This window comes from Schistocerca cancellata, chromosome 3 (assembly GCF_023864275.1).
Source record: "Schistocerca cancellata isolate TAMUIC-IGC-003103 chromosome 3, iqSchCanc2.1, whole genome shotgun sequence".
In the NCBI taxonomy this organism is placed as follows: domain Eukaryota; kingdom Metazoa; phylum Arthropoda; class Insecta; order Orthoptera; family Acrididae; genus Schistocerca; species Schistocerca cancellata.
This window is the reverse complement of record NC_064628.1, coordinates 639,325,016-639,613,373: the sequence shown is the minus strand read 5'-3', so window position 1 is coordinate 639,613,373 and position 288,358 is coordinate 639,325,016.

Below are 288,358 nucleotides of genomic sequence, written 5' to 3'. Positions count from 1 at the left end.
TATCAGGCTGGCAACGACTCCACCTTGGCTACTCTATGTAAAAATATTTTTTTCGTAATATGACACTGCTATACCACGATTCGATAGTTGTTTGAGAGTGCCTTTTTCTGTGATTAGATGACGTAAACATCTATTTGATGCATTGTACCCCTATGACTCGTACAGTAACCGATTTGATTCGTCTTCAATGACACTGTCGTAGACGACCAGCGCCAAAGCCCCTGCTGGTCTAACGAAGCTTGGGACACAGGAAAGGAGGATTCGGATTAATTCTCGACGTCCACTCTGTAAGACATCCATATAGTGGCAACGCAGCTCACACAAAATGTAGTGCAACTGAAAAGGAACTTACAATTGAATGTGCGTCTGATTTAGACATACAGTGCTGTCTGGCATCTGCAGGGTGATCGTGTAGGGACAGATGTAACAAGATTTGTCTAAGTGGTTTACTGTATTGGAATGCCACATGTGAATAACACGCTAGAGACTTCATCTGCGTTGCATAGAGTAACATCACATTTGAAACTTCCTGGCAGATTAAAACTGTGTGCCCGACCGAGACTCGAACTCGGGACCTTTGCCTTTCGCGGGCAAGTGCTCTACCAACTCAGCTACCGAAGCACAACTCATGCCCAGTACTCACAGCTTCACTTCTGCCAGTTTCATATCAGCGCACACTCAGCTGCAGAGTGAAAATCTCATTCTGGAAACATCACATTTATTGGCGTACTGTACAATGCTAGAGGCGCAACAAAGCGTCCCTTGTTATAGGAAGATCATATGAAAAAACGAATCCGTGATGAATATAAATTCTTCTACATGAAGAACTGTACAATGGGTGGTCAAGCTAATTTCTTTGCGACGATGTGTGGACTCAAAATATCACGCGATTTTGTACCTTGGGCAATAATTCGAATCAGTAGAGCGCTTTTACCCTCCCAAAAGATAGTGTGCGTATGCTTCTTGGAGATAAATGTCTGTCGAAGTTTCAGTCCATAGACTCAAGATTTTCTCTTGAGTTTCACACACAGAATTCACGTGTGTCACAATGCTGGTGGTGCAGTGGCTAGCACACTCGACTCACCTTCGGGGGGACGACACTTCGAATCTGCGTCAATAAAATTGTTCTTTAGAGAGACGAATACATTCATACGTCTTAAGGTCTATGTTAAACTACGAAAGGTGGTATAGACGGTGTGTAAACTATTGAACTGAAGTGCAATGTTTTTTAAAATAGGTTTGCGTGCTTACTGAACAATTTACTCAGCAGATAAAACTGCATGACGCAAACTATTCTACTGCCTACTCCTACAGTCGATGCACGATGTGAGCTTTTGTCGTCAAGAAAGTAAAAGTACAGTACTTGAGACAGCAATTCTTCAGACCACGTTATGACTATAGATAGTTTTCTTCGAGATTCCGTATTCTTACTGTGTATTTTATTCAGTGGTACCTTTACCTGTTCTGAACAGCTCTACAGTCTTTAGTTATCTTTCGTTGAGCGAGTGGTTGTGTACAGTTATTAAACATGAACGTATATGACTAATGTGCCTTGAAAGAAACCTATGTGGTATGCGACCTGGACAGGAAAACTAGCCTCAGTTGCTGTCAGCTTGCTCTCTACATGGATATACGGTTAAAAGACTAACTTCTAACCAGTTGTCGGGCACTGCGAGAAATTTATCCTAGCGAAGCTTGTGGGTTACGATGTTGCGAATGGGAGCTGTTCTATACGCTCCAAGTGCAGGTATGTTTCAAAAGACTTCCCCACTGGTTTACACATCTGGGGACATGTAGCAGTATTTTATATGCCCTATCGTCTCCATATCTGTGATTTGCTTACAGAAAAAAATGTCAGATACCCTGCTGCTTGATATGAAAACCGTTAATTATAGTAATAGTGGCAATAATTTTAAGCAGTCACACACAATTCATCTAGAGCAGTTGGCTGACTGTCATTTAAATTAAACCTTCAGGGGGCCTGGTATCAAACAACTTAGACTAGGAGCGCAGTGGGGCTCGTTTACACATGGCAGTAGACGGACTGTTTGTCCTAACAAGCTGGAGCTTGAATAGAAATCCGTGTGTCGAGACAGCAAAAAAAACATAGCTGCCTAATCAACATGTGTATCGAATGAATACTCTAAAATACGCGATCGAAAACTCGTGTTCACGGCACCCAAATATTTAATGTAAACGGGGCACATGGCCACATTATTTGTGGAGTGCTTGCAGAAAATCACCGCTACTTTAAAGCTAGAGACAAACGGTGTTAACTATGCTAATACTGGCTACCATTGTTAGACACAGCTACACACAAAAGTTGCCTAGAGGAATAACATTTCTTGTAGAATTCACGAACAACATAGTGTTAAAGTATTTAATAATATTTACCACCATTTTCTGGAATATGTTCTTATGTCACACATACTACAGCATCAAAATATCTCACCTCACCATTTTTTTTAACTCTCAACGAATCGATTCTTTGGTGGGTAGTAAAAATTCGTTTCCCTAGTGAAGGCAGCGCCTCTAATCACATTACCTTAGCGTCAGCCAGCTAATTCTACCAAATACTTAACTATAGCACCAAATGTTTTGCATTTTCTGCTTACAATACCACGTCAAAGTCATGGTCTAGTCATAGACCCACGTTCACATTCTTAGATCCACTTGTAGTCACATTATAATTGTTAGAGAAAAGCGTTAGTCTTGTGGAGCTTCGCTGCAGCTGGAGTCTTGGCTACAGCTGTGCTATGAAACGGCACCAGGTCCGCAGACATCCTGTAGATAACGACTTCTGCTGCCGTGCTTCTGGCAGGAGCGTCTGTGTATCCTCGTCTGTAACAATAAAAACAAAAACCTAAGTACAAATGTTATTAATTTATCACAAAGTGTCTATAAAAATACACATGCATGGAAAGAGAATAATAGTAGCACTATGATGGAGCGCTGTGACATGCACATACAAAATAACCATATTGTTGTAGCAAAAATAAGACGAATACTTACTGATAGGCTTCTTGTTCCCAGCTGACATCTAGTGCTGCTGGCGCTTCATACAGGATAAAGTGGAAATGGAAATGCCGTGTGGCTAGGGCCTCCCGTCGGGTTGACCGTTCGCCTGGTGCAGGTCTTTCGAGTTGACGCCACTTCGGCGATTTGCGTGTCGATGGGGATGAAATGATGATGATAAGGACATCACAACACCCAGTCCCTGACCGGAGAAAATCTCTGACCCAGCCGGGAATTGAACCCGGGCCGTTAGGTATGACATTCCGTCGCGCTGACCACTTTTTTTTTTTTTTTTCGCGGGCAAGTGCTCTACCAACCTTTTTTTTTTGCCGTTCCCATTACATCAACTGTAACATAAATAATGAAGAAAATGACTGTGTCAGAAATTTAAAAAAAATTGAAAAAATTGACAAGCGGGACTCGATCCAGCAACCCAGCGATTACGGTTGTGTTTTTTTTTTTTTGCGTGCAAGTGCTCTACCATTTCTTTTTTAATAACAAACATAAACTGCTTCTAGCATTTTTTTAATAATATATAAGACGATGACTTTATAAAGTAAAATTTTTTTCTGGGAAACGTAAATAAGTGGACTTTTTTTTTACATAATAGTGAAAAAAAATAAAATAAAATATCCTGCTTCCGTCAGTACAAAACAATAACGGTCTACGTTCCTCTTTTAGGCGCGTACCTCGCTAATCCCGTCATACCTCGCGTTGGTGTCGGGTACGTCTTCACGTGTGTTTGTGGATCCTCTCCACTGTCCTGGTCCTTTCTTGTTCTGATACTTATAGACAATAATTACATTCTCCTACCCGGGACACCCCAACTGGGTGGGGGATCAAGCAAGGCACTCCCTAAAAAATTTGCGTAATATGTTCGATATCTCGGATGTCTCATAAGCTGTGAGTGATGTTCCTGTAGTAAGGCCCAAAAGTCAAGCCCATTCTTACTGCCGTCGCGGAAAAGATAACGCACAGTCAAACCTCGAATCCAAGTCACTGCGTTTGTCTTCGTTCGGGGATAATATGTCCTATCTGGGAGAAGTAGTGTGCGTGGTTCTATTGTTTGCGGCCCCACCCGAAGGAGGAAGGCGATCATTTTTTTGACCAAACACCATACGTCCGCCGAAGGACCGCATATCAGGCGATGCTCCTCTGTATCTATAACATTGCACTGCGGACACAGTGGCTCGTCCGCCATATGAATTGTATGCAACCTGGAACGAGTCACGTATTTCCCATTGACCACCTGATACCACAGTGCGCGCGTTCCCGTATCAAGGTGTGGGTGGTGCACTGTACGCCATACCACTGACCACGTAACAGTTGGTTGGCGGCGCTCTACGGCATTATTCGGCCGTCGTCGTGTCAAGATGTGATATATATCACGTGCCGTTGCCGTCCTGGTAGTCGGTAGTTCCATATGTACATAACTGTGTTCCACAAAGAAGGTTCGCATATGGGCAAGCGATGGTGAAATGTGAGCCACCGCTACCGGAGCCGAACGAGAAGGTGGAGCGAGTTCGTCTATCAAGCTGCCCGTCAGACTTGTCTGGTGTCGTGTCCACATCTTTATCGTTGTGGTTACATAAATAGCCACTGTTCGGTCGCGTACGTGGACGAGTCCAAGACCTCCACGACTACGAGGAAGGGTGAGGGTTTCGTATCCTACCTTAAAAAGCAGACCTGTGCTCACAAAATATCCTAGTGCCGCCAGGATTCGGCGGGCCAACACCACCGGCATAGGAAGAACTTGTGCCAGGTGGGGGATGCGAGAGGCTAGATAAGTGTTGGCAAAGGTGACCCGTTGTATCATATCCAGTGCCCTTAACCTGTGACTTCGGACACTCGCACGAATTGTTTGCAGAAGATGTCTGTAACTCAGTGCCACCGTGCGTCGAACGTCTGTAGTGAAGATAATTCCTAGGCATTTCATCTTGTTGATCGGCTGTAATGGTGCTACACTTCCTGTCGGGAGTCCTCTTCCGATGTTCATCGCTCCCGACTTTGCCATGTTCAGGCGACTTCCCGTAGCCATACAATACAAATTAATCCAATGCAAGGCCGCTCTTGCCTCGTCGCCTGACCGTGCTAAAAACACTAGGTCATCTGCGTATGTTCGGCATATAAACTTGTTGTGCCTGATCGTCATTCCTTGGAGTCGATTCCGGAGCCCGCAAAGCAGCGGCTCGACAGCGATGGCATACAATATCGTTGACAGCGGGCACCCTTGTCTGACCGATCGTGAGATGGTGATGGGCCCCACCAAGCGTCCATTGATGAGCACTTTGGATGCGGCTCCGTGGAGTAGTCTCATGACGACGGTGACAAAACTTTCCGGAAACTTCATTTTCGTCATCACGTCCGTGAGATAAGCATGACTCAGCCTGTCAAATGCGCGATCGAAGTCTATCGATACCAATACACCCCGGAGACGACATGTTGAAGCCAGTGCGATAACATCGCGGTAGTCGCTGAGTGCCGTTTGTATATTGCTAGCTCCTCCTAGCTGGGTTTGGTCGAGTGAAATCACTTGGCGTATTACGCGTTTAAAGCGTGCTGCAAGTATCCTGGCGTAGATCTTGTAGTCGCAATTAAGAAGGGTCAGTGGCCGGTAGGCCTGTATCCCTGTGCCGCCAGATGGTTTGTGGATGGGGATGATCATTCCTTCCACGAAGGAGGGTAGAAGAGGCACGTTGGGAGACATCAATTCGCAGTACATGGCAGTCCATCGTGGAATCATGAGATCTTTAAATGTACGATAGAATTCTAACGGAAACCCGTCGGGCCCCGGCGATTTGTGCGACGCTCCCTTATCAATCGCTTCCATTACGTCGTCAACTGTGATTTCACCTGTTAACTCCAGGTTGGCCGACTCGTCGAGACACGCAGAGAGCGTTCGTCGGACCTCATGAAAGGCTGCCGGATCGTGTTCCGCTTCTTCATAGAGATGACCGTAGTGTTCCACGAAAGCGTTGGCAATGTCTTTTTGCGTTGTCATGCGGCGACCATCTGGCAGTACGACCGTCTGTATTAAGGTTCTGCGGCTACGTTGTTTTTCTCTGATAACGTGATACATCGACGGGGATTCTCCACGGACTCGTTCAAAGGCCCTTGCACGGATTGCGACACCCTCCAGTCGGCGGCGTGTTATGGAAATTATTTGGGCCTGTGCTCGTTTTATACCGGCACGACGCTCCTGTGAAGGTGCTTGTACAGAAAGTTCGCGGAGCATCGTGAAATAAAATTCCGTCGTGTATCGCCTCCACATCATCTGCTCTCTTCCGTATGCAATTAACGCTCGGCGCAATGCAGGCTTAACGCATTCCAGCCACCACTGCAACGTCGTCGGATATGTTGGGAGGCGTCGTTCACACACATGCCAAGTGTCTTCGACTAAGCGTCTGCACTCAGGTTCCCTAAGGTGTGCTGTATTCAGTTTCCAAACACTGCGACTCCTCCACACTTGTTGCCGACTCAGGGAGACCGTGCATATATATGCTATGTGATCTGAAAAGGCGACAGGCCACAATTCCGCATCGAGGATCGCTGGTTCGGGACGACGTGTTACGTAAATGCGATCGAGACGACTTGCAGAGTGACTCGTGACGTAGGTGTATCTACGTCTGTCGCCATGTATCTCCTCCCATGTATCAATGAGATTCATGTCCTGTATGAGTTGCCGCAGCTCCGGGCATGAAGTATAACGTGGGTGTTGATCTTTTGGTGCGAGGACGCAGTTGAAGTCGCCTCCAAATAAGACATGGTCATACCGACCTAAGAATAGTGTTGTAATCTCCTCTGCGTAAAATCGGGATCGGTCGCGCCGTCTGTCTGACCCCGACGGTGCGTAAATGTTAACGACGCGTACTCCCAGCACTGTGAGCGCTAGTCCTCGCGCTGACGGCAGGTACACCACGTCCTCGGCTACTATGCCGCTACGTAGAAGTATCGCTGTTCCGCTGCCGCCGTCGGTAGTAGGTGTAATGTACATATCGTACTCATAGAGGTCGGGGAAGCTGTCAACACATACTTCCTGCAGCAGAACGATGTCGACGTCAGACGCATGCAACATGTCTCGTAATAATTGCAATTTGACAGGCGTTCTGATCTTATTAATATTAATAGAGGCTGTTCGATATGCCTGCCGCTGTTCCTTAGTGCGTAAAGCGCACATGAACGCTTATGTTAATTTGTGTGTTGCTGCCCGGTGACATGCTGTCTGTGCGTGTCTGCATCTTCTGCGCGTTTAACTTCCGGTGGACGCAGCACTCGCCATTGCGGGTGCGTCGTCGGTGTGGGGGTCAGTATCTGACTCGTCGGCCCAGTTTCTGTGCTGGAGGTCCAGCTCCCGTCGTATCTCTCCGGCCGGGCTGACCGAAGGCGGTGGCGTTGCTGCGGTGGGTGGAGGGACTCCGTCCGTCGGCTTTCCGTCCGGTGTGTCTGTATTCAACTCCTGTGTAGCATGATTCGCGTCGTACTGCTGTGTGGGAGGTAGAACCTCCCGTTGCGCATCCGGATGCACTGTATCGACGTTACACCCATCTGACGTGGACTGCAGTAAGCAGGTATCCGACGGCGCTAGCCGTCGTTTCTTGTGGCGCTTCGGCGATCGTTGTTTGCGCGTGTGCGCCTCCGTATCCGAGTGCGGAAGTGGCTCCCGGTGCTCAGGGACGAAAGCAGCTGTCGGCACAACAGCAGGATCAATTTCCATGTCTCCTACCGATCCTTTCCGCTCGGTTAAGTGCGTCGTCGGCGCCGGAGCGGCAGAGGTGTGCGTCGTTTCGTCACTGGAGGCGGTCTCTGCCGCAGTCGGTTGCCGTAAACTGTCAGGATTCTGTAGCTGGTCAGTCTTCGGGATGGGATCCGTTCTAAATGCGTCCGCATACGTTAGTGGCAGCGGCGTCAACGTGGACGGAGGTACGGGTTCGCCGTTTGGAACTTGCACTATCCTCCGCTGCATACATTCGGAACGGACGTGGCCCTCTTTCCCGCAGCCTGAGCAAGTTTTGGGTTGTCCATCGTAGATGACTATAGCTCTGCATCCGCCGATGAACAAGTACGAGGGTACATGTTGTGTCAGTTCTATTCTGATTTGACGCACCCCGTTGAGAACGGGGTAAGTCGTGAAGTTGGACCATTTTTCCTCAACGTGGCTAAGCACTCTTCCATATGGGCGTAAGTCGTCAACGACCAAGTCAGACGGAACCTCGAAGGGAAGTTCGAAAATACGTATGTTTCGTAAGCCCAGTCCTGCATGATCAATAGTTACTTCTCCAACATGTCCATCAGAGTGACGAAATTTGAGTCCATGTTTAGTATCTCGGATGATTCTGTCACATACTGCATCGTTAATCAGCTTGACGTAAACAACACTGCTCACTATGGAGAGGTGGATTCCGATAAGTTCGTTGTAGTCAAGTCGAACTTCGTCTCGTAGGAACCTTTCTATGTCGTAGGCTTTCGGTCTCGCATATTCATTCGAAAAACTAATCTTGACAGTCGACTTTCGGTATGCATGTGCCATTCTATATCGAGTCCTCTAAACGCACGAGTACGCCGAAGAGGTAAACAACTGCGCGAGCGCGAACTTCTCCGGCAGGGACGTAAACAGACGTCCGTGCCGTAGCACCGCCGAAGGCAGACTGTTCACTCAGCTACCAGGGGCGGACTTCATACAGGATGGTAAATGACAGCGCTCACGCAAATGAATTATAAAAGTTAAAATTGCTCGTAGGATTCAGGGCTTACATTTCAATCCGTTAGCAACTTTGCATCTGGACAAAACATGTAACGGCATTGGCCACATGGTTCATGGGGGCGGGGGAGGAGGTGGGGAGCGAATTTTGAGAGTAATATCTTTGCTCCAGCACCCCACGACGACGCCAGCAGTTTGGGGATGCTGATGTCATCAATTCCAGAAATGTTAATGCTGAATTAGCGATTTTCTGACCAGAATGCCCACTGCTCTCCTGTTGATGACTCACTGTCTCACTATTAGATGGCACTGCTGACAAAACTGACACTCCCCTATTTCTCAGTGGGCGCTTTTCCAATGGGGGCGTGATTACATGGTCCGCACACATCTCCCTCACTGCTCACCAAGCTGTAACTGCTGCGCTCGTGATCAATACGCTGAGCAGATGTGGGTACTCGCACTCGAAATCACTGAATTGTTAGGTGCTGATCTAAATAATGCAGCAACATGGTGACACTGTTTGATGCAGACTTAGTTGAAAAATATTTCGATAATATAAAATATTTGCAGGGGTTTTGGTATAAATTAAAATTTTTCTGAAAAAGGATTTAAACTGTTAGTAAATATTACTTGTATTATAGCGAAACTTGTATACAAAATATTGATCTACATGTGGAAAAAATATGTCAAAACTAAAATTAAAATTAATATGTGTAAATTGGTTACATAAAACTGCAACCAGTCATTTTTTGAATAATTATGTTTTATTCCCAGAGCCGGTTTTCGAAACTTTTTTTCTGGACGTTTCGAAAACCGATTCATGGAGCAAAACATAATTATTCAAAAAAGTGACTGGTTGCCGTTTTCTGTAACTTATTTACATTAAATTATTAGTCATGGGTTCTAAAATATCCGCGTGGATAAGCTTAATATGAAATGTGCAAAATTTTGTAGTGGCTGTAGCTAAGCTTTTAAACCTTCTTTCCCATGAAGAAAATATGTATCTGGTACAAATTTCCGTTTTAATTGATGTAGGTGCCTTGTTTCTAAATCAGTGTTGTGCACTATCACAGACAAAAATTAAAATTGTGTGTATGCAAGTGTGGATGTGTAAGGTTCTTTTTTGCACATCTTTCATTCTGTACACATGACAGTTGAGTGAGCTCTTCTTTTCATACAAACATTCCATTTGTCTAAGAAGGGGGCAGAGAAGTCAATTTGAGAGGGGATGTCCAGTTCTGCCAAGGGAAACCTCCCAAAAGCCTTTATATGAACGAAGAAGACAGGACCTATTTTTGTGTTACCTCTGGAACAACGTTGTCCCAGTAAGATCATCAGAAGCGTCCCAAGGAAGTCTTATGGGACCACTCGTATTCTCTGTCTTCATATACGACCTTATTGACAGGATGAAACAGCATTCTGATATCGTTTTGCTGATAATACTATAGTATTTGGGGAAGAGTCGTAGTTGAGTGACAGAAGGAGGATACAGAATGACTTGGACGGAGTTTGTGTTTGGCAACTTGTTCTAAATGTGTAAAACTGTAATTTAACGCAGAGGAGTAGGAAAAACAACTCCGTAATTTTCGAATAAAGTATTAATAGTGTACTGATTGACACAGTCACGTTGATGAAATACCTGGAAGTTATGTTGCAAAGTGACCTGGAGCGGAATGACCCCATAAGACAAACTGTATGGAAGGCAATGGTCGACTTCGATTTCTTCCGAAAATTCTAGGAAACTATAGCTCATTAACGATGAAGGCCACGTACAGAACACTTGAGGGACCCATTCTTAATTACTGCTTCGATGTTTGGTGTCCCCAAGAAGTTGGTTAAACAAAGACACCAAAGGAATTCAGAGGGGTGCTATTAGATCTATTACCGGTAGGTTCGTTCAGCACCTGAATATTACGCAAATGCTCCACTAATTCAAACGGTTTCGCCAAACATTATTGAAGACCTTTACAGGACGGGCGATTCGGACAAACTGCATAAACATAGTGCTGCACCAATGTACATTTCACATAAGGACCTCCAAGACAAGACAAATCAGGTCTCGTACGGGGGCATAAAGGCCGTCGTTTTACCCTCGCTCCATTTGAGAGTGGTGTAGGAAAGTAGCTGTGTTACAAGCTACCTTCCCCCTTCCATCGTATGGTGGCTTGTGGAATATGTATGTATCTACATTTAGAAGAACGACACATATTCTCGTTTTATGAGTTTTCCAGGTAATGTATGTGTTATTTCGTAGCACTACCGGTCTAAACACAATAACGAGATTCCGTATGCAGTGGGGTCAGGTTGTGGTTGTAGAGAGCACACTAAAGAAAACCAACCGGTGCCAACTCTTCCTTTCGGAGATGACGCGACCTGGGTGATTACGTCATTCGTTCACGTCTCCAGGCTCGAGATTTTCATAACGGGTGTACTGACGAGGATATTGATTCCACTTGCAAATCACAGTGCGGGCTATACGGTTTCAACTTAAGATGTAATTAGCATAATGAGCGGCGCTTAATGTGGCTACATGCCTCCCTAACAAGTCCGGCGGTGCGGCCATTAATCATACACGCTGCCGACAGCTTTCGGTCGGCCGGGCTGCGCACGCTAAGTTATAGAGTCCGTTCCAGTTCTAAATCTCGTTTCTCGACTCGGCCGCCATTTGCGTATTTGATTGCTTTTCGTCCGCGTCCCGGACATTATCGCCGTGAACGAGCCCACTCCCGCTCGCCGGCCCCCGGGGGCGTGGCCGTAATTTATTGGGTAAACCACATCGCGCGCGCTGCGTCGCGCCGCGCCGTGCGATGATATTACACACGCCGGTGGCAAATAGTGGCTGTTATTTAAATATTCAATTCTTCCGCAGCCTTGGTGGCGGTAAGGAGTAATTTAGATAGCACTCTGAAGTACGGCGGCGTTATTTAACGAGTCGGGCTATAATAGCGGTGGGTCTGACGTCAGCGGGGGGCTCACAAATAAGGAGGCAGCGGCTAGGCCGGTCCCGATGCGAGCGTACCACCAACCTCTACGGTGGCCGCTAACACTTCCTATTGGCCGTTGGCGTACGCTTCATTGCAGTGAGTTTGGCGTTTGTTGGCCCTATCTGACATAGTAGACCAGCAAGTAACCTCTGTCTACCTCTACATCTCGTCACCTAAATGTAAAAGGCCTTACGACAGGGATGTGTACATATACAGATGGCGGTAGTATCTCATACACTAGGTATAAAAGGGCGGTGCGTTCTCGGAGCTGTTGGGTTGAATCCCTCTACCCCTACATATCCTTAATCCATCCGAACTTCTGTTATGCCAGTCCCACCTGGATATCCCCCAAATTTTACACATCCCTCCAGATCCTCGAGCGCCATGCACTCCGCCTCCCGTAATGCCTCCCGTCCCTCACGTGGATCCTCTACGACCTGATTCCTTTTCCCCATCTGCTCCTTTTCCTCGAATATATCCGTGTCCTCTACACCTCCCGCTGACTCCCTCCCTCCCCCACCCCCGTCCCCATCCCCTGGTTGCTCCACTCCTCATCAAGCTCCACCTTCTGCCGTGCCTTCATTGTTGTGTCTCCCCTACCCTCCACTTCTACATCTTTCATCTCTTTTCTCAAGGTGGCTTCTGTCACTCCCCATCCTTAATGAAGCCCTCTCTCCCTCCATTTATCTCTCCTGTCAAGTCTGATCCTCACCTCTCTCTCCCTCCATTTATCCCTCCTATCAACTCTGATCTTCACCTCCGTATCCCTCCATCTGTCCTTTTCCAAGACTCCCTCCCCCCCCCCCACCCCCTGTGCATCCTGTATTTTACCTTCCTACCTTCTGACTCCTTTCTCTCCCCCAAGTCCTTTGCTTTCCCCTCCACTGCCTTCCCTCCTCTGCCTGTGTCCTCTCCCTCCATCGGCTGCCCCTCTTTTGCTTTCCCTCTTCTCCCACTTTTTTTCTCCTCATCCGTCCGGGTCCCCCCCCCCCCCCCCCATATGCATTTGTACTCTATACTGTAGTGTTCCTGTGGGTGTTCAGTGTTGTGCGTCCCCCTTTTTAACTGTTGCAGAGAGAAACCAGACTGTCGCCATGGTTTTTAGTTGTGCCTGTTTAATTACTATGTGTTTTAATCAGCATCGCCAACTCCTTGTTTTTATCTTTTCTTCGCAACTTTTCGCCATGTTCCAGTTTTAAGCAGTCATCGCTTTATCACCTGTTTCTATTGTTATGATATCTCCTAATTATGTTTTTTAACTTCTCTGTAGGCTGCAGAAGGGCGTCTTACGCTGCTGCCAGCCCGGCCTTCCCCCTCTAGGGGGCATGGAAATTCCAACAAAGAAAAAAAAAAATTCGGAGCTGTTATTTGTCCTCAGGTGATTTATGTGGAAAGGTTGTAAGCAGGCTGTTTAGGTTTTTATGTTGGTAACGCCACGTAGCGCTCTGTATGAAAATCACTGACTGTGCTGTGTGTAGTCTGTGGCTGGTTTGCATTGTTGGAATTTGCTATTGTAGTGTCGGGCAGTTGGCTGTTAACAGTGCGTAGCGTTGCGCGGTTGGAGGTGAGCCGCCAGCAGTGGTGGATGTGGGGAGTGAGATGGCGGAGTTTTGAGAGCGGATGATCTGGACGTGTGTCCATCAGAGACAGTAAATTTGTAAGACTGGATGTCGTGAACTGATATATATATATTATGACTTTTGAACACTATTAAGGTAAATAATCGTTTGTTCTCTATCAAAATCTTTCATTTGCTAACTATGCCTATCAGTAGTTAGTGCCTTCAGTAGTTAGAATCTCTTATTTAGCTGCAGTAGGGGCGCTCGCTGTATTGCAGTAATTCGAGTAACGAAGATTTTTGTGAGGTATAGGTTATTGTTAGTCAGAGCCATTCTTTTGTAGGGATTTTTAAAAGTCAGATTGCGTTGCGCTAAAAATATCGTTTGTCAGTTTAGTTTTGATCAGAATAAGTAAAGTGAGAAATGTCTGAGTACGTTCAGTTCTGCTCAGCTGTTTGAAAATCAAATAACGTAGGGGTTTATCAGCACAGTCAATCATAAATTTTTCTAAGGGGACGTTTCAAGGTGTCGGACGTGATTATGGCTGCACGACGTGAATTAACAGACAGAACACGGAATTGTAGTTGGTGATAGATGCAAGAGACATTCCATTTCGGAAATCGTTAGGGAATTCAATATTCTGAGAGCCACAACATTAAGAATATCCTGAGCATACTAAATTTCGGACGTTACATCTCACCAAGGACAACGCAGTGATAGATGGGCTTCACTTAACGACCGAGAGCAGCGGCGTTCACGTAGGATTGTTACTGCTAACACACAAGCGACACTGCGTGGAACAACCCCATAAATCAGTGAGGGACGTGCGACGAACGTATCCCTTACGACAGTGTGGAAAAAATTAGCATTAATGGGCTATAACAGAAGACGACTGAAGTGAATGCCTTTGCTAACAGCATGACATCGCCCGCAGCGCCTCTGCTGGGGTCGTGAATGTATCGATTGGGCCCTGGGCGACTGAAAAACCGCGACCTGGACAGATTAATCCAGATTTCAGTTGGCAAGAGCTGAGGGTAGGGTTCGAGCGTGGCGCAGAACCCACGAAGCCGTGGACCCAAGTTGTCAACAAGACAGTATGCAAGCTGGTGGTGGCTCCATAATCGTGTGGGCTGTTCTTATATGGAATCCCACTGAACTGGTCGTTGATTGTAAATGGTTACATTTGGCTACTTGGGGACCATTTTCAGGCATCCATGAAATTCCCAAACAACGATGGAATTTTTTTAGATGATAATGTTCCATGTCAGAGACCGATTGCTTTGAAAAACATTCAGGACAACTCGAGCGAGTGATTTGGCGACCCATTTGTGTGACATAATCGAGGAGTCAGTTCCTGCACAAAATCCTGCACCGGAATCACTTTCGTAATTATGGACGTCTACAGAGGCAGCACGACTAAGGATTCCTGCAGGGGACTTCCGAATTGTTGAGTCCATGCCACGTCAAGTTGTTGCACTGCACTGGGAAAAAGGATATCCGTCACGATTTTAGGAGAGATTCCGTGACTTTTATCACCTAAGTGTACTTTGCAAGCCATGTTGTGGTACGTGGCCAAGGTAACTATGTCTCCCGTTGTCATTTTTCTCCTTTCTTATTAGAGTTACGTAAAGTTCGCGGGAAGAACGATCGCTTGTAAGCCTTCACGTGAGGTCAAATCTGTGTAATTTTACCTTCTCGGTGTTTTCGCGAAAGACAATATTGGCTGACACTTGTGAGAAAATAAACTCTAGTAAAGCAACTTAAATTACTTGATAAAAGCAAATCTTCCGGTCCAGACTGTATACGAATTAGATTCCAGTCAGAGTATGGTGATGTAATAGCCCATACTTAACAATCATATACAGGCCCTCACACGACGAAAGATCCGCACTCGAAGACTGGAAAGTTGCACGGGTCACACCAATATTCTAGAAAGACAATAGGGGTTATCCACTAAATTTCAGGCCAAAATACTAACGTCGATATGCAACGGGATTTTGGAACGTGTATTGTATCTGAATATTATGAATTACCTAGGAGAGAATGATCTATTGACACACAGTCGCCGGCTGGGGTGGCCGAGCGGGTCTAGGCGCTACGGTCTGGAACCCGCGCGACCGCTACGGTCGCAGGTTCGAATCCTGCCTCGGGCATGGATGTACACAGTCAACACTGATTTAGAAAACATCGTTCTTGTGAAACACAACTGCCTCTTTACTCAAACGAAGTGCTGAGTGGTATCAACAAGGGATTTCAAAATGATTCAGTATTTATAGGTTACCATATGGCTTGTGACACAGTGCCTTACAAGCGGCTTGTAATCAAATTGTATGCTTCTGGAATATCGTCTCAATTATGCGATTTCCTTTCAGAGAGGTCACAGTTCCTAATAATTGACGGAAGTTATCGAGTAAAACGGAAGTGATTTATGGCGTTATAGGTTGTCTGTTGTTCTATCTGGTTTGGATCCCAGACTAACGAGAAATATTCCTGTTTTTGTCTAACGAGTTTTATGTAAGGTACTTCCTTCGCGAAAGGATTACATTTCCTGAAGATTCTTGCACTGAATATTAGTCTGTCAGCTGTCTTACCTGCGATTAGTTTTATGGGGTCGTTCGACTTTAAATTGTTCCGTATTTATACAGTGACGTAATCAAGTCTGATATACATTCTGAAACCTTGCATACCATTAGTAATTGGCAATTTCATTCATAAGTAGAAAAATTTGTATAAATTTAATGTATAAAATTAATTATTTCGTGCGTAATTATTTACATTACATGTAATTAGGTTGAATTTTGAAGTTTTAATATGAAAATTCATAAACTCATTTTTACTAAGTTTTGCTATATTATGTATCAATTGATCAAAGCAATGGCTTTGACAACAATGTAAATTATTTAAACGTCTTTGTCTAAAATGGAATCTTTGTCGTTCTTCTTGTGAATACTTCGCGGAAAGCTGTTTTGTAATGCATTTAAGTCATGTTTGTGACTCTGTTTAGTGGGAACTTCTAGCTCAAGGGAGCGAATGGATTTCAAATGTTGTCATTCTGATATCTGAAGAGCTGAAAAAGATTTGGAGTGTCTGCATCTTATTTCATTTCGTGGTTAATGCCTTATTCGAATATTCACAACCCGGGTTTCAGTATATATTCTTCGGACAATCAAGACCTCTGGCATAGTGATACTCCTGATAAGAAAACGAGACCACCTTAAGGACAATCAGTTAAGTAAAGAGTTATATTTTAGTTATGTGACCGTGCTCTTTAGTGACACTTTCTTTATAATAATGACAAAAGTCCATTCAGAGAACAATTCAACAGACGTTACTGAAACGATGCATTATCAGTACCGGCCGGGGTGGCCGAGCGGTTCTAGGCGCTACAGTCCGGAACCGCGCGACCGCTACGGTCGCAGGTTCGAATCCTACCTCGGGCATGGATGTGTGTGATGTCCTTAGGTTAGTTAGGTTTAAGTAGTTCTAAGTTCTAGGGGACTGATGACCTTAGAAGTGAAGTCCCATAGTGCTCCGAGCCATTTTTGAACCATTATCAGCGGTATCTAATGGACGTGACTGTGTGGAGCCCGTTTTTGTCTGAATGATATGAGCGATGCAGCTACGGAATCAGCCCAGGAGCCGGTGCTGATTAGTTAAGTTTCAGAATAAATTTTGAAGAACATGACAAGCTATGGGATGTTGAGCACTATGTTCTGAGTGGGTCTCTCTTGATGTTCTGCTAATTCTGCTTGCGAGTATGGGTTTCATTAACAACGAAAGGAAAATCAAGGAGCAGAACACATTCGTGATTTATTCCATAACTGGCATCTTACATTTTGAGGAAATTAAACATCCATTATGAGAGTTCTGAATTAAGTAGTACACAGCTCAAATTTCTGAGGTGAATAGGGCTAATAATTCGCCTGCGCGAAATTTCATTGTCATCCTATGGCAAAGTTAAACGACAATTATACATTGACTGCAAGCTGAGAGTGTAACAGCAAGTGAAGGCAAGCGTATTACCGGGGCAGAGCGACCGATTGAGGGTTTGCTAGTTCCGTAAAGTTAACGAGTCAACATGCCTACCCATCCGTATCATGCTATTGCTACAATATGTTTTACCATAATCAGAGATGACCGGCGTCAAATCACAATAGCCTCACTCGAGGGGGCCCTCTGTCTCTCCTCAGTCTGGGTCTCAAGTCTCTTTTCTCCCTGCCTATGGAGTCGAAGTCACCTCTCTCACACATCAGTCTATCTTTTTTCTTCTCCGCTGGCTGAGTGTCGAAACGCCCACTGCACTGAGCATGGTGGCAGTTTTTCAAGCACCTGATGTTTTTTCGACCAGGCATTAAACTTATCGCCAACACTGGCCAATAGTACGGTTTTGTAATGTTCTTCATCCTTCCTCCAGTGGTTCCGTAAGACTATGCTACCAGTCAACAGCTTTACTGCCCCTCTAATAAAAAAAAGTGAGGCTCAGGACCTATGTCACAGCCCGTCTACCAGTTCAGGATCGTGCTTTTCCTGTCGGCGCATTTTCAACATCGTGAAAAAAAAAAAAAATCATACTCTCTTGGCGTTGGCTTGGGCCACCAACCACGCGATAACAAGTCGAACTCGGTGGTGTTTTGGGTACTCTTTCTAAAAATGATGTCTGCAGCCAGAGCCTATGCTTTTAGAAGCCCAGAGATGTCAACAGTACTTTCTGATCACCCTCACGTGAAACCGATACAGGTACACACACATATGCAGAAAATGGCTCAGATGGCTCTGAGCACTATGGGACTTAACAGCTAAGGTCATCAGTCCCCTAGAACGTAGAACTACTTAAACCTGTTTAACCTAAGGACATCACACACATCCATGCCCGAGGCAGGTTTCGAACCTGTGACCGTAACGGTCGCGCGGTTTCAGACTGAAGGGCTTAGAAGCGCTCGGCCACACCGGCCGGCCAAGCAGAAAAATATAGCAGTTGCGATATATGATGACAACTGTACGACATTTAAAAGAAATTTTAGAATACGTGGCGAGAAGTGATGACAAGATCACATGAGCAGAAGTGACGTAAAATTCGTAAAATTACGAAAATTGACGGAAAATATGTATAAACTGTGGGAAAATACGCCAAAATGTGTGAAAATTCAGGGAGGATGAGGGATTATTCACATTTCTGCTTGGTGCAGAAAGCCGGCCGCTGTGGTTGAGCGGTTCTAGGCGCTTCAGTCTGGAACCGCGCGATCGCTCCGGTCGCAGGTTCGAATCCTGCCTCGGGCAAGGATGTGTGTGGTGTCCTTAGGTTAGTTACGTTTAAGTAGTTCTATGTCCTAGGGGACTGATGACCTCAGATGTTAAGACCAATAGTACTCAGAGCGATTTGAACTATTTGGTGCAGAAAATGTTTGTGCATGGGCGAGTGTGTGACAGCAAGAAGAATACTAGAAAAAGTTGACATGGAAGCATAGAAAAACAGGGAAACACTAATTAATCGTAGACAGTGAAAAGACAGCTGGAATAGATTATTTAACGTGGATGACCAACAAATGTAGAGTAATAAATTTATATATGTCGGATCACAAGCCCAGGTGTGATCTCAATGCTTTCGGTAAGTACGTTATAAATTTTTGTAAAGTATCCTTAGCTAAAGAAAATTTATTACCAGCTTGAGGACTGCAACATACAACTATAGAATTGATAGCGTGTTTGATCCTGTGCAAGACTGCTTGCATGTTTTAAACTGTAGCAAGCAGTATTTCCAATGTGTTTCTCTGCACTCTACCAATCACAACCACAAGATGTCAGCTAGCAAATAGCTTACAGAACAGTTGCTGCATTGCTTTTAGCAATATGATGCTGTATGTGTATCGAGGTAATAGGGATATACACAAGTTGACTTCTGATTTCCTGCAGAAGAGAACCATCTGCTTCTAAATTGACATGGATCTGCGTTAAAGGATGATAGAAAGTAATCGGTAGAGATCGGTTATAATGAGGTATGATTTAATTGTAGACTGATGATGCATTCTAGAGAGAGGGAGATGATGCGCCTGGTCATTTATCACGCATTTAACCATTTTTCCGTTATTCTGTCCGGTTGCATCAGTTGTGTGGTAAAACCTGCGTTCGACTTGTATACAATTGCATGTTCTATGTGCGGCTTAGAGTGCTATCTACCTGCAATCGTTAACAGCAAACCTCTCCATACTACACTCGACGGAGGACTTCCAACGCATGTGCGATGAATCATGTTCGTCGATGGAAAACCTTTCTGATCACCTTCCTCTAGAAGAACGAAGATGTATGCTAAACACTCCATTTCTCTGCCACATCTCGGACATAAATCGGGTCTTCAGTTTCATAACTACAGTGCTTGTAAGTGACTGAGAGGGATTTGCAGTGTACTACAAACCCTGTGTGTACACTTGCTTGTCAGATGTTGTGTGTGTGTGGAAGAGATTGTGATCTGTTCACAGAGTTAGTGAAGCATGTTGTGTAATTTCACATGTCAAAAACAGTTGCCGTGCGTTTGTGTTCATGTTTTATGACCATTTTGCTCTTCCCAGTACCTTCCTAGCATGGAATCCGAACACTACAATTCTACAGAATTGATAGCACAAATGATTTACGTAAAATGTTTTAAATTATTCCCGTCTGGAGCTCCATCATGCAAAGTTTTATTTACCTTTCTCCTTCTTAATCATCTGTTATATCAACCAGTACTCTCAAATGAACCAGACTTGTATCTACTACACTACAATATGGAGCGCTAAACTCCTCAGCATGCAAGCATCGAGAGATATCGTGTGTAACTGGACGACCGCCGTGGGTAACACTAGTACTGAATAGTATTCACAGAATGGCAGTGAGAATACCGGTCTATATCACTAGCGCCGGTCGGTACATGTTCGTAGTATGTGTTACATTCTTTGCGAAGCAAAATGTGAAAGCGTATTGAATACTTGGAACTCAGATCGTTCTGTTCCTTCACGAGACGTCGAATGTAGCGGATATACGAGGTGCATTCATTCCAGTTCTAAGGCCTCCGATTTTTTTTCTAATTAACTACTCACCCGAAATCGATGAAACTGGCGTTACTTCTCGATGTAATCGCCCTGCAGACGTACACATTTTTCACAACGCTGACGCCATGATTCCATGGCAGCGGCGAGGGGTTCTTTAGGAGTTTGTTTTGACCACTGGAAAATCGCTGAGGCAATAGCAGCACGGCTGGTGAATGTGCGGCCACGGAGAGTGTCTTTCATTGTTGGAAAAAGCCAAAAGTCACTAGGAGCCAGGTCAGGCGAAACTTCAAAGTTGTTATCACGAAGAAACTGTTGCGTAACGTTAGCTCGATGTGCGGGTGCATCGTCTTGGCGAAACAGCACACGCGCAGCCCTTCCCGGACGTTTTTGTTGCAGTGCAGGAAGCAATTTGTTCTTCAAAACATTTTCGTAGGATGCACCTGTTACCGTAGTGCCCTTTGGAACGCAATGGGTAAGGATTACGCCCTCGCTGTCCCAGAACATGGACACCATCATTTTTTCAGCACTGGCGGTTACCCGAAATTTTTTTGGTGGCGGTGAATCTGTGTGCTTCCATTGAGCTGACTGGCGCTTTGTTTCTGGATTGAAAAATGGCATCCACGTCTCATCCATTGTCACAACCGACAAAAAGAAAGTCCCATTCATGCTGTCGTTGCGCGTCAACATTGCTCGGCAACATGACACACGGGCAGCCATGTGGTCGTCTGTCAGCATCCGTGGCACCCACGTGGATGACACTTTTCGCATTTTCAGGTCGTCATGCAGGATTGTGTGCACAGAACCCACAGAAATGCCAACTCTGGAGGCGATCTGTTCAACAGTCATTCGGCGATCCCCCAAAACAATTCTCTCCACTTTCTCGACCATGTCGTCAGACCGGCTTGTGCGAGCCCGAGGTTGTTCCGGTTTGTTGTCACACGATGTTCTGCCTTCATTAAACTGTCGCACCCACGAACACACTTTCGACACATCCATAACTCCATCACCACATGTCTCCTTCAACTGCCGATGAATTTCAATTGGTTTCACACCACGCAAATTCAGAAAACGAATGATTGCACACTGTTCAAGTAAGGAAAACGTCGCCATTTTAAGTATTTAAAACAGTTCTCATTCTCGCCGCTGGCGGTAAAATTCCATCTGCCGTACGGTGCTGCCATCTCTGGGACGTATTGACAATGAACGCGGCCTCATTTTAAAACAATGCGCATCTTTCTATCTCTTTCCAGTCTGGAGAAAAAAATCGGAGGCCTTAGAACTTGAATGCACCTCGTAGTATCCTTATACTTTTGGTCAGTTTCAAATTAAATCAGAGACGGTGTTTCAGGGAGAGCTGGTTAAATACAGGGGCAGAGTTACGAGAAGCTTGGAGAGAAGCCATGTAGAGTCTGCTCAGGGTCTTTAGCCAATAGCTTCATCGAAGGGGTGGTTCGTTTCAAAATGGAGGACTGAGTGCTAGATCTTTGAATCTCCAACTTTATCCCATCCACATAGGAGGAGGTGGAAAACCGTAATAAAATCTTACCGAATTTACGAAGCGTTTTGGCTAAAGAATGTAGTTTCTGTACGTCCTCTCTGCTGATGGCTCACTAAGAAACAATCTTTGTGTCATATGATGTAGGCTATGTAACATGGTTCGCGATATATCCACATGCATTTGACCCACGCAGAGTAATGTAGCGGGTGGTTTAGCAATGATACAGAAATTGAGAACCATGCTGCAATGTCATTGGTTGAAAGCATCACGAGATCGACGCGATGAGACGTTTTGTTGACATGACAACTCGTCTATAGTGATGGCTTGGACCTCAAGTAATTGTTCAAATTACAGAAAACTTGGTAAAAATACAGAAAACTTGGTAAAATTAAGAAAATTGATGGAAAATACGTAAAACTGATGAAAATATGAAAAAAGTGTGGTGGATGAGGGTACTTATATGCTCGCCTGGCTGTATGAAAATCATTCCATTTTTCCACTCAAAAAAATGGTTCAAATGGCTCTGAGCACTATAGGACTTAACTTCTGAGGTCATTAGTCCCCTAGAACGTAGGACTACTTAAACCTCACTAACCTAAGGACATCACACACATCCATGCTCGAGGCAGGATTCGAACCTGCGACCGCAGCGGTCGCTCGGTTCCAGACTGTAGTGCCTAGAACAGCTCGGCCACTCCAGCCGGCCCATTTCTCCACTGGTGGGATTGACAATGGATGGTGTATACTCTCTGTGATCTATGGGTTTAAGTCCTGCAGAATACGCCCTTGCTCCACATGTGGTTGTGCATATAGATCATACAAATATAAGATGCAGTGTCCAAAGATTTGGGAGTTAGTATAACTAACACCTAGGACACCGAAACAGCAATCACATAGCCGGGTGCAATATGCACCACCAATGTGAGGAATCAATTCTCTGGATCTCTTCAAAAACAGAAAAATTAGGCATCTGCCACCCTTTCACTGTGGAGACTAGATTAAATGTAGAGTCAACATCTTCAGATAGCTGTTTGGAAGCGTTCCACAATGCCGCAAAATCTTGAGTTTCCATGTGCTGAAATGCCTTCCACATTTTTGTTAGTATGAAACACTGTCTTTTATTCCAACTGTCTTGTGTGTGTGAGAGAAGCTTAATTTATACCATACTATATCCAGCTTTCTGTAAGAGCCAATGAATCGAAACGTGTTAATGCCAGTTCAGCACTTGACATAGACATCAAAGTCACGGTAGAAAAACAAAATGTATGGTAGTGTGCAAAGTTGTATTCATACACTGCTTGGATATGTTACAGCAGAAAAACAACATATCAATCGACTTATGAAAGAACAACACAAGAACTCTTTACTGTGATTGATAGCCTGTGGGATATGGTATTCCTACAGGATGGGTAACAAAACTTTACGCAAATCTGTCAAGCAACTATGGACACTGGCTACCTGTTCGAGTGGACCAATACATGTATACAGTACAAGTTATAGGGGTTGATCGCTGAGAGACTGCAGAACAAAAATGTCTAATGAACTTATGTCCAGAAAAGTATGGTTTCCGTGCTAGACACAATTTTTCAGTCATACACCGTTACAGAGACTGGAGTCTTATACACACTGTGCCATGCAGCCACAGCTGCGGAGCGCATGGCTTCCTCCTACAGGATGTTACTGTTCCTCATATGTCATACCCTAGCACTCTTTCATGTCACAGTTATTGGTAATGTTGTGTCCAGTTCTCTTGCTGACTCACCTTGTAGTGGATGTGATATAGCATTGCGAACAATGGTTCTGTGTTCAACATGAGAGCTTGCTGACAAGGTATTTACTTAAAGAGAGGCAAATGGTAATAGGTGGTAGGCAGCAAGGTTGTATCAAGAAACCTATCCACGCCGACAACAACCACAGCAGTCAATGTTTGTAACAGTGTTTCGTCGTATGTCTGAGACAGGATCGTTTCGGGAAGCAGGAAATCATGAAGGAAAGACTCAAAATGCTCAGACACAGACCTGGACGAAAATGTGATTAGCATTGTGGAAGGCGACTGCCACGTAAGTACCAGGCACTTGGCCTGCCAGTACAGTGTAAGCCAGACGACCATGTGGATAATGCTCTATGACAGTTGTTACTACCGTTATCACTTATAGCAGTGCAGGACTTACTAGCGACAGACTTTCCACATCAGGAGCAGCTTTGTCACCGCTTTCTTCACCAGGAAACTATGATCCCAGGATTTGTGTCATCCATCCTTTTCACAGATGATGTCACCTTTATGAGGAGTGATGTATTCAACTTTCATGACAGTCATCTGTGGAATAGTAGCAGAACCCCACGGTATGGTGAGAGCAAAGCAACAGTATCATTCAGCTGGAATGTGTGGGCTGGGTTAATTCGCAACTGTATTTTGGGACCAGTCTTCCCTCCAAGTCACCTAACAGGCTGGAACTAGCAGCGTTTCTTGTGGCTGACTTTGTCTTCCCTCCTGGAAGAAGTGTCGTTGAGGATGCAAAGGGTTATGTGGCTGCTAGATGATGGTGCTCCAGCCCACTTCGCCATTACCATCCAGACACATCTCAATCATGTCTTCACTGGTCAATGGATCAGATGAGGAGGTCCAGTTGTGTGGCCTGCTCGTTCACCAGATCTCAATCCCAGCAATTTCTGGTTAAGGGGCCATCTCAAAATGCAGAGCCCACTCCAAATGTGGAGACACTAGAGCAGCATATTCATGTTTCCTTTGACACTGTTTGGTTACAGCCTAGCCTGTGTGAATGTGTGAGACAGAACACGCTATGGCTTGTACAGGCATGCGCTGAAGCACATGGAAACCATTTTCAACACTTACCGTAACTGTGGCTGCCCGGTACAGTGCATGCTAGACCGCAGTCTCTGTAACAATGTGTGATTGAATATATGGTCTCTAGCATGGAAATCATGCACTTCCGGGCACAAGCTCATTAGAACTTTTTTGTTCCATATCCTCTCGTTGATAAATCCCTATCGTTTGTACACAGTGGAAAAGATCACCCCGTATTTAGTATGCTCGATGTCAACAAGCACACAGTATTCGTTTTCGAAATACTGGAAGAGACAGACGTGGTAATACCTTATCGATTTCTACGCCAGGTGATGTTAGCGAGGTTTTTATAGTTCTTAGTATTACTCCATTGGATGTTACAAAAATAATGAGGAGAGAGAGAGAGAGAGAGGATTTTGGAACGTATATTGTGTTCGAACATTATCAATTACCTAGAAGAAAATGGTCCATTGACTCACAGTCAACATGGATTTAGAAAACATCATTCTTGTGAAACACAACTAGCTCTTTATTCGCATGAAGTGTTGAGTGCTATTGACAAGTGATTTCAGATGGATTACATATTTCTGGATTTCCAGAAGGCTTTTGACACTGTACCACACAAGCGGCTTGTAGTGAAATTGCGTGCTTATGGAATATCGTCTCAGTTATGTGACTGTATTTGTGATTTCCTGTCAGAGAGGTCACAGTTCTTAGTTATTGACGAAAAGTAATCGAATAAAACAGAAGTAATTTCTGGCGTTCCCCAAGGTAGTGTTAAAGGCCTTTGCTGTTTCTTATCTATATAAACGATTTGGGAGACTGTCTGAGCAGCCGTCGTAGGTTGTTTGCAGATGACGCTGTCAAATGGCTCTGACACTATGGGACTTAACATCTGAGGTCATCAGTCCGCTAGACTTAGAACTACTTAAACCTAACTAACATAAGGACATCACACACATCCATGCCCGAGGCAGGATTCGAACCTGCGACCGTAGCGGTCGCGCGGTTCCAGACTGTAGCGCCTAGAACCGCTCGGCCACTCTGGCCGGGTGCTGCGCGGAATGGGATCCTTACCGCATAGGATTGACGGAGTAGGCCCTACCTCGAAAAAGTTCAAAGAAGGGCAGCACGTTTTGTATTATCGTGAAATATGGGACAGAATGTCACTGAAATGATACAGGTTCAAATGGTTCAAATGGCTCTGAGCACTAATGGACTTAACATCTGAGGTCACCAGTCCCATAGACTTAGAACTACTTAGACCTAACTAACCTTTGGACATCACACACGTCCATGCCCGAGGCAGGATTCGAACCTGCGACCGTAGTAGTCACGCGGTTCCAGACTAAAGCGCCTAGAACCGCTCGACCACACGGGCCGGCGAAATGATACCGGATTTGGGCTGGACATCATTAAAAGAAAGGCGTTTTTCGTTGCGACGGAATCTTCTAACGAAATTACAGTCACCAGCTTTCTCCTCAGAATGCGAAAATATTTTGTTGACACCAACCTACATAGGGAGAAACGATCACCACGATAAAATAAGGGAAATCAGAGCTCGTACGAAAGATATATATATATATATATATATATATATATATATATATATATATATATATATATATTGTTTCCGCGTGCTATACGAGATTGGAATAATAAGAACTTTGAAGGTGATTCGATGAACCCTCTGTGAGGCAATTAAATGTGATCTGCAGAGTATCCAAGTAGATGTAGAGACAGAGAGAGAGAGACAGAGAGACAGAGAGAGAGAGAGAGAGAGAATGCTATCTGTGAGGTATCTGACACCATTACACTGTTGCATTTCTTATGTAGTAATCATAAGTATATGATAAAGTAGATCAGGACATGTAGAGGGTGATATTTATATACAGTCATTCGATATTGATGAATTATAAGAGTTATGTTTCTGTATTTCTTTGTACTCTGCATGATTGTGAATTTCCTCCCATACGTTAGTGCACTACTCTTCTCATTGTGATAGCCCTCTACTTAGTCAGTGACAAATGGAAGTCTAGACAGCCTTCTGACTGACGGAACAGTGCTGTCAGAACGTGACGGAATTTCGAGAGAATTAGTAGGGGCCTGTGGCTTGGCAGGGGACATCTCTTACTCTTGGAAATCATGTGGATTCAAATGCTATATATCGAGTACTGGAAGTCTGTGAAAATAAGGCAGGTAAGTGTTAATCTGACGAAAGGAAAGTTGAGAGGTGAGCTATATACCGCTCCTTCTAAGTGTTGTGGGCAAACAAATTACAGCCTCTCACATTCGTCTCGCGAAGTGACTGCAGTGAGAAAATTAGGAGCTAATATAAAGAATTTTACCCAGAGACAATCAACAGCAGATTTTGCATCTTTTGTTTTCTCGATAAATAAGAGACAACATTTCGCCTAAGGACCAAGAAACAAGATATTAGCGCTCATAAGGTGGCGTACAGGCAGTCTTTTACTCTATATGTAAGTGGCCCGTATGATGGCTTTTGAAGTAAGCAGATAGGTGTCAATGTAATTTTAGTCTTCCTATTAAAATGTCACTCCATCCGCATATCGACTAGTATGCAGTCTGGACCGAAATACTTGCTTTCGTTCAGTGATTTAAGTTGCTTCCTTACTCTGAGTATATCTACTTCTACGTTACTCTTGTTGGCTACTATTTTCCATTCGAATTTGGAATATTTACTTCGTCTTCTTTGGTGAAATAACTTCGGAAGGCTGTGTTTAGTAACTCAGCATTGGTAGCAATGTAGTGGATAGTATTTCCATTGCTATCTCGCAGAGAAGGCATTGACTGTGACTTGCCGCTAGCATACTTCGCATACGACGAGATCCTCTATGAATTTTATGCCAGATCTCAAGACAAAGTTTCTTTGTGGAAAGTATTATAAGCATCTCGCATTGAAGTCCGCACTAAACATCGAGCTTCTGTAAAAGATCCCAGTCTTGTAGAATACGGTGGTTCTCTCTTGTGGTGGTCAGCTGTGATCGATCGGAACCTTGACAACGAGTGTGCCTGCTGTCACGTTCACGTATACGACAACATCGGTTCACTGTTACATCTGAATTCCCCAGAAATCTGAATACTGCACGTGTAGACCAGTCGGTATAATAGAGACCCACAATGACGCCCTTCCAGTCTCTGTGAAGCGCTGATAATGCTGTCCGACAAGAGGCGGCGGCTCTTCTTGTCCTTCACAGCGATCACTCAACATCTGACGCTGTTCACGCCCATTATTTAACCTGCCACGCTGGCAGCAACACAATATACGAACAATACTAATGTACCCTGATGACCGTTCTACCTGTCACACAAAATTGCACCTCTCATCATTTACATACCTGCCGGTGACGTGATTGTTTGCGGAGTTACATTGGCATCCAGCCATATCCCCTGGGTGCACCACTTATTTCCCTAAGAAGTGTATTCACCCATCTTACCCAGCCCTCGGCCCAGGGTGCCTTTGGAGATTGCGCCTACTATAGAACAAATTTCAAGTATTATCCACGATGTGAGTCCGTCAGGTTACGTACGTATGTCCAAGACCTTTACATTGGCTTCATCTCCTGGCCGCAACACTGGGAGACGAACGTCCGCCAAGTGTTTCTTTCAGTAGGAAGTGTACCCTTTTTCTGCAGAGTTTAGCGAAATTATCTGTGAACGTGAGGAGTACATGGGTCTGAGCTGGAGTTGCAGTTAAGATTATACAGTCCCCAACAGTACTAACCTTACCAACGAGCAAAATTTTCATCGGATACGACATGCGTTCATCTGTTGTGTTTCCTTACCGAAGAAAGCGGATCTCGTAGCCTCGCTGCAAGTGATCGTAATATCCTCTTCAGAGGCTGTTGTGGTTAAAGTTTTAGGCACGGTTAATACATTACACGCTGCTCTTAGAAGGTGATGGTCCGTATCGTAACTGAATAAGTTCTGAAGAGGCGTTGCTTTTCAGCCTCAATATATCTGAGGAAATGCATTGTTTATGTTCGTGATTTGGGAACCTCGATTTGAGAACCACTAATCTGGCTCTATCGCCAGCTACAGCTGGATTGGCACATTTACTATTTCAGACCTCGAAAGGCCTATTGCCAGCATTGTCGAGGTGACCCCCTGCAACCTAGTTTTTGACTTCTCAAATTACCTCCTTGCAAGTGCTCTCTTAATTAAACCGATGAGTGCACAAATGTGTTCCCTTTCCGCCTCACTGTAAAGCTATCTTAATAGTCTTAACAGGAGTATTAAGAGATAAGTGTGGAAAAAGATGAAAATGTAAACAGGAAATACGAGTAGTTTTTCTACGTTCAAGTTAAAACTGCTTAAACAATACCACACAGACGCCAACGAGAGATGTTAGCATAAGGCATTTTTAGATGTCTATGTGTTCTGAGCATACACAACTTCTAACAGGTTTCACTGTCGGAAGGGTGCATTTCCTTCTAAGTAATCTCGTAAAGACGTCGTTTGCACCGTAAGTACGTGGGAGGATCCAAGGACACCTTGAAGCTGGCTAGATGCAGACCGAAGTCTCAGCAACGTTACATGTGCCACAAAGCATAATTTCAAGACTTTGGCTACAGTCCCGAGTAACAGGAAACGTTAGTGTGGACTGGTACAAGGTCGACCTACAGAAAGCAATCAAAAAAGCGATATGTGGTCTTAACTGCACGTTTAAATCAGACGATGCCTGCAGGCAACTGTCAACATAGTTTATAGCTGCAACGTGTACTGCTGTTTGCCGGCAAAATGAGTACAGGAGACTTAACGTCTGTATGCCGAAAGCTCGGCAGCGTGTTACCGCTAACTTATGTCTAGAGACGGACTCCATTATTTTGAGGGAGGACGACGGTTTAAACCCACGTCTGGCCATCCTGATCTAGCTTTTCCGTGATTTCCCTAAATCGCTTAAGGCAAATGCGGGGATGGTTCTTCCAAAAGGGCACGACCTCTTCCCTTCTCCATCCCTAATCCGAGCTTGTGCCCCGTCTGTAATGACCTCGATGTCGACGGGACGTTCAACAGTAACCTCCTCCTCCTCCATTATTTTGCAGTCAGCAATGTCCAGATTTTGACTATGAACGAGTAGAGCAGTATATTTTTCTTAAACTATACCGACTTCCTACCTGTAGAACTGTTCTCGTCACACAGGCGACGGATAGAAAGTGGTAAATGATACAGTCGGAAGAGAGACCGGCTCAGTAGTGGTGAGATGTTTCATACACAAACGGAACTTCATATTTTAATTTTTTGTCGGTGGAAGGTCGTTACTGTCCAGAGGTACATATACGAGCTACTACAGGTTTTTGGAAGTACTGTTAGCCTTGATTTGCCAGTCACGGACGACAAATGCTATATGCTCTGGCGGACGAACTTATCACGCCGGAAGATATCCGATGTGTGGTCTATTCAGCGACATTTCCAGATCTGAGTCCTGTGGAGTAAGCGTTGGGTTTCATCAGGGAAACAAAATACATCCTATAGTCACTACCACGGACCCTCGTAGATCCTGCGGCTTCTCATGAAAGCTAACGAACCATATCCTAAGGGACAATCCACGTCGCTGCCAAACCTACACGGATATATGGCAGCTGGGTAAAGCTACTGTTGTGAATTGGCAGGAGCCAATTCACGGGGTTTGGAGGAAGCCGAAGGGCACGCGTTTAAGCTCACGCAGGCTGGCGTGATGTCTGGAAAATGACAAGGAAATTAGAACTTAGAAAAACGTACGCAGATGGTGACATTGTTGTTGTTGTTGTGGTCTTCAGTCCTGAGACTGGTTTGATGCAGCTCTCCATGCTACTCTATCTTGTGCAAGCTTCTTCATCTCCCAGTATCTACTGCAACCTACATCCTTCTGAATCTGCTTAGTGTATTCATCTCTTGGTCTCCCTCTACGATTTTTACCCTCCACACTGCCCTCCAATGCTAAATTTGTGATCCCTTGATGCCTCAAAACATGTCCTACCAACTGATCCCTTCTTCTAGTCAAGTTGTGCCACAAACTTCTCTTCTCCCCAATCCTATTCAGTACTTCCTCATTAGTTACGTGATCTACCCACCTTATCTTCAGCAATCTTCTGTAGCACCACATTTCGAAAGCTTCTATTCTCTTCTTGTCCAAACTAGTTATCGTCCATGTTTCACTTCCATACATGGCTACACTCCATACAAATACTTTCAGAAACGACTTCCTGACACTTAAATCTATATTCGATGTTACCAAATTCCTCTTCTTGAGAAACGCTTTCCTTGCCATTGCCAGTCTACATTTTATATCCTCTCTACTTCGACCGTCATCGGTTATTTTACTCCCTAAATAGCAAAACTCCTCATTTCCTAATCTAATTCCCTCAGCATCACCCGACTTAATTTGACTACATTTCATTATCCTCGTTTTGCTTTTGTTGATGTTCATCTTATACCCTCCTTTCAAGACACTGTCCATTCCGTTCAACTGCTCTTCCAAGTCCTTTGCTGTCTCTGACAGAATTACAATGTCATCGGCGAACCTCAAAGTTTTTACTTCTTCTCCTTGAATTTTAATACCTACTCCGAATTTTTCTTTTGTTTTCTTTACTGCTTGCTCAATATACAGATTGAATAACATCGGGGAGAGGCTACAACCCTGTCTTACTCCTTTCCCAACCACTGCTTCCCTTTCATGTCCCTCGACTCTTATAACTGCCATCTGGTTTCTGTACAAACTGTAAATAGCCTTTCGCTCCCTGTATTTTACCCCTGCCACCTTCAGAATTTGAAAGAGAGTATTCCAGTTAACATTGTCAAAAGCTTTCTCTAAGTCTACAAATGCTAGAAACGTAGGTTTGCTTTTTCTTAATCTTTCTTCTAAGATAAGTCGTAAGGTCAGTATTGCCTCACGTGTTCCAACATTTCTACGGAATCCAAACTGATCTTCCCCGAGGTCGGCTTCTATCAGTTTTTCCATTCGTCTGTAAAGAATTCGCGTTAGTATTTTGCAGCTGTGACTTATTAAACTGATAGTTCAGTAATTTTCACATCTGTCAACACCTGCTTTCTTTGGGATTGGAATTATTATATTCTTCTTGAAGTTTGAGGGTATTTCGCCTGTCTCATACATCGTGCTCACCAGATGGTAGAGTTTTGTCATGACTGGCTCTCCCGAGGCCATCAGTAGTTCAAATGGAATGTTGTCTACTCCCGGGGCCTTGTTTCGACTCAGGTCTTTCAGTGCTCTGTCAAACTCTTCACGCAGTATCTTATCTCCCATTTCGTCTTCATCTACATCCTCTTCCATTTCCATAATATTATCCTCAAGTACATCGCCCTTGTATAAACCCTCTATATACTCCTTCCACCTTTCTGCCTTCCCTTCTTTGCTTAGAACTGGGTTGCCATCTGAGCTCTTGATATTCATACAAGTGGTTCTCTTCTCTCCAAAGGTCTCTTTAATTTTCCTGTAGGCAGTATCTATCTTACCCCTGGTGAGACAAGCCTCTACATCCTTACATTTGTCCTCTAGCCATCCCTGCTTAGCCATTTTGCACTTCCTGTCGATATCATTTTTGAGACGTTTGTATTCCTTTTTGCCTGCTTCATTTACTGAATTTTTATATTTTCTCCTTTCGTCAATTAAATTGAATATTTCTTGTGTTACCCAAGGATTTCTATTAGCCCTCGTCTTTTTACCTACTTGATCCTCTGCTGCCTTCACTACTTCATCCCTCAGAGCTACCCATTCTTCTTCTACTGTATTTCTTTCCCCCATTCCTGTCAATTGTTCCCTTATGCTCTCTCTGAAACTCTCTACAACCTCTAGTTCTTTCAGTTTATCCAGGTCCCATTCCCACCTTTTTGCAGTTTCTTCAGTTTCAATCTGCAGTTCATAACCAATAGATTGTGGTCAGAATCCACATCTGCCCCAGGAAATGTCTTACAATTTAAAACCTGGTTCCTAAATCTCTGTCTTACCATTATATAATCTATCTGATACCTTTTAGTATCTCCAGGATTCTTCCAGGTATACAACCTTCTTTTATGATTCTTGAACCAAGTGTTGGCTATGATTAAGTTATGCTCTGTGCAAAATTCTACAAGGCGGCTTCCTCTTTCATTCCTTCCCCCCAATCCATATTCACCTACTATGTTTCCTTCTCTCCCTTTTCCTACTGACGAATTCCAGTCACCCATGACTATTAAATTTTCGTCTCCCTTCACCACCTGAATAATTTCTTTTATCTCGTCATACATTTCATCTATTTCTTCATCATCTGCAGAGGTAGTTGGCATATAAACTTGTACTACTGTAGTAGGCATAGGCTTTGTGTCTATCTTGGCCACAATAATGCGTTCACTATGCTGTTTATAGTAGCTAACCCGCACTCCTATTTTTTTTATTCATTATTAAACCTACTCCTGCATTACCCCTATTTGATTTTGTATTTATAACCCTGTAATCACCTGACCAAAAGTCTTATTCCTCCTGCCACCGAACTTCACTAATTCCCACTATATCTAACTTTAACCTATCCATTTCCCTTTTTAAATTTTCTAACCTACCTGCCAGATTAAGGGATCTGACATTCCACGCTCCGATCCGTAGAACGCCAATTTTCTTTCTCCTGATAACGACGTCCTCCTGAGTAGTCCCCGCCCGGAGATCCGAATGGGGGACTATTTTACCTCCGGAATATTTTACCCAAGAGGACGCCATCATCATTTAATCATACAGTAGAGCTGCATGTCCTCGGGAAAAATTACGGCTGTAGTTTCCCCTTGCTTTCAGCCGTTCGCAGTACCAGCACAGCAAGGCCGTTTTGGTTAATGTTACAAGGCCAGATCAGTCAATCATCCAGACTGTTGCCCCTGCAACTACTGAAAAGGCTGCTGCCCCTCTTCAGGAACCACATGTTTGTCTGGCCTCTCAACAGATACCCCTCCGTTGTGGTTGCACCTACGGTACGGCCATCTGTATCGCTGAGGCACGCAAGCCTCCCCACCAACGGCAAGGTCCATGGTTCATTGGGGGGGACATACTTAACTTTAATCCATAATTGGAGAACATTGCTCTTGATGATACATAAGTACAATCTCAATATAACTGGTAATGGCGCCTTGCTAGGCCGTAGCAATTGACGTAGCTGAAGGCTATGCTAACTATCGTCTCGGCAAATGAGAGCGTATTTGTCAGCGTAGCATCGCTAGCAAAGTCGGCTGTACAACTGGGGCGAGTGCTAGGACGTGTCTCTAGCCCTGCCGTGTGGCGGCGCTCCGTCTGCAATCACTGACAGTGGCGACACGCGGGTCCGTCGCATACTAGCGGACCGCGGCCGATTTAAAGGCTACCACCTAGCAAGTGTGGTGTCTGGCGGTGACACCACAGGTACTACTTGTTGTCTTCTTGAACGCGCGGATAATTGTAAAACCTGTCTCACAAGTAACGCGTGTAAATGCTAACTGGAATAGAGTAGAGAGAGAAACTGAAGACGAACTGGGGCAGGTAGGTTTGGCTTCAGGAACGGAAAACAGTTATTAGAGAAGCTATTCTGGCGTTGTGTTAAGTAATGAAAAGTAGATGCAAGTAACATTAGGAAGTGTTGCTGGAATTCGTGGACCTAGGGAAAGCCTTCGACAGCATAAAGTGAAATAAGCTGTTTACGATATTAATAAAGTTGGCTCTTAAGTACAAAGGCAACGGCCTTTCCGCAGTGGATACACCGGTTCCCGTCAGATCACCGAAGTTAAGCGCTGTCGGTTGTGGCCGGCACTAGGATGGGTGAACATCCAGGCCGCCATGCGATGTTGCCATTTTTCTGGATGCACTCAGCCTCGTGATGCCAACTGAGGAGCTTCTCGACCGTATAGCAGCGGCTCCGGTCAAAGAAAACGATCATAACGACCAGGAAAGCGGTGTGTGACCACACGCCCCTCCGCATCCTCAGCTGAGGAGGACACGGCGGTCAGATGGTCCCGATGGGCCACTTGTGGCCTGAAGACGGAGTGTGCTTTAGTACAAAGACAAAAGAATAATTAGATCATCAACAAAACCCAAGTGGGAGTAATAAAAGCGAAGAGTTGCAGTTTATCACTACTGTTGTTCAACTAGTACGTCATGGGAGAAATATAAAAAGTAACTGAAAATTTCGAGTGAAGAATAAAATTTCAAAGAGGACAGACACAGGGGTTGGACAGAAATACAGAAACACTTCAAGAAACTCATGCCTGAATATAAATGTAGATGTTAGGCAATCCTGCATGTTACGTTATAGTATTTCACCACGAACGGCGCTTGTACAACCTCCTCTACCAGTTGGAAATGTCAGTAGTGGTCAGAACAATGTTCTGTGCCGTTGTGGGTGTAACATCCTTAAGCTCAGTGCATTGGAACGTGGAAAATTGTTGGTGTTCGGATGATGGATGCTTCCGTAACTACGGCAACCTAAGCGTTTCGTCATTCAAGAGGCACTGTAACTGAGTTTTATACCACACACAGGAAACGCAGAAAAACATCATACAGTAAATCACAGTGGGACGGAACTGTGTGTTAAGTGACTGGGACAGATTGTCATTGAAGAAGACTGTAACGAACCGGACGACAGTCGTAAAGGTCACTGCAGAACTGAATGTCGCACTCTCGAACCCTGTCTGCACGAAAACACGAGTAGGGGATTGCAGACCGAGCTGGAATTAGTGAATTCCGGAACCTCAAATTAGTGATGCAGATGCCCGTAACAGGAAACCGCGACGCAGAAGTCATAACTCCTGCTATAGGGGTCAATGAAGGAGAGTCATTTCGTCTGATTAGTACACGTAACACGTAACGTGTATCCACAGGACATGTGGCCTGTAATTGAAGAAGTGTCATGATGATCTCTCCATTGGCAAAAGATTACTGAATAGTCCCCCATTCGGATCTCCGGGAGGGGACTGCCAAGGGGGAGGTTACCATGAGAAAAAGATTGAATAATCTACGAAAGGATAACGTTCTACGAGTCGGGGCGTGGAATGTCAGAAGCTTGAACGGGGTAGGGAAACTAGAAAATCTGAAAAGGGAAATGCAAAGGCTCAGTCTAGATATAGTAGGGGTCAGTGAAGTGAAGTGGAAGGAAGACAAGGATTTCTGGTCAGATGAGTATCGGATAATATCAACAGCAGCAGAAAATGGTATAACAGGTGTAGGATTCGTTATGAATAGGAAGGTAGGGCAGAGGGTGTGTTACTGTGAACAGTTCAGTGACCGGGTTGTCCTGATCAGAATCGACAGCAGACCAACACCGACAACGATAGTTCAAGTATACATGCCGACGTCGCAAGCTGAAGATGAACAGATAGAGAAAGTGTATGAGGATATTGAAAGGGTAATGCAGTATGTAAAGGGGGACGAAAATCTAATAGTCATGGGCGACTGGAATGCAGTTGTAGGGGAAGGAGTAGAAGAAAAGGTTACAGAAGAATATGGGCTTGGGACAAGGAATGAAAGAGGAGAAAGACTAATTGAGTTCTGTAACAAGTTTCAGCTAGTAATAGCGAATACCCTGTTCAAGAATCACAAGAGGAGGAGGTATACTTGTAAAAGGCCGGGAGATACGGGAAGATTCCAATTAGATTACATCATGGTCAGACAGAGATTCCGAAATCAGATACTGGATTGTAAGGCGTACCCAGGAGCAGATATAGACTCAGATCACAATATAGTAGTGATGAAGAGTAGGCTGAAGTTCAAGACATTAGTCAGGAAGAATCAATACGCAAAGAAGTGGGATGCGGAAGTACTAAGGAATGACGAGATACGTTTGAAGTTCTCTAACGCTATAGATACAGCAATAAGGAATAGAGCAGTAGGCAGTACAGTTGAAGAGGAATGGACATCTCTAAAAAGGGCCATCACAGAAGATGCGAAGAAACCATGGGTAACAGAAGAAATACTTCAGTTGATTGATGAAAGGAGGAAGTACAAACATGTTCCGGGAAAATCAAGAATACAGAAATACTGGTCGCTGAGGAATGAAATAAATAGGAAGTGCAGGGAAGCTAAGACGAAATGGCTGCAGGAAAAATGTGAAGACATCGAAAAAGATATGATTGTCGGAAGGACGGACTCAGCATACAGGAAAGTCAAAACAACCTTTGGTGACATTAAAAGCAACGGTGGTAACATTAAGAGTGCAACGGGAATTCCACTGTTAAATTCAGAGGAGAGAGCAGATAGGCGGAAAGAATATATTGAAAGCCTCTATGAGGGTGAAGATTTGTCTGATGTGATAGAAGAAGAAACAGGAGTCGATTTAGAAGACATAGGGGATCCAGTATTAGAATCGGAATTTAAAAGAGTTTTGGAGGACTTACGGTCGAATAAGGCAGAAGTGATAGATAACATTCCATCAGAATTTCTAAAATCATTGGGGGAAGTGACAACAAAACGACTATTCACATTGGTGTGTAGAATATATGAGTCTGGCGATATACCATCTGAGTTTCGGAAAAGCATCATCCACACAATTCCGACGACGGCAAGAGCTGACAAGTGCGAGAATTATCGCACAATCAGCTTAACAGCTCATGCATCGAAGCTGCTTACAAGAATAATATACAGAAGAACGGAAAAGAAAATTGAGAATGCGCTAGGTGACGACCAGTTTGGCTTTAGGAAAAGTAAGGGACGAGAGAGGCAATTCTGACGTTACGGCTAATAATGGAAGCAAGTCTAAAGAAAAATCAAGACACTTTCATAGGATTTGTCGACCTGGAAAAAGCGTTCGACAATATAAAATGGTGCAAGCTGTTCGAGATTCTGAAAAAAGTAGGGGTAAGCTATAGGGAGAGACGGGTCATATACAATATGTACAACAACCAAGAGGGAATAATAAGAGTGGACGATCAAGAACGAAGTGCTCGTATTAAGAAGGGTGTAAGACAAGGCTGTAGCCTTTCGCCCCTACTCTTCAATCTGTACATCGAGGAAGCAATGATGGAAATAAAAGAAAGGTTCAGGAGTGGAATTAAAATACAAGGTGAAAGGATATCAATGATACGATTCGCTGATGACATTGCTATCCTGAGTGAAAGTGAAGAAGAATTAAATGATCTGCTGAACGAAATGAACAGTCTAATGAGTACACAGTATGGTTTGAGAGTAAATCGGAGAAAGACGAAGGTAATGAGAAGTAGTAGAAATGAGAACAGCGAGGTCCTCATCTCGTGGTCGTGCGGTAGCGTTCTCGCTTCCCACGCCCGGGTTCCCGGGTTCGATTCCCGGTGGGGTCAGAGATTTTCTCTGCCTCGTGATGACTGGGTGTTGTGTGCTGTCCTTAGGTTAGTTAGGTTTAAGTAGTTCTTAGTTCTAGGGGACTGATGACCATAGATGTTTAGTCACATAGTGCTCAGAGCCATTTTAGAACAGCAAGAAACTTAACATCAGGATTGATGGTCACGAAGTCAATGAAGTTAAGGAATTCTGCTACCTAGGCAGTAAAATAACCAATGACTGACGGAGCAAGGAGGACATCAAAAGCAGACTCGCTATGGCAAAAAAGGCATTTCTGGCCAAGAGAAGTCTACTAATATCAAATACCGGCCTTAATTTGAGGAAGAAATTTCTGAGGATGTACGTCTGGAGTACAGCATTGTATGGTAGTGAAACATGGACTGTGGGAAAACCGGAACAGAAGAGAATCGAAGCATTTGATATGTGGTGCGACAGACGAATGTTGAAAATTAATTGGACTGATAAGGTAAGGAATGAGGAGATTCTACGCAGAATCGGAGAGGAAAGGAATATGTGGAAAACACTGATAAGGAGACGGGACAGGATGATAGGACATTTGGTAAGACATGAGGGAATGACTTCCATGGTACTAGAGGGAGCGGTAGAGGGCAAAAACTGTAGAGGAAGACAGAGATTGGAATACGTCAAGCAAATAACTGAGGACGTAGGTTGCAAGTGCTACTCTGAGATGAAGAGGTTAGCACAGGAAAGGAATTCGTGGCGGACCGCATCAAACCAGTCAGTAGACTGGTGACCAAAAAAAAAAAAAGGGTCTTGTTTCAACGTGTGGCAGAGTTTACGTTCAAAGAGTTAAACACGGCGGGCTTTCGGTGTTGCATCGGGCAGCCATATCGTGATTGTTCTGCAAAGCTGCATTGCTGGCAAGGATTATGTGACCATTTTCGCTGGTTGTATCCATCACATGGTACAGGTCGTCATGAGAACTGGATTAATAGTTAGGGATGCGAATGTGCTCCGCAATAAACCTAAGAAGACTGTTTAGTTGCAATAGCATGAACATTCTTCCATTACAACCTACACACCATACGGCACACAGTCATACTCTTATAGACGTAATCGCAACGAAACAGACTGACAAAGTAAGAGATGTTGATCAAACATCGGCCCCTAGCCTCTCAGCACATGATGTAATACTCCTGGCCTACTCTGTGCAGCCCCCAAGGATCAAATCGCGTGACATAACTTGTGAAACGTATTGACCTTGACGCTCTAACAGCCGATTGCTCAGAAATCTCATGGCATCAAATAATCAGAGAACCTACAATCGACGGCAAAATTAATGAACTTGGTGATAAACTCACTGCCCTCTATGACAAACATGCACCTGTGCGCACAGTCCGTGTAAGAAAATCTCCTGCTCCATGGCTGACAGCTGAATTACGTCAAATGATGACTAATAGGGATGCTGCCCACAGGCGTTTCAAGGCAGATCTGAAACCCGAGCGTTTCGAAGAATATAGAAAGCTACGGAACACAGTGAAACAATGCATTCGCAATGCTAAAATCAGGCATGCTCGCTCCCTTGTATGCAGCGATCTGATGCCCACGACTCTATGGAAGAATCTCCGTAGCTTGGGGGTCGGAAAGGCAAAATCGGAAACTACTTTTCATGTGTCAGCTAACGAATTAAATGAATTCTTCTCTGTACCTCTGAATACCAGCACGGCTGATAATTACCGTCCACAAGAATCCCCAAACAGGATAACTAACAACGATACTTTCCATCTGAAACATGTAACAACAAATACGGCAAGAAAAGCAATAATGAGAATCTCTTCTGACGCAATAGGCAACGACAGTATCGGTATAACCATGATTAAGAATGTTGCCGATATCTTAGTACCTGTCTTAACTGACAAATCACTGAACACTTGCATGAATGCAGCCTATATGACAAATTTAAATCCGGTTTCCTTAAACATCACAGCACAAACACTGCTCTAATTAAAGTAACTGATGACCTGAAATATGCCATCGACAATCGAAAGGCAACAATATTGACGCTACTGGACTTCAGCAAAGCTTTTAACACTGTTAACTTTGACATATTGCTCAGAAAAATGCAACAGCTTAATTTCTCTGATAGTGCAATGAGATGGTTTGAAAGCTACTTAAAAGACAGACAGCAATGTGTTGTCTGTGTAAATGAAAAATCTTCCTGGAAACATGTTTCCTCGGGAGTGCCACAAGGATCAGTCTTAGGACCACTTTTGTGTTCTTTATACGTCAACGATATTTCATCGGTTCTGTCCTCCTGTAAATATCATTTCTATGCCGACGACCTCCAGCTCTACCTAAACGTCAGACCTGAAGATGTAAACACTGCAATCGCTCAGATGAATGATGATCTGTCTTCAGTAGTGACATGGGCGAAAAACCTGGGGCTTAAACTAAATGCAAAAAAGACGCAAGTAATCTTAATAGCCCATCAGAAATTAATAAGTTCAGATTTCCGCGAACGGCTACCTCCTATTCTGCTCGACGGTACTCCAATACCATATCAGAAAACAGTGAAGAACTTGGGTGTAACATTGGATGAGCATCTCAACTGGGCGGAGAATACAGTCGCAGTGTGCCGAAAGACGTCTGCTTGTCTCTATGCTCTCAAAAAGTTTCGGAACATATTTCCACAGGACTTGAAACGCCAGCTCGTGCAAGCACTCGTTCTACCGAACCTCCACTATTGTTATGTGATTCAACAAGGCATGAGTAGTGAAAACAAAAGACGGTTAGAGCTAACCATGTATGCCTGTGTGCGTTACACCTGCAACATTCGCCGATATGATCATGTTAGTGCTTCATACTCCGAGCTAGGGTGCCTGCGGCCGGACAAATTGCGTGACTACCACACTCTATGTCTACTTCACCGACTCCTCGTCGCGCAAGCACCCCAGTACCTTGCTTCAGAGATTAAAAACCTGTCATGCCATCATAATCGAAACACGAGGTCACTCTTATTTGGTATCCTAACTGTGCCCACTCACAAAACAAAAACTTTTGCAAACTCCTTCTCAGTTGCCGCTGTCCGCCTCTGGAACAAACTGCCCCTTACCTTGCGCAAAATTCAATCTCCTGCTGCTTTTAAGAAGAAGTTGAAACATTTCCTACTATCATCCTCAGAAAGTTCTCCACAAAATTAATGTACAATGCCAATCCTCTCATCTGTCAAATATCAAAGCTAGCGTCTGCTATCTTGCTCCTGAGATGCCTTCCTCTTCATCTATCTCTATTAGCTACGCAATCTTCTTTTCCTTTATATTTCTTTAATCATGTTTCATCATGTCTCTCTATTCTTCTCCTCCTTCACCATGAGTTTCCCTCATACTCCCTGCTGCCAGCACTCCTATCTAAAATCTGTCTCTTCATTAATGTCTAATTATAACAGTGCTTATGATCTACGAATATAAACTCTATATCTATGTATTTTTCCAGGTGTACCTTACTAACTGTTTATTTCACTTTTTGTACTAGATGTAGTTTAACATGCCTACTAAAACATATGAACGTAAAATAAGTAGAATGCCTGGTTAGATGTAAGAGAGGGCCTGATGGCCCTAATCTTGCCAGGTTAAATAAATCAATAAATAAAATAAAATAAATAAAATAAACTTTATTATAATGAAGGTTTCTTGTAAAATAAATATATGCACTTTTGTTAGATATAAACAGAAGCGGTAACACTTACTGTGGAGAGAGAAGGAAGAGCTTATAAAGATGGGAATAGCTTATTCAGTGTCCACTACCACACGAAAGGGCGTGGCGAAATGCGAAAGTAAGAAGTAATAAGTTCGAATAAAAGGTTATATTGTGTTGTGATTTTGTTTTGTATGATGTTCGCATGAATGAGGTAGTAGTACAGGAACGACGACGATGAGTTGGGGACAGTCCCGAGCGTGGTACCACGGATAAAGTGCGAATGGCGGAATGATTAAATGAATGAAAAGAGAAAAAGGTGGAAGTATGGAGAAAGCATGTAGAAGAGAAAGGCCAAGTTTGGCAATGAGGAGTGACTTCTGTCGTGTGATGTTGTCTTCTCTTCTCGGTTGAATAAGTAATAATAAAACAAAATGAAGGTATCTATATGAAACGTCCTATCGACAGCGATGTCATTAGAGGTGGAGCACAAGCTCGGATTAAGGAAGAATGGGGAAGGAAGTCGGCCGTGCCCTTTTCAAAGGAACCATACCAGCATTTTCCTGGAGTGAAATAGGAAAACCACAGGAAACCTAAATCTGAATGGGCGAACTGGGGTTTAAACCGCCATCCTTCCGATGCGAGTCCAACATGCTCTAAGCACTGCGTGTATCTGTAGGAACTAACGTGGGAAGCATGAAGGCGAAGTGGCATGTATACAGGGTGTTAATTTTAGCTGAAGACATTGAAATATCTCGAAAACTATGCATCGGACCAACAAAAAAAAGGAATTCCAACTTTTCGTCGAGGAGGGGAACACGCAACCATACCACACTCGACCTGCCACCTCATCCCATGCATGGGCGGTGGACGGCAACTTAGAAACCCTCGTTCTTTTATTGCAGATGATGATTCTACGGGAAAATCTACAGACGTTTTATCTGAAGCATTTCCTTCTTTTCGACACAGAGGGTGCTGTAATCAGAGGAATAAAAATGGCTACACAGTCGTAATTTACGACGTGCTTTTGAATGGCCCTTGAATATCCAATGGCGTGTGGGACGCCACCTTCATGCTGAGATGGTAGAACGGGCCAGTATTTCATAACTTTTAATTGAAAACTCCATTCGAAACTTTGTGTTGCTTCGACTTATCGAACAGACGACTGCTCGTTGCATCACCTTTGCCGTGTAGTGAACTACGATGTATCATAACAGGCACTACACTGTGGTCGGAGCTCACGTACCGTGTAAACTTAGAACAGACAGCGTCTCTAAACATTACAATACTTTGACAGTGTTTATTGCCTGCACATCTACCTATCATTTGGAGAACAGAAGTGCCAGTGGACGATGAATGTTGCAACCACAGAAGAAAAAAATTGAAATGATCCTGATTTACAGAGAATGTAGGAGAAATGTTGAGGCTGCTGTTGCCTTGTATGCCGAGCATTTTACAGAGAAATCTCGCACTCTCTCTCGCTCTTTTATAATGTTGTGAACGCCTACAGCTGATGGCAGCCTACAGACTCGCAAATCAAATGACGCAAACGTGTTAAAGGAGAAGCTAATGAAATAGGTGTACTAGCGGCAGAGAACCACAACCTGTGGATAAGCACCCAGAAATCACACTGTGATTACATCATGTCCGTAGGCAGTATTGTCACAATACTGCTTTGTCATAAGTATCATCCAAACCACGTGTCACTGCAACAAGAACTTCATGGCGTATATATCCATAACCAGGTAGTGTTTTATGAATGGGCACCTCAACAAATGCAAATGACCCCCACGTTCTTTGCGGCGGTACTAGGTATTTTCCGATGAATCTACATTCACAAACCAAGGTAGCATTAACTGGCATAACGTGCATTTCTGGACTGTAAACAGTCCCCACGGGTTACGGCAAGCTGACCATCAGCGGGCCTTGATCGATTAACATGTGGTGTGGCATCCTGGGAACAAATTCCCCGTGCGGTTAAAGGCGCTTCAGTCTGGAACCGCGTGACCGCTCCGGTCGCAGGTTCGAATCCTGCCTCGGGCATGGATGTGTGTGATGTCCTTAGGTTAGTTAGGTTTAATTAGTTCTAAGTTCTAGGCGACTGATGACCTCAGAAGTTAAGTCGCATAGTGCTCAGAGCCATTTGAACAAATTCCAATCTGATCACCCATCTTAGGTTGTTTTCAGATGACACTGTCGTTTATCGACTAGTAAAGTTATCAGAAGATAAAAAGAAAGTGCATAACAATTTAGGAAAGATATCTGTATGGTGCCAGAATTGGTAATTGCCCCTAAATAACGAAAAGTGTAAGGTCATTAACATGAGTGCTAAAAGTACTCAGTTAAACTTCTGTTACAAAAATAAATCATTCAAATCTAAAGGCCATAAATTCAAGTAAATAAGTAGGAATTACAATTACGAACAACTTAAATTGGAAGGAACACGTAGAAAATGTTGTGGGGAAGGCTAACCAAAGACTGCGTTTTATTGGAAGGACACTTAGAAGGCGCAACAGATCTATTAAAGAGACTGTCTACTCTACGATTGTCCGTCCTCTTTTAGAATACGTATTGCTCCGCCGTGTGGGATCCTTACCAGATAGGATTGACGGAGTACATCGAGAAAGTTCGAAGAAGAGCAGCACGTTTTGTATGATCGCGAAATATGGGAGAGAGTGTCACTGAAATGATGCAGGATTAATTTGTTTACGCCGACCTACATAGGCAGAAACGATCATCACAATAAAGTAAAGGAAAGCAGAGCTCGCACTGAAAGAGACAACTTTTCTTTTTGCCGCGCGCTGTACGAGATTGGAATAATAGACAATAACTGTGAAGGTGGTAGGCAAAATGTGATTTGCAGAGTATCCAAGTAGATGTAGATTCTGCGTCAAGCATGTCGTAAACCTTCATAACGGCGCCTGCCATCGGGGAACAAATAAAGCACTCTCTGCAACATTCTGCCATTCCGCAACATTGGCCAGAGACTAGCATCGGTCTGACTAGGGACTTACTGTCCTAAGCTTAGGCCGCATTAAATACTACAAAACAAACGGCAGCGAGTGGGGTGTTTCTGTGATTGGTAAACAAAGACTGCTGATGAATGGCGACGTATGACGGCCAGCGATGAAACGCCGTTACATCCTACCCCAGATGACAACAGTAGCTTGTATGGTGGCAGTCAGGTGGAAGGTCCCATCATTTCAATGTTTTGGACAAGCACTCTTATGACATTCCTGTCGCCATGGTCTGGACTTCAGTACCTAACTGGTAGTGACTGAGAGAACTCTCATGACACATTGTACGTACCGACATACTGCAGCCTCATGTATTACCTCTCAAGTGACAGTATTGGGATAACATTTTTCAACAACAATATTCGTCCACACATGGCACATGTCTGCATGTACTGTCTGCGTGATGCTGAGGAACCCCAATGGCCAGCACGATCACCAGATCCGTCCCAGATAAAATATATGTGGGACCAGATCGGACATCATCTCCGTCCCATTGGCAGTGAAAGTTGGCTGTATAAGCCAACTTCCATTTTTACTGCAATGTTACTGCTTAATTGTCTCGTTTAGGCTTCGCAAATGATTTTTCTGTGGGTTTGTATTCCTTTGGTTAGAGAACAGGCAGAGTTTATATTTATTTTCGTTGTTTTATTTTTATTTATGTTGTTTATTTTATATTTATGTTGCGTCTCAACCAGCATCCTCTCCATCTCCCTTACATTTCTGTAGATAGTCTGTGAGAAATATGAACCGTGGAAGCGTACAAATCCACCACTGAGGGAAACAGAGTCTTTGTTGTGCTGAACCAACCTTCCTAACCTCCTCAGAGTGGTCTAACGTGTTTTCTCTCCGCAACATTGACAATGAGAACGTTTTCCACCCCCATGGTAAAAAAGACCGATCGTCGCGGCAATCTGCGATGGCTGGTTCTTTTCGCGTGGTTGATAAGTTTCACTCTTTGCGAATCAGAGCGCTTGTCACCTTCTCTCGCCAAACTTTATTCGATGTCGCTCCCCCACTAGATTACAGAAAACGGGTCGCCGAATCATCCACCTTGGCTGGATTTCTTTGAAACGACACTATGGGTTCTACCACCGACCTGGTAAAACTTAATATTCCTTGGGTCAAATCTTAGCACTTGGTCAGGTTAATGAGGACAGTTTTCTTTGTCAGTTATTATGCAATCATTTCATTTATTTGAAATAATCTTTCAGAGTTCCTTTTACTTCATTGCGTTAAGTGTTTTAGTTAACTTTCATGAGTAATGAAACTAGGACTTTGGCTACCGGAAGGGACCATGTTCAATCAGTTTTGCTCTCGCTTTGCTTGCATATCTACCGTATTTTGCTTCGCGAGAATGGCGATACTAATATAAATCACTTTTGTACTTTAACCGTATAGAGATTTCCATGTGACTAACCACAAGTGGAGAGTAGTATTTACCCTGTACGTGTAAATTCGAGTTATTTCCTTTAGCAATCGCGCTTATATTTGTCGTCTAATGAAGCGAATCAAATCACGGATTTGGGATTTGGTTTTCCATTTCTGAGGTATGTTTCTTTGCGCTATTTAAATTCAGGGTTCCTTACAAATTATCCCAGTCAGCCGACCCTGCACTCCCGACAGGTGAGTGTAAGACGTAACTTATGTAAACTACTTTTTCTATCCCTTTTCCGCGGTAGGGAAATTAATAAAATCTATGCCATATGGCAGCTTGATTTTCTACTCCACAAAGAATCTTTTTACAAATTTCTAAGCACATTCTTTCGATAAAAAGAAAGAAACAGCAGGTAACTTGCACTTGACAATACGAATCATGATTCTGATTGGAGACTAAGAGCGTAGCAAGCTTGCACCAGTATCCAAGATATCAATGATCAGTAACAGCATCTGTGGGCTAGGACCCCAGCTGAATCAGTGCCACAGGCCAGGGCACAATGGGGCAGCGGAATACTGATAAGTAGGCTAACATTGTCAAGTCATTCATAAATTTGACGTGACTTTGTAATTACTGCAATAACAAGATGGTTCAAATGGCTCTGAGCACTATGGGACTTAACTTCTGAGGTCATCAGTCCCCTAGAACTTAGAACTACTTAAAACTAACTAACCTAAGGACATCACACACATCCATGCCCGAGGCAGGATTCGAACCTGCTACCGTAGCGGCCGCGCGGTGCAATAACAAGACATACCCTTTTCATCCGTGATGGTTCATTTCGTTTCCTCCTTATCTTCTGGATGTTTCACTCTCTAAAGCAGTATAGGCGTATGTAACAACAAACTTTCTACTCTTCATCCCACACAAAATAGCCAAGCTGCTTAAAAACACGTGTATCAGAATCCCTTTTGCCACCACCAAGAACTGAAGGAAGAAACTGGTGCGAGACATCTCACAACCGGCTGTAAAACTGAGAAAATAAGGAATTTATAAAATAATATGCAGTCATTGCAACAAAGTTAGTTTGGCTGAATGAACAGAAATTTTAAAACTCATTTTAACGAACACATTTACTGTTTAAGGCTTGTTAAAGCTAACACAACAGCTACAGTGAACCATATAAATGAAAAAGCACGCAGTGTGGCAACAGATAACGATCATAACAGAAGAACTGGAAAACTGACTTCTTGGAGAAAATGGAAATTTTCTTTCAAGGCGAAAAGAGGAAAAATGAGATCCGAAAGGAAACTATAGATTTCAGGAACTCGCATATCTTCGCCAACTTCAGTTCAAAACTGTGAAAATAGAAAATACGTAACGATTAAGAATATATATGATTCTGTGGTCCAACAATAATATCTTTGTGATTCTTTAAAATAAATTTTATGTTGTTGTTATTAACATCAAACTGTCACAGTCTCTCTTATGGTAATACATTTCGTCGACACAATGCAAGTGACACTTTACAGTAGGATAGACTCATCGATAGTTAAATCGAAACAAGCCCACTTTTTCCTACTGCACAGTAGCGCTGACTGTGATAACGTTTTCCTTCCTTTGCAAGTTTACAAGCAGTGGTTAACCATATCTAAGGAGCCATAGCAATGGATGTAATTGAACATGCCACAAGACAGCAGTTAACAAAGTGAGCGATTATATTTTTTAAAAAAAGAGAGATATTATGTGGACAGCAGAAAAACAAGCGAGGAATATGCTTAAGAATATTCCAATCTTCTATTAGTCCATCTCGTCCTTTCTTCCCTCTCTGTCCATCTCCTCCTTCATCCCCTTTCTGTGCACCTCCTATAACCCCTTGTCTGTCTCCTCCACACTTTTTCTCTGTCCACTTCCTCCCCCCCCCCCTCGTTCTCAATCCATCACGTCTGGCTCTCTCTCTGGCCCAATCCTTCTCCCACTCTCTCTCAATATGCTCCTCCTAGCTCTTTCCTTCTGCTTCTTCCCCCTTCTCCAACCCTTCTAATTCCATCTCCTCCTCTCATCTCTCTCTGTCTGTCTCCTCCTTCCCCTCTATCAGCAAGTCTCCTTCACCCCCTCTTCCTCCTCTTCCCTTTCTCTGTCCATCACCTCCTCACCCCTCTCTCTGTCCATTTCCTACTCGCCCTCTATCTGGTCATCTCCGTCTCCCCCTCTCTACATATCACTTCCTCCTCTCTTCTTCGTCTCTCTCCTCCTCTTTCCTTTCTGTGTCCATCTCCTCTCCATTTCCCCTCCCCACTCCCTGTCCATCTTTTCCTCCCTCCTATCTGTGTTCATCTCCTCGTTCCCTCGCTGTCTGCTCATCTCCTCCTCTCCCATTAATTCTCCACGTTCCACACTCACTACAACAGGAGGCTGATGGTTCTTACCCCAACAGTATTTCATTCCAGATTATGTGCTCCAAATTTTGCTTGAAATCGTTCGAGGGTTTTAGCATGAGCTTCTTACCTGTGCCTTTGCCTGCATACACACATGTCAAATATTTTCACATACACGTAACATTTTCACAAATAATGAACACATTTTCACCTGTATACATAACGAATTTCGCCCTGTAGTTTCATTTTACACAGCTCAATATTTATGACATCGTAGCTCCTGAACTACGTGCTGTACGCTCACATCTACATCTATATCTACAATCTGCAAACCCCCTTGAGGTGCATGGCGAGGCACGTTCCATTGTACCAGTTACTACAGTCTCTTCTATTTCGATTCAACTATGGAGAGCGGGAACAAAGACTGTTCGAAAGCGTTTATGCGTGCTGTAATTATTCTAATCTTTTCCTCACGATCCTTATGTGAGCGATAAGTAAGCAGTTGTAGAATATTGCTAGAGTAATCACTTAAAGCCTGTTCTAGAAACTTTGTCAGTGGACTTTCACAGGTAGTTTACATCTATCTACAAGAATCTGCAAGTTCAGTTTCCTTAGCATCTCGGTAACAGTCTCCCTTGAGTCAAACAAACCTGTGACCGTTTGTGTTGCCCTTCCCTGTTTACGTTCAGTATTCCCAGTTAGCTGTATTTGGTGTGGGTTTCACATACTTGAGCAGTATTCTAGAATGGGTCGCACAAGTGATTTGTAAGCAATCTCCTTCGTAGACTGATTGCACTATCCCAGTATTCTACCAATAAACTGAGGTCCACCATCTGCTTTACTCACGACTGAGCCTATGAGATCATTCCATTTCGTATCATTAAAAAGTATCACACCCAGCAACTTGTATGAGTTGGCTGATACTATCTGTGACTTATATTATAGTCATAGTATACTACCTTAATTCGTTTTGTGAAGTGCACAGTTTTACATTTCTGAGCATTTGAAGCAAGTCTCCAATCTTCCAGGACTTTGAAATCTTATCGAGATCTGGATGAATATTTATGAATCCTCTTTCGGACAGTACTTCACGATAGATAACTGCAATATCTGCAAAATGTCTGAAGTGACTTAATATTTTCCGAAAGGTCATTGATATACAACATGAACGGCAAGGATCCCAACACACTTCTCTGGAGCACACTCTAAGTTACTTCTACGTCTGTCTATGACTCTACATCAGAGATAACAAGTTGCATCGTCCTCACCAAATATTCCTCTGTCCAGTAACACATCTCACTTGATACCCAATTGATCGTACTTTTGACAATAAGCTAGATGTTGCATTAAGTCAAATGCTTTACTGAAATCAAGAGATACAGCATCTACTTCACTGCCATGATCCAAAGTTTTCAGTATGTTATTTGAGAAAAATGTGAATTTGGTTTCACATAATCGATGTTTTCGGAATCGATGCATGGAGGGTGTTATGCTGTTCGAGATACTTCATTGTGTTTGAGCTCAGGATATGTTCTGAGATTCTACAGCAAATCGTTGTCAAGGATATTGGACTGTAGTTTTGTAGATCACTTCCACTAGCCTTCTTGTGTGTGTGTGTGTGTAGAGGGGGAGTTGGCAGGTGATTTCTTCCAACTACTGGGCGCGGTTATTTGTTTGAGTGATCTACGACAGATTATAGTTAGAAGAGCGGCTAACTGAGCCCCAAATTCAGCATAGATTCCGACAGGGATTCCTTCGGGTCCTGGAGCTTTGTTCAGTTTTAACGAATTTAGCAGTTTCTGAACGCCACTGACACAAATACTCATTTCACTAACCTTTTCGGTGGTACGAGGATTAATTTGGGGCAGTTCTCCTGGGTTTTCCTTTGTAAAAAGCAGAGCATTGCAGCTTTATCTTGGCCACCCTCAATTTCAGTTCCTGTCTCATCCGCTAGGGACTCGACACTAAGTTTGTCACCACTAACACCCTTTACATATGACCATAATTCTGCAAGGAATAATAACAGCATATTCCATTTTCCATCCTTTCCTGAATTTCTGGTGCTGTCCTATTATCTTCCGTTATTATCGAGATCTAGGTATTTAAAATTTTCCACTCATTTGTTCTGTTTCCCCTTTTATTTTTATTGAAGTCTCTCCTCTATCCCCACTAGGATCTCTCATCATTATATACTTTCTTTTTACTATATTCTCTCCCAGTCCTAACTTCCGCGCCACTCCTTCTAATGCAGTATAATTATCCTTTAAGGCTCTGACATGACCTGTAATTACTGCTATATCATCAGCGTATGTCACTACCTGGACTTACGCGCAAAATATTGTTTCTTTTGGATTTGTTGGCGCTTGCCAAATAACCTTCTCTAGTGCTAGCTTAAAGTGCGGTGCAGAGATCACATCTCCCTTCCGCAGTCTCCTCCCACATGACAGTAACATACACTCTTGGTCTATTCTGACCCTGCAAGCTGTTGCTTTCGTTGTCATTTCCGTCAGTCTCGCTAATATTAGAAGGATTATAAAATCCTTCTTACTTTGGAGAATATTATTCCTGTCTAGGCTACCGTTATGCTTATTTACAATCAGCATATAACTGCTACTTGCCATATTCATAAACCTTCTCTAGCACTCTTCATATGATTTAGAAGACGCACATGATCGTAACATTGAAAAAGATTTGTCCTAATTCTCAAATAACAACTTGTCGCTAATTGCTTTGAAAGTAATTATATTTGTCTTCATTGAGCTATGGACAAAGCCAGTCTCTTGATGGCCTGTATCCCCTTCACTATACATCAGTAAATGTCGCCCTGATGCAACGATTTCCGGCTACGTGGGGTAGCCGTGCGGACTAAGGGCGCCTTGCCACGGTTCACGCGGCTCCCCCCTTCGGAGGTTCCAGTCCTCCCTTGGTCATGGATGTGTGTGTTTTTCTTTGCTTAAGTTAGTTTAAGCTAGGTTAAGTAATGTTTAAGCCTAGGGACTGATGACCTCAGCAGTTTAGTCCCACAAGAACTTAACTCAAATTTCCAAATTTCCAATCATGTCCTGTCTTTTCCACCGCATTTCTTGTAGTGCAGCCATTTTCACTGTATACTTATCAATTTCCTCTCTAATTTCCTGTAATTTTCCTGATCTCTTAAATGTCCAGGTGGCTATCGTGATAGCCATTTTCCTTCTCGTTAATATAGCATACGCAACAATTTAATTTTACGAGATGAAGTTGTTAGCGCCATGCCTAATCCTTGCTGTTTGATCCCTTAGGGAAGTTGGCTGACCATCAGCTACAGAGAGCCCCCACCAACTACCATTTCTGTAATACGATACATCTGGCTCCTATGTCGAGGCGTGTCCGCTACAGGTGGCTCTGCCAGCAGCTATGCTACCGCCGGCATAGTCCTTGACTTCGCTGGAGCACGCAAACTTTCCCGTCCGTCGCTGTAGGTGCCCTCGTATGACTGTGTCTCGTAGAATACATATCGTTTCCGCTGTGAGATAGCATATGTTAGCTTTATCAACGTAATACGACCAGTGAGTTGCACTGCAAGACAAACTTATAGAGGATTTTAGTGTATGATCTTGTTTAGTTCATTTTACTTCTAATTTTTCTTATCACCATTCAGTAAACTGTGTACTGCTTCGTTCCATGACAGAGCAGCTTATCTGATAGGCCTCGCGGTATCATATGATAAATAAATAAAATGATGAGCTCGAAACGTAGTTACGTGTTTTTTGTCTAATAACTAAGTGCACGTAGCATTAAGTAACAGTTTTCTACGACTGGTATCGATATTGTAATAGCTTAATTTTCGATGTCAGAATCTCAAAACATGAAAAACAACAAGGATAAAAAATCATTCCTGGTTTAAACGTAGACTATAGTATACTATGTTGGAACAGGTCATACGCGCGGGCTTCAGATGGAGACTTGAATGCTCGGTGAGACGACGAGCTCGCGGCGTGGGCTCCGGCCAATTAGCGGCACGCCTCCGCGGCGCGCGCCGCTCCCTGACACCTACTGTCGAGCGCGGACCCCAGCCTCGCCACGAGAGTCGCGCCGTCACAGTGACAGGGGACTCCGTCGCGATTTATGCAGGAGGCACAGAACTACGAGACGGAAATAGGTTCGGCTAGCGGTAAAACTTGAGGCACTTCAGATTCCGCCGATTACAATTGAACTGTCTTTAACGAACTCATCGTAGAAGGAACTTTAAACTGTAACTGTTATTCCTTTACAATGGGAGCCGAAATGAAGTATACGTTTTTCTTATTGTAATTTCTGTCAGCAGTCACTTACATTGTTGTAAAGACGTCTGGCAGAGCGCATGGAACGAGGCACAGATTTATCCACTGTGAACAAGCAGTTCCTTGAGAATGATTTTATTATGGGTTATCAGAACTGGAATTAGTTATGATGTCACTTTATTAGCCTCAGGTTAATCTACTCACCTTTTTTAGCCGAATCTCTACACTAAAATTTATTTGTTGTACTGGCTTTTGATTTAATGACAATACAGCCAATCATAAGTTACACATATTACTAAAAACTGTCAGTTTTGGCTGCCATTGGTGTATAACATTTAAATGCATTAACAGCGAAAGCGATAAAATTACGATTGTCTTCGTACAGAAGTGAAATAAAATTCATTGACTACGGACGGAGTATCGCTTTCAAATAAGAAGCTCTGTCTCCTAATATATTGCATAGTTGGGGTCCGTCCTGCAAGGAATGCGATTCTTCCTTTCAACTCTGCTCTCTCGCATATGGCCTCGCGTTGTCGTTCCGCAACTCCCTTCAAATACCGAAAACGTTTAAGACAGTAGAATGAACTGGCTCATAACATTTGGGGTCAACTTCCAGATACCGTCACGCCATTGAAATACGTTAAAGCAACTGCTCGAAAGTTACCTAAAACAAATGAACACATGAAATTAATTGGAGAAAATCCGAATACAATTGTCGAAAAATGCTATGTGTCTAGTGAGGAAAAAGTTTAACGGAGATGCTTGTAGAATCCTGTGAAGAAATGAACCATTGCTCTGGCGAAACGCTTTTGGAAAATTTTTGGGAACTGATATTTAAGGCGGATCGTAAGATGCACTGATGTGGTATACTGAAAGTGTGAAAGTAAGTGGCCGTGCGTTTTAAGAAAATCGGTATAAGGAGATCCCAAAATTTAAAATACCAGAGATCATCATAAACTGTGCTAATAGATTTTAGACACAACAAGTGCATAATATTGCTGATTTTTGGGAACTTTGTAACGTTAGGAGTGATCTGAATAAACGTTGAAATCCTGGTGAAGAAAATCTGCACCACCCCTCCCTTATGTCATGCATTTCTTATGTAAGCACTTTTTAGGAACACCAAGGCGTGACCATGAAATGGCGCGGGGACTAGGAAATAAAAATGAACCAGCATAAAAAATGTTTCTGTCATCTTTGTGTTCAAAATAAGACCACTCTCCTCTTGAGCCTTCAAAATTCCATTTGTAGCCGCTACTTGATGTGGACAAATTCCGTTATTTATTTACCGTGCAGCTATATAACACATGATAAATCTACCACCAGATTAACAAAACTCGCAATAAACGTTGCTCTACCTCCTAGCTGATGTATTTTGTCCTTAAGTTTTGGAAGTTACCAATAGGCGTTACATTAAGGCTGTATAGGTCGGATTATTCTACACGTTGTGCTCTATGGTTCATGCATTTTATTGATTCTACGCACACACGAGCACATGTCAAATTAAAATCTTCAAAAGTTGGCAGACACCGATGGATACACGCGAAACAGAAATATTATGGACCGCGTAGGTGAATACTTCGTGTATGAGGTAATAAAAATGTGCCTATACAGGGTGGTCCCGAATTCATGGTACAAACTTTAATGGTAGGTACAGGACATTGTAACAAGGATTTATTGTATAGGAATGTATAGCCGCAGGTGACGCGGTGAGGCGTAAACAGGGGAAAGAGAAATGGAGTGATCGGTTGGTGTCACTGCCGGTAGAGGGCAGTAGATGAACATGATGTATCGCAGTAGGGACAAGCGCCATTCACAATTGTGCTGCCGTAGACGATGGGTGACTTTACGTATGCAGAAAAAGCAGACATGCATTACATGTACGGCCGTGCAAATGGTAACGCCAGAGCTGCGTTACGAATGTATCGCGCGGAGTATCCTAATCGACGAATGCCGGATCATAGAATTTTTCAACGGTTACATCGTCAACTTTGTGAAACAGGTACGTTCGACGTCAACAGACATGACGCTGGTCGATTAAGAGCTGTACGCACTCCAAGACTGGAAGAACGCATCTTGAACATAGTGGCTGATAGACCCGAGTCAAGCACAAGAACTGTTGCGCGTGACGTACATGTGAGTCATCAGACTGTATGCAGAGTGTTAAATGAAAATCGCTTACACCCCTTCCATTTTCAAAAAGTACAAGCATTGAATCCGGCAGATTATCCTCTTCGCGTGAACTTCTGCCAGTGGTTGTTGCAGCAATGTGCGTTGCAGCCGGATTTCGTAGGTCATGTGCTATTTACAGATGAAGCGACATTTTCACGCGAGGGTGTCTTTAATGCGCACAATTCCCATGTGTGGGCAACAGATAATCCACATGCAACGCGTCCACATGCGTATCAACAACGTTTCGGTATTAATGTGTGGGCTGGTATTGTGAACGACTTTTTGATTGGGCCATACTTACTACCCACGCGACTCTGTGGCGAAAGCTATCTTATTTTTCTGCAAGAAGTGTTACCAGAACTGCTGCAAGATGTTCCGCTCGCCATTCGTAACCGCATGTGGTTTCAGCACGATGGAGCGCCAGCACACTTCAGCACTGCTGTACGGAATTACCTGAATGCCACGTTTGGTGCTAGATGGATTGGGCGTGGTGGACCAGTCCCTTGGCCACCCCGATCTCCTGATTTCTCTTGCCTCGATTACTTTTTATGGGGACATCTTAAGAGTCTTGTTTATGAGACTCCAGTTGACTCAGATGAGGATCTCGTTGCTCGCATATCTGTAGCTGCTGCAGGTGTGCGTGAAATACCAGGCATCTTTGAACGTGTACGCCAATCGCTGCACCGACGCTGTCAAGCATGTATCGCTCTTGGTGGACGCAATTTTGAACACTTACTGTAAACATGACACTTGTCAACAACGATTTCAATAAAATCTTTCGTTTTCCTTTCGGCCGTTATTTCCCCTGTTTACGCCTCACCGCGTCACCTGGGACTATACATTCCTATACAATATATCCTTGTTACAATGTCCTGCACCTACCATTGAAGTTTGTACCATGAATTCGGGACCACCCTGTATTCACTGATGTGCAAAACTTTAGGATGAAAGTAACTTTCGCGTTATGTCTCACTGCCACGTATCATAGCTCGATGAAACTTGTATCATACATAGAAATAACTGCTACTGTATACTACAGAAGGCAACTGAAACAAATACTCAAGCACAAGAACAGAAATAATTCTTTTTATTCAAAGACAATAATGATACTGAATTCACCGAGATTTATGGTGGTCCCCTTGACATTCCAAAAGGCGGAACATGGTTTTAAATACTGTGTGTAATCACCACATACGGTAACGCGTACTCTGCTAAGCTTTTCCATGCTGCCCACGAGGTTGGTAAGTAGATTTTGTGGAATTTGACTCCGAGGAACAAGCAGGCCTTTCCATTCACCGAAAATCCTCTTGTTCTAAGAGCTCGTGCACCTGCACTGTTCGGTGCGGTCCCGTGTTGTATTCCATAATGATGCAGTCACGGCCGATTGCACACCTGAACAGACGCACATGGAAATGGAGTACAGTGTCACAATAACATTGACCGGTTAGAGTACTGTGTTCAAAGATTTGGAGGTAAGTACACCTATGGAGCATTATGCCTCCCCACACCATAACACCTGCATTACCAAACCAATCATGTTCGGCAATGTTCCTGGGTGCATTACATGTTTCCAACTCTCGCCGTATGAGAGTACGTCGCACTGCATCTTTTTGGTGATCCGGGTGTTATGATATGGGAGGCATAATGTTGCATGGGTGCACTATGCTCCAACTCTTTTAATGCTGTACACTCGCTAGTCAGCGTCATAGTGACGCAGTACTCCTCCTCAATGTCCGTCTTTCCTGGGCTGCAGTAGGCCCCGAATTCATTTTTATGGTTGATAATGCACAGTTGCATCGAACCATCGAACGGCGCAGATGGTGAAGCTGTTGGAACAAGAGGATATACGGCGAATGGACTGGCCTGCCTACTCACCGCCGGCCGCTGTGGCCGAACGGTTCTAGGATCTTCAGTCCGGAACCGCGCTGCTGCTACGGTCGCAGGTTTGAATCCTGCCTCGGGCATGGATGTGTATGCTGTCCTTAGGTTAGTTAGGTTTAAGTAGTTGTAAGTTCTAGGGGACTGATGACCTCAGCTGTTAAGTCCCGTAGTGCTCAGAGCCATAGCGCTCAGAGCCTACTCACTCGACTTCACCAACAACCATCCAAAAGTTGCCAACCGTGCTGGTGGATGACTGCAACTCCCTACAACAACAGCTCCTTACCATCCTTGTGGTCAGTTTCGGAGCCCCTTGCAGAGGTGCATTGCCTCCCATGGTGTTCACACACCCTATTAAAAACCACAACTCGCCTTTTGTGATCCATAGGGGACCATCACAAACTGCCGTGAATTCAGTGCAATTAACGTCTGTCAATGAAAGTTGTACTTCTATTCTTCTCACTAGGCACTTCTTTCAGTTACCTGCTCTACTACACTGTAGCAGTTCTTTCTATGTATGGTCCAAGTTGTACCGAACAATTTTACTAGGCAATGACACATCATGTGAAAGTTAGTTCCATCCTCACATTCTGCACACCAGTTTATGTATTTCTGTGAGAAGACTTTAATTTATCTCAATGGAAAAATTCATTACGTTATTGTGTACGCAATATCCCTACATTCTTTCCAATCACACATCCAAAACTTATAAACGTCATCACACAGACCTTGCAACTGATCATCTCAAGTCGCGAATGACACTAGAAAGTCGACGGGCGCAACCCAGTGGAGTTTCTTTGGAAAGAAATGAATATCCGAATCCGGAGGACGATTTGTACTGTTGGGGTCGGCAGTTAAAGGAGGAGATCTTACACGTGTTACTGGTCTTTCCCGATTCGGTAGTGGAAAGAATAGCATCTACTTGTTTTTGAGTTGCAGCGGGGAATGTCATAAATTTTTCTCTTACGTTTCTGCTACATACTTCGAATAAATTGCGGTGACGAATCTGATACAGTCAAGCAGGACAACTTTTTACCAAACAATATGTTTGACCGACTTACGACTTTTGTTTCTAATGACTGCTGCTCCAGCTTACGAGGGTTGGAACTTAAATAGTGGCAACTATTTATTCACAAGCGATAGAAAAGAGTTACATGTTTTCACCTGTTACTGTCTTTCAAAGTAGTCACCAGTGTTGTGTAGAACCCGTTGCAAGCGATGTGGAAGGTGTAGTATATCGTTAGAAGAGCCTGTTGATTTTTAATAAAAAAATAAGACAAAATAAATTTTTAGACCCATTCTAATGGTAATACCTGAACATGATCTAGCGGAGTCTAGCCCTCGCTTATCGAGCACCATTGTAAGTTCGTATAATTACACGCTATGGCTGGCGACAATGAGGTTGGTGTCTCACTGCTATCCGGGGCGTCTCCAGACACGTCTTCGGTCTGGAATCTCACTGACTGGAGTAGAACTGTCTTCAGTGAACAGTCCCACGTGGATCTGAGCCCCGAGGACCAGTGGAGACATATCTGGAAACGCCCTAGGCAGTGGTGAGATACCAACCTGATTGTCTCCCATATATGGCCCGACAACCAGAAATAATGGTCTGGTGTAGCATTTCATTTCATAGCATGACCCCTCTGATTGTCACCCACCGTACCCTTAGATGGCAACGGTACGTCGACGACTTTTTATGTTCCGTTTTATGGCCTTCATGGCAACAATCCTGGACTTACATTTCTGCAGCGTAATGCCCGCCCGCACACAGCGACAGTTTCCTCAGCTTGTCTTCATGCTAGTCAAACCCTACTGTGGCCAGCAACGTCGCCAGATCTGCCCACAACTGATAACGTTTAGAGCATCATGGGCACGGCCCTCCAACCTGTTTGGGTTCCGACGATCTAACATGCCAATTGGACAAAACTTGGTATGATTCACCTCAGGAGGCCATCCAACAACTATCAATCAATGCCGAGACGAATAACAGCTTGTATAAGAGCAGAGGTGGACTAACGAGATATTGATTTGTACTGTTCGTGAAGCTCTTTTTCTTGAGTAGATTATCCAATCTTTCTGAAATTGTAATCATATGTTTGTCTGTACATGTACACCACATACACCGATTTTCGTCACATTCGGAATGTTTTTCTTCGTGGTGCGACGCTTCTTTCTTTCTTTCTTTGTGTGTGTGTGTGTGTGTGTGTGTGTGTGTGTGTGTATGTGTGTGTGTAATATTAACTCTCCAACTGTAAGAAACACAGGAGACTAGAAATTCCAAATACAAGCCCGAATCCATTAGCCATAATTGACAGCATTAAAGTAGCTCATTAACAAACCGGCAAAAACTCTTCCGATACCCTGACAAAAGTAACTCACTACGTTAAGTGTCTCACTAACGACGTACCTAACAAACACCTTCGAATCATGAACATCCAACACATACAACGCCACCCAATACTACAAAACGCCGTCTATATACGCGATCCTACTTAAGTACGCTGCGCCTTCGTGACGTCACACAAAAGAAAAACAGTCAAAAGGAAAAAAATGGTTCAAATGGCTCTGAGCACTATGGGGCTTAACTTCTGAGGTCATCAGTCCCCTAGAACTTAGAACTACTTAAACCTAACTAACCTAAGCACATTACACACATCCATGCCCGAGGCAGGATTCGAACCTGCGACCGTACCGGTCGCGCGGTTCCAGACTGTAGCGCTTAGAACCGCTCGGCCACTCCGGCCGGCAAACAGTCAAAGAAGGCGGACGGTACGGCAATTTGCGATTGGCACCAGACGGAAAATTTTGAGTTTTCTAATGTGTGGATTTTTGTTTAAATCTACCGAACAAACAGAGAGCAAGGTAGGAAGGACGACGAGGTCATTAATGGCTGACACAAGGTCGCATTGGTGAAGGATAGAGGTGGAAATCGGCCGCGTCGTTTCAAATAAACCGTCTGGGCATTTGCCTTAACCTATATAACGAAAATTCGGAAAATTTCGATCAGGATGTTCGGGACCTTTAAGTGAGCCGACTGCGTTACCACTGCGCTTCCTCTATCGGTCTCGGCCAGGGAGCCCGTGGCCTTGCAGACTGCCACGTTCAGATAAAACTCAATCTGTTTCCCGAGTCGGCGGCGACTTTGTCCTTCAATTTGTTTACGCAATTAGCCGCTGGGTTCCATCGGCAATCAAGCGCGGAGATTGGCAATGTCTTCCTGCGTGGCCAATCTGCGTGGACTATCACGTAATGGAGACTCCCACATTGGCGGATGAATATGCACCGCTCGGAGAACAAAGCGCTGAATACTAAGCGACACGCGCCTGACGTGTCCAAACAAAACAGTGGACCCACACCGCTTGTCATCTCGGCATCTAATTAGCGCTCGTATTTTGCTTTTGTTCGCTCGTCCCTGACGTGAGAACCGTGCCGCCGCCGTGGAAGGATTTTCGGTTGCCTGTAATGCTCTGCGTTCCTCGGAAACTTATCCTTCGACTCTCGAACTCCTTAATTATTAGTCGGCATAATGTGGTTCCGTAAGTGCTTGAAGAATGTTGAAGATTAGATGGATAGATCACGTAACTAACGAGGAGATACTGAATAGAATTGCGGCGAAGAGAAAATTGTGGTACAACCTGGCTAAAAGAAGGGATAGGTTAGTAGGGCACTTTTGAGGCATCAAGAGATCACCAATTTAGTACTGGAGGGAAGCGTGGGGGGTAAAATCGTAGAGGGAGAGCAAGCAGGTTCAGAAGGGTGTAGGTTGCAGCAGGTGCTCAGAGATGAAGAAGCTTGCACAGGATAGAGTAGCATGGAGAGCTGCATCGAATCAGTCTTTGGACTGAAGACTACAACAACAACAAGTGCTTGTGAGGATTCCGTACATTAATGACCTTACAAGCAATAAAGGAATAGATAATGTATGGCGATACTGGCTGCTACGAATCCCCTGTCGAATTTGTGACGGCTGGAATATTTCGGTTAAGTGGCCAACGTTGATAGAAAAAAACTTAGTCATTCTGGAAGAAGGTTATCTCCTGTCTAAAATATTACTTATCTGTAGCAGTACGCAATCCAGCCCTGCAAACAGGACGTTTTTAAATCACGCAATAATACACGCATCGAAAAAGGACAAACGAAAACAGTTACCATATGAAATAAAATATGTTGTTGTTGTGGTCTTCAGTCCTGAGACTGGTTTGATGCAGATCTCCATGCTAATCTATCCTGTGCAAGCTCCTTCATATCCCAGTACCTACTGCAACCTGCATCCTTCTGAATCTGCTTAGTGTATTCATCTCTTGGTCTCCCTCTGCGATTTTTACCCTCCACACTGCCCTCCAATGCTAAATTTGTGATCCCTTGATGCCTCAGGACATGTCCTACCAACCGATCCCTTCTTCTAGTCACGTTGTGCCACAAACTTCTCTTCTCCCCAATCCTATTCAATACCTCCTCATTAGTTACGTGATCTACCCACCTTATCTTCAGCATTCTTCTGTAGCACCACATTTCGAAAGCTTCTATTCTCTTCTTGTCTAAACTATGTATTGTCCATGTTTCATTTCCATACATGGCTACACTCCATACTAATACTTTCAGAAACGACTTCCTGACACTTAAATCTATACTCGATGTTAACAAATTTCTCTTCTTCAGAAACGCTTTCCTTGCCATTGCCTGTCTACATTTTATATCCTCTCTACTTCGACCATCATCAGTTATTTTGCTCCCCAAATAAAAAAACTCCTTTACTACTTTAAGTGTCTCATTTCCTAATCTAATTCTCTCAGCATCACTCAATTTAAATCGACTACATTCCATTATCCTCGTTTTGCTTTTGTTGATGTTCATCTCATACCCTCCTTTCAAGACTCTGTCCATTCCGTTCAACTGCTCTTCCAAGTCCTATGCTGTCTCTGACAGAATTACAATGTCATCGGCGAACCTCAAAGTTTTTATTTATTCTCCCTGGATTTTAATACCTACTCCAAATTTTTCTTTTGTTTCCTTTACTGCTTGCTTAATATAGAGATTGAATAACATTGGGGAGAGGCTACAACCCTCTCTCACTCCCTTCCCAACCACTGCTTCCCTTTCATGCCCCTCGACTCTTATAACTGCCATCTGGTTTCTGTATAAATTGTAAATAGCCTTTCGCTCCCTGTATTTTGCCCCTACCACCTACAGAATTTGAAAGAGAGTATTCCAGTCAACATTGTCAAAGGTTTTCTCTAAGTCTACAAATGCTAGAAACGTAGGTTTGCCTTTCCTTTATCTTCCTTCTAAGATAAGTCGTAAGGTCAGTATTGCCTCACGTGTTCCAACATTTCTACGGAATCCAAACTGATCTTCCCCGAGGTCGCCTTCTACCAATTTTTCCATTCGTCTGTAAATAATTCGCGTTAGTACACTCCTGGAAATTGAAATAAGAACACCGTGAATTCATTGTCCCAGGAAGGGGAAACTTTATTGACACATTCCTGGGGTCAGATACATCACATGATCACACTGACAGAACCACAGGCACATAGACACAGGCAACAGAGCATGCACAATGTCGGCACTAGTACAGTGTATATCCACCTTTCGCAGCAATGCAGGCTGCTATTCTCCCATGGAGACGATCATAGAGATGCTGGATGTAGTCCTGTGGAACGGCTTGCCATGCCATTTCCACCTGGCGCCTCAGTTGGACCAGCGTTCGTGCTGGACGTGCAGACCGCGTGAGACGACGCTTCATCCAGTCCCAAACATGCTCAATGGGGGACAGATCCGGAGATCTTGCTGGCCAGGGTAGTTGACTTACACCTTCTAGAGCACGTTGGGTAGACGGGATATATGCGGACGTGCATTGTCCTGTTGGAACAGCAAGTTCCCTTGCCGGTCTAGGAATGGTAGAACGATGGGTTCGATGACGGTTTGGATGTACCGTGCACTATTCAGTGTCCCCTCGACGATCACCAGTGGTGTACGGCCAGTGTAGGAGATCGCTCCCCACACCATGATGCCGGGTGTTGGCCCTGTGTGCCTCGGTCGTATGCAGTCCTGATTGTGGCGCTCACCTGCACGGCGCCAAACACGCATACGACCATCATTGGCACCAAGGCAGAAGCGACTCTCATCGCTGAAGACGACACGTCTCCATTCGTCCCTCCATTCACGCCTGTCGCGACACCACTGGAGGCGGGCTGCACGATGTTGGGGCGTGAGCGGAAGACGGCCTAACGGTGTGCGGGACCGTAGCCCAGCTTCATGGAGACGGTTGCGAATGGTCCTCGCCGATACCCCAGGAGCAACAGTGTCCCTAATTTGCTGGGAAGTGGCGGTGCGGTCCCCTACGGCACTGCGTAGGATCCTACGGTCTTGGCGTGCATCCGTGCGTCGCTGCGGTCCGGTCCCAGGTCGACGGGCACGTGCACCTTCCGCCGACCACTGGCGACAACATCGATGTACTGTGGAGACCTCACGCCCCACGTGTTGAGCAATTCGGCGGTACGTCCACCCGGCCTCCCGCATGCCCACTATACGCCCTCGCTCAAAGTCCGTCAACTGCACATACGGTTCACGTCCACGCTGTCGCGGCATGCTACCAGTGTAAAGACTGCGATGGAGCTCCGTATGCCACGGCAAACTGGCTGACACAGACGGCGGCGGTGCACAAATACTGCGCAGCTAGCGCCATTCGACGGCCAACACCGCGGTTCCTGGTGTGTCCGCTGTGCCGTGCGTGTGATCATTGCTTGTACAGCCCTCTCGCAGTGTCCGGAGCAAGTATGGTGGGTCTGACACACCGGTGTCAATGTGTTCTTTTTTCCATTTCCAGGAGTGTATTTTGCAGCTGTGACTTACTAAACTGATAGTTCGGTAATTTTCACATCTGTCAACACGTGTCATTAAAATAAGTAGGCTGTAATGTTAGTGGAATCACAAAAAAGTAAGTCATCTAATCATGTGGGACAAATGCTTAAAACGTTCAAAAGTATGCCTTTGTGTTGGAACCACAACCTTGGAGCAGTATAGAGTAGAAACTTATGCAGGAAACTTTGACTACTGAGGCACACTAGCCAACAGGTAACTACAGATATGCCTCAGAAATAAGGTAGAAGGGTTAAACAATTTTCACTGACTATAACGTACAATTCATAAATCAGAAGAAGTAACTCTGCATTCTATACCCTTACACCAAGCAACGTGCGCACTAATCAGATGCTCACCGTGATTTCTCATAAAATCCAGCACCCATTGACACACGTTTGCTTAGAGACCGCCGAGAGAAGGATGTAACGAAGATTGCTCGTAGTCGGAAACCCACGGGTATCATCCAGCAGACGCCAACGCGCCCAGTACTTGCAAAGGTCAGACCGGACTCCAACCCGGCACCTCAATGGGCACAAACTCCTTGCAACTGCAGTAGCAGAGGACACGTCGAATACTGTGTGTCCTGCCGAAGCAGCTTTTAACGAGAAATGTTCAGGGCTACGACCAACACCCGACCTCGCCAAACCCTCAGTGAGCCAAGGCACCACTCTTGCCAACGGGCCACGGCAGATACCTGGCCACCACAGCACGCCACCTCACTTCCGCTCTTCGCCGCCCTTGTCGCACTCTCCCTGTTCTCCAGGTCGCCACAGCACTCAACTACCTTGCTCTCCGACCTGTCATTTACCGGCGATAGTAATCCTCCATGCACTCTTGCGGCCAGAGGGATTCCAAATCCGCCGGAATTACGGGAAATAAAACGCGGGGCGCACGGCACAAAGGAGAGCAACGTGAAAGGTATTAATGACAGATTCAGAGGAAGAGACGCAGCTTTTCACGTGTAAACGGCGCTTAATCACAATATCTGGATTCAGAAGACTGTCGTATGTGACGGGCAGCATATACTTTACTTATTATTTCTTTATTGTAAAGTGCTTTTCTCAGAGATGTTCCTATAGCTATTTAAGGTTGCTGTATGAGAAGTGTTAGGTCATCGTATAGTGCCATTTATGCTTATTTCTTTATTATAAAGTTTTTCACTTCTGAATGGGCTTTCAAGATAACGTAGGTACATTTCATGTGTGGTGGAGGCACATGGTAGAAACTGGCCAAGCTTTACTCTTTTGAAAGACACACCGAGGGTGACCAACTTCAGCACTTCACTTATTATCTGTTTCACAATAGTGTAGACAATTATTTCCAGGAAGATACTAGATTTTATCACTAATTTTTATTTACAAGTTATTCTCCCACTTGTCCATTTATGCGACACTTCCACTGTCTTGTTTAATTCATCCTTTTTGAGCCATATTAGAATTTCAGAGTTAGTGATCAGAAGGGGGACAAAGGGGTTGTTGGTATCTAGTTTACGGATAGTATAGGATATGCAGAGATAATCAGTGTGTTTAAGGATGGAAGGTAATTTGATAATATGATAGAGGTTCCATGTGGGGGAAGGTAAATTGATGTGGAAAGCAAAACAGATTGAACAACATTTGGTTCGCAGGAGAGCTTCTGTAAAGTTTGGAAGGTAGGAGACGAGGTACTGGCAGAAGTAAAGCTGTGAGGACAGGGCGTGAGTCGTGCTTGAGTAGCTCAGATGGTAGAGCACTTGCCCGCGAAAGGCAAAGGCCCCCAGTTCGAGTCTCGGTCTGGCACACAGTTTTAATCTGCCAGGAAGTTTCAGATTGAACAGCGTTTGAGCATACGGAGGGACTGATAGAACTTAGACAGGGTGGATATCCACTCAGCATTTGCATAACAGAGGATAAATCAGACCAGGATTTTGTAGGTGTGGAGAATAGTTGAGGGGTGTAATACTCACGTTCGGCCTGTTAGTAGTTTTAGTTTATGGTGGGCTTTCTGTGCGATGTTTTGTAGGTGAGGCTTCCCTGTTAGTTGCCAGCTGAGGGTTAGTCCAAGACATTTTAGTGTGTTAGTTAACTGGATAGAACGATCATAAGTGGTAAGGTAGAAGTCATGGAGGTGGAAGTTGCGGCTGGTTCATTCTATGATTATCACCTGGCGCTGGGATTAAGGAGACGAGCTGTCGTGAAGTTGTGAGTAGTGAGAATGTCTCTGATGTGATGCAGTGCTGGCGATAAACAGATGGCGGCGGCGACAAGCAGGCGATGACCAGGCGGTGATTGACTGATGGAGACGAAGAATGACAGAGAAGATGTGGGCTGGCGATGACCAATGGCGAAGACATGGTTGGAATTTGGCGATGACGCCTGGCAGCAAAGGCGATGACAGGTAGCGAGCGTTAAAAGCGAAAGTAATTACTAGCAGCGTGGACTGGCAACAAAGGCGACGACGATGACGATAACGTAGACAGCTGAAACTTATCCCTATCGGAAATGCAACCCGGATAGCAGCCCAGTTCTTATTCTCGAGAGGAACAGATTTCAGAGAAAGTAAATTTTAAAGTATCAAACCTTATATGGATATAATTTCTGATATACTCTTAGATATTTATAGTTTTAATGTGAAAAATTGTCAGTTCTGAGTACCACAGTTTTACATGATTGTCTGGAAACTGTTTAATATGTATTCATAACGAAATTCTAGAAGGGTTTTTGAAATATTCAGAACGGCATTTCCTGCTGCAACATAGGTATTAAGCACTACATTAACACCATTCACTTCAGTGGCAACTAAATTTTCTTTAATAATTGCTTCCCTTTGAAAATTTTGTTTGGCAATTAATGCAGTTGTCCCGTATCTGCTTTCCCAAGATGTCACTAGTCTTATGTCCTGCATATGCCTCACTCTTTCCATAGTTATTTTAAACACAGTATTACTGATCAGTTGGAAAAATAAATTATCGAAATAAATGCTTGCACTGGTGCGTATTTGTACATTAATCTCAATATACAGGGTGTTGCAAAAAGGTACGGCCAAACTTTCAGAAAACATTCCTCACACACAAATAAAGAAAAGATGTTATGTGGACATGTGTCCGGAAACGCTTAATTTCCATATTAGAGCTCATTTTAGTTTCGTCAGTATGTACTGTACTTCCTCGATTCACCGCCAGTTGGCCCAATTGAAGGAAGGTAATGTTGACTTCGGTGCTTGTGTTGACATGCGACTCATTGCTCTACAGTACTAGCATCAAGTACATCAGTACGTAGCATCAACAGGTTAGTGTTCGTCACGAACGTGGTTTTGCAGTCAGTGCAATGTTTACAAATGCGGAGTTGGCAGATGCCCATTTGATGTATGGATTAGCACGGGGCAATAGCCGTGGCGCTGTACGTTTGTATCGAGACAGATTTCCAGAACGAAGGTGTCCCGACAGGAAGACGTTCGAAGCAATTGGTCGGCGTCTTAGGGAGCACGGAACATTCCAGCCTATGACTCGCGACTGAGGAAGACCTAGAATGACGAGGACACCTGCAATGGACGAGGCAATTCTTCGTACAGTTGACGATAACCCTAATGTCAGAAGTTGCTGCTGTACAAGGTAACATTGACCACGTCACTGTATGGAGAGTGCTACGGGAGAACCAGTTGTTTCCGTACCATGTACAGCGTGTGCAGGCACTATCAGCAGTTGCTTGGCCTCCACGGGTACATTTCTGCGAATGGTTCAAAAAATAGTTCAAATGGCTCTGAGCACTATGGGACTCAACTGCTGTGGTCATAAGTCCCCTAGAACTTAGAACTACTTAAACCTAACTAACCTAAGGACATCACACACATCCATGCCCGAGGCAGGATTCGAACCTGCGACCGTAGCGGTCTGCGAATGGTTCATCCAACAATGTGTCAATCCTCATTTCAGTGAAAATATTCTCTTTACGGATGAGGCTTCATTCCAATGTGATCAAATTGTAAATTTTTACAATCAACATGTGTGGGCTGACGAGAATCCGCACGCAATTGTGCAATCACGTCAACAGAGATTTTCTGTGAACGTTTGGGCAGGCATTGTTGGTGATGTCTTGATTGGGCCCTATGTTCTTCCACCTACGCTCAATGAAGCACGTTATCATGATTTCATACGGGATACTCTACCTGTGCTGCTAGAACATGTGCCTTTACAAGTACGACACAACATGTGGTTCATGTACGATGGAGCTCCTGCACATTTCAGTCGAAGTGTTAGTACGCTTCTCAACAACAGATTCGGTGACCGATGGATTGGTAGAAGCGGACCAATTCCATGGTCTCCACGCTCTCCTGACTTCAAACCCTCTTGACTTTCATTTATGGGGGCATTTGAAAGTTCTTGTCTACGCAACCCTTGTACCAAATGTAGAGACTCTTCGTGTTCGAATTGTGGACGGCTGTGATACAATACGCCATTCTCCAGGGCTGCATCAGCGCTTCAGGGATTCCATGCGACGGAGGGTGGATGCATGTATCCTCGCTAACGGAGGACATTTTGAACATTTCCTGTAACAAAGTGTTTGAAGTCACGCTGGTACGTTCTGTTGCTGTGTGTGCCATTCCATGATTAATGTGATTTGAAGAGAAGTAGTAAAATGAGCTGTAATATGGAAAGTAAGCGTTTCCGGACACATGTCCACATAACATATTTTCTTTCTTTGTGTGTGAGGAATGTTTCCTGAAAGTTTGGCCGTACCTTTTTGTAACACCCTGTATAGTATGGTTTGCCTAAATCACAAATTTCTATGAATCCTTTCTGAAAGCAGTTTATGTAGTAAACATTGTTTGAGATTTCCTAATGAATAACAATATCGAAAATAATATCTTTGTTCTTTTTCTGTTAAATGGTGGTGACTTTATTTCGAGACATAGGGGCAAGTCCGATTGAAAATTATGAGTACACTCAGTATATTGGAGATCCACTTATAAAATGTATCTGTTTCAGTATCATCTGGTACATTTTCCCTGAAGGTACTGCAACATCAAGGAATATGATGTAAGATTCGTCAATTTTTGTCATTATAACTAGGTATGTATCTGTTGTTGGCAACTACATGTCTGCAAGAACAATGGACAATTCCGCCTCGAACGCTTCTTTCAATAATCTGAAGGTCTTTGATCTCGGTTACAAACTGCAATTACGCAATTTTCAGCAAAGCGTCCCACGCAAAGCAGCTGAAGTTATATTAAGCGCAGAATCCAATTCATACACTATGTGATCTAACGTTCCCGGACACGTGGCTGAAAATGACTTACAAGTTAGCAGCGCCCTCCATCGGTAATGCTGGAATGCAATATGACGTTGGCCCACCCTTAGGCTTTATGACAGCTTTCACTCTCGCAGGCATTACTTCAGTCAGGTGCTGGAAGGTTTCTTATGGAATGACAGCCTGTGCTTCATGGAGTGCTGCACTCAGAAGAGGTATCGATGTCGGTCGGTGAGGCCTGACACGGCGTTCCAAAACATCCCAAAGAAGTTCTGCAGGATTCAGGTCAGGACTCCGTGCGGGCCAGTCCATTACAGGGATGTTATTATCGTGTAACGACTCCACCACAGGCCGTGCATTACGAACAAGTGCTCGATCGTGTTGAAGGATGCAATCGCCATCAGCCTCGAATTGCTTTTCAACAGTGGGAAGGAAGAAGGTGCTTAAAAAATCAATGTAGGCCTGTGCTGTGATAGTGTCACCCAAACAACAAGGGTCGCAAGCCCCCTCCATGAAAAACACGACCACAGCATGACACCATCGCCTCCGAATTTTGCTGTTTGCACTACACACATTGTTAGATGACGTTCACCGGGCATTCGCCATACTTATATCCTGCCATAAGATCGCCACATTGTGTACCGTGATTCGTAACTCCACACAGCGTTTTTTTACTGTTCAGTTGTCCAATGTTTACGCTCCTTAAATCAAACGAGGCGTCGTTTGGCATCTACCGGCGTGATGTGTGGCTTATGAGCAGCCGCTCGACCATGAAGTCCAAGTTTTTTCACCTTCCGCCTAACTGCCGTAGTACTTGCAGTGGATCCTGATCTAGTTTGGAATTCCTGTGTGGTCTCTGTCAGTCAACAGACGATGTCAGACTGTACGCTTTTGCGTTGTATGTGTCCCTTCACGTTTCCACTTCACTATCACATCGGAAACAATGGACCTAGGGATGTTTAGTAGTGTGGAAATCTCGCATACAGACGTATGACGCAAGTGACACGCCATCACCTGACCACGTTCGAAGTCCGTGAATTCACCGGAGCACTCCACTCTGCCCTCTCAAGGTGTCTAATGACTACACTCGGATCGCTGATATGGAGTACCTGGCAGCAGGTGGCAGCACAATGCACCTAATATGAAAAACGTGTTGTGTTTTTGGTGGTGTCCGGATAGTTTTGATCACATAGCGTATGTCGTAAGACACAGACGACAAATGTTTTTGAAAATATCAGCAAGGAGTAGCATGTGAATTTTTAAATATAAATCAGAATATCCCCAAATGTTCTGTATCTGAATACAAACCATACACTGAATGCTCTTTGGCACTCGCCTTCTGTTATTATTTCGCCAATTAATAAAATTTAGAATTTTTCTATTGAGTGTTACTGATCTTCCAATAAAATCGATTCATTGCTCACATACTCAAATGGAAAAGTTCCATTCTGATTAACTAGATTAAATTTTCAGTCATCAGCAAAAATATGTCGTTATCTTTAGTTCATCTTGTGGTACCGAAAATGCAGATAAAATACCTTCTGCAGCATCCTCAATTTTTCGCCGTTTAATACCTGGTGATAAATTATAAAGCTGCCAATTCTGAACTGTAATCTTTATTACAGAAAATGTATTTCATAGGTAACGGATTTAATACTGTGTTTATTTGTAAATGTACTTCGTTGATTGTAATTACAATGTAAATATTGTAAATTGCTGGGTAATAGCCGAGGGAACTTTATTTAAATGTATCGATAGCAGCGACGAAATGGCAATTGTGCTCTTGTTTATACATACATCAAAAAAAGTTTTTCCTCACCTCGGTTCCGAGAGTTCCGGAACCTGTACAGAACACTGGAATACAGATCAACAAAAACATCATTTCCGCGCTCTTTATTGCTCATGAAAACCACGCATTGCATGTTGTAACACCATAGCCGACCGGAGTGGCCGTGCGGTTCTTGGCGCTGCATTCTGGAACCGAGCGACCGCTACGGTCGCAGGTTCGAATCCTGCTTCGGGCGTGGCTGTGTGTGATGTCCTTATGTTAGTTAGGTTTAATTAGTTCTAAGTTCTAGGCGACTGATGACCTTAGAAGTCAAGTCGCATAGTGCTCAAAGCCATTTTTTGTACCACCAGTTCCCGGGTTCGATTCCCGGCGGGGTCAGGGATTTTCTCTGCCTCGTGATGGCTGGGTGTTGTGTGATGTCCTTAGGTTAGTTAGGTTTAAGTAGTTCTAAGTTCTAGGGGACTGATGACCATAGATGTTAAGTCCCATAGTGCTCAGAGCCATTTTAACCATTTGTACCACCATACAGCGAGACCTTCAGAGGTGGTGGTCCGGATTGCTGTACACACCGGTACCTCTAATACCCAGTAGCACGTCCTCTTGCATTGAAACAAGTCTGTATTCGTCGTGGCATACTACCCACAAGTTCATCAAGGTACTATTGGTCCAGATTGCCCCACACCTCAACGGCGATTCGGCGTAGATTCCTCAGAGTGGTCGGTGGGTCACGTCGTCCATAAACAGCTGTTTTCAATCTATCCAATCTATCCCTGGCATGTCCGATAGGGTTCTTGTCTGGAGAACATGCTGGGCACTCTAGTCGAGTGATGTCGTTATCCTGAAGGAAGAAAAAAATGGTTCAAATGACTCTAAGCACTATGGGACTTAACATCTGAGGTCATGAGTCCCTTAGACTTAGAACTACTTAAACCTAAGTAACCTAAGGACATCACACACATCCATGCCAGAATGAGGATTCGAAGCTGCGACCGTAGCAGCAGCGCGGTTCCGGACTGAAGCGGCCGGCCTTGAAGGAAGACATTGACAAGAAGTGCACGATGGGGGCTCGAATTGTCTTCCATGAAGACGAATGCCTCGCCAATATGCTACCGATGTGGTTGTACTATCGGTCGGAGGATGGCATCCACGTATCGTACAGCCGTTACGGAGCCTTCCATCATCACCAGCGGCGTACGTCTGGCCCACATAATGCCACCGCAAAACAGCAGGGAACCTCCAACTTGCTGCACTCGCTCGACAGTGTGTCTAAGGCGTTCAGCCTGACCGGGTTGCCTCCAAACACGTCTCCAACGATTGTCTGCTTGAAGGCATATGCGACACTCATCGGTGAAGAGAATGTGATGCCATTCCTGAGCGGGTCATTCGGCATGTTGTTGGGCCCATCTGTACCGCGCTGCATAGTGTCGTGGTTGCAAAGATGGACCTCGCCTTGGACGTCAGGAGTGAAGTTGCGCATTATGCAGCCTATTGCGCACAGTTTGAGTCGTAACACGACGTCCTGTGGCTGCACGAAAAACATTATTCAACCTGATGGCGTTGCTGTCAGGGTTCCTACGAGTCATAATCCGTAGTTAGCGGTCATCAACTGCAGTAGTAGCCCTCGGGTGGCCTGAGCGAGGCATGTCATCGGCAGTTCCTGTCTCTCCGTATCTCCTCCATGTTCGAACAACATCGCTTTGGTTCACCCAGAGACGCCTGGACAGTTCCCTTGTTGAGAGTCCTTCCTGGCAAAAAGTAAAAACGCGGACGCGATCGAACCGCGGTATTGACCGTCTAGGCATGTTTGAACTACTGACGACACGAGCCATGTACCTCCGTGTAATAGGAGCTGCAGCATGGTTGTTTACATCTGTGGGCGGGGTTAGTGACATCTCTGAATACTCAGAGGAAATGTGTCTGTCCGCAGCTCGTGGTCGTGCGGTAGCGTTCTCGCCTCCCAGGCCCGGGTTCCCGGGTTCGATTCCCGGCGGGGTCAGGGATTTTCTCTGCCTCATGATGACTGAGTGTTGTGTGATGTCCTTAGGTTAGTTAGGTTTAAGTAGTTCTAAGTTCTAGGGGACTGACGACCTCAGATGCTAAGTCCCATAGTGCTCAGAGCCATTTGAACCATTTTTGACTGTGTCTGTGATACAGTATAGTTGATGCAAAACTTGTTTTGATGTTTGTATTTGGTGTGGAGAGTCCCTGTCGCTTTGCGAGCAGAGAGGAAGCAGAGCAACTTGAGTCTTGAAAGAGTGCGGAAGTTTTTGTTGGACGGTCCCGTAAACACGGTGTGCAGCTATGATCGCGCCAGTGGAGGCGCGCCTACTTTGTTAACCTCCGAGTATTCAAAGCGCGGTCGGAGTGGTCGGGGAGAAAGTTGCAGTTCTAACTGTTGCCTGTCCCACAATAATGCGTTGCCCTGGAAAGGACTCGCGGCCCGCAGACAACAGCAACAGCAGTAGCCCAGCATTGTAGTCATCCACACAGCTGCAACATCGTAAGACTGTTAACTGCAAAGTATACCTAATATTATATAGGCGTTACCCAGTGGCATTTCTTTTACAAACTTTAATAACTAACTTGCTTGAATAATAACCTATAATGGTGAAATCTTGTAGGGCACCTGTGTTGTAATTGCCCTCAAACATTATTACCAAGTAGGGTCCCTTTCCCTTTCGATGCAATCACCGAATATCGTGTAATAGAGGCTTAACAAATTTACAATTTTGAACATTAACTTCACCCATTTAACGTAACGTAAAATTTGATTGGCAAAACTAATAACTAAAGATATAATACAAATTAAGAGTGCGCAATTTCATTTATTTTGTATTTAGCCTCTTCATTTAGCTTAGCGAGTGACTTCTCCTGGTTTGGCACATATCTTATTGCTCTTATGTTAAAAGTAAATCAGTTGCTCATTCGTTTAAATTAAACTAAATTCAGTCTTTCAATAATTAAAAGTAAATTGCTTGCCTTTTTCCAAATTTTGCATTACTTTATGCTGAGGTTACTGAAAGTTTCAGTTACAGTCAGTCAGTTATTTAACCAGCAACTCCATTTAACTTTACTTTCAAAATTCAGTATTTCAGAATAAGTAACTGCAATTTCAGTGCATTCTGATTCATTTATTTTCTTGTGAACTGTTATGGTGTGGAAAAGCGTGCAACCTTCTGTTGCCACGCCAGTGACTATTTGCTTAGTTTTCTTTGCCATTACTTTCCTGAAGATTCTGGATATTCATTGCCCTGGTAGGCTGCCGACAATTTAATTATCCCTTTTTTGCTAATCAGTGTTTTTTTTTTGCATTACAGAATTTTCTGAATTAAAAATATTACGTGGAACCTTTTTCTCCGCTGAATGTATCCTGAACAATTGCACTATATTCCACCCATTCAAAATTATCAGTATTTAGGTTGGGTTTAGAATAGATTGTTCATTCAGAAGGATCTGTTCTACACTTCCCTTCTACTAACCGACATTATTCCCCTTCGGTAACGATAGCCTTACTCACTGTAAAATGTCATTAGGCACACGCGATCACGATTATTTGTGTCGCAATCCAGTGAGAGGGTTAGGAACGGTGAGGTTACAATCTGACACACACTTTTAAACTGAGCACGTCAAGAAGTTTAGTCAATTGGTAAATCGAAATTTATATTGCATTGCCAATCTTGGTGAAATATTACAATACTTTTCGTAAAAAGATGCATATTTCTTCATATTCGGTGGCAGAAGAGAAAAAAATTTGAATTTAGTTTAACTTCTTCATCGCTATTTGATATCTTTTGTTCGCAAATGTTTGTGAGCAATAAATATGCATCATAGTTGCTCAGATTGTGGAATACGATGGGAACTGTATAGAGGTCTGTAACTCACATAGCATTCGGAATCTAGCACACATGGGTAGGTACTGGCGAAATGGCAACACTCTCTGTGTTTAATATATTCTCCCTCAAACAGTTGCTGGTAACTACGGCAGACCTCTACCGAGCTGCAGCTGCTTGCAGATTCTCTGCAGCTCGATCGAGAGCAGCTTGTAGATTCTGTTGTATTGAACGAAAGTCATGTCTGAGTTACAAGTGAATTTAGTTGCGTTCATAGATATGACAAGGAATATAACCTGTATGACAAACTGAAATATGTAGTTATAGCTCAATCGTAAGTTGCGTTGAGAAGTATATATACATTTTTTAAATTTCTTGATGATGGCTAGTTTTGGACATGGAACTGTGTTAAAACTGTTCTACACTTCCCTTCGGTGTTGAAACTGTCTTACAAAGGAAATTACAGTTGACATGACAATTTTATACAAACGAGGCATATATTTGCAATAAAATTATAATACAGTAATATAGGTATGTAGTGTACTACAACTGTACTGAAAACATGTACCTCGTTTGTATACAATTTTCAAAATGGCTCTGAGCACTATGCGACTTAACTTCTGAGGTCATCAGTCGCCTAGAACTTAGAACTAATTAAACCTAACTAATCTAAGGACATCACACGCATCCATGCCCGAGGCAGGATTCGAGCCTGCGACCGTAGAGGTCGCTCGGCTCCAGACTGCAGCGCCTAGAACCGCACGGCCACTCCGGCCAGCCTATAAAAATTTATTTTTTCATGTCAACTCAAATTTTCTCTGTGGGATGACCAGAAAGTGGACGTAGATTTCCGAGACTACTCACCATCAAAAAATGAAAAGAAAAGATACTTCACAATGCAACTTATGACGGAGCTACATCCATTTATTTCAGTTATACTACGAGTTGTGGACGTATTTTTCACCTGCACCGTGCTGCAAGCTCGTAAATATTTATAACACATGCCTGAATGACAGAATGCATAAGTAAAAGAAATAGTAGGTGCAGGGTCTCAGACTTACACTTTTTTATGAACAGCTGCCATGCGTTTCGAATTTCGTTGTGTTCTTCCGGGAAGTGACTGATAGTCACTGCTCTCTCCCAGACACTAACTGCAACAATGAATGAAAAAAAAATCGTGAGGTACAGCAAGTAACCAGTAAATTAAAGATGTAAGATTGTTTATAATAAAATACAGGATTTTTTCGTTGAGTACGTGTCCTTCAAACAAAAATCATTGAAAGATATTGACAGCTACAATGATATGACATTGGTACCTTTATCGAGTGGTAGCTTCGCCTGTATAAACCCAACTCCCCACATATGATGAGGAGGGGAGACCCTGGACTTTATGAATTCCTGATGAATCGGCAGGGAAAGAGAATACGCTTACACGTTCGAAATTTTTTATCTCGTGTGAAACGCCAAGTTGCCGGCACTCTTCTTGTAAATACATTTCTCGTCCTCATTTCCAAGAAACATGGTTTCACTTCCTCATTTTTGAGCTACATACATCGGTTGCCAATAATTATGACACCACAGTACAAATTAACCCGCTTATATATGTTCTCCATTGCACGGGCAGAGCTCTGATGAGACCGTCTTATCACGCACAGATATTGCTCGCGATGGTGCTGCCAGGTGTCAGCCACCGCCCTCTGTCAATTAGCAGCCTATCAGTGGGATCGTAGTTCCCTAGACACACTGCTGCTAGTCTTCAAATGGTACAGAACGTTGCAGGGAGTCTGTTACCTGTTCTATACTGTATCTTAGGAATAACGAGGTCTGGTGAACCAGATGACCAGTTTAAAATATCGACATTTATTTGCTACAGAAAATGTTGCATATACAAACTCCAGTGTCTCGTGAAATCTTTTACTTCAATATGAGTGAGACACCTAGACATGCATAAACACAGTCGTTTTCGTGCTGTGGTGTTAATAGCACTCTATCTTTGGGACAGTAATTCTCTAGGAACGCTGCTGCTAGGCCGCGCCGGACTATCCGAGCGGTCTCAGGCGCTGCAGTCATGGGCTGTGCGGCTGGTCTCGCCGGAGGTTCGAGTCCTGGCTCGGGCATAGGTGTGCGTGTTTGTCCTTAGGACAATTTAGGTTAAGTAGTGTGGTAGCTTAGGGACTGATGACCTTAGCAGTTAAGTCCCATAAGATTTCACACACATTTGAACATTTTGCTGCTGCTAGTTTTCAGATGACACGGAACGTTGCAAGGAGACTGTTACCTGTTCTTGGATGGCAGACGCAGAAGTGAAGGGGTTACGAAGTGCTACATGTATGATGTGACGTGCCTCCCTTGTGGTGGCCAGACATGGCCGACTAGAAACTTGATGACGAGTCACCCGGCCCTCACATTCCCAATGCAGTCCAACGTCGCCCCACTACCGTATCAGAATGCCCCACAGATCTGGATATTACACAATTCGACCAAATAACCAATTGGAAATCCACAATGAAGCCACTTTCCAACTCCCTCAAGTGCTGACAACGCTGACTCATAGGAGTACGTAGCTGAGCCGTTTGTGGCTAGTGCTGATGCCGTTCATAGCTTGGTATCTTGTAATAGCCATTGTGACGTCTCATTTTCTTAGTGTGTTCACTGGCGCCACTACGTTTGCTCGCCTTGTGTGTCAGTGACTGGCAGCAGCAGCGCTTACCGATAGAGCATACTGTGGTACTATCTTTCGAGCTGGGACGTCGTGTGTCGAGCTAGTTGAGTTGGGACGGAGCAACAGTGAGGTCCAGACAGCCAGTACTCACCTGACCGCTGGCGACACACATGCACTGTCCGACGGAAGGATGTGGTCGCGAGAGTGCACGACCACGTCAAGGACCGGGTTTAGCTAGTTTTAGTAGGACCGTGATATTCGACTAGTACAACTTCCTCTTGTGTGTGTGTGTGTGTGTGTGTGTGTGTGTGTCCACCCGTCGAAGTGACCTATGTCAATCAGTTTTTTTTTCTTTATTGTTATTTCCAAACCTGTTAACAGGCAGGCCAGCAGCAGCATGCTACGCCGCTCTTTGGCCTCAGAGAACACACAAGATACAAATGAAGGCATCGAGAGAAAAAAAAAAAACATGGCGGACATAGAAACGGAGACAAACACTTTTTAAAATACATGGAGCCGTTCACGGGCGTAGAGTCCAAGATAAAATTTGTTCAGACACTTGGACAGAGACGAATATTGTCACACGTGAACGTAGGTGCACAAAAACGAATAACACTGAACCACTGAAGCACACACACAGGACACGAGGCGTTGATCTCCGGCGCGCGAATGTTCACTAACCGTGTACGAGTCCGGGGACCTGCCAAGAAAGGAGGACGGGGGGGGGGGGGGGAGGGAGAGGGGAGAGCAGATGCCAAGGGCAGGGCAGATAGGGGGAAGGGAGGAAGGGGGAGGGGAAGCCCGGGGGAAAAGGGGAGGAGGGAGGGGACGAGGGAAAAGGAAAGAGTAGGGAAGGGAAGAGAAGGGAGGGAGGGTGCCTAAAGGAAAGGACACAGGAAGTGGGGGAGGGGAGGATCAAAGTTGATAGGAGGGGTAGATGGAGAGGAGGAGGACATCATCAGGGAGGGGGAGCTGGTGGAAGCCATCTTGGGAGAGGGTAAGGAGGGTGGAGAGATGGAGACCGGGTGGGACGTGGGAATACAGGCGCGGCAGTGGGCGGGGGTGGGAGAGGATTGGTGAGACAAGCGGATGAGGAGGATCGAGTTTGCGGGAGGTGTATATGATCCGTATCCTTTCAAGGAATAGGAGGAGGTGGGGAAAGGGGATGAGATCATACAGGATCCGCGTGGGGGAGGGGAGACGGATGCGATAGACGAGGCAGAGAGCATGGCGTTCAAGGATTTGGAGGGATTTATAAAAGGTAGAGGGGGGGGGCGGAGATCCAGGCCGGATGGGCGTAACAAACGATAGGGCGGATGAGGGATTTACGGCAATCAGTTGTCAGTCGACGATTTATACTGGGACCTTTCCCGTTCCTGACGTGAGTGGGGACGGCCGTTGGTTGGTCGTTCGGTCGGTCGTCGCAGCGGACGACGTGCATTTGGTCTTCCGAACGCTTCTGGCTTCTCTATGTTTGTGCCGACTTATAATTCGTCCGTGTTGTTTCACAGTGATTGGTTTCAGTATGGTGAGTTGTTGGTATAATTGTTTTCCCTTATCCGTATGTATATTCTGGTTTTGAATGAGCAGTTATTTGAATGCTGTCTGCGTACTGGATTTGGAGAGGGTTGCGAACGGACATCAGGTCGGCTGGGGGCGCAGCAGCGAGCAGGTCCCTGCAGCTCCAGGGCAAGCCGGGACCGCTGGCGGCGTGCTGCCACTCCGGTTCGAGGAGGGGTAGCTGCGAGAGCGACGACGTCGTTGCACACCGAGCCCTGGACGCATAAGTGAAGAGTTAACTGCTAATGCAACCTCGACTATTCTGAGATTTCGCCTTTGGTCGGCGGGTTGTTGCTCTCAGGTCCGCTGAGCCTGGCGGCAACGAGTGAAGTGTTTCGAGGTGGTGAAATATTGCAGCTGCCATTCTCTAGTTGTTATTCATCATTGAATTTAGAATTATTCTTATTAGTGAAGTGCAATCATCGGTATTTTCTGTCTTGTGGTCGCTAACGCCCCAGTTACTTTCCCTGGAGGTTAGCGTACTTTTCCGGCAGTGTACCTTTCCTCGTCGTGTTGATGGTGTCCGACACGGCGTGTAGTTCGACAGCCTCTTGTATTGTACTGTGCATATTTTTGGGGAGGTCTACCTTGGTTCTAGTGTTTCCTTCGCCTTGGGTGTTTTCTGAAGACGTAGTGCTGTCTGTCTCTTCGCCCTTGCCTAAAAATATTCCATCGTTGTAGTGATCGGACGTAAGGCGGATTGGTTAGTCGGTCGGAGCTTAATTGTCCCTGGTTTGAGTTGCCATTCTGTTACGTGAGTACAACTCTTGGCTGCCTGTCTCACCTTACCTTATGTTTGAGTTACCTTCCCAGGGCGACCCTTTGAGCACTTTCTGAGAACTGCTAGTCCCGATTCCTTAGATTGTGATGTTTGTTTTAACGATGTTTGTAATTTTTTAAATTGTTGTTGGTGTGGCCTTCAGCCGAGCAATAATTTCACTTATTTGGTGATAAGGCCTTCAGCCGTGTTACAGTAAGTTATTTTTTAAGCAAACTTGTTTTAAAAGCAAGGTATTTATTTTAAAAGTGCTATTTGGAATTGTTCTTCTGACTTCTAATTCAGGCCTTCAACCGTTTGTTGTTTGAGGATATTGTTGGTGGCCTTTGGCCGTAAAATTGTGGATTTTTTTTCTGTGATAAGGCTTTCAGCCGTCATATAGTCAATTGTGTTTTTTTAAGAGATTGTTTTAAAATTTTAACTTCTTTAATAAAGTTTACGTATTTATTGTGCAACCGAGAGTAACTGATTACGGCCCCATCCACTATCGTAACCTTATCCTGCCCCATCCTGAGAAACCATCTTTCGGTAGCATCTCCGTGTCATTGCACATTTAATGCTGTTTACGGCCCTTATCAACAGGAATTGCACAAACTCCAGGTGAAATGCTTGTTTGAATGTAAATCTAGATGCTATCCAAGCCCGCAGATTAAGCTGTTGTATTTGACCACGAACGGCACCTGCGCGATATCCTCAATGCGTGGCAAGTGTCAATCTTGGTCAGAGCAGTATTCTGTGTAGCTGCACCTACTGCACTCCCCTGACTTAACCACTCGCGAGTTCAACTCGATTTCTCTACTGAAGGAAACACTTCACGGCATTCGCATCAGAACTGCTACAAATTCATCGGACAATAGACCGCTCGAACTGTCAACACAACTGGCACTGCTACAAGTATCCTACGACTTCCACATAGCCGGCAACGGGTTATACACAATGCTGGTGCCTACTTTGAAGGTCAGTAAAACTTTGAAACACGTATCTATTTTGTACGAGTTATAAATAAATAGTTGCCACTATTAAAGTTCCAACCCTCGTATCTGGGTTGACCTAGTTAAGTTACTAAGACATAGAAATTTTCGACAGGGTCTAATGTGTTAAAGTTGGAAGATTATTTTGTTGTTGTTGTGCACAGTGAAATTTCATTTTCGCCTTGTACCTTGAATTCACTGTTTGTTTGTTCTCATTTATTGTGCCTTGCAGAGGGCAACTTGGGTTAATGTTTTTTATTACTGATGCCAGCATTCTTGTTAATTGTTTGCTTATTGTTAGAGTGTCGGATTTTGGTTGGCTATATTTAGGCTTTTCTGTTCTGGGTCAAGACCGATTACTATGTGCTTTCCGTTCTCCCTTTACTATTGTGTTATTATGTTTCATATAATATTTCATGCCCCCTTTAAAATAAAGTTGGTGAAAGTCAGAGGGGAAGGTTACTTTATGGTATGTTCTTTTGTGTTAGTTTTTAAGTTTCGCATAAGTGTAAATTGAGCTCTGAATATCTTAATTTGGTCATCATGTGTATGCATTTGGTGTTGTTGCAACTGCTTAATAATGTACGTAAAAATTGTTTAGTATGCACATCAATGAAAGCCACAGCCATTTTCCTTTCCCACCCTTTCCTGCACCACAATTCGTAGCAGAGCAAAGTTATTCGTTCTATTGGCGTGGTGTCAGCAGGTAATACGTTGTGCCCTTGGGCTCATTTGTTGTGTTGCACGAATGGTGCCTAGAAGCATCCTGGGTATGAGTTGGTTGAGAAACGACAAGCTGGCCTCTGAAATTGCTTTTTATGGGCAGGCCCCTATAAGTAGGGTGACAGAGTTGACCCAGCAGCTTTGCTAGATCCTGGGCAGCCGTTGCGGCTAACAGGAGAGCCGCAGGACGGAAGCAGTGGATTTGCTATGATCCAGTCAGTTTTGACTGAGATTGACTTGGCTGTCAAATTTTTGGAAGATGAGGTTTGCTGCTACTCACAGCTAATTGCAGATTAGGATCGCTCAATACTTGAATCAGTTGAATGATATGACGATTGTAACTAAGCGTGGTACAAACCATGACGTGTTAGGACTGCAAGAAAGGGCTGTGAAGATCGAATTGACTCAAAATGATATGCTGTCTGCTATGTAACAGGGTGTCATGGTGGCTGGAGAAATCAAGGACGCCGCTAAATGGCGAAATGCCGCAAGTAATGAGGATAATGGACAAGGGGTACAAAATTAGTAGCTTCTAGATAAGTTGAGAGTTTGGCTCTGACTGGAGACGTGCTAGGGCAGACCGAGCAGTTGCTATGACCACTGTGTCAGAGAGGCGCAGTGATCAGAGTATCCGCCTAGTAAGAAGGAAAACCGTGTTCGAATCCCGGTGTGGCTCAAATTTTCAACTTTCGTCATTGATGTAATCAATGGCGACTCGAAATCAATGTCTGTAGTTCCTTTGGGTACACTGATTAGCCAAAACATTATGACAATACAAACCGCGACGTTGGATGCCGCCAGGTGGCGTTGCGGGCTCATGAGGCAGTAACGAAAGTAGGTAAGCGGAGCAGACACGGACGCGGAATTACCCCAGGGAAGATATTAGTTTCAAATGGGGAAACCCGTTGAGATACTCGACTCTGACAAAGGGCAGATTATTATTACACAGAGCCTGTGAACGAGTATATCAAAAACGGCAAAGCTGGTCGAATGCTCACGTGCTACTGTCGTGAGTATCTACGGAACGAGGTGGAAGGACAGTGGAACTACCACTAGGCGCTAAATGGTTGGACGTCCACGACTCTTCACAGAACGGGGGTTTCGGAGGCTTGTCTGCTCTGTAAAGTAGGATTGATGGTGCTCTGTGGCATCTCTGTTGAAACAGCACAACACTGGTACACACAAAAGTGTCTCGGAGCGCATTGTTCATCGTACATTCTCGAAAATGGAGCTCCGCAGCAGTCCTCCCTTGCGTGTTCACATGTTGATCCAACGACGTGGTCAATTACGATTGCGGTGGGCAAGGGACCGTTGGGATTCGACCGTCGATCAATGGAAACCTGTCGGCTCTTCGGGGGAATCACATTTTTGCTGCACAAGGTCGCTGGTCGTCCTCACAAAGGTCGCCATCGAGGTGAACGGCGGCTCGAAACGTACAACGCGCAACGGACACAGGCTGGTGGGAGAAGTATTATGCTGTGGGAGACGTTCTCCTGCGCTTTCATGGGACCTGTGGTAGCAATCGAAGACACGATGAACCACCTACATCACCCCACACTTGATGTCTTCCCCGACGGCGATGTCATCTTGCAGCAGTATAATTGCCCGTGTCTCAGTGCCATAACCGTGTTACTGTGGCTACATTATAATGAAATTACAATGATGTTCTGGCCACGAAATTCACCTGTTATAAATCCAATAGGACCCATCTGGGTCACTATTGAGCGCCATCACATGAGTACATAAATCAACGGCCCGTTATTTACGCGAATTGCGTGACCTGTGAGTAGACATCTAATGCCACTTATCTCCAGCAACCTACCAACAAACAGTCGGATACATGATACACAGAGTCAGTGATGTCTTTCTTTCCAAAGACTGACAAAAAAGTTGTTAAGCAGGTGGTCATAATGTTTTGGCTCATTCTTCTTTTAGTGTTCAACCCTGAGGTTGGTTTGCAGCAGAGCGCCAGTCCTCTCTTCTGTCTGCCTTCCTCTTCATTTCCACGTATGTGTTACATCCAATGTCATTCATAATCTGTTGCATGTATGATATCCTTGGTCGTCCCCGCCGATTCCTTCCCTCAATAGCTCCTTCTGCTATTGTTCCAATGATGTTGTTGTGTCGTAGGATGTGCCCTACAAGTTTCTCTCTTCTTGTTTGGATTTGCCTCCACAGAGATCTGGTCTCCTGTACTCGTCTAAGCACCTCTTCATTTGTTACTTTGTCTCTCCAGCTGATCTTCATCATCCTTCTATAGCACTACATCTCCAGGGCCTTTAGCCGTCTTCTCTCTTCTCTTCCAATTGTCCAAGTTTCACATCCGTATAGGGCCATACTCCAAACGAAACCTTTCATGATACGTTACTTATTTTCAGACTGATGTTGCTGGTGAGTAAGTTCCTTCTCCGATTAAATTACATTTTGGACTTTTGTATTCTGGACGCAATTTCTTTCTGGCTTCTAGCATCTCCTGTGGTTTTGCTTCCCAGGTAAATAAATTCCTCTATCACTTCCAGCTTCCTGCATGTGATATTAGGCTTAGAGTTCGGTACTGATCGCATTTTGTAGCTGCTGCCTTCTTTGGTATAGGAACAATAACATATTTCTGGAAGTCTGTCGGTATCTCTCCTGTGTTGTAGATGGACCTAATAAGTTTAAGCAGCATCATTTTCATGCTGTCACCACCATTCTTTATTAGTTCTGCAGGGGTGTCATCAATACCCGTTGCTTTGTTGCCCCGTAGTTCCTTTAGAGCTCTGTCTAATTCTTCTTGCAGAATGTCATCTCCCTTGTCATCTTCGTCTACTTGCTCTTCTCTTCCTATTACTTCCTCCGAAAGAGGTGTTCCGGCACACAACTCCTCTATGTATTCTTTCCATCTCTTCACCATGTCTTCACCAAACAGCATTTTCCCCTCTTTATTTTCTATTGTGCCTGACAGTGTTGTTTTACGTTTGTTAAAAAATTGATTTGCTGTTCTGTGGGCTAATTCAGTTCTTCTGTTTTGCATATTTTCTTCCACTTCTCTGCATATTTCTTCAAGAAAATTTTCTTTTGCTTTCCTAGCTTCTCTATTACCTAAATTCCTTAGTCTTCTGTATTTAGCTTTTCCTTGTTCATCAATTGCATTTTTGTATAACCTACTGTTTTCTACAAACTCAATTATGTCTGCTGTAATCCATTTCCACTTGTTTTTTGGGTTCATTTCTTCCGACTATCCTTTCTGCTGCTTTGTACACTCCTGGAAATGGAAAAAAGAACACATTGACACCGGTGTGTCAGACCCACCATACTTGCTTCGGACACTACGAGAGGGCTGTACAAGCAATGATCACACGCACGGCACAGCGGACACACCAAGAACCGCGGTGTTGGCCGTCGAATGGCGCTAGCTGCGCAGCATTTGTGCACCGCCGCCGTCAGTGTCAGCCAGTTTGCCGTGGCATACGGAGCTCCATCGCAGTCTTTAACACTGGTAGCATGCCGCGACAGCGTGGACGTGAACCGTATGTGCAGTTGACGGACTTTGAGCGAGGGCGTATAGTGGGCATGCGGGAGGCCGGGTGGACGTACCGCCGAATTGCTCAACACGTGGGGCGTGAGGTCTCCACAGTACATCGATGTTGTCGCCAGTGGTCGGCGGAAGGTGCACGTGCCCGTCGACCTGGGACCGGACCGCAGCGACGCACGGATGCACGCCAAGACCGTAGGATCCTACGCAGTGCCGTAGGGGACTGCACCGCCACTTCCCAGCAAATTAGGGACACTGTTGCTCCTGGGGTATCGGCGAGGACCATTCGCAACCGTCTCCATGAAGCTGGGCTACGGTCGCGCACACCGTTAGGCCGTCTTCCGCTCACGCCCCAACATCGTGCAGCCCGCCTCCAGTGGTGTCGCGACAGGCGTGAATGGAGGGACGAATGGAGACGTGTCGTCTTCAGCGATGAGAGTCGCTTCTGCCTTGGTGCCAATGATGGTCGTATGCGTGTTTGGCGCCGTGCAGGTGAGCGCCGCAATCAGGACTGCATACGACCGAGGCACACAGGGCCAACACCCGGCATCATGGTGTGGGGAGCGATCTCCTACACTGGCCGTACACCACTGGTGATCGTCGAGGGGACACTGAATAGTGCACGGTACATCCAAACCGTCATCGAACCCATCGTTCTACCATTCCTAGACCGGCAAGGGAACTTGCTGTTCCAACAGGACAATGCACGTCCGCATGTATCCCGTGCCACCCAACGTGCTCTAGAAGGTGTAAGTCAACTACCCTGGCCAGCAAGATCTCCGGATCTGTCCCCCATTGAGCATGTTTGGGACTGGATGAAGCGTCGTCTCACGCGGTCTGCACGTCCAGCACAAACGCTGGTCCAACTGAGGCGCCAGGTGGAAATGGCATGGCAAGCCGTTCCACAGGACTACATCCAGCATCTCTACGATCGTCTCCATGGGAGAATAGCAGCCTGCATTGCTGCGAAAGGTGGATATACACTGTACTAGTGCCGACATTGTGCATGCTCTGTTGCCTGTGTCTATGTGCCTGTGGTTCTGTCAGTGTGATCATGTGATGTATCTGACCCCAGGAATGTGTCAATAAAGTTTCCCCTTCCTGGGACAATGAATTCAATTTCCAGGAGTGTATATACCAGATTTAATTTGATCCCAGTCTTCATTTACTCCACCATGTTGAAAGTTCTTAGCTAGGTTGTCTGTTTCATGAGCATAGTGCTTTGCCCGTCCCTCAATTTTCAGTTTTTCTAGTTCCCATTTAAGCTTCACTGGCTTCTTCTTCATACGTTTGAATCTCAGTGAACTTTTCATCAGGACCAGGTTATGATCACTGCCTATATCTGCAGATGGATAGCTCCTGCAATGTTTTATCTGGTCCCTGAAACGTGATTTCACTAGAATGTAATCTGTTGTCTCCTCAGGTCTCCAGGGACCTTCCAAATGTATATTCCTCGTTTATGATGTTGGAAATGTGAGTTTGCAACAAGTAATTGGTTCCTCGAGCAGAACTCGATTAGTCGATCTCCTCTTTCATTTCTTCTTCCAAGTCCATATTTGCCAACAATTCCTTCCTCCGGTTCTTCACCCACAATCGCGTTCCAGTCCCCCATGGCAGACAGGTTTTCATCTCCCTTACCATTCCTCATCGCATTACTTATTTCTTCCCTTATTTCGTCAATGACAGAATCTTATTCTTTGGATGTTGGCATGTATATCTGTGTTATCACAGTGTCCTTTGGTTTAGTTTCAAGTTTGACTAGTATTATTCGAGACCTATATCGCACATATCCCTTGATACGTGAGCCATAGCTTTTCCTCAAAATTATTCCAACTCTTCCCATTCCTGGTCTATCTTGGTCAGTTCCGGTGGGAATGACTCTGTATTCTCCAGACCAGAAATCACCTGGTTGTGGCCATCTCATCTCCGATATGCCTAGGATATCGAGTACATTATTCTGTTACTTTCTGCCAGTGGCATTTAGCATTGCATGCAAGCTGGTACATAACTATATTTACTTCTGGTTCGACACAAAATCGTCTTACATTCCATAGTCCGTTTCGTAGAACATAGGAAGGTATTGTTATGTTCCCGATCTTTCTGGATGATTAATCTTATTCTGAAAGCCAAGCGTGATGTTAGCATATCGTTTGAGTGCAACAGTTCATTCTGAAATCGCTTTAGAAACTTTGAATAAACTTTTCGCATCAGTGTCGCTGTGATTTCCGTTGCCGTCTGTAGTCCCCTATTATTCGTCGTCTGTATGTGAAATGTTTCTCCCTCTGAACGTGCTGAAGTGTTTAAGATCTGATTTCAAATCTCAGACCTATTTCGAAGATGTCTTTGGCAGTATAGGAATGACCCCCGATTCCGAGTTATACACTGCCTTGTCAAATGTTTTTTTTTTTTCATTGCCGTTAAACTCTTTGCCATTTCCTGGAATATTAGTGATTGGTTAGTTGTGACCTCCTTTCTTTCGATGCCTCATAAATGGGTCATCAGTGACCCATTTGATGCCACCAGCTGTGATGATACAGCAATGGGAAGTCTGTATAATATTTTATTACACAGTGATTTGTCAATAGTAACATTCTTTCTTATTAGTTGTTTCAGTCATATAGTTTCGATGTGCAGATAGGGAATATCTGTAACGAGGGCTTGAGAGGGTCTTCGGTAGTGGAAGGTTGGAGTCTGGTGTTCAAATGGTTCTAAACACTATGGGACTTAACATCTGAGGTAATCAGTCCTCTAGACTTAGAACTACTTAAACCGAACTAGCCTAAGAACATCACACACATCCATGCCCGAGGCAGGATTAGAACCTGCGACCGTAGCAGCCGCGTGGGAGTCTGATGTGGCACAACGTGTGTGGCTGCTGGAGGCACCATCCGGCTATAAAGTGGAAACTTCCGTGTGAACTGGACTTAGTCGGATAGCAAGAGGACAGGAATTAACGATAAATATCCGGTTAACTACGATGTTCAACAGAATATTCAAAAACGGTTTCGCGTGTGTAGACAAAATGCACTCACTTGTAGGTGAAGGAAAACGCGAGCGACGAGAATATCTACAACAGAGTCACACTCCCACACCAAAACCAAATTCAAATCAAATCAAAACGAAAAAGAAGAAAAGACATTAAAATGGCTCTGAACACTATGGGACTTAACATCTATGGTCATCAGTCCCCTTGAACTTAGAACTACTTAAACCTAACTAACCTAAGGACATCACACAACACCCAGTCATCACGACCCAGAGAAAATCCCTGACCCCGCCGGGAATCGAACCCGGGAACCCGGGCGTGGGAAGCGAGAACGCTACCGCACGACCGCGAGCTGCGGACGAAAATACCTTAGTTTTGATATTCTCATTTCACCCCATCGACAGAAAAAACCATCCTATGGCTGAAGAGAGCACAAACTCTCCCATCAGACCACTCTATCCCTTTAAGAATGAGAGTGGAAGGTAAAATGAACGCCCATTCCTTCGCACGAAATTTTATGTTTTCTCTGTGGTTATTCATGATGTCGATTTTAAGAAAGCCTGTGACACATTCGACTGATAAGTGTCGTTTGACATCTTGATAAAATTTTTAGTGGACTCTAAAACAGTTAAAATTATTAAGCAAACTAACCTTAACACACAATACATTGAAAAGTAAATTTATGTCAGAAATCTCCAAGGAGTTTTTAAGTAATACTGGAGTCCGATAGGATGATGGATTCTCCGTAGTTCTCTTCAATTACATGTTAGAGGAGTTCATCCGAGAACGGTGAAAAGAATTAGCTGGGAAAGGGTACTGAACAAAGTTCACATTGGAGGATCAAAGAAAGGTATTAGAGTCAATTGCTTTGCCTTCGCCGCTGACCTGGCGATCCGGTGCAGAAACGCGGGTAGAGCTATGGAATAAATAAACACGCTGAAGGAAAAGGCAGAAAAAGCTGGCATTCAAATTTGTTTCAAAAAATGAAATACATAAGCAAAATCCGAGCAGGATCTATTAACAGAGTACGACAAAATAGAAAAAGTTGGCTGTTTCATATACCTTGGTGAGAAAAATGAAAACTAGCGAAAAAAAGCCAACACGAAAGGAGAGAAAACATGGCCACCATTTTACGTTGCACATATGTCCTTTACAAGGAAAACGCAATCTCAAGAAAAACTAAGCTGAGGCACTGCAATATAGTGGTCGAAAGTGAATGTCCGTACGGAAATGAAAGCCTGAGAGTTTTTTTTTTTTTTTTTTTTTTGTTTGGGGTTTAAGGGCGCTCAACTACTGAGGTCATTAGCGCCCAGTCACAATTGTTAGAGCACATAGAAACTAGTAAAACTCAAGGGGGGGGGGGGGGGCACCAGAAAGTTCTTACAAAGATGCAGATAAAATAAGTGAAAGAGTTAGATGTCTTTGGACAAGCCACTCAAACTAATGAAACGAAGTACACGAGCAGCTGCTCGAGCGTCATCAGCTAAAATATCCTGTAAAGTAGATGGCAGAGACAGGACAACACGAGATTGACTAAAACGGGGACACGACAATAAAACATGGCGCACTGTTAATGCATGACCACAAGGGCACTGCGGGGCTGGGTCACCGGAGAGCAGGTAGCGGTGGCTAAACCGGCAATGCCCAATCCGCAACCTGGTCAGAAGGACCTCTTCTCGCCGAGATGGTCGGGAGGAGGTTGTCCAAGCTGTTGGGAACGGTTTTACTGCCCGGAGCTTGTTTCCTTGAAGTGACGACCAAGTATCCCACCACAAGGACACAAGCCTCTTACAAACAACCCCACTAACGTCAGATGATGGGACACAATGGGAGGCTGCCCGAGGCAGGAGGACTGCAGCCTTGGCTGCAGCATCAGCAGCCTCATTCCCAGGCACTCCTAGATGACGGGGAACCCACAGAAAGCTGACAGGAGAGCCATCGTCAGCACCCGAATGGAGGGACTGCTGGATCCGTTGCACCAAGGGATGGACCGGATATGGAGCTCCAAGGCTCTGAAGAGCACTGAGTGAATCAGAGCAGAGTACATACGATGAATGGCGGTGGCGGCGGGCATACTGAACGGCCTGATGGAGAGCAAAAAGCTCGGCCGTAAAGCTGGAACACTGGTCGAGGAGCCGGTATTTAAAGGTGACGGCCCCGACGACAAAGGCACAGCCGACACCATCGTCAGTTTTGGAGCCATCAGTGTAAAGAAAGGTGTGACTGGCAAGTCGCGCACGAAGTTCGACAAACCGTGAGCAATACACTGCAGCCGGAGTACCCTCCTTCGGGAGCGAGCTGAGGTCGAGATAAATATGAACCGGAGCCTGGAGCCAAGGTGGTATCGGGCTCTCACCCTCTCTGAAGGTGGTAGGGAGGGAAAAATCCAATTGTCGAAGCAGGCGACGAAAGCGGACTCCATGGGGCAGCAGGGCAGGCACATACAACCGATACTAATGGTCGAGAGAATCAGCGAAGAAGGACTGATAAGAGGGGTGGTCAGGCATTGATAACAGCCGGCAGGCATACCAACAAAGCAGTACGTCGCGCCGGTAGGTCAATGGTAATTCGGCAGCTGCAGCATAAAGACTCTCGACAGGACTAGTGAAGAATGCTCCGGTCGCAAGACATAAACCCCAATGGTGGATGGAATTGAGACGGCGTAAGAGGGATGGCCGAGCAGACGAGTAGACGAGGCTCCCATAATCCAGCTTTGATTGGACTATGGACCGATACAAGCGATCCGCTCCCCAAGATGAACCACTAAGAACTCTGAGGACATTAAGGGAACGTGTACAATGGCGTCCCGGCGAAACTGAGGACGGCCCGAAGCAGCGACAGACGGATGGAGTGTCAGACGAAACGCGCCGGGGTGGGGAGGGGGATAAAGACATCTTCTTGGAGGCCTTCTTGGAAGTTCAATGAGGCATGGGGATGGTGGGCTGGACCCGAAGAAGGTCCTCATGCGCGGGGTCCGTTTTGGAATGCCGGACCTCGGAAGCCGGGGTCCAGAACGTTTCCCTGACGGATGCCTGAGAAGAGGATCGCTTCTCAGGCGGCGGAGGGGGAGGAGGAGGAAGGGTGGCCCCTGGGGCAGAGGGGGCAGGGGCCACGAGGGAGGAGGATTTGGAAGGGAGGGATTTGGGAGGCGGAGGCATAGACCCCGGATGGGGTGAGGAGGTGGAGGGGGGACAGGATAGGGGTGAGGATACTGTGGAAGGAGTGGAACGACTGAGGCAAACGAAGTTGTCAACGTCACGGGATGGAGGCGGTCATACTTCTTCCTGGCCTCAGAGTAAGAGAGACGATCCAAAGTTTTGAATTCTTGAATCTTCTTCTCCTTCTGATAGGCGGGGCAGTCTAAAGATCTAGGCGAGTGGATGCCAGGATAATTGATGCACCGAGGTGGTGGGGTGCATGTATGTTCCTCACGAATAGGACGTCCACAATCGCCAAAAAGGGGCTCAGCCTCACACCGTGACAACATGTGTCCAAAGCGCAAACACCGAAAGCAGCGCATAGGAGGCGGGACGTAAGGACGCACGTCGCACCGGTAGCACATCACCTTTACCTTCTCCGGGAGAACGCCCCCTCGAAGGCGAGGATAAAGGCTCCGGTGTCGATGCGATGGTCTTTGAGGCCGCTCTGAACTCGCCGGACGAAATGCATGCCTCGGCGCTCCAGGATAGCCCTGAGATCCTCATCAGATTGCAGCAGGAGGTCCCAATGAAAATTAACCCTCTGCGTCCTATTCAGTGCCAGATGCGGGATAATGGACACTGGGATGTCCCCTAGTCGGTCGCACGCCTGGAGCGCCGCCGACTGTGTGGCGGAGGCGGTCTTTATAAGAACGGACCCCGAACGCATTTTACTGAGAGCCTCGATTTCCCCGAAGATGTCCTCGATGTGCTGGACAAAGAACATGGGCTTGGAGGTGGCGAACGTCCCCCCATCGGTCCGAGAACAGACTAAATAGCGGGGGAAGTACTTCGCCCCAAGCCGGCGGACCTGTCCTTCCTCCCAGGGAGTGGCCAGGGGGGAAAGGGCATGAGAACCAGAACCAGAGACAGTACCTTTCTTTTTAAAAGCCTCGGCCGCAGAGCGACCTGATACATGTTGACGTTTCATCTGCGAAACGTCCGCCCCGATACCACCCACTCCGACCAGGGGCTCTCCCCACGGGCGCCACCCAGCCTCAGCAAGGGCCACCTGGCAGGATGACCGTTGCCGGGAGTCCCGATGCCCCAAGGAGACGGGCATCTACTCCTTGGCCGACGTGGGGAGGGGGCAGCTCAGGTATCAGCAGTACGATCCCTGTGTTGTCAGGGGGCTACAACCTAGAGTGTACATGACGACTCCACCACAACGGGCTGGCTACCGTGCTGGATTTCGGGTGCCATGGAAAGTCCATCATGATCGTAGGTGCAGATGGAGACGCACTATTGGCGTAACTTGTGCAACCCATCAGGCGTTTAGGCCCAATTTGAGGAATAGTGGGTGTGGTTACAACGCCGTTACAATGCTGAGTGCCAAGGTCTTAGTGCACTGAGGACCAGTGATACACCACGTAAGGTGTCCTTCCCCAAAAGGCTCGTACTTCTGTAGAATATTGAAAAAAGGAGGTCAAACCCCAAGGGGGACCATCACATGGAATGCCGAAACGGTTGAAACTCCTTTTAGTCGCCTCTTACGACAGGCAGGAATATCTTGGGCCTATTCTTACCCCGGACCCGCAGGGGGGAAGCCTGAGAGTGTCCGGAAAGGCTAGACTAAGAGAAACCGTTAAATTTGCTCGCAAGATCCTTCGCAAAATAACGGTCCCTAGGAGAATAGACGGACAATATAAACTTGGAGGAAGAGAGAAGTTATACAAGGACAATGAATGGCTGACGGACTCAGCAAGGAAACGACGAATGAAGTCGTGTGGACATAGGTTCACGATGGATGCAACACGAATAATGAAGCAAATTTTTAATGTATTGGAAACAGATTTCAAGTTTCTTATGAATGGTTTAAAGAAGTAAGGAAAGAACTCAAGAGCATTGAAGTGATTGGGGAGGACGTCTCTGATGATCAAAGTACAGATCACTGATCAAAAACTTTAAGGGCAAAGCAGAACAGCGGTTAGGAAGAAAAGAAAAGACAGCCGACCAGAGAAGTGTGTGCAGTTCGTGACTTAGTTTAGTCTCGTTTCTTGGCAACTAATCCACGTCACATGGGGATGGTCCACATCTATTTTTCATTTGAATTACTGTTGCACTGTTTTTCTAATTAAAGACCAGTTCTGATTCCTAATTCCGTTCTTTCGTTGTAGACATGACTTTCATCATTATTGATGAAAATGGACGGGAAGTTCTGGTCGAGAATTACGAATTATTTAGGAACAATGGAGATGACTCACCGAAAGGCAGAATCGCTGCGTCGTCATAGGTACACAAACAAAGGCTACAGAGTTTTCCTAGGTTTCGGAATAAGCTTTCTTTTTTAAGCTTCTAGGAAAAAGATGCACCCAAACACACACACGCACTCACTCACATGCACACGCGTCTTCCTCCATTGTGCTCAGTCGACTGGTTGACGGTGTTCTTTTTTGTCATTTGACGATGGTTTTTTATCAGTTGAGGAGTGCTGAAATCATTACCTAGCCACGTCAATTATTACACTATGGCATTCTGTAGTCTATTACATAGTATTTGTAAGTACATTTTTTTTGGTATGAACTTACAAGCTGCATTTATTAAAAATATATAAGCCCGTTCTTGTGGGCGTGTGTGATCCACGCCAGTTTGCTAGCTTGATACGCAATATTTTCTTCTATGTTTGTCTAGTCATTCAGTATTGTAGGAGCTACAGCGGACAATTGGACATTTCAATCAGTTTTATTTTAATAGATTTAACACCTCTGTTAAACAAGAAAAGACTGTTCACTGACTGAAATGGCATGCAAGAACAAGAGAAAGCAAGAAAGATTTTGGGGCTGCAAGAAAGGTTTCCAGGAGTGTTTTATAGGTACTTGACGTGGGTTCTAAATGCCTTAAACGAGAGGAAAGAATGATAATATTGTCCTAGAAATAAATTAAAACAGTCCGAATCCCATGTTTCAGACCAAAGTTTACGGAAGTTTTACTTGGTTATCAGACGAATCGAATGATATCAGTGGTATAGGTATGTACTATTTGATGCGGCTATAATCCTTTCAGTCACACACTCTGGTCATTCTGACGCAATTTGACACTGAAGGCGGTCACTGACCATGAAATGTCATTAAGTGATACCGAAGGTCGTACATCATGTCATCGAATGATATCAGTGGTATAGGTATGTACTATTTGATGCGGCTATAATCCTTGCAGTCACACACGCTGGTCATTCTGACGCAATTTGACACTGAAGGCGGTCACTGACCATGAAATGTCATTAAGTGATACCGAAGGTCGTACATCATGTCATCGATTACCTTGATATTATTGCCCATATCAGAGGGTTCCCTTTCACCCTCTCTCTCGTTGTCATCAACTAATCATAGTGTAGTATTAAAAATGGAAGAGCCAACGAAAAATCCAAGATGTCGGAAACAGTCCAGTGTGGTACTGGAAAATGAATCCCACCTCCCAGTATCTCCAACCAGTCACTGTGCAGAACTCATTATCTCCACTCAATCATAATACAGTATTAAAACAGAATAATTTAAAGTAGTGGAACTATCCCAACTTCGTTAACCGGAAATTAATAATTCTCTTTCCGTTCATCTATTTCCAGTCCGTTAATGACTCAATAACAAGAAACAAAGATTGGGAAATAGCCCACCTGTGGTAGAGGAAAATTTAAAACCCCAACCAATAATAGTACTGAAATAACAGGTAAAATGGTGTTAAATTACATTATTTCTGACCTATACATCAAGTCATGTTCCTTCTCCCGTCTTCCCCTCTTTACTTCCAGCTACTCATAGCACAGTACTTAAAAAGGCTAGATTATGGAAACAGAGTAGTTGTGTGCTTTATACCCCCGGCCATCCTGTTTCCAACAAATTGGAGCCTAGTAATAGAAGATGACGTAAGATCTGCAGCAATAAATTTCTTAACCTCAACTTGATAGTCAAAGATATGTATTATATCCCTAGAATAGTGCACACACACACACACACACACACACACACACACACACTGCATAGTGGCCACCGCATTCTCCTCTTTTCCAGTCAGATATCAGTATAAAAGCACAAGAGCCTATTACAAAGGAGCACCATCTGGGGCTGTGCTCAAAAGTATCTGGACGACCTGAATTATTTATCAAAAAGATACGTTATACAAGTTGCTCTCTTCTCCTCCAATCAGTGTCTGGTACTGAAATTAAAGAGCCAAATTCAGTGCTGCCTCATCTGGGCTGTGCTCAAAGGTATCCTAAATATTTATCAAAAGTACGTCAAAGTATCTGAATTGTATAAAAAATAACGAACTAAGTTTTCCTTACTGACATCCAAAAAATCATTTATGAACTGGCTCTACAGTCACAGTGATAAATTTTATTCAAAGCTACAAATAATTAAAAACCAACATTTGCTTGTAAAATGTAAATAACGAATTAGAAATGCTTCGTTGCCGAACATGGCTTTACCTTAAATACTATTTCGTATACCCTGATAATGTGAAATAAGATCAACTGCTGGTTTATATTCAGTTGCTTACAGTCCCCAACAGATGACTCTAGTGTCAAAAAGCGTCACATATTTGATCTCTGTACCACAAGTTTCTCTCATTGTCACCGATAGGTGTCTCCACTGGTAAAAACGTTCAAAATTAGACCTATGGACCACACTTGACAAAACAAAGTGCAGACGTGTATAAGGCCTTGCATTGTCATGGAGAAGGAGAAGTTCTTTTCATTTTTGAGGCGAGGAACACGCAGAAGTCGTTTCAATTTCCTGACGGCAGCACAATACACTTCAGATTTGATTGTTGCATTATGACGAGGACATCAAACAGGACGAACCCTTCATAGTCGCAGAAAACCGTCGCCATGACTTTGGCCACTGAGGGTGCGGCTTTGGCCTTTTTCTTCAGAGAGGAGGTCGTGAGGCAACACTCTATGGGTTGTCTTTTTGTTTCCGGTTCGAACTGACGTACCACTGTTACATCGCCTGTTACTATGTTCGACAAAAAATTGCAATGATCAGCCACGTAAGACGCAAGCGATTCCCGACGTATGGTCCTTCACTGCTCTTTATGGTCTTCCGTTAGGCGGCGATGAACCCAGTGGGTACACATCTTTAGTATCCGAACTGGTAGATGAATACGTTAGCAGTACCAACAGAAATACCCAGTTGAGTGGCGAGGTATCCGTTGATTCCTCGACTTGCGCCATAGGGTGGTGGGGTTTCGGGTTCCGCTGGATAGGTCAGGAGTCCACTACACGCAACAAGCGGCTACACGGGTAGCAGGGGTTGTGTGGCGTGGGCTGGGCGGTTTTTTAGGTTAGATGGCCTCGGGCAAGTGCAGAAAGGGCAACAGCCTTAACGGGTGCGGGGCAAAGTCAGGACATGCGGGGACCAAGCAGCAATCGGTATTGTAATTGTAAACTGTCGAAGCTGCGTTGGTAAAGTACCGGAACTTCAAGCGCTGATAGAAAGCACCGAAGCTGAAATCGTTATAGGTACAGAAAGCTGGCTGAAGCCAGAGATAAATTCTGCCGAAATTTTTACAAAGGTACAGACGGTGTTTAGAAAGGATACATTGCATGCAACCGGTGGTGGAGTGTTCGTCGCTGTTAGTAGTAGTTTATCCTGTAGTGAAGTAGAAGTGGATAGTTCCTGTGAATTATTATGGGTGGAGGTTACACTCGACAACCGAGCTAGGTTAATAATTGGCTCCTTTTACCGACCCCCCGACTCAGCAGCATTAGTGGCAGAACAACTGAGAGAACATTTGGAATACATTTCACATAAATTTTCTCAGCATGTTATGGTCTTAGGTGGAGATTTCAATTTACCAGATATAGACTGGGACACTCAGATGTTTAGGACGGGTGGTAGGGACAGAGCATCGAGTGACATTATACTGAGTGCACTATCCGAAAATTACCTCGAGCAATTAAACAGAGAACCGACTCGTGGAGATAACATCTTGGACCTACTGATAACAAACAGACCCGAACTTTTCGACTCTGTAAGTGCAGAACAGGGAATCAGTGATCATAAGGCCGTTGCAGCATCCCTGAATATGGAAGTTAATAGGCGTATAAAAAAAGGGAGGAAGGTTTATCTTTTTAGCAAGAGTAATAGAAGGCAGATTTCAGACTACCTGACAGATCAAAACGAAAATTTCTGTTCCGACACTGACAATGTTGAGTGTTTATGGAAAAAGTTCAAGGCAATCGTAAAATGCGTTTTAGACAGGTACGTGCCGAGTAAAACTGTGAGGGACGGGAAAAACCCACCGTGGTACAACAACAAAGTTAGGAAACTACTGCGAAAGCAAAGAGAGCTTCACTCCAAGTTTAAACGCAGCCAAAACCTCTCAGACAAACAGAAGCTAAACGATGTCAAAGTTAGCGTAAGGAGGGCTATGCGTGAATTCGAATGTAAAATACTAGGTACCGACTTGACAGAAAATCCTAGGAAGTTCTGGTCTTACGTTAAATCAGTAAGTGGCTCGAAACATCATGTCCAGACACTCCGGGATGATGATGGCATTGAAACAGAGGATGACAAGCGTAAAGCTGAAATACTAAACACCTTTTTCCAAAGCTGTTTCACAGAGGAAGACCGCACTGCAGTTCCTTCTCTAAATCCTCGCACCAACGAAAAAATGGCTGACATCGAAATAAGTGTCCAAGGAATAGAAAAGCAACTGGAATCACTCAACAGAGGAAAGTCCACTGGACCTGACGGGATACCAATTCGATTCTACACAGAGTACGCGAAAGAACTTGCCCCCCTTCTAACAGCCGTGTACCGCAAGTCTCTAGAGGAACAGAAGGTTCCAAATGATTGGAAAAGAGCACAGGTAGTCCCAGTCTTCAAGAAGGGTCGTCGAGCAGATGCGCAAAACTATAGACCTATATCTCTGACGTCGATCTGTTGTAGAATTTTAGAACATGTGTTTTGCTCGAGTATCATGTCGTTTTTGGAAACTCAGAATCTACTATGTAGGAATCAACATGGATTCCGGAAACAGCGATCGTGTGAAACCCAACTCGCTTTATTTGTTCATGAGACCCAGAAAATATTAGATACAGGCTCCCAGGTAGATGCAATTTTTCTTTACTTCCGGAAGGCGTTCGATACAGTTCCGCACTGTCGCCTGATAAACAAAGTAAGAGCCTACGGAATATCAGACCAGCTGTGTGGCTGGATTGAAGAGTTTTTAGCAAACAGAACACAGCATGTTGTTATCAACGGAGAGACGTCTACAGGCATTAAAGTAACCTCTGGCGTGCCACAGGGGAGTGTTATGGGACCATTGCTTTTCACAATATATATAAATGACCTAGTAGATAGTGTCGGAAGTTCCATGCGGCTTTTCGCGGATGATGCTGTAGTATACAGAGAAGTTGCAGCATTAGAAAATTGTAGCGAAATGCAGGAAGATCTGCAGCGGATAGGTACTTGGTGCAGGGAGTGGCAACTGACCCTTAACATAGACAAATGTAATGTATTGCGAATACATAGAAAGAAAGATCCTTTATTGTATGATTATATGATAGCGGAACAAACACTGGTAGCAGTTACTTCTGTAAAATATCTGGGAGTATGCGTGCGGAACGATTTGAAGTGGAATGATCATATAAAATTAATTGTTGGTAAGGCGGGTACCAGGTTGAGATTCATTGGGAGAGTCCTTAGAAAATGTAGTCCATCAACAAAGGAGGTGGCTTACAAAACACTCGTTCGACCTATACTTGAGTATTGCTCATCAGTGTGGGATCCGTACCAGATCGGGTTGACGGAGGAGATAGAGAAGATCCAAAGAAGAGCGGCGCGTTTCGTCACAGGGTTATTTGGTAACCGTGATAGCGTTACCGAGATGTTTAACAAACTCAAGTGGCAGACTCTGCAGGAGAGGCGCTCTGCATCGCGGTGTAGCTTGCTCGCCAGGTTTCGAGAGGGTGCGTTTCTGGATGATGTATCGAATAATTTGCTTCCCCCTACTTATACCTCCCGAGGAGATCACGAATGTAAAATTAGAGAGATTAGAGCGCGCACAGAGGCTTTCAGACAGTCGTTCTTCCCGCGAACCATACGCGACTGGAACAGGAAAGGGAGATAATGACAGTGGCACGTAAAGTGCCCTCCGCCACACACCGTTGGGTGGCTTGCGGAGTATAAATGTAGATGTAGATGTAGAATGTCCGGCCCCGGTAGCTGAGTGGTCAGAGTGACAGAATGTCAATCCTAAGGTCCCGGCTTCGATTCCCGGCTGGGTCGGAGATTTTCTCCGCTCAGGGACTGAGTGTTGTGTTATCCTAATCATCATCATTTCATCCCCGTCGACGCCCAGGTCGCCGAAGTGGCGTCAACTCGAAAGACCTGCACCAGGTGAACGGTCTACCCGACGGGAAGCCCTAGCCACACGACATTTCATTTTCATCACCTCGAATGAAAATGTCCGACCGTTCCAATGCTGAAGGAGTCACAGCCGCGAGCGGCCACCCAGCACGTGGAAGATGGGACCGGTATGTGCAGACTTGTTGTGATGGTGACAGCCACCTAGCCCAACAACTCATCGAGCTTTTGTTCTCTGGCAGGTCTCCGTAGACAATCTGCAGGCGCCTATGAACGTCTGCGTTGCAGTGGTCTTCCGCCTGAAGAAACTCAATGACAGCTCTTTGCTTGGAGTGCACCTCCCTTACAAACGCCATTTTGAAGACTACGTAGAGCGCCGCCCTCTATCGGAACTTCATGATTCTATAGGGGATGAAGCGGGAATATTCCACGTTGTCCCACAACAAATTCCGCATTTTTTTCCAGCCGAAATTGGCCGAGAGAAAGCATGTGTTACATTACTTCTTCAACGCATCTCGTATTTATGTTTCTGCGACTTGCTTATGTTTACGCATTGAGTTCTTTCTCGTAGAATAAAGAAACTTTGGGTGTGTGAATTCATTTTATCTCTCAGTGAACGTACAAAATGTCAATGGGCAACCAAAATTAATGCCAGTGAAGAATACTTTAGCAAATGCTTCAAAAAGGCAACGGCCTCGCCGCAGTGGATACACCGGTTCCCGAAAGATCACCGAAGTTAAGCGCTGTCAGGCGTGGTCGGCACTTGGATGGGTGACCATCCAGGCCGCCATGCGCTGTTGCCATTTTTCGGGGTGCACTCAGCCTCGTGATGCCAATTAAGGAGCTACTCGACCGATTAATAGCGGCTTCGGTCAAGAATACCAACGACGGGAAGAGCGGTGTGCTGACCCCACGCCCCTCCTATCCGCATCCTCCAGTGAGGATGACGCGGCGGTCGGATGGTCCCGGTAGGCCACTCGTCGCCTGAAGTCGGAGTGCTTTCTTTTTTAAAATGATTAAAAAAGTGTTTCGGATACGAATGTCGTTTTATTGGTTATGTCACACGTGGATTTATATGATTCTTTGATTAACAGGTGCGAACGAGTTTAGTCTCCTACTTGCATTCACAAAATTAGGTTGACTAACCTGTTTGTTGCTCAACTTATTTGTGAATGACCACTTGGCTTAACTGCGTACAGTCACGTTTCGCGTGGCGTTGCCATCTTTGCGGTCGTGTGGTCGTGCTGCAGCTGCGGCTGCAGGCCGATTACGGTCCGCCAGACTGCATGACGAGCGGTCGGTTTCCCGGAAACGGCGAGTCGCGTTGTAGGCGGCGCTGGTGTGCCGGGCGCTGCGCGGCGCGGCGCTGGCGTGCCATTACTCATCCCGCACATCTGCATAGGCCGGGACGCGCATCTACATTAGTCCTGGCAAATTGCGCGCCATAAATATGCAGGAGGGCCACCGCCGCGTACCAGCTGGGCGCCCGCGTCCCGGCCTAAATCCTCGCGACGACTGCGGTAATTGCTCCAGCCGTTCGCATTAAACTGCAATGAGAAACGTTTAGCACCGAATTGCTTAACGTGAAAAATCAGTTAACACCAAGTTCCGACAAAATGTCTTCTAATCTCGTGCGTCTTTTTGTTTTCTTTTAACACGAAACGAAAATCATCTGAGAAAAGGCTTCGTTGCTCGGACGATGAATATACCTGTTCTCTGCTACCGTGACGTCATTCATGGTTATTTCCTTGTAGATATCGTTACAACACTTTTCAGAAGTGAGGTAGTGGTGGTTATACTTTATCAGTTATAAATGACACCATTCAACCACATAAATCGTGACTGATACAATTCAACAAAAACTGATACCAAACAAAGTGCTGGCACCAGACAATGCAAGGGTTTTGTGTACAAGTATAACAAACTAAGAAAGTTAAAAATGGTTCAAATGTCTCTGAACACTATGGGACTTCTGAGGTCATCAGTCCCCTAGAACTCAGAACTACTTAAACTTAAGGACATCACACACATCCATGCCCGAGGCAGGATTCGAAACTGCGACCGTAGCGGTCATGCGGTTCCAGTTTGAGATGCCTAGAACCGCTCGGCCACACTGGCCGGCAAGAAAGTTAAAAATAACCAGAAACATAAACTAAAGTCTGAAGAAAAGCATTTTGAGCCACCTGCTGTGCATATATAACTTTCTTCTCAACCGTTTCCATTTTTAGCAACTATCATCATGGAAGACTATAAAATAAAGAAGCAGAAAAACATATGTAGTATACACAAACAAGCCTTTAAATGAAGGAAACATGTGTGCGAACAATCATCTGGAAAGTGCTCACAAAGCTGTGCATCGATGGATCAAAAATACATTTAATTAAAAGAGGATACAGCTGCATGTCCAATAAAAACTTGCTCCATAAAACCTTCAAAACACTATGTACCATAAGAATAGAATGGTGTACACTAGATGACTCTTAGCCGTTAGCAACTAGTAATTTCAGTCTTACAGAGCCACTTATTACATACTAGCTGACAAAGACACTACTGTCAAAGTTTACAATAACATATGAAGATCTGCCGTCACCCCCCCCCCCCCCCACACACACACACCTGCGACACGATGAACCATGGACCTTACCGTTGGTGGGAAGGCTTGCGTGCTTCAGCGATACAGATAGCCGTACCGTAGGTGCAACCAGAACGGAGGGGTATCAGCTGAAAGACCAGACACACGTGTGGTTCCTGAAGAGGGGCAGCAACCTTTTCAGTAGTTGCGGGGGCAACAGTCTGGATGATTGACTGATCTGGCCTTGTAACACTAACCAAAATGGCCTTGCTTTGCTGGTACTGCGAACGACTGAAGGCAAGGGGAAACTTCAACAGTAGTTCTTCCCGAGGGCATGCAGCTTTGCTGTATGATTAAATGATGGCGTCCTCTTGGGTAAAATATTCCGGGCGTAAAATAGTCCCCCATCGGATCTCTGGGCGGGGACTACTCAGGAGGACGTCGTTATCGGAAGAAAGAAAACTGGCGTTCATCGTGTCGGAGCATGGAAAGTCAGATCCCTTAATCGGGCAGGAAGGTCAGAAAATTTAAAAATGGAAATGGATAGGTTAAAGTTAGATATAGAGGGAATTAGTGAACTTCGTTGGCAGGAGGAAAAAGACTTCTGGTTAGGTGAATATAGGGTTATAAATACAAAATCAAAGAGGGATAATGCAGGAGTAGGTTCAATAATGAATAAAAAAATAGGAGTTCGGGTAAGCTACTAAGAACAGCTTAGCGAACGCATTATTGTCGCCAAGATATACACGAAGCCCACGCCTACCACAGTAGTACAAGTTTATATGGCAACTAGCTTCTCAGATGAAGAGACTGATGAAATGTATGATGAGATAAAAAATTATTCGGATAGTGAAGGGAGACGAAAATTTAATAGTCATGGGGGACTGGAATCCGATAGCAGGAACAGGAAGAGAAGGAAGAGTAGTAGGCGAATATGGAAGGAATGTTAGAGGACGCCGCCTGGTAGAATTTTTCACGGAACATAACTTAATCATAGCTAACACTTGGTTCAAGAATCATGAAAGAAGGCTGTATACGTGGAAGAGGCCTGGAGACACTGGAAGCCTTCCGATACATTATATAACGGTAAGACAGAGATTTAGGAACCAGGTTTTAAAATTTAAGATATTTCCAGGGGCAGATGTAAACTCTGACCACAATCTATTGGTTATGAACTGTAGATTAAAACTGAAGAAACTGCAAAAAGGTAATAATGTAAGGAGATGGGACCTGCATAAACTGAAAGAATCGGAGGCTGTACAGAGTTTCAGAGAGGACATTTGGGAACGTCTGACAAGACCAGGCGAAAGAAATACAGTAGAAGAAGAATGGGTAGCTTTGAGAAATAAACTAGTGAAGGTAGCATAGGATAAGTAGGTAAAAGACGAGTGCTAGTAGAAATTCTTGGGTAGCCTTAGAAATGCTGAATTTAATTGATGAAAGAAAATTTAAAAATGCAGTTAATAAAGTAGGCAAAAAGGAATACAAACGTCTCAAAAATGAGATCAACAGGAAGAGCAAAATGGTTAAGAAGGGATGGCTAGAGGACAAATGTAAGGATGTAGAGGCATATATCACTAGGGTTAAGATAGATAAATCCTACAGGAAAATTAAGGAGACCTTTTGAGAAAAGAGAACCACTTGTATGAATATCAAGAGCTCAGATGTAAAACCAATTCTAAGCAAAGAAGAGAAAACAGAAGGTGGAAGAAGTATGTAGTGGGTCTATACAAGGGCGATGTACTTGAGGACAGTGTTATCGAAACGGGAGAGGACGTAGATGAAGATGAAATGGGAGATACATTATGTGATCAAAAGTACCTGCTTCAGTATACACAAGTAGCCCTTAGCGGCAATCTTTAATTTATAACTAGAAATGACAGTAAAACTTTTACGTAGAATGTTTTATTATGTGACGTGGCCTTTTTGGTGTTAAAATTGTATGAAGAGAGCTGTTATGCTCAGCTTCTTACGTATGTAATATAAATTCTGATGAAAACTCCCTTAGTTTAGGAGTCAAAACCATGGTCAATTCGACTATAAAATCCATTGCAACCAGTGGGCTGTCTTTGCTATATAAAAAAAGACGGTGTTGTCAGGTGTGAAAATTACGAACTATCGGATTAATAAGTCACGGCTGTAAAATATTAACACGACTCTATACAGACGAATGGGAGAAATGGTAGAAGCCGACCTCGGAGAAGATCAGTTCTGATTCCGTAGAAATGTTGGAACACTTGAGGCAATACCAACCCTACGTCTTATCTTAGAAGATAGATTAAGGAAAAGCAAACCTACCTAGAGAAAGCTTTAGACAGCGTTGACTGGAATATTCTCTTTCAAATTCTAAAGGTGGCAGGGGTCAAATACTGGGAGCGAAAGGCTATTTACAATTTGTACAGAAACCGGATGGCAGTTATAAGAGTCGAGGGGCACGAAAGGGAAGCAATGGTTGGGAAGGGAGTGAGACAGAGTTGTAGCCTATCCCCGATGTTATTCAATGTGTATATTGAGCAAGCAGTAAAGGAAGAAAAAGAAGAATGTTTAGTAGGAATTAAAATTCTTGGAGAAGAAATAAGAACTTTGAGGTTTGCCGATGACATTGTAATTCTGTCAGAGACAGCAAAGGACCTGGAAGATCAGTTGAACGGAATGGACAGTGCCTTGAGGATATAAGATTAATATCAACAAAAGCAAAACAAGGATAATGGAATGTACTGGAATGAAATTGGATGATGCTGAGGGAACTAGATTAGGGAATGAGACTCTTAAAGTAGTAGATAAATTTTGGTATTTGGGGAGCAAAATAACTGATGGTGGTCGAAGTAGAGAGGATATAAAATGTAGACTGGCAATGGCCAGGAAAACGTTTCTGAAGAAGAGAAATTTGTTAACATCGAGTATAGATTTAAGTGTCAGGAAGTCGTTTCTAAAAGTATTTGTATGGAAGTGAAACGTGGACGATAAATAGTTTGGACAAGAAGAGAATAGAAGCTTTCGAAATGTGGTGCTACAGAAGAATGCTGAAGATTAGATGGGTAGATCACATAACTAATGAGAAGGTATTGAATAGAATTGGGGAGAAGAGGAGTTTGTGGCACAACTTGACAAGAAGAAGGGACCGGTTGGTAGGACATGTTCTGAGGCACCAAGGGATCACGAATTTAGCATTGGAGGGCAGTGTGGAGGGTAAAATTCATAGAGGGAGACGAAGAGATGAATACACTAAGCAGTTTCAGAAGAATGTAGGTTGCAGTAGGTACTTGGAGATGAAGAAACTTGTACAGGATAGAGTAGCACGTAGAGCTGCGTCAAACCAGTCTCTCGACTGAAGACCACAACAACAACAATGAAGATCTGCAGTCAAAGAATCATCGATATTGTGAACAAATGGCGTCCGTACCGTCGATTTAGTCCAATCACAAAACACTTAATGCAATTAAGATTACTAAAATATGTCAAACGCAAGCTTATGTGGTGGCACTCTAAGCCAGTCTGAATACTGATGCAGAAGGAAATTTTCACTACCATCATCTGAGCTGCAAGAACAGGTGAGGCTATAGTGTAAGGTTCTTGATCATCAGCCTTGCCATCAATGTACGGCATTAAATTTCAAACCTCTTCACCGTTTTCCATCAAGTACGGTCATGCGACACTGCTGATGCTAGTCTGTCCACCAGATAGGGACATTAAGCTCGGTGGTCCGCCTGGAGTACACTGATTGTTTCACCCTCTCTCTTCTCTCATAGTCGTACAATACAAATACGCCATCGCACATGTTACGTGCCAATTTACCCCAAAATGTCAATCAACATATTTCAGAAGTTATTTGCGCATGCCCATGGTCAATGTCAGCCCTTTTACCCTGCATCATAACTGTAGACAGCCCTGTTAGCTATCACCTCTCTTCCCTTCCTTTTATTACAGTGAGGGGCCTGTTATTTTCTGCAGCCTTGGAAACTTCCTAGCTGGCTTGAGCAACGTAGTTACTTAAAGGGCCTGGAAGGGTAATAAAAGTGTCTGGAGCCCTGAGAGCCCTCTTTCAGCGCAAGGAGACAGCTCAGAATTCACTTCGGCCCATCTTTACACACTGACCAGCCCAAGAGCCCTCCTACCTGTTGTAAAACTCCATTGTATGACTCCTAAAGAAATGCTTTTTAGAAAGATAATGTGTGTAGACAGGTGCAGCCGCGAGAATGGGGTAGCGTGATATCCACCATTCTGGCCCACAGGTGACAGTTGGAATGGACCGACCGCCTTATCATCTTCTGCCAATGGCGTCACTCGTATGTGGTATGGAAAAGTGTGGGGTCAGCACACCATTCTCCCCACCTTTGTCCGTTTTCTTGATCTTGGAGCTCCTACGTCCCACACTAGTAGCTCGTCAATAGGCATCATGAGGCTGAGGGAACCCCTCTCCAGTCCGCGCAAGAACAATCCATGACAGTTCCGGGAATCGAATCCGGTTCCCTGCATAGCAGCCAGACAAGCTGGCCTCTTAGCTACGGAGACTGACTCCTCTAGTTGCCCGGCCTCTGTAGCCGAGCGGTTCTAGGCGCTTTAGTCCGGGACCACGCGGCTGTTACGGTCGCAGGTTCGAATCCTGCCTCGGGCATGGATGTGTGTGATGTCCTTAGGTTAGTTATGTTTACGTAGTTCTAAGTCTAGGGGACTGATGACCTCAGATGTTAAGTCCCATACTGTTTAGACCCATTTGAACCATTCTCTAGTTGAAGGCTGCTTCAATATTCATGAGCGCAATCTGTATTCTTTCTTCGTCCATTTTGGAGCCCCAGGTTACTTTTCTGAAACATATTTTGGCTGAACTGACCATTGTCTCTCAGAAACCTCCCCGCCAAGCAACACACTGGCTATAAAATTCCACATTATTCTTTGTTGTGCGAGATATATTGGTGGGTCTTATCATTATGGACGGCCGTTCACAGTACTGTTACCTCTTCGTTGGCTGCATGGAATGTTTGGGAATTCTGACTGTAGATGTGTGTGAAACACCGTGTCTGCTAAAAGTCTTTGTAGTTATTGAGTTGTGGAATAGCTCTAGGAGAATGGCTCTAGTCATAACACAGGCGAACAGTAGAATATAGCATTTAGTTGTACTTCCTACGTAGGCATCCTAATCTCTGTAAAATCAAGGACAGTGACTTGGAAGTGTCTGTGTGGTGTTATACATTCGTCTGGCAGCGGGGCTGTATTTCTTTACCGAAGAGGAATGAAAAATCCGAATGTGTTAACTGTAATGTGAGCCTTGTTCCATGTGCTTCTCAATGGCAGGTGGACCATCTGAAGTGTGTGAAGCAGTGAATGAAGACAAAGATATCAACTGCCAGTGGGTGATTCGAAACAACTTCCGGTTGTAAACTGTCTATCAGTGACATGCTGATGAAGCTACCCTGGCTACCACTACCTAAAACACAGCGTGTGATTCTCTCACACTTGTGCACCCTGGTACATACATACAGGCTGGCTGGAGGTAAGTCGATGCGGTATTCATATCGCAGACTGAACTGCGTTCGGCAAGAATGTCTAATGAAGCAGAATACTCTGAATTTCCGCAGGGTAGCTAGTGGCAGCTTTAATTCAAAAAGAGACAAAATGCTCTTTCTTTCTTAACACATTTTCTGTATAACCCACGTTGAGGCCAAGAAAGCACCTATTATTGTATCTCAGTATCTTTAGGCGGTCATGAATACCCTTCACCTTCTTGAAATCTTCTGGTCAGCAACTACGCTGTTTCCAAAACATACAGTAGTCTACTACCTTCTGTATGAACATGGGTACCGTACGTCCAGACCTGATTGAACGCTGACGGCTGTTGTAGACGGTACAATGATAGTATGCAGTTTTCCCATGACGCGTTTGCGGCATTAGTGCTCCATATATTTCTTCTAACGAGAAATCCATCTATTTCAGGATGTTCCCTTCTGACAACTGTTCCCTCTTCGCATGAATTATCCAGCATCGACACATATCTTACGAGAAAGTGCAAAGTATCTTGGAATTAAAACTCGTACCATAAGCCTCTGTGTATTCCCCTAGTGACTGCAGAGCTTGATTGTGCTTATTGCATTCAATATTCGACAAGTTAAGAGAACCTGGGGGGATCAGATGTTACAGATCTTCCAGACAGTGAAGATGCGCCAGGATAATTGGATTCCTGTCACCGTATCAATACATAACTTTTCCTTGATTTGTCAATTGGCAGATGTAATTACACTGATGTCTTGCGCCAAATTCTTGGATTTCCTTCCAGATGCCCATGAATAAATATATGTTTCGTAACAATTGACAAGTTAAGTCTGTAACAACACTACATTCATTCTCTCTGTCCTGTACTGAATCGGCCGAAGCCGGGTCCCTTTAAATCTGTTACCAATGTTGTTTTGCTGGGAAGCTTGTTTTTTATTGCATTTATCCATTATTCCTAAAAGTTTATCCTATTTGATATGTAAGATTATTCAGTACGCGTTTTATACGAAAAAATGTTCACTCCAGAAAACTAGGCGTCTTAGTATTTCTTATGATCAATTCAAATAAAAATGAATACATTGGTATATCTTGTAAAATGAAAATTATCTAATGAAACGAATTACTATATGAACAGGTATTTTGTTAACGTCCTCGTATGGTCAGAGAAAACCTTATGTATTTCTCTAAACAGTGAAGATATGTATGTTTGGTGTACGATCGTCTTTGGATGTTATCTCTGGCGCCATGTGGGCTAGTGATTATTAATTTGTTCCGTAAGGTCATGGCGTATGTACATTGTTTGTTGTAACTGTTAAAATTGTGAATCTAAAAGAAAGAGCAATGTGAGTTAAACTATTTCAGTATGTCCAATTTATGTCATGATAATGTTTGCATTTAAGGAAACGTCGTGATAGCTATACAATAGCAAATTTCATCAGGCAGACTTGGACCTCTTTATTCGACAGTAATGGGTAGATAATTACGGCCCCTGGACTATTACTGCAGCCATCTAAAAGATAAGTAGCGATTGAATTTTTTATATAACTACGTGAGACAGTGCTTCTTCACTAGAGTTGTATGCTGCAACTTTTTCCGTTTATTGTCTATAATATCATTGTAGAGGGTTCAAAATGGTTCAAATGGCTCTGAGAACTATGGGACTTAACTTCTGAAATCATCAGTCCCCGAGAACTTAGAACTACTTAAACCTAACTAACCTAAGGACATCACACACATCCATGCCCGAGGCAGGATTCGAACCTGTGACCGTAGCGGTCGCGCGGTTCCAGACTGTAGCGCCTAGAACCGCTCGGCCACTCCGGCCGCCTGTAGAGGGTAGCTATAAAGTCTGCCTCGACAGAGGGCTCGAAATGTTCGCAGAAACGAAGCCAGTGCTTAATGTTACCGGAAATGGCTATAATTTGCTCAGTGGCAGTCGAACACCGTAACTACACGGATGTGTAAAAACCCCAGGAGTCATCCTGTAGGCGATGGCATCTGAAAGTCTTCCCCTCAGTATTGTATTTTGCCTCCAGAATCGCTCCCCTTTACAGAGTTTTTATAGGCTTCACACGCTAAGATGTGAGCTTCGAATTCTGCGTCGTGAAGTAAGTCTTGGACAACGTCATACAAGGTCGTTAAACTATCCATTGTTTCCAGAAATCGATTGCTAACGTGTTCTATCTCAATATTGGGCGTGAAATCGTGAAAAAAATTATTTAACTAACGAAGCGTGTAGTACTGGAATGTTGTGTTTCTCATTTACTTTTCAGCTTGAAGAGTCTATCCGTTGTTTCAGTATCTTTGCCCATGTTTAGTTGTAAATGTGACGTCGCTGAAAGGTGGCACCACTGGACAAGCCTTAATGTTAAACGTCCTCACTAGAGGTCAGTGCACGTGTTGCGTAGATGAAAAATTATTCTTCTACCTTCTGCCTTCTACTCAAATATACGTGCAGTAAGCTGAGAAATTTCAATACCGAATGCAAGTAAACTGATGGTCGCCATGTTTAAATTACTTAGCTGAGAGTGAGCGTTGTATGTTACACAAGGAGTTTCAGAGTTTAGTCCTGTAAATCGATGTACAAGTCCTCATGAATTACTGCAGGTGTCCCAGAAATTACAAAATATTCCGTACCTCGTGCTGTCACACGTTTAAGACAAAAAAAATAATTAACGTCAGTCAACATGGAACTTTATTTACTCAGAATTTGCAAATCACGGAAGTTACATAACAACATTAGTTAAAATGCAGAGATACAGACACAAATCCATAGATACTGTTTGGTGATACCGCACAATGTAAGTAATGGCCTCTGAACACGGAACACTTTTTAGCACAAACATCGCATGAGTTTTCAGTTCTGACAGAAATTACTCATTGAGACAATTGTTGTTATTGTTTTTTCGTGAAAGGAATACATGTAGATTACATAATATTGTTAACGTAATTTGTGTCTCTTGTACTCTTTCACCTTATCACTGTAAACTTCCCTTATATTACAAGAAACAACCTGTGTTGTTTAATTGAGTGTGTATTAATTTTATACAAGCTTGGTTCGATTCATTCCTTAAATTGTGACTTAATACTTTTGTATCCTTACACTGTCATCAAACTACCATTATCCTGCACAGCACATAAATTACCTGCTGAAAGATAAACTATGGTATAGAAACAAGAATTATAAAATTCGCAAGCTGAGATTTCTTCAGTTCTTCCTTTTCATTTTTTATTTTTGCCTCATCAACTTTTAAATTTAAATTTTATGTTATCGTTATGCATTTCATTCTTTTCGAATGACTAAATATACATTATTGTGATGCGTTCGCTGGACTGTTATGCTGAAATTTCCTGGCAGATCAGTCTAGAATGAAATTTTCACTCTACAGCGGAGTGTGCGCTGATATGAAACTTCCTGACAGATTAAAACTGTGTGCCGGACCAAGACTCTAACTCGGGACCTTTGCCTTTCGCGGGCAAGTGCTCTACCAACTGAGCTACCCAAGCACGACTCATGCCCCGTCCTCACAGCCGTACTTCTGCCAGTACCTCATCTCCTACCTTCCAAACTTGTGCTTGGGTAGCTCAGTTGGTAGAGCACTTGCCCGCGAAAGGCAAAGGTCCCGAGTTCGATTCTCAGTCCGGCACACAGTTTTAATCTGTCAGGAAATTTCATATCAGCGCGCACTCCACTGTAGAGTGAAAATTTCATTCTAGACTGTTATGCTGTTCAGGGTTCATCAAGGGGTTAAAGGAGGGAGCCTCCCCGAAGGTTGTTCTGCTGATAATATGCTGACACAAACGATCGGGCGTACTCTGGGCACTGGGCAACGTTAGGAGACATACTAGCGGCAGATTCTTCCACTACCAGGACAACAAAAATGAGAATCCCAAAAGGCTTTTATCAGAGCCAGCTCTGAGAATAGTCTTCATTAATTTCGAAGGAATATCATATGAGAAAGAAGCTTTACTGTCAGACATCTGAAAACATAAATCGTGACTTTTTTTATATAAGAGGCCCACAGAAGCCACAATGAGCCGAGGCCAAAGGTAAATGGAATGAAATTGATCGTTCAATATGGTAGCGCAATATTCGCCAAACCGGACCTTCCAATTCTATACATAAATCTAATGGCAAGAAAATGATATAGAAGTTTTGATCGCTAAAGTCCAGTCTTGCACAATAAAATCAGTGTATAAACCACCAAAGACAGACTTTAGTTCCAAGGAACCTAATAATTTCTGTCGCAAACCAATAAAACTGGTTATGGGTGATTTCAATTGTTATAGGTCATCATGGGGCTACAGGGACACGGATAAGAATGGAGAAGACCTTGAAGATTGGGCCGAAAGCGGGAAACTCAAGCTTGTACACGATCCTGAGAAACCACCGTCTTTCTACAGCGAAAGGTGGCGCTCCGGATATAACCCCGATAACATCTTAGTAAGTGAACATACACTCCTGGAAATTGAAATAAGAACACCGTGAATTCATTGTCCCAGGAAGGGGAAACTTTATTGACACATTCCTGGGGTCAGATACATCACATGATCACACTGACAGAACCACAGGCACATAGACACAGGCAACAGAGCATGCACAATGTCGGCACTAGTACAGTGTATATCCACCTTTCGCAGCAATGCAGGCTGCTATTCTCCCATGGAGACGATCGTAGAGATGCTGGATGTAGTCCTGTGGAACGGCTTGCCATGCCATTTCCACCTGGCGCCTCAGTTGGACCAGCGTTCGTGCTGGACGTGCAGACCGCGTGAGACGACGCTTCATCCAGTCCCAAACATGCTCAATGGGGGACAGATCCGGAGATCTTGCTGGCCAGGGTAGTTGACTTACACCTTCTAGAGCACGTTGGGTGGCACTGGATACATGCAGACGTGCATTGTCCTGTTGGAACAGCAAGTTCCCTTGCCGGTCTAGGAATGGTAGAACGATGGGTTCGATGACGGTTTGGATGTACCGTGCACTATTCAGTGTCCCCTCGACGATCACCAGTGGTGTACGGCCAGTGTAGGAGATCGCTCCCCACACCATGATGCCGGGTGTTGGCCCTGTGTGCCTCGGTCGTATGCAGTCCTGATTGTGGCGCTCACCTGCACGGCGCCAAACACGCATACGACCATCATTGGCACCAAGGCAGAAGCGACTCTCATCGCTGAAGACGACACGTCTCCATTCGTCCCTCCATTCACGCCTGTCGCGACACCACTGGAGGCAGGCTGCACGATGATGGGGCGTGAGCGGAAGACGGCCTAACGGTGTGCGGGACCGTAGCCCAGCTTCATGGAGACGGTTGCGAATGGTCCTCGCCGATACCCCAGGAGCAACAGTGTCCCTAATTTGCTGGGAAGTGGCGGTGCGGTCCCCTACGGCACTGCGTAGGATCCTACGGTCTTGGCGTGCATCCGTGCGTCGCTGCGGTCCGGTCCCAGGTCGACGGGCACGTGCACCTTCCGCCGTCCACTGGCGACAACATCGATGTACTGTGGAGACCTCACGCCCCACGTGTTGAGCAATTCGGCGGTACGTCCACCCGGCCTCCCGCATGCCCACTATACGCCCTCGCTCAAAGTCCGTCAACTGCACATACGGTTCACGTCCACGCTGTCGCGGCATGCTACCAGTGTTAAAGACTGCGATGGAGCTCCGTATGCCACAGCAAACTGGCTGACACTGACGGCGGCGGTGCACAAATGCTGCGCAGCTAGCGCCATTCGACGGCCAACACCGCGGTTCCTGGTGTGTCCGCTGTGCCGTGCGTATGATCATTGCTTGTACAGCCCTCTCGCAGTGTCCGGAGCAAGTATGGTGGGTCTGACACACCGGTGTCAATGTGTTCTTTTTTCCATTTCCAGGAGTGTATATAGCACTCCAGTCGAAGAAAGATGTTATGGAACCAATCCCACATTCTCGACATGGACCTGTAATCAGTTCTGTGGAAGTAGCTGTGGTGCCAGAAAGAGTCCCATTCAACAGACGATTTAATTTTAAGAGAGTGCAGTGGAATAATTTCTCAGAAGATCTTCATAAGGAAGTGGAAAATGTGGAACTCATCCCAGAAATGTGTGGCCAGTTTATCAACCTAGTGAAAAGCATATCACGAAGACACATCCCTAGGGGGATGCAGAACTGCATATATTCCAGGACTTAAAGATTCAAAAGCACTGCTGAAGAAATATGAACAGCTATTCAATGAGGACCCCTTTTCTGAAGAAACAATTGGACCATATCTGCCTCCAGATGGAAAGAAGTGGTGCAATCTAGTGACAAAGTTAGACATGAAGGATAGCAGTGATAAAGTCTGGAAACTCTTGAAAAACCTCAACGATGACCACACTAAAGCTCCCGCTGAAATGGCTAATGTAGCTCCTGATCAAGTAGCTAATCATCTGGTATTAAATGACAAAACTAAAAGAAGTTAAGTCAAGACCAAACAACAAAGATATGCTGAAGAAAATTATTTTACTGCCTGCCCTTTCACATCAGCAGAACTAGAGGACGCCATGCGTTGCATGAAGAATAACGAAGCTCCAGAATTAGTTAATCCACGAGTAGAACAAATGAAGAGGTTCAGACCAGGCACTAAAAAGAGGATTTTAAATCTAATTAACAACTGCGTTTCTAAACTACAGATACCCAAAATCTGGCGTAAAGCGAAAGTGGTACCCTTACTGAAACTTGGGAAAGATTCGACAGATCCCAAGAACTTTCGACCAGTCTCTTTTCTGTGTCATCTATACAAACTGTTGGAAAGAATGATTTTGAACCTCATATTAGGTTATGTAGACCGGAGCGTAATCAAACAACCGGCAGGATTTCCGCCAGGAAAATCATGTTGTGGCCAGATCCTAACTCAGTACATAGAGAACGGATACGAGAGAGGGCAAATTATAGGTGTGGCATTCGTGGACCTAAGAGGAGCATACGATAATGTACATCTCGGCCGTCTGATAAGGAAGATTTATACAATCACCAAGGACTATCAATTAATGCAGTTCATCCAATGTTTACTTTAAAATAGACAGTTCTTTGTCATCCTGAACAACAAGAGAAGTTTCCTTAGGGTGATATCTTAACCGATTAGAAAATCGCCCATAATGGGCGCCAGGTATGGTCAAAAAATCCTCTGAAATCTGTTTTTATTTGAGAAGGGCTGTTTGCTACAAAAGGAAGTAACGATATTGGGAGCTAAAGAAGTAAAGGGAAGAGTGAAGTGATGAGTAAAGACAAAGTTACTTACAACTTTCTAGAACTCGTAAGGTACTCGAAGATAGTTTGGAATGTGAGCACAAATGCTTTGCTAGACAGTAGTAGGTGACACCGGTTTCGGAAGCGAAGGTCGGGCTATGATATCACCGCTAATACTCACACGCGTGACGAGCAGGAAACACTAAGGTTAAAATTTGAAATTTAAATAGAAAATGCTATTAGCATGTAAGACACGCACGGGCCATGAACAGGCTGTCTGTCTAGCTCTCAGTCGTACTAGTAAAAGCAAACAAATGAGCCCACAGCTTTCCCTAACAGATCAGGAGGCATCAGCAGCATTCACTTGCACCAATGGTTCCTGGTTCGAGGTTATACTTGCCAGAACATTGTGCTTATCCGAATGTGTCTTAGTGTACATTACACAAATAAAACAAATGTACCTTGTCATGTTGTCGACTGTACAAGTTCTAAGTGCGTAGGTGCAGGGAAAGTTTACAAAATTCCTACGCACAACTCACACAGTTGCTATATATTGTGAGAATGAAGTTCCCGAGAGGTTAGTTAGATGATATCACAAATACCCTTAGTAGGGTTCAGACTATGAATCTGGCCGGCTTGACTGTTACTAATTTTATTACCCTCCTACCAACACGGGACCTTCAAATCTCAAGGGACATCTGATTAACTCGAACAGGTCTGCTGGAGAAACAAATGGTGAACAGAGGAAATAATGAGCTGTACCTAACAACTTTAAGTGTGCTTTCTCTCTGACAACAATTGGTCACACAGTGGCTATTCCAACGCATTAGTTCTTCACACATTCTAACACGTGTTCGACCGACTTGATTTTTCTGCTTATCAACCTCTGTAAGGGGTTTGTTGATAAAACAGGAAATGGTTTGGTTTTTTATACCATACAGTCGTTTTTGCAGTCCGGTAACTTCTTCGTTGTTAGTGTCTATTTCGCTGTCTACAAAAGCGTTCTCCAGTTTTTTAATTCAACAACCGATCAGTCCGCATTATTACCAAGTGAGTACTATTCCTGTATTATTTTACTACAGCAAATAGCTTCCTGCAATTAAAGAGAGGTTTCAGAGCTGATTCTATGGCTACAAAGTGGGAATAATTGCGTGGAAAGGTATGGCCTACTACGAGAAACTGAAGGTGCATTCCTTTCAGAGAATCATGTGCGGTAAGAGCAGCTTTAAGTATGAAAACCAAACTTAGATTCTGCCTTCCATAACTTTGCAGTAACAAAATTTCCTCCTATATTTCAATCTCAACATTGTCATCCATATAGTAAAGGAAACCATCTCCTCACCACCTGTTTCTTCTGAGCAAACACAGCAGTGTGTGATATATTTCTCGGTGCCACAGCTACGCAGCCAAATTCCTTCCGACCTGTAATTTATTATCGCATGAGACAGTAAATACACTGTATCGCTGTAGTTAAACTACTAATTGCTTTCATGTAATGTTTAATTTCACTCTTCAGGAAGAGTTATCTCCAATTTAGTGGTATATTATTGGATGGAAATAAGTAAATACAGCAGCTTAACATTTATTTTCTCTTTATTACTTACTATACGGAAAATATGCTCGACTCGCTGCGGCTCACTTCGTTACTGTCGCTCGCGTATGCCACTAGCCCAACGCCATTTCCGGACGCGGAAAGGGCGGCAAAGTCAAGGGCAAGTCAAAGTCCCGCTCAAGCAGGACTGGGCTCCAATTCCCGGTTGGGAGAATCGACCGCCTCCTGCGCAAGGGAAACTACGCCGAACGCGTCGGCGCCGGGGCGCCTGTCTACCTCGACGCAGTCATGGAGTACCTGGCAACTGAAGTGTTCGAACTAGCCTGAAACGCGGCCCGCGACAACAAGAAGACGCGCTTCATCCCGCGCCACCTGCAGCTCGCCGTCCGCAATGACGAGAAGCTCTCCTTTCTCTAGATGGGAATCGATTGTTTTGCGTGATCTTTCATCAGGTGTCATAGTTATATGGCCCCAACATTCGTATATACAATCTGCGATCCTTTCTTGTAGCCACTGTATCTTCAGTTCTAGGTGTAAGAGTATGTCCACAGTTCTCATTCACTCTTCTTATGGCACTAACAGAGGATTTCAGCGTTCTCTTTCCATGAGCATACATTCTCTTTTATAACTCTTTGCTCACTGAAAAGTACTTTGGTACTCCATCGTTTTTAAGAATATAACTGTTGCAACCTTACGATGTCTTCGTCCAATTTCCTTTAGGGTTGCACACATGTTACTGGAACTAGCCAGATTGTGGTGAATATCTGTTTGTTGGATGTGTAATACATGTTCCAGAAGCTTCAGTTTGAGAGGTGGCATGAGCCCCCACTCATATTTCTATCTTACTCTGAGTAATTCTATTTTCCTCTTCCTTCTCAGTGAAATGTTGCTATTTCTTCACAGGCGGACTTCCACGCAGCATCTCTCGTCACCCGGTCACCCGGGTGGTCCAGTGACAGGCAGGTTCTTCTGATCTTGAAAGGGTTAAGCCGACGGGTGTGAGGGAGTCGAGTCGATGCTTTCCCGGCGCCTACATTGTCATAAGAGCAGGGGCGACACGCCCACAGGGGCCTGATGGAGCGGCTGTGCTAGAGATTCCATTACTTCGCAGAAACTTTGTGAAAACACTTTCTGGCGGGCTACCAGTGAGGCGTGAGAATGACTTGGATTCCGCAAACAGAGATCATGTGAAACTCAGCTCGCCCTATTTGCCCAAGAAATTCAAAGTGCCGTAGACACTGGCGAGCAGATTGATGCCGTATTCCTGGACTTCAGGAAGGCATTTGATACGGTTCCGCACTTACGTTTAGTGAAAAAAATACGAGCTTACGGAATATCGGACCAGGTTTGTGATTGGATTCAGGATTTCCTAGAAGAAAGAACACAACATGTCCTTCTTAACGGTTCAAAATCTGCAGATGTAGAGGTAATTTCGGGAGTACCGCAAGGAAGCGTGATAGGACCTTTATTGTTTACAATATACATAAATGACTTAGTTGACAACATCGGTAGCTCCGTGAGGCTATTTGCAGATGACACGGTTGTCTACAAGAAAGTAGCAACATCAGAAGACTCGTACGTACTCCAGGAAGACCTGCAGAGGATTAATGCATGGTGCGACAGCTGGCAGCTTTCCCTAAACGTAGATAAATGTAATATAATGCGCATACATAGGGGCAGAAATCCATTCCAGTACGATTATGCCATAGGTGGTAAATCATTGGAAGCGGTAACGACCGTAAAATACTTAGGAGTTACTATCCGGAGCGATCTGAAGTGGAATGATCACATAAAACAAATAGTGGGAAAAGCAGGCGCCAGGTTGAGATTCATAGGAAGAATTCTAAGAAAATGTGACTCATCGACGAAAGAAGTAGCTTACAAAACGCTTGTTCGTCCGATTCTTGAGTATTGCTCATCAGTATGGGACCCTTACCAGGTTGGATTAATAGAAGAGATAGACATGATCCAGCGAAAAGCAGCGCGATTCGTCTTGGGGACATTTAGTCAGCGCGAGAGCGTTACGGAGATGCTGAACAAGCTCCAGTGGCGGACACTTCAAGAAAGGCGTTACGCAATACGGAGAGGTTTATTATCGAAATTACGAGAGAGCACATTCCGGGAAGAGATGGGCAACATATTACTACCGCCCACATATATCTCGCGTAATGATCACAACGAAAAGATCCGAGAAATTAGAGCAAATACGGAGACTTACAAGCAGTCGTTCTTCCCACGCACAATTCGTGAATGGAACAGGGAAGGGGGGATCAGATAGTGGTACAATAAGTACCCTCCGCCACACACCGTAAGGTGGCTCGCGGAGTATAGATGTAGATGTAGATGTAGATGTAGATGTTCCCAGGCAGTCTTGGCGGGCAAATTCCCACGTTTTCTGCAAAATCATAACTGTGATTAGCTTGCTCAGGGGATAGATCCGTGACGTAGCAAGTATCTCTATTGGTGGAATAGCAGTGCGTCGGCAATAGAGTGGAATTTTCCGCCGGTTTTCGAGTTGCTGATTGGAATGTTTAACCACGACCACTGTCGTGGGGGCGGAAATATTCAGTGTTCGGCTTGTACGGGTGCTCTTGAGAGGGTTGGCTCTCGCTTTTCGGTCGGAGTAGGTTACAAGACGGAACTCTCGCTGCTCTGGACAGCCTGCCTTCCGTTGGCTGTCTACTATACTTTCATTTAATTGTAACTGGTTGACGAAGTTGCTGAAGTTTCGACTTCAACGTAACTTTCCGAGTACAGATGGCAATTGAGCGTTCTGCGTACAAGTGGCCTATGTTGTCCGTCTTGAGCAGTTTTGGCTAAAGTTGACTGTATCGGAGTTACTGTGTGACTTCGCTTGTTAAAATCAATCACTGTACCGTCAGTGATTGTGTGGCGAGCCTTCTTCGTCTCCCTCAGAGGCGCATTTTTATTGATAGGAAGTCCTTAGTCTGGAACAATCAGACCAGGATAATTTGTTTCGGGCTATACTCACAACATTATCATCACCATGACGGGACGACGAAGCAACCAGCCTCCGGTACGACAGATCGTGTCCTTGCAATTAAGAAGACAGCTTGGTAATGTATGTCTGCAGCACCGGCAGATTAGGGAATTTTGCTAGGTGATAATCAGAGCTCAGCAGAGCGCGCCTGTTCGTCTTTTCTAACTTTGTTCTGTCTTGGGTGTTCATTGTCTGAGTTCTCACTACTGAGGCAGCAGTTAATGTTAGGTTGGCTGGGTGTTTCTCTTAAAATTTGAGTTGCTAGGAATTGGCTCCACATACCACTTGGTCATAAACGTCACAATCTAGTTTATGGACAACCTCACCTTCACAGAATTTATTTGAGTATCCAATCTGATGTATTGTAAATGTTTCATGTGTTTTGTTTATTATTTTGAGTTTAGTCAGAATAAATCAAATTGTTATTTTAGACAGAACTTTCATTCTGTTAATCGGTAGAGCAACCCTTTTATTTCTCACTACATTAGTGAAACTTTCCTTTATCTAATTAATTTCTAAAAAATTAAATTATTGCAGGTGCCAGACTCTTTTCTACTCCACTTCCAGGGTCGATTACAGTCAGTTCGCGTTTCTTCTTAATCCATGTGCAACAGCGAAAGTCGGAGTTAGAAAAGGGGGGGGGGGGGCTTAGAGCATTATTTTCATATGAAGATTCTAGAAGAATTTAGTGTTAAATACACTGCTAGCCCCAGCATCTCGCAAGTTCATTAACTTGTTCCATGTTACTGGTTCAGTAGGATTGCATTCTGAGGACTAAACTGAAGCGTTCCCTGCCTCCTACTCTCGGATCTTCCCTGAGGTCGCGCGAACTCCCGGAATCGCCTGACGCACGTGGCAAATCACGCTACGCAGTTCTCCGTCAATTAATTAGGAAACGTTTAAAGGTGGAACTAATTCTCTGCAGAACTATTCTTAGAAAATAGACGCAGTCGGAGTCGTCAGCCTCTATTTGATCCGTGAGAGAGGATTATAGTTTGTGTGAGCTATAGCGGCTTATGCTGTTGATGAAAAGCTCTCGGGTTTCCAGCATGGTGGTAATGTTAAAATATCGCGACATTTCGAAGAGTGTCGATCACATCATGTCCTGGTGAAATGAGGAGATGATGGGTATGATACTCTTCGACACGTCGCAGTATTTTAACATTGGCACCTGTTTTGATATCCGAGAGCTTTTCATCAAGGTTTAAACTTGTCACAACTCCAAATCAATTATTAATACCCCATAGTTATCTAGCTGCATTCAGCTAGATTCCGAGATCCGACTACTTGACTGGAAAACATCACCGTTAACAGTCAATACATCACGTTCGGCTGGTTCCTAATAACTTTCGTCCATAATCCCAGCCAAGTCTAAATGGGACTACTCAACAAGTGAAAAATAACTCGAAAAGACTACCCTCTAAGTTTCCACGGAAATAAGGTATTGGCTTTGATACCAACTTTCAAAAACTGCCACTTTTTCTAAACACTACCTCCTGGCAGCTAATGACTGCACGCTCAGCTGTGTAGCCTGTTCATATCGAGCGCATGCGTCATTACTAAAATCAAAACAATCTCTTACAAAGTGGAAACTGATTCATCAGAATCCTGTGGCTGTGCATGGAATTGCAATTGTGAACCAAACTTTCTGCATTTAAAATAACTGTATGGGTCACTGACGACCACCCACATCCTGCATTCTTAAAATATCTCCTCTGCTCCACGACACGCATCCTACATCCAGGAGGGATCCCGACTGGCTCATTTATTTCTTGAATACCAACAGCTCCTCGAAATACTTTAAACACTGAAGCTACAACCGACCAGCATCAGGAGCAGACTGCAGGAATTGGTCATTTCCTGTCTCGACTAACAGCATTCCTCAGCAAAGTGCTGATTTCTGCCAGGACATTTTTTTGCAGTTTATTTACGATTACTGTTGGAAAACAGCTAAAAATCATGAGGCGTTAGCAATCTAGTAGGTTCTGACCACAAGTAATTATTGACGGTTTACAGAAAGACCAAAACATCAGCTCCAGACTCATCAAATTCTCTACGAATGAGTGTCAAGAACCTTCTCTGCTCCCTTGACAGCCAAGAGAACGACCCCAACAGACAAATAGGACCGGTGTGTTACAGTGCTCTTGAGGAGCTCATAAAGAGCATCACTTTGGCTTAACGTGTCAAAATTTTGAGACTACATGTTCGTGCAGCCTTCTGTGGATCATACAATTTCCATTGCAATATTGTTTCCTGATGTGATATAACTTGACCATCCCAGACTAAAAAGGTGACAATTATTTGCAATGATTTCTTTATAAAATTAAGAGATGGAAGTTTTATTTTCTGTCCGTTAATGACATTGTGGATATGCAGATCAAAAATAATGTATATAGACATAAATATATGTTGTATGTTTGTTTTACTTCTATTCTTTCCTGTACCATTCACCCAACTGCGGTGAAACATGGGTGAGCAGTTATGAGCACGCCCGCGAAGGTTTTTGCGGTGGTGAGAACCATCTACCACGCATAAGAATGAAGCTGGAAAGGGTGGGGGGATTGATGTAGGAGCATAGCTCAAGAACGTCTGGAACGGCTTCAATCAAATGTTGTATGTACACGACTAATTTGTAAAATAATTTGTATAAAAGTATTATAGGATAATGTACACCAGCCATCTTGTAGCCTTTGGGTACTGTTGCATGTAACTGTCGCAGGTCAGCAAAGGGGCACCGACTAACACTGTTCCCTAACAGATCACACACCTACCGACCTCCTGCTCCAGGTGTCGGACTTCGGACCTTACAGCAGGCGTTCCTCGCACATTAAGGAACTGATTTACAAAAGGAAACTCCAAACAACGAAACTCGAAATAATCTGGGAAAATAAAGATTAAAAAAAAAGGCCCGCATTAATGAGAGGTACCCCTGTCACAAGTTTCCGTAAATTATCACTCACAGAATGTAGTAGCCGCATGCAAGCAATAGATTTGCTGTAGAAGAAGTTGAAAGTACGCAAGTGCACACAACAAAATCGCCTTCAGAATAAAGACCAGTGCCCAGAGTGGGCACAGCGTAACAGAAGAAACTAACCATGGGTCAGCTTACGGTAACAGTAAGAGGGGTCGGCCAAAACAGCTACATATCGATCTGTAGCACCAGTATCTTGCGGCGTAGACGTTGCGGTAGTACCGTCGCAGCCATTGTAACTGAGATGTGTTTGTTGTTGTTGGTGTGGTCTTCAGCCCTGAGACTGGTTTGATGCAGCTCTCCATGCTACTCTATCCTGTGCAAGCTTCTTCATCTCCCAGTACGTACTGCAACCTACGTCCTTCTGAATTTGCTTAGTGTATTCATCTCTTGGTCTCCCTCTATTATTTTTACCCTCCACATTGCCCTCCAATGCTAAATTTGTGATCCCTTGATGCCTCAGAACATGTCCTACCAACCGGCCCCTTCTTCTTGTCAAGTTGTGCCACAAACTCCTCTTCTCCCCAATTCTATTCAATCCCTCCTCATTAGTTATGTGATCTACCCATCTAATCTTCAGCATTCTTCTGTAGCACCACATTTCGAAAGCTTCTACTCTCTTCTTGTCCAAACTATTTATCGTCCGCGTTTCACTTCCATACATGGCTGCACTCCATACAAATACTTTCAGAAATGAGTTCCTGACACTTAAATCTTTATTCGATGTTAACAAATTTCTCTTCTTCAGAAAAGCTTTTCTTGCCATTGCCAGTCTACATTTTACATCCTCTCTACTTCGACCATCATCAGTTATTTTGCTCCCCAAATAGCAAAACTCCTTTACTACTTTAAGTGTCTCATTACTTAATCTAATTCCCTCAGCATCACCCGACTTAATTCGACTACATTCCATTATCCTCGTTTTGCTTTTGTTGATGTTCATCTTATATCTTCCTTTCAAGACACTGTCCATTCCGTTCAACAGCTCTTCCAAGTCCTTTGCTGTCTCTGACAGAATTACAATGTCATCGGCGAACCTGAAAGTTTTAATTTCTTCTCCATGTATTTTAATACCTACTCCGAATTTTTCTTTTGTTTCCTTTACTGCTTGCTCAATATACACATTGAATAACATCGGGGAGAGGCTACAACCCTGTTTCACTCCCTTCCCAATCAATGCTTCCCTTTCATGTCCCTCGACTCTTATAACTGCCATCTAGTTTCTGTACAAATTATAAATAGCCTTTCGCTCCCTGTATTTTACCCCTACCACCTTTAGAATTTGAAAGAGAGTATTCCAGTCAACATTGTCAAAAGCTTTCTCCAAGCCTACAAATGTTAGAAATGTAGGTTTGCCTTTCCTTAATCTTTCTTCTAAGATAAGTCGTAAGGTCAGTATTGCCTCACGTGTTCCAATATTTCTGAGGAATCCAAACTGATCTTCCCCAAGGTTAGCTTCTACTAGTTTTTCCATTCGTCTGTAAAGAATTCGCGTTAGTATTTTGCAGCTATGGCTTATTAAACTGATAGTTCGGTAATTTTCACATCTGTCAACACCTGCTTTCTTTGGGATTGGAATTATTATATTCTTCTTGAAGTCTGAGGGTATTTCGCCTGTCTCATACATCTTGCTCACCAGATGGTAGAGTTTTGTCAGGACTGGCTCTCCCAAGGCCGTCAGTAGTTCCAATGGAATGTTGTCTACTCCGGGGGCCTTGTTTTGACTCAGGTCTTTCAGTGTTCTGTCAAAGTCTTCACGCAGTATCGTATCTCCCATTTCATCTTCATTTACAGACTCTTCCATTTCCAGAATATTGTCCTCAAGTACGTCGCCCTTGTATAGACCCACTATATACTCGTTCCACCTTTCTGCTTTCCCTTCTTTGCTTAGAACTGGGTTTCCATCTGAGCTCTTGATATTCATACAAGTGGTTCTCTTTTCTCCAAAGGTCTCTTTAATTTTCCTAGTGAGATAAGCCTCTACGTCCTTACATTTGTCCTGTAGCCATCCCTGCTTAGCCATTTTGCACTTCCTGTCGATCTCATTTATGGGCCGTTTGTATTCCTTTTTGCCTGCTTCATTTACTACATTTTTATATTTTCTCCTTTCATCTATTAAATTCAATATTTCTTCTGTTACCCAAGGATTTCTACTAGCCCTCGTCTTTTTACCTACTTGATCCTCTGCTGCCTTCACTACTTCGACCCTCAGAGCTACCCATTCTTCTTCAACTGTACTTCTTTCCCCCATTCTTGTCAATTGTTCCCTTATGCTCTCCCTGAAACTCTGTACAACCTCTGGTTTAGTCAGTTTATCCAGATCCCATCTCCTTAAATTCCCACCTTTTTGCAGTTTCTTCAGTTTTGATCTACAGTTCATAACCATTAGATTGTGGTCAGAGTCCACATCTGCTCTCGAAAATGTCTTACAATTTAAAATCTGGTTCCTAAATCTTCAACTTACCATTATATAATCTACCTGATACCTTCTAGTATTTCCTGGATTCTTCCATGTGTACAACCTTCTTTTATGATTCTTGAACCAAGTGTTAGCTATGATTAAGTTATGCTCTGTGCAAAATTCTACCTGACGGCTTCCTCTTTCATTTCTTTCTCCCAATTCATATTCACCTTCTATGTTTCCTTCTCTCTCTTTTCCTACTCTCCAATTCAGGTCACCCATGACTATTAAATTTTCGTCTCCCTTCACTACCTGAATAATTTATTTTATCTCATCATATATTTCATCAATTTCTTCATCATCTGCAGAGCTAGTTGGCATATAAACTTGTACTATTGTAGTAGGTGTGGGCTTCGTGTCTATCTTGGCCACATAAGGCGTTCACTATGCAGTTTATAGTAGCTTACCCGCATTCCTATTTTTTTTATTCATTATTAAACCGTCTCCTGCATTACCCCTATTTGATTTTGTATTTATAACCCTGTATTCACCTGACCAAAAGTCTTTTTCGTCCTGCCACCGAACTTCACTAATTCCCACTATATCTAACTTTAACCTATCCATTTCCCTTTTTAAATTTTCTAACCTACCTGCCGATTAAGGGATCTGACATTCCACGCTCCGATCCGCAGAACGCCAGTTTTCTTTCTCATGATAACGACGTCCTCCTGAGTAGTCCCCGCCCGGAGATCCGAATGGGGGACTATTTTACCCCCGGAATATTTTACCCAAGAGGACGCCATCATCATTTAACCATACAGTAAAGCTGCATGCCCTCGGGAAAAAGTACGGCTGTAGTTTCCCCTTGCTTTCAGGCGTTCGCAGTACCAGCACAGCAAGGTCGTTTTGGTTAGTGTTACAAGGCCAGATCAGTCAGTCATCCAGACTGTTGCCTCTGCAACTACTGAAAAGGCTGCTGCCCCTCTTCAGGAACCATACGTTTGTCTGGCCTCTCAACAGATACCCCTCCGTTGTGGTTGCACCTACGGTACGGCCATCTGTATCACTGAGGCACGCAAGCCTCTCCACCAACGGCAAGGTCCATGGTTCATGGGGGATGTGCTTAGTAACTCTAAACATCCCGAGTGGTTCGCGAATAACGAACCTAATGTGTTGGCAAGGTAATGGGAATCACTAGCTACTAAATGACCGTAACTGCCGTACACAGAATCTTGAGATTTTGACACCTCTAGAAACTGAAACGGAGTGGGTGGAGAGCTGATTCCCAGGTTATTTAAAGATTCAGTCGATGAGCCACAGTGCACATCCGCATTACACGGAAAGGTCCTCGTAGACAACCTAATAGTAGTGAGTGTTGGAACCATTCCTGCTGTCCTGGTCGCCTGGAGTGGCCGAGTTCCGACCCTCAAGTTGTCTGACCTGAACTATCGCGAACTCCCAGAACGCGGGACAACTGTTTATACTTCTGTCGCAGAGTGGCTTCAATGACGATTTGAAATTAGTGCCAGAAAACCAAGTTGCACTTCGCCATATTGGACGTTTTCTGTAGTAATTAAACAGGATATATTAAATTTGTCCTCCCCTCTCCAACCGATGTTCCTCTATTTAGACAATACCTGGGTAGTGTCTGTGGACTTCGAAAAATTAATTGAGTAATTTACTCGGAATTTTACTTGGAGTTAGAATCTGTGATCAGAATTAAAGGATTAATTCTATTACTGTCTGTTCCGCTGTTGCCAGGACTGGTCTGGATAGAGCCTAGAACCACTCGGCCACCGCGGCCCGCCATGACAAAGTCACTGCGTCACAGTCCCTAGGGTTGAGGACGAGAGTGAGAAGACAAGCGTATAAAAATCTATAGTTTACGGGGTCACTAGAATTATCGATGACAATCACGACAGCATTTCATCCCTGCATTTTGGGGTAGTGTGGGTTGACAGGGACCGCAAAGGCAATGACATATCAGCATGTAGCTGTAACGTCTCAACGAATTGCTGCAAAAATTATCACACGTATTACTTACTATGTGAAAATATTTTCCGTCAGAGTAAGACACCATTAGGATACCTATGGTTCCGGGTTGGCGAGGGTGGAGGAAGGGGGGAGAGGGGGAGGGGCGTCATAAAGGCGCTACTAAGAAACGCTTGGACACATGGAGCAGTTTCAACAAAATTTCGTTTGTATATGACTAATAATTTGAATAAAAATATTGTGGAAGAAAGATACCCCTACTACCGCCAAGGGTTGGGCTGAGCACGAGAAAGGGTGACACGTAGAAAAGTTCAGAAGGGACCTATTGGTATTTCTTTCCTGCAGTTAGTTGTCGAGAATATTTTTAAAAGTATGAAACTCCACCTGTCTCTATTTTGCGTTGTTCAGTGCATCAACAACATTGTGAGGATGAGAACTGGCAATAAATTTTTAAGCGTGTTTCGGAGCCAAAGACCAGCTGTTAAATACTACAAATACATTCAACGCCATCTATAAAGTAGCATGGTGTAAAACAGCGGTGAATCAGATCGTCAACGACAAACCTTTTTCTCGAAATGACACTCAGTTACTGACAGAATTACAAGTCTCCTCAGAACTCAGATGAAACTGCGGTGTAAAATTCGCTAGAGATACGGACGAAATATGTGTATGAATATATGTCAGATACGTCAAATGCCTATGTGAACTACAGTGTTTAACGTGTGTAAGTGTAGATATTTCTATTTATGACTGAGGACGGTATACTGAATAACATTACATCACTGTTTACGTTATTGGCAGACTAATAATTACAGCTATTATGAGTAGTATGTTTTTAGGTTGGTAGTACCTTCAAGCACATGTGGCAAGAACAAGCCATTAATGTTTATTTTACCCTGGGAAGCTGGTCAGTTGTTGAAGTGTGGACGTGTGAATGCATACTGACAGATGTAGTCCACTTACTGGTATAGTTACGATCATGGAGAAAACATACACTCCTGGAAATGGAAAAAAGAACACATTGACACCGGTGTGTCAGACCCACCATACTTGCTCCGGACACTGCGAGAGGGCTGTACAAGCAATGATCACACGCACGGCACAGCGGACACACCAGGAACCGCGGTGTTGGCCGTCGAATGGCGCTAGCTGCGCAGCATTTGTGCACCGCCGCCGTCAGTGTCAGCCAGTTTGCCGTGGCATACGGAGCTCCATCGCAGTCTTTAACACTGGTAGCATGCCGCGACAGCGCGGACGTGAACCGTATGTGCAGTTGACGGACTTTGAGCGAGGGCGTCAAGTGGGCATGCGGGAGGCCGGGTGGACGTACCGCCGAATTGCTCAACACGTGGGGCGTGAGGTCTCCACAATACATCGATGTTGTCGCCAGTGGTCGGCGGAAGGTGCACGTGCCCGTCGACCTGGGACCGGACCGCAGCGACGCACGGATGCACGCCAAGACCGTAGGATCCTACGCAGTGCCGTAGGGGACCGCACCGCCACTTCCCAGCAAATTAGGGACACTGTTGCTCCTGGGGTATCGGTGAGGACCATTCGCAACCGTCTCCATGAAGCTGGGCTACGGTCCCGCCCACCGTTAGCCCGTCTTCTGCTCACGCCCCAACATCGTGCAGCCCGCCTCCAGTGGTGTCGCGACAGGCGTGAATGGAGGGACGAATGGAGACGTGTCGTCTTCAGCGATGAGAGTCGCTTCTGCCTTGGTGCCAATGATGGTCGTATGCGTGTTTGGCGCCGTGCAGGTGAGCGCCACAATCAGGACTGCATACGACCGAGGCACACAGGGCCAACACCCGGCATCATGGTGTGGGGAGCGATCTCCTACACTGGCCGTACACCACTGGTGATCGTCGAGGGGACACTGAATAGTGCACGGTACATCCAAACCGTCATCGAACCCATCGTTCTACCATTCCTAGACCGGCAAGGGAACTTGCTGTTCCAACAGGACAATGCACGTCCGCATGTATCCCGTGCCACCCAACGTGCTCTAGAAGGTGTAAGTCAACTACCCTGGCCAGCAAGATCTCCGGATCTGTCCCCCATTGAGCATGTTTGGGACTGGATGAAGAGTCGTCTCACGCGGTCTGCACGTCCAGCACGAACGCTGGTTCAACTGAGGCGCCAGGTGGAAATGGCATGGCAAGCCGTTCCACAGGACTACATCCAGCATCTCTACGATCGTCTCCATGGGAGAATAGCAGCCTGCATTGCTGCGAAAGGTGGATATACACTGTACTAGTGCTGACATTGTGCATGCTCTGTTGCCTGTGTCTATGTGCCTGTGGTTCTGTCAGTGTGATCATGTGATGTATCTGACCCCAGGAATGTGTCAATAAAGTTTCCCCTTCCTGGGACAATGAATTCACGGTGTTCTTATTTCAATTTCCAGGAGTGTATGTGGCATATGTATGTAGCATGCATATGTGGGTGAAGCCACAGGCAAGAAGCTTCAAGTGTGTTCATTAAATTTGGAAAATCTGTGGCCAGCAGGTGTGGCCGAGAGGTTCTGGGCGTTTCAGTCTTGAACCGTGCGACGGCTACGGTCGCAGGTTCGAATCCTGCCTCGGGCATGGATGTGTGTTATGTCCTTAGGTTGGTTAGGTTTAAGTAGCTCTAACTTACAAGGGACTGATGATCTCAGATGTTAAGTCCCATAGTCCTCAGAGCCATATGAACCATTTTTTGAAAATCTGTGCTTTCCACATGGTCAGTTACCTGTTACATGCTCACGAGTAGGACAGCGGAAAAATTTATTTGTTTTTGCAGAAGCTGGAAAGACCAAAGCTAAAGCACTTGAATAAACTTTTTCAAACTTACGTTAATGCACAATAAAGTCATCGTCCATCATTGATTTCGAGCACATAATTTTGTCTGCTTTGTGTATGTGTACCTAATCAGAAAGAAAAAGATGCTAAAAACCATTCAAAAGCCAAGATCGCACAAAATATTTTTTTATTCAAGACAGCCAGTTTCAACAGTCTTAGGTGTCATCTTCAGGTCTTAAACATTTTTTCGTAGTGAAACTTGTTCATTTTACAAAATGGTGAAACCGATTGTCTTGAATAAAAGTATATTTTGTACGATCTTGGCCCTTCAATACTCCCACAATGAGAAAAAAAAGATGCGATCCAAAGCATGCTGGGAATAGTTAGTGAGCGACACTATACACCAGGGCCAGCTACTGCATGTCAGGTTTGGTGTGGGCCGAGTGCGCTGTCTGCGTGCGGGCAAAGGCCCGGCCTGCCTCAGCTTTGCTGGTTTCTGTCCGGAAGCGCTCGGTACAGTGTGCCATTTCATTAAGTAGTGCAGCGTGTTATTTTTTCGTCGACACCACTCTCTACGTTTCAGCAGAATCGTGGTGTCAGCACTATTCACCCTTCGCTACTTGTTTGTGGTATGTTCACAACTCCAGTGGATGTTTGCATAAAAAGAAACAGTCCACCGATGTGTCGTCGGAAGAGAATTCTCAGTATATACACTACTGGCCATTAAAATTGCTACACCAAGAAGAAATGCAGATGATAAACGGGTATTCGTTGGACAAATATATTATACTAGAACTGACATGTTATTACATTTTCACGCAATTTGGGTGCATAGATACTGAGAAATCAGTACCCAGAACAACCACCTCTGGCCGTAATAACGGCCTTGATACGCCTGGGCATTGAGTCAAACAGAGCTTGGATGGCGTTTACAGGTACAACTGCGCATGCAGCTTCAACACGGTACCACAGTTTATCAAGAGTAGTGACTGCCAGTTGCTCGGCCACTATTGACCAGACGTCTTCAATTCGTGAGAAATCTGGAGAATGTGCTGGCCAGGACAGCAGTCGAACATTTTCTGTATCCAGAAAGGCCCGTACAGGACCTGCAACATGCAATCCTGAATTATCCTGTTGAAATGTAGGGTTTCGCAGGGATCGAATGGAGGTTAGAGCCACGGGTCGTAACACATCTGAAATGTAACGTCCACTGTTCAAAGTTCCGGCAATGCGAACAAGAGGTGACCGAGACATGTAACCAATGGCACCCCATACCATCATGCCGGGTGATACGCTAGTATGGCGATGACGAATACACGCTTCCAATGTGCGTTCGCCGCGATGTCGCCAAACACGGATGTGACTGTCATGATGCTGTAAACAGAACCTGGACATCCGAAAAAATGACGTTTTGTCATTCGTGCACCCAGGTTCGTCGTTGGGTACACCATCGCAAGCGCTCCTGTCTGTGATGCAGCGTCTAGGGTAACCGTAGCCATGGTCTCCGAGCTAACAGTCCATGCTGCTGCAAACGTCGTCGAACTGTTCGTGCAGGTGGTTGTTGTCTTGCAAACGTCCTCTTCTGTTGACTCAGGGATCGAGACGTGGCTGCACGATCCGTTACAGCCATGCGGATAAGATGCCTGTCATCTCGACTGCCAGTGATACGAGGCCGTTGGGATTCAGCACGGCGTTCCGTATTACCCTCCTGAACCCATCGATTCCATATTCTGCTAACAGTCATTGGATCTCGACCAACGCGAGCAGTAATGTCGCGATACGATAAACCGCAGTCGCGATAGGCTACAATCCGACCTTTATCAAAGTTGAATACGTGATGGTACGCATTTCTTCCCCTTGCACGAGGCATCACAACAAAGTTTCACCAGGCAACGCCGGTCAACTACTGTTTGTGTATGAGAAATCGGTTGGAAACTTTCCTCATGTCAGCACTTGTAGGTGAATGCTCTGAAAAGCTAATCATTTGCATATCACAGCATCTTCTTCCTGTCGGTTAAATTTCACGTCTGTAGCACGTCATCTTCGTGATGTAGCAATTTTAATGGCCAGTAGTTTATTTATTATTTGGTCGCATAAATGACAGGTACCGCAAATTTGCTATGAACCGATATTACAGTGCCTTACAGAAAGAATTTAGTTGAAAGAGCAAAAAAGTACGACGATCGACACCCAGCAGTCATTGTTGCTTACACCAAGAAGCACTTTGCGCTAAATTTTCAGGCATACAGGACTTGAAAAAATTGGTTGTATCATAAGCAAAATTTCTGAAGGCACATGCATTGTTTCATTATTATTTGTATAGTTTTCGATGGAATTAAACGAAGACTGTGGAGACTATGTATAACTGCAAAGTGATTTAGTTAACTTAAGCGGCATGTCTGGAACTCGCTACTGTAGAATTCTTAAAGGAAACACATGTGCAGGAACGAAATTAAGAACATTCGGAATGGCTTGCAGACCTCGCATTTTAAGTGGACTTGACTGCATACCGCCCATAATAAGAAATTAAAACAAGAGAAACAACTTCTCCCTCACTTTATAGTAATGCATTTAAAAAGAAAATCGATTTATAGAAGAGACACATTCTGAGAGCACAGTCCCACTCTCCAAGCTCACTTCCGTTAAATAAAACGCGAGGCCTTAAGAATTTACTGTGCCCTTGAGCGAAAGTAATAGTACTTTCCTAAGCCTTTTTAAGACACTGTCAGTCTTACATCCGTTTTCGAGTTATTTTCGAGACCGTTTTCCGTTAAGCTGAAAGTGTCCTTGTGCATATGGAGATGAAACTGATTAACCTGCAAGGTAATTCTCGTTTTGTTGACATTCCTTTTCGTTAAAACTGTCCAGGACGTCTGTATCGATTTCCTGAGGAAGAGTTCCGACGTCTCCATAATAAGGTTGCAAAAGTGCTGCAACATTTCGATCGAAATTTTTATGTGAAAGGTCTTTTTTTCGCTTTTTAAACTAAATAAGTCACGATTCCGTGAGTGCGAAAATCTGTGAAACTGCCTGTGTCTGTCCGTATGCTCGCAGTTTGTACCAGATAAAAATTATATTCTGTCTTCAGCGCGACAAAAATAAGTGATACTGAAAAATCTGTATTTTTTGTGTACTATGTTGTTGCGAAGTGTGAAATATAAAACCAAGTCGTATCCAATGCAACTGCACTGCCATTTAAATGTGGCGCATTCGCAGTTGCCTCTCTCTACCCCAATACATGGTCAAACAGCGTGGCACGGCGGGGGGGAGCTGTGCAGGAGGTTGACTGATGTGGCACTTCTGCCTAGACGAGGCTCGCTAGCAGAATTCGCTGAATTCTTGGCTGCCTAGAAATCTACTCCGCAGGAATCAGTATGGGTTTCGAAACAGACGGTCGCGTGAAACACAGCTCGCGCTATTCGTCCACGAGACTCAGAGGGCCATAGGCACGGGTCCACAGGTAGATGCCGTGTTTCTTGACTTCCGCAAGGCGTTTGATTCAGTTCCCCACAGTCGTTTAATGAACAAAGTAAGAGCATATGGACTATCAGACCAATTGTGTGATTGGGTAAAAGGGTTCCTAATTAACAAAACGCAGCATGTCATTCTCAATGGAGAAACGTCTTCCAAAGCAAGAGTGATTTCAGGTGTGTGACAGGGGAGAGTCGTAGGACCGTTGCTATTCACAGTATATATAAATGACCTTGTGAATAACATCGGAAGTTCTCTGAGGCTTTTTGCGTGTGATGCTATAGTATATCGAGAGGTTGTAACAATGGAAAATTGTACTGAAATGCAGGAGGATCTGCAACGAATTGAGGTTGGTGCAGGGAATGGCAATTGAATCTCAATGTAGACAAGTGTAATATGCTGCGAATACATAGAAAGAAAGATCCTTTATCATTCAGCTACAATATAGCAGGTCAGCAACTGGAAGCAGTTAATACCATAAATTATCTGGGAGTAGGCATTAGGAGTGATTTAAAATGGAATTTCCATATAAAATTAATCGTCGGTACAGACGCCGGACTGAGATTCATTGGAAGAATCCTAAGGAAATGCAGTCAGAAAAAGAAAGGAAGTACTTTACAGTATACTTGTTCGCCCACTACTTGAATACTGCTCACCGGTGTGGGATCCATACCAGATAGGGTTGATAGAAGAGATAGAGAAGATCCAACGGAGAGCAGCGCGCTTCGTTACAGGATCATTTAGGAATCGCGAAAACGTTACGGAGATGATAGATAAACTCCAGTGGAAGATTCTGCAAGAGAGACGCTCAGTAGCTCGGTACGGGCTTTTGTTGAAGTTTCGAGAACATGCCTTCACCGAAGAGTCAACAGTATATTGCTCCCTCCTACGTATATCTCGCGAAGAGACCATGAGGATACAATTAGAGAGATTAGAGCCCACACAGAAGCATACCGACAATCCTTAAAAAAAAAAAATGGTTCAAATGGCTCTGAGCACTATGGGACTTAACATCTGATGTCATCAGTCCCCTAGAACTTAGAACTACTTAAACCTAACTAACCTAAGGACATCACACACATCCATGCCCGAGGCAGGATTCGAACCTGCGACCGTAGCGGTCGCGCGGTTCCAGATTGAAGCGCCTAGAACCGCTCGGCCACACCGGCCAGCTACAATCCTTCTTTCCACGAACAATACGAGACTGGAATAGAAGGGAGAACCGATAGAGGTACTCAAGGTACCCTCCGCCACACACCGTCAGGTGGCTTGCGGAGTATGGCTGTAGATGTGGATGTAGAGATACTCATAAACGTTTGTCGTGGCCCGCCCGGTTGGCCGTGTGGTCTAACGCACGGCTTTCCGGGCAGGAAGGAGCGCTGGTCCCAGGCACGAATCCACCCGGCGGATATGTGTCGAGGTTCGGTGAGCCGGCCAGCCTGTGAATGGTTTTTGGGCGGTTTTCCATCTGCCTTTTCAAATAGGAGCTACATTTCTCTTTATTCCGCCTCAGCTACACTATGTCGGCGATTGCTGCGCAAAGACGTTCTCCACTTACGCGTACACCACCATTACTCTACCACGCAAACATAGGGGTTACACTCGTCTGGTGTGAGACGTTCCCTGGGGAGGTCCATCGGGAGCCGAACAGCACAATAACCCTGGGTTAGGTGTGGGCCGGCGAAGGGGTGGAGTGGACTGCGGTAGTCGTCGTGGGGTTGTGGGCCACTGCGGCTGAGGAGGGGACGGCGCCTCTCCGTCGTTTCTAGGTCCCCGGTTAACATAACATAACATAACATAAACGTTTGTCGTAATCCCTCTACAGCTTGTGAAGTTGGTAATGTTCCATCACCTTCATATACTCAAATTTCTGATCCCTGTATAATAAAACCAAATTTTGAACTTGAAATGTCGTTAATAAGCACGTCCATCAGTTTGAACTTCGTGCCTTGATTATTAGCTCTTTGATACGCAGAAATGAACATGCTGCATATTTTCTCTAAAACATATCGAAGACAGTTTTCTGGTTGTGGTAGTGTGTCATTTTGTCAACAACTGTCAGTCATGAACCCAACTTTTCGGCCACAGTTACAGTGGCCTTCTCGGTCTGAGGAGTACATCCGGAAGAATGTCACTCACTCTAAGTGAGGTCTAAACGTTGGTTTCATCAATGACCGTTATTTACTGTTGTGGCGTAGCAAGACAGCCACACCACTCGGAGGTAGCCGAAAGGCACGCTAACTAATGCAGACGGGCGTGAAGTCTGAAACAGGATAACTATTGAATGGTAGCAAGAAAAGTACGTAGTTGCTTTATACTTAACTTTTATTCTCTGATGAATACAGCGTTCTTCTTGAGACATTTATACTATAACTCTCAAAGTAGGTAAGGCTAATGGCGCCTTGCTAGGTCGTAGTCATGTGCTTAGCTGAAGGCTATTCTAACTGTCTCTCGGCAAATGAGAGGAAGGCCTCGTACGTCTAGTCGCTAGCAATGTCGTCCGTACAACTGGGGCGAGTGCTAGTCCGCCTCTCTAGACCTGCCATGTGGTGGCGCTAGGTCTGCAAGTACTGACAGTGGCGACACGCGGGTCCGACATGTACTAATGGACCGCGGCCGATTTAAGCTACCACCTAGCAAGTGTGGTGTCTGGCGGTGACAACACATTTACAATATGACGTGGTACCATGGCCAGAGAACTTTCATCCTGAGTGACTCCGGCAGCAGAAGCCTAAGCAGTTGTACCCAATGGTGACAAAGATTATTGGACAGTGATGTGCACATATACAACTGGCGGCAGTAACGCGCACACACGGAATAAAAGGGCAGTGCATTGATGGAGCTGTCTTTTGTACTCAGATGATTCATGTGGAAACGTTCCCGACTTGATTATGGCCGCACGGCGGGAATAAACGGAAGGTGAACGCGGAACAGTAATTGGAGCTACACGCATGGGTCATTCTACTTCGGCAATTGATAGGGAATTCAATATTCCGAGATCAGCAGTGTCAAGATTGTGCCGGGAATACCAATATTCAGCCATTTCCTCTCACCACGGACAACGCAGTGGCCGACGGCCTTCACTTAACGACCGACAGAAAAGCTGTTTGCGTAAAGCTGTCAGTGCAACCAGACAAGCAACACTCCGTGAAATGACGGCAGATATCGATGTGGGGCATTTCCGGGGTCAGATGTGGACTCTGACCACAACCTATTGGTTACGAACTGTAGATTAAAACTGAAGAAACTGCAAAAAGATGGCAATTTAAGGGAATGGGACCTTGATAAACTGACTAAACAAGAGGTTGTACAGGCTGCCGGTGTGGCCGTGCGGTTAAAGGCGCTTCAGTCTGGAACCGCGTGACCGCTACGGTCGCAGGTTCGAAACCTGCCTCGGGCATGGATGTGTGTGATGTCCTTAGGTTAGTTAGGTTTAAGTAGTTCTAAGTTCTAGGGGACTGATGACCACAGAAGTTAAGTACCATAGTGCTGAGAGCCATTTGAACCATTCGAACCAGAGGTTGTACAGAGTTTCAGGGAGAGCATAAGGGAACAATTCACAAGAATGGGGGAAAGAAATACAGTAGAAGAAGAATAGGTAGCTTTGAGAGATGAAGTAGTGAAGACAGCAGAGGATCAAGTCGGTAAAAAGACGAGGGCTAGTAGGAAACCTTGGGTAACAGAAGAAATATTGAATTTAATTGATGAAAGGAGAAAATACAAAAATGCAGTAAATGAAGCAGGCAAAAAGGAATACAAACGTCTCAAAAATGAGATCGACAGGAAGTGCAAAACGGCTAAGCAGACAAATGTAAAGATATAGAGGCTTATCTCACTAGGGGTAAGACAGACACTGTCTACAGGAAAATTAAAGAGACCTTTGGAGAAAAGAGAACCACTTGCAAGAATATCAAGAGCTCAGATGGAAACCCAGTTCTAAGTAAAGAAGGGAAGGCAGAAAGGAGTATATAGAGGGTCTATAAAAGGGCGAGGTACTTGAGGGCAATATTATGGAAATGGAAGAGCATGTAGATGAAGATGAAATGGGAGATATGATACTGCGTGAAGAGTTTGACAGAGCACTGAAAGACCTTAGTCGAAACAAGGCCCCGGGGGTAGACAACATTCCATCAGAACTACTGACGGCCTTGGGAAAGCCAGTCCTAACAAAACTCTACCGTCTGGTGAGCAAAATGTATGAGACAGGCGAAATACCCTCAGAATTAAAGAAGAATATAATAATTCCAATCCCAAAGAAAGCAGGTGTTGACAGATGTGAAAATTACCGAACTATCAAAAAAATGGTTCAAATGGCTCTGAGCACTATGGGACTCAACTGCTGAGGTCATTAGTCCCCTAGAACTTAGAACTAGTTAAACCTAACTAACCTAAGGACATCACAGACATCCATGCCCGAGGCAGGATTCGAACCTGCGACCGTAGCGGTCTTGCGGTTCCAGACTGCAGCGCCTTTAACCGCACGGCCACTTCGGCCGGCACCGAACTATCAGTTTAATAAGTCACTCCTGCAAAATACTAACGCGAATTCTTTACAGACAAATGGAAAAACTGATAGAATCCGACCTCGGGGAAGATCAGTTTGGATTCCTTAGAAATATTGGAACTCGTGAGGCAATACTGACCCTACGACTTATCTTAGAAGCTAGCTTAAGAAAAAGCAAACCTACGTTTCAAATGTTCAAATGTGTGTGAAATGTTACGGGAGTCAACTGCTAAGGTCATCAGTCCCTAATCTTAGACACTACTTAACCAAAATTATCCTAAGGACAAACACACACACCCATGCCCGAGGGAGGACTCGGACCTCCGCCGGGACCAGCCGCACAATCCATGACTGCAGCGCCTAAGACCGCTCGGCTAATCCTGCGCGGCAAACCTACGTTTCTAACATTTGTAGACTTAGAGAAAGCTTTTGATAGTGTTGACTGGAATACTCTATTTCAAGTTCTGAAGGTGGCAGGGGTAAAATACAGGGAGCGAATGGCTATTTCCAATTTGTACAGAAACCAGATGGCAGTTATAAGAGTCGAGGGGCATGAAAGGGAAGCAGTTGTTGGGAATGGAGTGAGACAGGGTTGTAGCCTCTCCCCTATGTTATTCAATGTGTATATTGAGCAAGCAATAAAGGAAAGAAAAGTAAAATTCGGAGAAGAAATTAAAACTTTAATGACATTGTAATTATGTCAGAGACAGCAAGGGACTTAGAAGAGCAGTTGACTGGAATGGACAGTAACTTGAAAGAAGGATATAAGATCAACATCAACAAAAGCAAAACGAGGATAATGGAATGTAGTTGAGTTACCTCGGGTGATGTTGAGGGAATTAGATTAGGGAATGAGACACTTAAAGTAGTAAAGGTGTTTTGATTTTCAGGGAGAAAAATAACTGATGACGGTGGAAGTAGAGAGGATATAAAATGTAGACTTGCAATGGCAAGGAAATCGTTTCTGAAGAAGAGAAATTTGTTAACATCGAGTATAGATTTAAGTGTCAGGAATTCGTTTCTGAAAGTATTTGTATGGAGTGTGGCCATGTATGGAAGTGAAACGTGGACGTTAAATAGTTCGGACAAAAAGAGAATAGAATCTTTCGAAATGTGGTGCTACAGAAGAATGCTGAAGATTAGATGGGTAGATCACATAACTAATGAGGATGTATGGAACAGAATTGTGGAGAAGAGGAGCTTGTGGCACAACTTGGTTAGAAGAAGGGATTGGTTGGTAGGACATGTTCTGAGGCATCATGGGATCACCAATTTAGTATTGGAGGGCAGCGTGGAGGGTAAAAGTCGTAGAGGGAGCCCACGAGAAGAATACACTAAGCAGATTCAGAAGGATGTAGGCTGCAGTACGTACTGGGAGATGAAGCAGCTTGCACAGGATAGAGTAGTATGGAGAGCTGCATCGAACCAGTCTCAGGACTGAAGACCACAACAACAACAACAGGGATGTGGGATTTCGAAGAACCTATCCGTTTGGACAGTGCAATGAAATTTCACATTAAGGGGCTGTGGCTGCAGACGACTGACGAAAGTGCCTTTGCTAGCAGTTTAACAACCCCAGCAGCGCTTCTCCTGGGCTCGTGACCACATCGACTGGATCCTAGACGAATGGAAAACCATGGCATCGTCATATGAGTCTCTATTTCAGTTGGAAGAGCAGGTGATAGGTTTGAAATCTGGCGCAGACTGCATGGAGCCGTGGACTCAAGTTTTCAACATGGCACTGTGCAAGCTGGTCGTGGCTCCAAAACGATGTGGGCTGTGTTTACTTGGAATGGACTGTATCCTCTGGTGCAACTGAATTGATCATTGACCAGAAATGGCTATGTTCGACTACTTCGAGACCATTTCCAGCCATTCATGGACATCATGTTCCCAAATAACGATGACATTTTTATGGATCACAATGCGCCATGTCAAAACATTCAGGAAAATTTGAGCGAGTGGTTTGGCCACTCAGTTCGCCTGACAGGAATCCCATCGAACATTTATGGGACAGCATCAAGAGGTCAGTTCATGCCCAACATCTTGCACCGGCAACACTTTCGGATATAGATGCAGCATGGCTCAATATTTCTGAAGGGGATTTCCAACGAGTTGTCGAGTCAATGCCAAGTAGAGTTGCTGTCCTCTGCCGGGCAAAAGGGGGGTCCGACAAATATATTAGGAGGTATCCACTTCAGCTTATAAATCAAAGAGAGATTATGCTCTGGAAGCCAATCAATAACTCTTTTCAGACAGTATTTACAATTTGTTTCGTCGCAATCACAGCACTGCCGTACTGCGGCTAGCGCGCTGTTTGTCTCCGACCCACCATTAAACCGACGGCAGACCTCGAGTGCTGCGTAGGTGGGGAACAGTTTTAAGAAGGGTCGCGCTGTAATTCACGAAATGGACAGCTCTCTGGCCGCGTGCGGCCATTAACCAGTGCGGGCGGAACGGGCGCGAACCCATTTCACGCGCAGCGGCCGCGGGAAGCACGGCGGCGACAACAAATCAAGGCCTGGCGAGGCGAGGCAGCGCCGCGCCGGCCAGTTCCATTAGCGGGCCGCGGCCGTACGTCAGCCGCGCTGTCGGCGGCTCTGCCCTGCTCCACGCTGCGCTTCTGGAAGGGCGCTGTTACAAGCCAGACGCTGCTCACCAGCCAGTGACCATCCGCGCCACTTAACGGGGTGCTCTCCCTGCGAGAACATATTGTCACTTTTACTTCCATACTTTTTTTTTTTCGAGCATTCAGAAGACAGTGGAGTTTGGCACGGGCGCTGCAACGGATGTTTCGTGCACAGCACTATTTACCCTGAGATATGCGACGAGTATCGGGGGTGGTTTATACTGTGTATCCATACTGTAAAATTAAACTGAACTCCTTTCCAACAGACCTCTGAAGGCCCTGCGGCACTGGCGTTGTCCATATTCTACCAGGTGGAAAATCACAGTAGAAACCCAGGCAATCCCCGAAGCACAGATTCAAACTCCAATCCTGCGAGGGAGTGGGGGGCGGGGGTGGGATGGGGAGAAGAGGAATGGCTTTCATAGTATGATGCTGACGACCAGCCACATAACCCCTATTTTAAAACGTGCCACAAATGCCTGGAGATTTAATAATCATTACAATAAAATACACTGATGAGCTTAAACATTGTGATCGCTTGGTCAGTAGCGCGTTGGCCCACTTAGTCCAATACATCAGTGATACTGCCTCTTAAGGATAAAAAAATGTTCTTACCAAGGTTTCTGGTGGTCAAAGACCAAAAATATCTACTCAAGTCGTGCAGTTCCCATGTATTTACGGGCAGGGGTTTTTTGACGCCAATCTCGTACCCAATACTGTCTCACATAAGTACTATATTTATGATTATTCTCAACCCAAGAACATATTTTTTCACAAGTGTCAGATTTAAAACCAAGATTTCAGTTCTTTTGTTTCCCCCATTTAAAAATGTAGCTATATCTGTGAACGAAGTTTTCATTTAATTTAAAAAAAAATAATTTATTTACTCGAAATTTAATATTAAATTATAAATAAATAACCCAACAATTCTTTTTGATTTATCATCAACTTCTAAAAAGATTTTAGTATAACGATCTGCAAGAGTAATTTTATATTTATCATATAAAAGTAATAAAACTTTTTCACCATACTTAGTTGTCAAAATTCCAGCTTTTGAAATATTGTAAGATTTAATTTTTTTTCCATCTATTATAATTTGGTGAACACTTCTGCACAACCATTACTATAACTGTTATGTTCACTTACCAAATTTTCATGTTCACTTTGTTTTGCTTTTATTTATGCAGAAAAAATTAAACTAAAAAAAAATAAAAAAATTAAATATTTAGATTTTCAGAAATTAAAGCGTTTAAAGATCAAATTATATCAAATTAAAACACCAAATAAACATAAAGAAAGATTAGTGTTTGTTGTTTAATTTTTATATAAATACTACAAGTCATTGCTGATTGACTGGCCTCTAATTCGCGATCTATCTTTATGTATCTAATTTAACTGTTTCGAATTTTTCTGGAATGACTATATCATTCTGTTTAAAAAAATCTAACCTTAATGGTGGACATTCTAAATTAGGTCCAACTAAACTCGCTTTATATTTACGAATACTGTAATATCCAAAAATATAACAGACGAATTAAATTTTCATCTTTTGCACAATAAATGTGGTTAACATTATAGCCTATATGAGTAAATTGTAACAGTAACCATTCCTTTTCTATAATTTTCTTCATTATACATTATAGTCTAAATAAGTAAATTGTAACAGTAACCATTCCTTTTCTATAATTTTCTTCGTTATACAAACAAATGCATCTGTCTCTCAAGGTGCAATACCTTTAATAATTAGTTTTTCCATTTATTGTAATTAAAGTTATTTATACTTCATTTTTTGTAATTAAAACTATTATATTCAAAAATTTTAGTTATATATGGATAAAGATAAAAACGCTAAAATTATAGATCTATTTTACAAGAATAAAATACATTACCAAGATACAAGAGAAAAATTAACTAGTTTATTAGACGAAGGATACCAAGTGAAATGTTTGGATTTAATTTTACTAAAAAATGATTGGATAAAAATTAGTGTTTACGTTAAAGAAAGCGATGTGAGTGAACTTAACAGCTATAGTAATGGTTGTGCAGGAGTGTTCATAAATTTCAGAGCCGGAAAAAGAATCTTACAACATTTGAAAAGCTGAAATTGTGATAACTAAATATGGTGAAAAAGTTCTATTACTTTTAGATGGTAAATATAAAATTACGCTTCCAGACTATTATACTAAAATCTTTTCAGAAGACGATGGTAAATTAGAGAAAATTGTTGGATTAAATTTTATTTATCGAGGTAAAACACAAAATGGCGATCGTTCGATTGATGTTACTGAATTTGGATAAATTTTAAAATGTTAGTTATTTGAATTAATTTTCTTGTATATTAAATTTTAATTGAATAAATTAATTTTTTTATATTTAATGAAAATTTCGGTCATGGATAAAGATAAATTTTAAAATGGGGGAAACAACAAAAATAAAATATTGGTTTTAAATCTAAGAATTTAAAAAAGTGTTCTTTTGTCCAGATATACAACTCACATATGTTTCATTGGGCTCGAATCAGTCGAATTTGCTCACGATGACATCAATTAGAGTTCACATTAGGCTCCTCAAACCACTGTACTACTGTCCCGAAATTGGGACACGGACATTTATTCTACTGGAAGATGCCATCGACGTCGGAGAACACATCAGGTACGGAGGGATGCTCGTAGACTTCAACAACGTTAACGCAGTTCAGTGCTGTCATGATGTCTTCGATTACCAATACATGACTCATGGTTAGACCAGTTGGATAGCTTAATACTGCCTGCGTCTGTGATGAAATGCATATTTTGAGCAGCGCATCTGGGACAAGCTGTCGACCTGGTGTAACAAGAAATGTGGTCCAGTCGACTGGCCGACACATTGACATTGATCGACAGTCCACTATCGATGATCCCGCTCTCAGTATAATGGTAACTGACACTGTGAACATGGGAACACGTCTGCTGTTGAGCTCCTCGTCGAACAATGTTCGCTGAGTGGTGGGCTCTGTACCAGCATTGTACTATGTCGTCAGATCTGCCACAGATCGCCTCCTGTTCTGTAAAACAGAACAGGAAAACCTCCGACCTCGGCGTTGTCTGATGAGTCGTTGACATCCAATACCTTATCACCAACTCGTGGTTTCGCCGTCGTCCGACCACTTTAAATTGATGATCACGACGGTAGCTTGCAAACAGCCGAACTGCTTCGTCATTCCCAAGGCTTTCGTGCCCAGGCCATGGGCCATGGCAGTCTCGCCTTCATGTAAGTCGTTTGTGTCAGTGGATTCCCACTTTCCTCGTCACAAAAATGATTTCTCATTGGTCTCTGCTAAACACTGCTTACCGCATTACATCCCCATAGTGCCACCACCCGCCATCCAGGCTTGCAGTGACAATAGTCATGATGTTTGGTCTCATTAGTGTATATAAAATATAAAACAAGCTCCCGATTATCCAAATGCGAATTATTCGGCTTGTGGAGTATCTACGCGTATTCCGATGACTTTTGATAATCTGTAAAATGAAGCCTGAAGTATTTTATAATAATTAGAACGAATTTTTCATTTAGTAGACACTGTTACGCATGTGACCCATGTTTTACAATCGGGAAAAGACGCGAGCCCCAATCATATGATCGGTTATTTCTGAAACATTTTTCTATTTTTCCCGTTTTCAGGAAAATGTGGAGCCTCTACACAAGAAAGGTATACAGAATCAATAAGTACAACGAGGTACGATTTTCGCCACGTTACAACAGATAATATGGCGAATTTCCTGACGTTCTTTACAGTCCCCGAATTACGACGCAGACTTTTTTCTGAGGGAAATATATACCTTTTTTCTGTGGCTTTTGAAAGAAGCTTCTAAGAGAACTTCAACGACATAACATGTGTGGGACATCATCAAATAGTATCAAGATAATAGCGCCGCAAACCACTGTATCGTCGTCAAGAGAATCATTTCCACGAGGTCTGCCCTGTCATGCCAGAGGTAAGCAAACACGTAATTCTGGTATGGTTCCTGTGTTTATTTGTGTCCTTGAAGGCCATCAGTGTGGGTGCTACAGTGCAGCAATCAGATAACATGCTTGTAAAGCTATTAAGAAATTCACTGTGCATACGACAGTCGAAAAAGTGAATATGTTTATGGGGACCTCGCTAAACTATCAGAATATCGGCGCAATTATATGCTGAAGAGGACCCATATCGTACCACTCACATACGATCGGTGTTTGCAAACAGTATTAAAAAAAAGTTCTATAAACTGGAATTTTGGAGAGTAAAGTACGGCAAGGAAAAAGAAGAGCAATTTGATACGTAGTAAGACACAATGCAAATTTCTCTAAGAGGCATCTCGGAAGTGCGAGAGGGATCAACTAAACGAGTATTCTGCGAACACTACATCCATCGAATATCATCCTCTCGACATTTCGCTGTACCTGCAGCTTCATGGTAATGTCTTCCAAAATTGGCTACAATTCTCCGAATGTTATCTATGATAAATGATGCAACATACGTATACAAAATTTTGCTTATGAAAGAAGCATCGTTTACAAACAATGGACGAGTCAATCTTCACAATATGCGGTATTTGTCAGTTGAAAATCCACGCTAATTCAAAGAAGTTGATAAAAACAACGGTCTTGGTCAATCAAAGTTTGCAGCTTGTTTTTCGAGACCTGAATCATTCTTATGGGGTGATTCGAAATGCAAAGTTTACTGCCGCAAATCTCGTTCACTCAAAGAACTGAAGACTATATCACTTGAAGAAATTGCTGCTGTTTCACTGGACTCTTTTACTGAAGTTATGCAGAACTTTAGAGAAAGATCTTTAATGGGTGTGCACAAAAAAAGAAGTCATCTTTCATGTGTTATCTGTCAGAAATAATTGCAGTTCTTAAACTGGGCAACTTAAAGATTGTATTGGTGGAAATACATTTTATATGTGATCAAAATAAACCTAACCACAGTAATTTGAAATGCATGCGTTCTTTTTGAGCCACCCTATATATAGTTCCATAGTTCGCATAAAAAAAAAGAAAAATAAGGTCGATGTTGTAATTAAAGGCTAGAAATTACTTGCGGACGTTGGGAAATACGCCATGTCGGCCACTATAACTTGGCGAGAACCACACTTCCATATATTTATTTATTGTGGATATATGCGGTGTGGACTGTTTTAGCTGCCTCACTCTGCATACCCTATGTATGCTTGCCTAGCCCTTTCCCTCGGAACTAAAAGTCGATAGTCTCCAACCTGTTGCCCTGGCGAGCAATGCGTAACTAATGCAGTGAGCTTTCAAACACGATGTTTGACGTGATTTGTAAATACTTTAAATAACAGTTTCCGGTACGAACGTGCCTATAAAGCTTTCTAGAATCAATATCGCACAAATTCTTTATTTTTGACAACCGGTTTCAGCATATATATATCGTAACTGTCATCTTCTAGTCTTCTAACGTTTTTTGTTACAAAAAGTGCTCATTATGAGTAAGAACCTCACGCAATGTTGCCATAATGGTGCATAAAATGTAGCACATTATGCAAAGATTGACAGAAATAAATCATTTACAATTAAAAAGCTCCTTGTGCGGGTGACCGTATCAGCATACGTAGAAATCATTTGTGAGAATAATTTATACCTACGTAAAACAGGTCGCTTTTTCGAATTTCCTAACATAAGAAAATTCAATGAAATATGTACGTATATTGGATTATCCGTGTTTTTCGGCTTTCCATGCAATCTCGGGTTCGCATTAAACCCAATAATCGGGAGCTTGCTGTAATAATAAATCATTTAAAACAATGCTTACTACATCGCTTTATCACAACTTCCAAGAAACTACAGTCTAGAGAGATATACAAGTTCCAAGGCATTAGCCAGAAAATTTGACACTTAAAAACTATAATAGACACAAACTTTTACAATTCTGACGTAATCATTTACATCATCGGTAATCGTTTAGAACTATGATGGTGAACACAGGTCTGCAGACTATGGCTGTTCGTGTGTGTAAAGCGGAGAAATGCTACTTTTTGTCGTTTCCGCTTAGGTTCAGGAAAAGTCAATTTATCAGTTCTTGCCTTACTCAGCTTCTTGTAGTTTTCCGGTTCTATTTGTGGAATAGCAGACGGCGTCGGGTTTGTTGTTGTCAGGAGACACGATGAGCTTATGAATGGACACTTCATCTTGGCTGGAATGTCTTCTGCTGCCGGTAAGGTCGCTAGACCATTGACCTGGGCAGGCCCTCAAGTAAGCAGATGGGGTATCCTGTATTAGACATAGCTTGTGATTTTCCATTCCTCCAGAAAAACACGGAAAGACGGTCAGTCATCTAGCAATACCAGTCGAATCATTAGGAAGAATCATTCCAGCAAGAGGATCGAAATATCGAAAGTTGAAATTTGAAGAGAGATAAGACGTGGCCTGTTGTCTTAGAAAACTTTTGTATGACACGTCAGTACCCGGACCGGATAGTATGAAGCGGTGGTACCCAGATGGAACAGTACGACCCTGTACCCGAATAATGAGGTGCGATATCCGAATTACGTAACTACGACGCGATACCTTCGACTGTGCGACGCGGTGCGAGTTAGCGTTGAACTCTGCGCGGTCAGTCTCTTCCTTTCACAGACATCTTGTGTTGTTCACCAACACATACCGTACTTTAAGTTTTGATCAGCCACATTTTTGGAGCAAGCACTGACGGTTTCCGGTTATCTACCTTCCATATATTCGAAAGATACATCACCAAGCGCATGTAGTAAGCATCAAGGAACCAGTCTTTGACTTCACGAAGCACAGCTCTCAGTGGGAAATACTACACATTTCAGAATGGATTCTACGTTTTTCGACTAATTTGAGATGAACGTCATCAGCAGTGTCTTAACAGAAATGTAACTGTAACGTTCTCGTCTTGTGTGTATCCATCAAACTCAAAAGGAAGCGTTTTCATTGGAAAATATTTCACACAAGAAAGGTAGAATGGTGCATCAGTTCAAACGTCATACAAGTCAATCTCTTTTCTTAGGATATCCTTACCAGAGTCAGAGAACGTCTCAATTTGGGTGAACTTTCGGACAACATATGTCACCCAGTAATGCTTGACTGACGGCACCATTTCGTATACCTACCAGTCATGCACATGCATGTTCGATTTTATCATGTAGATGTTCACCAACAGGTAGAAGCGCCAATCCCCACCGATCGACTACGTCCACGAAAATCTTACACAGTTATAGCAACAGACTTACGCAACAAGAATGTGTACATCGTCAACAAATGCTATATCGCTCTCTTCCCTTGCATCGTTACCTGTGCTATTCATCCAGAACTCTCCTCTGGTACGACTACAGACAATTTTTTATCTCATCAAAGCCTGTCTAAAGCAAAAATCAGTGTTAGTTAAAGAATAATATTGTCATATATCAAATAAATGAGTGGTCTTTTCAGAATAGCTTGCGACCGAACCGCTGAATCTTTCCATCAGTAAATGGGGTATGTTCTCCACTGACTCGGTTGTTTTAACCCCCTCCACTGACGGAATGACCCACTTCCCAATTCCGTATGTATAAAACCAATACGGACTTGTAGCTGTCACGCCTTTGCGCTTACTGCTACGTATTTTAACTGTAAATAGCTCAGTGCCAATGGTAAGAGGCAGTAGTGAATTCACGTAGTTAATATTTGAATCCAGCACAGCTGCCACAAGCTCAGCTCACTTTTACTCCACTCCTACCCTCGCCATTGCACCACATTAACTAGGTGCTACATGGACCTTGCTAAATTCACTTGCGTATACATTTTTGACCGTTACTCGCCAGTATTTACCTAATGAATAGTACACTCCTAACCGGACTATTTCCCTAAGAGCTGTGATGATTGAACGGGTTCGATCCACGGCCTACAGTGCCCTACAGTTCACATGGTAACACTGCCTACCTGACCCACTTAACTTGGTAGTGAGCTTATGTATCCAATCACCACTGCTAGCAGCAGTGGATAATCCTATCAGCACGACGAGAGCAGCAGACTTACCGTCGAATCCTCCTGAAAATACTTATAACTACGGTCGCCAGCTCTGAAGGAGCAAAAGAATAAATCAATTTTTGGGCTCGTTTCAAAGTGAAATGGCCTGAGTTGAATTTAAACTTAATTCTGAATATTACTATTTCTGATCATTCTAGATGATTCTACAAAGCAAATACTCTCTCAATTTCTGTGAGGTGGCTTGGTAATTACTACCAAGACAGGTTATGCAACTTCGGTTAACAAAATTCTATCCTTCAACTTATTTAATGATTTTGGATATTACTCTTTGGACCATTGATACAGAATCAGTTAAGTGACTTTACTTGAAAGGTTGCTCAGAAAAATTTAAGTAACTGTAAATAGGCGACTCATTCTGGTGTGACCATTGCTCTTTTCAACATTCTTATACGCTAAAGTATTCTACAACCAAAAGAATTGTAAATGAAAGAGGCGATGGTGGCCTCAGTCTGATTTCACTATACTATGTTTGAGGTTACTACACTTTACAATGAACAACATGCGTCGTAATTTTACTCATTACTATATTCTGTCCTCTGCACTTGCATAAAAGAAAACTGGTATTCTCCTTTTACATGTATACAAAGTTCGACTTAACAATTGCAAGCAGTCTTGCCTTGGCTAGACGTGTCGGTGCTGGTGGTGAGATGCCGGTGGCTAACGCAGCTCTTCACGCCTCATGCCCTTAATGGCGGCTGGAACTACGAGCTGTAGCACTCGTATAAGCTACTGCACGTCCGCCATAAAATCTGGGCGCAGGAACTCTTACAATCAGCCCCAGTGGCATAGAGGCGGCTTCAACAACCATTCGTCGCGTTATACTCCAAAAACGGCGACGATATTCGCCTCTTCGCTGTTGCACAATCACTTTTGCGTGAGCACAGTTACGCACGTCCGATCACGTCAACACTCCCCAGGCCATTCCATTGTTCAGTCCCTGTGTCTCCAGCTACCCCTAGCTACGCTCGTATCACCAAGAGTGGGGGCGTTCCCCTACCACCTTTTTACCAAAATCATTTAGTATTTAAGAATATTTATATTTACTACCCTGGAGTCCATACCAGTCATAATAATTTACTACTAGCGCTTTACAACATTAAATTATACAGTAATAACTTATAATTGCCAAGAAAAAGAATACATTTGACTCTGAGAGCTTAGTGCATTGTCTGACAGGCAGCGCTATTCCCAGTTTCGCCAATAGATGGCATCAGGGTGCACTCCCTGGCAGTCTCACACAAGCGCGCTCGTTTCAGACGCGCGGGCTCCAAATTACTGTCAGCCCACCATCATATGAATCTACTACTACTATCACTGCTGCTACTACTACTACTACTACTACTGCTACGACTATTACCACCACCCCATTACTTAATGTGGTACAATACTCACACATATGTATGAAGCTTTATGAACACATTTTCCATACGTGATTATTGTACTGGAGTTTCATTCCCTTAAAGTTGGCGACCACTGCGTGTGGAGCTCCACACAGAAAAACTTTGTTAGGAATAGTATACGCGTAGGCAGGTCACGTCACATTCCTGGCCCTGGAAAGAGAATGATTTCCTATGGAAGAATGTCAGTAGCGTCCCTGGCAACAGGATAACATCGCATTCCTGGCACTGGGAACATATGTGACGACTAACAGGCCAGAAACAGCTCCTGAAGTCGTTATAGAGACTTCATTCTGACATTGCAATCCTCTAACACATTAGGCTGCGTTCTGTTAGGACATGCTGCTGTCCCGTTCTATAACTGGTACATGGTTAAGTGAAAAATCGTGGAGCCTTAGAAATGTGTCTGTATTCTAATTGGAAATAGTGTGAAAGATGGAAAGTTTTTGGGCTGGCCTCTCTCTCTTTAATTATTCAGATCATGCAGACGTACGCAGTCAGGACACTTGCATCTAGTTATGTCGACAATGTGACCAATACGATGCTTATGAAAGAGGCATGACAGCGACTGAATACTGAGTTCACTGGTATCTAACTGCCTGGAGTGATGTGAGGTGATAGGACTGGATTTGTATTTGGTAGAATGTTTTGTTGGACAGTTACGGCTGCAGCTGGGCCAAGGGAAGCCCGCTGGCCGGAGATACCGGATAGGCCGCTTTACAGGTTACAGGTGTCAAAGACTCGGTTGCCGCCTTTATACAGAGGAAGGCCAGAACAGCAGCGAGTCCCCCCGACACGTGCATAGAATTGTTTTTAGTGGACCACAGTACATAGTCGCAGAAGCTTGTGACACAGTACTTACAACTTCTTTAGCAGAGTCACGACGGACCGGCGCTCTGATGATTAATCCCTCTTAGTTTCTGCAGGTATTCACCCGATGGTTTTCACTGCACCTTCCTGCGAGTTCCGCATCTGTAAGGATCATGAAAACATTTCGCCTCGATCACTCAAACTGGTCAGCGTGGCAGGACGCCTGACGCACTATTGCCAGGTTAGCCGCTGCCTCTGTACTGAGAGAGGAGAATCGTGATTGGTGTAAAGGAGCTTTCCCGCATTTCGACTGATAATTTTAGATTTTTGAGAGTAATCCATCTGGACTATCTTTGGAAATGTGGTGAAGAGACATGTTAGAGCATGGCTAGGGTTCGATCTGGAGATGCTGTTGCAGATCCCGGGGTTAGAGAAGGAGACTGAGGTCCACAGTTAGACTCGATGGGGAGGCATGCCGGATGCGGCACTGCAGTTTTGTGGTGAGCATTTTGCAGCTTTAGGGCGAATTCTCACTGTCCACGACGTACTGTTTCAAAGAGCAGCAGTCGCTGTCCATGGTTTGCATATCGTGCTAGCTTGCATCTTTGTAGTTCACAATCGCTATCAATTGAAGTAGAATCATTCAGATCGCTTGATCCATATTTAAAGAAGAAGGCATAGTAAATTATTTTTCCAGGTGTTTGAATTGAATTAATGCTTGTTTATTTCTTTTTATGTATGATTTCACGTTTTATCTTTTTGATCTTCGTGTAATATATCAATAGTTATCTTCAATGTCATATCTTATTCCAGAAGACACTACTCCATGGCTATTTATTACATTTTTTTCAACTATGTGGAGAATAATAGGAGTTATTTTGGAGTGTAATACACTGCGTCAAGTTCAGTTTCACTGCTAGAGCCCTAAATCAGTCATCTGCATATAAATCTGCCGTTGCATTTAGTTGCACACTGGTAAAGCTGAAGGGTGGTTCTGAGTCGTAGAATATTCCAGGCAGAAGTTCATTAGAGGTATCCCCACATTACCTTCCCACCAGAACTTTATTGGTGGTTTACTTCTAAACTTAGACCACATGTGAGAGGCATGAGCTTACTGTGGTTTGTAGTTGACAAACCATGTCTCCTGGCATCAACAAGATGCCATCCCCCATCAGGTGTTGAGCCGTCAGTCTGCTGCGCTGGATACAGGAGTGGACAACCCTCTGTTCATGGCCACTGGCTGCTCTCACACTGACACACCAACTGGCCTGGTGTGGCTATGGTCACTCGGCGCACAGCGTCCTGACGTCAGTTTGTGGAATGCAGACGCCACCCTCCTCCCCATACTGTTTTAAATGAAATGAAACCATTCCTATCGTACTATACATACACACAGTGGTGTAGGTTGTGCCAGTGACTTGTGATGTCACAGATTTTTGTTTAGGACAGTTGACTTAGGGGGAAGCCTGACAACAATGCACATTGTGCCAGTGGGCTATCTTGCCGTTTTAAAATTAGGACAATTGGACTGTTTGAATTGCCATTTCGAAGTTAGGTAAACTTGGCTTTGGGGTTATTTTGAATTTTTCACCTTTTTAAATTTAGGAAAACTTTGTGGCGGCTTGGGAGAGATGCAGGCGCGGCGACAGACGGATGGTGGGCGGTCGTAAGCTTTGCTACTGGACCGAAGAGCTACTCCCCAGCTGGGGGGCCACAATTGTTTAAACAGATAAACGTTTCTATTCTGTCCTACTATGCACTCAGTGGTCTGAGGGAAATTGCTTGAACGTTAAATATGAGAATAACGTAAGTGGTCTGGTAAAATTGCATGGAAAGAGTAGATGAGACTATGCCAGTTTTAGCACAACGGAAAATCCAGGGTACTTTTAATCTCTCATTACATGTTAAACACAGCTCAGATGACTATGTTGGATTTTTTGAATTCACCACCATTTTAAACTTAGAGCAACTCGACTACTGCCGTTGTAAACTTTGCAAAAGTGGACAACTTGGACTATTTGCGTTTTGTGCCATTTTAAATTTAGGAGAGAAGGGGTTGGAGGCTATTTTGAATTTCCCGCCAGTTTTTTCAATTTTCAACCAAGTTAAACACAGAACAAGTAGCCTATGTCCTCCATCTTGGATTTTATACTTAGAACAAGTGACCTACTTCCAGTGTGACCTCAGAGGAGTGTAAGGAGGCGTGGGGGATAAAATTCGGTACCGTTGCATCAAGTTATGAGAAATCTGACAACAACGTATTGAAATGTTGTACACACTGCGTGGAACGTCATATAAACAGACCAGCTGACATTCTGGCAGTTCTTCACTGTGGGTATCTATCCTGATGTTGTATAATTGTTGGCTGAGGACAAAGTTAGTTTTCTGGTCATAGTAAGAAAAGCCGTTATCAATCCTAAGACTGTTTTGAAGACCACACTGCATTGCTAGGCATGGTCGGTTGTATTGGAGGTGATATGTTGCTGCTATTCTGCGATCTTCTAACGAATTCACCCATCCAGTTATAGGGGGGGGGGAAGGGGGGTACAGTTTAACATGAATCCGAACCACAGCGTAACTCTCATTTTTCACTTCAAGAAACATTGCCAGAGGTGAAATAAGTGATCAATGACAGATAAAAATCCTAAAACTGATCAGGGATCGGAACTGAGACCTTTGTATTTTTAGTCTTGCACTTCAGTGTTGAACCATTGAGTTGTACATTTTATGGCTACACTCACGTCAAACATTTCAGAAACAAAAATTGTGTAACTGCATGTTTCATTAACTTGAACGTAGAATTCTGCGTCCAGTTTCCGGCGTCTAGCTCGTACTCAGAATGATTGTTTTTGTATGAACGTATTAGAATTGCAGCCCGTGTGCAAGTTGTTCCGTTTCCATGAATAAAGAAATTGGCGAGGGAAATTTAAGACGATATATGAAATTAAGGGAAAAGAAAAGCGCTCAAGTGGCAGAGAGGGAAGAGCCAACAAGAGCATAATGTTATGGAGCAAACTATTCAAGTATTCTCATTAGCGAGCACAACTTACAATTAAGAAGCTACCTAAAAAGTCCGTCACGACTCGACCCGTTGTTTACTGTGTTACCAACATGACGCAAGCACTTTGCATATAAGTAAAGTGCTATTTCAGTCATTCATCTTATGGTAAATGCGCTGTGACGCCATCAGAGTGTCACTGCCTCAGATATTTCATTTATGGTGATAGAGCGAGCTCCTACGTAACACGCACCTCCTGCTCATCGTCGTCACACATCCTATACGAAGAGCACTACCAACATTTTACTGACTTGACTACAAACATCATTATCAGCTTCGTCATTATTATTGTCTTTAAGCTAGAAGTAGAAATGGAATTCCTTCTTTTTTATTCGGATAGTTCCACGTTTGGAAAATTTGATGAACGTTTTGTGACTATGGCACACCCAGCAAGATTCACGCAAATGAGTCCAACATCGGTAACTGTGAATAACGGTGTACCAGAAGTAACTGAGATTTGACAGGAAGATCAGTGTTAGGCCAAGTACATTTTTCCCTTTTTTCCTTCGTGGATGAGGTGAGCTGTCAGCGGACCAATGGTAGAGCCTCAGCTAATGAATTTAAAATTACCAGGGTCGAAATAAGATAATGCAAAAGAAGAACCCTCTATAAGAGTGTTTAAAAAGACGGTACAAAAAAGTAATACAAAATAAATAAAAATACGTGGAGCAGAACGGTGTAAATCTTAATATGAAGAACTGATCATTTGTTTAAAGGTGAAAGACCTGCACCAAGAAAGTGAAGCTAGGGCAGGAGATTATGTGTTCCCTAGGGATCTAGGGTATGAAGTGTACATTGAATTGTACATGAACAAATGAAGGTAGGTTTTGGCTTGGAAAAACAGAACAGGAGTAGGGGACTGGAATGAGGATTCGGCCGTGCTATGAAAAGCAAAGGGATAGGAGAAGATGGAATGGGAAGCCATGATGTGTGGTGGGATAATAACAATAATATAATAATTCCGGATGGATCAACGGCCTAGTGCAAGTCTTCCAATTGGCCGCTATTTCGGCGACTTTCATGTACCTGAGCCAACAACACCTGGTGTAAAACAGTCACGCATCCAACCGCTCACGGGATCCGACGTAGCTTAAGTTCAGGCGAGAGGGGTGGGGTACGGTGGGAAGAGTTAGAATTGACGGCTGGGACAAATGGCGAGATGGATGTCGTTGTCAGGGAGAGGGAGCCGGTTGAAGTTTCCTTGGGAGAGCAAGTGCGGTGTGTGGGTGCAGAGCAGGTGCCATGTGTCGGTGTGGGAACGGCAGCGCGCCGTTACTGTGAACTCCCCTCTTCTGTGTGACAGGGAAGGTCAGTGACAGCTCAAGCTCAGCCAACGAAGAGCCGTTAAACGATGTAAAAAAATTAAAAGAAGGGTCTGTTTCCGCCTTTAATATTGGTGGTCGCAGCATACGAGAGTTCGAAAGACGGAAAGATGACTGGTATCCGAAAGAGGTGCTTGTCAGAGTATGCTGCATGTGAAAACACTGAATGGAGGACGCTCTATTGTATGCTGCAACGAACAAGTATGGGAATATCGTGATGTGCATGACAGAGGGTACGTATCACTGTACCAGTTATTAACGTTTCTTCCTGTTCCATGCACGTATGGAGACTGACTGTTTGAATGCCTCTGTGCATGCATTAATTATTCTAATCTTATCCTCATCGTCCCTATGTGACCGATACACTAGGGTTGTAGTACATTCCTAGAGTAATCACTTAAAGTCCGTTCTTGAAACTTTGTTAATAGATCTTCTAGGGCTAGTTGATGCCTGTCTTCAAGAGTCTTCTCGTTCAGCCAGCTGTAGCGGGCCGAGACAGAAGCAGCAACGGGGAAGTACACCGTTTTTGCGACTTTTACGAGTTTCTAGCCAGGAGAGAATTGTAATATTTCATCTGTGTGCTTTGATAGTATACTTTATTGAGTTTTTGCATGTTTATTTAATATCTAATAGACACAGCTCCTGTGTTTACGTTTACGTCGGAAAGTAAACCGATTTTGTGACTCAGCAAAGAATTATTTAGCCTCACCTGAGCGCTTTGGTAGTTCAGTTTTTGATTCTCTGTATATTAATCTAATTTATTAGACACAGCTCTTGCGTTCTCGTCAGGGTTTGCAGTAGAATTCCGCAGCACTTGTTGACAGTCTGTTTGTCTTAGTAGTGTAGTTTTCCACGGTCTTTGATATGGATAAGGGCTGTGACTGTTGTGTGTGGATGCGAACCGAGTTGGTGACACTGTGCTCTCAGCTCCAGGCTGTGATGGCTTCGGTTAAACAGCTTGAAGCTGCAGCAGATGGGCATCACTGTTGTGGGATGGCCGTGGGGATCCAACGTACACCCAGCACATCTGAGTCCTCCAACCGGTCCTCACTGCTGGCCAGCTCAGTTACTCTTCGCACTGATGTTGACCCCTCACCCATGATCGTCTGGGAGGTCGTCTCGCGGCGTAGAAGTCGGCGAAAGAGTTCCCAGGGAGCCGCACGCAAGGCTTGCCTCCTTAGTCTGACAAACAGGTTCCAAATGCTGTCTGTGTCTGTCGCTCAGTCAGATGCAGTCGCCTGTCCTGTTTCAGAGGAAACCTCTCAGCCTACAAGATCTAGGCAATCACAGAGCATGGGATTACTGGTAGTTGGAAGCGCCAATGGTAGGCGCATTATGGGGTCCCTTAGGGACATGGCTACCAAGTGGGGGAAGAATGCCAATGTGCACTCCTTGTGAGTACCGGGTGGAGTCATTCCAGCCCTGGAACGGGTCTTTCCGGATGCCATGAAGAGCACAGGGTGCAGCCAACTGCAGGTGGTGGCTCAAGTCGGTACCAATGACGTGTGTCGCTTTGGATCGGAAGAGATTCTCTCTGGTTTTGAGCGGCTAACTGAAGTGGTAAAAGCTGTCAGACTTGGTTGCGAGACGAGCTCTGATTTCATCATTTGCAGCATAGCCGACAGGACCGATGACGGATCTCTGGTACAGAGCCGTGTGGAGGGTCTGAATCAGAGGCTCAGACGGTTCTGCAGATTCCTCGACTTGCGCCACCATAGGGTGGTTGGGTTTCGGGTTACCCTGAATATGTCAGGAGTCCACTACACGCAGGAGGCAGCTACACGGTTAGCAAGGAACAAATGGTGTGGGCTGGGAGGTTGTTTAGGTTAGAGGTTCTCGGGAAAACAAAAGAAGAGCTTCAGTCTCGAATGGTGCAGGTCAAACACAGGAAGAACGTAGATAAAGGAACCATCGGTATAACAGTTGTAAATTGTCGTAGCTGTCTTGGGAAAGTAAAAGAGCTCCAAGCGGTAATAGAAAGCACTGATAATCAAATCGTTACAGGCACTGAAAGCTGGCTAAAATTGGAGATAAGTACAGCCGAAATTTTTTCGAAAAAGGATACGCCAAACACAGTTGGAGGTGGTGTGCTTGTTGCTGTTAGAAGTAGTTTATCTTGTCGTGAAATTGAAGTACACTATCGTTTGCGGAAATTGCAACACCAAGAAGGAAACGCATGAATTTAATTAATATAATACCACAGGTTAGGTACGTGACAAGTAACAAATGACTTCCATTTCAAATCTGTACATGCCCTTTGAGCCCTACTATTCAGTATGTCATGTGGCCACCATGCGCTGCTATTAGAGCTGCTATACGCCTTGGCATTGAATCAGTAACGTTCTGAATACGTTCCTGACGGACTTACCTCCGCGCAGCCTGTTTCTGTGCCCACAAACCCGTGACATCAGCTACTGGAGGACCCTGACGCACCAGATGTCGACCGACCATATCCCAGACGTGTTCGATGGGCGACATGTCTGGTGAACGTGCAGGCCAGGGAAGCAATGGTACCCGTCGCTCTGCGAAGAAGACCTGTACATTTCTCGCAGTATGTGGCTGGGCCGGCCGCGGTGGTCTAGCGGTTCTGGCGCTGCAGTCCGGAACCGCGGGACTGCTACGGTCGCAGGTTCGAATCCTGCCTCGGGCATGGGTGTGTGTGATGTCCTTAGGTTAGTTAGGTTTAAATAGTTCTAAGTTCTAGGGGACTTATGACCTAAGATGTTGAGTCCCATAGTGCTCAGAGCCATTTGAACCATTTTTTAATTTTTGTGGCTGGGCATTGCCCTGTTGAAATGTGGCCTGTGGAGATGCTTGAAGCATGGGTGCAGGAGGGTAGATAAAAAACGACTGTGCACAGGAACTAGTCCATGGTATTGAGGATATCAGTTAAATGGGGCAGCCGGACCAACTGTATTCTCTCAGGATGAAAGGTAGCTCTAAGTTTAAGTATGAAACTTCATCATGAACTGTCACAAGAAATACGATTATGTACATTTATTGATGACTGTGTAGTTTGTGTTAGGAAGATATAATGGAGTGTGTTATTCAACTGCTTCGATAAGACAGAGCACGAAAACAATAACGCTGTCAGTGATACCTTTCTTTTTGTAGATAGTTTTCATTATTTGTTACATCTTAGTGACTAGGTAGAATAATATGCATATAGATTAACGAAGGAGTGCACAGGTCAGTGAGAGCCTATTTTTTATGTTAACGCCAGACAGCATTTGATAATTGTTGTGTAAATGCAGGGTGTAACTTAATGTTGTTTCCAAGACTTTTATTCAACTAAATACCTAGGTTCTACAATTACGAACAACTTAAATTGGAAAGAACACAAAGAAAATGTTGTGGGGAAGGCTAACCAAAGGCTGCGTTTTATTGGCAGGACACTTAGAAAATGTGACAGACCTACTTAGGAGACTGCCTACACTCGCCTTGTCCGTCCTCTTTTAGAATACTGCTGGGCGGTGTGGGATCCTTACCAGATAGGACTGACGGAGTACATCGAAAAAGTTCAAAGAAAGGCAGCATGTTTTGTATTATCGCGAAATATGGGAGAGAGTGTCACAGAACTTATACAGGATCTGGGCTGGAAATCATCAAAAGAAAGGCGTATTTCGTTGCGACGGAATCTTATCACGAACTTCCAATCACCAACTTTCTCCTCCGAATGCGAAAATATTTTGTTGACACCGACCTACATAGGGAGGAACAATCACCACGATAAAATAAGGGAAATCAGAGCTCGTACGGAAAGATATAGGTGTTCATTTTTTTCCACGCGCCATACGAGATTGGAATAATAGAGAATTGTGAAGGTGGTTCGATGAACGCTCTGCCAGGTACTTAAATGTGGTTTGCAGAGTATCCATGTAGATGTAGATGTAGATTCTCGCTGTTAGAGGTATGTGTTAGAAAAGGCGCTGTCGATAGTCGACGGATAGAATGTGGTGCATTAGCGTGACGTTACAGTTTGTGGCTGCTGGAGTTTTTATGTGTGATACGATCCGGTTAAAATGTGGAAACTGCAGTATAGATTGAAAATCTGTCAACAATAACAAAATCTTATAAAAACCAAATACTTGTTAAATGGGTAATTGGCCTCTCATGTTTACCATTGGTTGTACACTTTTAAGCCAAAACATTATGACCACCTGTTTAACAGCTTGTTTTTTCGTCTTTGGAACGAAATACATCACTGATTCTGTGTATCAAGAATGCGACAATTTCTTGGTGAGTTTGTGGAGGTATGTGGCACTAGATGTCTACACGCAGATCATGTAATTCGCTTAAATAACTGGCCGCTGATTTGCCTACTCGGTAATGGCGACCGGTAGTGACCCATATGGGTTGTATAGGGTTTACACCAGGAGAATTCGATCGTGCAGATAGCAACGTGAGTACACTGTAATGCTCATCAAACCATTGTGTGGTGTCACCGCCAGACACCACACTTGCTAGGTGGTAGCCTTTAAATCGGTCGCGGTCCGCTAGTATACGACGGACCCGCGTGTCGCCACTGTCAGTGATTGCAGACCGAGCGCCGCCACACGGCAGGTCTAGAGAGACGTCCTAGCACTCGCCCCAGTTGTACAGCCGACTTTGCTAGCGAAGCTACACTGACAATACGCTCTCATTTGCCGAGACGATAGTTAGCATAGCCTTCAGCTACGTCATTTGCTACGACCTAGCAAGGCGCCATTACCAGTTTATATTGAGATATTAAAACATGTACAGTGAAGAGCGATGTACACCAATTATGGATTAAAGTTAAGTATTACATCAACTACGTACTTTATTTATTAGACTCAACTCCTTTAATTGTTCCAGACCTCACGCCAGTCTGCGTGAGCTTAAACGCGTGCATTTCGGCCTCCTCTAGCAACACGGTGTTGGCTCTTCTGCCAACACATCACATTGTAACACGGTTCTAGCTCCGAGCCACAGACAATTATACTGCTGAAAGATGATCGGACAATTACACTGCTGAAAGATATCGCAGCAAAGGAAGACATCAAGAGGGAAGGGATGCATGTGATTCGCAGCTGTCGGCGTGTCTTCGAGTACTACCACACATCCCATGAAAGCGCAGGAAAATATCCACCGTAGCATAACAGTGTTTCCATCAACCTGCGTCCGTGGCGCGTAGCACGTTTCAAGCAGCCGTTTACGTCGATGACGGCGTTTGTGGAGACTACCAGTGACCTAGTGAAGTAAAAATGTGAGTCACAGGAAGAGCCGACACGTTGCCATTGATCGACGGTCGAATATCGGTGGTTCCGTGTCCATTGCAATCATAATACACTCCTGGAAATGGAAAAAAGAACACATTGACACCGGTGTGTCAGACCCACCATACTTGCTCCGGACACTGCGAGAGGGCTGTACAAGCAATGATCACACGCACGGCACAGCGGACACACCAGGAACCGCGGTGTTGGCCGTCGAATGGCGCTAGCTGCGCAGCATTTGTGCACCACCGCCGTCAGTGTCAGCCAGTTTGCCGTGGCATACAGAGCTCCATCGCAGCCTTTAACACTGGTAGCATGCCGCGACAGCGTGGACGTGAACCGTATGTGCAGTTGACGGACTTTGAGCGAGGGCGTATAGTGGGCATGCGGGAGGCCGGGTGGACGTACCGCCGAATTGCTCAACACGTGGGGCGTGAGGTCTCCACAGTACATCGATGTTGTCGCCAGTGGTCGGCGGAAGGTGCACGTGCCCGTCGACCTGGGACCGGACCGCAGCGACGCACGGATGCACGCCAAGACCGTAGGATCCTACGCAGTGCCGTAGGGGACCGCACCGCCACTTCCCAGCAAATTAGGGACACTGTTGCTCCTGGGGTATCGGCGAGGACCATTCGCAACCGTCTCCATGAAGCTGGGCTATGGTCCCGCACACCGTTAAGCCGTCTTCCGCTCACGCCCCAACATCGTGCAGCCCGCCTCCAGTGGTGTCGCGACAGGCGTGAATGGAGGGACGAATGGAGACGTGTCGTCTTCAGCGATGAGAGTCGCTTCTGCCTTGGTGCCAATGATGGTCGTATGCGTGTTTGGCGCCGTGCAGGTGAGCGCCACAATCAGGACTGCATACGACCGAGGCACACAGGGCCAACACCCGGCATCATGGTGTGGGGAGCGATCTCCTACACTGGCCGTACACCACTGGTGATCGTCGAGGGGACACTGAATAGTGCACGGTACATCCAAACCGTCATCGAACCCATCGTTCTACCATTCCTAGACCGGCAAGGGAACTTGCTGTTCCAACAGGACAATGCACGTACGCATGTATCCCGTGCCACCCAACGTGCTCTAGAAGGTGTAAGTCAACTACCCTGGCCAGCAAGATCTCCGGATCTGTCCCCCATTGAGCATGTTTGGGACTGGATGAAGCGTCGTCTCACGCGGTCTGCACGTCCAGCACGAACGCTGGTCCAACTGAGGCGCCAGGTGGAAATGGCATGGCAAGCCGTTCCACAGGACTACATCCAGCATCTCTACGATCGTCTCCATGGGAGAATAGCAGCTTGCATTGCTGCGAAAGGTGGATATACACTGTACTAGTGCCAACATTGTGCATGCTCTGTTGCCTGTGTCTATGTGCCTGTGGTTCTGTCAGCGTGATCATGTGATGTATCTGACCCCAGGAATGTGTCAATAAAGTTTCCCCTTCCTGGGACAATGAATTCACGGTGTTCTTATTTCAATTTCCAGGAGTGTAGACGATGTCGTTGGGACAACGTGTGAAAACGTATCTGTGGTATGCTACAGACCTCCAAGTTCAACAATATACGACGAACGGTGTGCTTCGAAACACCTGTGTGTGGACTAGCATTGTGGTCTTTTGGCAGAGATGCCACAGATCACCATCTATCGTACTTCACAGAGCAGAAAAGCCTGTGAAACTCACGTCCTATAAAGAGTCATGGACGTCTAACCATTTAGCGCCTAATGGTTGCTTCACTGTGCTTCTGCCACTTTCTGTACATGCTGACGAGTGTAACAAGCCAACATTCGACTAGCTTCGCAGTTTTCGAGATTCCCGTTTACAGGCTCTGCGTAATAATAATCTGCCCTTTGTCAAAGTCACTTGCGTCGATGGGTGCCCCCATCTGCAGCCCATATCTTCCCTAGGGTTATCCTCCGTCCCTGTCTTCTCCACTTACATAATTTTGCTACTGCATCACGTACTCGCAACGCCACAAGGCAGCATCCAAAGTCGCGGTGGGCAGTGGTCGTAATGTTTTGGCTTATCAGTGTACCTGAGGGAATTCTGTTTTAACAGTTCTTCAAAAGAGGCTACAAGCGTCTGAAGAACTTATTTCAATCATCATCCGTTCTCGATGAAGAAGATGAAAAGCTCGTCTATCGCCATAAAATTTGTCGATACAAAGTATTAGTGTCTCGTTTTACACGTTTTTCAGATTTTCTTACTCAACACTGTCTCCAGTTAATATATTTTAGTCATAACTACGAAAATTACCGAAAGACATAACTTATGGTGAATGACTGACAATCTTAAGCTAGGGTTTTCTGAAAAATCCTGCTACATCTTTCCGAAACTTCGACTGTCACTGAGAGGTAGACATTGCTTAACTGTTTGTATAACTTAGCATGTCAGATCCTACCTTAAATTATTAGGATATTTTAGGATGTGTGTATAAGTGAATATCCTTTCTTCGAGATAAAAATATACTCTTGGTAGTAGAAGGTTTTATTTTCAAATTTCAATGAATCGTTTCACCTTCTGTAATCTTCCGAGTACAAAAACTGGTCACATCACACGCCGTCCAAAAAATGATTACACGATGTGAATATATCGGTAAATTGCGATTAGGATATCAAAAAATTTATATAGGGTTATGTGGACGCTGTGTCTAGTTTGTGTAATCTGAAGATGCCTAACAAAGGCGAAACGCATCATTGAAATTTGAAAATAAAAACCTCCGCAACCAAGGCTATATTTTTATCTGAAATCTTACAATGGTTGCTGTATCATCCGCAAGGATGCAATGGAAGAAACATTCCTCCTTCTTTAGCTAAGAAGTTAACTCAGTTTTCTTACATGCTGAATCACAAATTCACTGATGGTTCTTTAAAGAAGCATCCACGTGGTTGAATAAACGTCTTAAAATACTGAAATTGAATTAAATCTCCTATTTGGATTTTCAGAGAATACGTCAGAGTATTAGTCTCCCTTCTAAAGCAGAACAAGAAAGAACCCCTGAGGCTCAGCTGACAGTGCACTGAGATTGGAAAAGAGCGCATGGCATCCCACTTGCAAGGAAAGTAAAAGAACGAACTCAAGAACTACAGATCGGTATCTCTAACATGTTTTGTTGCAGAATCCTATAGAGTATTCCACGCTTGAATATTACGATTCCTAGGTCAAAAGAAATTTCTCTTGTCGATAAAATCTTTAAAGCTCTACAGCGTCAATAGTTTGTATCAAAGCAGATTTTAATACCTTAAAAAAACGTTTTCAACTGCTACTAGTTTCAACGTCATCTGGCAGACTTTACAGCTTGAAAGTTGTTAAAATAACGCGGACATGATCAAAAAATACCTAAAATACGTACTTAACACTGTGGAAGCAAGTGGGCTCGAAGCAAAGCACGATAACATTCAGTACACAGTTACAGTTTTCATTAATTATTTTATGGACATACGGTTTTTACAACTTTGAGCTGTAAAGTCTGTTACATGATGATGCTATTTCGAAAGAAGTAAAGAAGGAAATAGTAATACTTATCTGCAGCTTTTAACTGTGAAAAAGTTGTTCTCTTAAAAATTGTTAGTACAGTAAATACAATTTGTGCGAAACATTGTTCATACACGACACCTAACAAATAGTAGAAGCAGGCGATCATGTTTTTCAAGGTTTCAGAAAGGCGTAGGACACTGTAAAACATTGACCAATGTTAATAAGTTATGATCATGCATCGGTTCTTGGTCAGAATGTGAACTACACTGCCACACAAAAAATAATGATGTGCCCTGAACTTTACAGGTTGAACGTGTAAGTGAAGTAATATCAGTGATTACAAAATCCAGTCAAATTTACGAAGAACTTGGCAGTATGAGCCCACTGATAGGTATTGGCCTGTGTGCATGCACTGTTTCGGTTGAGGAGGATATCATAAAGGTGGTGTACCAGCTCCTGAGGCAAGCTGGCCTACGTCTGTTGTGACTGGTCCTTGACTTGATATCTTCGATACTGGCGCTGCAAGTTTGAATATTACGAAATCCCATGCTTAAAGAAACTTCTCTTGTCGATAAAATCCTTAAAGCTCTACAGCATCAATACATTGTATCAAAGCAGATTTCAGTACCATTAAAATACTGCTATTAATGTATTAATAACAGTTCTGTGGATCTTGGTGGCCGGGGGACGATCTCAACACCACGCAGACAGATCATAGGGACATATTTCATGTTTGGACGAGCATTGTCCTGTTGAAAAAGTGCATCGCGATACTTTCGAATGACAGGTAACACATGAGTACGCAGGATGTCCGTGACGAACTGTTAAGCTGTCAGATCCCTGCCCTCACCTTGCCAAGCAGTGCAACGTCGGGCTACGGTCACATTCGAATGCTCCATAAATCTAGATAATTCACTAATCCATCAGTCGGTCAAATATCGATCTTAAATGCATGATGCCATTCAGGAGACGGATAGACAAAAGCCAACCACGTTGATAGCACGGTTAGCAATTAGTGTGACCTCTAGTGATTCATTGTTAACAAAATGGAAATGAAATGAACTGTACATTTTTACCCGTAAGGCGTAGGCAGCTTTTAAGACATTTATCGTCTGTATTTCATTACAAAGGTGGTGGAAATGACTCTGAACTCAATAACGATAAAACCCCAACTATATGAGTACATTCAAGAAAAATCACAATAAAAATCCAGGTGTAAATTTTGTGAAAGTGAATCGTAATGTACACTAAACAGATGGCATAAAGAAATGACAGTGATTAAACAAAAATTTTTCATTCTGGGTTCTGAACAGGATGCATTTGGGAAATTTTCAGAAAAAGTCGTTGTTAAATTCGGCGAAAGTTATCTCGCGAAAAATTAGACTGTGTCCCAAAAAATGCAGCTTGCAAATACCCCGATCATCCATGTACACTACCTACTCAAGTCGAACTTCGAAATTAGAACAGAATAATCACACACAAAATCTCTATAAATACACGACTGGACTCCACGAAATTGCTTGGATGAAAACTACCGGTCTCCTTTTTCATTGTGAACAAGTATAAAAATCAGGACTATAACGGCATTCTACCCACTAAAACGGGGCGGAATGTCACAAGGAGACTACGACTCACTTCACTGGAATCTCCCGAATGACTCCTTTTCGCCAAGCGTCTCCTCTTATTAGAATGAACCACGCGACTCAGCGGGTCACGACGAAACAACTGCAACGCATAGAAAAACTGTTCTTCGCCTCTTTGGTGACTCAAAGATAATCATACCGTAGCTAGTAAGCCGCTCACCCGTCCTCTCGGGGGTCGACTGGTGAATCTGGTCCATTTGACAACCATCTACTGTGCTATGTAACGAGCTACTTAGAATCGCAGCCACATTTCAAACAACATTATCAAAATCTGTACTTTACACAGATTTTAACGTCTTGACTGCGACAGAGTGTGTTTCTTATCATCATATCAAAAACTTCAGTAAAGTGTCAAATTAAAAACCTTTCAGCCGTCAGTTTTCAACCTTATTTTATTAGGCAACCAGTTTTGGTTCTTTATTACGCCATCTTCAGGCCCATGACCGACGTGTAGGAATAATCTACCTCGCTTGTGATCGAAGCAGGGGACAGCAATACTGCTATTAGTAGATACCTAATTGCTACAGTGACCACTTCAAATGGCTCTGAGCACTATGGGACTTAACTTCTGTGGTCATCAGTCCCCTAGAACTTAGAACTACTTAAACCTAACTAACCTAAGGACATCACACACATCCATGCCCGAGGCAGGATTCGAACCTGCGACCGTAGCAGTCCCGCGGTTCCGGACTGCGCGCCTAGAACCACTAGACCACCGCGGCCGGCAGTGACCACTTCAAACGTAACCCTCAATCGAACAACCGAGTCCCACGATCATCGCTAAAAAAGATGGACATACAGAAACTTCTGAAAAGTGGCTCAACAAAACTGCATATTCTTTCATTCCACAATGAAGGAGTTCATGAGCGTCTCTCAGGAATATACACGCCACTTAACTTGATATTGTGTTTTTTACTACTTTAGTTACTAGGTGAAGTAATTTTGGTATCACTGTGAGTGAAATTACATTTTGATTTTATTGGGGCAATACAACCACATGAATCATTCCTTGCGATCGAAGGTTCAGACTGAGAGAAATTTTACTATGGTTAAGAAGTTCTACTTCTACTCTAGAGCACTGGGACACACGTCCTCAGTTAAGCATCCTGTTACGATTTTCATAGGTTTCCCTGAACCTACTAGGCAATAGTTAATAGTCCATCTCTAGAGATAAGTAATAATGTTAAAGTATAATGACCTTCCCACCGACAAGAAGTTATACTATAAACATTATTGTTTCAAATATTTAGTTTAGTAAATTACTTCTCCACTGTGGTTTATAATTTTGTTGTAACCTACAATTTTCAATTTATCTTTCGTGTTACTGTCTTCAAACCATGTAGTACAAGCGCGCAATAAAGGATCTAGGTAGCTTTTATAACTTGATTAACAGTTCAATGCCTTTTAACGTAACCATTGTTACAATAACAGAGTTTACTTATGTTGGGAACCACATATCCGAGTATAGTAATTCAACGTTTCTTGTTCCGACGTGTTTATTAAGGCATATATGTTACTGAGTAACAGGTTTTCCAGCGCTATTGTTTCACAATATAAGTAAAGTCTGTTCTTGTAACAATGGTTACGTTAAATTGAATTGAATTGTTAATCAAGTTTTAAAAGTTATCTCGATCCTTTATTGTGCACTTATACTACATGGTTGTCTGAATACAATGCATTGTTTTTCATCATTAATTTCACGTAACAAAACTGAAAGCAGTTTTACTGCGTTGAATACATCTAAATAAAAAAAAGCTATGATATTTTAGTTGTAAGGAAAAGTTATTGTGTAAGGTTCAAATGGTTCATATGGCTCTGAGCACTATGCGACTTAACTTCTGAGGTCATCAGTCGCCCAGAACTTAGAACTAATTAAACCTAACTAACCTAAGGACTTCACACACATTTATGCCCGACGCAGGATTCGAACCTGCGACCGTAGCGGTCGCTCGGTTCCAGACTGTAGCGCCTAGAACCGCACGGCCACTCCGGCCGGCGGAAATTCACACTACAAACTTCTAGGACTTGTAGGGGAGAGTGAGCACATAATATTTTGCATAAGGACCCATGTTCGGAAATTTACCATTCCCGTGCTACAGCCGTTTGAAAACATGTTTGCTTGGTAGGTAAGCAACAAGGCAGACATGGTGGAGGTTGGTTGCATCGGGTCGGCTAATGTTTGACGTCCATCCTACCTCTTTGACCTGCTTCGAGCCTCATTCACGTGTTCGTGAGTGTTAAAGTAAGGTTTCTGAGTACATGTTTGCAGAATACACCGACATTATCGTTCTGAATGCCGAAACTCACGGTAACAAAAGAGCTGTTCGTCGCCTTTATCAAAGATCGTTCTCCACAAAGTCCGAGTCCATCGCAAACCATTTTCGCCACAATTACGCTAGGGCTTGGAGAAAGGGTACCTTCACCGTCAGCAGGCGTAACTGTGGTACTCGAAGGAGACGCCACAGACCCAAGCTGGGAGGGGACGTACTGCATCAGGTTGACGACAACCTGTCGACTAGTACACAAGCAGTTTCTTTGGCTATTAGTGAGTAGAACTGTAAAACAATTGATGTACAGGGTCACACAAATCAGTTACTTGTAGAAGCGGTCGCGTTACCAACACGTTTTAAAATGGTTGTTGCACGGAAACGGTACATGGGCTCCAATTCAAAATATTATCTGTTCGCTTCCTTCTACAGGTCCTAGGAGTTTGAAACTGGAATTTTCGAACACCCTGTATAAACAAAAGTATGTCATTCTCAATGGAAAGAAGTCTTCCGAAGTAAGTGTGATTTCAGGTGTGCCACAGGGGAGTGTCATGGGACCGTTGCTGTTCACAATATACGTAAATGACCTGGTGGATGACATCGGAAGTTCACTGAGGCTTTTTGCAGATGATGCTGTGGTGTGTCGAGAGGTTGTAACAATGGAAAATTGTACTGAAATGCAGGAGGATCTGCAGCGAATTGACGCATGGTGCATGGAATGGCAATTGAATCTCAATGTAGACAAGTGTAATGTGCTGCGAATACATAGAAAGATAGATCCCTTATCATTTAGCTACAAAATAGCAGGTCAGCAACTGTAAGCAGTTAATTCCATAAATTATCTGGGAGTACGCATTAGGAGTGATTTAAAATGGAATGATCATATGAAGTTGATCGTCGGTAAAGCAGATGCCAGACTGAGATTCATTGGAAGAATCCTAAGGAAATGCAATCAGAAAACAAAGGAAGTAGGTTACAGTACACTCGTTCGCCCACTGCTTGAATACTGCTCAGCGGTATGGGATCCGTACCAGATAGGGTTGATAGAAGAGATAGAGAAGATCCAACGGGGAGCAGCGCGCTTCGTTACAGGATCATTTAGTAATCGCGAAAGCGTTACGGAGATGATAGATAAACTCCAGTGGAAGACTCTACAGGAGAGACGCTCAATAGCTCGGTACGGGCTTTTGTTAAAGTTTCGAGAACATACCTTCACCGAAGAGTCCAGCAGTATATTGCTCCCTCCTACGTATATCTCGCGAAGAGACCATGAGGATAAAATCAGAGAGATCAGAGCCCACACAGAAGCATACACACAATCCTTCTTTCCACGAACAATACGAGACTGGAATAGAAGGGAGAACCGATAGAGGTACTCAGGGTACCCTCCGCCACACATCGTCAGGTGGCTTGCGGAGTATGGATGTAGATGTAGATGTAGTTTGTCTAACTTATAAGTTAAAATATACCCCGGAAGTGCTTTGCGTATTACGAGATAATTCGTTCTTACTTATCTTAAATGCGGTTGATTTAAGATCAGAAATTAATATACTCGACGCTGAGTAATCATGACATCGAGTATACATGGTGTAGAAGAACGATGTTTAAAAACCTCAGAGATTGTAGGTTGTTGTGGGTTGGCAGGAGAGCCAACACCGGGTTACTAGAGGAAGCCGAAAGACACGCGTTTTAGCTCACGCAGGCTGGCGTGAGGTATTATTCACAATATCAATAGTAACTGAACATGGCGCCTTGCTAGATCGTAGCAAATGACGTAGCTGAAGGCTATGCTAACTATCGTCTCGGAAAATGAGAACGTATTTTGTCAGTGAATCATCGCTAGCAAAGTCGGTTGTACAACTGGGGCGAGTGCTAGGAAGTCTCTCTAGACCTGCCGTGTGGCGGTGCTCGGTCTGCAGTCACTGATAGTGGCGACACGAGGGTCCGACGTATACTAACGGACCGCGGCCGATTTAAAGGCTACCACCTAGCAAGTGTGGTGTCTGGCGGTGACACCACATAGGGGATGAAATTTTGAATGTTTGGTATCAGGAACCTATAGCCGGAGTGTGAAATAGTATCTATAGCCACCACACGCACGCACGCATTACCTGGTCGACAAGTTACCAGGTGAGAATCTCACTGAACATTTGGGCTAGAACTCATGGACGCCACCTTACTGAACTACCCATTTTACCAGAGAGTTTGTCCGCCTCCATAGCTGTGTGGTCAGCGTGTGAGAGTGGCATGCGATGGGCCCGGGTTTGATATCTCGTCGGATCTGAGATTCCCTCCGCTCGGGGACTGGCTGTTGTGTTGTCTTCATCATCCTCTTCATCGACACACAAGTTTCCGAAGTGGCGTTAGCGAAAAAGACTTGCACCAGACGACCGGTCTACCCTTCCCTTGCAACTGCCCAGTAGTTCGTGGTTTCAGAACGATGATGCTCCAGCGCACTTTGTTCGTAGGGCAAGAGCATATCTCACACACACTTGGAAGGGATACCCAGTCTCTCGACTTCGTGTACTCTAACCAGTAGTAACAGTACCTGAGCTTATTGAGCACACCTTTACAGCGTTTGATACCATCAGAGGAGAACGCGGAATATTATAGAGAATCAGACAAAACATGGTTCGTCCTTGCGCATTATGTAACAAACGTGATGTTCGTCAAGTTGAATATTTGCTCCACAGTAGTGAAGCCACAGATTCGGTTTGCTATACTTGGCTGTACTTTTCCGTCTATAAATTTTTTCCAAACTACAGAATTCTTGTGTTTCCTTTAGCCTCTCGAATGCGTATAAAATATACGAAAATGTAGAAACTTTATTTCACATTTCTGGTTCTTTATATCAAAACTTTCAAAATTTCATCCACTGCAAAATCCCACATTTTTAAAACGTCGTTCTGTTACAGTCCTTACATATATAATCTGATAAAAAAGCGTCCAGACACCCTACATAATGCACAAATGACCAAGAGGCGCACCGGCCAATGTAAAAGGAGTTGAGCAGTATTGTGTTGTGAGTAGAGAAATAGTAACAGGACAAGGGGTCAGCCAGGACAGCTCCGTGACTTGCAACGTGAACTTGTCACTGGATGTCATTTGAATAACAAATTCGTGAGGAACATTTCATCGCATCTAACGCAAGGTTCAAAAATGGTTCAAATGGCTCTGAGCACTATGGGACATAACTTCTGAGGTCATCAGTCCCCTAGAACTTATAACTGCTTAAACCTAACCAACCTAAGGACATCACACACATCCATGCCCGAGGCAGGATTCGAACCTGCGACCGTATCAGTCGTGCGGCTCCGGACTGAGCGCCTATAACCGTTAGACCACCGCGGCCGGCGCAAACGCAAGGGAACGACCACAGACCTCACGTCCTGCCACACAGGGATTGTTCGAGCAGTGTGGTGCGGGGCTGTAAAACATCACATGAAATCAGGGGAAGGAATCACTCGTGGGCTCCATAGTGCTACCAGCAGTCCAGCTAGCAGAACGCCTTTGTGTAGGGAGCTGAAAGCAGTGGAGTGCAGTGACCGACAGGCTCCTCGTAAGACACGCATTTCTGTAGTCGATGCTAAACGACGCTTCAGGTAGTGCAGAGAGCGACGCTTCTTGGCAGAGGGTGACTGGAAACGAGTGATTCTGAATAATGGAACCGCTATACCCTGTGTTAATCTGCTGGAAGGGTTTGTGTTCGGCGAATGCATTGACATCGTAGCCTGCTTTCACGTGTTGCAGCAACAGCGGAGCTCGGGCGAGGTGGTGTTACAGTGCAGGGGAGATTTTCGTGGTAAGATTGTGGCTCCCTTATTGCGCTTAGGAGCTTGCTAAATGTGGAAGGATATGAACACATTTTACGATATTGTCTACGCAACGCGGGGTAGCCGCGCGGTCTTAGGGCGTCTTCTCACGGTTCGCGCGACGCCTCACCCCACCCCCACCCCCACCCCCACCCCCCTCACCCCGTCGGAGGTTCGAGTTCTTACTTGGACATGGGTGTGTGTGTTGACATTACCGTAAGTTACTTTAAGTTAGATTAAGTAGTGTGTCAGGCTAGGGACCTATGACCTCAGCAGTTTGTGGTCTCATAGAAACATTCCACAAATTTCCAAATATTGTCTACTATCGACAGTAAAAGAATACTGTACTTCTGAGATTATGACTGTATAAACATGAACAATGCCTATTCAAATACAGAGATATTTAAACGGGCATAATACGGTGCTGTGGTCGGCAACACCTGTGTAAGGAAACTAGTGTCTGGCGCAGTTGTTACATCGGTTACTGCTGCTACAATGGCAGGTTATCAGTATTTAAGTGAGTCTGAAAGTGGTGTTGTAGTCGGCGCACGAGCGACGGGACACAGCATCTCAGAGGTAGCGATGAAGTAGAGATCTTCCAGTATGAGCATTTCACGACTGTACCGTGAATATCAAGAATCGAATAAAACATCAAATATCCGACATTCCTGCGGATGGAAAAAGATACTGCAAGAACGGGACCAACGACGACTGAAGAGAATCGTTCAACGTGAGAGAAGTGCAACCCTTCCATAAACTGCTGCAGATATCAGTGCTGGGATATCAGGTAGTCTCAGCCTGCAAACCATTCAACGAAACATCATCGATATGGGCTTTTGGAGCCGGATGGCCCACCCATGTAGCCTTGATGAGTGCATAGCACAAAGCTTTGCGTCTCGCGGTGGACCATTAACACCGAAATTGGTCTGTTGATGACTGGAAACATGTTGCCTTGTTGCACAAGCCTCGTTTCAAATTGTATCGAGCGGATGGGTGTGTGCATATATGGAGACAACATCATGGATCCATAGATCCTGCATGTTAGCAGGGGTTGTTCAAGCTGGTGGAGACTCTGTAATGGTGTGGGGCGTGTGAAGTTGGAGTGCAATGGGACCTCTGATACGACTACATACGACTCTGACGGGTGACACGTACGTAAGTATCCTGTCTGATCACCTGCATCTATTCACGTCCATTGCGCATTCCGACGGACTTCGGCGATTCCAGCAGGACAATGTGATACCCCAAACGTCCAGAACTGCTAGAGAGTGACTCGAGGAACACTCATCTGAATCTGACAACTTCCGCTGGCCACCAAACTCCCCAGACATAAACATTATTGAGCATATTTGGGATGCCTTGCGACGTGCTGTTCAGAAGAGATCTCCACCTCCTCGTACTCTTACGGATTTATGGACAGCCCTACAGGATTCATGGTATCAATTCCTTCTAGCACTACTTCAGACATTAGTCAAATCCATGCCATGTCGTGCTGCTGCACTTCTGCGTGGCCGGCCGCTGTGGCCGAGAGGTTCTAGGCGCTTCAGTCTGTAACCGCGCGGCCGCTACGGTCGCAAGTTCGAATCCTGCCTCGGGCATGGATGTGTGTGATGTCCTTAGGTTAGTTAGGTTTTAGTAGTTTTAAGTTCTAGGGGACTGACGACCTCAGATGTTAAGTCCCATAGTGCTCAGAGCCATTTTTGAACTTCTGCGTGCTAGAGGGAGCCCTGCGCCGTGTTCTGTAGGTCTACCAGTTTCTTTGGCTCTTCAGTGTAGAAAGCTTGGGATTTTATCCAAATTTGAGGCGGAAGTATTTACCCAAGGGCTCTTCCACGAAAGACTTGGCAGCCAATCACACACGACGATTTGTTTTGTAGTCTGCTGGGTTCGTGCGCCCAGTACGTCCAGAGAACAAACAACGAGGTGCCGAGTCAGCCAGCGGGTACGGCTCGCGGTGCGTCGGCGTGGCGAAGCGCAGGGCCGGCCGCTGGCGCGGGACCAGCCTTGATCTTGAGTCGAGGCGAGGCCAGGCTGCGCTGACGTCAGCCGGCTGCCGATTCGTATCTGGCCGCCGCCCGCCGTCCCCTGTCAAACGAGCCAGAGAAATCGGTCCAACATGCCCACGCCGTGATGTCACCATTCGCTGAACGCGGCCGCGGCCGCGGCCGGCACAAAAGGACGACGAGGCGAGAGAATTAGAGTGCTGGCGTAATAACATAGATTGAAGACGTCTTTGGCCAGCTGCCTTCACGCCGCTTCACTATGCCCAATCAGCACGCGAGCATTGTTGTCTGAAACGACGGGCACCGAGGAGAATAGCATACCCGACGTGATCGACCCGCTGAATGAACCTGAGAAGAAACAGGCTCGGACGCCACAAAGGGGAGGGAATAACTCGGAGAGAAGCAACATTTTCAGCCTTGGGAAACAGCCATACGGTTATCGTAAGTTATAAGCAGAGTTCCATTGTGTGCTCGTAGAACACAGTCACATATTGCAGTAAGACAGGTTAATGGCACTGATCTGTTCACATTGTTCTCTAAAATACTTCAAGCGTACATTCTGTGTTTTCAAAGTGCTACCAAATATGTAAATCTTAATTCACTAGCGTAGAATTTTCGTTATTTTACGAAACAAGTTATTTAGATTGCTACCAAATCATAATCAGTTGTAAACATTGTTTACGTTATGAACGCCTCTCCGGCCCTGTTCAGTTGGCGAATCACTATGCAGGCTGAAGATGACTTAGCTACACTGAACCGCCGAAGAAACTGGTATAGGCATGCGTATTCAAATACAGAGAGATATAAACAGGCAGAATACGGCACGGCATTCGGCAACTCCTATATAAGACAACAAGGGTCTCGCACAGTTGTTAGATCGGTTGCTACTGCTACAATCGCAGGTTGTCAAGATTTAAGAGTTTGAACGTGGTGCTATAGTCGGCGTATGGGATACAACATCTCCGAGGCGGCGATGAAGTGGGGATTTTTCCGTACGACCATTTCACGAAGTGTACCGTATCAGAAATCCGGTAAAATATCAAATCTCCGACATCGCTGCGATCGGAAAAAGATCCTACAAGAACGGGATCAATGACGGCAGAAGAGAATCGTTTAACATGACAGAAGCTCAACCCTTCGGCAAACTGCTGCAGATTTCAATGCTGGACCATCAACAAGTGTCAGTGTTCGAATCGTTCAACAAAACATCATCGAAATTCACTTTCGGAGTCGGGGGCCCACTCATGTAACCTTGATGTCTGCAAGACAACGCTTTACGCCTGACCTGGGCTCGTCAACACCGACACCGGACTGTTGATGACTGGGAACATGTTACCTGATCGGACGAGTCTCGTTTCAAATTGTATCGAGAGCATGGACGTGTACGGGTATGGAGACAATCTCATGAATCCATGGACCCTGCATGTCAGCAACGGACTGTTCAAGCTGGTGGAGTCTCTGTAACGGTGTGGGGCTTGTGCAGGTGGAATGGGACCCCTCATAAGTCTAGATTCGACTGTGGCAGGTGACACGTACGTAAGCGTCCTGTCTGATCACCAGCATCCATTCATGTCCAATGTACACTCCGACGGACTTGGGCGATTCCAGCAGGAAAATGCGACACCCCACACGTCCAGAATTGCTACAGAGTGGCTCCAGGAACACTCTTCTGAGTTTAAAGACTTCCGTTGACCACCAAGCTCCCGAGTCATGGACATTATTGGGCATATCTGGGATGCCTTGCAACGTACTGTTCAGAAGAGATCTCCACTCCCTCGTACTCTTACGGCTTTATGGACAGCTCTACAGGATTCGTGGTGACAGTTCTCTCCAGCACTATTTCAGACATTAGTTGGGCCGATGACACGTGTTGCGGCACTTATGCGTGCTCAGGGGGGCCCTACACGATATTAGGCAGATGTACCAGTTTCTTTGTCTCTTCAGTGTATGATTCGTAGTACTACCAACCAAATAACTGATAATAAAACATGGAATTTTAGAAAAATTTAATATTCTCTTTTGGCTGGCTCTGAGCACTATGGGACTTAACATCTGTGGTCATCAGTCCCCTAGAACTTAGAACTACTTCAACCTAACTAACCTAAGGACATCACACACATCCATGCCCGAGGCAGGATTCGAACCTGCGACCGTAGCAGTCCCGCGGTGCCGGACTGAGCGCCTAGATTCTCTTTTGGAACTGTAGACTGATATAAATGTTGTTTGTTTACCTAAGGTCCATCTCTGTAGCTCAGACAGCGTGTCTGGCTATGTGGACGACCCGGTTACGGTTCCCGGTAATGCTAGGGATTTTCACTTGGTGAGGAGGACTGGAACAGGCTGCTCTCAGCTGCATGACGCCAACTGATGAGCTACTTGTTTGAGAAGTAGCAGCTCCAATACCAAGAAAGCCGATCGCGACCATGAAAACTGTGTGCTGACGCAATGCCTCTCAATACTGCATCCAAATGATGGCATTGGCAGGGTGTGGCACGGCGGTCGGTCGCGATTAACCTGTCTGCGCGAGAACCTGGAGTTTTTGTTTTCTGCTCTCTTACGTAAGATATGTTTGTGTTATTTAGATTTAGATAATTTGGTAGTTATTTTACAATATAGCAGCGATTCTGCTTAGCATAGATTAGTCAAGACTTTGGTATGTTTCCGGGGTTAAGTGGCTGAAAAGCATAAGTTACTTGTTGGTAATTTATGAACGCTGGGATTGTGCCCGATAGCGTCCTAGATGTGTTCCATTGGGTTCAGATTAGCCGAAAATGGCGCCCAAGACATCAACGTGAGTTCTACAAACTAGCACGATTCTGGCCTTGTGACACGTAGCCTACAGTTATCCTGATGGAAGATGCCATTGTCGCGGGGAATGACATGAAGCATGTACGTGATCCACAGCTATCATAATGGGTTCGATTACTATCACAGATATCCTGGAAGCCCAAATAATGTCCACCCATATCGTAGTACTGCTCCCACCACCATGCGTCCACGTTGCGGTACACGTTTCAAGAAACTGTACTCCCGGATGAGGTCCTATCCGGACACAACCATCGACCTGGTGTAACAAGAAGCACAGTTCAAAATCGTCTAATTCTTGACTCAGTGACATACTGTCACCGAAACGGAAGACAGCAGAGAGAATGCCGAAATACTGAATTCAGTCTTCCTGAGCTGTTTCACCTTGGAAGACCGTAACATGACCTCACCTGCAGCCTCCGTACGAACGTCGAAATGGCAATGTTGCGATAATCAATCACATGAGAGGAAAGCGACTACAATCGCTTAGTAGAGGACAGGCAGCGGAACCAGACGAGGTACCTATAAGATTCTACAAATATTATGCGAAACAATGTGCTCCCCTTCTAGCAGGCCGGCCGCGGTGGTCTAGCGGTTCTAGGCGCTCAGTCCGGTGCCGCGCGACTGCTACGGTCGCAGGTTCGAATCCTGCCTCGGGCATGGATGTGTGTGATGTCCTTAGGTTAGTTAGGTTTAAGTAGTTCTAAGTTCTAGGGGACTGATGACCACAGATGTTAAGTCCCATAGTGCTCAGAGCCATTTTTTGAACCTTCTAGCAGCAACGTATCGTAGATCCCTGGAGCAACGCAGCGTACGTAGCAACCGGAAAAAAGTTCAGATAATTCCCGTTTTAGAAGGGTCGTAGGTCAGATGCACATAATTAAAGGCATTTATCGTTGACGTCAATCTGACGTAGATTTAGGGAGCATGTTCGATACTCAGTGATTATGACGTATCTGGAGAACGAGAATCTCCTCTACAACAATCAACATGGATTCCTCAAACAGAGATATTATGAAATTCAGCTCACTCTGTTCCTCCACAAGATCAATAGCGCTATAGACAACGGCAGGTTGATGGCGTGTTTCTTGTCTTCAGGAAGCCATTTGACACCGTCACGCACTGCCGTTTGGTGAAAAACAAAAGTTCCAAGCATATCGAGTATCGGACGAGATTTGGGACTGGACTGAAGACTTTCAGGTAGAACTCAACAAGTCGCTCTCAACGCAACAAAATCGACAGATGGAAAGGTAATTCCCGGAGTACTCCAAGGAAGTGAGATAGAACCGTTACTGTTCACAATGTTTATGAATGATCTAGTAGACGACGTCGGAAACTGTTCGCAGATGACGGGAGTGTCTATAAGAAAGTAGCAGCGCCTGAAGACAGTAACGACTTACACAGTGATCTTCAGAGGATTGATGAATGGTGGAGGCTCTGGCAGTTGACCCTGAACTTTAATATATACAACATATGGCGTATACGTACGAAAAGAAATCCACTACTGTGCAACTGTACTATAGATGACAAGTGGCTGGAGACAGTATCTACAGTAAAATATCTGAGAGGAACTGTCCAGAGTGACCTGCCGTGGAATGATCACACAAAAAAAAAGTTGTCGAAAAGCAATTGCCAGACCAGGAAGAACGTTACGGAAAGGACACTTATCGACTAGGGAAGTGGCTTACAAGGCGCTTGTTCGACCGATTCTTGAGTATTGTTCATGAGTGTGGGATCTTTGGCGGGTAGGGCTGATAGAAGATATAAAGAAGATCCAACGACGGTAGGCACGTTTCGTCACGGGATCATGTGGTCAGCGCGAGAGCGTTACCGAGATGTTCTACAAACTCCAGTGGCAGACGTTACAAGTCAGAGCACTTACCGGGAACGCCCAGACGACATATCATTTCCTCCCACATACATCTAGCGAAATGAACTCGACGAGGAAATTTCAGAAAGTAGAACTAATACGAGTGCAGAGGCTCATCGTCAATCCTCGTTGTCATGTGCCATTTGCGAGAATAAGTGGGAAGTACCAGAAGTATCCATGAGTGATTTCCGAAGTATGATGTAGGTGTATAAGTAGATTTTAACAAGCGATACGTTTCCATTGACACGCGGTCCAGTCTCGATCATTCCGTGTGGACTGCAACAGTTATTGACAATTTTTTCGTGCTGGTATCATGTAGTGCTCATCTGCTGCGGTGTTCCATATTTAACAATGTCCGCTGAGATATGTACTCTGAAACACTTTTGCCTGCGCCAGCATTGAACTGTGTCGTCAGATACGACACAGATCACAGCCTATCCCGCTGTACAGAGCTGGCAAGCCCCTGACCTCCGCGTTCTGTTGACATCCAACACCCTGTCGTAAACTCGTGGTTTCTCCGTCCTTCAACCACTTTCCACAGACGTTCACGACAGTAGCACGCGAGTAAACAGTCAGCTTCGTCGTTTCAGAGATGTTCATCCCGTGGTGCCGGGCAGTAACGATCAGCCCTTCATCGACGTCGCTCATGTCAGTGGATTTCCCCTTTCGCGGTCCTTATTGTCGGTAGAATGTATCTCGGTTCGTCTCTTTCCTGCTTATGCGCTTTCCTTACCGCGTCAGGTACCCCGCACCGTTACCAGACAGGATTCACTATCACTGTGAATAGTGGCTATAGCTTTTTAGCTCATCAATGTATGTGTAACGCGTGTAGCATTGAAAAAAAATGCTCGATGAAAAGTGTTAATTTTGCTGTTCTCTTTGTCTCCGTGCCTTCGGGTGCAGGTGACTTTGCAACATTTCTCCTCCTTTTCCGTCAATAGCTATGGTTCTTTTTAACTGGAAGGTCTTTCAGACTCTTTCAACACCCTTTACTTCGATAATTCCTCACGTCATGAAATATCTGGTATTCGTTTAATCTATCTGATGTCTCTTTACATTTCGTATTGACTGAAACAGAATTATCAGTTGCTGCTAAAGCTTGCTCCCTTACCTTAACAGTAGAGGGCAGTGAAGAAGAAAAAGGTAATCAAAACAGTTGAAGGGAGAAAAGATATACATCGTACGACCAAAATGTTGCTATACTGATTTCATTCGTAGCGTGCAAGCTACGCCAGCACAATAACAAGTCGGCAGCTTGAACTAACAACGGTAAACAACAGTCGTGCATTCAACCACTCTCTTGTGAGAAGGCTGCATGCGGCCGTAGTGCGTCAACGTTGTCTGTTATTGTGTCACATGTCTTAATAGAGCCACATCTCCAAATCAAGTTTTCAAGACCTTCTCCAGAGTGTTTTGAGAAAGGTATAAGTATGTGTAATGCTTCCGCCGCACACTTTGACTCCCAAACATAAGAACGAAAGTACGGGGACGCCTATGGCTACTTGATTGAAATGCAAAATGGAGAGAATTTTTTTCTGGAAAGGGTGGCAAGACTTAGCGTTTTATCAATATGGACCTACCACCAAGCTACAAACTGCAGAAATCAACATGAGGGGTCAATACTTTGACGATATAATATCCCAAAAAAGGACTTTTCTGATGGTTTCACATGGCGTTGTGAACGTTCTATGCGTTGTACTCAACTGGGGGAGACTATGTATAATACAAGAAGCATCGAAACCATGGTCTCAACTTCTCTCTATTTTTCTATTACTCTAGTCTCCAAAATTTCGGACCGACAGGGTGGAAGCCTTGATAAAAATTTACTTAAGACTTATTAAGGAACGGAAGACAATGTATCGGGGTTGTGAGCTAAGAAAAAGGGAAAAAATATGGAAGTTACGAATAGTAATAACTTTTTTTCACTACTCACGTATTCGGTGGAAGGATGCGAAACAGCTTTGAATATGGTTGAGCCACAGTCGTGCCAAGGCTGATAAACTTCCGCTAATGCTTCTATTCGGTAAGTTACGACACAGACTTACTCTAACACCACTTAATACTCTGTAATCTTGTCTGAAGGGACTCATTTGAAAGGGCTACTGCGAGTAGGGAGATTGAAGAGATTAGCATCCGCCATTGCTGCCACCAACTCTCTTCTCTTCCCCAGCCTGTGTTTGCGGCGCAGTGAACACATGCGATTAAAGCTACTGGCAGAGCTCTGCTGGTACTGCGTATAATCCGGGATTTGGGGGCGGTGCTGTGGGGCTCAGGTGCAACTCTTCGCTCCCAAATTGCGTCCCACCCCATTTACCCGTATTTAATCCTGGCTATAAATACTGAAACAGTGCGTTACGCACTACGACCAGAATTACACGCACCGTGTGTAGTACTAACAGGGATTTATAGATGGACCAGTAATTGTTTTCGATAGAAACTAAAATACAGATCCCGCTGTGAACAGTAACTCACCAAGAGTTATTGATATCGCTGTAGGCCTACTGTGTGTAGCAAAAAGTTGTCTATACGTATAAAGCGTAGACGGAACTGACAAGGTTCTATCGATGTCAAACCTTGCTCTCACCACACCTTTAATCAAAAGATGGCTTCAGATATTGTGGTACGAATTCAGTTTTAAAACTTTCTGTATTCTTATATTATTTCTGTGAAAAATAATGTGATCCATGTAGATAACAGTAAAATACTCAAGAACCGCAATTAACGTAATGATTGCACGATTGACATTATGAAAATCGTGAACGACATGTACAGGAGTAGTAAATGCAGGTAGAAAGAGAAAGAAGGAAATCTAAACACCCATAAGAATTTGTTGTTAGTTTGGAGATGCAGTCACGGGATTAAGGATCATTAGCTGTAAAAGAGTTGTACCTATCAGAATGCAAAAAATTCGGTTTCATAATATGAGGTAAGATGGTACAACAAGACTAGATTTTCTGCACTACAAAAATAGCGAAAATTATCCAGTAAAGACACGTTTCCGGTTGATATCATATGTGGAACATTTTGTTTTGGCAGATACTACATGCCGAGCCATTGAAGTGTACGCCTCGGTTTGTCGGGATTTCGTCTAACACCACAATCTGTTCCTGTCACTTAGATTTTTTATTTCCTACGGTATTTATCAAATAAAGCAACCTACAAATTAAAGATCACATAGAAATAATATCTCTAACAGCTTATGAGTATTCTAAGCGGAAACTGTGGTAAAGAGCAGACTTCGTAAATACCGAGTCATTACTTTAGTAGTTCGAGGAATACAATAAACTAAATCGTTTCTCCAGATCAGTACGTTAAAGCTGACAAGCATTATGCGAAGTAATAGCCTACATGTGGAATAGAAAGTTGTTCGATTAATAGTGCCTGAAAAATAAATATCAGTTTTTTGAAAGCTCGTGAAATTTACACCTATGTCACAGGGAAAGTAGCGACACCGAGAAAAATTTGACCACTTTTTAAAAAAAAATTAAGTACAACGCCACTATTTGGCTAACATTTCAGTATCTATTTATTTGAGGAAGGGATAGTAGTTTTCAGTTTGCTTCTTGGGTTTTTGAAATACTTCTTTCTTATTCTTATAGTAAAAATACAACTATGAAATACTATTGAAACTCATTCTAAGCGGAAAGATAGCATGATTACACAACATCATTTTTAGGTTGTTGAGGTGCTAGCGTTCTGCCTAACGCTTAGGATAATTTATGAACGATTTATTTTTCCGTTTGTTTCACGCTACTAGTATAACCGGCTCATAAGGCGTATGTAACGCGCATTATAATGTGAATTGTTTGCTTAAAACACCAAGAGCCACTAGGAAGTTGCAAGGACATAAGCTGTTGTTTACACTACATAATGTTGCAGCAAATTAATGTGCAGCTTCCGCAGATAAATGCATAAAAATCCGAAAGCAGTCAAAGGAATTAATAACATTCAAAACATAGGTAGTAAGCGAATTTAAAAAGACCCTCATAATATCAAAAATGTTAGATCTTATTCCATGGTAACTCATGTCAAACAAATTAAAGCGAACAAGCAGTGAGTAATATAAATTTTGTTCAAACATATACCCGCACATCTTGGAGAGATCTTGAAACATCTTGAAATACTTATTTTTATATTTCAGTATATTTTCTACTCAATAGTATTTGAGGGCAATAATGAAAATTAGTTTCAGGTGAAGTGCAATTCACATAACTTCGATATAAGAAAAAATAGGATATTTTCATGCAGACTTTGTTGCTTCGTCTTTTGTTCAGAGTGAATGTTCGTTGTTTTGGCTTAAAGAACTCCTACAAGCTGTCTGCGGGAAAAGACACATACTGCAGGATTTAACTGCTTATCTGTATGAAAGTACTGAAATGTCCTTCATCAATATGGTCATTCGGAACAGTGATGTTCTATTTCTACAGCAAGTAGATAAAGGATTTTGTTTTTCGGATATCAGACTGCTCACACTAATTTTGAGCACTAGCTGGAAACAGACATGTTACTGAATGTAAAAGAGACGTAGTGGATTTGTTGAAAGTAACAAATTTTCCACTAATTGCGTTATGTTTACTCACAGTCTTTTTAAGCATAAGTCGAGTATTGCGGATTCGCTATAGTTCAAGGTTAATAATTTCTGCCAGCTACTTTTTATCTCTTATTCACTTATTATATTCCTTACCAATGTCTGTATCCCTCAAGGACCTTCGAGATAAGATACAGAACGCGATAAAAAACGAATGAGATATACATTTGTTGTTTGTCTGCAACAAAGTAGCAGAGAAAATTTGTGCATTATCAGTGATACTTTACGGAAAAGGTATTGGAGTAGAACAATATAACGATACTTGAGTGATATAAGAGTAGCTGTAGTGGTCCAAGTTACGTGCCAGATTCATAGGAGATAGTGGATTCACCACTTCGAGAAGACAATCTGATTGAATAAGAGGAAATTTACGTGAAATGCTCAATCATAGTACATCACTATTTCTTATAATGGCTGAAATATCCCACCTACAATCCCAGAACACGTTGCCAGGAACTGGATGTTTGCGGCAAATTAGCGCACTATGCCAGACTGCCACTAGAACGAGATATGGGCTTTCATGGGCCGTGTCCTGCCAGATGTGCTATGCGCTTCCTTGCACCATTTCAGAGTGTCATCAGTTCACTGAACGCACTCATTCTCTGTTCCGTCAAAACTCTTAGGAGGCTCTCAAGTAATGACTTTCGACTAGTACCGTCAGCAGAATTGATGTGGCAGAGGGTTTGGCTTATCCATGGCTGAACACATCTCTTGGAGATGATATGCTTTTACCGTGTGTCACTACGAAGAATGCACGCACATAAAAAAATAAATTGCAGCCCACCTTGCCAACAGAAAACTGAGGTCTGGATAGTTGAGTGTTTGCTCATTTTAGCAGGACTCAGTGAGATTGAAAACCCATGTCCGAAAGCTGTATTGGCGATAACAGTTACGTCCAAGACAGTTCTTAACTAACAAGCAACCCCATGAGAGCGAGATCGCAAATTCACACTTCAGTAAGGCTCATTTGAAAGTGTAGTGTTAGCCGGTCGGAGTGGCCGAGCGGTTCTAGGCGCTTCATTCTGGAACCGCGCGACCGCTACGGTCGCAGTTTCGAATCCTGCCTCGGTCATGGATGTGTGTGACGTCCCTAGGTTAGTTAGGTTTAAGTAGTTCTAAGTTCTAGGGGACTGATGACCTGAGAAGTTTAGTCCCATAGTGCTCAGAGCCATTTGAACCATTCTTTTTTTGAAAGTGTAGTGTTAGCAATTACGGCTGGAAAAAAAATTAGCTGCTAATGACTTACCATATGCATCAGGAAGGCGACAGAAAATGTCTGGGAGGTGCAGAGATCTGCCTTCTTTGGGATATATGGGCTAGCCGTTGTGGCCGAGCGGTTCTAGGCGCTTCAGTCCGGAACCACGCTGATGCTACGGTCGCTGGTTCGAATCCTGTCTCGTGCATGGATGTGTGTGATGTCGTTAGGTTAGTTAGGTTTGAGTAGTTCTAAGTCTAGGGGACAGATGACCTCGGATGTCAAGTCCCACAGTGCTCAGAGCCATTTGAACCATTTGATATGTGTATTACACTTCAGAGAATGAAGATTGTCAACACTGAAGAAATGTCCAAAACAAACCATTAACCTGTACCATGAGCACCGAATGAAAAATGATGTGCCACAATGAACACAAAGGTTCTCACCATCAATATCGGAGGCGAACGCCTTGGGCGTCACAAACCGTGTAGGATGTTCAACTAGGCAACTGTTCTTAAAGTATGCATATAGAGTCATACAGATGCAACGGGGTGATGAGAACTGATAGAACATGGCATGTAACCGAATGCTGCGGATAATGTTCCATGTGCGTAACTGTGTTTAGTACCAGCTCCTTCGACAACTATTGTCCTTTACTACTTTTCGTGGAGGCGGGATTTGTTGCCACCTGTCGACAAGCATTATTAACAACATAGCTCGACATGTGTTTTAATATCACTATCAGTTGTTAAACGAATATCGCCATCATCGTACTCCTGGTGCACATTGTCCGCACAATCGAGCACATAGACACCACAAATTCCACTGATTCATCTTTCAGAAGCGCTAACATTTCGTCTGCCATTTCTTTCGCAATCTGTGAAATTCCTTGGGTTCAGTTCGGAGGAATGTAAGCTTTGGCAACTGTTGTAGATACAATACAATGTTTTCTTTGTTTATCGTTGCCACTGTTCTGCTTTCTATTAACACCACTAACGCTGTAGCACTGTTGTGAGTTTCTCGTCGACCAAGCAGTTTAACTACACTCCATCGTCTCTTGCTGTGCTCACCATCGGATGCCTTCAGTCCCGCCCTCTTTTGCCATTAGCAGCCAATATTGTGGTTGCATGGTCGACAATATGTCAAGTACTGAATGTCTTAAACGTCATTGACCTTTTGGGACCTCATACTCAAAGGGTTCCTTATATGTGTGCTATACCAATGCTTAATGCCTGCGGCGTCAGCAACCAACACCAGGGCTTGGAAGCTACCTAACACACACGGGACAACTTTTAGAAGACAGACCACTATACGTGGGCTCTCCACCAGGAGACGACCCTAGCACCAGTAGAGGCCACGGGCCGCATGGACCTACTGTCTTACACAAAACACTTGATTACAAATTTGCCCAGCTGTATTCTAGTGCCTACTGGCATTTAGGAAGGCACTCAAGTCAGACAAGACCAGCTCGCTCTGACTGAATTTCCTGGTACAGGCGCCCATTCTGCAGGAATTCCATCAATCAAAGTTCTCACTCGAGAGCCACCTCCATACCACCGTTGCTGCTCACTTCTCATGTCGAGAGTCTGGGAGCTACCAGCTGTGGACTTAGAGGCCTCGTAGTCTCCTCGCAAAAGATGACTCTGGAGAATCTGTTGTCTTGGCAGACTTTGAACACGAATATTTATTCCTGCTTAACATTCAAATGGCTACACTGTGGACTTAGCTAATTTTGCTCCATATGGTACTAAACCTTGTTCATTCAATTTGTACTTTAACCATGAGTGTCCTAAGAGACAGACTTTTATCACGTAACCTTAATGAACTTAGAAACAATCCAACCAGCTTCCAGGCATCGAGAGCATCATTGTTCCGTTTGTAGAAGTGACATATTTCATTTAAATCCATATCAGAGCAGACTTCCTACTAATTTTAGATAAGTAAATCTGTTCAATCATTGCTAACTGAATATTTTTAGTGACGCTGTCGGCAGGCATATCAGTTGGTGATGAGGTGTTGTATTCATGTCAGGCTCATGTACCTGCTCCAATCCAGGTTATTAGCACTTGCGTATGTGTTCCACTTGACAGTGTACTCATTATAACACAGTTTAGAGCATGACAGAACCATTGGATCCCCTGCCAGGTATTTATACTACTCCAGCAGATGCAGTGCACCCAGAAACTCCGAACAGTTGTTGGTCATTTCCATATCGCCTGCAGTAACGTCGTTCTACCTCTCTAAGATCAGCTCCACGATCAAGGTTTTACACTTGGCGCCACCATCTTTCCAATCATTCGACAGGAAGATAGAATCAGGGGCAAACTGGGTTGCACACATGGAGTAGCACTTCCTGGCTCGTGACATCTCAGATTATGCCAAGCAGCGCTCTTTCTTTTTGGCATCCTTAGACCTGGACATTTATCATCTATTAAAGCAACTGCATGTCAAAGCAGAGCCCTGTGCCCTTCTGCAGGACACGTTGAAGACTAGTTTGCCTGAATACTTCAACTCTCAAGTGCACATGCCAGCAGCCTGCCACAAGTTTTCAGTTGTCATAAACTCCATGGACAGTGATACACAAAATGTATTGCCTGCCTACCAGGTTTAGCTCAGGGATGCCACTTTCAATACAGTGTCACCGAGTGCAAGCTATCACATGCTACTTTTTGGTTAGAGATATAATTTTAGTGTATGCCTTACATGATGGTCTTAGAACTGGTCTCTTGAAATTCTACGACCCATCTCTAGAAACTTGTCTTCTCATCATCAAGGCACTCGAACCATTCCTGCAGTCCTTGGCTTACAGCATCTCTCATAAGTGTTTGGAATTTGGATAACAAGTTACCTTCAAACTCAATTACGGACATCTGTCCAAGTGGACTATTGCAATGATCTTATAAAACGTAACGGACAGTTCATGTCCCAAGTTCAGGTAAAGACACATCACCCCATCTCCAACAGCTTCCTACCTGCAAGTACAACTCTTGTGGAAAATCCAGACATTGGACCAAAGTGTGTCAATAAACTCTGTAGATGTCAATAGACTGCAACCACTCTGACTCCTCAGATTTGGAGGCAGACAACATGGCTGAACTGTACCCAGACATAACATATATGCAAAGGTGTCCCCACATTCTACAGGAAGTCTCTCATTAACTGTCAAATTCAATAATATACCCATCTCCTTGCATATAGATGCAGTCTCTGCCCTGACCGTTATCAGTCAGGAGTGATTTTATAACACCACGTCACTTTCCCTCCAACCCTCCGATACCCTAATGGAAAGTTATAGCAATGACCTTATAAAACCTAACGGACAATTCACGTCGCAAGTACAGAATCAATCACGCAGCACCACGGCCAGGAGTCCGGTGGTAAATGCCCTGAAAGCTGTCAGTCTCTTAGGCATGGACCTTCTAATGCTCTTGAGTTAGAAATGCACGAGTCACCCCAATGGTCAAATCCTGGATACAAACCTGTAACTCAGATATCTTTCTTCAAAATTCAACTCTGTGTTTTCACAATTCTTTTCAGATGTTGGAGAGTTTGAAACCCACTTGGCCCTCTTTCCACGCCCATAGTTATTATTGAAAAATCAAATCATGCCTTATGCATTTGTGGAGATTTCAAGACGATCGTCAATGCCCAGTCTGTCAGTGATATACGCTCGATACGTAAGGTACAGCACAGCATGACCCGTCTAGCAAGCAGAAAAGAGTTTGCAAAAACTGACCTGAAAGACATACCTCCAACTGCAACTGGAGGAAGAGCCCTGACATATCCGGTTTATCAACACTGCCTTCATGTTGTTCCAGCACAAAAGACTTCCCTTTGGTACATATAGTGCCCCACCAACATTTCAACGATATCTGTATCATCTCACTTGCGATATATCAGGGACAGAAAATTACTTAGACGACTCTTTCGTTGCAAGCAAAGATGCCCAGGACCTAGCCAACAAGCTGGACACTGTTCACGGTCCCCAAACGGGTCAATCTAAAAAGTAACAAAGACAAGTGTTATGTTTTTGTTAGTCAGTCTCAATATCTCAAACACATTTTCAATGCTTCCAAAATCTACCACATGCCTCGGTACATTGAGGAACTACAAAAACTTTGGACTCCTACCAACACCAGCCAGCTGAAATCAGGGTTGGAACAATTAAATTCTTACTGATAGTCTATTCCCCTTGTGGCCACCATTCCTGAACAACTACACCACATACTGCAGAAAACGTCTTTTGCCAATGGAACCTGGTGCGTGACGTGGCTTTCAAAGACTTAAAGCAGGCTCTTCGCCGCGTCTCGTGTCCCACAGCATATAATCCTGCAAAACCTCTTATCCTGGCAGCAGATGCATCAGACAATGGTATGGGTGCAGTCCTGTCCCATGTGACTGACGTGGTGGAACGCGCAATTATAGCCAGATTGACAAAGGAGCATTAGCCATCACATTTTCCCTTAATAAATTCTATGGTTAAGTGTATTGTACCACTGGACGGTAAGCTGATCGCACGCCGCACTGCTGAGGACCCAACTCTCAACGAGATCTCCCATCCTGTATATAGCTTGGTTGTCTGACGGCAAACAGATCCAGCAGCCAAAGGTACAGGCCTGCGGGTACTGTGAGAACGCTCTCCCAAGAATGAAAGATGTACTGCTGCTCCAAGGAGAAAACAGATACACCAGGATGATCATCCCACATCTCTCCAATTTTGTTACCTCTCCACACAAGACGCTGGGGCGGGGGAAGGGTACTCACTAAACATTGAGGCTGCCATCACGTCTATTGGTTTGGCATGGACAGAGCCATAACTGAAAATGTATCGTCTTAAATTACCTGCAAGAGCAATATTGTTTTGCTGAACCTTTGTACATACACAGGTAGCGGGTCCCCATACATTTCTTGCATGTCTGCCACATCAGCTAGACTAACTATTCAAGCCTTAGTTCACATTTTTTTCCATTGAAGGATTTCCTGACAGCATTGTTACCGACAGCGGTCCCCAGTTCGCATCTGCAGAATTCTCTGCTTTCTGTTTCAAAAATGGCACCACCCTATTTCACTCAGTATCATCCCACTACCTTAAATGGACATGTGGTCGGTTTTGTCCACACTTTTAAAGCTCAGATCTTTAGACTTCACTGTCATTCTATTCAGGACGAATCTCTCACCCTTTTCTTGGCATACTACAGGTCAACTCCACAGGACCACTTGACTCCTGCTCAGAAATTTCATGGTCAATCTTATCGGTCTCTGCTTCACCTCACAGCCCTCTATAAGGTGGTCTAGCTGCCACTATCTTTAACCTAAAGACCCAGTGTGGGCCCATGGGCTTAATAAGGGACGCTAATATTGTTTCCTGGCATTAATTTCTGATTTTATAGGCAGGTCACAATCAACATGACACTCAAGGACGGCACAACGCGCCGCAGACATATCAACCAATTACGATCTTGGTGTGACCCTTCTGCTGACACAAAGAAACTACCACTTCCTTATATTGCAAAGATGGAGCCACCCACCTTCACCAATCCAGACTGCACCAGGCCATCTCAACAACTCCACGCACAACATTAGGACTGATACCAATGGAAATGGACTTTATCCCCACAACCGCCCCAGCTGCCAGTAAGATATGTACCCTCTCCAAAGGCTTCAAGATGGGCTTCGCCACCGCATCCTTACCTCCACAGGTTGGGAGGGATGCTGCACCAAGACGTAATGCCTGTGGTGTCAGCCACCAACATCACATTGGTGCTTTGAAGATGCCTAAGACACAGGGGACAATTTTCCAGAAAATACACGTCCAAGCTCTGGCTGTCAACCAAGAGAAAACCTCAAAGCTGCTAGAGACTGTGGGCTGCACTGACTCGTCCTCTTCTGCAAGAGACTTTACCAAAAGTAGGCCTGGTTGCATCATGGTGCTGAGTGGTATTTAGGGTAACGCTCAGAACCGACCAGATCTGTTCGCTCCAAGTGTTTCCTGATCCAGCCGCCGCACACTACGGCAAAATCCCAAAAAACTGGTCAGAAGTAGAAAAATAAAGTTCAAGTTCCGGTAATTTCTAGTCAAGGGTTAGGTTGCGTAAGGGTACGAAGGTCAAATTCCGGGCCCAGATAACAATAAATGCATCATTTAAGCGTAAATGAACGGAAAATTACAACTAAAAAATTTTAAAGACGAAGAGAAAAGTTTATAAGTTCAGCGGAATTCAACGATCTTACCAATAGCACGTTGTAGATGCAACTATTACCAAATGAAAAAAATTAAAACTTACGGCATCTAGCTGCAAATGTATCACTGGTACGAATTCTTGCAACTTAAAACACAGTTTGCTGAATTTCATACATCAACGAAGCGGAATGTTACCCTTTTTCTTGAATTTATCTGCAGTATTCATTGTATTTCGAGTTCTATGATACATAATTCACTTTTATGAATGTACTCTTCTCCTTTTCAAATAATATTTTGGAACGAGTAATAGTAACGATGTTAAATATAGAAATATTGTAATGTAAAAATATAAAAACAGTGATATGTTAAAAATATACGGCAGTCTGCCAATGTAATCGTATCCTTAATGACTCAATAGTAGCAGCTGAAAACAGTTTTCTGCAAATGACTCACAAGAATTTTCTTAATAGTGCAATATCTTTTAACTTAGTCCCACACAGATCAGTAATTAGTAAACTAGCTCAGTTCTCAGGGTAGTTACGTAATCGTCGATAATTAATTGTCCGTCTTTCTTTACCCAACACCACAGATATTATTCCAGGCTCGCGAGAAGTCGTGTGCTTATTGCACCAAAGACTATTTCACAAGTCTGTTCGATGTAAACTACTGCAACACGTAACTTAATATCGTAGTTTCGTCTCGATTCTCCAATATAAGATAACAAGAGTAGCATCTACAAATGAAATCCTGTAATGGAACTGGAATCCTATAACCAGACCATTTTCTGCCTGGGATGTTATCTCGTTATATAAAGAAAAGCTATACGTAAAAATTGTTAAATTATCATCAGCGGCCGTCGGGCTCGTAGGATCTGAAAGAAAGTTAATTGTCCTAACCGACGGCACGTTTCGTAGATGAGCTAAAAGAAAAACGTTAAATATTTCCTAAGATGGCGCCTAAGAATAAAAATTCTTTGTTAAGGCTGATATCTACTTAGGACAATCCAGATATCAGATTACAAATTAATTGACTGCATACACACATTCTTTTGACAAAATAACCATTACATTTTTCTGGTACAACTTACATTATTAGCTGGTACAGCAAGATGAGCTTTACACAAGAACGTCCTCTTAGGTCCGAATCCAAGCAGATAAGATAAACGAATGAGAAAGGAAAGATAGTTCATACACAGTGGACAAACATGTCCACTGTAGTTCTATCTCTTCTTTCTTGGCGTAGATTGTCGGTTCTTTATAAAATTTATCGTAATATTTAGTTTACATTTTTTAAACCCAAGATCACCCAGGAGAAACAGTACAATGTTGTTGTTGTTGTTGTGGTCTTCAGTCCTGAGACTGGTTTGATGCAGCTCTCCACGCTATTCTATCCTGTGCAAGCTTCTTCGTCTGCCAGTACCTACTGCATCCTACATCCTTCTGAATCTGCTTAGTGTATTCATCTCTTGGTCTCCCCCTACGATTTTTACCCTCCACGCTGCCCTCCAATACTAAATTGGTGATCCCTTGATGCCTCAGAACATATCCAACCAACCGATCCCTTCTTATGGTCAAGTTGTGCCACAAACTTCTCTTCTCCCCAATCCTAATCAATACTTCCTCATTAGTTATGTGATCTACCCATCTAATCTTCAGCATTCTTCTGTAGCACCACATTTCGAAAGCTTCTATTCTCTTCTTGTCCAAACTATTTATCGTCCATGTTTCGCTTCCATACATGGCTACACTCCATACAAATACTTTCAGAAATGACTTCCTGACACTTAAATCTATACTCGATGTTAACAAATTTCTCTTCTTCAGAAACGTTTTCCTTGCCATTGCCAGTCTACATTTTATATCCTCTCTACTTCGACCATCAGTTATTTTGGTCCCCAAATAGCAAAACTCCTTTACTACTTTAAGTGTCTCATTTCCTAATCTAATATCCTCAACATCACCCGACTTAATTCGACTACATTCCATTATCCTCGTTTTGCTTTTGTTGATGTTCATCTTATATCCTCCTTTCAAGACACTGTCAATTCCGTTTAACTGCTCTTCCAAGTCCTTTGCTGTCTCTGACAGAATTACAATGTCATCGGCGAACCTCAAAGTTTTTATTTCTTCTCCATGGATTTTAATACCTACTCCGAATTTTTCTTTTGTTTCCTTTACTGCTTGCTCAATATACAGATTGAATAACATCGGGGAGAGGCTACAACCCTGTCTTACTCCCTTCCCAACCACTGCTTCCCTTTCATGTCCCTCGACTCATAACTGCCATCTGGTTTCTGTACAAATTGTAAATAACCTTTCGCTCCCTGTATTTTACCCCTGCCACCTTTAGAATTTGAAAGAGAGTATTCCAGTCAACATTGTCAAAAGCTTTCTCTAAGTCTACAAATGCTAGAAACGTAGGTTTGCCTTACCTTAATCTTTCTTCTAAGATAAGTCGTAAGATCAGTGTTCCAGTATTTCTACGGAATCCAAACTGATCTTCCCCGAGGTCGGCTTCTACTAGTTTTTCCATTCGTCTGTAAAGAATTCGTATTAGTATTTTGCAGCTGTGGCTTATTAAACTGATTGTTCGGTAATTTTCACATGTGTCAACACCTGCTTTCTTTGGGATTGGAATTATTATATTCTTCTTGAAGTCTGAGGGTATTTCGCCTGTTCCATACATCTTGCTCACCAGATGGTAGAGTTTTGTCAGGACTGGCTCTCCCAAGGCCGTCAGTAGTTCCAATGGAATGTTGTCTACTCCAGGGGCCTTGTTTCGACTCAGGTCTTTCAGTGCTCTGTCAAACTCTTCACGCAGTATCGTATCTCCCATTTCATCTTGATCTACATCCTCTTCCATTTCCATAATATTGTCCTCAAGTACATCGCCCTTGTATAGACCCTCTATATACTCCTTCCACCTTTCTGCTTTCCCTTCTTTGCTTAGAACTGGGTTTCCATCTGAGCTCTTGATGTTCATACAAGTGGTTCTCTTATCTCCAAAGGTCTCTTTAATTTTCCTGTAGGCAGTATCTATCTTACCCCTATTGAGATAAGCCTCTACATCCTTGCATTTGTCCTCTAGCCATCCCTGCTTAGCCATTTTGCACTTCCTGTTGATCTCATTTTTGAGACATTTGTATTCCTTTTTGCCTGCTTCAGTTGCTGCATTTTTGTATTTTCTCCTTTCATCAATTAAATTCAATATTTCTTCTGTTAGCCAAGGATTTCTACTAGCCCTCGTCTTTTTTCCTACTTGATCCTCTGCTGCCTTCACTACGTCATCCCTCAAAGCTACCCATTGTTCTTCTACTGTATTCCTTTCCCCCACTCTTGTCAATTGTTCCCTTATGCTCTCCCTGAAACTCTGTACAACCTCTGGTTCTTTCAGTTTATCCAGGTCCCATCTCCTTAAATTCCCACCTTTTTGCAGTTTCTTCAGTTTCAATCTACAGGTCATAACCAATAGATTGTGGTCAGAGTCCACATCTGCCCCTGGAAATGTCTTACAATTTAAAACCTGGTTCCTAAATCTCTGTCTTACCATTATATAATCTATCTGATACCTTTTAATATCTCCAGGCTTCTTCCATGTATACAACCTTCTATCATGATTCTTAAACCAAGTGTCAGCTATGATTAAGTTGTGCTCTGTGCAAAATTCTACCAGGCGGCTTCCTCTTTCATTTCTTAGCCCCAATCCATATTCACCTACTACGTTTCCTTCTCTCCCTTTTCCTACACTCGAATTCCAGTCACCCACGACTACTAAATTTTCGTCTCCCTTCACTATCTGAATAATTGCTTTTATTTCATCATACATTTCTTCAATTTCTTCGTCATCTGCTGAGCTAGTTGGCATATAAACTTGTACTACTGTAGTAGGTGTGGGCTGCGTATCTATCTTGGCCACAATTATGCGTTCACTATGCTGTTTGTAGTAGCTTACCCGCATTCCTATTTTCCTATTCATTATTAAACCTACTCCTGCATTACCCCTATTTAACAGTACAATATCCGCTTATATACACTCCTGGAAATGGAAAAAAGAACACATTGACACCGGTGTGTCAGACCCACCATACTTGCTCCGGACACTGCGAGAGGGCTGTACAAGCAATGATCACATGCACGGCACAGCGGACACACCAGGAACCGCGGTGTTGGCCGTCGAATGGCGCTAGCTGCGCAGCATTTGTGCACCGCCGCCGTCAGTGTCAGCCAGTTTGCCGTGGCATACGGAGCTCCATCGCAGTCTTTAACACTGGTAGCATGCCGCGACAGCGTGGACGTGAACCGTATGTGCAGTTGACGGACTTTGAGCGAGGGCGTATAGTGGGCATGCGGGAGGCCGGGTGGACGTACCGCCGAATTGCTCAACACGTGGGGCGTGAGGTCTCCACAGTACATCGATGTTGTCGCCAGTGGTCGGCGGAAGGTGCACGTGCCCGTCGACCTGGGACCGGACCGCAGCGACGCACGGATGCACGCCAAGACCGTAGGATCCTACGCAGTGCCGTAGGGGGACCGCACCGCCACTTCCCAGCAAATTAGGGACACTGTTGCTCCTGTGGTATCGGCGAGGACCATTCGCAACCGTCTCCATGAAGCTGGGCTACGGTCCCGCACGCCGTTAGGCCGTCTTCCGCTCACGCCTCAACATCGTGCAGCCCGCCTCCAGTGGTGTCGCGACAGGCGTGAATGGAGGGACGAATGGAGACGTGTCGTCTTCAGCGATGAGAGTCGCTTCTGCCTTGGTGCCAATGATGGTCGTATGCGTGTTTGGCGCCGTGCAGGTGAGCGCCACAATCAGGACTGCATACGACCGAGGCACACAGGGCCAACACCCGGCATCATGGTGTGGGGAGCGATCTCCTACACCGGCCGTACACCACTGGTGATCGTCGAGGGGACACTGAATAGTGCACGGTACATCCAAACCGTCATCGAACCCATCGTTCTACCATTCCTAGACCGGCAAGGGAACTTGCTGTTCCAACAGGACAATGCACGTCCGCATGTATCCCGTGCCACCCAACGTGCTATAGAAGGTGTAAGTCAACTACCCTGGCCAGCAAGATCTCCGGATCTGTCCCCCATTGAGCATGTTTGGGACTGGATGAAGCGTCGTCTCACGCGGTCTGCACGTCCAGCACGAACGCTGGTCCAACTTAGGCGCCAGGTGGAAATGGCATGGCAAGCCGTTCCACAGGACTACATCCAGCATCTCTACGATCGTCTCCATGGGAGAATAGCAGCCTGCATTGCTGCGAAAGGTGGATATACACTGTACTAGTGCCGACATTGTGCATGCTCGCTGCGGTCGCAGGTTCGAATCCTGCCTCGGGCATGGATGTGTGTGATGTCCTTAGGTTAGTTAGGTTTAAGTAGTTCTAAGTTCTAGGGGACTTGTGACCACAGCAGTTGAGTCCCATAGTGCTCAGAGCCATTTGAACCATTTTTTTGTGCATGCTCTGTTGCCTGTGTCTATGTGCCTGTGGTTCTGTCAGTGTGATCATGTGATGTATCTGACCCCAGGAATGTGTCGATAAAGTTTCCCCTTCCTGGGACAATGGATTCACGGTATTCTTATTTCAATTTCCAGGAGTGTAGATATTATATTTTACAATTTCAGAATCATTCGCTGATGATGAAGCGTGTGGCCTGACAACAGTGGAAATTTTTTCGATATGGAAGGGTCATTTGAATGAGAAAGTGACAAATGTACGCATTGATCGAACATTTCATGTCTGCTAAACTGCAACGCCCCTTCTCTCTATCAGACAATGTAAAACTTGTCGTCCGCAAGTTATTGCATGACTTCCATAAAAGGCGGCAGGAAATATCGAGAAATTATTATTGTGGATGGTTGAGCGTGTTTGTTTCTTTCGAAGAAGATAAACAATCTTCGGAAAAATCCCATAATTTGGGGGCAGCCTCCTTCAGAATTTTTAGGGTCTAGTGACTGGACAAAACGAAGGAGGACTGAAGAATTACGGGAAAGAAATATAGAACGGAAGAAATAACGTGTGCCACTCACGTTGATATCGTGGCTACCATATTCGCCAGACCAGAACCTGATGGATCACATCTGGGATGGTTTCGGGCGCCTGCCGTGCGTGCACAAACTGCCGCCCAGAAACTTGAGGGAAATACGTGACCGTTACGTAGACATTTGGGGCCACATACATCCTGAAGCCTACCAAGGACATGTTAAATGAACGCTATGTATTGTTTTCAAAAAATTGCTGTCTACTTCTCGTTTCAGGCAGCTCTGTATTCGTTGTACTACGTACACGTTGTTTTTGTGATAATTAGTCCAAAGAGTGGTTGATGCAGCTCTCCATGCTAATCTGTATTGTATCTTCCCATACTTACATAATTACTGCATCCTACATCCGTTTGAAGCTCCTGACTGTATTGAAGATTTGTTCTCATTAGTTGTTCCTTCTGCCCATATCATCTTCAAGATACTTCTAAAGCACCACATTTTAAAAGCTTGTATTCTCTTTTCATGTAGTGTTTGTCACCTAAGTTACACTTACATACGATCATGTTGACTTTATTACCAATAGACAATAAGACTAATTCTGGGATCTGAGCACAAACGTTCCTGCGTTTGACTAATAACACATCAACATTTTCTCTTTCCGATCTCCAAAGACGAATGTTCTCTACGATGCGTCATTTGGTTTCCTGTAGGCACAGATAAACTTTCAAGACTACTATCTCAGCTGAAACAGTTCTACAGTCTTCCTGCAGCACTTGCTACAATATGCCGAGCAATTATGCAGTGGTTGAATGGAACTCCTATAGAGACCCAACGTTTTGTCAGCTTGTGCGAAGGGCATGTCTCAGGGTGGTTATAGGCTCTGTTAAGGTCGATGCACTCCATGGCTCGCTACTCAATGAAGTAACATTTCATTGTGCTCTCAATGAACGCGAGGCTTCACATGCTTCTCAAAACTAGAGCGCTATTGATATTTGTGGGTTGCTATTGTCCGCTATTGCTATGGCCGCATAGCAGAGGACATAATTTTTCAGCGTCGGTATCCAGACACCAATCAATTTCACACTCCCCTCCTTTCGATTAAAATTATATTCGTCTTTAATAGTCTGTTGCTTCTCTATACAGTTTACTGCGTTACCCACTCGTGTCAACGACGATTTATGATATCGTGTTTCATCTGACTGCAAAGCTTGTTCCACAATAGCTGATCGATCTATATCTCCCATTCTACACTTGCCCTTACATTCTTCTAGTGGTGACATTCTACAAGTAGAAACTGATTCTGTCACGTCGTCCTCAGTTGTGTACAATATTGTCTTAGTACGTATCTGGATGTGTCTAGTTACCATTGAATGGAACAATTTTTTCGTACCATAGGCGTTTTGCCTTTATTGTCTGAAAGGCGTATTGTTTGTCCTGAAATTTATACGTGTTTGTAATTACATTACTTTATTTTACAAATTGTACTTTGAGATTATAAACGATTTTGGTACTTTCTGATTTTCTATGAGGTCATAATAGTTTAAATTTCTTTTTGAGGTTTATTAAACGTGAGTGAAATGCGTATTCATGTTACTGTGCCTTCTCGTTCTAATTGTGTGCTTGTGTCTTGTTTGTTGTTCAAAAAATGGCTCTGAGCACTATGGGAATCAACTGCTGTGGTCATAAGTCCCCTAGAACTTAGAACTACTTAAACCTAACTAACCTAAGGACATCACACATATCCATGCCCGAGGCAGGATTCGAACCTGCGACCGTAGCGGTCATGCGGATCCAGACTGTAGCGCCTTTAACCGCTCGGCCACTCCGGCCGGCTTCTTGTTTATTGTTATACCTCAGCAAGCAACTGACGTGTTTCTTATAAATTTGCCAGTATTGTCATACAAATACTGCAAAAATGAACGAAATCATTAATGTTTGGAACGCTTTTAAATTTTGTGGCGTTATCCAACGGAAGACGGTGTAGAATTGGAAGATGATACTTCCCAATGTTTTTGGTGGATCTGATTATTCAGAGACATGAATATTCATTTGCCTACTCAACTGAAGTTACATTGTATAAGATAGTGGATGCAGAAAACAACTTTATAGACGATAACGCTATTAATAGTCTTCAAGATTGTAGTGCTAATGGCAGTGGCTGAAACAGTGCTCTTCAAAGAGCAGTTCTGGTGACATTCACCACAAAAGAAATCCAATACTCTTAATATTTTCACAAAATTTTCGAAAAAACGTCATGAAAGTATTCATGATGGTTATCATAGACACCCATGTAACGTTGCTAATTACATCAAAGTAATATTTGATCATGTGAAGAAAAAAAGACGGAACGAACACCCATTTCGAGGATACAAGGCAATTAAATAACTGGAGATAAAACAACACTTTCCATCGCAATCTGACATATAAATGAATGAAGGAAAGTGTTTCCATTACTGGCACCTGATTCTTTTGTTCAATGCAAAAAACAAGAGTAATTGGGCACACAAAGTTTAAATATTCTGCGGTTTTGATTGCACGTCTCAAGAAAGAATACAGAATGCGTCACAGATACATTGCTGCATTCATTACAGGTAAGGATGTACGAGAAGACCAAGATATTCACCACTCTGGGACCAGTCTTTTCGAAGAAGTAAACCAGAAAACTGCAAGATTCCAGACACAGCCACACTGCATTTAGAACACTGATCGGAGTAGATTTAATTATGAACTAACTTCTGTTGAGACACTGTCTAAAAAGAGGGCAAAATCAACAATTGCCTCGGTCTAGTCTGCAAACAATACAATGCATCGTCATATAATAGATGTTGGACTTTCAATGAGTGGATGCCTAACAAAAATCTCTATATTTGCCTTCAGGGAAAAAGCAGCTAGGTACTGTACTCTTGTACATGTAGCTGAATTCGAGAATATGGTTCAAGTGGCATTTGATTTTTCAGCACAAGAATGTGATTCTGAGGATTGTCCAGATATTACTTCCTATTGTGATTTTGCATATTGTTTCAAGCATTTTGTTGAGGAACCTCAGGTACAATTTTTAAACTACTACAGTGGGCAAACTAAGCGTAACAGAATTGAAAGTTTTCACGATACCAATCACAGTGGTAAGCAAAGCTTCTCAATACAAGAGGAACATGGAATTCCCGTTCGCGCCTTTCCTCGTGACTACGCCACAACAACAATTGTTAAAGATGTTGCTACTGGTATCTTAAGCATTTTCCGTAAACAAGTATAAAAAGTTCAAGAAAATACATCGGAGGATCCAAAAGACAAGACAGCATCTAAAATTCAACGAATCTCGCAAGAGAAACAACTTCACTACACGTTACAAAAATGTGAAGGTTAAAAATAGTTCTACAGTGGTACAAAAGTCGAAACTTATGCAGTAAAGTGTTAGTCACTAAATGAAATGGAGAGTTATTTGAAAATACAATCACTCAGCAGTGAAACATATGCAACATCTGCGTAAACAGAAAATACTGAAACCAACGACAAAAGACACACAAGAATACAGTGACATCCTGAACGAGAAAGGACAGGAACATCAACACGCTTTTCATGCACCTTTAGTAAACCTCATAGAGAAATTGGAACTATTATGACCACGTAGAAAATCAGAAGAGCGAAAGCTGTTCATAACCTCAATGTACAATATCCAATATGCAAAATAAAGTAGTGTAAAAACAAACATGTTTATCTTTCAGGCCACTGGAGATGCCTTCCAAACGATGAAGGCGAAAGTATATGAGATGAAAAATTCCTTTAAATCAGTTGTAATTAGGCGGATCCAAAATGATTATTAACATAACGCTAGACGCATCAAGTTATTTTAGATTATACGGAACACTAGCGAAGGGAAAAGTTTGCCTGTATTACAACAGCCTACACATCTCGTAATATGTTTTTATTTTAAGTGATTGTGTTTCCGATGTGAGATCACTTTAAAAGTTCTCAGTGACACTATAAATTAAAAGGTAATCTTTGGAAAATACGAGGTGTCCAAAAACATATAAGTTAATATTCTATTTTTTCTGGTGGAAGGTATAACAAGCAACGGTAGTCACAACATGGACAGTGAAAGTTTGTATATACTAGAAACATAAATGTATTTTAATACACAGACTGTCCAAAATTTCTGTTCACTCTTTGATATAATAACAGAATAATACATTTTTGTCCTTGAAACAAAGTTTCAAAAACAGAAATAAAAGTACTTGCACAAATATAGGTTACAGTATATTCGAAACTTTCGAGGAACACTCTTCAATTGAGAAGATTATTGTTATCCACAGATGACATTTACACCTGCACACAAAGTGGTTGACTCTGAATGACTTACACAGAAGGCGACAAACTCCACGTCCTACGAAGTCTTTCGCGATGGAGTCCTTGCATAAAAAGTTCTCGGTTTACTTGCCGCGTCAAATTTGGATAAAATCAAAAGCTTTCGATGACTACCTCCGTCATCTTCGTCAGGGATGGGGTCCCGTTGAGACCTATTGTTTGTGCTATTGGGTCTCCTACATATCATTTGGCAAAATACTTAATCAAATTATTAGTACCTATAGTCGGTCACTGTAACGGTCGTATTAATAACTCAAAAATGCTTGTTGACATCATAAAGCAGATGAGGATAAGTCCGAATGACATCATGATCAGCCTAGATGTGGTCTCTTTGTTTACAAAGGTACCGGTGGAAGATACGTTAAAACTGTCAGCTGCTCATTTCTCTCCTGATATACTGAAGTTATTTCGACGATCACCTATTTTCTGTATGGTGGAAAATATTATGAAACGACTGACGGAACAGCCATGGGTTCGCCACTTTCACCAGCCATAGCTAACTTCTTCATGGAGGATTTCGAAGAACGAGCGGTGAATAGTGCTCCCTTACGTCCATCCTGCTTCTTCAGGTATGTTGACGATACATTTTCAATCTGGCCACATGGTAATGAGGCACTGCAGCAGTTTGTTGGTCATCTGAATGGTATACATCAGAACATAAGATTTACAGTGGAGGTGGAGAAGGATGGGAAGTTACCCTTCTTAGATGTGCTGGTGGAGCGAAAATCAGATGGACGTCTCGGACATTCTGTGTACAGAAAACCGACGCATACAGATTTATATCTAAACGCGCGTAGTTTTCACCACCCAGCTCAGAAGAGAGCTATGCTGAATACCTTGGTACACAGAGCAAGGACTATTTCGGACAAGGATCATCTCGGCTCCGAGATTAACCATCTGACGACGGTATTCAGAAAAAATGGATATTCTGATCGTGATATCAGATCTACTCTGGCAAAGAAACCTAGGAAGGACGCTGTTCGAACAGATCAAGAGGACCAACACATCGCGCGGCTACCATTCTGCGGTGCAACGACCAGCAAGATCGGCAGAGTCCTGAGCCGGCAGGGAATCAGACCAGTCTTCCGGCCACCCCGGAAGATTCCGGAAATGTTGCGACCCGTGAAAGATAATCTCGGCCTGATAGTACCGGGAATTTACAGCATTCCTTGCGAGTATGGCAAAAATTATGTGGGCCAATCTATAAGAACTGTTGTCGATCGCTGTGTGGAACATCAGTGTCACCTGAAATACAGGTATCTAGAAAAATCAGCGGAGGTTGATCACAGTTTGTTAAATAAACGTAAGATTTTATTCGATGAAACAAAACTACTTGCTCACGCTTCAAACTAATGGGACTCAGTCATCAGAGAAGCAATTGAAATTAGACTCTGTGAAAACAATTTCAACAGAGACTCCGGTTAAGCATGGAAGCGCGCTATTGATAAAGAAAGAGCGCAGAGGGAGACTTCTTACATTCATACCAGTTCTCCGCCTGTTGCGATGGATGGCGCTGCAAGCAACGCTGGATAAAGCGCGCAAACAAAATCTATGGACATAGAGGTTGCCTCCTCCGTACGCGCCGTTTTCACCGTGACGTCATCCAGCCAATGAGAAGCCGTCCACTGCTTATAAAAACGGAAGCCTCACCGGTCCACGACAGTCAGTTTTACCCCTGACGAAGATGACGGAGGTAGTCATCGAAAGCTTGGGATTTTTTCCAAATTTGACGCGGCAAGTAAAGCGAGAACTTTTTATGCAAGTTTTTGCCTATGCTTAGTGTTTCTATGGATGTGTGTTTCGTCTTAAGCTGCTGAAAGTCGTGAAACATAGTGATTGTGTGCAAAGTCGTAAACAGCGACTGCTTGAGGACGAGCAGAAAGGGAAACAAAAACAGGAAAGGGGAGGGTAGCCGTGTGACAGAAGCCAGCCAGCCAGCCAGCAGAGAGGTGCTGGCCCACAGGTAAACAGCCCGCGTGGGGTTGAGGCGCCGCGGGCTGGCTGTGGGGCGGGGTGTCAACTTTCGCCTGGCTGCTGCCGTGCCGCGACGCGCTGCGCTGCTCGGCTGTTTTTGTGGCGGCAGCTGGCCGGCGCAGCCTCCAGCACTCTCCAGGTGATCGCCCACCGTCCCCGTCCAGGCCCCGAAGCCGCCCGAGAGGCGCCACGCACCGAGCGCCACCACGTTCCACGCCACATCAGATGAAGCGGCGTATAAAGCCGTCCCCTCACGCGACACGAAATCGCATGTGGACGGGAAGCTGGCGACGTTACACCAAGTAATTACAAATTCTCTTACACTACGCTTATGCGCCTGTTTCTGTTCGTTTCTCGCCTTAGAAAGTACTATACTGTACATTAATATGGTTAAAATTTAAAAAAAATTGAAATACAAAATATAATTTTTATACTAAAGGGCATATTTTGCCCTGGGTTGTGTAACGCATCTTCTTATATTATTATGTTTTGCTATTTTTATTGTTAGAAAAAATCTTTATTCAGTCGGTCGTCGAAATTTTGAAATAAAAGTTAATGTGGATGTCGCATAATAAATATTTCGCGTGAAGCGCTGTTGCGACACAGGCAAAGATCAATTGTGGAAACTAAGCCACTGAATATTACAAATAATTTATTGAGGAATACGGCCGACTGACTACATCAAATAAGAGGGCACGTTGGCACGTTCATTCGCGAATGAGTGGTCAAAAAAAAAATAGTGTAGGAAATGAGTCTTAAATATAATTACGCTTGTACGCACTCAAATGTATGCGAACATACGAGCGGAATAGAGGCACGTACATTTTGAGCGCAATCATCCCCCATGGCCTGGATAAAAAGAATTACAGTTAAATGGATTTATTCATCTTAGAACGTAAATGCGTGGACTTCGAAATTATATGACAAGAAAGACTGCAGGTTCTGAATGTCGCGGCAAATATACTGAAATTGACGGTAGCGGCCACGAAAGGAAAATGATGAACACATTCACGCACCTCTATTGTTGAGCAGCGTCGCCGTGAAGGTCGTCGCCTCCATCTAAATTCTCTGCATAAAATTAAAATAATAGTAATAATTTTCCAGAATTTCAGGAGCTGGGACCCATGGTATCACAAAAGACGAAATCGCTGTGCTTCAAATTCACTTTCATTATTTAATCCAATTTTTTCAGTAGGAAATGGCACAACACGTCTTAACACTAGGACAACATAACAGCGAAAGGTAACTTATTCTAAAACTAATAAATGAAGAACGTAAATCTTCTTTTGTTCAGCAAATGGTTTACGCATTAATCTCTGGTAGTTGAACTAGTGTCTATACATTCATAAAAAAATTATATAAACCCTTTACGGTTGGTACTACCTGTGACAATAATTCAGACTGAGTCCAAACTTCATTTTGCGACCTTGGCATGCAGAAACTACAATAAATTATTCAAAAAACTGCTGTTTCTTCAAGTAAATTTACGGTTATTTTTTATTATCTTTATCAACTATCTCCATATGTTTATTTACTTTAACAAACTCCTCCGGATGTGGAGTGTGTCGCCTTCTTTCATGTTAGATTTTGCCTCGTGGAGAGGAGCGTGGCCACGAGGTGCGATATCATTTTATGTCAGAAGCAGAACATAGGAGATTAGGAGTCGCCATACTGTAAGGGGTTAAACATCGTATTTGGTGGTTTTTCTTTCTCATAGAGAACGTGTTATGAATAGAAACTGTTTCAAAGGATCAAACAATTGTGGATCTCTCGAAAACGTGTCGTTTTAGCTACTATTTGTTATAACAAATTGATAAGAATCAACATATCGTTTGATAAAGGTTTCCTGTAGCTGATGTTTCTAGTATTATAACTTGTGTGCTACATATGTATGCCGTTTCAATACTATGGCACAAAGAGCGTTTTTCTGGTACAGTTTGCATAGTAAATATCAAATAAAGACATTTGTAAATACAATCCTTTCACATAGTAAACCACATATAGAGGGCTACGAACCACGCGATAGTTGTAGCGCAGTATTGGCGTTATGAGCTATGACGCGAGAGACTATGGATTGGTGTCCACCTCTTTCCAATTTTTTTCGTGTTTTATTTTCTAAATGATTCTGAGTCTTTCTTATTTAACTGAAGTATTGTCTCAAAAGTAGAAGTTATTTATTATAAACAATTGCTGAATTGTTGTTGCTGAAAGGGTACAGTACCGCCCGACATTGAAAATAGGTACAACATACTTCATTATTTTTGTCAGAACAACACATTTTGTTTGTAAAATAACTCAATTTCAATTAATACAGCGAAGCCGGATACCAGTGTAGAAATGAATGACAATTTATTTATTTAATTTATCGTATGTGCACTCCCACAAAATAAATCCCTACATCCAGTTTGGTGAGATCTTTTGAAATGAATGAATGTATGGTCGTCTGCTAACCGCAGATAGTGAATGTGAATATATGATCATCTTTGAGTCGATCCTTTGGCCACCTTTGGTGGGACCAAAGAGATGAAATTTACCAGAGCTTTGAGCGCCTGAAATGTGGCTGACCAATACGATAGCAAGGTGCTTCCCCCACCTCGACAGAGATGGGAGAGGACCTCGAGAACGGCCATGTTTCGGCACACTGCCGCTGGATCCTGTGCTGTTAACACCTGTTTTAGATGTGCTACGTAATGACGAAAGAGTGGAGGCATGGTATGCATGTGGAATATTTAAGAGTAGTTTGAAATAATAATTTCTCTATTTCAGGAACTTTTGTGGGGAGAATTAAATGTCAGGCAGGTTATATTAATGGGATTGTAGTAATCTCCGGAAGTGACCAACGGTCACAAAGAAACCACGTGTAGCAATAAGTTGAAATACTACCGTGTGCTTAAGTTAAGCTGAATCACTAGCGTGTGTACAATAAGTTGAAGTATTTAAGAGATAGCGTGTGTACCATAAGTTGAAATATTTAAGAAATGGCGTGTGCAGGACTTGAAATTAGAGACGAGTACTTCCACGTGGTGAGTACTGTGTGAGTCTCAATCTGTGTATGAGACAAAGGATAAAGAGAAGTACTCGTCCATGGTGTCAGTTGAGGACTCGCGTGTGTGATGAATACATTAATTTTACTTTGCGTGTGACGCTAGATTCAAACTCAGAGAGAAGCAAGGTGAGTCGGCCGTCTATCCAGCAACGCCACATGGCTTGCATTGCACAGGAAGACGTGCATTTATCTCCAGAGTTCACAGTAGGAAAGTAGAATTACAAAGTGGGGCAGTGTCGTGTGAAACTGGGATCAATATTAATTGAAGTGGGAAAGCTGAAAGTGATAATGTTGTAACCATTCTCTGTGTAGTATTTCATATTGTTGTGTGGTGTATGTCATGTAATTTGGGTATGTGTGGTTTCCATGGGTGTGTAGCGAAGTAGTTTCAAAAGATTAGTGGGTTATGCTTGTTCCTTCTGTACCGCTCAGTCTGGAGGAAAGTTTCGTGATGATGATTGTGAGAGTCGAAGTGTGAGGTATAATAAAAGATCCACCAACCTATCCAGAAAGTGCACTGTAGCGTTAAATAAATTACGAGACCATAATATAGAGATTCACTAATGTAAAGCCATGCCCACTGGGCGGAATTTCTCATATGTTATTGTTGTAGGTTATAGAATTTGTGTGTTTAGGTTAGGGAATTTATCGGAATAAATCAGATAGTGAAAAGAAAGAGATTGGTAGACTATTCCTTCAAATTGTATGTTGTCATAATGTCCCGAATTTATAATGTGTGCGCCATTCATATTCAGTGGGATGGCCACATGTTAATAAAAGCCGTCAAATAAAAGACAAAAAGAAAATGTGGTACTGCCAGTGCGTAGTGTACAGCAGAGTTCTGTAAATCACTGGTAGTCAGATATGCATTTCCGTTGCGTAGTAATCATATAGGAGGATAACTTGTAACTTAAGTGAGAGTACTAGAGCTAATATTACTCGATAACAAAGAATGAATCCACTCGCTTGGCAGACCACTCATCTTGCAGGCCTGACTGCTTGATGCCACAGTATGAGCAAGGCATGTGGGTGCCTCTCATAATTTCGACCCTGCCAGGATTCCGTTTTTGCCAGGATAATTTTGTTGCCAGGATGATTTGGCCAGGATATATTTTGCCAGGATATTTTGTTGTCAGGATGATTTGGCCAGGATATATTTTGCCAGGATATTTTGCTGTTAGGGTTTGCTGTTAAGATTTATTTTTGATGGAATGTATGATGATAGCGCTAAGAAGTAAATTTTTTTTGCTGTTTGCGATTTCTTTCTGGATTGGTGAGGATCTTTTATTTTTTATGTAATTAATTGCTATATCGTCCTAGGCTGGAAGATCGTGGTATAATTTTTTTTGTGTAATGTCCGTAGTAACTAGGTCGCAGTCGAAAAGTGTAGCCACCATGGAGAATAGCGATTCTGGGGTGAACGTAGCAGTGCAGCAGGAAGTAGCTGTTGACCATCTGTTAATGAGCGGGGACGGCAAGCACTCCGAAGGGGCTGAATTGTTCAGTGGACCGCTGCAAGGTGATCCTTTGAGCGGCGGGCTTTGTTCACAATCAGGGGCTTTTCCCGACGACGCGGGCGAGCCGGGACTGGGTCAGGTATGCAGTGAAAGTGCAGCTACCCTTAGCGAAGCTACGGTTTCTCAGGCGAACGAGGTGAGCGCACCGAAAGTAGCAAATGACAGTGTGCTACTGCAGTTGTTACAGAGGATGGATAGAGATAATAAGGAGATGAATAAAGATAATAAGGAAAGATTAGAAGCGATGAGTAGAGATAATAAGGAGAGAGATAGGGAGTTTAAGGAAAGATTCGAAGCGATGAATAGAGACAATAAGGAGAGAGATGGGGAGAATAAAGAGAGAGATAGGGAGAATAAGGAAAGATTTGAAGCAACTAAGGAAAGATTGGAAGCAAATAAGGAAAGATTGGAGGCAATGGATAAGGGGAATAAAGAGGCAATGAGGAAGCTACACACAGTTATCGATGAGCATCTGTCTGCAGTTAATAATCGGTTAGATGAGGGGGAGAAGAATCTGGGTGCGTTGAGGCAAGTATGTGATGGCGTGAAAGAAAAAGCCAATAATTTGGAGGTACGAATAAGTGCAATAGAGAGCGATATTACAGAACATAGGGGCGTGTGGCCGGATGAGCGAATCAAAGAGATAGTGGAGGACTTACTTGCAGATAAACAAGGGGCATTAGACAGCGTGGAAGCTCAAGTCACACGGCAGGAAGTGGCGCTAAATAAACACAGGGATGAAGTTGCGGAGGTAGTGGTCAGAATGAATACGATTAGCGCAGATGTAGAAAAGATCAGTATGAGAGGGGAAACAGGCTCTGACAGTACGCAGCGAGAGGTTTATGCCGACCAGGAAGAGATACAATCACTATTACAGTTTAGAGAGGCGCAATTAGAAATAAATAGGAAACATAGGAAAGAACTTGCACAGTTACAGTTAGCGTGCAGAAGTGAAGGAGAAACACCACCAGGTAGACTGCAGAGGGAGAGTGAGATAAATTCAAAAAACGAAAATAGACAGAAAGAGGAAGACGAACTCAGAGAGTTATGAGAACGGTTGTGTCGGATAAAACAGGTGGCAAACCCGACTGGGTATAGTCCAAGGTCGGAAAACATAAGTGCGGAAGAAGAATGTAGGAGGCACTTCGTATCGGTACAAACGTACACTTGTTTTCCGGATCCTGATAATAACCAACATCCATGCCTGTGGCTGTCTCAGTTTCAAGATTCATTACCTTCATCGTGGGGACCGCTCCTCAAAATGAAGTTTGTGTGTAACCATTTGAGGGACGAGGCTAGAGCGAAAATGCAGGAAGTTATTAAAGATTGTAGTAGCTACAAGATATTTTGTGACAAGTTTTTAAATGAATTCTGGTCGAAAAGTAAGCAGGACCAGGTTAAGCAAAGCATATTGATGATGCCAAATTGTAACGAAGGTGGTATAAGAGATCCAGTGTCGTATTATCAGGAAATGCTAAGACGAAATAGGTATTTGGATGTGCCATACGAAACTGGGGAGCTCATTAGGATCTGTATAACGAAGTTGCCAGTGAGATTGCGCAGAGATATAGTGATAGCAGGCAGGGGCATAGACGATTCCGCGTCATTTCAGCACTTGTTACAGGAACTGGGTAATGAGAGCAACATTGTGAACGGCGACACGACTCATAGGTCACATAGTGTCGAGGATAGGAACGGCAGAAACTATCAGAATGACAGGAGAGCATGGAATCCAGGCATTTCATTCTTGTCATAATGGATTGAAGGATAGGAGAAACTAATCCAACATATCAGCCCTTAGCATCTTGCCTTAAAACACATGCAACTGGCACTGAAAATTGTCTATGTAGCAGACATACTCTACTAATATGTAGGAATGCAAATACCATACTTCTGGTCAGAAAATAAAACACCAGTAATGGAATCTGTTAGGCTGGTCTCTCAGAGCAACATTTGCAAATTTTTATTTGGAACACTAAAGTAAAAGGACTGTTTCCTCAAAGAAACCAGTTGCTAAAAATGTTATGTAATAATGCCAATGAGTCCAGTTTAATTAGTGTGATTTGACTATTGCAGGAAATTAACACGTAATGTAAAAAGGCAACATTGTGATCGAAGTTTTTAAATTAGATGCTATCTGATGTCATTGTCGTGGTGACAGTTATAATGAAGTGCTGTGTATGGTTGTTCGGAATCGGGTGTTAGGGAAAGAGGCCACTAGCACCTAAGTTTCTAACACTTGGGCTGTCCCAGCTCTCCCAGCTTGTATACTTTCTGCACACATTTAATTTTCATGTAAACTTAGATTCCTAACTGGCTAATTCTTTACTGTGTATAGTGGACCATTCCGAGTGAGGCGGATTGTCCAGGAAAATGCTGTACTGATTGGGACGATCAAGGGAAAACAATCGAGTGGGCTTCATCACATTCCTAACATCAAATTAAAAGTTAAGGATAGATCGAAAGTAGGCAATTTATGGTAGATAGTCAGTGTATTTATTTGTGGTGTGTAACGTTGTGCAGGGTCAAGTCGAACATAAGAATTTTCAGGCGGAATGTCAGGAAGTATGACGGAATAGACTGGTCGAATGAGTCATGAACAGGAGTCGACAGAGTGGTGTATGTACGTATTTTTTGTCATGTGAATAAGGATCAAGCAGAAACGACGTGATGATTAATGAGTGGATAAAGATGGTAGATAGAGAAGCGACGTGATAAATAGTAGTGGATAAAGGTGATATTTAAGGAAAGAAGCGACGTGAAGCAGTGTGATTAATAAAAAGAGATTCGACGTGATGAAACAGTGGTAAATAAAGGTGAGTAGAATTAATAATGTGGAGATGTCTTAGATGTATGTTACAGAGAGGCCTGTGTATGCTGCAATAGAGATTGATGCGAATGGCGAAGGAAGACCAGGAAATGATGGAGTAATGGATGGATGGAGAGCCGAAATACGAATGAAGAGATGAGGACAACTGCACAACGTGAAGGGACATAAAGGGAGTATGAGATCCAGATGGTGAACGTTGTGGAATACTGACGTAAGATGTAATATAAGTGTAAATCTGATTCTTACCATAACATTTGCAATATTGCAAAGATAATATTTTTGTTGTTGTTGTTGAAGCCTAGTACCAGTATAACTAATCAAAACGGTACCAAGAATGTGTATAGTTATTTTTCAGGATGAATAATTTGTGTATTTTTGTTCTTAGATGAAATGTCGCAATTCTAAAGTTGATATTTAGCAGAATGATTAATCGGCAAATTGAATGCAGAGCTAAGCCGATGGAGAGAGATGCCAGAGTGAAAGGACGAATTTGGAGACTGGAAAGCTATCTCCGAAACAGCTTCATGTGTTATGTGGTTGAGTATAAGGGAGCGAAGGTATGGTATGTTGTCGTGAGTGTGGTGGTGTTAAGGTTAGCTGACTTCTAGACCTATTCTGTTAGTGTATTAATGGACTGAATGAGAAGGAAAATGTGATGTCTGGTGAGTGAGAGTCGTAGAGTACTGTGATCAATGCGCACACTCCTGTAAAGGGGATGCTACCGATCTGTAAGTAAAACATTATTGTGTATTGTTTGATTTGGATGAACCTCGATGGCAGGTCAGGATCTAACATGTGGATGGTACATACGTGTCCTAGAAATGTTGTTATATATAATAAAGTGTAAAATAGATAAAGAGATACTGATTTCAGTGTGTCACAAGCACAAAGGTGCATTGTATGCTGTAGATTTAGAGTCATCAGTTTCTAAAATGTTTATTGTGTTAGGATGTTAAAGTAGTTTACTATTTAATAACCTGTGGTAGGTAATTGTGAGCTGTGTAGATTATTTCTTATTTTTTTTGTTAGAACACTTTCAAGGGGTATTAATTTCAGCCTGTCACAAGCACAAAGGTGCGTTGTATATTGTAGTATTAGGAGCAACAGTTTCAATATTTTCACTGTGATAGGATGTTAGAGTAGGCTACTATTTTATATTGTAATTATGAGTTGTATAGATTGTTTCTTATTCCTTTTGTTTTTTTTACACTTTCATGTTTTGTATGAGGGACGACAAGTACAAGCAATAGCACAAGTGTGGGCTGTATATAGAAAAGGGATAAATGTTGATGTTGTATGTGTAGAAAACTAGGGGGTATGATTTTATGTTTTTAGAACAAAGATTCTTTTATTACCAATGTATCTAATAGATCATACATGTAATCAATGAGTATTTAAATACTGTAAGAATATCCTTTTGTCTGTGATGTTGCGAGATGTGCGGAAGAGTCTGACTGATTGGGTGTCGTAGCGCTGAGGGCTACACCGAACACGCCCGTACCACATAAGCCAAGCAGACGGCGGCAACAGAACCGCGGCACTCCCCACTCCATTGCCGGTCGGGGTACGCTCCACGCGCCCACTACAGCAGGTCAACGGCCTGGGGCGACACGCACGTACCACTTGCCATTCATAAGTTCCGCCACCCTTACGACTGGGGAAAGTATCCCGCGGAGGCAACAGCGGGTGGTTTCTTCTGCTCAACGGGGCGCGCAGCGGCGCCATGGCAGAATGGACGACGCGCGGAAGAGCCCGGCGGGCATTTTTTACCAGCAACTATTAACTAGTACTGGACTTTGGAGCCGTGAAACAAGATGACTGCTCGTATGTCTCCATAAGTTGGAAAGTGAAGGACTGGTGTTTCCACGTTGAGTGGTGGAAAAGATTTTGTCTTTAGCAGACAGGACGATCGTTTTGTTTTGTCTTGACCACTGAACGGTGGGATCCATAAACTTTTGGCAGTGACTTGTTATGTGTGCTTTGTGAATTGCATATGGGACGCTTGGTATTCTTGAAGAGGACAGTTGTCGTTTGGTGACTAATTATTGTATGAACGCAAGAAACTAGAGTGGGACATTGACATTTGCGTCTGTAGTAGGAGACACTTCTTGAATTGGTGCGGGAATAAGTGCTGTTTGTTGGAACTTACGACTTTTAATTACACCATGAACTGAAAGGACAGAACCGTGGGTAATAGTAGTTGTAGGGCCATTTCTGGACGACCAGATTCGTGTGGATGGTACGCTGAGTGTGACTAAGACATTTGTGTTTAATGTGAGATACAGTTTACTGTTCAGTGCGTGTTCAAAATGCCGATTTGAGTGACTTAAAGACTTTCGTCCGGGTAACCATGGGAGAGCTTTGACACTGAGACAGTGTTTCTAGGGAACCTGTCAGCAACCTTTTTGACCCCAAGAAAATCACATATTGAAATATTTCCGTGTGACTCGCAAGATAGGGAATAATGTATTTGTACTTGTAAATGTGTAATTTTTTTTATATGTTTCATTCCTGAAGGGACAGCAAGTGTAATTGTATTTCATTAACATTTGTGTTTAGAATAGTTAGCGTTTTTTTGTTTGTTTGTTCTGGGCTACCAGTTCACGTAGCATGTTCATTAGAATATTTGGTACAATGATGCTTTAATTATTAGCCAGTGGCGTAATACTAACGTAGCGGCTCTTGTTGCATTGGTCAGTAAGATTGTCACAGGGGACAAGAATTTGCATTGCACAACAAATATAGGAATTAATTGATGCATTTTGATGTCGTGGACAGTATTGATCTTGTTGGTGTGTTGACTGAAGCCACTTATTTTCATTATCACAGTGGTGATATTTCACATTAAAGTGTAACGAGGGCTAGTCGAAATGCAAGTTCTTGTCGTCTAAATGTGTAACAACAGAGAAATGAGCAGTAAAGTAAGATACGAGAGCTACTGGTGGATTCAAGCACTTATTGCTAAACTATTTACTGCGTGTATTGAACCAAGTTGATGGACTGACTAGCTCAGCAGCAGGTATTTGTACTGGTCGACAAGGATAAGGTTAAACTCACAGTCGAGTAGTTGTGGCAATTGCTTAAGTGATGATAGTTAACGAGGTATGACATGATGTCTTAGGTTGACTATATTACGTAACCAGTATCTAACTTGTGGTATATTTCATTGTTTTTCTTCTCAGTTTTATTTCTCTGTAGGTTTGATGTATATTTTAGAGTAATGGTATGGAGCCTGACATTCTACATGTAACTAGTGTACGAAATTTTTTCTTTTGTTGATTTTGTTTTGCATTTAGACTTTGCTGAGTAAAGGGTTTTACCCCGCAATTTATGAATGTCAGATTACTTGCTCTGTGTTTGGACGGTGAGCTATTTAAAATTTCATGAGTACAATTAGTATTTTTTTTATTTGTCATAGAATTAGTGAAGTTTGGATTACTCATAAAACTAAGCAAATTTTTATCTCACCATTATTTTTTATTTGTATTATGTAATGTTTTATTTGTCATGTGGATTGTTGTAAATCTGTATGTGTACGTTACTCCGGATTGTGGAGAGTACAATAATGCAACAACAGTGTCAACAGTTTGGTAAAGTAACGACATTTGGTCGTCTATTTGAGGTCACCAGGGGCTAAGGTCTCCTCCTGGTTATTTTGATGACTTGCTATGTTTGTTCTAATACAGTTTTCTTAAAAAAATGTTGGGAACTACCCTCGCATTGCAAGGATAGTACCGTGCCATTTTTTTCTGCATGGGTAGTCGTTGGTGAAAGGGTACAGTACCGCCCGACATTGAAAATAGGTACAACATACTTCATTATTTTTGTCAGAACAACACATTTTGTTTGTAAAATAACTCAATTTCAATTAATACAGCGAAGCCGGATACCAGTGTAGAAATGAATGACAATTTATTTATTTAATTTATCGTATGTGCACTCCCACAAAATAAATCCCTACATCCAGTTTGGTGAGATCTTTTGAAATGAATGAATGTATGGTCGTCTGCTAACCGCAGATAGTGAATGTGAATATATGATCATCTTTGAGTCGATCCTTTGGCCACCTTTGGTGGGACCAAAGAGATGAAATTTACCAGAGCTTTGAGCGCCTGAAATGTGGCTGACCAATACGATAGCAAGGTGCTTCCCCCACCTCGACAGAGATGGGAGAGGACCTCGAGAACGGCCATGTTTCGGCACTCTGCCGCTGGATCCTGTGCTGTTAACACCTGTTTTAGATGTGCTACGTAATGACGAAAGAGTGGAGGCATGGTATGCATGTGGAATATTTAAGAGTAGTTTGAAATAATAATTTCTCTATTTCAGGAACTTTTGTGGGGAGAATTAAATGTCAGGCAGGTTATATTAATGGGATTGTAGTAATCTCCGGAAGTGACCAACGGTCACAAAGAAACCACGTGTAGCAATAAGTTGAAATACTACCGTGTGCTTAAGTTAAGCTGAATCACTAGCGTGTGTACAATAAGTTGAAGTATTTAAGAGATAGCGTGTGTACCATAAGTTGAAATATTTAAGAAATGGCGTGTGCAGGACTTGAAATTAGAGACGAGTACTTCCACGTGGTGAGTACTGTGTGAGTCTCAATCTGTGTATGAGACAAAGGATAAAGAGAAGTACTCGTCCATGGTGTCAGTTGAGGACTCGCGTGTGTGATGAATACATTAATTTTACTTTGCGTGTGACGCTAGATTCAAACTCAGAGAGAAGCAAGGTGAGTCGGCCGTCTATCCAGCAACGCCACATGGCTTGCATTGCACAGGAAGACGTGCATTTATCTCCAGAGTTCACAGTAGGAAAGTAGAATTACAAAGTGGGGCAGTGTCGTGTGAAACTGGGATCAATATTAATTGAAGTGGGAAAGCTGAAAGTGATAATGTTGTAACCATTCTCTGTGTAGTATTTCATATTGTTGTGTGGTGTATGTCATGTAATTTGGGTATGTGTGGTTTCCATGGGTGTGTAGCGTAGTAGTTTCAAAAGATTAGTGGGTTATGCTTGTTCCTTCTGTACCGCTCGGTCTGGAGGAAAGTTTCGTGATGATGATTGTGAGAGTCGAAGTGTGAGGTATAATAAAAGATCCACCAACCTATCCAGAAAGTGCACTGTAGCGTTAAATAAATTACGAGACCATAATATAGAGATTCACTAATGTAAAGCCATGCCCACTGGGCGGAATTTCTCATATGTTATTGTTGTAGGTTATAGAATTTGTGTGTTTAGGTTAGGGAATTTATCGGAATAAATCAGATAGTGAAAAGAAAGAGATTGGTAGACTATTCCTTCAAATTGTATGTTGTCATAATGTCCCGAATTTATAATGTGTGCGCCATTCATATTCAGTGGGATGGCCACATGTTAATAAAAGCCGTCAAATAAAAGACAAAAAGAAAATGTGGTACTGCCAGTGCGTAGTGTACAGCAGAGTTCTGTAAATCACTGGTAGTCAGATATGCGTTTCCGTTGCGTAGTAATCATATAGGAGGATAACTTGTAACTTAAGTGAGAGTACTAGAGCTAATATTACTCGATAACAAAGAATGAATCCACTCGCTTGGCAGACCACTCATCTTGCAGGCCTGACTGCTTGATGCCACAGTATGAGCAAGGCATGTGGGTGCCTCTCATTGCAAAGACCAACGACTGTTTCCCGAGTCTACGTCTGAAAGTTAAACACAAGCTACACGATGAAAGTTTTTGCTGTTATGAAACTTCCTATAAAATATTTATACCTATTTCTGGGTTTATGGAAAGTTATTCTAAAATTATTCTTATTCTAAAACTAATAAATGAAGAACGTAAAGCTTCTTTTGTTCAGCAAATGGTTTACGCATTAATCTCTGGTAGTTGAACTAGTGTCTATACATTCATAAAAAAATTATATAAACCCTTTACGGTTGGTACTACCTGTGAGTAGAGAGGGGAATTCGAGTGTAGGAAAAGGGAAAGAAGGAAACATAGTAGGTGAATCTGGATTGGGGCTAAGAAATGAAAGAGGAAGCCGTCCGGTAGAATTTTGCACAGAGCATAACTTAATCATAGCTAACACTTGGTTCAAGAATCATGAAAGAAGACTGTACACATGGAAGAAACCTGGAGATACTGACAGGTTTAAGATAGATTATATAATGGTAATACAGAGATTTAGGAAACAGGTTTTAAACTGTAAGACATTTCCAGGGGCAGATGTGGACTCTGACCACAATCTATCGGTTATGAACTGAAGATTAATATTGAAGAAACTGCAAAAATGTGGGAATTTAAGGAGATGGGACCTGGATAAACTGACTAAACCAGAGGTTGTACAGAGTTTCAGGGAGAGCATAAGGGACAATTAACAGGAATGGGGGAAAGAAATACAGTAGAAGAATGGGTAGCTTCGAGGAATGAAATAGTGAAGGCAGCAGTGGATCAAGTAGGTAAAAAGATGAGGGCTAGTAGAAATCCTTGGGTAACAGAAGAAATATTGAATTTAATTGATGAAAGGAGAAAATATAAAAATGCAGTAAATGAAGCAGGCACAAAGGAATACAAACGTCTCAAAAATGAGATCGACAGGAAGTGCAAAATGGCTAAGCAGGGATGGCTAGAGGACAAATGTAAGGATGTAGAGGCTTATCTCACTAGGGGTAAGATAGATACTGCCTACAGGAAAATTAAAGAGGCCTTTGGAGAAAAGAGAACCACTTGTATGAATATCAAGAGCTCAGATGGAAACCCAGTTCTAAGCAAAGAAGGGAAAGCAGAAAGATGGAAGGAGTATATAGAGGGTCTATACAAGGGCAATGTACTTGAGGACAATATTATAGAAATGGAAGAGAATGTAGATGAAGATGAAATGGGAGATACGATACTGCGTGAAAAGTTTGACAGAGCACTGAGAGACCTAAGCCGAAACAATGCCCCGGGAGTAGACAACATTCCATTAGAACTACTGACGGCCTTGGGAGAGCCAGTCCTGACAAAACTCTACCATCAGGTGAGGAAGATGTATGAGACAGGTGAAGTACCCTCAGACTTCAAGAAGAATATAATAATTCCAATCCCAAAGAAAGCAGGTGTTGACACATGTGAAAATTACCGAACTATCAGTTTAATAAGTCACAGCTGCAAAATACTAACGCAAATTCTTTACAGACGAATGGAAAAACTGGTAGAAGCCGACATCGGGGAAGATACAAGGGATTCAAATCGGGAGAGCGAGCAGGCTACGCTATCTATACAATATCTTCCGCTTCCTAGGAAACACCAGTAACCCATGCTCTATGGGGTCGACGATTATCGTCCATCAATACGAACTCAGGACCCACAGCTGCTCGCAACAACCACACATGTGTTCTCAAGACCTCGTCACTATACCTGACAGCAGTTAATCTTTGCCGATTCACACGTTCAATTTCATAAAGAGGCTTTAGAGTAATCAACATAATACCTCCCCACACCATTAGTGCTCCTACTCGACATCGGTGTCTTTCCGCAACGTTCGGGTCCCGAAATCGTATTCCACATTCCCTCCAGATATGAATCCGTCGCGAATCGCTCTCCAAATCAAATCGGGACTGATTTGTGAGAACATTGACCCACTCTTCCGCCATCCAGATGGCATGTCGACGACTCCACTCTAGTCATTCCCTTCTGTGAATACAGGTACACATAAGTAGATCTCCGACAACAAAGGCCAATCTGCGGAAGCCTTCTGTACACAGTTTGCTTCGATACAACCCGTCCAGTGGATGCTTCGAGGTCAGACGCCAGTTGCCGTGCAGTACTAAGGCGGTACCACTGTGTCCTTAGAGCCAAATAACGGTCCTCTCTTTCAGATGTCACACGAGGTAGGCCCTTCCCTGGTCTTCGGTATACAGTTTCGGTCTTTATAAACTGTCCCCACATCCGAGAAACAGCAGACTGATACACATTCAGCCACTGGACCACATCAGTTCCATTCTCCTGCTTTCATTGTTCCTGTGCTCCTGCACCGCAGTGAGACAGGTAGCCGTCTTCTCTGTGCCATACTGCACCCTCTGTGACTGTGTACACAGCAACTGTGGGTGTGGGACTACCCGACAAACACTACCCCGTTTGGTAAGCGCCCTGACGTCATCGTCGGCGTGATTGTTCGTTGACCGGCATGCCGTCTTCCGGGCAGCACACGGTGATACGAACATCTGTTCAAATGGTTCAAATGGCTCTGAGCACTATGGGACTTCACACCTATGGTCATCAGTCCCCTAGAACTTAGAACTACTTAAACCTAACTTACCTAAGGACAACACACAACACCCAGTCATCACGAGGCAGAGAAAATCCCCGACCCCGCCGGGAGTCGAACCCGGGAACCCGGGCGTGGGAATCGAGAACGCTACCGCACGACCACAAGCTGCGGACGAACATCTGTTGACAGTTTTATGATTATATCGTGCCTTAGACACAGGACGGGGAAATAGCGGTTTGTTGCTTTAATTTTGGACACGAGTATGTGTGCACAGATTCGTGTTTGCTTTGAACCATGTATTCACAGGACTTGTGTCATGGCACGTGTTAGACTTCACTTAAATTCCATGTTTGCAGTTTGTAGTTAGATTCTGCATATCCTATATGTCCAATTCCATTTCGTATCTATCTCTCTCTCTTTTTTTTTTTTTAAATTGTGTATTGTGGACGTGTATGCCTCTACATGTCACATCCTCAACTTCACGCAAAGCTAATTCGTAACTATCAAGCGCATGCCCCTACACTAGTACGATGACGTCACAGGAGAAACAAATACGGCGTGACAAACACGTACAAACATGATCCATCCGTTGTGAGCTCAGCCATTGTTCACGTATTTATTAGTCTCGTAGTTATTAGCGATTCAAATCTCATGGCATTCTGTCACACAAGGGAGTACGACCGACCAGCGAACATAGATCTTCACGTCAAAAGAATGATTCCACCATTATTAAGCGTGCTCTGAATAATTGTCACTGGCATGATATTTAATGCAGTGTTCTCCATACACCACATAAAGGTAGAAAACTAGCATTATGGCTACCAACAAACATCAATTACAGGATCCTCACTCAGTTATAATGATTAAATACAGTTCTATTATTCCTCCTTGGTAGAGTAGTAACAGCCAGTTAATATTGATCGTAGACTAATATGACATGCTAGTTCTAATTATGTAACTGTTTCCCATTTCCTAAAATGGATTGTCTCTTGCCACTGCTCTGCTACCTTCTTCCCCTCTCCCCTAGTTCGTCATATTTGCCAACATCCGGATTTCTTCCATGCAACACAGTAGTCTGTGCCTGTACTCGTTGTACTGTTTTACTCCTTTACTTTCATATACTTTTAATCTTCCAGTTAAATGCACACGGAGGTGACAGAATTGATGGCATAAGGTATGCACATATACAGATGGCAGTAGCATCGCGTACACGAGGTGTAGAAGAGCAGCGCATTGTAGTTTGGTCATTTATACTCAGGTGATTCACGTAAAAAAACTACCGAAGTGATTACTACCGCACGACGGAAATAAACAAATTTTTAGCGCTGAATGATACACTACTGGCCATTAAAATTGCTACACCACGAAGATGACGTGCTACAGATGCGAAATTTAACCGACAGGAAGAAGATGCTGTGATATGCAAATGATTAGCTTTTCAGAGCATTAACACAAGGTTGGCGCCGGTGGCGACACCTACAACGTGCTGACATGAGGAAAGTTCCCAACCGATTTCGCATGCACAAACAGCAGTTGACCGGCGTTACCTGGTGAAACGTTGTTGTTGTGCCTCGTGTAAGGAGGAGAAATGCCTACCATCCCGTTTCCGGCTTTGATAAAGGTCGGATGGTAGCCTATCGCGATTGCGGTTTATCGCATGGCGACATTGCTGCTCGCGTTGGTCGAAATCCAATGACTGTTAGCAGAATATGGAATCGATGGGTTCAGGAGGGTAATACGGAACGCGGTGCTGGATCCCAACGGCCTCATACCACTAGCAGTCGAGATGACAGGCATCTTATCCGCATGGCTGTAACGAATCGTGCAGCCACGTCTCGATCCCTGAGTCAACGGATGGGGACGTTTGCAAGACAACAATCATCTCCACGAACAGCTCGACGAAGTTTTCAGCAGCATGGACTATCAGCTTGGAACCATGGCTGCGGATACCCTTGACGCTGCATCACAAGCAGGAGCGCCTGCGATGATGTACTCAACGACGAACCTGGGTGCAAGAACAGCAAAACGTCATTTTTTCCGATGAATCGAGGTTCTGTTTACAGTATCATGATGGTCGCATCCGTGTTTGGCGACATCGCGGTGAACGCACACTGGAAGCGTGTAATCGTCATCGTCATATTGGTGCATCACCTGGCGTGATGGTATGGGGTGCCATTGGTTACACGTCTCGTTCACCTCTTCTTCGCATTGACGGCACTTTGAACAGTGGACGTTACATTTCAGATGTGTTACGACCCGTGGCACTTCCCCCACATTCGATCCCTGCGAAACCCTAGATTTCAGCAGTATAATGCACGACCGCATTTTGCAGGTCCTGTACGGGCCTTTCTCGATACAGAAAATGTTCGACTGCTGCCCTGGCCAGCTTATTCTCCAGATCTCTCACCAACTGAAAACGTCTGCTCAATGGTGGCCGACCAACTGGCTCGTCACAATACGCCAGTCACTACTCTTGATGAACTGTGGTACCGTGTTGAAGCTGCATGGACAGCTGTACCTGTACACGCCATCCAAGCTCATTGTTTGGCTCAATGCCCAGGCGTATCAAGGCCGTTATTACGGCCAGAGGTGGTTGTTCTGGGTACTGATTTCTCAGGATCTATGCACCCAAATTGCGTGAAAATGCAATAACATGTCAGTTCTAGTATAATATATTTGTCCAATGAATACCCGTTTATCATCTACATTTCTTCTTGGTGCAGCAATTCTAATGGCCAGTAGTGTAGTTGGAGGTATACGCACGGGTCATTCAATTTCGGCAGTCGTTAGGGAATTCAATATTCCGAGATTCACTTTCAAGAGTGTGCCTAGAATACCACGTTTCTGGCATTACGTCTAACCACGAATAACACAGTGGCCGACGGCCTTCACTTAACGACTAAGAGTAGCGACGTTTGAGTGTAGTTCTCTGTGTTAACAGACAAGCAACACTGTGTAAAATAACTGCAGAAATCAATGTGGGACATGATGGATGTATCCGATAGGACAGTGCGGCGAAATCTTGCGTTAATGGGCTGTTGTTGTTGTGGTCTTCAGTCCTGAAACTGGTCGGATGCAGCTCTCCATGCTACTCTATCCTGTGCAAGCTTCTTCATCCCCCAGTACCTACGGCAACCTAAATACTTCAGAATCTGCTTGGTGTAAACATCTCTTGGTCTCCCTCCACGATTTTTACCCTCCACGCCGCCCTCCAATACTAAATTGGTGATAGCTTGATGCCCCAGAACATGTCCTACCAACCGATCCCACAAACTTCTCTTCTCCCCAATTCTATTCAGTACCTCCGCATTAGTTATATGATCTACCGATCTAATCTTCAGCATTCTTCAGTGCCGGCCGGTGTGACCGAGCGGTTCTAGGCGCTTCAGTCTGGAACCGCGCGACCGCTTCGGTCGCAGGTTCGAATCCTGCCTCGGCCATGGATGTGTGTGACGTCCTTAGGTTAGTTAGGTTTAATTAGTTCTAAGTTCTAGGGGACTGATGACCTCAGATGTCAAGTCCGATAGTGCTCAGAGTCATTTGAACCATTCTTCTGTAGCACCATACGAGGTGCATTCAAGTTCTAAGGCCTCCGATTTTTTTTCTAATTAACTACTCACCCGAAATCGATAAAACTAGCGTTACTTCTCGTCGTAATCGCCCTGCAGACGTACACATTTTTCACAACGCTGATGCCATGATTCTATAGCAGCGGCGAAGGCTTTTTTAGGAGTCTGTTTTGACCACTGGAAAATCGCTGAGGCAATAGCAGCACGGCTGGTGAATGTGCGGCCATGGAGAGTGTCTTTCATTGTTGGAAAAAGCCAAAAGTCACTAGGAGCCAGGTCAGGTGAGTAGGGAGCGTGAGGAATCACTTCAAAGTTGTTATCACGAAGAAACTGTTGCGTAACGTTAGCTCGATGTGCGGGTGCGTTGTCTTGGTGAAACAGCACACGCGCAGCCCTTCCCGGACGTTTTTGTTGCAGTGCAGGAAGGAATTTGTTCTTCAAAACATTTTCGTAGGATGCACCTGTTACCGTAGTGCCCTTTGGAACGCAATGGGTAAGGATTACGCCCTCGCTGTCCCAGAACATGGACACCATCATTTTTTCAGCACTGGCGGTTACCCGAAATTTTTTTGGTGGCGGTGAATCTGTGTGCTTCCATTGAGCTGACTGGCGCTTTGTTTCTGGATTGAAAAATGGCATCCACGTCTCATCCATTGTCACAACCGACGAAAAGAAAGTCCCATTCATGCTGTCGTTGCGCGTCAACATTGCTTGGCAACATGCCACACGGGCAGCCATGTGGTCGTCTGTCAGCATTCGTGGCACCCACCTGAATGACACTTTTCGCATTTTCAGGTCGTCATGCAGGATTGTGTGCACAGAACCCACAGAAATGCCAACTCTGGAGGCGATCTGTTCAACAGTCATTCGGCGATCCCCCAAAACAATTCCCTCCACTTTCTCGATCACGCCGTCAGACCGGCTTGTGCGAACCCGAGGTTGTTTCGGTTTGTTGTCACACAATGTTCTGGCTTCATTAAACTGTCGCACCCACGAAAGCTCTTTCAACACATGCATAACTCCATCACCACATGTCTCCTTCAACTGTCGATGAATTTCAATTGGTTCCACACCACGAAAATTCAGAAAACGAATGATTGCACGCTGTTCAAGTAAGGAAAATGTCACCATTTTAAGTACTTAAAACAGTTCTCATTCTCGCCGCTGGCGGTAAAATTCCATCTCCCGTACGGTGCTGCCATCTTTGGGACGTATTGACAATGAACACGGCCTCATTTTAAAACAATGCGCATGTTTCAATCTCTTTCCAGTCCGGAGAGAACAAATCGGAGGCCTTAGAACTTGAATGCACCTCGTATTTCGAAATCTTCTGTTCTTTTCTTGTCTAAACTATTTAGCGTCCATGTTTCACTTCCATACATGGCTACACTCTATACAAATACTTTCAGAAATGACTTCCTGACACTTAAATCTATACTCGATGTTAACAACTTTCTCTTCTTCAGAAACTCTTTCTTTGCCATTGCCAGTCTACATTTTATATCCTCTCTACTTCGACCATCATCAGTTAGTTTGCTCCCCAAATAGCAAAACTCCTTTACTACTTTAAGTGTCTCATTTCATAATTTAATTCCCTCAGCATCACCCGACTTAATTCGACTACATTCCATGGTCCTCGTTTTGCTTTTGTTGATGTTAATCTTATACCCTCGTTTCAAGACACTGTCCATTCCGTTCAACTGCTCTTCTAAGTCCTTTGCTGTCTGTGACATAATTACAATGTCATCGGCAAACCTCAAAATTTTTATTTTTTCTCCAAGGATTTTAATACCTTCTCCAAATTTTTCTTTTGCTTCCTTCACTGCTTGCTCAATATACAGATTGAATAACATCAGGAGAGGCTACAACCCTGTTTCACTCCTTTCCCAACCACTGCTTCCCTTTCATGTCCCTCGACTCTTATGGGACTATTTTACCTCCGGAATATTTTTTACCCAAGAGGACGCCATCATCATTTAGCCATACAGTAAAGCTGCATGCCCTCGGGAAAAATTACTGCTGTAGTTTCCCCTTGCTTTCAGCCGTTCACAGTACCAGCACAGCAAGGCCGTTTTGGTTAGTGTTGCAAGGCCAGATCAGTCAATCATACAGACTGTTGCCCCTGCAACTACTGAAAAGGCTGCTGCCCCTCTTGAGGAACCATACGTTTGTCTGGCCTCTCAACAGATACCCCTCCGTTGTGGTTGCACCTAGGTACGGCTATCTGTATTGCTGAGGCACGCAAGCCTCCTCACCAACGGCAAGGTCCATGGTTCATGGGGGGAAGTTTAATGGGCTATGGCAGCAGAAAACTGACGCGAGTGCCTGTGGTAACAGCACAACATCGTCTGCAGTGCCTCTCGTGGACTCAATTGTAACCTAGACGATTGGAAACCCTGGTCTGGTCAGATGATCGAAATTTCAGTAAATAAAAAATGATTCTAGGTTTCGAGTGTGGCACAGACCCCTTGAAGTCATGGACACAGGTTATCAAAAAGGCCCTGTGCAAGCTGATAGTGGCTTCATACTGTGTTTACATGGGAAGGAGTGAGTCCCGTGGTCCGACTGAAACGATGATTGCTGGAAATAGTTATGGTCGGCTACTTGGAGACCATTTTCCGGCATTCATGGACTTCTTGTTCTCAAACAAAGATGGGATTGCTATGGATGAAAATACGCCATGTCAACGGGCCACAGTTGTTTGCGATTGGTTTGAGCAGCATTCTGGACAATTTTAGGGAATGATTTGGCCACTCATATCGATGATTCCCATCGAACATTTATGGAACGCAATGGCGAGGTCAGTTCGTGCACAAAATCCTCCACCGGCAAACCTTTCGCAATTATAGACGGCTATAGAGATACAATGTCTCAGTATTACTGCAGGGGACTGCCAAAGGCTTTCTGAGTTCATGCCACGTCGAGATGTTACATTACGCCGGGAACCATATTAAGAGGTATCTCATGAATTTTGTCACCTCAGTGTAATATAGAGATTGTTGGTGCATACCTTCTTTGCGTATATTTCAATATCACTTTGTGCATAGTTTACAGATTTTAACTAATATGTGTATGATTTGTGTAGTGCAATATGTTTAGGTTAGTAGAACATAGTGTTTACCCATTTATACTTATGTCTTTAGAGTCTAAAACACTCACTGTATCGCTAAATAGCATTTATTGTGCGCCCATCACAACCTGAAGCTTTTAAAGTACACATGTGTAATCTTTAACCGTCACATACCTTTTTAAATGACAGTCTTTGTACAACTAGAAGCTCTCACTCATGTTGCACGGACTCTCAGTTCAGGCTTAAGTGATCTGACGACGGCCTAGAAAGCCGGTTCATGTTGTTGTTGTTGTTGTTGTCTTCAGTCCTGAGACTGGTTTGATGCAGCTCTCCATGCTACTCTATCCTGTGCAAGTTTCTTCATCTCCCAGTACTTACTGCAACCTACATCCTTGTGTTTATTAATCTCTTGACTCCCTCTATGATTTTTACCCTCCACGCTGCCCTCCAATACTAAATTTGTGAACCCTTGATGCCCCAGAACATGTCCTACCAACCGGTCCCTTCTTCTTGTCAAGTTGTGCCACAATCTCCTCTTCTCCCCAATTCTATTCAATACCTCCTCATTAGTTATGTGTTCTACCCGTCTAATCTTCAGCGTTCTTCTCTTGCACCACATTTCGAAAGCTTCTATTCTCTTCTTGTCCAAACTATTTATCGTCCATGTTTCACTTCCATACATGGCTACACTCCATACAAATACTTTCAGAAACGACTTCCTGACAAATCTATACTCGATGTTAACAAATTTCTCTTCTTCTGAGACGCTTTCCTTGCCATTGCCAGTCTACATTTTATATCCTCTCTACTTCAACCATCATCAGTTATTTTGCTCCCCAAATAGTAAAACTACTTTACTACTTTAAGTGTCTCATTTCCTAATCTAATTCCCTCAGCATCACCCGACTTAATTCGACTACATTCCATTATCCTCGTTTTGCCTTTGTTGATGTTCATCTTATATCCTCCTTTCAAGACACTGTCCATTCCGTTCAACTGCTCTTCCAAGTCCTTTGCCGTCTCTGACACAATTACAATGTAATTTGGCGAACCTCAACGTTTTTATTTCTTCTCCATGGACTTTAATACCTACTCAGAATTTTTCTTTTGTTTCCTTTACTGCTTGATCAATATACAGACTGAATAACATCGGGGACAGGCTACAACCCTGTCTCACTCCCTTCCCAACCACTGCTTCCCTTTCATGCCCCTTGACTCTTATAACTGCCATCTGGTTTCTGTACAAATTGTAAATAGCCTTTCGCTCCCCGTATTTTACCCCTGCCACCTTTAGAATTTGAAAGAGAGTATTCCAGTCTACATTGTCAAAAGCTTTCTCTAAGTCTACAAATGCTAGAAATGCAGGTTTGCCTTTTCTTAATCTATTTTCTAAGAGAAGTCATAGGGTCAGTATTGCCTCACGTGTTCCAACATTCCTGCGGAATCCAAACTGATCTTCGACGAGGTCGGCTTCTACCAGTTTTTCCATTCGTCTGCAAAGAATTCGCATTAGCATTATGCAGCTGTGACTTATTAAACTGATAGTTGGGTAATTTTTACATCTGTCAACACCTGCTTTCTTTGGGATTGGAATTATTATATTCTTCTTGAAGTCTGAGGGTATTTCGCCTGTTTCATACATCTTGCTCACCAGATGGTAGAGTTTTGTCAGGACTGGCTCTCCCGAGGCCGTCAGTAGTTCCAATGGAATGTTGTCTACTCCGGGGGCCTTGTTTCGACTCAGGTCTTTCACTGCTCTGTCAAACTCTTCACACAGTATCGTATCTCCCATTTCATCTTCATCTACATCCTCTTCCATTTCCATGATATTGTCCTCAAGTACATCGCCCTTGTATAGACCCTCTATATACTCCTTCCACCTTTCTGCTTTCCCTTCTTTGCTTAGAACTGGGTTTCCATCTGAGCTCTTGATATTCATACAAGTGGCTCTCTTTTTTCCGAAGGTCTCTTTAATTTTCTTGTAGGCAGTATCTATCTTACCCCTAGTGAGATAAGCCTCTACATCCTTACATTTGTCCTCTAGCCATCCCTGCTTAGCCATTTTGCACTTCCTGTCGATCTCATTTTTGAGACGTTTGTATTCCTGTTTGCCTGCTTCATCTACTGCATTTTTATATTTTCCATTTTCATCAATTAAATTCAATATTTCTTCTGTTACCCAAGGATTTCTACTAGCCCTCGACTTTGTACCTACTTGATCCTCTGCTGCCTTCACTACTTCATCCCTCAGAGCTACCCATTCCTCTTCTACTGTATTTCTTTCCCCCATTCCTGTCAATTGTTCCCTTATGCTCTCCCTGAAACTCTGTACAACCTCTGGTTCTTTCAGTTTATCCAGGTCCCATCTCCTTAAATTCCCACCTTTTTGCAGTTTCTTCAGTTTTAATCTACAGTTCATAACCAATAGATTGTGGTCAGAGTCCACATCTGCCCCTGGAAATGTCTTACAATTTAAAACTTGGTTCCTAAATCTCTGTCTTACCATTATATAATCTATCTTAAACCTGTCAGTATCTCCAGGGTTCTTCCATGTATACAACCTTCTTTTATGAGGTTTGTCTTGAACCAAGTGTTAGCTATGGTTAAGTTATGCTCTGTGCAAAATTCTGCCTGGCGGCTTCCTCTTTCATTTCTCTCCCCCAATCCATATTCACCCACTATGTTTCCTTCATTCCGTTTTCCTACTCTCGAATTCCAGTCACCTATGACTATTAAATTTTCGTCTCCCTTCACTACCTGGATAATTTCTTTTATTTCATCATACATTTCATCAATTTCTTCATCATCTGCAGAGCTAGTTGGCATATAAATTTGTACTACTGTAGTAGGCAAGGGCTTCGCGTCTATCTTGGCCACAATAATGCGTTCAAGATGCTGTTTGTAGTAGCTTACCCGCACTCCTATTTTTTTATTAATTATTAAACCTACTCCTGCATTACCCCTATTTGATTTTGTATTTATAACCCTGTATTCACCTGACCAAAAGTATTGTTCCTCCTGCCACCGAACTTCACTAATTTCCACTACATCTAACTTTAACCTATCCATTTCCCTTTTTAAATTTTCTATCTTACCTGCCCGATTAAGGGATCTGACATTCCACGCTCCGATTCGTAGAACACCAGTTTTCTTTCTCCTGATAACGACGTCCTCTTGAGTAGTCCCCGCCCGGAGATCCGAATGGGGGACTATTTTACCTCCGGAATATTTTACCCAAAAGGACCCCATCATCATTTAACCATACAGTAAAGCTGTATGCCATCGGGGAAAAATTACGGCTGTAGTTTCCCCTTGCTTTTAGACGTTCGCAGTACCAGCACAGCAAGGCCGTTTTGGTTAGTGTTGCAAGGCCAGATCAGTCAATCATCCAGACTGTAGCCTCTGCAACTACTGAAAAGGCTGCTGCCCCTCTTCAGGAACCACACGTTTGTCTGGCCTCTCAACAGATACCCCTCCGTTGTGGTTGCACCTAGGTACGGCCATCTGTATCGCTGAGGCACGCAAGCCTCCCCACCAACGGCAAGGTCCATGGTTCATGGGGGGAGAAGCCGGTTCATAACAAAACATAAAATTAATATTATTGTAGAACTTCAGTGCAGCGTATTACAGTTTTTAATAACCTACCAGAGTAGTTCAGCCCTCCTGTATTCTTCGGTCAACAGTTTGTTTTCTTGTATCCAAGTTGGTCTGATGCAGCACCGAAGCGTGACTAAGGCACGTGTTGTTGTTTTACTGGGACTGAAACCTACCTTTCGTTCGGCATTGGTGCTTCGGAGGCGTGGTACGAAGTCGAAATAGTGGCAGCGGGTGCAATCTACTTCCCCTTAGCGATATGATGTGGAAGAGGCAAATTACGCGACCTATCCCTCCTCGGATTTACTTGAAATATTTTTTGGTAACTGCGGCTTAATCGACTGATAGCTACACTATTAAGTCAGTGCACATAATCGATTCCAGACTAGCTGTATCCCGCAAGACAGGGTTAGGATATTTACTACACCAAAACCAATAACTAAAGCCGAGTAATTACTTTAAGAATGATTCTGAGAATCAACCACAGGGATGAAAATTCTAAACCACTGACAGTTCACATAGCCGGCCGCTGTGGCCAAGCGGTTCTAGGCGCTTCAGTGCGGAACCGCGCTGCTACTACGGTCGCAGGTTCGATTTCTGTCTCGGGCATGGATGTTTGTGATGTCCTTAGGTTAGTTAGGTTTAAGTAGTTCTAAGTCTCGGGGACTGATGACCTCAGAGGTTAAGTCTCAGTGCTTAGAGCCAAGAACCCATGACAGAATCCAACAGGCAATTTGTCAATTATTGTGGGATCTAGATCGGGAGATTTAGTGGTCTGATCAAGGTCCTACGGTGTACTGAAATTGCGCCCACTGAAATCTGGGCCCTGAAACTTTCGAGGAAGGGTCCAATAATTCCCTTGTCTAGCAGGGCTCGCATTTTCAAGCGAACTGTGGTCAATGTTAAGAGTGCACAAGAAATCGATACATGTTGCAAAACCATGGAACGTATATTAGATGCTGTTTCAGATCCTGGACATTTGATTAAAACTTCAAAAACTAAACTTTTCATGATTATACAAAAATCAGTTCACAGTTATTATGAGATTCGTTGCACAAATATCAAGACTTGAGATTCGTTGCACAAATATCAAGACTATGAAGATTTTTTTATAACTCTGTTACCAACTTTATTTTGCTGCTAAGATTTTTTTTAACTTTGTGTGTTTCGATAGCGTTATGTAAGAGAATTCTTTTTTTTCAGAAGTTGAATTAATCAACAATTATATTTAGTCCCCTATGAGTAAGGCACGAGTGTCTAATTTAGCAGTTAGTCACTAAAAATGGACTAGCTAAAGATGTCGATACTGAAGAAATTCGTTTTCGTCCATAAAAACTGTTTCAGACGTAGTTTATACTTTGATTACATAATTACGCATATGAAAAAGCTCCTACACACAAATGTTGCATTTTGTGCTTTCCTGAGGCTCGCAATTTGAGAGGGGGGTAGGGGGGGAGGGGAGGGGGGAGAGGGGTCACAAATTGAACCTGCACTGGATACCAAACTACCTAGCTAGGTAGCTAAAAGGTAGGGAATTCCTTGTACAGTTCTGTACAAGTTCCACCGAACGAGGGAGCGCAATGGTTAGCACACGGGACTCGCATTCGGGAGGACGACGGTTCAGTCCCGTATCCGACCATCCTGATTTAATTTTCACGCGATTTCCCTAAATCGCTTCAGGCGGATGCTGGGATGGTTGCTTTCGAAGGGTACTGCCGACTTCTTTCTCCATCCTTCCCTAATCCGATGAGAGCGATGACCTCACTGTTTATTCTCTTCCATCAAATCAATCTGTACAAGTTCGAAACTGATCACAGCAAATATCGCTAAGACATTCAACAACATTTAAATAGTTCATGCCCGGGTTCCCGGGTTCGATTCCCGGCGGGGTCAGGGATTTTCTCTGCCTCATGATGACTGGGTGTTGTCAATCAGGGAAAAAGCTAACAAAATCCTACTAAAAGACGGCGCTGCATGTGACTTAAACAAAAATGGGGTCACCTACAGATGACAGCTGAATCGCAGTACAACTATGGTTTGCGTTGCACATTTGTTAAGTAGGCTGTTTAGGTTTTCTTATTGGTAACGCCACGTAGCGCTCTGTATGAAAATCACTGGCTGTGCTGTGTGCAGTCTGTGGCTAGTTTGCATTGTTGTCTGCCATTGTAGTGTTGGGCAGCTGGATGTTAACAGCGCGTAGCGTTGCGCAGTTGGAGGTGATCCGCCAGCAGTGGTGGATGTGGGGAAGTGAGATGGCGGATTTGAGAGCGGATGATCTGCATGTGTGTCCATCAGAAACAGTACATTTGTAAGAATGGATGTCATGAACTGCTATATATATAATGACTTTTGAACAATATTAAGGTAAATACATTGTTTGTTCTCTATCACAATCTTTCTTTTGCTAACTGTGCCTATCAGTAGTTAGTGCCTTCCGTAGTTTGAATCTTTTATTTAGCTGGCAGTAGTGGCGCTCGCTGTATTGCAGTAGTTCGAGTAACGAAGATTTTTGTGAGGTAAGTGATTTGTGAAACGTATGGGTTAATGTTAGTGAGGGCCATTCTTTTGTAGGGATTTTTTAAAGTCAGATTGCGTTGCGCTAAAAATATTGTGTGTCAGTTTAAGCACAGTCGTGTATAATTTTTCTAAGGGGACGTTTCACATTACACAATACATAGTGCTCAATATGGGTGACTGCACAAGTTTGTCAGTCAACAGATGTTGCACTATTAGTTAGGTAAGCTCTCCACAATGGCAAGATCGTACCACTTCGGATGGGAAAAATCGGTTTTTAACTGTCCCTATGCCAAAAGCCGCATAACAAGCAAAAGGACACCGGTTTCTAACTGTCGTAAGACTGATGCAAGACATGCTCAGTATGCTGTCCACAGTTTTGTGCCACAAGTTGATATCGAGAAACAGCGTATTCCACAACAGGTCGGAGTGTAACGGGTGTCACGTTCAGAATGCGTTGCGCAGTGCGTGCCTTCAATTCAGCTACGTTCGTAATTGGAGCACTGAACTCAACTTCTTTCAGATAATCCCTACAGCCAGAAGTCACACGGATTAAGACAAGTGATCTGTACGGCTGATAATTCTAGCACTTCCGAAATGCTTCCGCAGCAGCCGCTTCACTGGCTGTGCAATTTGCAGAAGGGCGCTATCTTGCATAAAAATGGTGCGCACAAGCCTCCCACAGCGTTTACCAATGACGGTACAGTTAACAGGACCCGCAGGACCCATATCCTCGAAAAAGTACGGCCCTACGATAAACGATGCCGTCTACCCGCGCCACACACCCGCACCTCTTCAGAATGAAGTGACACCGGTCGAAGTGCAAGCGCACTTTTCCTTACCCATATCTGTACGGCTGATAATTCTAGCACTTCCGAAATGCTTCCGCAGCAGCCGCTTCACTGACAAGTCCTTGGAGGTGGAAATGTGTCCACAGAATGTTCCATGGGCCTTCAGTACCCAATTTCATGCGAGCAAGAAATTTCAGACCGAACGTTTGTCTTGAGCGGGTTAGCAGGATTAAGGGGATACATTGGCGTCTCATAAAACGCTCATAAAGGACTGGACCTTGGGGAGGAGAAGAACTTCATTCACCTTTTATTGCACACAAAGTATTATTCATGTAAACAATTAATTCAAATTACAATTATAATAAAATATTTTGCCAAACGAGTGGTTACCAGATATTTAAACAGGCACAGTTTTGCCCTTGAGACAATAATTCTGATACTGATACAATCAGTAAAAGCAACAAACTAGGATTAAATAACAGCTTTCTGGAAAGCTTGTCATTATAGTGATTATTACTTGCACATCAAACGGCCGTTGCCGATTTGCGCTAATGCAACTTTCATTAGATTATTGTACCACGATTAACAGCAGAATGATAGGGATCAATTGTTACAGATCAAATGGCAGAAGCCGATTTATGTTAATGCATATTTCATGGGATTATAGTAATACATTCAGTGTTAAGTATCTCGAGGAATAGAGTGAAGACAAACTGAACAGTGGCAAAATTGACTTTCGGGCAGTAAATGACTCGCTTGTCAAATACGTTCGTAACTGAATAAATGGGATAAGCCACTTTAAACATGGAAGCTTTTCATCTGAAACACATCTTAGCCAGCGCCTGAAAAGGACAGGGAATAATTACATACACAGAAATTCCTTTTAAGCTTGTGAACCTTGGACCAGTGAAATACACTGAGCTCCAGGCGTAACCAAGTACAGACGCGAACACCGTACACAACAGGCAGCGTGGACGACAGCGAGTTGCCCCGCTCGATCACCAATTGTCTACCCGACAAAAATGCGATGTATACAAGTCTTCGTATTAGATAAAACAACTTTGTTGCACATATAGACCCTCACACAGTATTATCTTCAAAACAGACAACTGTTATTGGGTGCAACTGGAGCATAAACGGAGCGTTTGAGTCTAATAAATAAGAAAGATACACAACGGGTCGAAGGCGTAGGTCAATCCCACAACCCAGGCTCAGGAGGACAATGAACCGTAAGAAATTACAATGAAGTAAATTGCGCGTCCAGTACGATAAAGAACGCGCTACAGCTTGAACTCTTTAAATAAATAATTCGATCATAATGAACCCAAGGCAGTGCACTTACAACAATATTAGATAAAATAGCATCAATTTAGTATCAAAACACATTGAAAAATTGCCACTGCCTCCAAGCAGTAACCAAGTCACACTCGAAACCCAGTTATTTTAAACAAGCCATTCAAATCCCACTAACATAAGATTACCCCAAGAAAAGCATAAAATGATAAATTAGTCTTACAATAATTACACGTCCTTAATGGATCCAAACATTCAAGCCTCCGGAGAGAGATCTGCCGGAATGACCATACTTTGGTGCAAAGGTCTGTTCAGTGATACACAGTGCTTTTTGAAACAGACTAAACACTAAGATTAAGAAAAAATACACAGTAAGCCCCGAGTTTCAAATGATAAACCAGAATATCGAAGCAATCAGGCGCCAAAACGAATTACTACAGTCAGATTGGTACAACAAGTTTCATAGCGGCGACCCCAAGGTAAATTGTGCACAGAGTTTCGAGACTGAGAGTCAACCAGTATCCTGTCTCAGGTTCATCTCACTTGCAACACGGAGGGCAGAAAATGTGTCTCCAAAGAATGTTGTAAATACAACGATATCACCTTATTACGTCAGTTCGTGTCCAACGGCATCGGAAAGGTGGGTCACGAGTCAGGACCCACAATAACATATAATCAGCTTACAACCAACAAACTTCTTCACTATGCAGTCCATCCCAAAACCTGCCCAACACAGCTGGCACCATTTCGAATGGACGCTTTCATAGCGGCAGTATTCGTCGACAAGGTTGGCTCCAGGTGAACTATCAACAACACGCCGTCACTAACTGCTTGTCACTCCACACGTTCGCTCGGCCGATACTCTCTGTTACGCGCCTCCTTGGGACCGCATCCCGAGCTTCGAAAGGGTACTATCTCTGGAGAAGAATCGATAGTACAGAAGCCCGCAAGGCTCGCTCAACCTGGGTGATTGTTTATAGGTAGCAATGCAAGATATTTCGTAGGATTTTATGCAGCGTGCTCGCAGGTATGTCCAACGTTCTGGCAATTTTCCGTGAGGTCATGTTTGCACAAAAAACGCTTCACCCCTCCAGCAATGCTGTGGCCACATCTTCGACAGATGTAAAGTCAAATGCTGTACGTCCTCTGCCACACTACACTTCAAGAGAATCTGTCTTTCTGAATTTTATTATCATTTTTTCCAGACCCTTAACAGTCACCGTTCTTTAAAAAGAGCTTTACCAGCAGCGCGCGAGCCTTGAAACTCTAACTTTAATAATGGACACCCTGTACATCTAGTCGTGCAGCGTTCTTCCTACTGACGTTTTGATAAATCCGGAAACGACTGTCTGAAAAGGCAAAAACGATAAAGAAAAGAAGCAAATCACTGTTGCGGTAACCCAGAAAAAAAGGAATGTCATTTGCTGATTTACTCTGTGGTGATAAAGAGGAACAGGGAAATGCGCGCTAAATTCGATCTTAGGGTGCACCTTTAGTGTAGACGTTCTTGGTTTGTGCGTAGCCACGCGGAAATGAAACAGATATTACGGTCGATGTGCTGGTTACATCCCAGTTCACCCACTCGCAAAGTGAGCTGCGACTTGTCAGTAAAGACGTGAATCCATCTGATGTCGATGAAGTTGTAAGGGGCCTCTCAAAGGTTTCTTTTCGCCTTTTATTAACGGCTAAATGTAAATGTTGCATCTAAAATCGAATGCAAATTGGAGGGAGTGCAGAGTCAGTAGCGGAATTGCAGTAAGATTTGCATCAATTCGCTACACTCATGTTAATCAGAGCGAGAACAGGTATTCAGAGTACCAGGGCAGTAAATCGCAAAACGCTGGACACGTATATTCCTCTCCCTCCTTGCGAAACGACATCGCCTGCAGTGCGTGCTTCGGCTTCTGATTTCTCCTCTTGGTTTTATGCATTAAGCTGTGTGTTCTTTTGCGCTTTATGTGTTTATCCACAAAAACAGTGAGACCACCGGTATTCAGCGCAGTCTGATTTGATTATACAGCTGCCAGTTATCCAGCTTTTTGTAGAATTTGTCGGCGTACGTCAGAATACGATGCTGTAGAAACGTTCAGCGTCATCACACTACAAGGAACACTGCCTGAAACTAGACTTTCTTAAGCAAAAGAAACGTTTTGTTAACTGAATACACAGGACGATCCCATGATGATATTACAAACTTCTAGGGATGATTGAGAAACGTAAACATATTACTTTGAGGTAAGGGATCGTAGCCCGAAAACGATTTAGTCGGAAGAAATAAGCGAAGATCTACTCAATTTCCGCCGTAGTCTCGAGCAGCACTCAAACTAACTTCCCCATCTTCCGAAACCTGATCATGGCGTGCGGGATCCTCGCTGAATGCTCCCCAATACCGTCAGATAATTTCCCCTGTTGATGGACTAGTAACACTGAATAAAAGCAAATATTGTCATCTAGACTGTATACCCACTAGGTTCCTTTCAGAGTATGCTGATGCAATAGCTCCATACTTTAACAATCATATATAACTGTTCACTCGACGAAAGATCTGTAGCCAAAGACTGGAAAGCTGCACAGTTCACACCAATATTCAAGAAATGTTGTCAGAGTAATCCACTAAATTACAGGCCCGCATCATTAATGTCGATATGCAGCAGAATTTAGGAACATATATTGTGCTCGAACATTATGAATTACCTCGAAGAAAGCAGTCTATTGACACACAGTCAACACCGATTTAGAAATAATCGTTCTTGTGAAACACAACTAGATCTTTACTCGAATGAAGTGTTGAGTAGGATAATGATCGAAGCAGAAGAAATGAATTAACGTTTGTGCTCCGGCTGGGACTCAAACCCAGGTCTTCTTGCTTGCTACGCAGAAACGCAAACCACTACACCACCGTAGTACAATGGTCAACATTGCTGCACGAACTACACAAGTTGTGTGCCCTCCACAACACAAACATTAGCTCATATCTACTGCTTGTTTTCCCTTATATTGTCACTACTGCGAGGGCTCTCCGACACTGGAATAGCACCCCAGCGTTGGACGTAATGGGAAAGACCTGTACCCTAGAAGATCTTATAGATCTTATAATTAAGTGCTCTCCTGAGACATTTAAGTCTCTTCATATTTACGATAATGATTGAGGCAGAAGAAATGAATTAAAATTTGTGCTCCGGCGGGGCAGCAGTGATAATGTAAGGGAAAATAAGCGGAAGATATTAATTGAAGTTTGTGTTGGGGAGGGCACGCAAAGTGGGTAGTTCGTGCAGCAGTGTTGACCAGTGTATTGTTACCATTTCTGCGTAGTAAGCAAGAAAACCCGGGTTCGAGTCCTGGCTAGGGCCCAAATTTTAATTCACTTCTTCTGCTTCGATCTTAATGTCTCAGGGAAACATTTAATAATAATTGTTGGATGTGAGGTCCGCCAGTTATGCAAAACACCGTTTTTTATCGGTACCCAAACATGTTTCGGCACTACTGTGACATCATCAGTGAGTTTTCGTTTTTATTTATTCTGTAATGCGAACATTTTTGTTAAATGATTATAAAATTATGTGGATGTTTAGTTGAAATAATAGATCATTTCTGTTTGAAAATACCTTTACATTTGGTGTGCATGAATTTTCTGGGTCACTTGTACGTTAATTACTACAGGTAGCTTGTCATCTGCAAACATACGATGTTGATGGTAAAGTTTTTTATTGGGTGTTAACCAATGTTCTAGAATGTAATTTAGTTTGTCGCGAGATGCACACGTTAACTATAAAAAGTATTTTCCACAAATAACGTAGTAAAACACTTTTCACTTCACGAAAACACAGTGTGATTGTGGTTTGTTGTATGTCCCAGCCCAGTCAGGGTTCATTTGTTCACCACAGAGTGTGACTTCCGTCAGACAAGTCGCAGTTCGTAGTAATTGATGGAAAGTCATCCAGTAAAAGAGAGTGATTTCTGGCGTTTCCCAAGGTGGCGTTATAGACCCTTTGCTGTTCCTTATCTGTATGAACGATTTGGGGGACAATCCAAGCAGCCGTCTTAGGTTGTTTGACGATGACGCTGTCATTTATGGACTAGTGAAGTCATCAGAAGATCAAAACAAATTGCAAAACGATTTAGAAAAGATATCTGTGTACAGGAAAAGTTGGCAATTGACTCTAAATAACGAAAAGTGGAATGTCATCCACATGAATCCTAAAAGGAATCCGTTAAACGTCGGTTACACGATAAATCAGTCAAATCTACAGGCCGTTAATTCAACTAAATATCTACGAATTACAATTACGAACAACTTAAATTGGAAAGAACGCATAGAAAATGTTGTGGGGAAGGCTAACCAAAGACTGCCTTTTATTGGCAGGGCGCTTAGAAAATGTAACAGCCCTACTAAGAAGACTGCCTACACTCGTCTTGTCCGTCCTCTTTTAGAATACTGCTGCGCGGTGTGGGATCCTTACCAAATAGGACTGACGGAGTACATCGAAAAAGTTCAATGAAAGGCAGCATGTTTCGTATTATCGCGAAATATGGGAGAGAGTGTCACAGAACTGATACAGGATCTGGGCTGGAAATCATTAAAAGAAAGGCGTATTTCGTTGCGACGGAATCTTCTCACGAAATTCCAATCACCAACTTTCACCTCTGAATGCGAAAATATTTTGCTGTCACCCACCTACGTAGGGAGAAACGATCATTATGATAAAATAAGGAAAATTAGAGCTCGCAAGGAAAGATATAGATGTTCGTTCTTTCCGCGCGCTTTACGAGATTAGAATAATAAGAGAATTGTGAAGGTAGTTCGATGAACCCTCAGCCAGACACTTAAATGTGATTTACAGAGTATCCATGTAAATGAAGATGAACAAAAGGGAAATAAAGAGAAAAGAAAATAATATCCTGGTTTCAATATGTGGATGGCATAATTTTTCTTACACAAAGCAGGATAGGAGAGCTACACAATAATATCAATGCCATACACCCACAAATACACTCCACAGTGGAAACAAAGAAAAGGAAGAAAGTGAATTTCAAGAATCTCACAAGAACAAGGCACAGCAACCAACAGGAATTTCTCAGTCACAGGAAACTCACAGCTACCAGCACTATTATTCACAACACATTCAACCATCTTACAACACATAAAAATGCCAGTTTCCCTGGCATAGGTCAAAAAGAACATCTCTCAAACCTCAGAACTACACACACACAAAGTAAAGGTAATGAAATAAACTGATATTGCAAATGAATACAAACCAGACATTACAAAAAAAATCAATAAATGATAAATAAATAAATAAAAATGTAGGGCAATCAAAGTAGCTACTCACATAAGTGCACAAGTAAATAGTTGAAGATCTGCTGAAATTAAAAAAGTGTAACAAAAACAGAGAAATGAAAGTGACGGAGGATAATGAGAATGATCGCAACAACAAAGCATTGCCTTTAGAAGAAGAAGAAGAAAAAGAAGATGATGATGATGGACGACACTTTAGCGTAATCCCAGTTGGAGACATGCTGCAAATTATTTCATTAAGGACCGGTGGTATTTCATAGCCACTAGCTGGGTTCTCATTGAGCTCTTAATAGATGTTTTGCTCTGCTGTAAGACCATAGGAACGTTGCATAAGGTCGACACATTCTCCGTCGCACAGTCGCTGTAATCATTCTGTGAGAGAGGTCTGCATACCTCGGATGTTGGTGTTCATGTCATGAATAGGCTTGAATGCAAACTTGTAGAGAACTTGGAAATTCTTACCTCTCAGATATCAGGAATGCTTAGTCATTTTAATACAACACAGCACATCGTAATTCAACTGAACACTTTATGATGACTGAGCTGGTATCACTAGTAGCCTTTGATTGGTTGTGCTCAGCTAGGAAACTGTTATAGGCCTGCAGTTCCAAGAGATCCAAAATGTTGCTAAGCGAACTTTGAAAGCCTAGAAACAATTCAGTTGTGCATCCATAAAGAAGTTCAGGAGGATTTGTAGCCCTATATATCATCCAGTTACAGAAATACTAGTTATTTTTCAGCAGAGTAGTTGAGATATCTGCATACTGCAAAAAGATGTGATGTCATTCAGAATGTGTTATAGTATTCTGTTAGAAAACGTCATTACGATCGGCCCTCGTTTGGTGCAGCGTCTCATTAGGAATGTGATTTGACACCACGCCAGCACTAAGCTGTCCTTAACTCTGAGATGGTGCTGGATCAAACTACTGTTTGATTTGCAATATTTACGATATCACTGGGGAACCGTGGAATACTCACGCAAAAAAGAAGAAAAACAGAAGTACAATAAATTGGTTTCGATTCTTGTAATTAACAGGAAAAAAACGTTTTACAGTTCGTCTCTTACAAGCTAATCAAAACCTTGCACACAGAACACACAAAAAAATAGATTAATAGGGTTAAATGACGATGAGTACGGCCACATTTCGAAGTCATCTTTTTGTATTATTGAGAAGGAATATCATTGGTAATTTATTTGTAAAGTCTGACGTAATTGTAGTCTGAATCCTCTGAATAATGTGCAGTTGTCTACATCATTGTCAAATTTGTGTAAGAAAATTGAATTTCCATGTCACTATAAAGTGAATACATATGAAGACCAGTACTTAATTTACCCACAATGTTTGTTCAAAGGATTGATTTGATAAGGCTTTTCCTCATGATGCTGGGATAAGTGTTTATGAATGGATATGTGAGCCTAAAAACGTTTTTATAGTGGCTAGAGGAGGGTAAATGTATATTTTATTAGCCTACATAATGATTAAACAAAACATCAACCTTTTGATAAATGTCAGTGTTATTCATAATTTTTGTTGTAATATCTTTTTAGGGCGTTTTGTAAACAAACAGTGTAAGTGATGACTTGCATGTGTCTGATATTCCATACAATGGAGGAGGCACAATACCCTCTAACCTCAAAAAGATTCAAGAGAGGCATAAAATCGCACAAGGACGCTTCACCAAACATATTCATATAATGAATTTTATCCATAGTGGATGCTGTCGAACTTCTTGACTGTTCCTTTATGGGGTTGTAGAAAAATTTGCTTCAATTGACATAGTAAACCTTTACACCAACATTCCTGTAAATGACACTATTCAGATAATTAGAAACAACATATTAAAACACAAAAAGCTATCCAAGGCTGAGATATGTGAACTCATTGACTTCCTAGAACTAGTCCTATCACGCAATTATTTTACTTTTAATAACAGAATTCATAAACAGGAAGATGGTCTTGCATGGGCAGTAGTTTGGCAGGAATACTTGCAGATATTTACTTTAACCACATAGAAAATAAATTTTTCAGATCAGATAGTTCACTTAAAAAAAATACTACAAAAGGTATGTGGATGATACTGTTATCTTGTACAATGGTACAACTGAGGAGATTGAGAAACTTGCTAAAGGCTTCGGCTGCATGCACACATCAAATTCACTGTAGAACATCAAGTAGATAAAGGCATCAATTTTCTTGACCTTACAATATCTAATGTAAACAACAAACATGCCTTCTAGATTTACAGAAAACCTACCACTAGTGACATTGTCATTAACAACTCCTCATGTCATCCAGCGCAACACAAAATGGCATTCTTCAGATCCACACTTAATCGTATACATAAAATCCCACTCAGCCTCCATGATGAACAAACAGAAATTAATATAATAAAAGAAATTGCACGGAGAAATGGACACAACCCAGATGTAATTGATAAACTTAACAACAAAGTCAAGAAGAAACAATGCACACCTACTAAATCAGATTCACAAGAAAGAAAAAACACATTCGCCTGCATTCCATTTATAGGTAAAATTTCATACCAAATTGCCAACCTCTTCCAGAAAACTGGTATTCAAATTTCTTTCAGCACTAACAACAAGCTACAACAGCACATCATCCACAACAGTAAGACAAACAACCAATGCCACCACAAATCAGGTATTTACAAACATTTATGTGACAATTGCCCACAGTTCTACATAGGCCAAACTGGAAGGAGTTTCACCATAAGATACCGTGAGCATATGGATGCCTTCTGGCTAAATAATTTTGATAAATCCACCTTTGCAATGCACCTAAGAGACCATGGTCACACTGCCACAGCCATTACAGAAAACCTACAAATACTACACACTGTGAACAAAGGAAAGAAAATGAATTTGGTTGAAGAGCTAGAAATTTATATCCACAGCTCTAACTCACCAGACCTTGTTCTGAACGAACAACTGGAATTTGCAAAAAAATCCTATATTCACATACTTCATGAAATATTCAAAAACAGAAAATAATTATGCTCTGGTATAATAGCAAAGTAATATTCTATGGACACTCGATGTAGCATCCATACAACATTCCAAGGGTCATTATAATAATTTGTAATAGTCATATTGTAAACACAAGCTGTAACTGGCATTCTATGATGTGTAATAGCTTTCAAAAATTTCATATGTGTGACATTATTGTACCTCCTAGATCTAAGTTCTCTGACAACAGTGTGACTCAAAACAGTTCCAGCTGTCATTTTTTTAATTTGTAATAACTTTGAGCAATTTCATATATATAACAACATTGTACTTCCTAGATCTAAGTTTTTCATCAACAATTTGAATCAAAAAAATTTCATAATGTGTGTCAAAAAAACGTCGCAGTCTATAATAGATTTTTAAATTTCTATATATGCAACACCTTTGCACTTCCTGTGGCTAAGTTCTTTAACCAGAACCTACAAGCTTCTGTGTGAGCAACATCTTTACATTTGCTACATCTAAGTTCCTTGACCACAGCCCACATGTTTGTATGTAAACATTGTGTACTTCACGAGTGCACATCATAATAGTGTAATATGGAGCTATACTTGGTAAAATTGATATATGGACGTGAAAATGACCAAAAGTGTGTCACTAAGTGGCAAAACTATCACCACAGCATAACTGTAATAATGGTGCTTCATCTTTTTGTAAGTACAGATACATTTTCGTCAAATGCTGCCTTACCCCTTACAGTTGTCCCACTTGTATCTGTGTAGTCACTAGAAAATAATTTTTTGTATTACAGTGATCTCCAACAGTACAAAAATGTACTTGAATGTATAAACACCTGAAGATGGGCGCAAGCCCAAAACCGGTCGTGTGACGAATAAACAACCTTTTATTGTGACTGGTAGCGGTTATTTTTCAACAACTCCATATTCATATAACAAATGCACAAATGCACTTGAAAATCAAAATGAATTCTCAAAACGCGTTGTACTAAGCATAAAAAAACTGGAGTAGTTTGCGTTATTCAAATCATGAATGACACAGTGCCAGGCTTTCCTGAAACATCGAAAATTTTGAGTGAAATTAAGTTATAATTCTTGTGCTGGATGTATTACTTCAGTGAGCAAGCTATATTTTTTTGTTACCTATTTTGTGTTGTGTTGGATGTATTACTTCAGTGAGCTAGCTATATTTCTTGTTACCTATTTTTTGTTATCTTTTTTGCTTTTTTATTATTCTAATCAGTAACCAGAGATTCCGTCGCTGTGTGTGGGATGGTCGCACAGGTTAATATAGCCAATTTCCTGGCATACATGTGAGAAAAAGCACGTACGTTTCCCTCCTGACACGGTCATAGTCGAATATAAAACTGGCTCAGAAACGACTGGGGCTCCAAGTCTCGATTTTGTTACGCCAGGTGGCTGTTGTGGGAAAAAAGGTAGGTGTGCTTCTATCCCTGGATGGACAATCATGATTCAGTCATGAATAATCATAAAATGTATCAGTCCCAGATCATCCAAAACTGTTTCAGAAATGGTGCAGCTGGGCCACAGTTGTACAGTTTGCTGTCGCAGCAATGAATGAGAAAGAACGTAGTCATGCTTGCATCCCCTGGGTATTACTGTATGATACAGGCATATTTTATCCAAAATTGTTCCAGAGGTGGGGCCGTGTTCTCGGGGGCCACTACTATAAACCGTTGTAATTGTTTAAATGAATAACGGGGAATACAGATGTAAATGGTTTTATTGAGGAGCAGCAGTAGCACTCCTGAATTGATTAAATGTAGTGAAAATATCCTGGGCACACACACACACACACACACACACACACACACACACACGTGAAGGAGAATTGGGAACAGGGGAGTTGAGCATTCGGAGATGGCTAATGTAGTGGATTGTGGAAGGGGGAGAATGAGGGTGGGTGTGGGGGAAGTGTGACCTTGAGTGGGGACCGTGAGGGGGATTGGAAGAGGGTGGCTTGATCCATTCTTGAATATTCTTAACGCTACTACATTGTAAGAGGTTCAGTAACAGCAAACAGGTGCTTCAGAGGATTCCAACGCAAATGCTTTACACCTTGACTGGAGGCTGAACCACACCCCTTGTGTCTCCTTCGTTTCATTACATCAGAGATTACATCTAAACAAGAAGCAGTCATAAATTGAAATTATAGCTATACAATTCATTATTTTTTTGTTTGGTCATACGTGACTGGAGCCCTAGTACACATTAGAATCCCAACGCCACAGTACTAATGCACGCCAGTAGAAGAGTGAAAACAAAAGTTCAGGCGCTCATTAAGAAAGTGCAGTGTCGTGCATAATTCGATTTTGGCAGCAGCTGTGTCAGGCCAGTCCCGACAACTAATGAATGTAGTAAGAGGTGTCTTCATAATTATGATTCAATAAAACATTTAATTCATATTGGGAAGTAAATTACTCTACATTCCAGGTAGGGTTGTTTAGCCAATTTTCTACTTCATAGTGATATCCGTGATGACAAGGATGTGAATGGTACACTGATGGAAAGTTACAGCATTAGCCACTGGTCTGATGTCCACCCCCGGTAGCTGAATGGTCAGCGTGACGGATTGTGAGTCCTCTGGGCCCGGGTTCGGTTTCCGGTTGGGTCAGAGAATTTTCTCCGCCCAGTGACTGGGTGTTGTGCTGTCCTGATCATCATCCTATCATCCTCATCGACTGCAGGTCGCCGAAGTGGCGTCAGATTGTAAGACCGGCACCCGGCGAACGGTCTGCCCGACGGGGGCCCATAGTCATACGATTAAATAAAACTGGTGTGATATACATCACACTTTGTGGAGATTTTTATCACAAAATGGATATTAAACGGTTAAATTTGAATTCCGTTCGGAATGTAATATTTGTGATCAAGAGTATAAGGCGTATCGTCCCAAGGGCACGAATACACTCTTATGTTCACTGTGGCAAGGAAGGAAGCAGCCTCCGAAAATGAACTTTAGAAATTTCGTGACTTGCTTGAAACACAGGATGTGTCAGATCATGAAGGCTGCTTAGTGGAATGAAGGTGTACTCCTCGCTGTCACATCCGACTTTTGCTCTCTGGAAGGCGAGTCAGGGAAACAAGCAGGCCAGTCAGGGTACCTCACATTCCACAGGCGTTTATCGTGCGAACTGCAGTGTCGTGCTAGGATATACCATTTGATACACTGGGCATTGTTGAAGATTAGAGTTGAACGTCCCAGCGATAACGCCGTGATTTGAGGCGGAGAACAAGCTCGGATTACGAAAGGGTGAGGAGGGAAATCCATCGTTTTGAAGATAACCATCACCACATTTGGCTAGAGAGATTTATGGAAATCACTGAAAACCTGAATCTGGAAGGCCTGACGGGTATTTGAACCATCGACCTCCCGAATGCGAGTCCAGTATGCTAACAACTGCGCCACATTTCTCGGTACCTTGATCATGAAGGATGTGCTAATGAGGTTTACCATTCATGAGACATTCTTGCAACCTTCCAGCTCCTTTTCGACATGTACGCAAACCAGCCCTACTGACAAAACCAATAGCTCGCCATACCAGTACTGAACTAATTGTAAAGGTATGAATCCGTATATTCGCTGCTTCCTATGACCTTTCAACAAATCATCCATGCACACGTTGGCGTCGATATGACCGCCACAAACAGAAGCGAGACGCACCACTGAACAACAAAGAATGCCCCAACAGACTCTGCACTATGTAAGTCTCTGTTGTGTGTGGTAAGAAGTCATCAACGAGTTGTAGCAATTCAAGATCTCGGAGCAGCTTCCAGTAATCTGTTGCCAACGGTTTGTGGTGACACTCTGTCTATAACATCCGTTCAGGCTTCATCCAGCTATTCGTCACAGCTGGTCGGACAACCCTAACCTCTTCTAGTGGTGTTGTCCTGGAAAGATTCATGCTTACTTTCGTACCACACTGTTTTCCCGAGTACACCTCGTCTCCGCTCATTCTACAAGTATTGTGTTCTGTGTTTTTTGGGGTTTACAGGAGCTCAATGCGAGGTTATCAGCGCAGATACAAATATGTGTCCAGCTACTGCACTACAGCCAAACGTCTGTGCGATCGGCATGACGCTTCCGTACTCCACATGCTAATGATAACTTGTTTATCAAAACTGACTGATGGCAATAAACCGCACATACACTACTTCTGGGCACGCTGTGAAGGGACCTCCAGTTGAAAGATTCCATTAGCGTCAGAAATATCTAACAACAAAGGAAATGACCCAATTTCAGATACTTTTCTGGTCTCACACAGATACGATTTTTAGTACACAGACCGGAGCTGCGAGTGAAAAAACACTCCGCTTTAGTCTACATACTTAAAATATCCGACAGCCGTCACGTCCTAAAGCGTTCGCCATCTGCAGCAATGACTTTTTGTAAGTGAATCTATACAAGGATGAAATGTTAATCAACATATGTCACACGCAGGATATCTACATGACAGCAGCCAGTCAAGATGTTTATGACATTTTCGTTAATGTGGAGAAAACTGAGGTTCAGAAATAGGTTGAGGATACAAAAGGCATGTCATTAAGCTTTTACCTAACGGAAAGTATTCTGTATTGGTAATTACGCCACACTGTCTTCCCATCCGCTGAGATGGCCGTATCCCGCGTTTGCTTGTCGCTTGGTTGTCCAACAAGGGGAGGGTCAAGTGTGCCGGTCTGCCAACACTACCACTATACTAGAGCTGCGCGGGGTGTCAGTTGGAGCAGGCAGGCAGTCGGTGGAGAGACCGCAAGGAAGCGATCAGGGAAAGAATTACACACCGGGTGAACAACATGGAATGAGCAACAAATTGTGGGGCAGCCTCGTGTGACGACCAGTTCTCGGTCATTGCGCCGACCCCCGGCAGATGGTGGCTGGCGTCGTTGTTGCTATACACTGGAATGGATGTGCACTAGTGTAGTCTCTGCATGGTGTGGGTCAATGCACTGCGGCACATAGAGGGAGGGAGGGAGAGAGAGAGAGAGAGAGAGAGAGAGAGAGAGAGTGACAGACAAAGACAGAGAAAGAGAGAGAGAGAGAGACGTCCCTGTGGCGTACGACAGAAAAATCGGTTGTGCGTTTGGATTAATGTTTTTTTTCTTCTTTTTTTTTAATGTCTCAGCAAGCATCATTCAGTGTCATTCTCTGTGTTATTACCTTAGCGCCACTGCCTCTGTAAGGTTAAGTTGTCCTATTTTGAAGCACACTTCTGTGCTGGACTGTTCTATACTGATTTACAAGGCGACCGTGCCTATTTGTCATCACCGATTTCGTTCAGATGTATGGTATATGCATGTCCTGCACACAGATGAAAGTGTCGGAAATCGAAGCCCCACATGACCACGGTTTGGAACAATAGCATTTTTGGTGCGCGTCGTGCGACGCGTGGGCCATTTGTGTTAGCGTAGCTGGCACGCAGCGGTTGGTGTAGCGGAAGATGTACGGTACGGTAATGTGAGGGTCGTGGGGTCGAGTCCCTGGGTGGGAACCTCTTTTCCTTCGTTACTTACACTGCAGATAAACCGAAATAGTGCTCAATATATTGTATTTATATTAATATTAATATTTTCAGAAAAATATTGAAAAGGAAATCTAAAGAAAAATTTGGGGTTACAAATAAATTTGCAAAGAAAGGACTGTGCTTATAGCGTCCAAGACAACTCTCCAAATAACATTCCAAGAACGGATTGTAATTAAAGCACACAGGACTTCGTATACCGTGTGCTTTTATTGACATCCCATCAGCACTTGGCAGCCAATGCAATTCTGTGGTGTCTATTTTCATTGCCGGATAAATAATTTGCTCAAAAGCTTCAAAGCTGCTGTTATCTCATCGAGAGAGAAAAAGAAATCACATCCCTAGAATACATTCCATTGCACATTACCTAATATCCTCGCCAATATTTTAGGAAATAATGTGACACGCGTTGCTTGCTTAAAAACTGCAGGATGAGAGAAAACTATTTATGTATGTAAACCAAGTATGTTATTCTATAGAATCTTTAAAACAACCAGTAATTATAAAAATGTGGCGTTTATGACTTGCACAAGATGGCGAAAAAATCACTGCTTCCTTTTCCTTTACATTGAATATCACCCAAGTATCTGTAAACTATCAACTGTAAAATAATAAGACTCACTCTCGTGTACACCTTAACAATCACTTCCTCGAAGTTTATTTGCAATCCGAAATTTTCTTTTGCCTTTCTTTTTCATGCCTTTTTGCGTAGTATTAACAACTACGATATACTGACCAATATTTTGAATTCTTTGCAGTGTAAGTAACCTAAACAAAGAAAAGAAATGAGGTTTCCACATAGAGACTCGAACACGACCCTAGGATTATCATTCTGTACTCTCTACTGCACCAAACTCTACCTGGAAAGTACACTAACATGTACAGCGATCAGCCAAAACATTATGACCATTGCCCACGGTGACAGAGAATCATCCTAGCGAAGGTATGGGCTGGCAATGGGGAAATCCATTGAGATAAGCGACTTCGACAAAGCGCAAATTAATATTACGCCGAGCCTGAGAACGAGTATCTCGAAAACGGCAAAGCTGTTCGAATGTTCGCGTGGTACTGTCGTTAACATCTACGAAAAGAGGTAGAAGGACTGTGAAACTACCACTAGGCGCTCAATGGTTGGATGTTCACGACTCTTTACAGAGCGTTGGGTTCGGAGGCTCGCCTGTTCGCTAAAGTAGGACTGATGGTGATCTGTGGCATATCTGCCGAAAGGGAAAAATTCTGATGCACTCACAAATGTTTCGAAGGACACCGTTCATCGTATATTGTTAAACATGGAGCTCCACAGCAGACCACCCCTACGTTTACATACGTTGGCCCAAAGACAACGTCATTTATGATTGCAGTGGGCGATTGTCGTGGGCACGGGACCATCGAGACTGGACCGTCGATCAATGTCTTCGGGTGAATCATAGTTTTGCTACACTATGTCGATGGTCGTCTTCACAAAAGCTGTCTTCGAGGTGAACGACGGCTCTAGACGTCTAGCGCGCCACGGACTCACGGTGGTGGGAGCAGTATTATGCTATGTGAGACATTCTCCTGCGCTTACCTTGGACCTGTGGTAGTATTCGAAGACACGCTGACAGCTGCGAACCACTTGCATTCCTTCAAGGTTGGTGTCTTCCCCAAAGTGGTGTCACCTTTCATCAGTATAATTGATAATTGTTCGTGTCTCGGAGCCAGAACCGTGCCACAGTGGTTTGAGGAGCATTATAGTGACGTTGATATCTAAGCAATCAAATTCACCTGATGTAAATCCTATGGGACCCATCTGAGTCGCTTCGGTCTTCATCACCGCCTACGCAAATCAGCGGACGGTTATTTACGCGATATACATCACTTGTGCTTTGATATCTAATGCCACATACTACCACAAACCTACCTGCAATCTGTTGGATCACTGATATGCAGGAACCGAGCGAGGTGGCGCAATGGTTAGCACACTGGACTCGCATTCGGCCATCCTGATTTAGGTTTTCCGTGATTTCCCTAAATCACTCCAGGCAAATGCCGGGATGGTTCCTTTGATAGGGTACGGCCGGCTTCCCTCTCCGTCGTTCCCTAATCCGATGAGACCGATGACCTCGCAGTTTGGTCTCTTCCCCCAAACAACCCAACCCAACCCACCCAACTGATACGCAGGATCCATTCCAAAGACGGGCAAACATGATATTAAGCAGGTGGCCAAAATGTTTTGGATCATCAGTGTATGGCTCATGCCTCAACTGACCTGCGCCAAAAGGCCATTTTTTTTTCCAAACACTTTGTCACCTGGGCTCCCATTACTGTTACTTTCATTTCTGACCAAGACTTAGATATACCATACATTATGAAGAAATCGGTGATGACGTGTAGGGGCGGTGCACTTGTTGGCTTCCATTGGGAGTATTATTATATCACTGCTAAGCTTGTGTTGGGTGGTTTGACTTCTTTCGTTTAGCTTGTGCCCTTTTTGTTGTCCCCATATTCCAGAAAAGTGTGTATCTTGTCTGCACTGCTCAAAATTATTATTGTTGCCATGTTAAGTTTGGACTGCAGAAGTAATTTGGGGTATTTCTGTGTACTTTCTGCTTTAGTTTAAAATGGTTCAAATGGCTCTGAGCACTTTGGCACTTAACATCTGAGGTCATCAGTCCCCTAGAACTTAGAACTAGTTAAACCTAACTAACCTAGGGACATCACACACAGCCATGCCCGAGGCAGGATTCGAACCTGCGACTGTAGTGGCCGCGAGGTTCCAGACTGAAGCGCCTTGAACGGCTCGGCCACACCGTTCGGCCTACTTTAGTTTGTAATCTTGGACGTAGGAGCCTTTCCCGTTATTGTGTTTTACTGTTGTATATTAATTAGTTTTAAATTTGCTGATTTTTCTGTATTCGTCAGACAATATTCATTGTATTCATCACGTTCTTGTCAATAAAGCATTTGTTATAAGATATCCTGTTCTTTTCTTGGTAAAGCAATATTTAGTTTATGATTTTGTCAAGAGATGTACTGATACGTTCTTTTTTGAAGGTGTGTCACTAAAAAATTGTACGAAGGTTTATAAGTATTTGAGTCCCCATACCTCAACCGCCGCGCAGGATTAGCCTAGCGGTCTGAGGCGCTGCAGTCATGGACTGTGCGGTTGGTGCCGGCGGAGGTTCGAGTCCTCTCTCGGGCATGGGTGTGTGTGTTTGCCATTAGGATGATTAAGGTTAAGTAGTGTGTAAGCTTAGGGACTGATGACCTTAGCAGTTAAGTCCCATAAGATTTCATACATATCTGAACAACACCTCAACCTTTCCTTAGTGAGGCAGAAGGAGCTGTCGATGCCAGAGACGCTCGGCGTCTGTTCACAGCTCCTCGTGACACCCGATGGAGCCGGGCTGTAGGGAGAGAGGCAGCCCGAGCACGCGCGTAACGAGACAGCGGGCGGATCCCACGCTGGTAACGGTGCCGGCGTGAGGACGGCGCCTTGTCTGTCACTGCCGCCGCCCACGCCTCACCGCAAGCGTCACATCAGCTCCTCTACTCCCGCCGCTCCCATCGGATCACGTTGAGGCCCCTCGCAACACCTGTTCGCGACAAAGGTGCTGCGAAACTATCCTCATTCAGCTTTGAACTCAATCTCGAAAACACTATCCAACCAAATGTATTTGGACACCTATTAGTGGATATAATTATAAGGTGTATGCCCCCCTTTCCCTTTAGGACAACTTGAACGTTTCTGCGGACACATTCAATGATTTTTTTTCCTTTATTGAGTTTCGATTCCCCCCAAAGGGGGCGGGCTGGCAGCAGCTTAGTACGCCGCTCTTCAGCCTACAGAATTTTTGAAACATAAGAAGAAGATAATAAACAATAAAAGCAGGCGATAGAAACAGTGACTTAAATTGGAAAATGGCCGAAAATTGTGGAAGTAAAACATAAAGTATTGGCGATGCTAATAAAATACACAGAAGCAGACAGGTAAAATAGTAGACAGACAATTAAAAAAAACACGGCGACAGTCTGGTTTCTGTTCTCAAGAGATATAAAAATCACACCCAGCGACAGTATGATTTCCGTTCGCAACACTTCGGAGAAGACGCACGACACTTAACACTCACTTGAAACTCTGCATTAAAACGTTGGCGCGAAGATGACACACCACAGCCAAGGGCAGATGGGGGGACATGAACAGATGAGGGGAAAAATGGGGGGGAGGAGAGGAAAAACGAAGTGGGGGGTGGACCTACGGAGGGAGAGGACTAATAAGTGGGGGCAGGGCAGACGCGAGAGGGAGTGGGGAAAGGCAGAGGAGAGGAATGCAGAAGGACTCGGGGAAGAGAAGGGAGACAGAGAGAGGATAGGATGGGAAAAAACAGGATGGAAGGGGGGGAGAGGGATCCCGAGAAAAGGACAGAGGAAGGGAGGGGAAGGTGAGGATCAGAGTTGATGGGAGGGATAAATGGAGGGAGAGAGGGCATCATCCAGGACTCGGCAGAAGCCATCTTGGGAAATGAGATGAAGGGTGTAGAGGTGAAGGGTAGGGAGGACACAACAGTGAAGGCGCAGCAACGTGAGGGGTTGTAGAGGAGAGGAGAAACCAGGGGATGAGGGGTTACAAGGCGGCAGGAGGTGTAGAGGATGCAGTTATGTCTGAGGAAAAGGAGCAGATGGTGGAAAGGAATCAGTTTGTAGAGGATCCACATGGGGGACAGGAGCCGTATACAGAAGGTGAGGTGGAGTGCATGGCGCTTGAGGATCTGGAGGGACTTATATAATTTGGGGGGGAGGAGGGGGGGATGTCCAGGTGGGACTAGCATAGCAGAGGATGGGACGGATTAAGGATTTGTAGGTGTGGAGGATGGTAGAAGGAATCAACCCCCATGTCCAGCCAGGGAGGAGTTTGAGGAATCAGAGGCAGTTGTGGGCTTTGGATTGGATAGAGAGGAGAAGAGGGATCCAGGTGAGGTGACGGTCAGTGGTGAGGTCAAGGTAGGCGAGGGTGGGGGAGAGGCATTCAATGAAGTGTCTGAATATCTTTTGAGGAATGGCAACCCATTCTTATTCAAGAGACAAAACCAGAGAAGGTAGTGATGTTGGATGCTGGGCTCTAGAGTGGACTCCATGTTATGGTGTAAAGTCATGCGCTGGCACGCCAATTGGGAACGATATAAAAGAGATGGCTGTGGGAAGAGGTCATCCAATAGCATGCGACTGATCCCTCTCCAGGATGACAACGCGACAGCAGTGGCCCCTAGGTGAAGAGGACATAAGCGCCATACCCGACTGGTTGCGGCTCAGATGAAGAGTAGCTTCAAGGTTAGGCACTTGTACAGCAGCGACTTAGGATAGTTTATATTGAGAAACATAACTTATTCTGCTTGTCGCTCTTTGCTTGCGACACTTCTGTGTAATCGTCAAAGTTAAGTATTGTCATTTCCTTTTTTGTAATAAGACTCATTAATGCGATTTGTTTGAATGTTGTTTCCTAGACACCCCATTCTTGACGACTAGACTGGATTTAACACTCCACATTGTAACCAATTTGGTTCAGGTGAGGACTCTGGGAATGCCAGGCCGTTTCAGGAATGTTATTGTTCACAAACCGATGCCTCACATACGTTGCTTTATTACAAGTTGCATCGTCAGGTTGATAAGACATCGTCTACAGACTATTTCTTTACGGTACTGATTACGCAGTGCGATAAACAGAGCTCACATCTTTGGAATTAAGAGAACCACACCCTCAACCACGAAAAACACCCTCATAGTCAACATTACCTACTCGGTACTTCATTGTTGGCAGTACACATGATGGTTGCCAATATTCTCCAGGCATTCACCAAATACAACCCCTTCCATCGTAGCCGGCCGGAGTGGCCGAGCGGTTCTAGGCGCTACAGTCTGGAACCGCGCGACCGCTACGGTCGCAGGTTCGAATCCTGCCTCGGGCATGGATGTGTGTGATGTCCTTAGGTTAGTTAGGTTTAACTAGTTCTAAGTTATAGGGGACTGATGCCCTCAGAAGTTAAGTCCCATAGTGCTCAGAGCCATTTGAGCCTTCCATCGTATTACCGCAAGATGTAGCGTAATTCTTCATCCCGAATGACTCGTTTCCCGTCATCCACTGTCCAATGGCGTCATTCTTTATACCATCTCAAGTATCTCTTATAACTGACAACAGAAACGTATGGCATCTGAGGAGCTGATCGACCACTGTAACATTCTTTCTAACTTCCTGTACACATCCATTGTGCTAGATGCACTATGGAACTCACGAATGATTCTCTCCCCCAATTTCATACCACTTTTGCGACCACCTTCCGAAAGGCTTGTGGACCACCTCCGTCAGTACGTGAAGTCTGCGTGGTTTTGTTTTGGCTGTACTTATTCCTTAACGTTTCCACTTCACAATCAACAGTGGACTTGAGCAGCTTTAGAAGGATTGGCGTATCCCTGACAGATCTGTTATTCAGCTGTGCTTCCAATGATCAATTCACGGGGGGAAGCCACTTCGCTTTCCCCATGGAACGATTCTGCTAATAGTGCTTCTCTATCCAAGACACAGTACTCCCCGTGTCCCTGTAAACCGGCGGGAGCGCCTCTCGAGACACCTAGTTGACAATCCTGCATTAAATAGGCGTGTCCGGATACTTTTCATCAGATACTGCACATGTCCCAGTATCCTAGTAATACTGGAATGAGGAATTTTTATATGTCAGAGCCAAATAACGCCACTAGACGTTGCTACTAAGGAAGTCAGAATTCTGTCCGGAGTAACAACTTCACAGCTTACGTGTATCAGCGCAGGATGACTTGTACAGATCAGACTCAGGTCGCACCAAGTTCTAATGTATCTCATCTGCAGTCTTTTAAAAATATGTCTAAGCTGTAGGTAGCGCATGTCGCCGTGTCTTTTATCTCTGACATTTGATGTAATTAGCATTGTTGCGAAGAAACTGTAGATTGCAAATCATTGTGTGTTGGACAAGATAATCACTGTCCTTAGAGCACAAATGGCGAACCAACTTAAAACTTATTAAAACGAGACGATTTGGTTCAGACGGTAATAACAACAATTCAGAATTGTCATCAGCATATCACTGGTAGTAATGATAACATTTCACAAAATACCATATTTTAATTACCCTCCTGTACTAAAACTCTATCTGAAATGTGTGCAGATCCGTGAACAGACTACCAGCAGTGCCGTTTCCTCTTGGACTGATAATTCCTTTCAGAGGAAGCTCTGTCAAGGACCTCAGTCGACTTTTCCGTCCATTTTGGAGGTAACTCCTAGACATCATTGTTGTTATGTTTATTAAACAACTGACGAATGTACTTGCAAAATGACTCAAATGATACACCTCCTTGAGATATTTGTTGCTGCGTTGATTTTATCGTATTCAAGCTGAAGACAGGTTTCATGCTGGTTCAACGCTAGTCTATCCTGTACACGTCTCTTCATCTCTGCATAACCGTAGCAACCTACATCCTCTTGAACCTACTTGCTGCAATCAAGCCTTACTCTTCCTCAACAGCTTCGCCTCCTCATATTCCCCTTCACTACCAAATTAGTTAGTCCTTGATCATTCGAGATATACCCTGTCAACACAGTCTTTCATTTAGTCAAGATGAGCCATAAGTTTCTCTTCTCCCTCATTTGATTCTGCAGTTTCTCATTAGTTACTCAATCCACCTGTGTAGCTGAAATTGCAGGTAGCGTTAAGCTGAGGTGGTAAGATGCTGAGTATATAAAATAAGAACATTTAACATCTTTATCTTGCCTCAGCAGGATTTCATAGTATAAACAATAATAAACGATTAAACTGCAGAAAATTGGAGTAATTAAACTGACACAGAGTTATTTTCACACAATTCAATTTTTGGTAGATTCTAAAATCTCAAAAACATCTGAAATTTTGCCACAGAGTTATTCAGAAAACTATTAACAGGTAGTTTACCTACTCGCAAAACATGCGTTAGAGCAATCGCCATCTGAATGAGACATTAAATATTTAAAGAAAATTTTGAGTTTCTTAAAACATTTCACTCGGCTTTTAAATTCTGTACTAAAATGAATGTTACCAAGATTGACTGGTTTTCAAATCATAAATCGCCAAAGAGCAAAAAATAAAGGTGTATGATAAACAAATTTAAAACAGAAACAACGGAGACGAAAGTGATAGCGTTAGCCGACATTAGATTACCGGTTTGAGCTCAGCCCACGCATTAAACAGTTGCTTGATTCAGCTCAGACTCTAAAACATACAGGATACACATTAAAATGATGTAACAGAAAGAAATTACCGATTGGTCGTGGGTCTTTGACCTTGGTGTAGTACACTTAAAGCAGGAAAAACTATGTGGATTTAACGCACGAGTGCTTAAAAGTTAACAGACAATTGCAGATAAAAATGTATTATGATAGTTTCAAAACGAAAGAATTCGGGGTAAAACACACATACAGTTTTAAAGGGTCTACATTTACGCTTAATCAGGTCATAAGAGAATTAGAACGGGCGAAATGTTGGCCCTCTCACAACAGTCTTCAGAATAAATTGAGCATGTTCCGATTACAGGGGACGCTCATCCACATTAAGAACACAGGCTAAAATAAAGGCCCTAGCGAAAGATATACAAAGCTGTAGGCGAGAACCCAAAACAAATATCAGTAACAAGTGCTCAGTAAAAGAACAGGGTTTTTCGCAATACAAAATCACACCCAAAATAAAGTGCTCGCCCTTTATTTTTGTGCCGGACCTTCGTGAAATAAGGAATGCTTGCAGGATCACACCCGCCAGCCGAGGAACTATGCCGAACCAGCAGACATCCCGCGACCTTGAATGCTGAGGGAAGCAGTCATTCTTCAAATGGTTTCTGTGTGGTTTCACAGTAAACGATCGTCAACCGCATCATGGCGACCAGATCTCCGTCCTCAGCGAGCGATCCCTATTAGTATCCAGAACAACCAGCAAGACAAAATCTCACAGAATCGCACATGTGACTAAATCCACAAGGCTGCCCTCTCGCTGTATCCCAGGAAACCGTTCCTAACAAAAGAAGATAAGTGAAGTTCAATAACCTATGTGAGCACACACGCAGCTCACTAATTTATAACAGTCTTTCATGACACCATATTTCAAAAGCTTATATTCCGCTCTTGTCTGTACCGTTTATCGTCCAAGTTTCACGTCTATAAAACGTCACATTCAATATACATTCAGAAAAAAATTTATTCAATGCGACAAAAATTTTCTTTTCCGTATTCACTTTTTTGTCTACTTACAATCAACATGTTGTATACTCTTTAATTCAGTCACTGTAATTACTATTAAGGATTGCTCTACAATCAGATTTTTGTTAACATTTTTTTACAATGTCATGTAAGCTCATCAATCAAAGGGCAGTTTTTCTGTCATTTATTTATTAGTGATTACGTTAGTAAAACCCTTGAATATTTTGCATCAAATAACATTGCTGAACTAGAAAATGACTCCACAAATTATTTTCAGAAAGCTCTAAAATAAAATAAATTTTGTAGTACTCAATAGTTATTTAAAGATTTTTCAGAAAAAAGGAAGCACTTAAAATGAACCCAAACCACCTAGATTCAGGGCCCAACCGAAGATACACAGAAATGGTATGCCGTTTAGATTAGTTGTCAATTACATCAACAGCCTAGGTTACTAACTTCGTCAAAAGCTTAACTAGATCATTAACAATAATTATGTCTTCCATTAGAAACGTATGATGGAGAATACTGATGAACTGGTTAGATGTCTGATTGAGATCTATGTGCCAGAAAATACTACCTTATGTTCTTTTGATGTAGCGATTTTATATACTAATGTACTAGTTGATGAGTTCATCAAGTTAGTTGGGACTAACCTCCCACAACACAAGAAATTGCGCATTATTAAAAGTATGAAATTAAATCAACTTTTGTCCCCAGTCTTACGTCATAATCACTTTCCTTTTAATGGAGAATTTTTTATAAACAGCTAAATAGCCTTACCGTAGGATGCTGTCAGGCTAGCACCCTTGCAAATGTTTTCCTGGACAAACTGTATTGCGTTTTCTAAGTTTACTATTTTCTGTTCTTTTCATTTTTTGTGTACAGCACTCTGTGAAAATGATGTTAATAGTGAAACATGTCTAGAATAAATTGATATGCAAGTCAGCATTGTGTTCATCAAGCATTTGAACGAAAAGGAATATTATTAACCCTTTGATTGTTTTTTAATTGTCATGCCTGTAATCGCTCGGAGGGTAATTTGGGTACGGTAGTGGACAAATGTTTTCCGCACTACAGACGTAATTCGAATACTTTTTACAAAGCGGAAATGAAGACTTAAGGAAAGTAACGAAAGTGTACTCTGAACGATCTGTCTATTGTACCACGACGTTGTGGCCGGCCGGAGTGGCCGAGCGGTTAAAGGCGCTACAGTCTGGAACCGCACGACCGCTACGGTCGCAGGTTCGAATCCTGCCTCGGGCATGGATGTGTGTGATGTCCTTAGGTTGGTTCGGTTTAAGTAGTTCTAAGTTCTAGGGGACTTATGACCACAGCAGTTGAGTCCCATAGTGCTCAGAGCCATTTGAACCATGACGTTGTGTTTACATGCTAGAGAGACAGAGGGGCGAGGGGGTGGAAGTAGGGGAGGTGACGATGGAGTGTAAACCAGATGCTCTCAGGTATTGTTATAAGCTGGGTGGCAGCACACATTACTCGAGTGAATAGTCACAGATATTATTGTCAACCCGCTACAGCAATACAGGTCCCAGGTTCTGTACTGCTAGTTTCTGCAACGATGTCGCTGCCATCCTCAGCTGCACGTTTTTTGTCTCTTCAGCAACAAACGATAACTATGATTTTCCTTTAGGTGCACACATTCCGATATTAATGCGTTCCACATTTCATCGTGCGTTAAAGCATCGTCTAGTAATCATTGCGAACTTTTCCAGTGTTATCTGTGGCTTCTCATATAATGCGACGGTAGTATAGCTCTAAAAGGTGGACGTCTTGTAGTTACGAAACACCGTCTGTAAGATTCAAAGTTCTTCCTGATTTCGGACTGTGTAATACAGCAACTCTCATGCAGGGATGAAACATTTTTGTCTTAAGAAGTTATGTTGAGCACAAAGGAATAGTGACTAGCAGTGTCTGACAGCAGTATTGCACGTATCGTCGCTGGTGTACAGTCTCTGAACTGGCAGGTCATTTACTGCAGTACAATCCATCTATTCGATGTCGTCCTTGGCATCTATAAATTATTGACCTTAGAGAGCGGTGTTCATGAATCGAGACACTATTATGTTAGGCCATTGTCAAGATAATCTTTGCATAGTTCATTGTTTGTGCGCTGTTGAGACAAGGCAACTCATTTATCTTTCGTTAAGACGAACGGACACTACCAGATGCAGTAATGTCTCTTATCTTATTCATCCTTTACAATCATGCAGAGAGCCGGTAAAAGGAGTGACGGTACCTAAACTATTTTCTTCGCTGAGTCGATAAGATTGCTATCACTCCAATGTAATGTTCATTGCGATTCAGTCGGTCATTGTTGTTTATACTGACGGCCACTGAAAGGAATGAGCGGAACAGGTATGCGTCAGCGCCTCTGGTATGTGCTGTGACGTAGTCTACACCAGAATAGTGTACATCGTTCTAAAACAATTTAATGGAGGCAGTTACGTCATCACTGCACCCGTCACTCACTTGATGAGATTCCAAACGTGTGTCGAGAGACATAAGTCTGTAAAATGTCTCACTTCTTCACTTTACTTACACAAGAATAATATCGGTAAAATTTTTCGTTTGTATGAAAATTGTACCAGTTGCTGACTATTTCGTTTTATTCAGTTTAAGTATAAATAACGGTTAGGGTTTCCTTCTCAAAGTCTCGCTTACAATGGGGATGTGATCTTTACATGTATATTTCATTGGAATTTCCCGCTTTTGCGCCGGTGCTATACAATAACGGTAAAGGAAACTGGGAGCCCCATAAACGGCAAATAACAAAGCACAACAAGCCTGACAATAAAACCTAGTAACAAGGCAATATTTCTTTCGGGCGGCCTATAACACAGAGCGTGGATACTTAAGGAGTCTAAGAAAGCGAGTGGAAGGAATATACTGCCGGAAAAAAAAATTAGTACACCCTTTTTGAGGTTTACAGTTCACTCAAGATTTATTTCTGGAACAATGCTTATGGAGTTCATGAAATGATTACATTTACAGATCAATAACACAAGCGGTTCTGGGGTACCACGAGTCCACCCACGCTACAACATTCGCATTGGTATCTGGTGTAGCCTACACAGATGGCAATGCAGGCGCTGGCTCAGCATCCAGTCGATCTTACGTATGGCGAATATTGTCTTGAGATACGCAATTTCATGCTTGCTCCAACTGTTCGCGTAGTTCTGTAAGAGCTGTTGACTGGTGAGTCGCAGGACTGCAGGAGACACTTCTTGCACCATCATATCCCACTGGTGATGGATTGAGGCAAGTCCGGAGGCATGCTAGCCAAGAAGTCGCTGCCCGTCTTGCAGAGCACGTTGAGTTTCACGGGCAGCGTGTGAGTGAACTTTACGCTATTGGAATAACAGATCACCTTCCTGTTGCAAGGACGTAAAAAAAAAAAACCGCGTCTAACAAAATTCTGCATGTACCGAGTGCTGGTTAGCGTCCCTCTCCAGAAACACCCGAGGTGTACGAGACTTGTAGCTTGTGGCACCCAAACCATAAGGCCTGGGAAGGAGGGGGCGGCGGGCGGGAGGGGGCATTGTCTTTTGGATGTACGCGTTCTACGAGACAGCGCTCGCCAGGTCTATGTCGTACGCACCACCGACCATCACTTGCGTGCAGGAAGAGTCTTCTTTCATCGCTGAAGACCACGGCATGCAGTTCCATCATCCAAGTGATCCTCTGATGGCACCAGTCGAGCCACGCACGTTGATGCTATGGCGTGAGTGGAAGACGGGCTACATCTACATCTACATCTACATGGTTCTACATCTACATCTACATCTACACCCATACTCCGCAAGCCGCCTGACGGTGTGTGGCGGAGGGTACCTTGAGTACCTCTATCGGTTCTCCCTTCTATTCCAGTCTCGTATTGTTCGTGGAAAGAAGGATTGTCGGTATGCCTCTGTGTGGGCTCTAATCTCTCTGATTTTATCCTCATGGTCTCTTCGCGAGATATACGTAGGGGGGAGCAATATACTGCTTGACTCTTCGGTGAAGGTATGTTCTCGAAACTTTGACAAAAGCCCGTACCTAGCTACTGAGCGTCTCTCCTGCAGAGTCTTCCACTGGAGTTTATCTATCATCTCCGTAACGCTTTCGCGATTACTAAATGATCCTGTAACGAAGCGCGCTGCTCTCCGTTGGGTCTTCTCTATATCTTCTATCAACCCTATCTGGTACGGATCCCACACTGCTGAGCAGTATTCAAGCAGTGGGCGAACAAGCGTACTGTAACCTACTTCCTTTGTTTTCGGATTGCATTTCCTTAGGATTCTTCCAATGAATCTCAGTCTGGCATCTGCTTTACCGATGATCAACATTATATGATCATTCCATTTTAAATCACTCCTAATGCGTACTCCCAGATAATTTATGGTATTAACCGCTTGCAGTTGCTGACCTGCTATTTTGTAGCTAAATGATAAAGGATCTATCTTTCTGTGTATTCGCAGCACATTACACTTGTCTATACTGAGATTCAATTGCCATTCCCTGCACCATGCGTCAATTCGCTGCAGATCCTCCTGCATTTCAGTACAATTTTCCATTGTTACAACCTCTCGATACACCACAGCATCATCTGCAAAAAGCCTCAGTGACCTTCTGATGTCATCCACCAGGTCATTTATGTATATTGTGAATAGCAACGGTCCTATGACACTCCCCTGCGGCACACCTGAAATCACTCTTACTTCGGAAGACTTCTCTCCATTGAGAATGACATGCTGCGTGCTGTTATCTAGGAACTCCTCAATCCAGTCACACAATTGGTCTGGTAGTCCATATGCTCTTACTTTGTTCATTAAACGACTGTGGGGAACTGTATCGAACGCCTTGCGGAAGTCAAGAAACACGGCATCTACCTGTGAACCCGTGTCTATGGCCCTCTGAGTCTCGTGGACGAATAGCGCGAGCTGGGTTTCACATGAACGTCTTTTTCGAAACCCATGCTGATTCCTACTGAGTAGATTTCTAGTCTCCAGAAAAGTTATTATACTCGAACACAATAGGTGTTCCAAAATTCTGCAACTGATCGACGTTAGAGATATAGGTCTATAGTTCTGCACATCTGTTCGACGTCCCTTCTTGAAAACGTGGATGACGTGTGCCCTTTTCCAATCCTTTGGAACGCTACGTTCTTCTAGAGACCTACGGTACACCGCTGCAAGAAGGGGGGCAAGTTCCTTCGCGTACTCTGTGTAAAGTCGAACTGGTATCCCATCAGGTCCAGAGTCCTTTCCTCTTTTGAGCGATTTTAATTGTTTCTCTATCCCTCTGTCGTCTATTTCGATATCTACCATTTTGTCATCTGTGCGACAATCTAGAGAAGGAACTACAGTGCAGTCTTCCTCTGTGAAACAACTTTGGAAAAAGACATTTAGTATTTCGGCCTTTAGTCTGTCATCCTCTGTTTCAGTACCATTTTGGTCACAGAGTGTCTGAACATTTTGTTTTGATCCACCTACCACTTTGACATAAGACCAAAATTTCTTAGGATTTTCTGCCAAGTCAGTACACAGAACTTTACTTTCGAATTCATTGAACGCCTCTCGCATAGCCCTCCTCACAGTACATTTCGCTTCGCGTAATTTTTGTTTGTCTGCATGGCTTTGGCTATGTTTATGTTTGCTGTGAAGTTCCCTTTGCTTCCGCAGCAGTTTTCTAACTCGGTTGTTGTACCAGGGTGGCCGTTTCCATCTCTTACGATCTTGCTTGGCACATACTCATCTAACGCATAATGTACGATGGTTTTGAACTTGGTCCACTGATCCTCAACACTATCTGTACTTGAGACAAAACTTTTGTGTTGAGCCAACAGGTACTCTGAAATCTGCTTTTTGTCACTTTTTCTAAACAGAAAGATCTTCCTACCCTTTTTAATATTTCTATTTACGTCTGAAATCATCGATGCCGTAACCGCTTTATGATCGCTGATTCCTTGTTCTGCGTTAACTTTTTCAAATAGTTCGGGTCTGTTTGTCACCAGAAGGTCTAATATGTTATCGCCACGAGTCGGTTCTCTGTTTAACTGCTCAAGGTAGTTTTCAGATAAAGCACTTTAAAAAATTTCACTGGATTCTTTGTCCTTGCCACCCGTTATGAGCGTTTGAGTCTCCCAGTCTATATCCGGCAAATTAAAATCTCCACCCAGAACTATAACATGGTGGGGAAATCTACTCGAAATATTTTCAAAATTATCCTTCACGTGCTCAGCCACAACAGCTGCTGAGCCAGGGGGCCTATAGAGACTTCCAATTACCATGTCTGAGCCTGCTTTAACCGTGACCTTCACCCAAATCATTTCACATTTCGGATCTCCGTCAATTTCCTTCGATACTATTGCACTTCTTATCGCTATAAACACGCCTCACCCTTCACTGTCCAGCCTGTCTCTGCGGTATACATTCCAATCTGAGCTTAGGATTTCATTACTGTTTACGTCTGGTTTCAGCCAACTTTCTGTCCCTAGTACTATATGTGCGTTGTGACCGTTTATTAATGAGAGCAGTTCTGGGACCTTTCTATAGACGCTCCTGCAGTTTACTCGGAAATTCTCACTTAAGTGCCTTGCAGAGGGTTATCGAACCATTTTCATACTACTTCTCTACCATTACACTCTCGAATGGCGCGTGGGAAAAAGGAACACCTAAATCTTTCCGTTCGAGCTATGATTTCTCTTATTTTATTACGATGATCATTTCTCCCTACGTAGGTGGGTGTCAACAAAATATTTACGCATTCGGAAGAGGTGTATGTGTCTGTATTCCCACTGCTAATAATCAGTTCGCAACAGTTCATGTTGTCTGGGTTCACAAGCCCTCCTATTTGCTATGTGGTAGCTGTACGGTCTGTCTCTGCTGTCCTTACAATATGACGATCCTCACTGTCGTCTGTGCTGCGTGGACGTCCAGAACCTCGTCTGCGGGTGTCAGAACGTTCACGTGACCATAGCTACTAGCATCGTTGCACAAGTGACACGGCACGTCCAAAATGTGTGGCATTTCTCCGGAAGGACCGTCCCGTCGCTCGGAAGTCCGCAATTTGACCCCTTTCAATCTTGAATAAAACGTTCTCGGTTTTCCAGCCGCGTCAGTTGGAATAAAATCCTCGATCTTTCTATGGCCATCTCTGACATCGTCGTCAGGAGTTCACTGACTGCCGGAGCTGCTACGGTTTCTCGCTTGCATAGGCATGATGACATCATTAGCAGCCAATCATATCGACCCAATGTGGCACCCGCTAAAGTCGACCTGGGCAGCTAGCGGAGCTATTGCCCGTGGCAGCGCCAGTGACGTCAGGTGGCGCCAGGGGCAGGCGCCACGTTTGAAACTGCCGCTCCAGCGTCGCGCATCTGTCTTTGCTTTCTTTCGATGTCCAAAGCCCGTCCCTGCGCCCTGCTGAGAATGTACCCCTGGTCTGTGTTGAAATTGTTGTTGTTTAAACGAATCTCGGCCGCTTCCTTTATAACGCAATCCCAGTATGTAGACGCATGAGCCAACACTTTTGTATTTTCGAACTGTATTTTTTGTCCGTCTTCTAGGCAATGCTCCGCTATGGTCGACTTGTCAATCTCCCTTTTTTTATATGGCGCTTGTGTTCAGCACAACGCTCCACAACCGTGCGAATTGTTTGTCCAATACACATGCTGCCACTTTCACGGGGTACACCATAAACACCGGGCACTCGAAGAGCGATGTCGTTTTTAACAGGGCGCAACATATCTCCTATCTTGGAGGAGGGCCGGAACACTGGTCTTATCCCATGCTTCTGCAGCAGACGTCCTAACTTACTGCTAGTTGCTGCAGAGTATGGCAGGAATACAGTCCGTTTGGTCTCTTCTACTGATTCACCAGGTGTATTTCGTCGGCGGCCCTTGAAAGCGTTTGCGATGTCTCTTTTGCTGTATCCATTTTCCCCGAAAACACGTTTTAAGTTCTGGAATTCAGACTGTAGGTGGTCGTCGTCAGAGATAATCTTGCCTCTATGAACCAACGTATTCAGGACAGTTTTCTTGTATACAGGATGGTGGAAACTATTGGGGTTCAAATACCGATCAGTGTGTGTTGGTTTCCGGTACACTGAATGACCAAACTGGCCTCCTGGCTTCCGCTCAACCAAAACATCCAAGAACGGTAGCTTGCCGTGCTTCTCCATCTCGACAGTAAATTTAATGTTGGGATGGACACTGTTCATGTGATCGACGAACTACTGTCGTGTATCTTCACCATGAGGCCATATCAGGAAGGTGTGATCAACGTATCGTAGAAAGCAAGACGGCCGTAATGTCGCAGTTTGAATAGTGTCCATCCCAAGTGGTTATAGGAAGGAAGCACGAGTATGTCTCTGTGGCATGATTGCCTATTTGCTTCACACTTTTGCACCAGAGAGAGCTTTCGTCTGTGAGCATTCCCTATTACAGGGTAGACACAGATAGCGCTCTGGTAGGTACGCGACTGCGTTATCTGTTGGCTTACGATGCTGAAACTATTATCACTACAGCTACTATCCCCCAGGAAGCATATGCATGTCCATCGGATCAAAGTCGACGTCTTATTTCCAGGTACACTACTTTTTTCGCGGCGGTGTATTTCCGCACCTCCGTCTCACCCCTTGCTCGCATTCTCAGCTGCCTATTGTACGAGGTGCATTCAAGTTCTAAGGCCTCCGATTTTTTTCTCCGGACTGGAAAGAGATAGAAACATGCGCATTGTTTTAAAATGAGGCCGCGTTCATTGTCAATACGTCCCAGAGATGGCAGCACCGTACGGCAGATGGAATTTTACCGCCAGCGGCGAGAATGAGAACTGTTTTAAAAACTTAAAATGGCGAAGTTTTCCTTACATGAACAGCGTGCAATCATTCGTTTTCTGAATTTGCGTGGTGTGAAACCAATTGAAATTCATCGACAGTTGAAGGAGACATGTGGTGATGGAGTTATGGATGTGTCGAAAGTGCGTTCGTGGGTGCGACAGTTTAATGAAGGCAGAACATCGTGTGACAACAAACCGAAACAACCTCGGGCTCGCACAAGCCGGTCTGACGACATGATCGAGAAAGTGGAGAGAATTGTTTTGGGGGATCGCCGAATGACTTTTGAACAGATCGCCTCCAGAGTTGGCATTTCTGTAGGTTCTGTGCACACAATCCTGCATGACGACCTGAAAATGCGAAAAGTGTCATCCAGGTGGGTGTCACGAATGCTGACGGACGACCACATGGCTGCCCGTGTGGCATATTGCCAAGCAATGATGACGCGCAACGACAGCATGAATGGGACTTTCTTTTCGTCGGTTGTGACAATGGCTGAGACGTGGATGCCATTTTTCAATCCAGAAACAAAGCACCAGTCAGTTCAATGGAAGCACACAGATTCACCGCCACAAAAAAATTTCGGGTAACTGCCAGTGCTGAAAAAATGGTGGTGTCCATGTTCTGGGACAGCGAGGGCGTAATCCTTACCCATTGCGTTCCAAAGGGCACTACAGTAACAGGTGCATCCTACGAAAATGTTTTGAAGAACAAATTCCTTCCTGCACTGCAACAAAAACGTCCGGGAAGGGCTGCGCGTGTGCTGTTTCACCAAGACTACACACCCGCACATCGAGCTAACGTTACGCAACAGTCTCTTCGTGATAACAACTTTGAAGTGGTTCCTCATGCTCCCTACTCACCTGACCTGGCTCCTAGTGACTTTTGGCTATTTCCAACAATGAAAGACACTCTCCGTCGCCGCACATTCACCAGCCGCTGCTATTGCCTCAGCGATTTTCCAGTGGTCAAAACAGACTCCTAAAGAAGCCTTCGCCGCTGCCATGGAATCATGGCGTCAGCGTTGTGAAAAATGTGTACGTCTGCAGGGTGATTACGTCGAGAAGTAACGCCAGTTTCATCGATTTTGGGTGAGTAGTTAATTAGAAAAAAAATCTGAGGCCTTAGAACTTGAATGCACTTCGTAAGTAAGAATGAAGCATCCCATTATCTGGGTAAGCTCTGATTTCATGTCCTGGAGTACCACACATTCTTAATATCTCTACAAATTTGATCTCATTATAACCTCTGTTATAAAATGGAAGATTTGTCTCTGGTTACGTAATAACGCGTCGAATACACCCCACTTCCTCCTCGATCGAGAGCGATGTTTTCGTGGTGGAGACTCGGCAATATTGTGGGCAGCAAATGAGAGAGCGCAGCGAGGAGCAGGCAGTAAATTTAGGTCGAGCTCTGAGCCCGTCCGTGTTTGATTGGAGCTGAAGTAGGCCCTCGAGACGGAACGGAAATAGGGGCTTCTGCTCGTGGCCTGCGCTGGCTCTGGCGCCGGACGAGCCCCTCCGGCCTGATGGCTCCTTCCTGCCGATGTGCGCGCCTGCCAGCTTACGGCGCGCCCAGCGGATTTTGGCGTTCCGTACTGTCAGGCAGGGGGCAGCGTCTCGTGCGTGCAGCGCAGCTGCAGAAGCACTTTGGAACACAGATACCTATTAAGACGCACTCGCTGTACACTGAAGTGCAAAAGAAACTGGTACAGGCTGGCGTTTCCAATGCAGAGATACGAGGTGCATTCAAGTTCTAAGCCCTCCGATTTTTTTTCTAATTAACTACTCACCCGAAATCGATGAAACTGGCGTTACTTCTTGACATAATCGCCCTGCAGACGTACACATTTTTCACAACGCTGACGCCATGATTCCATGGCAGCGGCGAAGGCTTCTTTAGGAGTCTGTTTTGACCACTGGAAAATCGCTGAGGCAATAGCAGCACGGCTGGTGAATGTGCGGCCATGGAGAGTGTCTTTCATTGTTGGAAAAAGCCAAAAGTCACTAGGAGCCAGGTCAGGTGAGTAGGGAGCGTGAGGAATCACTTCAAAGTTGTTATCACGAAGAAACTGTTGCGTAAAGTTAGCTCGATGTGCGGGTGCGTTGTCTTGGTGAAACAGCACACGGGCAGCCCTTCCCGGACGTTTATGTTTCAGTGCTGGAAGGAATTTGTTCTTCAAAACATTTTCGTAGGATGCACCTGTTACCGTAGTGCCCTTTGGAACGCAATGGGTAAGGATTACGCCCTCGCTGTCCCAGAACATGGACACCATCATTTTTTCAGCACTGGCGGTTACCCGAAACTTTTTTGGTGGCGGTGAATCTGTGTGCTTCCATTGAGCTGACTGGCGCTTTGTTACTGGATTGAAAAATGGCATCCACGTCTCAGCCATTGTCACAACCGACGAAAAGAAAGTCCCATTCATGCTGTCGTTGCACGTCAACATTTCTTGGCAACATGCCACACGGGCAGCCATGTGGTCATCCGTCAGCATTCGTGGCACCCACCTGGATGACACTTTTTGCATTTTCAGGTCGTCATGCAGGATTGTGTGCACAGAACCTACAGAAATGCCAACTCTGGAGGCGATCTGTTCAAAAGTCATTCGGCGATCCCCCAAAACAATTCTCTCCACTTTCTCGATCATGTCGTCAGACCGGCTTGTGCGAGCCCGAGGTTGTTTCGGTTTGTTGTCACACGATGTTCTGCCTTCATTAAACTGTCGCACCCACGAACGTACTTTCGACACATCCATAACTCTCTCACCACATGTTTCCTTCAACTGTCGATGAATTTCAGTTGGTTTCACACTACGCAAATTCAGAAAACGAATGATTGCACGCTGTTCAAGTAAGGAAAACGTCGCCATTTTAAGTATTTAAGACAGTTCTCATTCTCGCCGCTGGCGGTAAAATTCCATCTGCCGTACGGTGCTGCCATCTCTGGGACGTATTGACAATGAACGCGGCCTCATTTTAAAACAATGCGCATGTTTCTATCTCTTTCCAGTCCGGAGAAAAAAATCGGAGACCTTAGAACTTGAATGCACCTCGTACGTAAATAGCCAGAATACGGCATTGCGGCCGTCAACGCCTACATAAGAGAAGTGCCTGGTGCAGTTTTTAGATCAGTTACTGCTGCTACAATGGGAGGTTATCAAGATTTAAGTGAGTCTGAAAGTGGTGTTGTAGTCACCGCACGGGCGGTGGAAGACAGCATCCGCGAGGTAGCGATGAAGTGGGGATTTTCCCGTACGACCATTTCACGAGTGTACCGTAAATATCAGGAATCTGGAAAAAACGCCAAATCTCCGACATCGCTGCGGAAAAAGATCCTGCAAGAACGGGGCCAATGACGACTGAAGAGAATCGTTAAGCGTGACAGAAGTGCAACTCTTCCGCAAATTTCTGCCGATTTCAATGCTGGGCCATCAACGACTGAGAGCGCGCGAACCATTCAACGAAACATCATCGGTATGGGCTTCCGGAGCCGAAGGCCAACTCGTGTACCTTTGATGACTGCACGACACAAAGCTTCAGGCCTCGCCTGGGCCCGTCAGCACTGACATTGGACTGTTGATAACTGGAAACATGTTGCCTAGTCGGACGAGTCTCGTTTAAAATTGCATTGAGTGGATAGAAGTGCACGGGTATGGAGACAACCTCATGAATCCTTGGACCCTGCGTATCAGCAGGGGAGTGCTCAAGCTGGTGGAGGCACTGTAGTTGATTAATGACCGCAATGTACCTCAGCACTCAATACAATGATAATATAAGTGGGTTACTTGATTAAATAACAGACAGTTCACAGTTTAGAATTACTTTCTGAATTTTTAATATTATGTTTTATTTTAATAAACTATGTTAAACCGTGATGACTATTTCTCTGACAACCCCCTCAGGTTTTGAAAGATTATTTTTAATACAACCCACCCGGCTTTTCTGAAGCGTAAAAGGCAGTCCTTATTTTGTAGAATTTTGTCTGCTTATCTCATTCATCTTGTTGAGGCTTAAGCTCCTGCTTCCTCTGAATCATTTGATTTAATGGTTGTACTTAAATTGTTCCCATATGCTCATTCCATTTATTCACTTGGACCTTAATATTAATACACTCCTGGAAATGGAAAAAAGAACACATTGACACCGGTGTGTCAGACCCACCATACTTGCTCCGGACTCTGCGAGAGGGCTGTACAAGCAATGATCACACGCACGGCACAGCGGACACACCAGGAACCGCGGTGTTGGCCGTCGAATGGCGCTAGCTGCGCAGCATTTGTGCACCGCCGCCGTCAGTGTCAGCCAGTTTGCCGTGGCATACGGAGCTCCATCGCAGTCTTTAACACTGGTAGCATGCCGCGACAGCGTGGACGTGAACCGTATGTGCAGTTGACGGACTTTGAGCGAGGGCGTATAGTGGGCATGCGGGAGGCCGGGTGGACGTACCGCCGAATTGCTCAACACGTGGGGCGTGAGGTCTCCACAGTACATCGATGTTGTCGCCAGTGGTCGGCGGAAGGTGCACGTGCCCGTCGACCTGGGACCGGACCGCAGCGACGCACGGATGCACGCCAAGACCGTAGGATCCTACGCAGTGCCGTAGGGGACTGCACCGCCACTTCCCAGCAAATTAGGGACACTGTTGCTCCTGGGGTATCAGCGAGGACCATTCGCAACCGTCTCCAAGAAGCTGGGCTACGGTCCCGCACACCGTTAGGCCGTCTTCCGCTCACGCCCCAACATCGTGCAGCCCGCCTCCAGTGGTGTCGCGGCAGGCGTGAATGGAGGGACGAATGGAGACGTGTCGTCTTCAGCGATGAGAGTCGCTTCTGCCTTGGTGCCAATGATGGTCGTATGCGTGTTTGGCGCCGTGCAGGTGAGCGCCACAATGAGGACTGCATACGACCGAGGCACACAGGGCCAACACCCGGCATCATGGTGTGGGGAGCGATCTCCTACACTGGCCGTACACCACTGGTGATCGTCAAGGGGACACTGAATAGTGCACGGTACATCCAAACCGTCATCGAACCCATCGTTCTACCATTCCTAGACCGGCAATGGAACTTGCTGTTCCAACAGGACAATGCACGTCCGCATGTATCCCGTGCCACCCAACGTGCTCTAGAAGGTGTAAGTCAACTACACTGGCCAGCAAGATCTCCGGATCTGTCCCCCATTGAGCATGTTTGGGACTGGATGAAGCGTCGTCTCACGCGGTCTGCACGTCCAGCACGAACGCTGGTCCAACTGAGGCGCCAGGTGGAAATGGCATGGCAAGCCGTTCCACAGGACAACATCCAGCATCTCTACGATCGTCTCCATGGGAGAATAGCAGCCTGCATTGCTGCGAAAGGTGGATATACACTGTACTAGTGCCGACATTGTGCATGCTCTGTTGCCTGTGTCTATGTGCCTGTGGTTCTGTCAGTGTGATCATGTGATGTACCTGACCCCAGGAATGTGTCAATAAAGTTTCCCCTTCCTGGGACAATGAATTCACGGTGTTCTTATTTCAATTTCCAGTAGTGTATTCACACGTCATTTATGCTTACCAATTCAATGATTCATTCAGTTATTCTGTTAAATTTTCTCAATTTTAATTGATTTGGATGGAGCCCCAGCAAAATTTTGTGGCACTTGAAACTTACAGTAGACTGCAGAGCTCCACATTGACTAACTTCTCTCACTCTCTCTTTGCAAATCACTTTCCACCCGTTAATAACCATTTAATTTTGAGTGCTAAATCTACGAAAATTTTATTTGGCTTCTCTGTTACAAATAAAAAGAAAATGTGTTTCACTACTTTTGAAAATTGAACCCTTAATGGCCTGATATAGGGAATTAAAATTTTTAGGACTGTATTTCATTACGTTAAAGAATTGTAAAGCTAAATCTATCAAACTGGCATTTAGCTTCTCCATAAGATGTAAAAAAAATATGTATCATGAAAATTTGTATGGAAATAACACCACAAGAAGATAAAAGGCATGATTAACAAAAAGCTTGGACTCCAGCCACCAGAATCGCTTTTTCGTCACAACCACATTCGGAAAAGACCGTGCTACTCTGACCTTAATTAGCGTGAAAAGTTGAGCAGGCGTTCCCTGCCGCCGTTGGATAAGCATCTGCCAGCAGCAAGTCGTATACTATTAGCTTACTTACTTGTTACATAGTTTAATTCTTAATTTCTTTGCGTGTTTTTGGGTACTTGCACTGTTTAATTCATAAATTTCGGGCGTATTATAGTACTTGAGAGTTGTAGCATCGCGCTTTAGTGTTTACTTCGCAGATTCTAACTTAAATTGCATGTGAGTTTCGTATAGGAGGTCTAATTTCGAGTTTTAGTTACTGTAATCGTAAATTCAAGCAGATTGTAGTGAAGTCGTTAGGAATTTGTACAGATTAGTTCACACATTCGTTGCGTGTTTCCCTTGCGTTATCTAGGCACCGACTCGTGTTTCAGTAACTGTTGTTCAACATCAATTAGAATGGACAGGGACTGTGATTGCTGTGTTCGGATGAGGGCTGAGTTGGCATCCCTTCGCTCACAGCTGCAAGCGGCGCTGACTTCGGTCGTGCAGCTTGAGGCTGTTGCCAATGGGCACCACTGTGGGGAGCCGGACTTGGGTATCACGGGGATGGCAACCTCGTCCCGTCTGTCCCCAGATCGGTCTGCCGCTGTGGTTGCCCCGGTTGCTGCCCGCAGTGGGGCTGAGCTCTCGCCTGTGGTTGATTGGGAGGTCGTTACAAGGCGTGGCAGGTAGCGAAAGACTTCCCCAGAGGCTGATCAGAAAGCCTCCCCGGTGCGTCTGACAAACAGGTTTCAGGCACTGTCTGTGGCTGAGCCAGATGAAGCTGCCTGCCCTGTTTCAGAGGATGATTCTCAGCCTTCAAGGTCCGGGCAATCGCAGAGGGTGGGCTTATTGGTAGTTGGGAGCTCCAATGTTAGGCGCGTAATGGGGCCCCTTAGGGATATGGCGGCTAAGGAGGGGAAGAAATCCAGTGTGCACTCCGTGTGCATTCCGGGTGGAGTCATTCCTGATGTGAAAAGAGTCCTTCCGGATGCCATGAAGAGCACAGGGTGCAGCCAGCTGCAGGTGGTGGTACATGTCGGCACTAACGACGTGTGTCCCTTTGGATCTGACGAAAATCTCTCTGGATTCCAGCGGCTATCTGATTTGGTAAAGGCTGCCGGTCTTGCTTACGAGATGAAGGCAGAGCTCAGCATCTGCAGCATCGTTGACAGAACCGACTGCGGACCTTTGGTGCAGAGCCGGGTGGAGGGTCTGAATCAGAAGCTCAGACACTTTTGCGACCGCGTTGGCTGCAGATTCCTTGACTTGCGCCATAGGGTGGTGGGGTTTCGGGTTCCGCTGAATAGGTCAGGAGTTCACTACACTCAGCTGGCGGCTACACGGGTAGCGGAGGCTGTGTGGCGTGGACTGGGCGGTTTTTTAGAGTAGAAGGCCTCGGGAAAGTACGGGGTGGGCTGCAATCTCAAAGGGTGCATGGCAAATACAGGACGTGCTTGGATCAAGGAACAGTCGGAATTGTAGTTGTAAATTGTTGTAGTTGTGCTGGGAAAGTCCCTGAGCTACAAGCGCTTATAGGAAGCACAGACGCTGAAATCGTTATACACTCCTGGAAATGGAAAAAAGAACACATTGACACCGGTGTGTCAGACCCACCATACTTGCTCCGGACACTGCGAGAGGGCTGTACAAGCAATGATCACACGCACGGCACAGCGGACACACCAGGAACCGCGGTGTTGGCCGTCGAATGGCGCTAGCTGCGCAGCATTTGTGCACCGCCGCCAGCCAGTTTGCCGTGGCATACGGAGCTCCATCGCAGTCTTTAACACTGGTAGCATGCCGCGACAGCGTGGACGTGAACCGTATGTGCAGTTGACGGACTTTGAGCGAGGGCGTATAGTGGGCATGCGGGAGGCCGGGTGGACGTACCGCCGAATTGCTCAACACGTGGGGCGTGAGGTCTCCACAGTACATCGATGTTGTCGCCAGTGGTCGGCGGAAGGTGCACGTGCCCGTCGACCTGGGACCGGACCGCAGCGACGCACGGATGCACGCGAAGACCGTAGGATCCTACGCAGTGCCGTAGGGGACCGCACCGCCACTTCCCAGCAAATTAGGGACACTGTTGCTCCTGGGGTATCGGCGAGGACCATTCGCAACCGTCTCCATGAAGCTGGGCTACGGTCCCGCACACCGTTAGGCCGTCTTCCGCTCACGCCCCAACATCGTGCAGCCCGCCTCCAGTGGTGTCGCGACAGGCGTGAATGGAGGGACGAATGGAGACGTGTCGTCTTCAGCGATGAGAGTCGCTTCTGCCTTGGTGCCAATGATGGTCGTATGCGTGTTTGGCGCCGTGCAGGTGAGCGCCACAATGAGAACTGCATACGACCGCGGCACACAGGGCCAACACCCGGCATCATGGTGTGGGGACCGATCTCCTACACTGGCCGTACACCACTGGTGATCGTCGAGGGGACACTGAATAGTGCACGGTACATCCAAACCGTCATCGAACCCATCGTTCTACCATTCCTAGACCGGCAAGGGAACTTGCTGTTCCAATAGGACAATGCACGTCCGCATGTATCCCGTGCCACCCAACGTGCTCTAGAAGGTGTAAGTCAACTACCCTGGTCAGCAAGATCTCCGGATCTGTCCCCCATTGAGCATGTTTGGGACTGGATGAAGCGTCGTCTCACGCGGTCTGCACGTCCAGCACGAACGCTGGTCCAACTGAGGCGCCAGGTGGAAATGGCATGGCAAGCCGTTCCACAGGACTACATCCAGCATCTCTACGATGGTCTCCATGGGAGAATAGCAGCCTGCATTGCTGCGAAAGGTGGATATACACTGTACTAGTGCCGACATTGTGCATGCTCTGTTGCCTGTGTCTATGTGCCTGTGGTTCTGTCAGTGTGATCATGTGATGTATCTGACCCCAGGAATGTGTCAATAAAGTTTCCCCTTTCTGGGACAATGAATTCACGGTGTTCTTATTTCAATTTCCAGGAGTGTAGGTACAGAAAGCTGGCTAAGGCCTGAAATAAGTTCTTCAGAATTTTTTACGAAGTGTCAGACGGTGTTCAGGAAAGATAGACTAGGCAGAATTGGTCGTGGGGTGTTTGTGTCTGTCATTAGTGGTTTATCTTGTAGTGAAGTCGAAGTAGATACTCAGTGCGAATTGGTATGGGTGGAGGTTAAACTTAGCAGCCGAACCAAGATAATAATTGGCTCCTTCTACCGACACCTAGACTCCGATGATACAGTTGCTGAACAGTTCAGAGAAAATTTGAGTCTCATAACAAATAAATACCCCACTCATACGGTTATAGTTGGTGGGGACTTCAACCTTCCCTCGATATGTTGGCAAAAATACTTGTTCAAAACCGGTGGTAGGGAGAAAACATTGTCCTAAATGCTTTCTCCGAAAATTATTTCGAGCAGTTAGTCCACGAACCCACGCGAATTGTAAATGGTTGCGAAAACACACTTGACCTCTTAGCCACAAACAATCCAGAGCTAATGGAGAGCATAATGAGTGATACAGGGATTAGTGATCACAAGGTCTTTGTAGCTAGGATCAATACCGTTTCTTCCAAATCCACCAGAAACAAACGCAAAATAATTTTATTTAAAAAAGCGGATAAAGTGTCACTAGAAGCCTTCCTAAGAGACAATCTCCATTCCTTCCTAACTAACTATGCAAATGTAGACGAGATGTGGCTCAAATTCAAAGATATAGTAGCAACAGCAATTGAGAGATTCATACCTCATAAATTGGTGAGAAATGGAACTGATCCCCCATGGTACACAAAACAGGTCCGAACGCTGTTGCAGAGGCAACGGAAAAAGCATGCGAAGTTCAGAAGAACGCGAAATCCCGAAGATTGGCTAAAATTTACAGACGCATGAAATTTGGCACGGAATTCAATGCGAGATGCCTTTAATAGGTTCCACAACGAAACATTCTCTCGAAATTTGGTAGAAAATCCGAAGAAATTCTGGTCGTATGTAAAGTATACAAGCGGCAAGACGCAGTCAATACCTTCGCTCCGCAGTGCAGATGGTACTGTTAGCGACGACTGTGCCCTTAAAGCGGAGTTATTGAACGCAGTTTTCCGAAATTCCTTCACCAGGGAAGACGGATGGAATATTCCAGAATTTGAAACACGAACAACTGCTAGCATGAGTTTCTTAGAAGTGGATACCTTAGGGGTTGCGAAGCAACTCAAATCGCTTGATACGGGCAAGTCTTCAGGTCCAGGTTGTATACCGATTAGGTTCCTTTCAGATTACGCTGATACAATAGCTCCCTACTTAGCAATCATATACAACCGCTCGCTCACCGATAGATCTGTACCTACAGTTTGGAAAATTGTGCAGGTCGCACCACTGTTTAAGAAGGGTAGTAGGAGTAATCCATCGAACTACAGACCTATATCATTGACATCGGTTTGCAGTAGGGTTTTGGAGCATATACTGTATTCAAACATTATGAATCACCTCGAGGGGAACGATCTATTGATACGTAATCAGCATGGTTTCAGAAAACATCGTTCTTGTGCAACGCAGCTAGCTCTTTAATCGCACGAAGTAATGACCGCTATCGACAGGGGATCTCAGGTTGATTCCGTATTTCTGGATTTCCGGAAAGCTGTTGACAACGTTCCTCACAAGTGACTTCTAATCAAGCTGCGGGCCTATGGGGTATCGTCTCAGTTGTGCGACTGGATTCGTGATTTCCTGTCAGGAAGGTCGCAGTTCGTAGTAATAGACGGCAAATCATCGAGTAAAACTGAAGTGATATCAGGTGTTCCCCAGGGAAGCGTCCTGGGACCTCTGCTGTTCCTGATCTATATAAATGACCTGGGTGAGAATCTGAGCAGTTCTCTTAGGTTATTCGCAGATGATGCTGTAATTTACCGTCTAGTAAGGTCATCCGAAGACCAGTATCAGTTGCCAAGCGATTTAGAAAAGATTGCTATATGGTGTGGCAGGTGGCAGTTAACGCTAAATAACGAAAAGTGTGAGGTGATCCACATGAGTTCCAAAAGAAATCCGTTGGAATTCGATTACTCGATAAATAGTACAATTCTCAAGGCTGTCAATTCAACTAAGTACTTCGGTGTTAAAATCACGAACAACTTCAGTTGGAAAGACCACATAGATAATATTCTGGGAAAGGCGAGCCAAAGGTTGCGTTTCATTGGCAGGACACTTTGAAGATGCAACAAGTCTACTAAAGAGACAGCTTACACTACACTCGTTCGTCCTCTGTTAGAATATTGCTGCGCGGTGTGGGATCCTTACCAGGTAGGATTGACGGAGGACATCGAAAGGGTGCAAAAAAGGGCAGCTCGTTTTGTATTATCACGTAATAGGGGAGAGAGTGTGGAAGATATGATACGCGAGTTGGGATGGAAGTCATTAAAGCAAAGACGTTTTTCGTCGCGGCGAGATCTATTTACGCAATTTCAGTCACCAACTTTTTCTTCCGAATGCGAAAATATTTTGTTGAGCCCAACCTACATAGGTAGGAATGATCATCAAAATAAAATAAGAGAAATCAGAGCTCGAACAGAAAGGTTTAGGTGTTCGTTTTTCCCGCGCGCTGTTCGGGAGTGGAATGGTAGAGAGATAGTATGATTGTGGTTCGATGAACCCTCTGCCAAGCACTTAAATGTGAATTGCAGAGTAGTCATGTAAATGTAGATGTAGATGTAGATGTTCGAATTTTTCAAACATTAGGCGCGCATAGGAAAAGTTCACATAAACATACACGATTCTTACACACAAGAATAGAAAATAAAGAATTTTGCCCATCGCAGTAACTCAAAGGCTCAGAGGTTCATCCCTATCGCTATGACTGAATTATCATGAATGCGAATACTATAGCAAACTTTTCGACAGAGAAATTTACCAGCATAAAAATTCGATTAACGAAAAACAGAAAGAAATCTGTGTGGACCATACAGCATATTCGAGCGAAGCATCGGGTGGCAACCTAATAAGTATAAAATACACCAAAGTGAAAAATAGGTGTAGGGATTATTATTCATCAAACAGACAGCAGAATGTAATAACAAGAGTACAAAAAAATGGTTCAAATGGCTCTGAGTACTATGGGACTTAACTTCTAAGGTCATCAGTCACCTAGAACTTAGAACTACTTAAACCTAACTAACGTAAGGACATCACACACATCCATGCCCGAGGCAGGATTCGAACCTGCAACCGGAGCGATCGCGCGGTTCCAGACTGTAGCGCCTAGAACCGCTCGACCACTCTGGCCGGCCAACAAGATTACATATTTCCTCCAACTGATCACGTAGTTTGCAAGACCATAAACTTATAATCCTGTAATAATAATGATGTGTCACTGCCATGCATCACAGCTCGATCAAACTTGTACTATACATAGAAAACACTGCTGCAGTATAGTACAGAAGGAAAATGATAGGAATACACAAAGACACGAAGAGAACACGTTTATTGGAAAAGAATAGTTTCACTCAAGTCACCACGACTTATGATGTTCCCCTCGACATTACAGAACGTGGGTCATGGTTGATACAGGGTGGTAGTGCGACAATGGGCCCTCTGCAACGTGTTTCATTTTGGCTATAATGTTGGTAAGGAGGTCTTGTGATATGGCGTTCCAGTCCTCCACCAGCAAGGGTGATTACTCAAAAAAAATGTGTGTGAAATTTTATGGGACTTAACTGCTAAGGTCATTAGGACCTAAGCTTACACACTACTTAACCTAAATTATCCTATGACAAACACACACCCATGCCCGAGGGAGGACTCGAACCTCCGCCGGGATCAGCCGCACAGTCCAGACAGCAATCTTGCACGTGTTTTGTGTCCCTATAAATGGATGAACTGACGTCTTAACAGGTAGACTAAATTTACGACAATATGCTAACATCGCAAGCCATTAAACGGCGTGTGGCGGTATTTTTTTATTGTTCACTGTGTCGGCCTTTCCGAGATATTTCAAAAACACAAATCAGAATGTTTCTGTTTGCATAAATGGATGAGGAGAAGAATTTGTTTAACGTCCTGGTATTTAAGTCAAGGACATTTAAACGCCCAGTCCTTTTGAGAAGGATAGGACAACTATTGCGAGCTTGGAATCGTTAATAGCTATCCAGTACGGCGTGCAGTGAGTTGTCGGCCAGGAGCGGTACAGTCTCGTCGAGTGGTTGGAGGTTCTCGACGTGGTGAAAGCTATTCCCTCGATCTGGTGGCGGAGGCGACACTGGGATTGAGAAGAGAGTGAAATATCCTACTGTCCCCATATACCGACGGTTCTCAGCAGGATTAGTTCAGGAGCTGTATAACTGAGTTCTAACTGATTTACTTCCGCCAGCATGAACAGACTACAGAACACAGTTTAATGTCATCAGCTATTTCACGACGGTTACCACATTTTGGTGTCAGAGAAAATGACTACCTAGACTGTGGGAAGCCTACAGAGAGGTCGTGGCAGTGTCTGTAACGGTTATCTGGCGTGTGCAATCCGACTGCGGGAAAACTCTCACCGTGCACAGGGATTCTCACGATCAGTATAATTAATTAGACTATCAGTTTGAGATCAATGACGTGCCACCGGGCAAGAGAGAGTTGTAGCGGTAATCAAGCGTTTTTTCGTTGCAGCGAGATCTTTTAATGGACTTTTAGTCTCCCACCTACAGAGGGAGGGATGATCATCGTAATAATAAAATCAGCTGTATTACCGAATTTATAAAGTGATATGTAGTATAAACCTGATATTTACAACTTCTCTGTACTGTTACTTTGAGAGACTTGGTTTGTGATTGGACATTTGTTCGAAAGTGAGGAGGGATCCTGTGACAGAGGTAGCGCATGCTCGTAGCTCTCCGTCATCAATCATCATGTTCTAGTCCCGTAATACAGAACATCCTAGACAGGAAAAGGTATATTTTTCTACTTGTGAAAATGCTTAGAGGAAATGTAGCCTACGCTGTAGTGTTGTACTGGATTTTTACGAAAAGTAACGATACTTGAACGATTTGAAAAAGAGTGTTGGACCGATCTTCGAAAATAACTCGTCTATGAGGGAGGACTCGACACTTCATGAGACATTCAAGGTGTTTTGACTAAATTACATCCGTGTTTCGGATTTTTGGCCAACGGCCTTGCCGCTATGGTAACACTGGTTCCCGTCAGATCACTGAAGTTATTCGCTATTGGGTTGGGATAGCACTTGGATGGGTGACCATCCGGTCTGTCGAGCGCTATTGACAAGCAGGGTGCACTGACACTTGTGAGGCAAATTGTGGAGTGACTTCACTGAGAAGTAGGAGCTCCGGTCTCGTCAACATGCTGCCGGGAGAGCGCTATGCTGACCACATGCCCCTCCATATCCGCATCCTGTGACGCTTGAGCTCTGAGGATGACATGGCGGCCGGTCGATACCGTTGGGCCTTCCAAGGCCTGTTCAGACGGAGGTGGAGCTGCAGTTGGTCTGAGTCGCGCCGCATTGTGCCACGGTTAGCGGTACGGAGGGGCCGGAAGTAGAGGCTTAAGAAGGCTGTCGATAGCCGCAGTTTCCCGGCTATCTGGCTCTTCTGTTACAAAATACACCTGGTAAATGGCGCTGGACTAGACTGGAGGTGACTGGTGGTGATTGGTAAGTTTTCTTTTTTGTCTTGAGATATCGTGTTCAGATAAGATAATGAGCACTACATTCGTACAAAATATCATACGATGTATTTCCCAGGATTCTGCTGGCTGGGATGGGACTTGGGACTCGTAACTAGGTATACGTATGTTTCATTCCCAAATGATGTTGCTACAGGGCTCTTGTACATGTGGCAGGATGTTACAGGGATATGTCATCTCCGGCGGTAATCTGGAAGGATACCACCCTTCGATTGTGCCTTTGCGGCTCTAATCGAAGCAATAGGTCTATTGCAGGTGCCAGCCACCCTGCAGCGGTCCAGCCAGCAGCCAGCAGCCAGCAGCGGTTCCAGCCAGCAGCCAGCAGCGGTTCCAGCCAGCATCCAGCAGCTAGCAGCCAGCAGCCAGCAGTGGTCCCAGCCAACCTCCAGAAGCAGCAGCAGCAGCAGCAGTGGAGTCCCCACCGGGCAGCCAGCCGGGTCGCCCCCCTCCCTCCCTGCCAGCAGCAGCAGAGTGGGACTTTGGCCCCAGTCTCCTTCGTCATTCTCCGTCCCTTTTACTCTGTGTTTCTCGTCGCCCGTCCCTCGTTTGCTTCTTTGTCCTGTCCTGTGTTTTCCCCTTATCACCATGTCAACCCCCACCACCACTACTACAACCACCACCACTGCCATTGTATATACATCTCCCTCTGCCACCGCCACCACTATCACGTGGTGTGCCCAATCAGCCCCCCCCCTCAGTCCATTCCCCCACTCCTCACTCTCCCATCTACCTCACTTTTTGTTGCCCCATCCCCGGCTTCTCCCTGCCGCACCCCTTCTGATCCCTTCCCTCCACTCCCTCCCTCTGCTCCTTCCATTTCTGCTGCCTCCGGACCACCACCCATGCTCAACTTTCCCCTTCGCCCTCTTCATCGTCTTCCTCATTGCCATCGCCGTCGCCATCACCATTGCCCTCACCATCTCTAGCGCCGACTCCAGCACTGGGACCTGCCACTCCGCACCACCTTCCAGTTGCTCCCATCCCCCACACCTCCTCTGCCACCGTCAAACGCCCCAGTGCCACCCCTGCCTCCTCTGCATCTAAAAAGGCTCCGCCTCATCCCCCTTCCCCTGCCCGGGATGCCATGGATGTATCCCCACCTGTCCCTGCCCCCTCCTCCTCCTCCTCCCGTCCTCCTACCGCTACCTCCTCTCCCGTCCTGATCCCTCCCTTCTTGAGGTCCGGAACCTCACCCTCTTCCTTCACCAGCAATATCCCAGTGCCCCCAACTCCCTCCTCACTCCTTGCCATGATTCGGTCCTCATCTCCTCCAACAGCCCTACCCTTCACAGAGATATCCTTTCCCGCATCCCTGTCACCCGCTTTGGCCCTAATGCCTCCCTCACCCCTGCTCCTTCCCCACCTCCCTCCCACCAACCCCAACCACCACGTCGCCCGCCGACCCTCACCACCTTGATCAGTCGGCTTAGTCCGATGATCACAGAGGAGGAGGTGCTGGCGGAGCTCAAGGCGCTTTCCCATCTGGAGGTATGTGCATTTCGCCGCATCCATAACTCAGCCGGCCCCACCAGCCTTATGCGGGTCTTTTCCGAACACACCCCCTCCATAGACTGTCTCCTGAAGGAGGGTGCCCTTCTCTTTCACCAACGCTACCAAGTTGCCCCTTCCCGTTCCCCTCCTCAATCCCTCCACTGCCAGAGGTGCTTGCGGTATAATGCACACCCGACATCTCAGTGCCGCAAGGCCCCCACCTGCCCGCACTGTAACCAAGCCCACTTCTTACGGCAGTGCCCCAATCTCCAATCCCCCCCTCCTGTAATACCTGTAACCTAACCTCATCATACTTACTCCCAGAAATGTAAGGCCCGACCCCCTCCTACCACTCCTGAACTCACTGTTCCTGTCCGCCCTCTGGACGCCCCCCCCCCTCCTGGCAATTCCCTTCACCCACCCCCTACCACTGAGGACATCAGATTCCTCACCATCATCCTCCAAAATGTTCACCCATTCCAGCGCCCCCACACCCTCCAACAGATATCCCTCGCCGCCCGTTCTGTTTTTCACCTAAAAATGTATGCCACCTACTCCCACAACCAGGCCCATTTCTCCTTCTCCCGTCTTGACACCCTTGTCTAAATCCCTGTCATGGTGATACAGCACTGTATCCTTTTCAACAACATTCGCTCCCTTCCCACCAACAAGAACCTCTTCCTGCACACCCTTGCCACCCACTGCGTGGATGCCTTCCTCCTCAATGAAACCTTCTTCCAACCCCACCACACTGTCCACACTTTGCCCTACCTCCTTCACCACTCCGATAATCCCCTCCCGATTGCGAGTGGCGGAGTTGCCATTGGTCACCACCACCAGATCCCAGTTCGGCTCCAACCTCTCCTTCCTGACCCCACTGAACACCTGATCCTTAGTCACTTCTTCCCTGGCCTTACTGTCACCTGAGCTACCATCTATGTCCGCCCTAATATCCCTATTCTCTTCGACTTCCTCTCCCACATTGACCTTACCTTCATCTCCTATGTGATCGCCGCCGACCTCAACATACATAGTCGTTCCGCCGCCCAGTTACGGTGGTGGCATCGGTTCCTCTCCTCCCTTCAAGGCGACCTCATCCCCATTCCCCAGCACACCCATCCCGAATCCAACTCCACTCCCGATGTTATCCTTTCCTCCCCTAACCCCCTTGGCCGCAAAACGGTGGATGTCCTGGAGCTTATTGGTAGCGACCATCTCCCTGTCCTCCTCACCATTTCAGATGGTCGTCGCCCCCGCCCCAACCCTCATAATGACCCTCCCCCAAAGTATGTCCATGACTATTTCTGTGCCAACTGGAATGCCTACCGGGATACCCTCTTTACCCAGGTTGATAGCCACCTCTTCACCTACCACCGCCCTGACGATGTTACCCATGCCATCTCCTTTCTCCAGCAGACCTTGTCTGAGGCCGTGGAGGCCCATGTCCCTACTGTCGCCATCCACCCCCACTGTCCTACCTTACCCCCACAGGCTGTCCTCCTCCTCTGTGAATCCCGCCGTTTCTACCGTGCCTTCCTCCACACGCGTGACCCGGACACACTACGACGCCACCGGCAACTCCAGCGACACATTCGAACTTTGCTCGCGGCTAAGAAACGCCGGGACTGGCGACAGACATGTACCCATTTAAATGCTACCCTACCTATAAACTCGTCCAAGTTCTGGTCAGCCTTCTGTCGCCTTACCAGAACTAAACCCTCCCCCTACTATCCTCTTCTCCATGATGATCACCCCTTCCCTGACACCCTCAGTAAGGCCAATCACTTTGCCTCCTACCTCTCCGATATCTTTTCCATCCCCGATGATCCCCAGTTCGATTACTCCCTCTTCCCGGATGTCCGTAATCGAAGTGACACCTCTGTCCCTTCCCTCGCACCTGGTTTCCAGTACTTGGACAACACTGCACACACGTAACTCAATGCCCCTATCACTGCACAGGATCTCATTGCTACACTCCGCACGAAACGCAACACTGCTCCTGGTCACGATCATGTCACCTACCGCCACCTTCGTGAAGCTCCTGTCTCTTTCCTCTCCACCCTGGCAAGGCTCTACAATGTAGTCCTATCCACCGGCTACTACCCCAACCTGTGGAAAACCTCCTGTATCCTGATATTCCTTAAACCTGGTAAACCGCCGTCCGCCATCTCCTCCTACCATCCCATCAGCCTTACCTCGGTCTTCAGCAAGGTCCTGGAATCCATCCTCACCTGACGCATCCACCAGCATCTCTGGCAGCACCGCCTCCTTCCCATTACCCAATGTGGCTTTCGGCCATCCTTCTCTTCCGATGACCTTTTCCTTCACCTCACTCATCTACTTTCCGAGCAGCTTAATTCCCATCGCTCCGCAATCTTCCTGTCCCTGGACCTTGAACGTGCCTATGACCGCGTATGGCATTCCGGTCTCCTCTTCAAGCTCCAAACCATCGCCCTTCCCATTAACTACGTCCATCTGATCGGCTCCTTTCTCTCCCAACGTCCTTCCTACATCACCATCCATAACACAGATTCCTACACCTTTTTTCCCTCCGCAGGTGTGCCCCAAGGCTCCGTCCTCTCCCCCCTTCTGTACCTTTTGTATACGGCGGACATGTCGCCGCCATCACCCCCCGTCCACCTTCTCCAGTTTTCCGATGACACCGCCTTCCTTGCCCTTGCCCCCACCCTGCAGCGCTCCCAACACCTTCTCAAATCCCTTCTTGACCGGTTCACTGCTTGGTGCAACAAGTGGTTGCTCAAGGTCAATCCCTCCAAAACCCAGGCAATCATTGTAGGCAAAACCACTCCTTCCTTCCACCTCCTTGATTTCTATCTAACCATCTATGGCCGTCCTATCGCCCTCACCCCTACCCTTAAGTACCTTGGCGTCACCCTCGACCGTCGCCTCTCCTGGACCCCCCATCTCCGGATGATCCAAGCCAAGGCACGCTCCCGACTCTGTCTCCTCGAGCTCCTTTCCGGCCGTAAGTGGGGTCTGCACCCCTCCACCATAGTCCACACCTATAAATCCCTCATCCGCCATATCCTCTGTTATGCCCATCCAGCCGGGATCTCCACCCCCCCTACCTTTTATAAATCCCTTCAGATCCTTGAACGCCATGCTCTCCGCCTAGCCTATCGCATCCGTCTACCCTCCCCCATGCGGATCCTGTACGACCTCATTCCGTTCCCCCACCTCCTCCTTTTCCTTGAAAGGATACGGATCCTGTACACCTCCCGTAAACTCGATCCTCCTCACCTGCTTGTCTCACCCATCCTCTCCCACCCCTGCCCACTGGTGGGCCTGTATTCCCACGTCCCACCTGGTCTCCATCTCTCCACTCTCCTTACCCTCTCCCAGGGTGGCTTCCGCCAGCTCCCCCTCCCTGATGATGTCCTCCTCCCCTCCATGTACCCCTCCTATCAACTTTGATACTCCCCTCCCGCTTCCTGTGTCTTTTCCTTTTGGGCACCCTCCCTCCCCTCTCTCTCCTTTTCCCCCCATCCCCCTTCCACCACCCCTTTTCCCCCGGGCTTCCCCTCCCCCTTCCTCCCTATTTCCCCTGCCCGTGGCATCTCTGCTCTCCCCAATCCCTCTCTCCCCTCTTCTCCTCTCTTGGCAGGTCCCTGGACTCGTACACACTCAGTGGACATTCGCGCACCAGAGATCATCGCCATCAGTGTCCTGTGTGTGTGCATTCGTTTTGTGTTTAGTGTTCTTTCGCCGTCACGCCACCACTGTTCACGTGTGCCGTCGCAGTCATCCGTGTTATGTGTGCCATGTCAACAGCTTTTAGTGTTTTTTTCTTGTCCAGCGTGAATGGCTTCGTGTATATTGTTTTTCAGTGTCTACAGTTTTTTACCCGCCATTTGTCTTGTATCACCTGTACCACCGTTATGTTTTATATTGTATCACTCTCGGCTGAAGAGCAGCGTATTATGCTGCTGACAGCCCACCTTTGTAGAAGGTGTTGAAAATAACAATAAAGGAAAAAAAAGGGATATGTTTCACTAGGAGTTTTCGATTATATCGAAGTGTTCTTACTGAAGCATACGTCGTTAATAAGTCAGTTTTCGTGTGCTCGCGGAAGTACCTGCACAATTGTGTTTTTCACGGCCACGTCAGCAGACACGTGAAGACGATTGTAGACTGCTATCAGTTCCCCTTCTGATGACGGCTTGACTCACTTCACCGACATTGGGTTGGACACTACACTTGGTGACACTGTAGCGCAACTACAGCATGGCACCGTGAGGCAAAGCCTGAAGGTCTTAGGAATTATCGGCGTATGTCTCCAAGCATGGAGCGACAGCAACAGGTCCTAATTGGACAATAAATCCAGTCGGTGACTATGGATTGCCAACCTATTGTTGGCACTGTGGCTAAATAGGGGTTTCAACCTGTTCAGCTCAGAAGATCCTTCGCTGCAGTGCTGCCCAGGCGCTGGAACGAGCCGCGCAATCGACACTTGTCACTACAAACAGATATGACAACCTAGATGGAGCGTCGGCGCAGGAGTGTATGACCACCGACGCACCACCAACACGTCTGTCGGCCCCAAGGGCGCCGAAGGTACCACCTATAATGATTTACAACTGCGCCAACCAAGTTAAGCTGTGCCGCAACCTCAAGAAACAGATTTCTGGGTGTTTTCGTGTTGATGGGTGTAAAATTTTACGTTAACACCCAGAGGATTACAAGAATGTGCTCGACTTTTGCAAGAATCAACAATTATTGTTTCACACGTATCAGGATGCCACCAGGAGGGATATGAAACGAAGACTAGCTCAAATGCAGGAAGGAGGGAAAGTTCCACCCACTGCCAGTGTATACTGTGACATTACCAAAGGCAGATACCGTTTATGGAGTTTGCTATGTGCTGCCGACGAAAGTGCAGCTGGCGGATTAGTGATCCTGCAAGGAACTGTCCCAGTGTAAATGTTGTCAACGTTAGACACACACATCTAATTATTGTTGGCTATTAGCATGCTGTGTTAAGTGTGGCGCCACGAACCGTAGAACTGAATGTACAGTACCTCCAGGCTTACCTCCTAAATGTGCAGGTTGCCAGCGCCTGATGCAGCTTCTTGGAAGGGCTGTAGTGAATTTCAGAAAGCTCTCAAGAAGTTTTTCCCATCAACCTCACATCCTGCACAGCCACAGAGCGAATCTCGAACTGTTCCCAACAGTGTGAAACTTGAAATTGCTGACATGGTTGGCGTGGCTGCTCAAAAGATCCCCCCCCCCCTCCACCACCATGGGACCAGGAGTGGACTGCATCTAACACAGGAGTGTTGGCTGGTTGGTTGGTTGAAGGGGAAAGGGGAAAGGGACCACACAGCGAGGTCATAGGTTACATCGGAATAGGGAAGGATAGGGAAGGAAGTCGACTGTGCCCTTTCAAAGGAACCATACTGGCATTTGTCTACAGTGATTTAGGAAAATAATGGAAAACCTAAATCAAGATGGCCGGCCGCGGGTTTGAACTCTCATCCTCCCGAATGGGAGTCCAGTGTGCTAACCACAGCGCCACCTCGATCGTTTGGGAGGATTGACCATTTGCTTCAGCATTATAGGGTGTCTAGCATGACACTGGTCATTCCACAAAGAGGACATCTCAGGACAAAGATAAGGATGCCACCATTCTCAAATTTCTTAGCAACCAGAACTATCTACACAAACTCATCACTGCTGGGAAAAAGATGTTGGCAGCTAAAGACAAACTCTACTGTTGGAAATAATGGCTCAGTTTGATGTGTCAGACTAACGTCATGGCCGCACAGATGAAGGATCTTTACACCTGTCTATGGAATGTTGCTGGAGTTCTCAGCAAGAAGCTTGAATAACAAAATTTTAAAGATTTCATTGGCTGTCACAAGATCGACGTAGTCCTCATGTCAGAGACTCACCTATAGGCGAATGAAACTTTCAAATTTCGAAATATGGTGGGTTACCTCACTGACAGACATGCATGAAGTGGTGGCACAGCAGTTTACCTTCGCCATATTGTTACTCACAGCATGTCGACCTAACCAAGCTACAGGAGCTGGAGGTTACTGCAGTTTCAGTCTGGACAAGTTTCGGAGAGGTCGCTTTTGTGACGGCATATCTTCACCCAACAGCGCAGCTCACAGCTCAAGACTTACATCATATCTTAGCACCAACGGGCAACACTTTTACTGGCGGAGACTGGAATGGGAAGCATCCCACCTGGAATTCACATAGCACCAATCCTAGGGGACTGGTGCTGCAATGCCTGGAGTAAGACTTTAACCTACAGATCTGGGGAACTCTTGATCTGGCCCACACTCCCTCCAACAGCTATCAACGTCCAGATGCCGTTGATACTGTTATCACCCAACAACTTTGGACTGACTTCTGTTTTGTGACTATTAATGCCTTATCGTCGAACTATGATCCTGTTCTGGCGACGCTATCAAAGATGAGTCACCTGCTGAACCAGTAAGTTCACAAAGAAAATAACTGGCCCAAGTTCAAGACATACTTAAATAGCAATATTGTGCCTACCCTGGAGGTTTAGACACCGACCCAAATCGATTGTGTCATTGATTACTTAAGGCAGAAACTGCAGAAGGCCCACGAACTGTAGTCTGTAACGGGTTTTGATGACTTCCAGACCCATGATCCCTTGCCTCCCTTACTTAAAGAATTACGTCTACAGGAGAACCTGTACCGAAAGCTATGACAACTGACACAACTCAACTTACTACCTGGATAGGCAGCTTCGACTATGATTACTTGACTGGCGAGTAGAAATGTTGGAGGAAAAGTCCTCTTTTCTCCTGAAATTCAAGGAAGAATGGCGGTTAGTGAGAAATTTGAGGGCCGAGTTCACGCCCAACTGACCTCTTTAGACTCCTCAGGGATTAACAGAGGACTCACATTCACAGAAATATTCATGAGGGCGTTTGATCGACAGATGATGCTTCTGAGAGAATCTCTGAACAGAGCCCAGTGAGAATACGAGTATGCCTCCATACAACTCATTGATCATATCCTCACACTCTTGACCAGTTCCGTTCCCATCTCACTACACCTAGCGAAATTAGAGCCATACTGAGGAAGCTAAATGGGAAGAAGGCACCTGTTCAAAATGGTTCAAATGGCTCTGAGCAGTATGGGACATAACTACTGAGGTCATCAGTCCCCTAGAACTTAGAACTACTTAAACCTAACTAACCTAAGGACATCACACATATCCATGCCCGAGGCAGGATTCGAACCTGCGACCGTAGCAGTCACGCGGTTCCAAACCGACGTGCTTAGAACCGCACGGCCACACTGACCAGCGAAGGCACCTGTTGTTGACAAGATCAGCATCTTACACCTGAAGAACTTACCACATAAACCACTGGTGCCCTTGACAAGAATTTACAATGGCTGTCTCCTGACTAAGTATTTGCCCACTGAGTGCAAGATGGAGAAGGTAGCTCCTATTCCCAAACCACAGAAGGATGTTAACCTGGGCACAAATTACCAGCCCATTAGTCTTCTTTGTGGTTTGGGCAAAACCTTCGAGAGAGTGAACCAGGCCCACTTTTTGGAACCACTGGTGGCAGATCATATTATCAGGGCAGAGCTGCAACTCCTTCGTTTGGCAGAACATATTACCAGAAATTTCAATATGTCTAGTGCTACTGCAGCGGTCTGTTTGGATATTGAAAGAGTCTATGTTATGGTAGGGAGAGAACAACGAATTCGGAAACTGGATGAACTGACGTCGATATCCATTTGTTATGTGGAACTTATAGCTAGTGTTTTGACAGACAGAGAGATGATTGTAACAGTAGAGGGCCAATCGTCTGATACCTGACTGGCGCAGGCTGAGCTACCTCAACGATCTATTTTATCTCCACTACTATTTAATCTGTATGTAAATGACATGGCAACTGCCACAGGGGTATAAATTCCACAGTTTGCCGACGATATAGCTTTCTTCACCAGCGGAAAACATATTCACACCAACATTCGATTCCTTCAGTATCAACTGGATGCCACAGCCACTTGGTGTAAGATCAATAAAGTGTACTAAATCCCACTAAGACGACAACCTTCTATTTCAGCACAAACCCCCTTGATGCCCACCAAACTGAAACTGCATGGGCGGGATATACCATGAGGGGTGGGGTCAATGGTGACTTACCCAGGGGTCACTTTAGACAAACACTTCTTTCTCCATAAACATATTGACTGTC